The sequence below is a fragment of the Ranitomeya variabilis genome, chromosome 2, assembly GCF_051348905.1.
Source record: "Ranitomeya variabilis isolate aRanVar5 chromosome 2, aRanVar5.hap1, whole genome shotgun sequence".
Classification (NCBI taxonomy): Eukaryota; Metazoa; Chordata; class Amphibia; order Anura; family Dendrobatidae; genus Ranitomeya; species Ranitomeya variabilis.
In genome coordinates, this window is record NC_135233.1 from 484,522,264 (window position 1) to 484,810,621 (window position 288,358).

At 44.7% G+C, this 288,358-nt stretch overlaps 1 protein-coding gene across 1 annotated transcript; it reads left to right on the top strand.

Annotated features, from left to right (window-relative positions):
• The first annotated feature begins 223 nt into the window (after positions 1-223).
• Positions 224-201,646, top strand: LOC143806873 (mucin-5B-like). The gene is made up of 47 exons (XM_077287852.1): positions 224-393; positions 33,541-33,802; positions 33,887-34,001; positions 34,205-34,292; positions 36,297-36,403; positions 39,103-39,316; positions 39,470-39,595; positions 39,788-39,905; positions 40,047-40,185; positions 46,970-47,080; positions 47,738-47,807; positions 48,070-48,207; positions 63,042-63,206; positions 63,345-63,439; positions 68,654-68,780; positions 74,498-74,753; positions 75,014-75,066; positions 80,991-81,091; positions 83,930-84,081; positions 84,451-84,589; positions 84,772-84,876; positions 86,221-86,400; positions 102,072-102,311; positions 102,621-102,777; positions 102,896-103,024; positions 104,155-104,305; positions 111,828-111,871; positions 112,246-112,458; positions 118,008-119,783; positions 126,467-126,759; positions 159,185-159,359; positions 159,489-159,736; positions 159,872-160,055; positions 160,161-160,428; positions 160,599-160,777; positions 175,953-176,022; positions 176,294-176,406; positions 176,506-176,537; positions 177,067-177,244; positions 181,663-181,767; positions 181,856-181,896; positions 182,008-182,133; positions 182,252-182,350; positions 182,430-182,558; positions 183,793-183,832; positions 199,378-199,501; positions 200,998-201,646. Exons 1-47 carry the CDS (start codon positions 255-257, stop codon positions 201,236-201,238), a joined length of 8,355 nt encoding a protein of 2,784 aa, XP_077143967.1. The 5' UTR covers positions 224-254; the 3' UTR covers positions 201,239-201,646.
• Positions 201,647-288,358: the final 86,712 nt, after the last annotated feature.

Here is a 288,358-nt window from a genome sequence, read left to right on the forward strand (position 1 = left end):
TCATTATTAAAATTGTAAAATCAAAACGGACTTTTTTGGCAATAAGAATCAGCTAAATAAGACACCAGCTTCACCATTGTTGTAATGAATGCATGTTTATTCCTTTGAAGCCGGCAGCCTCTTGTGTTTAAATGTAGTTTTTTTTTAACAAGTATTAATCACCTCCTGAGGGACAGGCTGCCGGTCACCAACCCCATCCTCACTACAAAATAAGCCTGGGCCCTCTGTGTAGCTGTGGGGCACTGTGTCAAAGCATGGCTTCCCACCTCCACGGAGAGATATCGCAGAGTCCTGCGCTCCTGCTGCTGCTGGTCTCACTGGTCACCCACCACCACATTACAGCCGCTGATCCGGTGCTGCATGCTCCACCATCCTGGCCTCAAATTTATAAACGTAAGTGTGCGCATGGATACGCTATGCATAGAAATTGATATATTGCATTGGTGCAGATTTATATGTGTATATAGATGTATAATTTTGTATATAGATATATGTATTTTTATATATATATATATATATATATATATATAAATATGTATACATGTATAAGTTTGCACATATATATATATATATATATATATATATATATATATATATATATATATATATATATATATATTGAAAGAGAGAGAGATGTATATGTGCTTGTATGTTCCTACAGTATTTATTGGTGTGTATCTATCTGTTTATATCTGCATCTATAAATATGTATAGATGTATATTTGTGTATCTATCTATTATATATATACATATCTACAGTATCAATCTTTATATCTATAGATAGATAGATAATAGAAAGATAGATGTGAGTGTGTATTTAGATTTTATATTTGTATGCTTATGTATCTATGTATTGATGTGTGTAGGTGCATTTATTTATGTATATGTGTATAGAAATGTTTATGTATATATGTGACTAAGTATAATTGTGCAATGATGACACTTATCATGTAATCACATTATGTAGCTATATTAAAATTATACATTAGTATAATTTAAGATTTTAAGTATTATATATAAATTCATATATAAATAGTTTACAGGTATAGCTGGCTCAGCTGCTAGCATTGTTACTTTACAGCTCTGGGGTCCTGGGATCGAATCCCACCAAGGACAACATCTGCAAGGAGTTTGTATGTCCTCCCCGGGCTTCAGTGGGTTTCCTCCCACATTCCAAAGACATACTGATAGGGAATCTAGATTGTGAGCCCCAATGGGGACAGTGATGATAATGTAGGTAAAGCTCTGTGGAATTAATGGCGCTATATAAAGGAGTAAAATACATAATTAAATAAATATACATATATATCTAATATATAAAGCATCTAATATATAAAGCTGAATGTGTGTATGTGTGTGTGTGTGTCCGGGATTGGCATCTGCACCGTCGCAGCTACAGCCACAAAATTTTGCACAGTCACACGTCTGGACCCCGAGAGCATCATAAGCTGTGTTGTGAGGTGAAATTTTAACCCTGCGCGTTCAAATTCACCAAACAATTTTGCCCCTATCTACATAATGGGGGAAAGTGAAAGGAAAAGTGTTGGAGGCAAATTGATAGCTGCCAGATGTGAACAAGGGGGACTTAAAGAGTGAGAGCGATGGCGCCAAAGAGTATAATGAGCGGGGAAGGAAATAAATCCAAGAAAGATAACCTTGTGTCTATAGTAAAATTGCTTTATTTAAAGTCCAAGACAAGAGGGCAATGGTGACAACAGAGTCACCCAACAGTAGATAAAAACAAATCATAACATGGGACACTAGAGACTATGCCTGCCGACTCATAGTAGAAACAATTATTACGGCCATTAGACATTAGCACATAGAGTCAGAGTAACAAGACCAACAGGGGACATCACCTGTACAGGATAGACCTATGATATATACATATTAGAAAACCGCTATGTCCCATTTACAATAGCGCAATGGTCAGTTGACAGTACAGCATACCATGATAGAGGGAAACTGTAAAAAGCGGTAAAAGTAACTAATACATCACCCCAGAAAGCGGTACTTAACAGGTGCAGAATACCAGTGTCCGCCCCAACGCGCGTTTCGGAACACCTTCGTCAGGGGGCGCATAATAAACTACAGAAAATGTGTGGTTACCCCTATTTTGTTCCAATGTATGTTTGCTGTGTTTTGCACAGGTTTTGGTGGTACCCATATGGATTATAGAGCAAAAGAGAAGGCCTGGTTAGGCCAAGTGGAACAAGTGTTTGGAGGCAATGTGAGTGCTCCACAGTCTGATGATCACCATTGCCCTCTTGCCTTGCACTTTAAATAAAGCAATTTTACTATAGACACGAGGTTATCTTTCTTGGATTTATTTCCTTCCCCTCTCATTGTATGTTATTTATAACCGTCTTGATCTGATACCTGGGCAAAATAACCTCAGCTGGGAGCGATTGCTATTACTCTTTATTTCTTATACTTTAATTATAAGCTTCCCAGATGTTATATTATATACAATTTTTGCCCTTGGTTACCCCTATTTTGCGCCAAAGAGTATATACCATACAGTTGCTAAGGTGGGGCCCCGACATGGGACACTCACCACACGCGGGGATATGAACACACACACAAAATGCACCACACACTACCACATATATCACCCTCAGCACACATTTCACCACACATACACCAACCTCGCCACATAAAAGTCGAAACACAAAAGTCGCCGCTCAAAAGTCGCCACGCATTTGTATCTATGTGATAATTATATATGTGTGTTTGCATTTATATGCTTCTACAGATGTACAGTATATACAGGTCCTTCTCAAAAAATTAGCATATAGTGTTAAATTTCATTATTTACCATAATGTAATGATTACAATTAAACTTTCATATATTATAGATTCATTATCCACCAACTGAAATTTGTCAGGTCTTTTATTGTTTTAATACTGATGATTTTGGCATACAACTCCTGAAAACCCAAAAAACCTTTCTCAATAAATTAGCATATTTCAACCATCCAATCAAATAAAAGTGTTTTTTAATAACAAACAAAAAAACCATCAAATAATAATGTTCAGTTATGCACTCAATACTTGGTCGGGAATCCTTTGGCAGAAATGACTGCTTCAATGCGGCGTGGCATGGAGGCAATCAGCCTGTGACACTGCTGAGATGTTATGGAGGCCCAGGATGCTTCAATAGCGGCCTTAAGCTCATCCAGAGTGTTGGGTCTTGCGTCTCTCAACTTTCTCTTCACAATATCCCACAGATTCTCTATGGGGTTCAGGTCAGGAGAGTTGGCAGGCCAATTGAGCACAGTAATACCATGGTCAGTAAACCATTTACCAGTGGTTTTGGCACTGTGAGCAGGTGCCAGGAAGCATGAAGTGCTCCAAAATCTCCTGATAGCTAGCTGCATTGACCCTGCCCTTGATGAAACACAGTGGACCAACACCAGCAGCTGACATGGCACCCCACACCATCACTGACTGGGTACTTGACACTGGACTTCAGGCATTTTGGCATTTCCTTCTCCCCAGTCTTCCTCCAGACTCTGGCACCTTGATTTCCGAATGACATGCAAAATTTGCTTTCATCAGAAAAAAGTACTTGGGACCACTTAGCAACAGTCCAGTGCTGCTTCTCTGTAGCCCAGGTCAGGCGCTTCTGCCGCTGTTTATGGTTCAAAAGTGGCTTTACCTGGGGAATGCGGCACCTGTAGCCCATTTCCTGCACACGCCTGTGCACGGTGGCTCTGGATGTTTCCACACCAGACTCAGTCCACTGCTTCCTCAGGTTCCCCAAGGTCTGGAATCGGTCCTTCTCCACAATCTTCCTCAGGGTCCGGTCACCTCTTCTCGTTGTACAGCGTTTTCTGCCACATTGTTTCCTTCCAACAGACTTACCATTGAGGTGCCTTGATACAGCACTCTGGGAACAGCCTATTTGTTGAGAAATTTCTTTTTGGGTCTTACCCTCTTGCTTGAGGGTGTCAATGATGGCCTTCTTGACATCTGTCAGGTCGCTAGTCTTACCCATGATGGGGGTTTTGAGTAATGAACCAGGCAGGGAGTTTTTAAAAGCCTCAGGTATCTTTTGCATGTGTTTAGAGTTAATTAGTTGATTCAGAAGATTAGGGTAATAGGTCGTTTAGAGAACCTTTTCTTGATATGCTAATTTATTGAGACAGGTTTTTTGGGTTATCAGGAGTTGTAGGCCAAAATCATCAGTATTAAAACAATAAAAGACCTGACAAATTTCAGTTGGTGGATAATGAATCTATAATATATGAAAGTTTAATTGTAATCATTACATTATGGTAAATAATGAAATTTAACACTATATGCTAATTTTTTGAGAAGGACCTGTATATATATATATATATATATATATATATATATATATATATATACATATACATGTATGTGTTATTTTAGAAATCTCTCTGTGTACATGTATGTATGTATCTGCAGGTGATTATATAATGAACCATTTTATCATATTATTAATATATTTTATTTTACCACTGTACATATGTACTATTTTTTCTAATATTACATTTTGGTTCATTAAAGATATTATATTGTAACATGTCACCATTTATATATGTACATTGTCTATTTCTATTAGATCCACAATACACTACCTGTGTTGGAGCTCAAGTTGTCTGAGATTTTTGGACAATCATTGTTGTTTAGTACATGTGCCTTGCCTGAAGTGTATGTATATATATATATATATATATATATATATATATATATATATATATATATATATATATATACTGTATATATACTGTACAATAATTTATTGTAGATCTAATGGAAATACACAGTATGCAAATATACTTTATAGATAGCGTTATATAGAAATGAAATATTTAAACGTAACAAAATATTACAGTAAATCTTAAATAATACTAAAATACAATGATAAAATAAAATATCTCCATACTGTGATTAAACAATTGTACATTACACAATCTTACACAGCCACTTTGGCATTATTATCCAGTATACATGGCTTGGATCTTTCGGTAAGCATATGTATATGTATCTTTATACTATATATAGATATATACACATATATTATTTTGTGTGGTAATTAGAGATGATTGAATCTTTGAAATTCAAATTCACCAGATTCAATTATTTTTGTCCAGAAGAGTTGATTCGCAGTGAATCGACATACTGCAAAGACTCCAATTGCCTTGAAAAGTGTAACCCTCTTAAGTCTCCTAGGACCTTATCCGACTCCTTTCAAGCTCTTTAACACAAACACATCCTTAGTAATGTCAAAGTAACCTCACTATAGAGATGGATGGTAACCCAGTAGCATCCAACAGCCCCAACAGAGGGCGCTTATAAAGTTTTCCTTTTTTGTTTTGTTTTTTAATAAAAAAAAGTCAAAAAATTATCCCTCTTATTCATTTGTAATCAGGCTGACCATCTTGTGCAGAACACTTACTCCAACTGACAGTGTCGCTGCTAGAGGTAGCATCATTCTACTGTGACTGAGACACATGATGTCCTATATATTCTGTAACACCCTCTACTTACTAACCACTAAATAACCATGCTGGAGGCAAAGGAAGTCAATTATTAGCATGTAGTGGTAGTAGTACTATCCAGATGACTGGTGTCAATAGTGGTGGTGCTTAGACTGCTGTAAAATTACCTTTTTATGATATCATAAAATTTTATCTAATCCCATATCCACTATGCGTACAAAGACACAGGTGGCAGACCTGCGTATACGCACATGCGGCGCATCTGAGACTGCAGCATGTCTATTTATCTTGCGGAGACGCTCAGTCTCTGCAAGATAAATAGTACCGTTCTATGTATAGGACGCGGTGATTCTGCACGGTTCAATGAACACATGTGGAATTACCGCGCGTACAAAAGCCGGCAGCTCTTTGGTCAGGGGCGGGTGTCCGCTGCGGCCAAAGCGCTGACATTCCGGAGAGTGGAAACATAGCCTCAGTGTTGCAGTTGTACAACACATTACTGTCCAGAGTATTTGTCCAATATTTAGAACTTTCTCACCTCTATCCTCATTGTTGAACTATGAGCTCTGACCAGACGTGTAACTAGATTGCTCTTGGCCCTAGTGCAACATTTGAACCTTCTTCTGCACCAGCATATTGGTCAGATGCACGGGCCCCTGGAGCATTCTACATCCTATAAAACAGCATTTATTTACTCCCCTATGACAAAAAAGAAAAATGAATACATATTCCATATCTAAATATCATGGAAAACACAGAATAAGATATTTTTCTAAAGAATACTTCAAAGTAATAGCATCATATAGTTACCACATAACAAATATTGTCACCGTATTGTTATGCCAAATCTAAAATATGTATTACAGCACATAAAATGACTAAATACTGCCACACCGTGGTCATATGTTATCAACTTATAGTATCTGAATTTAACCGCCGTCATGTCATTAAACAAAATTCACTGTACCAAGTTAAATCTAAAAATAATACCACATAATAGGCGTAAATACCGCCACACCATGACTGTACCATGTATTTCCACCACATAGAATAATAGCATGATACGGATCACTAACACTAATATTACCTCAGTGACATTATACACAGGAGCTCTGTAAGCTCTGTAGGTAGTATATAGTAAGCCAACAAAATAGGGACAATAAAAAATATGTAGAAATGTATGTCCTTTTTATTTTTTAATAAAAAAAACATAATATAAAATTGGGAGAATTATTCAAAGGAAACTGCCAAAGGGTTGCATAGGATAAATAGTTCAAATGTAAGATAATATAAATTACCATGGATCACCAGGAAACATATGAGATCATGAAGACCTGTTACAGTGGGTAAAGCATGCTAATAACTTGCCTAATGTTCTAGAAAGTAAGTGACAAACTCCCTTTTTTTGTAAAAAAAAAAATTAATCAGAAAGCGTGGGCTGCACAGGCGGGTACAGTACTGATTATGGGGGATTTTATCTGTCCAGATATTGACTGGGGTCATAGCTCTGCTTCAACTGCAAAGGGGAAAAAAACTCCTCAGCCCTTTACAGGATGATTTTATTGGTCAGTTCATGGAAGATGTTCTGTTGGATCTGGGCATTTCTATCAATGCAGAGCTGGCTGGAAATGTCACTGCTTGTGAAAATCTTGGCACCAGTGATCACAATATCATTTCATTTTGTTTACACATTTACACTGTATAAAACATACACAGACAGGGAGGGCAAAAATACTTATTGTTAAAAAGGCCATGTGTGCTGCTGTGGGAGCAGTGTGTGTGTTGTTGTAGCAGCAGTGTGTGTTATTGTAGCAGTAGTGTGTGTGTTGTAGCAGCAGTGTGTGTGTTGTAGCAGCAGTGTGTATGTTGTAGCAGCAGTGTGTATGTTGTAGCAGCAGTGTGTGTTGTTGTAACAGCAGGGGTGTGTGTTGTTGTAGCAGAAGAGTGTATTGTTGTAGCTGCAGTGTGTGTTGTTGTTATAGCACCAGTGTGTTGTTGTTGTAGCAGCAGTGTGTATGTTGTTGTCGCAGCAGTGTGTGTGTTGTTGCAGCAGCAGTTTGTGTTGTTGTAGCAGCAGGGGTGTGTGCTGTTGTAGCAGCAGGGGTGTGTTGTAGCAGCAGTGTGTAGTTGTTGTAGCAGCAGTGTGTATGTTGTTGCAGCAGAAGTGTGTATGTTGTTGTAGCAGCAGTGTGTGTGTTGTTGCAGCAGCAACAGTTTGTGTTGTTGTAGCAGCAGACATGTGTGCTGTTGTAGCAGCAATGTGTGTTGTAGCAGCAGTGTGTATGTTGTTGTAGCAGCAGTGTGTATGTTGTTGCAGTGGCAGTGTGTATGTTGTTGCAGGAGCAGTGTGTATATCGTTGTAGCAGCAGTTTGTGTTGTTGTAGCAGCAGTTTGTGTTGTTGTAGCAGCAGGAGTGTGTGTTGTTGTAGGAGCAGTGTGTGTTGTAGCAGCAGTTGTATGTTGTTGTAGCAGCAGTGTGCATGTTGTTGTAGCAAAAGTGTGTATGTTGTTGTAGCAGCAGTTTGTGTTGTTGTAGCAGCAGGCGTGTGTGTGTGTGTGTTGTAGCAGCAGTGTGTATGTTGTAGCAGCAGTGTGTATGTTGTTGTAGCAGCAGTTTCTGTTGTTGTAGCAGCAGGGGTGTGTGTTGTTGAAGGAGCAGTGTGTGTTGTAGCAGCAGTGTGTATGTTGTTGTAGCAGCAGGGGTGTGTGTTGTTGAAGGAGCAGTGTGTGTTGTAGCAGCAGTGTGTATGTTGTTGTAGCAGCAGTGTGTATGTTGTTGTAGCAGCAGTGTGTATGTTGTTGCAGCAGCAGTGTGTATGTTGTTGTAGCAGCAGTGTGTATGTTGTTGTAGCAGCAGTGTGTATGTTGTAGCAGCAGTGTGTATGTTGTTGCAGCAGCAGTGTGTATGTTGTTGTAGCAGCAGTGTGTATGTTGTTGTAGCAGCAGTGTGTTGTTGTTGTAGTAGCAGTTTGTGTTGCTCTAGCAGCAGAGTGTGTGTTATTGTAGGAGCAGTGTGTGTTGTAGCAGCAGTGTGTATGTTGTTGTAGCAGCAGCAGCAGTGTGTATGTTGTTGTAGCAGCTGTGTGTGTAGATGTAGCAGCAGGGGTGTGTGTTGTTGTAGCAGAGGTGTGTGTTGTAGCAGCAGAGCGTGTGTTGTTGTAGGAGCAGTGTGTGTTGTAGCAGCAGTGTGTATGTTGTTGTAGCAGCAGTGTGTATGTTGTAGCAGTAGTGTGTATGTTGTTGTAGCAGCAGTGTGTGTGCTGTTGTAGGGGCAGTGTGTGTTGTTGTAGCAGCAGAGTGTGTGTTGCTGTAGCAGCAGTGTGTGTTGCAGCAGTGTGTGTGTTGTTGTAGGAGCAGTGTGTGTTGTAGCAGCAGTGTGTGTTGTTGTAGGAGCAGTGTGTGTTATAGCAGCAGTGTGCATGTTGTTGTAGCAGCAGTGTGCGTTGTTTAGGGGCATTGTGTGTTGTTGTAGGAGCAGTGTGTGTGTTGTTGTAGCAGCAGCAATGTGTGTTGTAGCAGCAGTGTGTATGTTGTTGTAGGGGCAGTGTGTATATTGTTGCAGCAGCAGTTTGTGTTATTGTTGTAGCAGCAGCAGGGGTGTGTGCTGTTGTAGCAGCAATGTGTGTTGTAGCAGCAGTGTGTATGTTGTAGCAGCAGTGTGTATGTTGTAGCAGCAGTGTGTATGTTGTTGTAGCAGCAGTGTGTATGTTGTTGTAGCAGCAGTGTGTATGTTGTTGTAGCAGCAGTGTGTATGTTGTTGCAGCAGCAGCAGCAGTGTGTATGTTGTTGTAGCAGCAGTGTCTATGTTGTTGTAGGAGCAGTGTGTTTGTTGTAGGAGCAGTGTTTGTGCTGTTGTGGCAGCAATGTGTGTTGTAGCAGCAGTGTGTCTGTTATAGGGGCAGTGTGTGTTGTTGTAGCAGCAATGTGTGTTGTAGCAGCAGTGTGTGTGTTGTAGCAGCAGTGTGTATGTTGTAGCAGCAGTGTGTGTTGTAGCAGCAGTGTGTGTTGTAGCAGCAGTGTGTGTTGTAGGAGCAGTGTGTATGTTGTTGTTGCAGCAGCAGTGTGTATGTTGTAGCAGCAGTGTGTCTGTTGTAGTAGCAATGTGTGTTGTAGCAGCAGTGTGTGGGTTGTAGGAGCAGTGTGTATGTTGTTGTAGCAGCAGTTTGTATGTTGTTGTAGCAGCAGTTTGTATGTTGTTGTAGCAGCAGTGTGTGTGTTGTTGTAGCAGCAGTGTGTGTGTTGATGCAGCACAATTATGTTTGTATTGTTGTAGCAGAGCTCTATGTGAGAAAGGATCAGACTTTGTTGGGTGAATGTAATGTGAGGGCCTTATACTATGTGTGGGGGAGCTGTGAGGGCATCATACTGTGAGTGAAGGGCACCGTGGGGGGTCATAAAAGGGGCACTATACATTATGGGAACACCAATGGATTTACTAAAAGCATTAGTTCTGTGCGGGGCATATGAAGAACTAGAATTAGAGTATTGGCTTAGTGTAAAGACTGGGTGGCACACTATGCTCACCTCGGTATGTGTCTCTCTTTCTTATCATTCAAAGTTAAGAGTTATGATTTTCTCCTTTCCCTATAGTCCCAGACTGATTCTTCAAACTTCTTCAGAAATGCTGGAGCATCAGACAAAAGCAGGCCTGGCCGCAATCGTGCAGTCAGGGTCTGATTTATTCTGTCTAGGTTTAGGCAGCATGAATTGATTGACAGATTTCCTTTAATATTATAACAATACTAATAGTGGCCACTAGATGGTGATGAAGGATTAGCTAAATATGAACACAATGGAAGGTTAATACATAGTACCTTCGGGTGGCGCTAAATTAATGCTAGAAGAAAAAAAATGAGTTGAACAAAAGAATTAAGTTTTATGCGATATAGTGTTGGTAAGGTACAATATTAATAGTCCATGCAGAGAAAATCACTTTGAGGTTATGTTCTGACAGCAAATCTGGTGTGTGTTAATGTTCACTTTGCTGTAAAAATTACCTGTTCACTTTATTTTTTGGGATAGCACAGATACAGTGATAACAATTTGATACTACTTTTTTCAAACACATTGGCCAATACTTTTTTTATTGAATGGACATCAATATCTGATCGGTGGGGGTGCGAAGCTCGACACCTCTGTTAATCAGCAGCTCCATCATTTGTATAGTGGCCTCTGCGAGTATTGCAGATCCGCCCTCTATATCATTTGAATAGCAGGTGAATTTTTGGCCGATGCCTCCATAGAAATGACGAAGAATTGTTTAAAAATAATAATTTCACATAAACACATTGCAGACGTTGTCTCCCAGTCAAAATATAGTTTTTAAAGCACTATCCAACAGAAAGGCCTCATTCACACATTCGTGTTTCTTCACGTACTCAAAAAAATGGTATGAGTGTCATCAGTGTTGTGGATTAGTGATGAGCGAGTATACTTGTTGCTCGCGTTTTCCCGAGCACGCTCGGGTGGTCTCTGAGTATTTGTTAGTGCTTGGAGATTTAGTTTTTGTTGATGCAGCTGCATGATTTACAGCTGCTAGCCAGCCTGAGTACATGTGGGGGTTGCCTGATTGCTAGGGAATCCCCACATGTAATCAAGCTGTGTAGCAGCCATAAATCATGCAGCTGTGGCTACTAAAACTAAATCTCCGAGCAGTCACAAATACTCGGAGATCACCCGAGCGTGCTCGGGAAAACCCGAGCAACAAGTACACTCGCTCATCACTATTGTGGATCTGATTTTCATCAGTGTTTGAGCTGTGTGTCAATGTGTACCATCAGTAATTTTTACATATGCTTCAATGGAACCTGTCACAAGCTTTTTCCCCATATAACCTATCGCCACCAACTTTCAGCTCCATGTGACAGCTGAGTGATTCAACTTTTTCATATTTTTTAATTTTTAGAAAGTTTATTTTACTTTATACATTATTTTTTAGTCCCTTTAGGTGACTTGAACCTAAGAACGTCTGATCTCTTATAGTACATATTGTAAGGCCGGATGCACATGATCCAGAAGTGGCAGCGCTTTGGACGCAGTGCATGTTTTCTGCGTCCAATGCGTTGCCATCTATTGAGCGCAGGTAAATCCATATGTGATCACTGAACCGTGTGGATTCACCGCATCCAATTCATTCTATTGGTGAAATTTCTCTTGCAAAAACTAAAGTCTTTACAAGAGAAATTGACATGCTGCAGTCTGGAGAGATGCACCGCATGTCCATCTCCACGGGTAAGCTGCAGGCGTCACTGGACACATAGTGGGCATGGGATTTCTAGAAATCCAATCCACTATGCTTTAACATCTGAACTCTGCCGTTTGGATGCTTCACACGTATGGAGCGTCCAACTCGCAGCATTTACTGATCTTGTATGTAAAGAGATGAACATATTGCCTTGCTCCCCCTTGAAGACATCACCACTGTATATAATGTGATGTGTAATCTGAGTAATGTCCCGTGTCTTGTGTACATCTTATGTCATGTGAAGAGTAAGATATTTGCCTATATAATGTGATAATGTAAGGAATTATAATGCATGGTCATGTGATGCATGAAAGACATAGGTTAGGACTTAGGACATAATAACATAAGGTAATGTTTGCATAGAATGTAGGTGAAGGGGTTTCTCCAGCAACAGACACAGATGGAGGGCTTAATGCTAGGACAAATGACCTGCTTCTTGAAGTTAGTCAAAGCAGAATCAGAGTCTGAAGTGATAAGTGTGCAGAGCTGTTGTGTGGGTGAACTACAGCAAAGGAGATGACAAGACGATGAGGTAGCGTGATTAGGAACTGACAGAAGAGGCAGAGTGGCCTTCTACCTTACAGGGGTCCTTGACTAGGACGACGTGTCACGAGAAACCCTGGGTTTGAGAAATGCAGAAGGTATGGACTTAAAGAGGACTGAGACTGTGGGACTAGTAAGGGTCCCGAGCGGTAGATACAGTGCGCCCATAGCGATAGGTAGCAGAGCTGCCGAGCAGGTATAGAGGAACTCGCTGAACTGTACTGTGGTGACAAGCTAGGCTGTGATGAAGTAGGGCAACTCAGTGTGCTATACTGGCCCTGGAGCAGACTATAGTGGAAGGATGATGTCAGTGAAAAGGCTTCTTACTGTGAAGGAGAAGTGCTTAAGACTGTGTACTCGCTATCCCTTGTATATAACCCTTATCAAGTTCAGTAAAATTTCCATGTTTGAACAGAAGTCTCCTTTGCTAATCTGTGGAAGTCGTGGTCCTGGCCAGCCAATACCATCGGCTACCAGTGGCCTGCATGGGCACAAGGCCCTCACAACACTAACCTTCAGCCAGGACCCGCAATTGTCTGTAGGATGCCAAAGCGAGTGGGAACAGAAACTCACCAACAACTTCCTCATTTGGGCAACTTGCATGTGCACATAATAATAATAATAATAATCTTTATTTTTATAAAGCGCTAACATATTCTGCAGCGCTTTACAGTTTACATACATAATACATTCTTGATACATTTTAACCCATTCTTGGCTTCGTCAGCACAGTGATTTTTTATTATTTCAAAATCCCAAGTTTCTTTATGGTACCTTTGTGTTCTTTTTCCTCTCCTTCTGCCCAAGAATGGGCAGTCCTATTTTTAGTTGTTAAAGCTACTTTTCCCAGTTACACACTGCTTCTTCTCAGTGCTGCAGGCCCCTCTCTCTGTGCTCAATTTATATGTCTGTGTTCTTTTTTATTTGAATTTTAAGAAAGGGGAGTTGATATAATCTTTTAGATTTTCTTTACTTGTTTGTTAAAATCTTTTTTTATTTAACATTTGTATTAATTCCCACCACCACCTGGGGGACTTAAAGCTGCAATCACTTGATTGCTTAAACAGTACATTGTAAGGCCGGCGTCACACTCGGCGTAAGACAATACGGTCCGTATTTTACGGCCGTAATACGGCCGAAATACGGTGAAATGTTCCCAAAATAGTGATCCGTAGTCAGGGTGTGTCAGCGTATTTTGCGCATGGCATCTTCCGTATGTAATCCGTATGGCATCCGTACTGCGAGATTTTCGCGCAGGCTTGCAAAACCGACATCTAATGGATTTATGTGCTCAAATGTTCATTAAAACATATATACAGTATGTATATATATATATATGTCATTGAGACACATATATATATATATTCTGTATTTATATTTCATTCAGCGCGATATCTGTGAACAGCCGGTAATTCAATTGCCGGCTTTTCATTTCTCCTGCACAAACCCGACAGGATATGAGACATGGTTTACATACAGTAAACCATCTCATATCCCCTTTTTTTTTGCATATTCCACACTACTAATGTTAGTAGTGTGTATGTGCAAAATTTCAGCGCTTTAGCTGCTAAAATAAAGGGTTAAATCGCGGAAAAAAATGGCGTGGGCTCCCGCGCAATTTTCTCCGCCAGAATGGTAAAGCCAGTGACTGAGGGCAGATATTAATAGCCAGGAGAGGGTCCATGGTTATTGGCCCCCCGTGGCTAAAAACATCTGCCCCCAGCCACCCCAGAAAAGGCACATCTGGAAGATGCGCCTATTCTGGCACTTGGCCACTCTCTTCCCACTCCCTGTAGCGGTGGGATATGGGGTAATGAAGGGTTAATGCCACCTTGCTATTGTAAGGTGACATTAAGCCAGATTAATAATGGAGAGGCGTCAATTATGTCACCTATCCATTATTAATCCAATTGTAGGAAAGGGTTAAAAAACACACACACACATGATTAAAAAGGATTTTAATGAAATAAACACAGCGGTTGTTGTAATAATTTATTGTTCTCGCAATCCATTTGCAGGCCCTCACTTGGCAAAATAATTAACGCACAATATACATACCTTCTGATGTCAGATCACGTCCCACGAAGTAATCCATCTGAAGGGGTTAACTAATATTACAGGCAGAGCTGCGATAAAACACTCGCTCGTGCCTGTAATCCCCGGGTGCTGAAAGGAAAGCAGGATCTGTACTTACATTGAGTCGCGGTGATGCGCCCCTGCTGGATGTTCTCATGAACTGCAGCCTGGGAACTTTTTCCCACGCTCCAGGTCATATGAGGACATCCACCAGGGGGCGCATCACCGCGACTGAAGGAAATGTAGGTCAATGACCTACATTTCATTCATTCGCCGGGGATTACAGGCACGGAGCACCGCTGCATTTGCAGGGCTCCTGCCTGTAATAATAGTTAACCCCTTCAGATGGATTACCTCGTGGGACGAGACGGTTCACCAGAAGGTATGTATCTTGTGCGTTTATTATTTTTCCAAGCGAGGGTCTGCAAATGGATTGCGAGAACAATAAATTATTACAACAACCGCTGTGTTTATTTCATTAAAATCCTTTTTAATCATGTGTGTGTGTGTTTTTTAACCCTTTCCTACAATTGGATTAATAATGGATAGGTGACATAATTGACGCCTCTCCATTATTAATCTGGCTTAATGTCACCTTACAATAGCAAGGTGACATTAACCCTTCATTACCCCATATCCCACCGCTACACGGGAGTGGGAAGAGAGTGGCCAAGTGCCAGAATAGGCGCATCTTCCAGATGTGCCTTTTCTGGGGTGGCTGGGGGCAGATGTTTTTAGCCACGGGGGGCCAATAACCATGGACCCTCTCCTGGCTATTAATATCTGCCCTCAGTCACTGGCTTTACCATTCTGGCGGAGAAAATTGCGCGGGAGCCCACGCCAATTTTTTCCGCCATTTAACCCTTTATTTTAGCAGCTACAGCGCCCAAATTTTGCATACACACACTACTAACATTAGTAGTGTGGAATATGCAAAAAAAATGGGGATATGAGATGGTTTACTGTATGTAAACCATGTCTCATATCATGTCGGGTTTGTGAAGGAGAAGGAAAAAGCCGGCAATTGAATTACCGACTTTTCACTAACACCGCTGCGTATTTCTCGCAAGTCACACTGCAGGTCCGTGTGGAATCCCTATTTTTCTCGCCCCCATAGACTTTCATTGGCGTATTATTTGCGCAATACGCTGACAAACGCAGCATGCTGCGATTTTGCACGGCCGTAGAACGCCGTATAATACTGAACCGTAATATACGGCTAATAGGAGCAGCCCCATTGAGAATAATTGTGCCGTATGTAATGCGAGTTTTACGGACGTAGTTTCTGCGCTCTTACGTCCGTAAAACTCGCCAGTGTGACGCCGGCCTTATACTGTAATATTGCTGTGTGTTATAAAATTATTAATTTCCTATGATTCCCAACAACAGACTGTACTTCATAGGTATACAAAAATGGCAGACGTGGTGGCCTTCAATAGACTTACCTGGCTGCCATGACAAGCCCATCAGCAAACCACAATTATGTTGTGGGAGGGATTGGTGATGAAGGGACACTTTACATTATTTCCACTTTCCGACTTTTTGAAAAGTTGCTGTTACGATTTACAGTAGCATTGAAGAGTTACCTCCAATTGCAGCATTTAGACTTGGACACATTATATGAAGTGAGTTCAGTTCCTGAGCCCACTCCGTAGATACAATCCACAAACCTTCAGCATTAAAGGGATTGTCTGTTCCAAATTGATAAGTATGCAGTCACTGTGTGTGATTGCAGACTTACGAATCCCCCCATCGCATGCACTGTGCGCTGCAAGGATTTGCCTGTTTCTCAGCTGGGACCGGAGAGTATGTATGCGTTATGCATACTCTCGGCCAGAGAATAATGAATAATACTAATAATACATTTTATTCACAGTGTAAAATCAAAAACAAACTGGAGCCTCGTGTGGTAATGTGTGGGGACGGAGCCTCGTGTGGTAATGTGGGGGACGGAGCCTCGTGTGGTAATGTGTGGGGACGGAGCCTCGTGTGGTAATGTGTGGGGACGGAGCCTCGTGTGGTAATGTGTGAGGACGGAGCCTCATGTGGTAATGTGTGAGGATGGAGCCTCATGTGGTAATGTGTGGGGACGGAGCCTTGTGTGGTAATGTGCGGGATGGAGCCTCGTGTGGTAATGTGTGGGGACGGAGCCTCGTGTCGTAATGTGTGGGGACGGAGCCTCGTGTGGTAATGTGTGGGGACGGAGCCTCGTGTGGTAATATGGGGGGACGGAGCTTTGTGTGGTAATGTGGGGGGACGGAGCATCATTTGGTAATGTGTGAGGACGGAACCTCGTGTGATAATGTGTGGGGACGGAGCCTCGTGTGGTAATGTGGGGGGACAGAGCCTTGTGTGGTAATGTGTGGGGACAGAGCCTCATGTGGTAATGTGTGGGGACGGAGCCTCGTGTGGTAATGTTTGGGGACGGAGCCTCGTGTGACTGGTAATGTGTGTTGAGCATTCCGATACCGCAAGTATCGGGTATCGGCCGATACTTGCGGTATCGGAATTCCGATACCGAGATCCGATACTTTTGTGATATCGGAAATCGGAATCGGATCCATCTTCATGTAAAAAATTAAGAATTAAAATAAAAAATATGGATATACTCACCTCTCCGGCGGCCCCTGGACCTCACCGATGTAACCAGCACCCTCCGTTCCTAAGAATGAGGAGTTTAGGACCTTCGATGACGTCGCAGCTTGTGATTGGTCGCATGAGCGGTCACATGAGCGGTCACGCGACCAATCAGAAGCCTCTCCTTCAGACCCTGGGAACCATCCAGGATACCTTCCAATACTTGAGTCCCATTGACTTGTATTGGTATCGGGTATCGGTATCGGCGATATCCGATATTTTTCGGGTATCGGCCGATACTATCCGATACCGATACTTTCAAGTATCGGAAGGTATCGCTCAACACTAGTGGTAATGTGTGGGGACGGAGCCTTGTGTGGTGATGTGGTGGGGGGATTATGTGTGGTGATGTGGTGGGTGGGGGGGATTATGTGTGGTAATGTGGTGGGGGGCAGGATTATGTGTGGTTATGTGGTGGAGGGGCGGGATTATGTGTGGTGATGTGGTGGAGGGGCGGGTTTATGTGTGGTGATGTGGTGTGGGGTGGGATTATGTGTGGTGATGTGGTGGGGGGCGGGATTATGTGTGGTAATGTGGTGGGGGGCGGGATTATGTGTGGTAATGTGGTGGGGGGCGGGATTATGTCTGGTGATGTGGTGGAGAGGCAGGATTATGTGTGGTGATGCGGTGGGGGGCGGGATTATGTGTGGTGATGTGCTGGAGGGCGGGATTATGTGTGGTGATGTGGTGTGGGGCGGGATTATGTGTGGTGATGTGGTGGGGGGCGGGATTATGTGTGGTAATGTGGTGGGAGGCGGGATTATGTGTGGTAATGTGGTGGGGGTGGGTGTCATGATCTCAATGGCAAGAGAACATAGCATCAGCATATATAGGAACTAGCTCTTGGAAGATGGGAACTGAGCTGACCATGAACTAAACCTAACACACAACTAGCAGTGGCCGGGTAGCATGCCTACGTTGATTCTAGATGCCCAGCACCAGCCGGAGGACTAAATAATGCTAGCAGAGGGAAATATTAGTCCTAGCTCACCTCTAGAGAAATACCCCGAAAGGAGACAGAGGCCCCCCACATGTATTGGCGGTGAATCAAGATGAAATAACAAACGTAGTGTGAAAATAGGTTTAGCAAATTTGAGGTCCACTTACTACATAGCAGAAGACAGAAAGGGCACTTTCATGGTCAGCTGAAAACCCTATCAAAACACCATCCAGAAATTACTTTAAAACTCTGGCATTAACTCATAACACCAGAGTGGCAATTCCTGTTCACAAGAGCTTTCCAGACACAGTAACGAAACTACAGCTGTGAACTGGAACAAAATGCAAAAACAAACATGGACAAGAGTCCAACTTATCTAGTAGTTGTCTAGGAGCAGGAACAAGCACAGAGAGGCTTCTGATAACATTGTTGACCGGCAAGCAACTAACAGAGCAGCAAGGTTATATAGCGACTCCCACATCTTGATGGGAACAGGTGAACAGAGAAGATGAAAACACCAGTTCAATTTCACCAGTAGCCACCGGGGGAGCCCAGAATCCAAATTCACAACAGTACCCCCCCCCTCAAGGAGGGGGCACCGAACCCTCACCAGAACCACCAGGGCGATCAGGATGGGTCCTATGAAAGGCACGAACCAGATCAGAGGCATGAACATCAGATGCATTCACCCAAGAATTATCCTCCTGGCCGTATCCCTTCCACTTGACCAGATACTGGAGTCTCCGTCTGGAAACACGAGAGTCTAAGATTTTCTCCACAACGTACTCCAACTCACCCTCAACCAACACCGGAGCAGGAGGCTCAACGGAAGGCACAACCGGTACCTCATACCTGCGCAATAATGACCGATGAAAAACGTTATGAATAGAAAAGGATGCAGGGAGGTCCAAACGGAAGGAAACAGGGTTAAGAATCTCCAATATCTTATACGGGCCGATGAACCGAGGCTTAAACTTAGGAGAAGAGACCCTCATAGGGACAAAACGAGAAGACAACCACACCAAATCCCCAACACAAAGCCGAGGACCAACACGACGGTGGCGGTTGGCAAAAAGCTGAGTCTTCTCCTGGGACAACCTCAAATTGTCCACCACCTGCCCCCAGATCTGATGCAATCTCTCCACCACAGCATCCACTCCAGGACAATCCGAAGATTCCACCTGACCAGAGGAAAATCGAGGATGAAACCCCGAATTACAGAAAAACGGGGACACCAAAGTGGCAGAGCTGGCCCGATTATTGAGAGCAAACTCTGCCAATGGCAAAAAAGCAACCCAATCATCCTGGTCAGCAGACACAAAACACCTCAGATATGTCTCCAGGGTCTGATTAGTCCGCTCGGTCTGGCCATTCGTCTGAGGATGGAAAGCGGACGAAAAAGACAAATCTATGCCCATCCTAGCACAGAATGCCCGCCAAAATCTAGACACGAATTGGGTCCCTCTGTCAGAAATGATATTCTCAGGAATACCATGCAAACGAACAACATTTTGAAAAAACAGAGGAACCAACTCGGAAGAAGAAGGCAACTTGGGCAGAGGAACCAAATGGACCATTTTAGAGAAACGGTCACACACCACCCAGATGACAGACATCTTCTGAGAAACAGGCAGATCTGAAATAAAATCCATCGAGATGTGCGTCCAAGGCCTCTTAGGAATAGGCAAGGGCAACAATAATCCACTAGCCCGAGAGCAACAAGGCTTGGCCCGAGCACAAACGTCACAAGACTGCACAAAGCCTCGCACATCTCGTGACAGGGAAGGCCACCAGAAGGACCTTGCCACCAAATCCCTGGTACCAAAAATGCCAGGATGACCTGCCAACGCAGAAGAATGAACCTCAGAGATGACTCTACTGGTCCAATCATCAGGAACAAACAGTTTATCAGGTGGGCAACGATCCGGTCTATCCGCCTGAAACTCCTGCAAGGCCCGCCGCAGGTCTGGAGAAACGGCTGACAATACCACTCCATCCTTAAGGATACCTGTGGGCTCAGAGTTACCAGGCGAGTCAGGCTCAAAACTCCTAGAAAGGGCATCCGCCTTAACATTCTTAGAACCCGGTAGGTATGACACCACAAAATTAAACCGAGAGAAAAATAATGACCAGCGCGCCTGTCTAGGATTCAGGCGCCTGGCGGTCTCAAGATAAATCAAGTTTTTGTGGTCAGTCAATACCACCACCTGATGTCTGGCCCCCTCAAGCCAATGGCGCCACTCCTCAAAAGCCCACTTCATGGCCAAAAGCTCCCGATTCCCAACATCATAATTCCGCTCAGCGGGCGAAAATTTACGGGAAAAGAAGGCACAAGGCCTCATCACGGAGCAGTCAGAACTTTTCTGCGACAACACTGCCCCAGCTCCGATCTCAGAAGCGTCGACCTCAACCTGAAAAGGTAGAGCAACATCAGGCTGACGCAACACAGGGGCAGAGGAAAAACGGCGCTTAAGCTCCCGAAAGGCCTCCACAGCGTCAGGGGACCAATCAGCAACATCAGCACCCTTCTTAGTCAAATCGGTCAATGGCTTAGCAATATCCGAAAAACCAGCAATAAATCGACGATAAAAGTTAGCAAAGCCCAAAAATTTCTGAAGACTCTTAAGAGAAGAGGGCTGCGTCCAATCACAAATAGCTTGAACCTTGACAGGATCCATTTCAATGGAAGAGGGAGAAAAAATATATCCCAAAAAGGAAATCCTCTGTACCCCAAAAACACACTTAGAACCCTTCACACACAAAGAATTAGACCGCAAAACCTGGAAAACCCTCCTGACTTGCTGGACATGAGAGTCCCAGTCATCCGAAAAAATTAGAATATCATCCAGATACACAATCATAAATTTATCCAAATAATCGCGAAAAATATCATGCATAAAGGACTGGAAAACTGACGGAGCATTTGAAAGACCAAAAGGCATCACTAAATACTCAAAGTGGCCCTCGGGCGTATTAAATGCGGTCTTCCACTCATCCCCCTGCCTGATTCGCACCAAATTATACGCCCCACGAAGGTCAATCTTAGAGAACCACTTGGCCCCCTTTATGCGAGCAAACAAATCAGTCAGCAACGGCAATGGGTATTGATATTTTACAGTGATTTTATTCAAAAGCCGATAATCGATACATGGTCTCAAAGAGCCGTCTTTTTTTGACACAAAGAAAAAACCGGCTCCTAAGGGAGATGACGAAGGACGAATATGTCCCTTTTCCAAGGACTCCTTTATATATTCTCGCATAGCAGCATGTTCAGGCACAGATAGATTAAATAAACGACCCTTTGGGTATTTACTACCCGGAATTAAATCTATGGCACAATCGCACTCTCGGTGCGGAGGTAATGAACCAGGCTTGGATTCTTCAAAGACGTCACGATAGTCAGACAGGAACTCAGGAATTTCAGAGGGAATAGATGATGAAATGGAAACCACAGGTACATCCCCATGAGCCCCCTTACATCCCCAGCTCAACACAGACATAGATCTCCAGTCGAGGACTGGGTTGTGAGATTGCAGCCAAGGCAATCCTAGCACCAAATCATCATGTAGATTATACAGCACCAGAAAGCGAATAATCTCCTGGTGATCCGGATTAATACGCATAGTTACTTGTGTCCAGTATTGTGGTTTATTATTAGCCAATGGGGTGGAGTCAATCCCCTTCAGAGGAATAAGAGTCTCCAAAGGCTCTAAATCATACCCACAGCGTTTGGCAAAGGACCAATCCATAAGACTCAAAGCGGCGCCAGAGTCGACATAGGCGTCCGTGGTAAAAGATGACAAAGAGCAAATCAGGGTCACAGATAGAATAAACTTAGACGGTAAGGTGCAAATGGAAACAGATTTATCAAGCTTTTTAGTGCGCTTAGAGCATGCTGATATAACATGAGTAGAATCACCACAATAGAAACACAACCCATTTTTCCGTCTAAAATTCTGCCGCTCGCTTCTGGACAGAATTCTATCACACTGCATACTCTCTGGCGACTTCTCAGTGGACACCGCCAGATGGTGCACTGGTTTGCGCTCCCGCAAACGCCTATCGATCTGAATAGCCATTGTCATGGACTCATTCAGACCCGCAGGCACAGGGAACCCCACCATAACATCCTTAATGGCATCAGAGAGACCCTCTCTGAAAGTCGCCGCCAAGGCGCACTCATTCCACTGAGTAAGCACAGACCATTTACGGAATCTTTGACAGTAAATTTCCGCTTCATCTTGCCCCTGAGATAGGGACATCAAAGTTTTTTCTGCCTGAAGCTCCAAATGAGGTTCGTCATAAAGCAACCCCAAGGCCAGAAAAAACGCATCCACATTGAGCAACGCAGGATCCCCTGGTGTCAATGAAAAAGCCCAGTCTTGAGGGTCGCCCCGGAGCAAGGAAATCACAATCCTGACCTGCTGTGCAGGGTCTCCGGCAGAGCGAAATTTCAGGGACAAAAATAATTTGCAATTATTTCGAAAATTCTGAAACCCAGATCTATTCCCCGAGAAAAATTCCGGCAAAGGAATTCTCGGCTCAGATATAGGTGCATGACAAACAAAGTCTTGCAAATTTTGTACCTTCGTGGCGAGATTATTCAAACCTGCAGTTACACTCTGAAGATCCATTACAAACAGGTGGACACAGAGCCATTCAAAGATTAGAAGGAGAGAAAAAAAAAAAAAAATTCTCAGCAGACTTCTTATTTCTCTCCTTTCTCAGCCAAGGATTTTAACCCTTTAGTGGGCCGGTCAAACTGTCATGATCTCAATGGCAAGAGAACATAGCATCAGCATATATAGGAACTAGCTCTTGGAAGATGGGAACTGAGCTGACCATGAACTAAACCTAACACACAACTAGCAGTGGCCGGGTAGCATGCCTACGTTGATTCTAGATGCCCAGCACCAGCCGGAGGACTAAATAATGCTAGCAGAGGGAAATATTAGTCCTAGCTCACCTCTAGAGAAATACCCCGAAAGGAGACAGAGGCCCCCCACATGTATTGGCGGTGAATCAAGATGAAATAACAAACGTAGTATGAAAATAGGTTTAGCAAATTTGAGGTCCACTTACTACATAGCAGAAGACAGAAAGGGCACTTTCATGGTCAGCTGAAAACCCTATCAAAACACCATCCAGAAATTACTTTAAAACTCTGGCATTAACTCATAACACCAGAGTGGCAATTCCTGTTCACAAGAGCTTTCCAGACACAGTAACGAAACTACAGCTGTGAACTGGAACAAAATGCAAAAACAAACATGGACAAGAGTCCAACTTATCTAGTAGTTGTCTAGGAGCAGGAACAAGCACAGAGAGGCTTCTGATAACATTGTTGACCGGCAAGCAACTAACAGAGCAGCAAGGTTATATAGCGACTCCCACATCTTGATGGGAACAGGTGAACAGAGAAGATGAAAACACCAGTTCAATTCCACCAGTAGCCACCGGGGGAGCCCAGAATCCAAATTCACAACAGGCGGGACTATGTCTGGTGATGTGGTGGAGGGGCGGGATTATGTGTGGTGATGTGGTGGGGGCGGGATTATGTGTGGTGATGTGCTGGGGGGCGGGATTATGTGTGGTGATGTGGTGGGGGGTGGGATTATGTGTGGTGATGTGGTGGGGGCGGGATTATATGTGGTGATGTGGTGGGGGGGCGGGATTATCTGTGGTAATGGAGTGGGGGGCAGGATTATGTGTGGTGGTGAGTTGGGGGGGCGGGATTATGTGTGGTGGTGATGTGGTGGGGGGGCGAGATTATGTGTGGTAATGTGGTGGGGGGCAGGATTATGTGTAGTAATGGAGTGGGGGGCAGGATTATGTGTGGTGATGTGTTGGGGGGCGGGATTATGTGTGGTGGTGATGTGGGGGGGCGGGATTATGAGTGGTAATGTGGTTGGGGGCGGGATTATGTTTGGTGATGTGGTGGAGGGTGGGATTATGTGTGGTAATGTGGTGGGGGGGCGGGATTATGTGTGGTGATGTGGTGGGGCGGGATTATGTGTGGTGATGTTGTGGGGGGCAGGATTATATGTGGTAATGGGGTGGGGGGCGGGATTATGTGTGGTGATGTGTTGGGGGCGGGATTATGTGTGGTGATGTGGTGGGGGGGTGGGATTATGTGTGGTGATGTGGTGGGGGGGCGGGATTATGTGTGCTAATGTGGTAGGGGGCAGGATTATGTTTGGTGATGTGGTGGGGGGCAGAATTATGTGTGGTGATGTGGTCGGGGGCGGGATTGTGTGTGATGATGTGGTGGGGGGTGGGATTATGTGTGGTGATGTGGTGGGGGGCAGGATTTTGTGTGGTGATGTGATGGGGCGGGATTATGTGTGGTGATGTGGGAGGCGGGATTGTGTGTGTTGTAATGTGGTGGGGCGGGATTGTGTGTGGTGATGTGGTGGGGGCAGGATTGTATGTGGTAATGTGGTGGGGGCGGGATTGTGTGTGGTGATGTGGTGGGGGGCGGAGCTACTGTGCAGGGGGCGGGATTAGCGAGTAATCACGATGCCTCTTATATATATTGATGGAAGCAAGGCCGTACCCACTGATCCCAGCTCAGAAACTTGCAAATCCTTTCAGTGTACAGTGCATGCACTAGGGGGATTCATAAGTCTGCAGTTACACAGAATGTCTGCAGAATTATCGATTTGGACTGGACAACTCCTATAAAGCAGATGGGCAGAGTAGGCACATGCCTGGGTTCACCGGGTGCTGGCATTTGTCCAGCTTAGTTTTTACAGCAGAAATATTTTCTTTACCATGTTGTAATGTGCTATTCAGGAGTGATTAGAGTATTGTTCTCACATGTAGTCCTTTTTAATCTTTCTTTATTCCTAGCTTCACAGCAGATTAGAACAGAGTCATCCTATTTGGCAGGGGAAGTATCTGATGCCCCGAGGTGGCGACCATTTTATTATGTCCATGCTTCTACAGGACATGGGATAGCATGAAACGGCCATTGCCTCTGGGTGCCAGCTCCTTCCCCTTCCAAGATAGGATGATGATGTTACAAATTGTTTTTCAGAACAACAGCTCTTGTATATCAGAACCAACTTGATTTAATAGATGCTGTGAAATATATGTAGCAGTGCTGATATTTGTTTTTCTGTGGTTTGTGAATGATTCGAATATTTAACACAGGCAACATCCCTGTGGTGACGTACATCACACCCACATACTGATTGTAGATGAACATGAGCTTTACCTACTCTTGCATATGTATTTCTGCCTTTGCACATGTCTGTTATGATGTAGCCTCCTATCCTTTGCTATTTGATTATTTCGCATTTTTGCTGATTATATCGATAAGTATTTAGTTTTGCAAAACACACTGACCTTGGACTTATCTAGGAGTTACTTACACTCCCTGACAGAAGTTATGTCGCTTATCCATGTTACGTAAATAAAAGCTTATAACCTGACGTTAAATTCATCCATTGGTTGTATAAATTATTCTTTTGAAAGCTGAAACCCTCCGAAATGTGGTTTAGGTTAAGAAAATAAATTGGCATCAATGCAGAAATCTCTATATATGTCTAAACACTATAAGGAGGGCACTTCACAACTCTATACTCAACTAATCCCACACAATCAAAGTGGGAAGAAACGAAGAGATCCCATAATTAAAACCACATGTTTATTGATATTTGTTTAAAATTGAACAGAATAAAAAAGCATAAATACCATAGGGGACACCAAGAGACAAGGCAATAAATAAACAAACCATACTCATGAAAATAAGGATAACAACAGTGGCTGAACACAACCCCATATAATTAGCTCAGTGGCTTAGTATATCCAATGTAAATAATGGTATCAATTAATCTAATCTACCTCCCAAAGGACCAGCCACTGTTGTTATGGGGATTAGTTGAGTATCAATGCAGAAATATTGATCATTTAATGGACACAGAATGGTCAGATTTTGGCAAGATAAAAGTTTTGTCGCTCAAAGAAAGTAATGTTATATTCAAAAAATAATTAAATTAAAATACAAATATATGTTGCATACCATTGGTGAATGAAGTTGTGGTGCTAATCGTCATATTTAATATTTTGTGTGACTTCCATGAGCTTGAAGGACTGAATCCATGCGGTTCAACATTGATTCATGCAATTTATTAATGAAGTTATCAGGAGTAGCAAAGAATGCAGTCTTACATGCCTCCCAGAGTTCATCTAGATTCTTTGGTTTTGTCTTGCAAGCTTCATCTTTCATCCTACCCCAAACATGCTCAATGATGTTCATGTCTGGTGACTGGGCTGGCCAGTCCTTGAGCACCTTGATCTTTTTTGCCTGGAGGAACTTTGTTGTTGAGATGAATGTATGAGATGGAGCACCATCCTGCTCCAGAATTTGACCCCTTTTATAGTAACATAGTAACATAGTTATTAAGGTTGAAGGAAGACTTTAAGTCCATCTAGTTCAACCCATAGCCTAACCTAACATGCCCTAACATGTTGATCCAGGGGAAGGCAAAAAAAACCCATGTGGTAAGAGTAAGCTCCACACTGGGGAAAAAAATTCCTTCCCGACCCCACATACGGCAATCAGACTAGTTACCTGGATCAACGCCCTATCAAGGAATCTAGTATGTATACCCTGTAACATTATACTTTTCCAGGAAGGTATCCAGTCCCCTCTTAAATTTAAGTAATGAATCACTCATTACAACATCATACGGCAGAGAGTTCCATAGTCTCACTGCTCTTACAGTAAAGAATCCACGTCTGTTATGCTTAAACCTTTTTTCCTCCAGACATAGAGGATGCCCCCTTGTCCCTGTCACCGGTCTATGATTAAAAAGATCATCAGAAAGGTCTTTGTACTGTCCCCTCATATATTTATACATTAACATAAGATCACCCCTTAGCCTTCGTTTTTCCAAACTAAATAGCCCCAAGTGTAATAACCTATCTTGGTATTGCAGACCCCCCAGTCCTCTAATAACCTTGGTCGCTCTTCTCTGCACCCGCTCCAGTTCAGCTACGTCTTTCTTATACACCGGAGACCAGAACTGTGCACAGTATTCTAAGTGTGGTCGAACTAGTGACTTGTATAGAGGTAAAATTATGTTCTCCTCATGAGCATCTATTCCTCTTTTAATGCATCCCATTATTTTATTTGCCTTTGTAGCAGCTGCCTGACACTGGCCACTGAATACTCATACACCCAGGTCTTTTTCATTGACGGTTTTGCCCAGAGTTTTAGAATTAAGCACATAGTTATACATCTTATTACTTCTACCCAAGTGCATGACCTTACATTTATCCCCATTAAAGCTCATTTGCCATTTATCAGCCCAAGCTTCTAGTTTACATAAATCATCCTGTAATATAAAATTGTCCTCCCCTGTATTGATTACCCTGCAGAGTTTAGTGTCATCTGCAAATATTGAAATTCTACTCTGAATGCCCCCTACAAGGTCATTAATAAATATGTTAAAAAGAAGAGGGCCTAATACTGACCCCTGTGGTACCCCACTGCTAACCGCGACCCAGTCCGAATGTGCTCCATTAATAACCACCCTTTGTTTCCTATCCCTGAGCCAGCTCTCAATCCACTTACACATATTTTCCCCTTTCCCCATTATTCTCATTTTATGTAACAACCTTTTGTGTGGCACCGTATCAAAAGCTTTTGAAAAGTCCATATACACTACATCCACTGGGCTCCCTTGGTCCAGTCCGGAACTTATCTCTTCATAGAAGCTGATCAAATTAGTCTGACATGAACGGTCCCTAGTAAACCCGTGCTGATACTGGGTCATGAGGTTATTCCTCTTCAGATACTCCAGTATAGCATCCCTTAGAATGCCCTCCAGGATTTTACCCACAGTAGAGGTTAAACTTACTGGCCTATAATTTCCGAGTTCAGTTTTTGTCCCCTTTTTGAATATTGGCACCACATTTGCTATACGCCAGTCCTGTGGTACAGACCCTGTTATTATGGACTCTTTAAAGATTAAAAATAATGGTCTATCAATGACTGTACTTAATTCCTGCAGTACTCGGGGGTGTATCCCATCCGGGCCCGGAGATTTGTCAATTTTAGTGATTTTTAGACGCCGCCGTACTTCCTGCTGGGTTAAGCAGGTGACACTTAATGGGGAATTTTTATCACTAGTCAATGATTTGGAATATAAGAGGTAGCTAATACTTCTTGATATTTTAGGCTGTTGCTTTCCACCTTGCAAATGTTTCACACACACCCATACTGAATGTAACCCCAGACCATGATCTTTCCACCACCAAATTTAACTGTTTTCTGGGTGTATTTTGGATCCATACGGGCTCCAGTAGGTTTCCTGCAGTATTTGCAGCAGCTGTGGTGTAATTCTACTGAAGATTCATCAGAGAAATCCACCTTCTGCCACTTTTCCAGTGTCCATCTGTTTAGCAGGCTGTGGGACTTTGCAAATGCCACACTTTTTTTATTTGCCTTTTGTTTAGTGCTGGCATCTGGGTACTGATTCGACCATGGAGGCCATTTCGAGACATAATCCTACAAACAGTTCTAGCTCCAACAAAGTGTTAATCTGCACAGTGGGGAAGCCTACTCAGTGCACAAGTAACTGCATAACTGCACGCATATATACAGCAGTAAGTGCTCTGTGAGCTGGGGTGCCACTCCAAAGAAATAGCCACAATGGATACAAAAATTAAAAGGAACGGATGGCACTCACCAGTTAAAAAAACTTCTTTATTCCAATACTTTAAAATATCGGCATCGGGAGGATGGGAGCAGAAGTGGAATGGACGACAGCCGTTTCGTGCTGCAGTGGCTCTTCTACTGGGTGAATGTTTTAAAGTATTGGAATAAAGAAGTATTTTTAACCGGTGAGTGCCATCCGCTCCTTTCAATTTTGCCACAAACTGCCCTAGTTGACACAGGGACTTGAGGAGACCAGGCCTGTTGGAGCTCTGCTGCAGTGGAAGAGGGGCTTGCTTTGGATTTTCTAACCAACAAACGTTCCTCCTGAGCAGTTGTCTTGCGGGTTCTGCCAGACCTGGGCTTGTCAAGCACATCTCCAGTCTCTTCAAATCTTTTTTGAATTCTTTGTACTTGATGCTGAGACACATTAAAGGTGCCAGCCACCTCTGCAGTGGATCTGGTCTTCAGCCTCTTGATAATCCAGGCTTTGGTCACAGGGTGGATTTTTGGCATGTTGTCAGAGCTCAAGTTGCACTTCAACTGGGATGCTGGGTTTCTTTTCATACACATACACTAATTAATCGATCATTTACTGAGCACAGGTGAGGATGTAAACTAGGATTGGGTGCATTACATGACCAGGAGACAAAACTTTTGTCTTGCCAAAATCTGACCATTCTGTCTCCATTAAATGATCAATATTTCTGCATTGATGCCTATTTATTTTCTTAACCTAAACCACATTTCAGAGGGTTTCAGCTTTCAAAAGAATAATTTATACAACCAATGAATGAATTTAACATCAGGTTATAAGCTTTTATTTACATAACATGGATAAGCGACATAACTTCTGTCAGGGAGTGTAGATACCCATTGTTTGTTCTTCCTATAATTTGTAAAATTGAAACTACAATTTGTGCTTCTGCGACAACTGTAGATACGGGTTTTGCAGACAGTATAAGTCATGCAGTTTGTCTAGTGACTCACAGGTGATATTCTTTGTCATTCACTTTTCTCTCCTTTTTCCATCTGGTCCATCATCATCACTGTCCCCATTTGTGCTCACAATCTGAATTCCATATCGTTATGTCTTTTGAGAGTGGAAAGAAACTGGAGAAAACTCATGCAAACACATGGAGATCTTACAAACGCCTAACAGATGAGGACCCCAGCACTGCAAAGCAAAAATGCTAACCACTGAGCAGCCACATTTCCATCCTTTGATAGATTGAATTTTGTGCGTTTTTCTGCCCCCATTCATCCCATCACAACATCTGCTATGAAACACAGTGATCCAATACTTCAAAAATTGTGTCATTACTATATTTACCTCCAGAAGGTTTGGACAGATATTGCCTCTGAAAATAGTAGTGCCAGATAGATGGTGCTAAGAACATTTATAGTAGACCATGCAGGAAGAGTGCAAATTTTTGTATTGTGAATTGTAGAAGTGTCATCTTTTGTGCCCCACACAATACTAATGATCTTTTTAGTTCCCTTCAAACAATAATAGTTTTCCTCTTAGTGCCCAACACAGTAATAGCGTCCCCTTTGTGTCAGACATTGTAATAGTGTCAATTTCTGATCACATACAGTAATACTAATAATCTTTATTTTTGATAATAATCTTTATTTTTATATAGCGCTAACATATTCTGCAGCACTTTACAGTGTGCACACATTATCATCGCTGTCCCCGTTGCAGCTCACAATCTAAATTCCCTATCAGTATGTATTTGGAATGTGGGAGGAAACCGGAGTACCCAGAGGAAACCCACGCAAACACGGAGAGAACATACAAACTCTTTGCAGATGATGTCCTTGGTGGGGTTTGAACCCAGGACTCCAGCGCTGCAAGGCTAATACTACTCCCTAGTAATCATCCCTTAGATACCATTCCCCCTATCCCTCAGTTTATTATCACAGTTACATTAATTTGCATTAAGTTTATTATCACAGTTACATTAATTTGCATTAATATTTAATTGCCCACCAAGCCCAACCCTCATTTCCCTTTAGTTTAATGAATCACTCCTCTGGTTCTCCAAGCTTAAGACTTTCACAGCCGCAAGGTCCTTTGTATTATTATGCCTTCGCCCACCTAGCCCTTCCCTGTCCTACCTCAGTTAGTATGATGAATCACTCCATGACCCCACATCCCAGGATATATTTTCATACCATCATCCTGGCAGAAGCAGTACATTATTCAGGGATCATTACCCAGCTTTAAGTTCTTCTCAGGAGAAGCAGTAACCGATAAGCATGTAACCTGAAAATAGGGTGTCGACCCTTGACCTGATTCTAAGGGTCTGGTCGATGTATCTACACATGTAACGTGCACACTACTTCGAAGAAGAGTGTGATGCTGCCAGCAGCACCATTTAGTTATATTTTCTGGTTACAGAAGAAAATCCAGCTCACCACCTGCAATTCCACTCTTCTGGAGCACGGATAGCACCTGGGCTGGGTGCAACATCTAATGGAGAAAGCAGAGGAATCCAGCTCACAGTTGAAATCCAAAAAAGTGCATTTTATTATCCAAGGTACGTGAAGCAAAGATTAAAATTGTGTGTTCACAAAAAAGAGAATACTGGCATCTTTTGACGCGTTCGAGCGACATTTGCTCTTTGGTCTTGACAAAGAGCGCATGTCTCTCGAAATGCGTCAAAAGATGTCTGTATTCTCTTTTTTTGTGAACACACAATTTTAATCTTTGCTTCATGTACCTTGAATAATAAAATGCACTTTTTTAGATTTCATCTGTGAGCTGGATTCTTCTGCTTTATCCATATTTTCTGTTTCTTTGACTTTCCATGACCATAAGCCAGGCAGGGACAGCCAGTGGGCTGAATGTGGCAGTAATTTGCTAAGGTCTCGTATAAAGGCTAAAGTATCTACCAAAAATTTTAAGATGCTTCACTGTGAAGAAAACATATTCAGAGATGAAAATAACCACCTATAGAGTTTTCTTTCTTCCATGAAAACAGAAAATGCCCAAATATCTTTAGTAGCACTCATGAGTCATGAACATTCAGTTGGTTGAACATGGTGAGATGTCATCATTGTGACATACATTTTTCCAACTTCTCACAGGTATAGTAGATTTTAAAAAATATTACTACCAGAAGCATTAAATATTTTACATACAGTGGGGAAAATAAGTGTTTGATGCACTGCCGATTTTGCAAGTTTCCCCAACTACAAAGAAAGAAGAGGTCTGTAATTTTTATCATAGGTACACTTCAGCTGTTATAGACAGAATCTAAAAATAAAAAACAGAAAATTACATTGTATGATTTTTAAATAATTAAATTGCATTTTATTGCATGAAATAAGAATTTGATCACCTACCAACCAGCAAGAGTTCTGTCTCTCACAAACCTGTTAGTTTTTCTATAAAAGGCCCTCCTACTCTGCATTCATTACCTGTATTAATTGCACCAGTTTATACTTGTTGCATGTATAAAAGACCCCTGTCCACACACTCAATCAATCACACTCCAACCTCTCCACCATGGCCAAGACCAAAGAGCTGTCTAATAACACCTGGGACAAAATTATAGACCTGCACAAGGCAGGGATGGGCTACAGAACAATAGTCAAGGAGCTTGGTGAGAAGGCAGCAACTGTTGGAACAATTATTAGAAAATGGAAGAAACACAAGATGACTGTCAACCTTCCTCGGTCTGGGGGCCATTCAAGATCTCACCTCATGGGGTAGGGATGATTCAGGGAATGGTCATGAGTAAGCCCAGAACTACACGGGAGGACCTGGTCAATGACCTGAAGAGAGCTGGGACCACAGTCTCAAACATTACTGTTAGTAACACACTACGCCGTCATGGATTCAAATCCTGCAGGGCACGTAAGGTCCCCTTGTTCACGCCAGCACATGTCCAGGCCCATTTGAAGTTCACCAGTGACCATCTGGATGATCCAGAGGAGGCATGGGAGAAGGTCATGTGGTCAGATGAGACCAAAATAGAACTTTTTGGTATCAACTCCATTCACCGTGTTTGGAGGAAGAAGGATGAGTACAACCCCAAGAACACCATCCCAACTGTGAAGCATGCTGGTGGAAACATCATACTTTGGGGGTACTTTTCTGCAAAGAGGACAGGACGACTGCAAGGTTTTGAAGGGAGGATGGATGCGGTCATGTATCACAAAATTTTGGCTAATAACCTTCTTCCCTCAATAAGAGCATTGAAAATATGTCATGGCTGGGTCTTCCCGCATTACACTGACCCAAAACACACAGTTACGGCAACTAAGAAGCATTTCAAGGTCCTGGATTGGCCTAGACAGTCTCTCTACCTGAGCCCAATAGAAAATCTTTGGAGGGAGCTGAAACTCAATGTTACCCAGTGACTACCTCAAAACTTGAAAGATCGGGAGAAGATCTGTATGGAGTAGTGTGTCAAAATCCCTGCTGCAGTGTGTGCAAACTTGGTCAAGAACTATAGGAAACGTCTGACCTCTGTAAATGCAAACAAAAGTTTCTGTATCAAATATTACGCTCTGTTTTTATATTGTACTAAATACTTGTTTCATGCAATAAAATGCAAATTAATTATGGAAAAATCACGCAGTGTGATTTTCTGGATTTTTTTAGATTCTGTCTCTCACAGTTGAAAGTGTACCTAAGATATAATTTACAGATCTATCCATTCTTTGTAGGTGGGAAAACTTGCAAAATCGGCAGTGTGTCAAAGAGTTATTTTCCGCACTATATGCAGCCTAAAAGTTTTAAATTGTAGATGGACCCTGAAACATTGTGGAATTTGATAACTTCATCATTTTGTCAATGGGACGCTTTAAAGTATAACCGTGAAATTAGTTTTTCTGGATTAGATAAAAAGTGACTCATGGTCACTGCAAATTTTTTATTCCATATAGATATGTAGATCTGATATTGTTTTGTCTTGACAATAATATTTTGACAAATATATCGCTCCAGTGTTGAACCCTGCACAAAATGACCATGTCTGTAGCACTTGGGGAAATTACCACTATAAGACATTTGATGGAGACATTTACCGGTTCCCTGGACTCTGCAACTACATCTTTGCTTCTAACTGTATAAATACCTGTGAAGATTTTAATATCCAAATACGGCACCCTATTGAAGTGGGAAAGACAGTTCTGTCCTATGTTCTTGTAAGAATCGATGGGCTAGTCATTGAGATGAGAAAAGGAAAAATCACAATAGGAGAAGAAAGGTAAGTTTACAGGTACAAAATGCGGAAAAAAGTGACTCAGGCCTAAGGATGATGTCGAGATTCAATAATGTTGTCTTTTTTTAGTGTTTCCCTTCCATACAGCCAGTTTGGAGTACAAATCCAGCAGACCAGTGTCTATGTGAAGTTGACAGCCAAACTTGGGTTGACTCTTTTGTGGAATAATGAAGATGCCCTCATGGTAAGATCTGAATGTTTTTATCCCTGTTGAATAGATGGGCTGTCACGTGGAAAAAATTGGTGATTGTCATAATTTCTCACCAATATCAAATTCATTAACTCCTGGAATAATTGGAAGCTTTGAAGTTTTTATATTTGTGGTACAGAAAAATTTATGCAAAATTAGGTTAAATTGTAACCTTACAATTTTGATATACTTTCCAGCTTAAATTGTCCCCAAAATACATGAACACCACGTGTGGATTGTGCGGAAATATGAATGGAGTCAGTCAAGATGAATTTCGAATTGATGGTGGGTCAGATATTTGACTCTTTACTGGAGATTAGCAAATCAATTCACTTAGTATTAAAAAATACAATTCACAAGAAAACTATTTTTTTTCTTATTCAATTAACTCAAGTTAAGCAAAATGGTGGTCTACTGGATTAAAAAGGGTTAAAAAAAATTATACTCACCTAGCCTCTCACCTGTCCTGGTAGCCCCTTGTCCAATCCTCCACTGACTTGCTTTCTTCACACTTTGGCACCTCCTATTCTGACTAGACCTTAAGTGACATCATGACATCTTAGAGGGTTATATGGTATGAGGCCTAGTGAGCACCAGAGTCCGCAAAAACTAGAGAAGACCAAAGACAACATGGAAGACTTGAGCTGGAGTGAAATGCAAGCCAGTGGAGGATCAGTCAGGGAATGTGGCATCAGGACAGGTGGAAGAAGAAGTAAGTATAATTTTCATTTTTTAACCCCTCTGGTTATTATTCCCTGGAATTTTTAGATCACTCAGATTATGATAATATGATAATTAGCTTTTAGCAGCAATTTCATTCAATTAATTTAATGCTAATCGAATTTCCCAGCTGAATTCAAGAGAATCTGGCAAATTGAATGTTGTCAGATTCACTTATCTCTGCTCTTTATTATAGTCATAACAATACAACTAATAAAACAGTTTTATAATCATCTGGTGATTATATCAGGTTCATCTTCTGTTTATTTTTTTGTTGTTTTGTTTTTGATTTTTCTATTTAAGTAAGCTAAATTGACAAAAAGCTCCCATATGCCACTTTCCCCTCCAATCTAGATTTTTTAGCTGGGCTATACAGTTTCAGACATCACTGGGGGTTTCATATGAGCTGTCAATGTAAAAAAAGAAAAAATGAATGTCTGAAATGCCGAGGGATGGCCAGATTTGTGAGATCTCTGGAGATCTTCATATGAGCTGTTCTCATAAATTGGAATGGCAGGACCAGGTACATATGACATTGGGATGGAATTAGTCAGTTCATTGCTAACAAAAGCTGCCTTTTCTTGGAAGGCACTTAAATAGCAACATAAAGCATTATGTGTACCTAATGCAAGGGAAAAGTGATTATTCCACAGTAAATTCCAGTTAAGTCTAGTTATTACAGTAAATTAGATATATAGTTGGCATGATCCCAAGAATCAGCATCATATTATTCAGGAAAACAAAGTAACTACTAAGATTGAGATTTTCCATCTGGTTTGGAAATAAAATAAAAATTAATGATAAAATTAAAAAATGATCAGCGACAGAGCCAGTGGCATAACTTGAAGCTTGTGGATTCCAATGTAAAATCTCCAACAAGGCCCCCAATTATCACAGGTCTTTAATAGTAATAGTCTTTTCCTAAGGGGCAGAGGGACATTTTGGGCCCCCTTAGTCACCAAGGCCAAGGTTTGATTACAACCCCTATACTTATTATCGTTAAGCCCATGAAGGGACCAGAAGAGCAACATGTTCTCATGAATATGAAACATTACACATTAACTGAATAATTAAAAAGGAAACCTGTCACCATGAAAATGCAATCCGCTCTGCGACCGCCATGTTATAGAGCAGGGGGAGCTGAACAGATTGCTATATAGTTTTGTGAGAAAAGATTCAGTATAACCTGTGTTGTCGTCATTTAAACCTCTGTTCTTTCTGGGAGTTTCAGGCCAGTGCGTGGTCCTATCAGCTTTTTTGCATAAATGTGCATACAGAGATGGCTGGGCTGTCAGTCACTGATGAGACCGCCCACTGGACTGAAATCCTGGAAAGAGCAGAGGTTTAAATTATGAAAATGCAGGTTACACTGAATCTTTTCTCACAAAAACGATATATCAATCTGTTCAGCTCCCGCTGTTCCATAACATAGTGCCAGCAGGTTGGACTGCATTTTCATGGTGTCATATTCCCTTTAAACTTGAGGTGTCATTGAAAAGTAGAATTATGTTTTACTAAAATTTAATGGGAATAATATGAAAAAACACATCAACTTGTCTTTCTGTACAGATATGATACTGACTCCTGTACAGTATGCAAACATGCAAAAGTTGGATGGACCAACTGAACAGTGTGAAGATGCTTATTTCTTTACTCCAGAAAACTGCAATGAACTGGTAAAACTAAATACATGCTATATTTTATGCTTTTTTTACTCTTGGTTCGAGGGATCCCTATTTTAGGATGTGTATCAAACATCAGCATTGAAAACTGGGTGCAAACAGTATCTCTCCATGTATACAATAGCTGGCATACCTGTGCATAGCAAGAATGACCCATTGATGTCAATATGTACCATGTAAGACATAATTTCTTCTATGGTAGTAGAAAGCTTGTGAATTCAGTGCTAAATTCCCTCGCAGATATTGTGATCAGGTGATTGTATAAGTTTTTCAGCAAAAGGACAACCTGTGGCCAACCAATTTTAGGACCACCTTTAATGAAAAGTCATTGTTCAAAACATTCATTTACATTATTTTTGTTTCACATAATCAGGTTAAACAAGATCAAGTAAAAGAACTCGCTGTACAAAAGAAGTAGTTCTTAATATACTGTATTTCATAATATCTCTCAGTTCTGCTAATGACCTAAGACTAACACCCTCTATAATCTGAACCTCCCAATCTCTTTTCCAAGACTTCTCTCGTGCTGCACCAATTTTCTGGATTGTGCTACCCCAGTCAATCTGGTTAAATTTCTGGTTTCAAACATGCCCTACAACACATTTCTTTAGACTGGTCTATGACTTTACCTCACTATTTTAACTAACTATACCCTTTTCTCTCCCATATACTTGGTAGCAATTTATACATGTACTTGAACAGATACTGAGAGGTGACTGGTTCTTGTAGCGTTTTTTGAATGCACCTTTTTATTAAAGCTATGGCAAGACCTTACATGAAAAGCATTTTAATTTTACCTTTTACCTTTCGTGTTCCACCTGTAAGCCTACAAGCAGGACGCAAACTGTTTTTGGTATTTGTTGAACTATGTGTTAGTCTGTAATGTCTTACACTCCCTGACCGAAGTTATGTCGCTTATCCATGTTATGTAAATAAAAGCTTATAACCGGACGTTAAATTCATTCATTGATTGTATAAATTATTCTTTTGAAAGCTGAAACCCTCCGAAATGTGGTTTAGGTTAAGAAAATAAATTGGAATCAATGCAGAAATATTGATCATTTAATGGACACAGAATGGTCAGATTTTGGCAAGACAAAAGTTTTGTCGCCTGGTCATATAATGCACCCAGTCCTAGTTTGCATCCTCACCTGTGCTCAGCAAATGATCAGTTAATTAGTGTGTGTGTATGAAAAGAAACCCAGCACCCCAGACCTTCACTTGAACTGCAACTTGAGCTCTGCCAACATGCCAAAAATCCACCCTGCGACCAAAGCTTGGATTATCAAGAGGCTGAAGACCAGATCCACTGCAGAGGTGGCTGGCACCTTTAATGTGTCTCAGCATTAAGTACAAAGAATTCAAAAAAGATTTGAAGAGACTAGACATGTGTTTGACAAGCCCAGGTCCAGCAGACCCCGCAAGACAACTGCTCACGAGGCACATTTGTTGGTTAGAAAATCCAAAGCAGGCCCCTCTTCCACTGCAGCAGAGCTCCAACAGGCCTGGTCACCTCAAGTCCCTGTGTCAACTAGAACAGTTTGTAGGATTCTGTCTCGAAATGGCCTCCATGGTCGAATCAGTGCCCAGAAGCCAGCACTAAACAAAAGGCAAATAAAAAACCGTGTGGCATTTGCAAAGTCCCACAGCCTGCTAAACAGATGTACACTGGAAAAGTGTCAGAATGTGGATTTCTCTGATGAATCTTCAGTAGAATTACACCACAGCCACCTCAAATACTGCAGGACACCTACTGGAGCCCGTATGGATTCAAAATTGGTGGTGAAAAGATCATGGTCTGGAGTTACATTCAGTATGGGAGTGTGCAAAACATTTGCAAGGTGAAAGGTAATATCAATAGCCTAAAATATCAAGAAGTATTAGCTACCTCTTATATTCCAAATCATAAAGGGGGTCAAATTCTGCAGCAGGATGGTGCTCCATCTCATACATCCATCTCTACAACAAAGTTCCTCCAAGCAAAAAAGATCAAGGTGCTCAAGGACTGGCCAGCCCAGTCACCAGACATGGACATCATTGAGCATGTTTGGGGTAGGATGAAAGAGGAAGCTTGCAAGACAAAACCAAAGAATCTAGATGAACTCTGGGATGCATGTAAGACTGCATTCCTTGCTATTCCTGATTTCTTCATTAATAAATTGTATGAATCATTGTTGAACCGCATGGATGCAGTCCTTCAAGCTCATGGAAGTCACACAAAATATTAAATATGACTCTAATAGCACCACAACTTCATTCACCAATGTTATGCAACATATATTTGCATTTTAATTTAAGTATTTTTTTGAATATAACATTATGTTCTATGGGCAACAAAACTTTTGTCTTCCCAAAGTCTGACCATTCTATGTCCATTAAATGATCAACATTTCTTCATTGATGCCAATTTATTTTCTTAACCTAAACCACATTTCGGAGGGTTTCAGCTTTCAAAAGAATAATTTATACAACCAATGGATGAATTTAACGACAGGTTATAAGCTTTTATTTACGTAACATGGATAAGCGACATAACTTCTGTCAGGGAGTGTATCTTGTTTGTAGAAGTACCCTCTGAATTGTAAAGTACTGTGGAATATATTGGCGCTATGGACATAAAGATTAATATTATTATTTTTTTTAAATAAAGAAAAATTTGTTAAGTGCATTTTTCATTTCTCCCCACCCCACAGGAGCAGGTTTGTGTCCAAATGCTCTCCAGCCCAGCCTTCAGGGACTGCGCTGTACGTGTCCCCAAGATTCCCTACATACAAGCTTGTATATTAGATCTTTGCATCTGTCAATCTTCAAATCATACGTCCTGTTTCTGTGATACCCTGGCCGAGTACTCCCGACAGTGTGCCCAAGCTGGTGGGAGACCAAGGAACTGGAGAAACAACATGTGTGGTAAATACATTTTTGCATATTCTTAATTTGAAAAAAAATGCACATTCATTTTGCCAAGCATGGGGAAATGCAATTAGATTAATTTAATAAAACAGTTATATTCCAATTATATTGCTATTCTGCATTGACCGGAGAGTGCACTTTGATTTCTAGAGATTAGATGCTCAATGAATTTGAAGTATGACGAGTGTGGTTCCCCCTGTGCTGACACCTGTTCCAATTGTGAGCGAACCCTTGTTTGTGAAGAACCTTGTATGGAAGGCTGCTTCTGTCCACCAGGTATGTCTTCTCCTGAAACGTCTCTCATTTTAGTGTCATATATATCTTTTATCTGGGCAATGGATCAAATTTTCCTACTGACTTAAATGCTCATGTCCTCTGATTACTAGTGACTACATGGGATCATAAATATTGCAATTTTGGCCCTAATCATCAGTGTTTTTTCTATATACATGATTGTGTTTCTTTCAGGAACGGTACTTGATGATGTTAACAATAAAGGTTGCATCCCATTCAGCGAGTGCCCGTGTACATACAACCGTAGGATATATGCCCCTGGAGAATCCTTTAGCAACAACTGCCAAAAATGGTACATAATAAAGATCATCTAAACTTATAACATGGCCTTACTGTAATGACTAACTTAAGTACCAGAATTTACTTCTAGGCATTCTAAAATATAGCTATTCTAGTATTTACCTCTATTTTTCCTAATTCTTCTACCTTTTAGTATCTGTCAAGGAGGTCAGTGGGACTGCAGGGCTCTACCATGTCCTGGGCATTGCTCTTTGGAAGGAGGGTCTCACATCTACACTTATGATGGTGGTCACTATAACTTTCATGGAGACTGTAGTTATATTTTTACAAAGGTATATCCATTTATCTTATCCGTATAATAAACTTTATGTATATAACGCCAACATATTCTGCAGCGCTTTACAATTCAGCAGTTCATATACAAGTTGTAAGTAACAAAGTTAAATATAATACAATAAGTAAAACAAAATAAAGACGACCCTGCTCGTAATAGCTTGCAAGCTACAGTGAGATAGGGGGGGGCACAAAGTACAGATGCTTATTTGCAATGATGGTCTAGCCACCTTGAGGGAATTGTGGATAGATAAAGGCTGCCTGAGTTAGTCAACAGCCAATATTTTTGGTGCTTTTGGTGCAGTTTGATGGAGGGTTATATTCAGATAAATAGTGAATGGGCTATATATATAAAATAACTTCGATTAGGGAACGTGATAGGCCACTCTAAACAGATGTGTTTTTAGGGAATGCCTAAAACTGTATAAGTTGTGGTTAGTCCTAATTTCTTGGTGTAGAGCATTCCAAAGTATTGATTGAACTCGGGAGAAGTTTTGGAGCCGGGAGGAGGTACGGAATAGTGCAGGGGTTAATCAAAAGTCGCTTGCGAAGAGTAATGAGTCGGTAGGACGATAAACAGAAATGAGGGAGGAGATATAGTGGGGTGCTGAACTGTGGAGAGCTTTCTGGGTGAGAACAATCAGTTTAAGTTGGATACTATAATGTATGGGCAGCCAGTGCAATGATTGGCAAAGAGCGGATGCATCCGAATACCAATCAGCCAGATAGATGACCCTGGCTGCTGTATTAAGGATTGAATGAAGAGATGAAAGTGGATTGAAGGGGATGCCAATTAATAGAGCATTACAGTAGTTAAGGTGGGATTGGATCAGGGCAACAGTGAGGGTTTTAGTTGTTTCCATGGTTAAAAACAGGCGGATTCTAGAGATGTTCTTTAGATGCAAGTGACAAAAGCAGGCAAGAGATTGTATATAGGAGGTAAAGGAAAGATTGATGTAAAACATAACACCCAGACAGTGTGCCTGCTGCCTAGGAGTTATTATGGCACCACCCACGGAGAGCGAGATATCAAATTTAGGGAGGTGATTAGAAGGCAGGAGCAGAAAAAAAATCAGTTTTGGAAAGGTTGAGTTTCAGACCGCGAACGGATATGATGTTGTAAACTGTGGACAGACAGTAATTGGTGTTCTGTAGTACAGCGGGGGTACGGTCAGGGGAAGACGTGTATAGTTGTGTGTCATCAGCATAAAGATGGTACTGAAAGCCAAACCTGCTGATGGTCTTTGCGATTGGGGCCATGTAAAGAGAGAAGAGGAGAGGGCCAAGAACTGAACCCTGAGGGACCCCAACAGTGAGAGGAAGAGAAGAAAAAGTGGAGCCAGCCAGCGATACACTGAAAAAGTGGTCAGAAAGATAGGAAGAAAACCAGGAGAGAGCAGTGTCCTTAATGCCTATTAGTTGGAGCATAGAGAGTAGGAGATGGTGGTCAACAGTGTGAAGCTGCAGAGACGTCAAGAAGAATGAGCTGAGAGTGGTCACTGCTACGTTTTGCTGTCAAAAGGTCATTGGTCACTTTGATGAGTGTGGTTTCTGTAGAATTTAAGGGGCGAAAGCCGAACTGTGAAGGGTCTAGGAGAGAGTGAGTGGAGAGGTAACAGATAAGGTGGGAATAGACCTGGCACTCCAAGAGTTTAGAGATGAAGGGGAGAATGGAGACTGGAAAAAAACACCATAAGAGGAAAAACCTCCACTAACTATAGACAAAAAAAACACCAGTACGCAGGCAAAGGTACTTACCTGTCACGGCCACTGACCAATTGCACTATCAAGGTGCAGCGGACCCAAGTTCAGATGGCAACTTCACAGGTGCAGTAATATCGATGAGGCAGCCAGCCTACAATCAGGGATTGGCCGCTTGGTACACCAGTGAAAAAAGATAATCTGTATGTGGCATGTTCGAAAATGCAGAGCATATGGCTCAAAGCCTATTAATAACGCCATATGGTGGGCTAACCAGTGCTGACTAATGCATCCTGTGTGAACAGAGGCCACAGTTTACAGAGCCATCTAGGGCCCAACTGCACCCCGAAAAATATAAAATGCACAAAAACATAACAATATATGCAAGGTATTGGTTGATATTATGGCCACAATACTTAAGCTGGCAACCCACGTCAAGGGTCCTTACATCTTGCCAGTCCTAATCTAAACAAACACCGTAAGAGGAAAGCCCTCCACTAACTATAGACAAAAAAAACACCAGTACACAGGCAAAGGTACTTACCTGTCACGGCCACTGACCAATTACACTTTCAAGGTGCAACAGACCCAAGTTCAGATGGCAACTTCACAGGTGCAGTAATACCGATGAGGCAGCCAGCCTACAATCAGGGATTGGCTGCTTGGTACACCAATGAAAAAACATAGTCTGTATGTGGCATGTTCACACAGAAAATACAGAGCATATGGCCCAAAGCCTACTAATGACCCCATATGGCAGGCTAACCAGTGCTGACTAATGCATCCTATGTGAACAGAGGCCACAGTTTACAGAGCCATCTAGGGCCCAACTGCACCCTGAAAAATATAGAGTGCACAAAAACATAGCAATATATGCAAGGTATTGGTTGATATTATGGCCACAATACTTAAGCTGGCAACCCACATCAAGGGTCCTTACATCTTGCCAGTCCTAATCTAAAAAAAACATAAGAGGAAAAACCTCCACTAACTATAGACAAAAAAAAACACCAGTACACAGGCAAAGGTACTTACCTGTCACGGCCACTGACCAATTGCACTATAAAGGTGCAGCGGACCCAAGTTCAGATGGCAACTTCACAAGAGCAGTAATACTACTGCACCTGTGAAGTTGCCATCTGAACTTGGGTCCTCTGCACCTTGATAGTGCAATTGGTCAGCGGCCATGACAGGTAAGTACCTTTGCCTGTGTACTGGTGTTTCTTTTGTCTATAGAGAATGGAGACTGGTCTGTAGGTATTTGTGCAGGATGGATCAAGAGAGGGTTTTTTTTAATAATGAAGCAATGATGGAGTGTTTGAAGGAGGAGGGGAAAATACAAGAGAAGAGGGAGAGATTGAAGATTTCAGTTAGGTGGGTAGTGATGACTAGTGTTGAGCATTCCGATACTGCAAATATCGGGTATCGGCCGATATTCGCTGTATCGGAATTCCGATACCGAGTTCCGATATTTTTGCGATATCGGAAATCGGAATCGGAAGTGTGCGGTGCGTATGGTTCCCAGGGTCTGGAGGAGAGGAGACTCTCCTTCAGGCCCTGGGATCCATATTCATGTAAAAAATAAATAATAAAAATAAAAAATATTGATATACTCACCCCTCCGGCGGACCCTGGACCTTAGCGGTGCCTCCGTTCCTAAGAATGCAGGGAGTGAAGGACCTTCGATGACGTCGCAGCTTGTGATTGGTCGCGTGAGCGGTCACATGAGCGGTCACGTGACCAATCACAAGCCGCGACGTCATCGAAGGTCCTAGTTCACTCTGCATTCTTACGAACGGAGGCAGGCGCTTGGACCGGTGAGAGCCGGGGCCGTCAGAGGGGTGAGTATATCAATATTTTTTATTTTTATTCTTTATTTTATACATGAATATGGATCCCAGGGTCTGAAGGAGAGTATCCTCTCCTTCAGACCCTGGGAACCATTCCGATATTTTGTGTCCCATTGATATGCATTGGTATCGGGTATCGGTATTGGCGAGATCCGATATTTTGCCGGTATCGGCCGATCCAATCCGATACCGATACCTTTGCATATCGGAAGGTATCACTCAACACTAGTGATGACTAAAGAGAGAGACTGAAGGAAATGTGAGGAAATGGTGTGAGTAGTGCATGTAGCATGACAAGAAGAAGAGAGGAGCCTGGAGACTTCTTCTTCTGTGAAGGGATCAAATGTGGCAAGTGAGCCAGAGGAGATGCAGGGAGAGATGGGAGTCATGGCACTTGGTGGCTGGGAGTGGATTTCCTGATGAATATTCTCTATTTTCTCTGTAAAATGTGAGGCCAGATCATCAGCACAAATGTCTGTGATAGGGGCCAGTGCTTTTGGACTGAGGAGGGAGTGAAAGGTGTTGAAAAGGTTTTTTGGGTTGTTGGATAGTGAGGAGATTGGGGTGGTGAAGTAGGTCTGTTTGTCAAGGTGAAGGGCAGAGTTATAAGTTCTTAACATAAATTTTTAATGGATAAAGTTTTCTGGTGTGCAAGTTTTCTTCTATATACGGTCAGCAATCTATTTTCTGATGTGAGCCATGGCTGTTTTACTTTGGGTTTGGAGATTCTGAGGGTTGGGGTGCTACTTGGTCAAGGGTGCTTATAAGAGTGTCTTTGAAGTGATGTACAGACAGATCAGAACTGGAAAAAGAAGAGATTCGGGACAGTGATAAGTGTAGGGAGTCTGTAAGAGTATGAGGGTTAACGGCTTGTAGATTTCTGAATGTGTGATAGGTAGGAGTGTGCTGGGGTTGGCAAGGTTTTGTGAGCATGAAAGAGAGAATTTTGTTTTCAGAGAGGGGAAGCCGTGAGTTATATAGATAGGAGATTGAACAAAGCCGGACAAAGACCAGATCAAGGGTGTTACTGTCTTTGTTTGTTTCTGAGGTCGAGAGCTGAGAAAGACCATGAGAAATGGTTAGTGATAGAAGCTGGAATGCAGATAGGGAAGTGAGGATGTTTATGGGGATGTTGATGTCTCCCAGGATGAGAGTTAGTAATTCAGAGGACATGAAGTACGGCAGCAAGGCAGAGAAATGATCAAGGAACTGGGTGGGTAAGCCTGGGGGGGCGGTATATGACAGCTACTCTCAGGGAGAGAGGATCGAAGAGCCTGATGGTGTGAACCTCAAAAGAAGGGAATGAGAATGATGGAACTGGGGGAATGACCTGGAAAGTGCATTGTGGGGACAGGAGTATGCTGACTCCTCCACCAAGTCTGTTTGCGGGTCTCAGGGAATGGGAAAATTTTAAGCCGCCATTGGAAATAGCAGCAGGGGAGACCATGTCAGAATCCTGAATCCAGGTTTCAGTGAAAACAAACAGATTAACAGATTAATAGAGTTGTTCAGAAAGTAGTTGTGTGGGAAAGGAAGCTTGTTGCATATAGGCAGTGGATTCCACAATACACAATTAAAAAAAGAAATGGAGTACAATTAATGTTAGTAAGGCTAGTAAGGTTTTGATGTGAGGTGGGGGAGGGGTTGAAGTTGGCTGATGGTGGACTGGGGTTGGGGGAGATAACCCCTGAAATAAGTAGCAGTAGAAAGAGAAAGAGCAAGTAGTTCTTGGTTTTGTGACATGGTTTAATATGCAATATCTTTGGGCAAGATGGTCTGAGATTTTTCAGGAAGGTAAAAAGTGCATGGGAGCTGTACATGGGATAGGGAAGGAGAGAGGGGCTTATGTGGTGGTGATGTGGATGAGTGGTGATGGAGGGGGGATGGGGAGGTGAATGTGGATGACAAAGGCACACAGGAAGATAAATGTAGAAATAAAGCACATGGCTAAAAGGGATATGTGGGTTACCTGACTCCTGCCCTGGCTAACTGCCATTGAATTAGCTGCCGCTCCTGGATACTTAGCTACAAGGATACTTTGCTGAAGGGACATGTGCATGCACCCCACACGCGTGCACCACTTTGGATGCTTATAAATTTATAGGCTGACTACAGGGTCAGGTGAGAGGGATTGTGGAAGCTGGTTTGGGATAAATTAGCAGCTGGTCATCACACCAGGGGAAGGATAGATGATCAAAGACAGCCAGACCTAACACTAGGCCTGACAACATCTACATGCTTTAACACCTTTCACCCGATAATGTTTAGAGTGACCTATGGATGGACATACAGCTAAAAGTATTGGATACAATGCAACAGATGACTTATAGCAGAGACTCAGCAGGCAGAGACATTATACCAATAAATTGTTTCAGGATGGGAAAGCAGTAAATGACAGACATGAGATGTTATGCCATACGTCGGTAACATTTGAAACGATTATGTACCTCTTAATGTTCCACCAATTGCTTAGGAGGTAAAGATTTTTCAAACTTTTATCCCCCATAAATTTATTACCAAGAATATTTGTTTCACTTTTCTCAAGACATTTTGCTCAACTACTTTTGTATTGATGACTAATTCCCCGAATACGACATAAATATCAGATCAGTGGGAGTTTGATGCCCTGTTCCTCCACTTGTCAGCTGTTGTCAGTGCTGGCAGTGACTGAATGTTACCAGTTGCAGAGCTGATCAGTACAGAACCATCAACTATGTAGTGGCCGCAGTGGGGGTCTGCAGATTCTTTCGCATTTCTTCAAACAGGGGCAGATATGTAGTACCCGTCAGTGGCCAATACACAGTTGACAAAGTGTTGCTGTTCAACTTCACAACTGGTAACATCCAGTTGCCACCAGCACTGAGAACAGCTGATTGGTGGGGGATGTCAAGTGTCAGACCTCCATCAATTTGATATTGATGACCTATGGATAGGTCATCAAGATAAAAATAATGAAGCAACATTATTTAACATACATCCTATACTTATATCCTAAATACTTAAATTAAAGGTGTTCTTGCAATTGTTAGCACACCTACGTATGGATCTCGTTTTACAGTGGTTATCTAATATTATTTTACTAGCCTCCATGAGAAAGTAAAATGATGACATTGTAACAATTGCTTCTACAGGTCTTTTTTGCAGGTCTGAATCAAACCAATATAACTCTCATAACGGTAAGATTCATATGGTACTCATTGTATGTAGACTAAATTAATTTTTTCCATTTCAGGACTGTGTTGAAAACATGTTTAATGTAGTTGTTGAACTGAGAAAATGTGGAACTACCCACACCGAGACTTGCCTAAAAAGCGTCACCCTCTTCTTGGAGAAAGGATTAACTGTGAGTATTGCTATATGCTTATCTTTTACTTTCCCAGAGGTATAACTTTAAACTCACAGGTCCCTGTACCAAATCTGATATAGTCCACCAGCCTACCTTGTGCCATTTATAATGCTAGGGTCTTCTTCTTCTATGTGATGGAGGGAACTTTTGGTCCCTCCTGATAATCAAAACTGGTGAACAATTGCTACCTCTGCACCCACTATAGATGTGCCCCTACACTAACCCTCTTGGTTCAATATCCAACTTCGCCAATAAAGCAGAAAAGATCACTTTCAAGACCCCACTGGCACACTAAAAATCAGCCGAGTCCACTGGTAATTCCCAGATTACCAACAATCTAAAATTCATGGATTCCTTCTGACTCTCTTTCAACAGATGATGTTGGGGGAGAGAATGATCAAACATGTTGAATTTATAATGACCTATCCTTTTAGGCTCCAAGAGCTAAGCTATTGCCAGGGAAGCCTAGCAGCAGCTCTCTGACAGAAAACACAGGATCACTCATCCAAGATGACCATTTTTGGCATGGATAGATGTCTATCAGTCGATCGGTTGTTCGGCGGACAGTTATCTAATGTCCATAGAAGCCTCTAGCTTTACCTCTTTTATTTCCAGCTTTTATCAGTGTATAGACTAACATGACTTTTCCTACAGGTTATCACAGTCAAATACTCTGGGGCTGTCCTTTTAAATGGTATATATGCCCCCGTTCCTCTTTTTACAGGTATGTATACTCTCCATAATTTCATGCTTGCATATATCAGTATTCATTAATTTAATGTTAAAATGATAAGTATAGATCAAAGTTTTCTTGTCTAAAGAATGGAAATGTTCCTAAAGACCACCTGGTTCCTTACATTTGTTATATTTCTTCCAATCCTAATAATGGGGCAGATGTTGGGATAACGGACTGTATAATTTACATTGTCTATTGTCCCTTGAAGTTTGTCTATTTCGCAAACTTACATCCTCTATTTTCTTTACAGATAACTTTGCTCTGCTCCAGCCTTCTTCCTTTTACTTGATAGTTAAGTGTTTCAATGGAATCCAAGTGCAAATCCAGCTCGACCCAGTTATGCAGCTCTCTGTCAGCTTGGACCCAGATTATATGGGAAATGTATGTGGTAAGTTGAACAGATCGATCGACTGAGGATCAAATTTCAGTCAAATTTATTGAAATTTGCAGGTCCCCGATCCTCACTTTGCGGTTTGTAAGGATTGGCAAAAACAGTGAAAAAATGCTCAGAGTCATTTCACACACTGCTCAAAATTCAGACAGGGGCAAAGAGCATCATGTGTGGCCGGGCGGGCTTCCCCATAATGTACTGCAGCTATCACATCACATAGTCCTGTGCAGCCAATAAGGGGGACTTTCACAGGGACTGGAAAAGATGAAGGCCAGCCAAGCATTTACAGCAAAGGGATAGAAAGGCAGATTTCACAGCCCATTACACATGGATAGAAAAGGCCTAATCTGATTGTGGTGTACTACTGCAGTGCTCAAACACTCTGAAAATGGGAAGAGTTGACTGAGTCTGTGAAGATTCAAGTGATTTAGAGAAGTGCTGGATCTGCATAGCTAGTGTGGCCGTGAATTATTTGATCTATGATATACTGAAGGAACATTACCTTCAGAATACAAACAAGAAGGGTGGTTTATACCACTCTGTGCTAATTTTGCTAATAAACCAAAATGCTGTGAAGAAAAAAAAAAATATATATATATATATATACATATATACAGCTCTTGCAAAAATTAAGAGCCCACCACGTCAAAACCCTTTCATGGGCAGCCCAATCTCCAGACCTGAACCCCATTGAAAACCTCTGGATTGTAATCAAGAGGATGATAGATAGTCACAAGCCATCAAACAAAGACGAACTGCTTACATTTTTGTGCCAGAAGTACTGTGAAAGACTGATGGAAAGCATGCCAAGACGCATGAAAGCTGTGATTAAAAATTATGGTTATTCCACCAAACATTGATTTTTGAACTTTTCCTGAGTTAAAACAGTAGTATTGTTGTTTCTAAAGGATTATGAACTTGTTTTCTTTGCATTACTTGAGGTCTGAATGCACTGGGGATTTTTTGTAATTTTGACCATTTCTCCTTTAAAAAAAATACAAAATATATTGCTTGGAAATTTGGAGACATGTTGTCAGAAGTTTATAGAATAACAGAAGAATTTATATTTTACTCAAAAATATACCTGTAAAGAGAAAAATCAGACAAACTGAACATTTTGCAGTGGTCTCTGAATTTTTGTCGGAGCTGTATATTTGCGCACTGTATTGTTGTCATAGTCCAATACTAGACTTATACACGCCACCCCAATACAGTGTCTTGATGCAGGTGCTAGCTTTTGAGACATGAATTTATTTAGCTTCTAGTTTCCTGTTCTTGCTTATAAGGGCCCGGGGAGGTGAAATATATATCTTTTAAAGAAAAGGCACATTTTAACTTTTGAAAACTTGCTTTAATAGTCCTACATATCAACCATTCTGCATGCTGTTGTCGCAAGTTTAATTCCGATTGTGAACTATATGTAACTACCTCGCAATATTGCATCTTAGAGTTTTGTAGGTGACGTTGCATTTCTGCTCAAGTAGGGAGTAATTAAAAAAATAAAATGAATAAAATGCAAAAAAACTAAGTTTTGCAACTGTGTTACTGGTTGTTGACTTTAACAATGTTGGAGCTACAACAATACTGCTGGTTATTGCCGCAAATTACTTTCTGTGCATGTACCTTCCAAGCAACATGTTTTTTATGGTTATGAAATGAATGATAAGGGAGGTGAATTTAAGCTAAAAATAGATTTTTTAAAAAGTACTTTTTTGACATAACTCACTAGTCCAATTTTACAAATATTCCTGGCACAAAAATAAGATATCCTTGCCACAAGTTCTTTTCCATGCATGAACTGAGCAACCTAAGTATCATTCTGGGTTTAAAAAAGATAATTTAGAACATTATACATAAGTTTTACTTTTTGCATATATGTTTTATTATTCTAATTCGACAACTGTAAACCACACAACTGTATTGTGGGCTGTTGTTGTTATTAAACCGTGTTCCTTCCTCCTGGTATGTGTTGTTACATGGTCCTTGGTAAGCAAGTAGAAATGTGATATGTTTTATAAAAAAAAAATGAAAATTATGTCAGTTAGTTGAAACATTTTTCGGCCCACCTGTTTAAATTGACAAATTGGAGACCCATACATGTCACACTGATAATATTGGCAGGCTGGAGTAGAGTTATCCAATTTGCTAGTCACATGAAACCTGCTGGACATTTCTTGGCAACTCAAGGTTGGCTAAGTGTGGTAAAAACATTGCAGAAGCATTTCAGTGCGAAACGCGCGTCGAGTGTGGTGGGTCCCCCTGGTGCGTCCTTTTCGGGTAACTATGCCTTGATTATTTATTCAGCTCTGTATACTTATACACTATTATGACTATTGTTGATGACTGTTCCTTCGCCTGCCTGATGCCAACATGGACACAGTGTTAGTACATTAACTTATTTGTAATTATTTATTGCATATATCACTTATTGATTACTTCATATTTATATGTGCCCTTGCTGGCATTCGTCGGTCAATGTTGTGAATTTGTACTATATAACTATTTATATTTCACCTATTGTTGCATACTCTGTCTGTTGCTAAGGTCGTTGTGTTATGGAAATATTTGGGTTGGATAAATTTATCCCTCTGTGTGTGCTGCGGCCGCTCCCAATTAGACTGAGTATTTTGAGCGCTCATCAAGAATGGACTGTACACAACTGTGACAGAACAACATTCCATCAATACTGGTACTTTATTGTACATACATAGTTTTATATTTTCACATAGAAAGGAGTGGTTAGGGGTTGTCAGGGGTGGTTAGTTAATTACCATATTGTCTAGCTCCTCTGTCATTGGTTATCTAAACATATATGGAATATTGTGATTAATGCTCATATGACTGCAGATTAAGGAACTAAAATGTACCTCTGTATGTAGGACAAAGATGAGACATTTGATCAGCAGTTAATACATCTGACACTGTTCTGCTTTTGAGAGCTGGAAAACCCCATACAATCTGTCTGGCTCATATCAGTTCATTGTCAGCCATTTTAATCCATTGATTATAATGTATATATTGGCTGTGAGCATATGAGTATATATGATTATAGAGGGGTATACATGCAAGTGAGATCTACATGATATATATATTTCTATCACAAGCCCCCCTTAGATATCACTTGCCCTAATCCTAGCCTCCTGTCCCAAAGCGCTGCAACTCTTTTGTGCTGTCGGCGAACTGACACAAGCCTAACGCCTGTGCCCCACTCAGTACAGACTTTTCGCAAATGGGCGGTCAGGAGATCTGTCCCTAAAGGGGGTTCATTGCAATCAGTCTCTTAGTCAATAGCATGTGTAGTGAGCGATGTGTAGTCTTTATCAGGTAGGTCATCTATTCGGTCAGGCCGCAACATCATTCTGGCTTGGATGTCATCTTCTGGTAGGGGAGCTTTCTTGCGATGCGATGAGTGGATCCAAGTGGGTCTTCCCTCCAGTTTCACAGAGTTTGGTGTCATCAGCAGCACTTGAACAGGACCATCAAATCTGGGATCGAGTGGTGTTCTCCTTACAAACTTTTTCACCAACACCCAGTCTCCTGGCTTCGAGGAGTGCGTACTGGACACTGAATCTGGATCTGGGAATGAAGAAAAAAACTCGAGAATGGATGTTAGCAAGTTTCTTGGTGATTTCAATTTACATAAGCAGACAAAGTATCATATTGCATAATCAGCTGCTAAGGGACAGGATACCCCTAACCTGGGACTAGACACAAACAAAATTTCATATGGTAACAGCTTTTCTGGGCCTCTGGGAGTGTGCCTAACACTGAGTAGTGTGATTGGGAGAGTGTAGGCCTAAGTCTGACCCTACTGCTGACTAGATCTCTCATGTGAGGTTTGCTGTGAATGTGGGTCCCTGGTCACTCTCTATCACTTCTGGGACCCCATAGCTGCATATCTCGTCTCTGAGAGTAGCTTCTTTGCAGTAGTCTTTGCTGACTGGTTCTTCACTGGGAAAGCTTCTGGCTGCCATCCTGAGAACATGTCCACGGCCACAAGGGCATATTTGAAACCTCCACTTGGCGGCATCTGGATGTGGTCTATCTGGATCCTCTGGAAGGGGTACAGTGGTCTGGCAAGACGATGTGTGGGAACTTTCTTCATTCTTCCAGGGTTGCATTTGCCACAGGTCAGACAGCTGTTTATGAACTTGGCTGTTAGGGTGGAGATTTCTGGAGCGAACCAGTAAGCACCAATCGGAACATTCATCTGTGTCTTTAATCTGTGTGTGGGCCCATGTGCCCACTGGACCACCATAGGGTACATGCTTCGGGGTAAACCGGGTTTGTAGTCCATTTAGTATACCCTTCCTTCTTCATGTGTTGCTCACTTCTGCATCCAGCATTCCTTCTTGTCCTTTGGGGCTTGCTCTTGCAGCTTTTTTGAGCAGATCCCAGGATGTCATCTTGTCAGGTTTCCTGTCTTCAGCCGTCCTGTAGCAGCCGTCGGGCTCTACGACCTCTTCCACTTGTCCATATTGTCTTCCCTTGATTGTTTCTTTGGCTGCCATATCCGCCATGTTGTTGCCTCGTGCCCCTACTGTGTTCAGTTTTCCATGCGCATTGACTTTTAGTATTGTCACCACTTTTGGAAGTTGAAGTGTGTTCAGCAGGTCCTTAATGGCTCCATGATGCTTCACGGTTGTTCCGCTTGCTGTGATGAAGTCCCTTGCAGCCCAGATGGGTCCGAAGTCGTGTGTTATGCCATGTGAGTACCTTGAATCGGTATACATTTTCTCAGTCTTGTCTACTGCCATCTGGTAGGCCTTCATCAGCGCTATCAGTTCTGCTTCCTGGGCTGACAGACTGGGCGGCAGACTTCTGGACCACAGGATCTCTTGATTGCTGGTCACTGCACATCCCGTGTGGAATCTTCCTTCATCATCTGCAAATCTGGAGCCATCCACAAAGAGGATCAACTCTGGGCTGGTCAGTGGCTCTTCTGCCACCTTGGGTAGTCCTGCTGTTTCCTGTTGCATGATGCTGAAGCAATCATGGTCATCCATCCGGAGCAAATTCAGATCCCATGCAGACTTTTTATCTGAGGGTCCATATCTCTATCCCCCCTTGGGAGTGGGAGTAGAGTGGACGGGTTGAGGACTGTGCATCTGGAGATGGTGACATTGTTGGGCAGGAGTAGAGAGCACTGGAGGCGAAGATGCCTGGTGGTGGAGAGATGTTTTAGCTGGGTTTGGTTGAGGATTGCTGAGATGTCATGCAGAGCCAGGATTTCCAATGGTTTTTCCACTGATGTCAGTAGTCCTGTCCAGGAGGGCGTGTGCTGCAACTGCTGCTTTCATGCGGGAGGAAGAGGCTTCCCTTGCAACTGGATCCAGGCAAGCTGAAAAGTAGTCCGAAAGTCTCTGCTTTCCCCCCTGAAGCTGTGTCAGGACTCCAGTAGCAAGGCCTTCTTTTCTCATCAAGTAGAGACGGAATGGCTTCTCGTAGTCAGATGGGCCTAGTGCTGGCGCTGAGACTACTGTGCCTTTTAACTTCTTGAATGAGCTGAAGGCTGCATCAGTCAGGAGGAACGGGGCCGAGGAAGGCCTGTAGAACCATCTTCTCCACTGTGGTCTTCCGGTCATCTGTCAGGCGTTTCGCCTGGTGAGCAATACAGTGTCTCTGGAACGTAACTTGCTTCAGACACCACTGGACTTTGTTCTTTGAGATCTTGCAGTGCTGCTCCGCCAGGTAGAGTAGGAGATACAAGGAATGGGCTTTACACGTGTCAAAGTCAATTGCACAAAGGAGTAGATCGTCCATGTATTGTAGCAGGGTTACTTCTGCATGTTCTGCGACCCAGTTGGTGAGAACTGTGGACATTGCTTTGGTGAACTGTGAAGGGCTGTTCTGGGCCCACTGTGGCATCACTGTCCATGTGTGGTGTCCCCCCTGGTGCATTAAGGCAAACAGGAACTGGTCTTCCAGATGAAGGGGAACACTGGAGAAAACATTAGCCAGGTTGTTCACTGTGAACACTTTTGCTGTGGCAGGCACATTTGAGAGCAGAGTGTGCGGATTCGGCATATTTGCAGTTTCAAACACCGTGGCGTCATTCACAGCTCTCAGGTCATATACCATTCTGAACTTGGCTGGCTCTCCTTTTACAGTCTTTTTCTTGACGGGGAAAAGCGGGGTATTGCAAGGCGATGTACGAGGAACAATGATTCCTATTTCCAGGTAGACCTTCAGTTGGTCAGAGGCAGCTTGACTCTAGGCCTTACCTGGGCCTTATGAGGGTACGGGGTACATGGCTTGAGTGACACCCGTACTGGGGCAACTTGAGGTTTTCTCACGTGCTGGGGTCCCTTAGACCATAGACTTTCTGGTACTACATCCAGTACCTCCTTGAGTAGGCCTCATCGGTTGCTTAATGTTCTTGTAGGGCCGCCTGCATGACTCTTCTTGGGTCAGGGATGAAGAAAGTGTCACTGTCCCATCTTCGTGGAACACTGTGGTTGCCTTCAGCTTCTGCAGTAGGTTTGCTCCCAGCAGGTTGAGTGGCAGGTCCTTGACACCACAAACTGGGACAGGATAGCGCGTCCTGGCTGAGTGCACACGCTCAGTGGCTTTGTAAGCTGAGAATGTCTGACTTGACCATCAATGCCCATGCGAGGCACAGAGGATTCTTTTAGGCAGGTGGGATCAGCGAGTTCCACAGGTGTCATCACACTTCTGGCTGCAACGCGTTGGATCTGACACCGCCATCCATTTTAAGGGTAATTTGAGGTAGTGGTCTTGCAGATGAAGTTTTACATGTCAGGAGCATAGTGTCTTGCGGGCCTGGCTTGCTTGCCTCTGTCCTATGGACGGGGTACTTCACTGCTTTCTGCACTTCCTCCTTGACCTGTTTCTCTGGACCAACTCTTGGATTGCATGGGTCCAGTCTCTTCGGGGGCGTGGGTGCCCTGCACTGGTTCTGGAAATGGCCAAACTTGCCACAGATGTAACACTTGACACTTCTTCTGTCTTCGTAGGGTGGTTGCGCTTCCAGGTCAGTGGTCACCATGAGAGGGGCTGTCTTCTGCACCCCTGGTTGGGACTCAATCCCTTTGGCTACTGCGGACAACATGATGGGTACCGCAGCGGCAGCGGGGTCCGGCCTGCTGATTGAAGCTGCGGTGGGAAGACAGGGCCTGCAGGTGCATTCGTGGCGAGGCCCGGGGGTGCCATGAGACCGGTGGCTGCATCCAACCCAAGGTCTTGGAGCATTACAGGGGCTGTGGCTGCATCTGCCATCACTTCTTCCCCCTGCTCCAACATAGCTTCTCCCCTTTGCTAACCTTATTGAGGTCGGTGTCTCCTCTCTGGAGTCTGCAGCGGTTCTTCCGGTGTGTTGATCGGCACTTTGCAGCATCTTCACCTCTGGCTTCCCTTCTGGTGTTCTCAGCAGCACGGCACCCTTTTCCTTCTTTGAGCTCTTTTGTGGTGCTATAATGGTGGCAATTTTGGTGACAATCGGCAATAAACAGTCTCCTAGGCGCACATAAAACATTTTTCTGGGTCAGTCCATGCACAAAGACCTGTGCCAACATTTGCCTGTGTATCTGGTCTTGAATGATGAAGCCCAAGTCTAGGAATACTTGCATTACTCTGCCATGAAACTTCTTTACAGACTGTCTTATCTTGGCTCTTGGTTTTGGCTTGTCCTGCCAATCTGCCTTTGGCCCACTCTCTGAGCTGTTATATTAGCTGTGGCCCTGACTCCCAAGCATGTACATCTAATTCTGCTGGAAGTTTGAATTGTTCCTTCATGATTGGCCAGAGTGCATCACTGCTTCTATTTTCATTCATGGCCCAGAGATCATTCCAGGTGGCTGCATATGTTTATTGCTTCTGCTACTTTCTTCGGTAAAATGGCATGGGATGCATCCCTGGGTCTGGAGGATTGTCACCTGACTTGGGGTGGAGTGCACATAGTGTAATGGTGGTGCCTCTATCTGCCCCTGCATTCTTGGTGCCTGTGGGTTTCTTTTCTAGTACTGGACAGCATGTATGATGTTTCCTCTTCATCTTCATCAGAGGAATAGTTGTGATAGCTTGTACTGGGGTCGTACACTGACTGATATTGGACTTAGAAGTTGCTGTGAGGATATCTCCCCCCTTGCTGAAGCTGTGATGGATTAGGCTTATAGTTCTATGTTGGTGTGAATGTAGGCAGCTCTGACCGGTGCTGAAGTTGTACATTATCAATACATGGTGATATCAAAGTTCATGTAAAACCTTAAGGGTTACAATATTGTTGACTGTGAAATGAGGTAACGGAGGATCTGTCAGTGAGCTCGTTCTGATATCATTCCTCCCCCCTCTGCACCCAGGGCTGAGCTGCCTGCTGTCTGATATGTCTGGGGGCTGCCCACTGCATTGTGTGTAGGGGGATTTTCACTTTCTTTCCCCGATATCACAAATGGCAATGTCTGGTTTGTGCCAGGGGCATAGAGGGAAACCTTGTGCTGTAAGCACCATATTGTTTGAATTGGGCGTTGGCCCAGCCGGCAACAAGGAGGAAAAAAGAGGAAGAAGAAGAGGGAGGGGTTGAGGAGTGAGACAAAGGAAGAGAGAGAGATAGAAAGGTGTGGTAAAGAGAAACGGGGAGAATCAGGGTGTGCAGAAGGAGGTGGAGAGAGGAGGAGGGATGGGTGTGGAGAAGGAAAAGAAGGAGGAGATCAGGTGTGGGGGAGTGGAGAAGGAGGAGTGTAGATGGGTGAGGAGAAGAAGGAGGAGAGATGGATGTGGAGAAGGAGGAGAGAGCGAGGGTGAGGAGAAGAGGGAGGAGAAGATGGAAGGTGTGAAGGAGAGAGATAGAGAGGGGGAGAGAGAAGAGAAAAGTGTGGAGGAAGAGGAGAGGAAAAGAGAGCGAGGGAGAAGAATGCGGAGAGAAAAGACTGACAGAGAAAAAGGAGGATAGAGGAGAACAACAAGAATAATAGAGAGGAGCAATTATGCCTTCTCCCTGTAGGGAGAGACGGGGCGCGCCACATACTGTGCAAAAATAACTACCTACTGCGCAGATTCTCCCGTCTCATACCCACAAAAATCACTTCCTGGTTTGCTCACATAACTTTCTGTACCACTTAAATGATGTAAGCTCTGCTGCTACTTCATACCATGTATTAGCATTCAGCAATCTAACATCAGCTAACTTCCCCTATTTTCCCTTCTACGTCATGCCACTCCACAGCTTGAAATCTGCCATTCTAATGAATTTCACGTACTTTATACCTTCCAAAAATCTTCACATACTTAACACCTTCGTGTTCTGCCACTATCTAGGAGCTGTTTTCTCATTAGGAAATAAAAAGACTCTCCTGTTGCTTGGCCACTTTATTCCCCATGGCAAAAGCAAAAAATGAAAAACACAAAAAAATGAAAAAAACGGTAGAAAAAAAAACTTCTAAAAAATGAGTATATAAAACTCTTAAGAAAAACCCAAAACGATAAGAAAAACCGTCAAAAACTTAGTTCACAACCAAAAACTCAAAATTTTGATACAAAAGGAAAGGAAAAAAAAACTTGTTCCCCCCAAAAAAGTAAAAAAGGTAAAGAGATTGAAGATTGAGGAAAACATAATTAAAAAACTTTAAAATGCCGCAAAAAGAAAAAGACCCTTTAAGAGAGTAAAAAAAAATTAAAAATTAAAACGGCTTTTCTCTTCTCCTTTTTTCTTTTAGAATCTCTGCGCTCAAATACAGTCAGAGACACACTTCCTCTTTTCGTTCCGTATGCTATTGCAATCATATCAAATGTCACTAAAATCACGTATCTGAAAACACGTATGTCACATCAAAAATGATGGATACAATTTAAATTTCACTTCTTCACAAAAAGCTACACATAGCCAGCATTGCAGCTGAAAACAGTCAGTAAAAAAACCCGATGTGACAGTGTGATTTACAATGCATAGATCTCTGCTCGGAAAAGGGGAAGTAGAAAGGAAAGGAAAAAAAAACAAACTTTCCTTTACAGTTGTATTCTTAAAGCAGCAATACATTAATAGAACCAAACAGAAACAGATACAGATAGACAATCCGGGAGATTCCCTTTTAAATTCTGTGACACGTGCAGGTTGCGCTGGGAACAGACTACTGCCAATCGCACTGGACGCACCTGCGCCCGTCCGCCTGAGTGCCTGAGTGAGAAGCACAACAAGCAGGAAATCTACCACCCCGGTCCGGACGTCCTAACTGGATCGCCGGCACTACGGGAATCTGCAGTAGCCCTCTAAGTTATCACTACCCGTGCCTGGAACATGGGACTGCCTGCCCCGGAACTACCTGTCCTTCCTATGCACGGGAATCCTGCAATAACTTATCGAGCGATTTGACCTCCTGCGGTCTGTTACCCAGCCACCAAAAACAAGTCACTTTTCCTTCCTTCTCCCGGATCTTACACAAACATAGAACATATACACGGCACACAGCAGACACCTCCCAGGGCTTCGATTCGTGGCTACGGATTTTTTGCACTACCTGGGAATTGGTGACCACACACCTGACCGGCAAGAGGCATAGACAAGGACTGGGCACAGGGGACTTTCAGGTAAGATGATAACATTTTCTTACCTTACTTATGGAGCTGCGCAGTCTCCTGCCCCTGTGCCAAGGCCACGGCTACAACCTCCTTCTTTCCGGTCAGTAGTGGGTCCACGTGTGCGTTTCATCCATGCCTCACTGTTGGGGGCCATTAATGTTATGGAAATATTTGGGTTGGATAAATTTATCCCTCTGTGTGTGCTGCGGCCGCTCCCAATTAGACTGAGTATTTTGAGCGCTCATTAAGAATGGACTGTACACAACTGTGACAGAACAACATTCCATCAATACTGGTACTTTATTGTACATACATAGTTTTATATTTTCACATAGAAAGGAGTGGTTAGGGGTTGTCAGGGGTGGTTAGTTAATTACCATATTGTCTAGCTCCTCTGTCATTGGTTATCTAAACATATATGGAATATTGTGATTAATGCTCATATGACTGCAGATTAAGGAACTAAAATGTACCTCTGTATGTAGGACAAAGATGAGACATTTGATCAGCAGTTAATACATCTGACACTGTTCTGCTTTTGAGAGATGGAAAACCCCACACAATCTGTCTGGCTCATATCAGTTCATTGTCAGCCATTTTAATCCATTGATTATAATGTATATATTGGCTGTGAGCATATGAGTATATATGATTATAGAGGGGTATACATGCAAGTGAGATCTACATGATATATATATTTCTATCACAGTTGCTGTGGGTGTCCCACCATTTGGTCTCTTGTGGTATTTTCCTTGTTTTTAATTTTATAATCTTTCAATAAAGACATAAATATTTTTATCAATACTTGGCCTTTTGTGAAGGTTCTCTGTTTGGTTTTCATTGGTTGTTCCCTTCATGGCATTATATGGGATATAATTAGGTGTATTTATTTTTACTCCTTTGCTTCTGGCAAGCTTATCGATTAGGAGTGCATAATGAAAATCATGTCACATCATCAGTTGCCTCAATCATAACAGATGATGTAGCCTCTGACAGCAACACCATAAGTTTGAGTCAGTATTCTGCTCAGTCCACCTCCTCCATCTTCATAACAATTTTGTACTTAATTTCCATTATGACAATTACGCATGTTTCTCTTCTGCTTCAAAGTCTCCTAAAACACATCTAAAGTTCATAGCTTATCTATTACTAAGAATCCAAATTATGTAAAGGCAATGTGTGTCATTAGAAAATGGAAATTGCCGGTTTACGTAAATTTTTATCTTAATCATGTTTTATGATTTTTTTGGTGTTTTTTCCATGTCACTTTCTTTATTTTAAGAAAAAAAACATGAAATCTTGCAGATTCTCATAGTAGGCTGACACTTCCTGTTCTCCCAATCACTTTTCTCTATCCTATTGTAAGGTAGGATCAAAATGAAAGATAACTAGAAGTTATATAGATAATATAGGATCACATGTTACACAATAGTCATTGGTGACAGCATAACCTCTCTCACCTCCCTGCACACTGACCACTGAAACGATCATACAGCATACCTAAAAATTATTTCAAGAGTCAGTGGGGCCGATTCATCAAGACTGGTGTAAGTGCACACCCATGCCATGCCATGCCAGTCTTACTGCAGTACAAGACGCTGAATGCATTAAGAGGCGCACACCGCTTAATGAATTTGGCACATCTTTTGAGTGGTGAGCGCTGAGCCAGAAATGTTACTGCCATACAAATGTCTGCAATACATACATGCCATGCAAAACTCTCCCCAGCTCCGCCCATTTTTTGGCAGAGCTGATTCAAGCTGGCGTGAAAACATGAAAATTTGCAAAATATATGCTCAACTCTATGTTGGACAAATATTTTAAAATTTTTCAAAGCTGTTATGTCTCTTTTCTGGAGTAAGACTATGTGCACACGTTGCGGATTGTATGCATTTTTGCCATGTTTTTATGCAGTGAAAACGCTGCGAAAATGCATACACAACACAACCCATTGAATTCAATGGGATTCCGCAATGCTGTGCTGCGTATTTTTCTGCGGCGGAATCGCATTTCAGAAAAATACGCAGCATGCTCTTTCTTTGTGCGGAATCTCTGCGATTCCGCACACATAGGAATGCGTTGATCCGCTTACTTTCCGCATGGGGCTATGCCCACCATGCACAAAGTAAGCAGATCATGTGCGGATGGTACCCGGATGTGGAGGAGAGGAGACTCTCCTCCAGGGACTGGGCACCATATCCTGTGTAAAAAAAAAAACAATTAAAATAAAAAATAGTTATATACTTACCTTCTGGCGGCCCCCGGATCCTGCCCAGGCCTTAGCTATGCTCCCGCCAGCTCCCATTCCGAGTGATGCCTTGCAACAATAACCTGTGATGACGTAGTGGTCTCGCGTAATGCTACGTCATCTGGATTTATTGTCGCAAGGCATCACTGGGAACTGGAGCTGGCGGGAGCATCGTAAAAATTGGGAAGACAGCGGAGGCCGCCTAAGGTAAGAATATCATGATTTTTTATTTTTTTTATTATTTTTAACATTATATCTTTTTACTATTGATGCTGCATAGGCAGCATCAACAGTAAAAAGTTGGTCACACTTGTGTTTGACAAGTGTGACCAACCTGTCAATCAGTTTTCCAAGCGATGCTAAAGATCGCTTAGAAAACACTAGCATTCTGCAAGTGATTTACGCTTGCAAAATGCTAGTGTTCAGCGGGAAAATGCATGCCAATTCCACATGCGTATTTCCCGCAGCAGAGAGTTGCAGATTTGCCGGCGAAATTTCAATTCCGGACATATGCACATAGCATTAAAGTTGTGATGAATTGGTCCCAAAGAGTCATCTCCAGATGATTGTCACGTATGGTCCATATAGCTCTAAAACATATCTCTAAATACTTGTAACTGTATCTCAGGCAAGATGGCTGCCCCCATAACCATGTACAAAATAAAATAAAAAATATGCATTCAAAAAGTAAACTTGGGGTTATTCAATTAGGAAAAATGAACGCTTAGGGTCGATCTTATTGCAATACACAATATATGAGGAGACAATACAGAGATCTTTCTAAGGATCTTTTTACACTTAGGCCTGTGATGGGGACAAGGGGGCATTCTCTACATCTATAGGAAAGAAAGTTTAATCATAATCATAGACACAGATTCTTTACTGTAAGAGCAGTGAGACTATGGAACTCTCTGTCTCCTGATGTTGTGATGGTTTATTCACTACAAAAGTACAAAGGGGGCCTGGATGCTCTCTTGAAAAATATAATATCACAGGTTGTGGGCACTAGATTCTGTGATCGGACGTTGATCCAGGGAGCTAGTCTGATGTGGAGTCAGGAAGGAATTTTCCCTTACTATGGAGCTAATAGTGTCGGCCTCATCGTGTTTTTGCCTTTTTCTGGATCAGTAGGCTAGATCATAGGTTGAACTCGATGGACTTATGTCCACATTCAACCTTAAAAACAAAGAAATTATAAGTAAAATTAGATAAAAAAGAACATGTTTCATTCATAGAATGGTAGAATTGGAAGGGACCTCCTGGGTCATCTGGTTCAACCCCCCAGGATTCACTAAATCTGTCCAGCCTCCATTTGAAAACTTCCATGGAAGGAGAACTCACCACCTCTTGCGGCAGCCTGTTCCATTCATTGATCATGATCACCCTAACTGTCAAAAAGTTTTTTCTAATATCTAATCTGTGTCTCCTCCCATTCAGATTCATCCCATTGCTTCTAGTCTTACCTTGTGCAAAAGAAAATAAAGATGATCCTTCTACAATGTGACAGTCCTTGAGATATTTGTAGACAGCTATTAAGTTTCCTCTTAGTCTTCGTCTTTGCAAGCTAAACATTCCCAAATCCTGTAACCGTTCCTCGTAGGACATGGTTTGCAGACCAGTCACCATTCTGGTCGCTCTTCTCTGAACTTGCTCCAGTTTGTTGATGTCTTTTTAAAAATGGGGTGCCCAAAACTGGACACAGTATTCCAGATGAGGTCTGACCAAAGAGTAGTAGAGGGCAATAATGACTTCACGTGATCTAGACTGTATGCTTATGTTAATACATCCCAGAATTGCATTTGCCTTTTTTGCTGCTGCATCACACTGTTGACTCATTGTTTAGTTTATGATCTATTAGTATACCCAAGTCTTTTGTTTTGTTTAGTAAATAAACTATTATTATTATTTACGCGATCCATTTGCTTTTAATAGGAGAAATTATGGGGCTGAACCTTGGCTTCTCGTGGTTGATGCAGCTTCAAATGCAACACGTACAAATCTATAAGTCAGGTCCTGTGTACGTTAAACAGGAATCTTACTCTCTGATCAACAGGTCTCTGTGGAGATTTCAACAACATCCGGACTGATGATTTCCGAGCTGCCAATGGTGTTCTGGAAGGAACAGCTTCTGCTTTTGCCAACTCATGGAAGAGTTTTGGAAACTGTGCAGATGTTAAAGACAGTTATGAGAATCCATGCTCGCTCAGCATGGAGAATGGTATGTAGACCAGGAATTTACCATTAGCGGATCTCATTCTTTAATTTGCATGTTACTGCTTGCTCCTCAGTATTATGTATTTTACAAATATTTGAAAATTCATAACAAATAGATAAAATGTAATTTTGATTCCTGCAGAGAGGTTTGCCCAGCACTGGTGTTCTCTGCTCTTGGACAGCAATGGACCATTTGCACCTTGTCATACGACTGTGAATCCAACAATATATCAAACTGTAGGTGAAGAATATTTTTGCTTTGCGTTTACTATGTATTTAAATGTTGTTAGCTCCTTCTTGCCATATGATTTTGCTTTTGTTGATTTCTGTCTACGGTTTAAACATTTTTAATCATTGCATTTGGCATTAACCCTTTAACGTCTGCTGATACGCCTTTTAATTGTGGTCATTAAGAGTACTTATTCCTCAGCACCGCTTTTTAACGGCACTGAGGAATCAGAGAATAAGGGCAGCGTTTCCTGCGGGTGTCAGCTGTATGTGACAGCTGACACCCTGCAGTATCGGACCGGACTGTTTTTTTGACCAATTGGGGCCCCTTAAATACCGCTGTCAATCGTGACAGCTGTATTTAAGTTGTTACAAGGGGGTCGCAAGACCCCCTTAGTAACCATCAGACCCCCGCAATGAGAATCACAGGTCCTGATGGTTACTGTGGTACGTGGAGGTCATGTGATGACCCCAGAGTATGGTAGCCCATGAGATCCAGCAATAAACTGGGTTTCACAGGCTGAGTCAGTGAGTGTCAGTGACGTCACGACTTGTGATTGGTCGCGTGGCGGTCACATGAGCGGCACGCGACCAATCAGAAGCCGTGACATCATGGAAGGCCCTAAACGCGCTCATTTTAAGCAACGGAAGCTGCCGGTTAACAGCGGTAAGGTGCAGGGGCCTCCGGACAGGTGAGTATATCAATATTTTTTATTTTAATTCTTTATTTTACACATTCATATGGATCCCAGGGCCTGAAGGAGACTTTCCTCTCCTTCAGACCCTGGGAACCATCAGGATACCTTCCGATACTTGGTGTCCCATTGACTTGTATTGGTATCGGGTATTGGTATCGGCGATATCCGATACTTTTCGGGTATCGGCCGATACTATCCGATACCGATACTTTCAAGTATCGGACGGTATCGCTCAACACTACTGATAAAACAAAAAAATGTGCACATAATTGGTATTGCTGCATCCGTAACGACATACTCTGTAAAACTCACATGCTATTTATTCTGTTTAGCAAATGCCATAAAAAAATTTAAAAAAACAATAAAAATTTTGCTTTTTCATCATAGTTACTCAAAAAAAAGTGAATAAACAGCGATCAAAATGTCATATGCAAAAAAAATGGTATAAATGAAAACGCCAAACCATCCCACAAAAAACAAGCCCTAATATGTCTCATTCAACAAAAAAAAAAGTAACAGCTCTCAGAATAGGACAATGCAAAAACAAATTCATTTTGCTAAAATATTGTTTTTAGTGTGCAGAAATAGCAAATCATAAAAAAAAACTATATAAATCCGGTATCGCTGTAATAGTGCCGACCCGACAAACAAATTGGTCTTATCACTTTTACTGCACGGTGAACAATGCAAAAAAAAGAAAAGAAAAGAAATAACAGAATTACTGGTTTTTGTTCATTCTGTGTCTGAAAAATGTGAATAAAAAGCAATTAAAAATTATTATGTACCCCAAACTGGTAACAAAAAAAATCTGCAATTCGTCCCTCAAAAAATAACCCCTCATACAGCTCTGGTTGCCAAAAAAAAAAAAGATACAGCTCTGAGAATATGGAGACAAAAAACACTTTTTACAGAAAAGCATTTTTATTATGTGACAGCAGCAAAACCTAAAAAAATGTAAATCTGATATTGCTGTAATCGCACAAACCAGAATAATAAATCCGCCTCATCACTTATAGTTCACCGCACGGTGAACAGCGCAAAAATAAAAATAACTGTTCTTGTACTGCTGTCTATTTGCTCATTCTACCTCCCAAGAATCGGAATAAGGATCGGCTCACATTTATCATGTACACTCCGCTGAACTCTTATGACGGGGGTTTCCGTGTAAATTTGCCAAAACTGCAATTCAGACAAAACCCCGATGGAACCACAAACTTATGTGGCAGATGGAGTCATTTTAGATGTCTTTTTAGTGCACAAGTGTGAGCGGCAACAGATCTTTGCACGCATAAAAAGATGGAGACCGCCGAAGCGGACACCAAACGGAGTACGAAGTGTCTCCATCTGCCTCATGGTGGCTTCTTCCAGGGCTTCATCTAAATCGCAGTTTTATGGGTTTTACACGGAAACCCCCACTTAAGTGCTCAGTGTAGAACACAAGAATGTGATCCAGCCTTATATTGGAAGAGATCAAAAAATATTATATACCTCAAATACCAATAAAAACCCTAATTTATCCCGCACAATACCAGCTCCGACTCAGGTTCATCATCTGTCACTGGAACTATAGGGGGTTCCCACATTACTGGTAGAAAAAAGACTCTGGAAAAGTGACATGGCTCCTGCCCCCTCAAATAAAATCCAGTGAATTATGCTCTCTCAAATCCAAATGTCCCCCTTCTGAGCCCCACTGTGCCTAAGCCACACTAAGAGGCCATATATTTGGCATTATTTTAATGGAGAGAAGGCACTTAATTTACGAGTGCATATCGCTATAAGCACAAGTTGGGCACAATGTATGGGGGCACTACAATATATGGGGGCTCTACACTGTATGGGGGTACAATGTATGGGTGATAGACTGGCAGATTTTCAATTCTCCAGAATAAAGCACATCGTTGATGTTACAAAATGGTCATTGCAGCCATAGATGAATTCATTGAGAGGTGCAGTTTCTACAATGGGGTCATTTTGGGGGGTTTTCAGTCACATTCTGAGCTAGGCAAATATCACCAGCAAACTATTCTAGCAAAAGTTGTGGTCCAAAAGCCAAATAGCGCTCCTTCCTTCTCAGAGATAGCGTGTGGCCTAACAAGTAATTTCTGTCAACATATGGGGCAGCACTGCATTTGGGAGAAATTGCGCAATAAATTGTGGGGTCTAGTTTCACATATTAACCCTTGTGTACCTGACAAATTTGCAGCTAACACAAAAATTACATTTTTACCACTAAAATTTCATATTTCCATGTCTCAATGTCATAAAATTCTGTGAGGCACCTACAGGTTCAAAATACTCACTAAACTCCCTAGATGAATTCCTTGAGGGGTCTAGTTTCCAAAATGGGGTCACTTCTGGGGGTTTCTGCTGTTTTCACATGTCAGGGGCTCTTCAAATGTGACGTAGGATTCACAATCTATCCCAAGCAAATAGTGCTCTTTCCTTGACCGCGTATGGCGAATGCTGCTTCTTACCTTGCAACCTCCATCCTGAAACCAATCCGTAAAAAAAGTCACCCCCTTTAAATAAAAACAATACTATTTATACTCTTTGCATAAATTTTGGCCACAGCGGCCAATTTTATTAACAAACAATAACATATAACAATAAATATTAATACAATCTGTATGTAAATATGAGAGGAGGGTTCTTGGAGCTAAAAGATCTGGCTTTTTTATCTGACAAAATACAAGCGAACCTCGACCACCATTTTACCCTCAGCCGTCCATCACCAGCTCGAGGGCACCATTCATCTCGTTCCAGGAAGACTAACCACCAAAAGCTCCTGGGGTAAAACCCCGTCCAGAGCCCATAACCAAATGCCAGATCAACCCCACACAATTTCCAACTGCTTGGAATTTACTTACAATTCCTTCCCCTGACCAATCAGCGTCAACTCCAAGAACCCTACCCCCCACCAACCTTGTCACTGTGATGAGAAACACCATATATATACATATATATGCAATACATATATGCCAAATGCTCATCTTTTTTATAATTAACCCCTGCCCTCTTGCTAAATACAAAACCAGGAAAGGTTTTATACAACAAACTATGGGGTCCATTTTCTCTTATTATCCACTGTGAAAATTACTAATTTTAGGGCTAAAACAACATTTTCGTAAAAAAAAACTGAAAATTTTCAAATGGCTGACTACCTAATATTATCAAATTCTGTGTAGTACTTGTGGTTTCAAATTGCTCACTTTACCCCTGGATAACATCCTTGAGGGGTGTAGTTTCCAAAATGGGTCACTTGTGTTTTTTTTTATTGTTTAGGCAAATCGGGCTCTCCAAATGCAACATGACGCCCGCAGACCATTCCATCAAAGTCTGCATTCAAAAACATTACCCCTTTTTTCCGAGCCAAGCCATGCACCCAAACAGAAACTGCAGAACTAATTTTTTTGGTCCTTTTCTCCTGTTACCCTTGAGAAAACAAATAATTTGGGGCTAAAAGTACATTTTTGTTGGTAAAATGTGTTTTTTATTTATTTTCACGGGTCTACATTATAAACTTCTGTTAATCACCTGGGGGTTCATCACACATCTATATAAATTCCCTAAGTGGTCTAGTTTCCAAAATTGGGGCACTTGTGGGGGGTTCCACTGTTTAGAAATATCAGGGGCTCTACATGGCATCCACTCGTGATTCTAGCGTTTTTTGTTCTTAAAAAGTCAAACTGTGCTCCTTCCTTTCCAAGCCCTTCCGTGTGCCCAATCAGTGGATTTCCCCCACATGTGGGGTATTGGCATAACCCGGGGAAATTGCACAGCGATATTTAGGGTCCAATTTCTCCTGTTATCCTTGAGAAAATATTACATTTGGAGCTAAAGTAAATTTTTAGTGAAAAAAAGTTAAATGTTCATTGTTTCCTTCCACATTGCTTTAGCTCCTGTGAAGCGCGTCAAGGGTTAATACACTTCTTGAATGTGTTTTTGAGTACCTTGGGGGTGAAGTTTTTAGAATGGCATGACTTTGGGGTATTTTTTGTCATATAGGGCCCCCAGAGTCACTTTAAATGTGACATGGTCTGTAAAAAAATGGTTTTGTAAATTTTGTTGTAAAAATTAGAAATCGTTTGTCGGATTTTAACCCTTATAACTTCCTAACAAAAAAATTGATGTTTCAAATTTTGTGCTGATGTAAAGTAGACATGTGGAAAATGTTATTTATTAACTATTTTGTGTGACATAACTCTCTGATTTAAGGGCATAAAAATTAAAAGTTTGAAAATGGCAACATTTTCAAATTCTTTGCCAAATTTCCGATATTTTGACAAATAAACGCAAGTCTCAGAATCAGTGGGATCCATTGAAGCGTTCTAGAGTTGTTACCACATAAATTGAAACTGGTCAGAATGCAAAAATTTGACTTGGTCATTATGGTGAAAATTGGTTTGGTCACTAAAAGGTTAATAAACTAATAAATATTCAAAACATTGTCGTTTATGTACAGTATAGTCAGACACTTAAGTGACAGTGTCTAAATTGACTCCGTTTTGTCAATGACTTCTCACAGAACTGTATGTATGACAGCTGTAACTATGAAAAGAGCGAGGACAGTGTATGTGCAGCATTAGGAGCCTACGTACGGGCCTGTGCCGCAGAGGGAGTGGTCCTAGAAGGGTGGAGAGATGCCATCTGTGGTAAGTATAGAACCTTACTATATCTTCATATCACTATTTTTTGCAGGAAATTATAAATGAAAGGATCGGTCAAATTTACCTGAAAATTTGATTTGTGGAAAAGTTAATCTCCATGAATTTAATGACAGAAAAAATGGCGACCAGGGGCTGACGTTGCAAAATCCACTCGGAAGGGAAGGGAAGTGAAGAGAAATTTGTATTTGATGAAAGCAGATTTGTGTAAAATTCAATTCCACTCAAATTTATTCACAAAAAATGAAGGACAACATCTGCAAGCCATTTGTATGTTCTATCAAAATTTAAGAATGGTGGCGCAAATTGTCACCGTTATTCTCAGTACCTGCTGCAGTACCAACAAACCTCCACCTAGGTTTGTAAGCATAAAAAAAAACAGATATATGTATATATATACACACAGGGTATATATAGGTGTGCGCTGGTACAGGTAACGAGACGGATAATAAAAACTTAAATAGTGCTATTAAAAGAGCTGAAGGACCTTTAAAAAACAACTTGAAATTATAAATAACCCTGAATAAAGGTCTGACATTCAAATGGGTGCTACTAAGCACCCGGTGTATTCACTTCAAAGAGCAGAGAGCGTAATAGAAGCTTTCAGAAAAAATTCCTTCCTACCTCCATTGCTGGCAGTCTTAGACCTTGATTCTGTTCCAGAAGCTTTCCGGCAAATAGGATGTGAGATATGAGCGGGAGGCTGCCCCGGCCGGCGGCAAGCCACCACCAAGAGTCTTCCGGGTGGGAACGGGATCCTGCAGAGCCGCCGCTGTGTGCAGTAGCGGCGGTGAGTACGAGCGGTGCGCAGGACCTGAGTGACGTAATCACCACGTGACCGTAACCCCCGGAGAGTGAGTACGAAGAGCAGCTAGGACCAAACAAACAACGCATTTCGGAGACGCCTGTCTCCTTCCTCAGGGTTGGTCCCTGCCTCGCACTCATCAACCTTATATACTGTAGCTGCTTGATAAGGACTGTTTCATTAAAAGCCAAAAAGTTCAACATTCACATTCAATCCTCTCGGTGCCAGAGTGTCCAAGATAAAAATCCATTTTGTCTCTGCACGTGATATTGCTTTTATAAAGTCGCCACCTCTCCAATGGCGGTGTACCACCGCAATGCCTGTTATTTTCTTCCCTTGCAGTGTTCCGCCATGATATTCCAAAAAATGTTGGGAAAGTGGATGACCCCTAAATTTCTTTTTAATGTTCCGGATATGTTCATTCATCCTTGTTTTTAAGGGTCTTTTTGTTCTTCCCACATAAAATTTGCCACATGGGCATTCAATGGTGTAGATGACCCCTGTTGTGCAACATGTAATACAGTCCCTGATTTGAATAGTCCTATCTCCTTTTTTTATACTTGTGCATTTCTGTGTTGTTGTTAGTTTGCATGCATTACATTTGCGGCATGGAAAAAAACCTTTCAGTTTAGTGAGTGTAAACGAAGGCTGTATCAGAGGGACTTTTTTCTGGACTGTAGGGGCAATCATATTTCCCAGACTTTGACCCTTCTTGTATACAAAATTTGGCCGATTGCTAATGTTTTCTCCCAGTATTTTATCATTCTTTAGAATATGCCAGTGTCTACTGACTATTTTGCGGAGAAAATATGAGTTTGAATTGTATTTAATGATAATAGGGATGGATTCCAGAGTTGTTTTTACTCTTGGGGCTGGATTAATAAGTTCCTGTCTAGGTTTACTCACAGCCATTGTTTTTGATTTTTCTAACATTGTTGCATTATACCCTTTTTCAAGGAATTTATTAGTCAATATTTGTGATTCTGCCTCAAAGTCCTGAGGCCTAGAGCAATTTCGGTGGATCCTGGTAAACTGGCTGCCTGGAATATTAAGCAGCCAGCCAGGGAGGGATATAGCTGTTAGTGTCCGTTGGTTTAGTAAAGGTGCAAGTATGGATTTTCAAATTTTCAATAAAAATCTTTAAGTCTAAAAAATTGATTTCCGTGGTACTGGTGGTGGAGGTAAAATTTAAAAAGTACTGATTTTTATTAATATCCATTAAAAATTGATTTAGTGTGTCCCATCCACCAGACCAAATAAAAACAACATCATCAATGAAACACCGCCAGAGGACCAGGTTCGCAAGCAAGCCTCCCTCCAGGCAGCCAGTTTACCAGGATCCACCAAAATTGTCCAGGCAGCCAGTTTACCAGGATCCACCGAAATTGCTCTAGGCCTCAGGACTTTGAGGCAAAATCACAAATATTGACTAATAAATTCCTTGAAAAAGGGTATAATGCAACAATGTTAGAAAAATCAAAAACAATGGCTGTGAGTAAACCTAGACAGGAACTTATTAATCCAGCCCCAAGAGTAAAAACAACTCTGGAATCCATCCCTATTATCATTAAATACAATTCAAACTCATATTTTCTCCGCAAAATAGTCAGTAGACACTGACATATTCTAAAGAATGATAAAATACTGGGAGAAAACATTAGCAATCGGCCAAATTTTGTATACAAGAAGGGTCAAAGTCTGGGAAATATGATTGCCCCTACAGTCCAGAAAAAAGTCCCTCTGATACAGCCTTCGTTTACACTCACTAAACTGAAAGGTTTTTTTCCATGCCGCAAATGTAATGCATGCAAACTAACAACAACACAGAAATGCACAAGTATAAAAAAAGGAGATAGGACTATTCAAATCAGGGACTGTATTACATGTTGCACAACAGGGGTCATCTACACCATTGAATGCCCATGTGGCAAATTTTATGTGGGAAGAACAAAAAGACCCTTAAAAACAAGGATGAATGAACATATCCGGAACATTAAAAAGAAATTTAGGGGTCATCCACTTTCCCAACATTTTTTGGAATATCATGGCGGAACACTGCAAGGGATGAAAATAACAGGCATTGCGGTGGTACACCGCCATTGGAGAGGTGGCGACTTTATAAAAGCAATATCACGGGCAGAGACAAAATGGATTTTTATCTTGGACACTCTGGCACCGAGAGGATTGAATGTGAATGTTGAACTTTTTGGCTTTTAATGAAACAGTCCTTATCAAGCAGCTTTATAAGGTTGATGAGTACGAGGCAGGGACCAACCCTGAGGAAGGAGACAGGCTTCTCCGAAACGCGTTGGTTGTTTGGTCCTAGCTGCACTTCGTACTCACTCTCCGGGGATTACGGTCACGTGGCGATTACGTCACTCAGGTCCTGCGCACCGCTCGTACTCACCGCCGCTACTGCACACAGCGGCGGCTCTGCAGGATCCCGTTCCCACCCGGAAGACTCTTGGTGGTGGCTTGCCGCCGGCCGGGGCAGCCACCTGCTCATATCTCACATCCTATTTGCCGGAAAGCTTCTGGAACAGAATCAAGGTCTAAGACTGCCAGCAATGGAGGTAGGAAGGAATTTTTTCTGAAAGCTTCTATTACGCTCTTTGAAGTGAATACACCGGGTGCTTAGTAGCACCCATTTGAATGTCAGACCTTTATTCAGGGTTATTTATAATTTCAAGTTGTTTTTTAAAGGTCCTTCAGCTCTTTTAATAGCACTATTTAAGTTTTTATTATCCGTCTCGTTACCTGTACCAGCGCACACCTATATATACCCTGTGTGTATATATATACATATATCTGTTTTGTTTGTATGTTCTCCCCGAGTTTGCGTGGGTTTCCTCCCACATTCCAAAGACCTACTGTTAGGGAATGTGAGCCCCAGTGGGGGCAGTGATGATAGTGTGTGTAAAGTGCTGTGGAATATGATAGCGCTATATAAAAATAAAGATTATTATTATTATTATTATTAATAATAAATACTAACCATTACAGAATGTGAGCCGAGTTAAACCTAGCCCTGAATTTAAGGAAATTGCTTCATGAACTAAATAAGGCAGATGCTAATTGCCCCATATCAGGAGGGAAAAAAAAACAAATGACATTTTACAAAAATTATTGGAATTGAGATTCCCAGTAGTGGTCCAAACCTGTCTTTTAAAAAAAACAGCAGAAAAAGGTTTAGAGCTCTGTGCAAAAGTTGCAGATACGTAGTAAAATGTATTTCCAAATTCGAGGGTGGAGAATTTGCAGGGTTTTATGACAAAAGTAAAGTTGATTACATGTTAATATATCTTGTCCATATGCTGAACAAAAATAATAGAGGTGAAACCTGGATTAAATAATTAATGAACTTTTAATGTAAATCATGCAGGTTTTTCCACTGAATTTCTGCGGAATTTGTACAAAACTTTTCAGTAGACTTTTTTCGTAGAAAATGTAGCTACATGCTAACATGCCATGCGTGAAATCTCGGGAGGAATTGTAACTAGTGTTGAGCATTCCGATGCTGCAAGTATCGGGTATCGGCCGATACTTGCTGTATCGGAATTCCGATACCGGGATTCCGATACTCTTGTGGTATCGGGTATCGGGTATCGGAACAACATTAATGTTAAAATGTGTAAAATAGAGAATTAAAATAAAAAATATCGCTATACTCACCTGTCCGACGCAGCCGGGACCTCAGCGCAGGAACCGGCAGCGTTGTTTGTTTAAAATTCCCGCTTTTACATGGTTACGCGAAGTCCCGGCTTGTGATTGGTCAGGGCGGCCATGTTGCCGGGCCGCGGACCAATCACAGCAAGCCGTGACGAAAATACGTCACGGCTTGCTGTGATTGGTCCGCGTCCCGGCAACATGGCCGCCATTAACCAATCACAAGCCGTGACGTCACGGGAGGCTGGAAACGCGCTCATTTTAAAAAGGGCGCGTGTCCAGCCTCCCGTGACGTCACGGCTTGTGATTGGTTGCGTCGCGGTCAACCAATCACAAGCCGGGAGGCTGGACACGCGCCCATTTCAAAATGAGCGCGTCCAGCCTCCCGGCTTGTGATTGGTTGATCGCGGCGCAACCAATCACAAGCCGTGACGTCACGGGAGGCTGGACACGCGCCCATTTCAAAATGAGCGCGTCCAGCCTCCCGGCTTGTGATTGGTTGATCGCGGCGCAACCAATCACAAGCCGTGACGTCACGGGAGGCTGGACACGCGCCCATTTTAAAATGAGCGCGTGTCCAGCCTCCCGTGACGTCCCGGCTTGTGATTGGTCAGGGCGGCCATATTGCCGGGACGCGGACCAATCACAGCAAGCCGTGACGTAATTTCGTCACGGCTTGCTGTGATTGGTCCGCGTCCCGGCAACATGGCCGACCTGACCAATCACAAGCCGGGAATTCACGTAACCAAGTAATAGCGCGATTTTTAAACAAACAACGCTGCCGGTTCCCTCGCTGAAGTCCCGGCTGCGTCGGACAGGTGAGTATAGCAATATTTTTTATTTTAATTCTTTCTTTTACACATTTATATGGTTCCCAGGGCCTGAAGGAGAGTTTCCTCTCCTTCAGACCCTGGGAACCATCAGGAATACCGTCCGATACTTGAGTCCCATTGACTTGTATTGGTATCGGGTATCGGTATCGGATTGGATCCGATATTTTGCCGGTATCGGCCGATACTTTCCGATACCGATACTTTCAAGTATCGGACGGTATCGCTCAACACTAATTGTAACATAAAGATATCATTAACAGGGACATTTTTTTCAGGTTTTCAAGAAAGTCTTCAGTTGGACTCCTTTCTGTATATAATTTCTGACACAATTCATCCATGGGTCAATGGGACATTTACGTATCACAATTACTAATACAGTCATCTGTATTTTCTAATTCAAGATAAATATACAAAGAAATGCTCGAAGAACAGCACCTATCACTACTCCATTAGAACTTGCCAGAAAACTTGCCGTTCACTGAGTGAACCGGACCCCAGCTGCAAATTCAAGTTTCCTTCTGTTGATGGCTGTGCTTGCCCAAGAGGAACCTACCTTGATGAGAGCGGAGCCTGCGTTCCTGCTAATCAATGTCCCTGTTACTACAAAGGATCAATGATGTCACCAGGAGAGGTCATTTATGACTGTGGAGCTATGTGGTAAGTAAACGCATCAAGTCAGATGATCCCTATATGTTGCCGCCAGTATTATTTACGTAGAATAATTAGTTGGCGACTTTATGACACATTTACTAAATTAAATTTACATTGAAGTTAAATTGATCTCAAGGGATTCACGCTTCTTGTCTCTTACTGGTGTTTTTGTACCTTTTTTACTAAATTGACCTAATTGAAAAATCCCATATCTACAAAAATAAATTAAGAAAATAAAAATTATGTGTTCATGTTCTTCATTTCAGCACATGCCAAAGTGGCAGACTATACTGCATTGGCAAAGTACCAATTAATGCAGGTAACTAAATATACATTTTTTCAGTTTCTTGTGGTTGCCCGGTGCATTGTATGTTACATAGCAATGGTTGTGTGATTTTGTAAATATATGTATGGTTTAGTCGATCAAAAGTGGTGCACTCTAGATGCAAGGATGGTACTCAAAGGAAAATGGAGTAATATAATATAGAACGATGACCTTCGGCACTCAAGAAGTTCTGTTTCAAAATAATATCCAATTTAATTCACAGCCGACATAATAGGATATAAAGACATCAATCCAACCAAAGCTTCGGCATCATTGCCTTTATCAAGTGTGTCTGTAAGGCCGGGATCACACATGCAAGAAATACGTCCGAGTCTCGCATGGTAATACCCGGCACTGCCGCCGTCTCTGTCAAGCAGAGCGTGCGGCCTCATGTCTTGCTATGCGGCCGCACTCTCCGCTCCTGAGTGACGGCGGCAATGCCAGGTATCACCATGCGAGACTCGAACGTATTTCTCGCATGTGTGATCCCGGCCTAAGAGGTATCCACCAGCGTGCTCCTGCTGATTTAATGCGGTATGGTGAGAACAGTGCCAGGTTGCAATATTTAAGTACATCTCCTACGCTGTAATGGGTATTCGTCGGCGAACTCCCGGTGCTAAGGTGCAGTGTGATGTACACTCACCGGCCACTTTATTAGGTACACCTGTCCAACTTCTTGTTAACACTTAATTTCTAATCAGCCAATCACATGGCGGCAACTCAGTGCATTTAGGCATGTAGACATGGTCAAGACAATCTCCTGCAGTTCAAACCGAGCATCAGTATGGGGAAGAAAGGTGATTTGAGTGCCTTTGAACGTGGCATGGTTGTTGGTGCCAGAAGGGCTGGTCTGAGTATTTCAGAAACTGCTGATCTACTGGGATTTTCACGCACAACCATCTCTAGGGTTTACAGAGAATGGTCCGAAAAAGAAAAAAAATCCAGTGAGCGGCAGTTCTGTGGGCGGAAATGCCTTGTTGATGCCAGAGGTCAGAGGAGAATGGGCAGACTGGTTCGAGCTGATAGAAAGGCAACAGTGACTCAAATCGCCACCCGTTACAACCAAGGTAGGCCTAAGAGCATCTCTAAACGCACAGTGCGTCGAACTTTGAGGCAGATGGGCTACAGCAGCAGAAGACCACACCGGGTACCACTCCTTTCAGCTAAGAACAGGAAACTGAGGCTACAATTTGTACAAGCTCATCGAAATTGGACAGTAGAAGATTGGAAAAACGTTGCTTGGTCTGATGAGTCTCGATTTCTGCTGCGACATTTGGATGGTAGGGTCAGAATTTGGCGTAAACAACATGAAAGCATGGATCCATCCTGCCTTGTATGGAGCATCTTTGGGATGTGCAGCCGACAAATCTGCGGCAACTGTGTGATGCCATCATGTCAATATGGATCAAAATCTCTGAGGAATGCTTCCAGCACCTTGTTGAATCTATGCCACGAAGAATTGAGGCAGTTCTGAAGGCAAAAGGGGGTCCAACCCGTTACTAGCATGGTGTACCTAATAAAGTGGCCGGTGAGTGTATATCCTATTATGTCGGCTGTGAATTAAATTGGAAATTATTTTGAAACAGAACTTCTTTGTGACTTATTGAGTGCCGAAGGTCATCGTTCTATAGTAAATATATGTATAAATAGAGATGAGCGGATCGTTTCACATTAAAATTATCCAGCTGCGCCAAATTTTCTCCATTGATAGAGAGAGAAATGAATCCTAAAAATGTTGAGTTTGATTTAAGGAAATTCGACTCAAACGTGATCCTCTGCAGGTTAATCTACTCATCTCAATGTATAACCTTTAAAGAGAACCTGTCATATGGATTTTGCCAAGTAAACTAATCTATCAGAAAATATTCATAAAGGTTTATTAAAGTAAAACGCCCCGGAAGAAGGCTGGCGCCGAAAGGTGCATAGCGACCGGGCAGCACGTTTTTAAGTAAACAATGCCCTTTTGACTAATTGATTTTTTGTTTCTGATATGAATCCCCTCTTAAACAGCACCTTATACTAACGATCTTACAGCAGTGCATGCACTAAAGCATTTTGTTTCTATTAGCACTTTGTGATACGATTATCACAGTTTTTTGTGCAGTTAGGTCTATTTTCTTAAAGGGCACCTGTCACCCCCAAAATGGCTGGTGAGGTAAGCTCACCGGCATCAGGGGCTTATCTACAGCATTCTGTAATGCTGTAGATAAGCCCCCGATGTTACCTGAAAGAGGAGAAAAAGACGTTAGATTATACTCACCCAGGGGCGGTCCCGCTGCGGTCCGGTCGGATAGGTGTCTCCGGTCCGCTCCGGCGCCTCCCATCTTCATTCCATGATGTCCTCTTCGGGTCTTTATGCCGCGGCTCCGGCGCAGGCGTACTTTGTCTGCCCTGTTGAGGGCAGAGCAAAGTACTGCAGTGCGCAGGCGCCGGGCCTCTCTGACCTTTCCTGCAGTACTTTGCTCTGCCCTCAACAGGGCAGACAAAGTACGCCTGCGCCGGAGCCGCGGCGTAAATACCCGAAGAGGACGTCATGGAATGAACATGGGAGGCGCCGGAGCGGACCGGAGACACCCATCCGACCGGACCACAGCGGGACCGCCCCTGGGTGAGTATAATCTAATGTCTTTTTCTCCTCTTTCAGGTAAAGAATGCTGTAGATAAGCCCCTGATGCCGGTGAGCTTACCTCACCAGCCATTTTGGGGGTGACAGGTTCCCTTTAATTGTTTTTGCACCTTTGCACTGTTTCTCTTTTTGGCACCTTGTTATTATTATTTTTTGTATCAGTTGATTTTTTAGATTCATTTTGGTGGCATTTAATATTTTATATCGCTGTTTATGGTGCTTTGTTGGGGTATAAATTTTTTATGAATCATACATATATTTATTATTGGTATTACTATTTTTTTATTGGGCATATTTATAGTATTTCCTCTGAATAATTTTATAAAACATGCGCCATCATTTCAATTCAGCTGTTATTTATTATGTTTATTTTGTTACTTTAATAAACCTTTATGAATATTATCCATACTTGTATATATTGCACAACTTTCTTTATATGATCTCAATTGATTATTGTGCTTGACGTACATTTTTCTATACAATTTCTTCCACTTCAGCAAGTCTAAATACTCAATCTGCACATGTGCCACCTGCTGTGTACAGAGGACCAGTGCTAGAGGGCACAGAAGAAGACATTATATATTTTAATGCATTGGTGGCACAGTGAGATTGAACTTGTTCTCTTTTTAATGATAAGACCTTCTTCACAGTCAGTGTCTCCAGTACGTGTGGGGGCAGTTTTCACACTTACCAGAGACACTTACACACATATTCAAATGAACGGGACAACCTTAATGACATCACCACTAGCAGCGTGAGAATTTTCATGAAGGTTACCACAGTTCATCAGCTGGCTTACACTGAACTGAGCATGGGAACGCTGGCAGTGGCCAGCGGTAACATCTATGACTTTACCGCTCATCTCTGAAGCTGCGTCCCAAATTCAGCTTAGTGTGTCCCGGATTCATGGCTGAGCAGTCTCATCATGCCACTGTTCAGCCATGCAATCCAAATGTAGCAGAGCAAAGAGTTCTTTGTGGGACAAATGGATTGTGTCGGACAGGAGAGAATTATTTTTTTCATTTTAATTTTGACAATAATAAATTGGAAAAAGAGGGTGTGGTGTATATTTCAAATAAAGGTGTATGTGTCTATTTGTCAATTAAAGGTCTTTATTCTTGCTGTGTATATTTTACAATATGACTATGGGGTTAGTAATGGGGGTGTCTTAAAGACTCCTCTCCATTACTAACCTCTGGGCTTGATGTAAGCAGCCATAAAACAGCTGACATCAACCCCAACCCCATTATCCCACTTGTCACAGCACTAGGGCAAGTGGGAAGGGTGAGGCTAAGCACCAGATTTGGCACAACTTATGAATGCCCCATTTCTGGGACGTTTGATAGCTGATGTTGTTAGCCTGGGAGAGGTGTCAATATCCCTGGCCCCTTTCCAGGCTATTAATATCGGCACACAGCTGTTTGTTTACCTTTGCTGGTCAGAGTTTATAGGGGGACAATTGGTCATTTTTTTCTAAACCATTTTTTACTAACCAGTAAAGACCAAGCAAACAGCTGTGAGCTGTTATTAACAGCTTGGGAACCTTTTAGAATATTGTCCCCTGTCCCAGATTATTAACATCAGCCCCCAGCTGTGGGCTTTCCCTCTGCTGGTTTTTAAAATTACAAGGGAACCCATGCCATTTTTTTAAATTATTTATTCTACACACGATGTTCACAGCGAGTGCTGAATACATCTCCCATCATTGTTGCCTGCTCTCGCTGAGCTCAGGGAGAGAAGGGGACAATAAATCGAACTGTCTTTACCACCCAGTGTGTGGGAACAGTGTGAACTGTACTGCTTTTCTCAGGCTGCGGTAAGTGTTACACTGATGTGGCACACAAACTGCACATGTATGTAACATACAGACACACGGACATAGAAATCTCTGGTACTGGTTTTTCCAGTAGCGGAAATATCAGGCTGTATGAACAAGCCCTGATACTGATCAGAGGTATACTGTGCACAGCGCTGAAGACAATGTCTTCTGCACACTCCCACACTGGTCCTCTGTACTCAGTGGGCAGCACATGTGCAGATTGAGTATTTAGACTTGATGATTGATGCAACCGTGAATGTGCCTCTTTCTGCGCCATTTTGTTGCAGATGAAATGATTTTTTCAGTGATCACTGCATTGGCTGCGCAGGTGCAATGTTTAAAATAGGCAGTAGGTAAATGATGGATCAGTGACCTGTCATTCACACTGGAGGATGAATAAGGGGCCAGAGCATCAAAATAAGACCCCACCACCAGTCCCAGCCCGATGCACAAAAATATCATTAAATGAAAACTTCAAGGACAGATTAAACAAAAACTACAGGGTGGGCCATGTATATGGATGCAGCTAAATAAAATGGGAATGGTTGGTGATATCAACTTCCTGTTTGTGGCACATTAGTGTATGGGAGGGGGAAATCTTTTCAAGATGGGTGATGACCATGGCGGACATTTTGGATCCAACTTTAATTTTTCCAAAGGGAAGAGGGTCATGTGACACATCAAACTTATTGAGAATTTCACAAGAAAAACAATGGTATCCATATAAATGGCCCACCCAAAAAAGTTTGCCTCATCACTGAACATAATGTTCTGTGTAAACTGAGGGTCCTGTTCCAATTTTTGTTTTGCCCATTCTGCAAATTCAGCATGCCGATCTGGCATCAGTCGAACATCCCTTCGGCGGATATTAGCTACTCACAAATGGCACCCTTACAAAATCCAGCTGCTGCAGCATCTCAACGAGGATGACCCAGATCGGTCCACTGAATTTGCAGAATGGGTAAAACAAAAATTGGAATAGGACCCTCAGTTTACACAGAACATTTTGTTCAGTGATGAGGCAAACTTTTTTGGGTGGGCCATTTATATGGATACACCTAAATAACATGGGAATGGTGACAATTTTCTTGCGTAGGGTGTCTTGCATGCAGGCTGGAGGGGGAATTCTTTAGAATTACACAGAGCTGGCAGGCAGAGGAGAAGTGTATTCACCCACAGGCAGCTGGGGGAAGAGAGAAGGGGTCAGAAAGTCCACAGCGTGTACCTGTACACAGACCTAATGGATGTAGAAGAGCTCAGTGTGCGTGATAATATAGAATCAAATACATCGTATTCCTGACAGCAGGTATAATTTTAATCAGTATCAAAGTGCAAATATGACCATGCCTTTTGTTTAGTTGGCAAAATCCTGCTGACAGGCGCTCTTTATATGCTGTCATAACATCTTTCAGTACCTAATATACCATTGTCACGTTTAGGACTGTGCAGTCTCATATCACTTCATCTTTTTAGTGTGTCCAACAAATATGGTTTATTTTGACTGTGCCAATGCTTCTGTGGGAGAAAAAGGAGCTGAATGTCAGAAGACTTGCCAAACTCTGGACTTAGAATGTGTAAGTAACTGGTATTATAAACTAGGAAGTTAAAAGTGATCGTGAAGCCCCATGGCAAAATTTGGAACAGAGTTCAAACTTATCAATAACCCCTTTAGTAACATATGAGATAGGAACCTGACAACAAAAGGTTTTTCTATTATTACTTTACTTTCACAGACAACCACTTATGAGGAAATAATAAAACGCCCATGGCTCAGAAAAAAAAGCAACTGCTTATTTTCATTTTAGTTTTTGACCTTTGATTAAATAGTTTTTGGGAGGGGCAGTAGTAAAAAATGTTTTTCTTTCATTAAAATAGGTAAAAATAATTTTGAAAAAAATCATGAAGCAATAGCTTATTTTAGCAGCACATGAAAACAATACTGAAAAATGTTTGGGTAGCAGAGCAGTAAACATTTGTTCAGAATCAGAAAAAAAAACGACATTTTTTGGAGAGATCGTGGACTATAAAGAAGCATTACTTTATTGTAGCCAACTATGAGAATTTTAAAAAATTCTGTTTTTCTATGTTGGCAGTGGTAATGTTTACTAATAATATTGACAGAAAACTATGTTTTGGACTGTGAAACAACATGATAAAGTAGCCAAAGCTTATTTTAGTTGTTATTTCTGTTCGAAAAATAAGAAATAAATTAAAATAAATTAATTGTCCTTAGTCAAAAATTACTCATACTGATGAGTGGCACTTCTAAGTGGTCGAAATTGCAACAGCAAGATTTATTTGCTATAGGGACCCCAATTATAGGTGCCCATGTGCAAGAAAATATAAAGTGACAAATTAGATTAGATACAATGAATGAATTTTATTTATACATGATTAAAACAATAACATAAGTAAAATTCAGGAAAAAAGGTGCTAGGAAAAAAGGGGACTCTGGAAAAAACTCTCATGGGATATATATAAATATAGCAGCGAGGATATCAATTAATATACAGACAACAAATAGTAATTAATAGTCCAAAACTAAAGTGCCTGAGCTTAAAGAGTATATCTCAGTTGCATGCAACCTTATTATATCAAAAGGATCCCTTTGTTATTAATAGCCTAAAACAATCAGGCATATAAGTAATCCATTACAAAAATCAAGCCTATGGTATCTAAATAGTAACCCAGGGATCTCAAAACTCAAAGGCAACTAAAGAAATGGCATATAAGTGTAATGTTTGTAATGGCCCACAAGGTGGTGCCAGACCAAAATAATAAAGTGCTGCTTTAAAGGGAACCTGTCACCTGAATTTGGTGGGACAGGTTTGCGGTCATATGGGCGGGGTTTTCGGGTGTTTGATTCACCCTTACCTTACCCGCTGGCTGCATGCTGGCCGCAATATTGGATTGAAGTTCATGCTGTGTCCTCCGTAGTACACGCCTGCGCAAGGCAATCATGCCTTGCGCACGCGCAGTATGCTTTGCCCAACTGCGGGCAAAGCCAAAAAGCATTAGTGCGCATGCGCCGGCGCACTATGTCCCGGAAGTATTTAGCTGTGTTCCGGGACATAGTGCGCCGGCGCAAGCGCACTAATGCTTTTCGGCTTTGCCCACAGTTGGGCAAAGCATACTGCGCGTGTACTACGGAAGACACAGCATGAACTTCAAGCCAATATTGTGACAGGTTCCCTTTAAGTCAAGAGGGCTCTCAATTAGAATAGTGCATAATGTGGTCAGATAAGTGTCTAAGACCTACTATGATAATGGAAGAAGTAAGCACATTATGAAGATAACCCCCTGCGAAAGAGTGCTATACTTCAGATTGTTACGGCTGTTGTTTTGGAGAGTGTGCAGGAGAGATTCCGCCTCTAGGCCCCGACGCGCACATTTCGCACTGTTTCTTCAAGGGGGGGGGGGGGGTGACACTTACCTGGCCGTAATATGCACTATTCTAATGAGAGTTTTTTCCAACCTCTCCTTTATTCCTAGCAACTTTTTCCTGAATTTTCCTTATGTTATTGTTGTAGTCATTTATAAATAAAATTCAATAATTTCATGTAATCTAGTTGGTCACTTCTATTATTTTGTACATAGACGCTGTTGTAAAAATGGTACAATTCCTTGTTTACTACTGCATAAAGACAATGCAATCCTAGATAAAACAATCTTCCCAAATGTTTCCCTTTTTTGGCAATGAGCAACAAGCTTGATTTTTGAAATGAGAAGAACAATATCTTTTTCATAGTCTGTCTAAAAATTATCCCTTTTTAGGATCAGCAGCAGATTTGTTGTTTGGAATGTGAAGAAGAAAGGGATTTTTATCAGCCATCCAAAATTATACATTTTGGAGAGCAGATCCAGGTTTCTTATATTTACATTGAGCAGGGTAGGATTCCTAGAAGCATTGCCGTTAGGATATAGTACACAATGGACAGGCAGGAGATGCGTGGCTGTCTAGGGAAGCTCAGATTTTTTGTATCATTTTAAAGGCTTTCTATTCATATCTGTATGGCTAAGCTACGAGCTTTGGCATTATCTCACCCTCCAGATTCACCTCAAAATGGCTGCTGCATTTCCTGCTTCTGCTTTTATATAAGCAATGATAGTCCATGCTGATTGGCTATGCTATACCTCGCCATGCCTAAGATCATGTGATCTACTTTGGCTGATGTAGTCTACTGCACTGTGTAAAATTATGGTAGACACTTAAGGAGAGTAAAGTTATGGTGCCCACTTTGGGAAATTCACGCAAAGCGACTCGCGTATATTTCTAATTTCTAAGGACCAGCAAGTTCCTAAAAATTGTATCACATTTGATTTGCATCAAGTTGAATTGCTCTTTAAAAAGTTTCCAACAATTCTCCATAGATATTAAGAATTCCATATGAATAGTATTTTTGTGCCCACAGTTCAGCATTCAGTGTACTTCAGGTTGCATTTGTCCAGGCGATCTTGTGCTCAACAATAATGGCAGGTGTATTCCTGAGAAAAAGTGCCCATGTGTCCACAATGGTGAATTCTACTACAGTGGAGAAACAATCGAGCAAGACTGTAACACATGGTATGGAAAATGCATCTTCACATTTTTATAATTGTATGTAATAGTTCGGTTCACAGTGTCGGAACCACAAGGCAGAAGAGATGTATTCATTAGTATTTAGCATACATATATATATATTTTTTATAATAACCCATAGGCTACATACTCATACAAATGTGATAAATATGAAATTTCATCCTATACTGTACATTCTGTTAAAATTGACATTGTACTGCACTCTTATGTGCAGTGATTATTTTTCAAAACATGTACAGTACATGGGTTTGTCAAATTATAAATTGTGGTGCAGAAATCAACCTACGCATTTTATGAGCATAATATAATCAGGCAGATTTTTACAATGCACTCATTTTAAAACTATCTTTTTAGCACCTGCAGAGATAGAAAGTGGCAGTGTACAAAGAAGGAGTGTGACAAGACGTGTGTTGTCTATGGAGAAGGACACTATGTAACCTTCGATGGCAAACGCTTTGATTTCAGCGGCGATTGTGAATACACGTTAACCCAGGTATTGGAAAAGCACCCAACAATCGGCAACATTAACCTATCCAGAGCATAGGTGATAAGGTATCATTGTCAGACAACACCTTTGAATTGCAATACCAATATTGTCAAAGATCAAAAAGTAGTAGAAGAAGTAAGTTTGCATGTACTCGCTTATATTAAGACACTACATTGTTTTTTTATTAGGATTATTGCAATTCTGGAAATCAATCATTCAGAGTCATCACTGAGAACATCCCATGTGGGACAACTGGAGCCACCTGTTCTAAAGCTCTAAAAATTTTTCTTGGGGTATGTTTCAAGAATATTTCTTATTAACCCAGTAATGACCAAATGTCAATAGCCGGGGGGAAGGGGGTCACTCTGAACCCATCACTGTCGCTTTCCAGTCAGGAATAGCCCTCTGCTTCCCCCTCTCATCAGGACAATTACGCAATTGGCCGATGATTAACGGAGGAGGCTGCAGGTTGTTTCCACTTTTAGCTCAGTTATTGGGAAACTAAAAGTGAGCATATGGTATGTACACCTCCAATTCCAATGTATGGAATATATGTTTATATTCTCTGTACAGTCACGGCCAGTTTCACAATAACAAAACTAACTACTTGCTGCCACCACCAAACGTTTTCAGGCTGATTGGACACCCGGCAGGTATCTGCGCAGGAATAACTACTCTGTAGCGACTTGCATCAGACCAACAAAAGTACAGTCACAGACACACTTTGCAAAAGCGACCACTGATAGGCAAGTCCTTAAGTCCGGGATATTCTTCACCCATTCCAAAAGGGGTCCCATGTTCCTACATTGCTCACCACGTCCACACATGAGGCACCACTGTGTGTAGTCGCCCCACATAAGTGTGCACTAGCTCTGCCCCCAGCATGGACCGACCAGCAGAGCAATATGTAAACCGGAGAAGGATGATTGCATGCATGGCAGGTATTCCTAACAGTAGCATATGGCTTTCACATGTGTGGTTTTCAGAACAAAAGGAACAGAAATATAAAATTTTATATTTAATCAAGAACGATAGGCAGTGTTCGTAAAAAAATATACAAAAGATTTTACAAAGGGGACAAAACAATAAAGCATATACAATTATATAAAGTAAAAAGTATTAACAAACAAAACTCACTAAACCTGACGTCACTGCAATAGCTTCAGATTTATAGAGGGAAGCGATCCTAATGAAAATGTCCATAAACATGAATCAAGCCTACATGGCAATGTATCTTCCTGCATTGAACACAGATCATAATTTGCCTTGTATTTTTATCAGCACCTAAGTTACACCCTCATATCTCCCCTTGATAACCTCACATGACTTCAAGAATGCATCCGGTATCTGTTTTAAGTTCCTTATTGGTCAGTCTAACTGAATTTACTGAAAATTTCCCTTTTCACAACAATAGTACAGATAATCAAATGCAGCTAATCACTGAGCTTAGTTGCTCTACTGATATAGACAGCACAAGCTATTGAGCCCAGTGATTGGCTGCAGCAGTGATGTATGCTGTAGTCAAAACACAGAGACCAGCGCAATGCTGGAAAGGCAGTCCTGAAACTTTCACATGTCTAAATGCATTTTGGGATCAGTTTTGTTAAACCCTTTTAATGGTCTCTTATACTCATCAGATCTTTGAACTGAAACTGAGTGAAAGCTCTTATGAAGTCCTGGAGAGAGACGTTGGTAGTGAAGTCCCCTACCAGGTTAGGCAATTGGGTATGTTCCTTGTGATTGAGGCCAATAATGGATTGATTATTATGTGGGACAAGAAGACTACTATCTTTATCAAGCTGAGCCCTGAATTTAAGGTGAGCAATTACTTATATTGTTTAGACATCTAATAAGTTGATTTTTGGTAAAACTTTATAAAGAATATATCATACTAAGCCAAGGGTATATGTTATGATGACCTGGTGGTTAGGAGCACTCGGAATGACCTGATGAGCAAACTAGTAATGCAGGACAAGCTCTGGGAAGTGGGAGCTCTGCTGACCGCAGACCGGGTCGCCACGTAGCAAAGAAATAATGATTTTTACCTGCTGAATGGGGTCACCAGAGAAGCGGGGTTTCAAAGCAAAAAACAGTCTACAGTTATTTTTGAAATTCAGGAACTTAGATCTATCCCTTGAAAATAAATCAGGAATTGGAATTCTGGGTTCTAACATCGGGTTCTGAACTACATAATCTTGAATGCCTTGTACCCTTGCAGTGAGTTGATCCACACAAGAGGACAGACCTTGAATGTCCATATCTACACCTGTGTCCTGAACCACCCAGAGATTTAGGGGAAAAGAAAAACAAAACACGCTGCAGAGGAAAAAAAAAATGGTCTCAGAACTTCTCTTATCCCTCTATTGAGATGCATTAACACTTTACGGGCCAGCTGTACTGTTATGATGACCTGGTGGTTAGGAGCACTCGGAATGACCTGATGAGCAAACTAGTAATTCAGGACAAGCTCTGGGAAGTGGGAGCTCTGCTGACCGCAACCCCTAATCCTATCACAACAACTAGAAATAGCCGTGGAGCGTACCTAACTCTGCCTAGACGCCTCTTCACAGCCTAAGAGCTAACTACCCCTAAAGATAGAAAATAAAGCCTACCTTGCCTCAGAGAAATTCCCCAAAGAAATAGGCAGCCCCCCACACATATTGACTGTGAGTTAAGATGGAAGTCACAAACACAGGAATGAAATAGGTTTCAGCAAAGGAGGCCAGACTTAGCTAACAGACTGAGGATAGAAAAGGTATCTTTGCGGTCAGCATAAAAAACTACCAAAAAACCACGCAGAGTGTGCAAAAGAGACCCCCGCACCGACCACAGTAAAAACACAGCCCATTCTGACGTCTGTATTCTTGCCGTTCAGCTCTGGTCAAGTCCTATCACATTGCATAGGCTCAGGCCTCTGCTCAGAAGATACCGACAAATGGTGCACAGTTTTGCGCTCACGTAAGCGTCGATCGATCTGAATGGCCAAGGACATAGACTCATTCAGACCAGCAGGCGTGGGGAATCCCACCATAACATCCTTAAGGGCTTCAGAAAGACCCTTTCTGAAAATTGCCGCCAGGGCACACTCATTCCACTGAGTAAGCACAAACCACTTTCTAAACTTCTGACAATATACCTCCGCTTCATCCTGACCCTGACACAAAGCCAGCAAGATTTTCTCTGCCTGATCCACTGAATCTGGTTCATCATAAAGCAATCCAAGCGCCAGAAAAAACGCATCTACATTACGCAATGCAGGATCTCCTGGCGCAAGGGAAAATGCCCAGTCTTGAGGGTCGCCACGTAGCAAAGAAATAATGATTTTTACCTGCTGAATGGGGTCACCAGAGAAGCCGGGTTTCAAAGCAAAAAACAGTCTACAGTTATTTTTGAAATTCAGGAACTTAGATCTATCCCTTGAAAATAAATCAGGAATTGGAATTCTGGGTTCTAACATCGGGTTCTGAACTACATAATCTTGAATGCCTTGTACCCTTGCAGTGAGTTGATCCACACAAGAGGACAGACCTTGAATGTCCATATCTACACCTGTGTCCTGAACCACCCAGAGATTTAAAGGAAAAGAAAAACAAAACACGCTGCAGAGGAAAAAAAAAATGGTCTCAGAACTTCTCTTATCCCTCTATTGAGATGCATTAACACTTTACGGGCCAGCTGTACTGTTATGATGACCTGGTGGTTAGGAGCACTCGGAATGACCTGATGAGCAAACTAGTAATACAGGACAAGCTCTGGGAAGTGGGAGCTCTGCTGACCGCAACCCCTAATCCTATCACAACAACTAGAAATAGCTGTGGAGCGTACCTAACTCTGCCTAGACGCCTCTTCACAGCCTAAGAGCTAACTACCCCTAAAGATAGAAAATAAAGCCTACCTTGCCTCAGAGAAATTCCCCAAAGAAATAGGCAGCCCCCCACACATATTGACTGTGAGTTAAGATGGAAGTCACAAACACAGGAATGAAATAGGTTTCAGCAAAGGAGGCCAGACTTAGCTAACAGACTGAGGATAGAAAAGGTATCTTTGCAGTCAGCATAAAAAACTACCAAAAAACCACGCAGAGTGTGCAAAAGAGACCCCCGCACCGACTCACGGCGCGGAGGTGCCACTCTGCATCCCAGAGCTTCCAGCTAGCGAGGCAAAATCATGATAGCAAGCTGGACAAGAAAACAGTGGTAAACAAATAAGCTAGCAGGGACTTAGCTTTTGCTGGAGTAGACAGGTCATCTGCAAGATCCAAGAGAGAACTGAACCAGTACTAGGACATTGACAGCTGGCATCAAGTAACGATCTGAGTGGAGTTAAATAGAGCAGCCAGCTTAGAACTAAGCGAGGTCAGCTGAGGAAGGAACCTCAGAACCAGCAGCTCCACTCACAGCCACCAGAGGGAGTCCATGGACAGAACTCGCCGAAGTACCATTCATAACCACAGGAGGGAGTTCGAGAACAGAATTCACAACAGGTATACTTACCATCAGGGCCAGTACTAGGGGCAGGCAAACAAGGCAAATGCCTAAGACCCCCACCCACAAAGGAGGCCCCCTGTTTCTGCAGTCCCTTTATGAAGTGCACAGAGCTTGTACAGCATTACACACAAGAGAATAATGTTGTACACGGTGGTTCAGTGGTTAACACTGCAGCCTTGCAGCGCTGGAGTCCGGGGATGAAATCCCACCAAGGACAACATCTGCAAGGAGATTGTATGCTCTCCCCGTGTATGCGTGGGTTTCCTCTGGGTTCTCCGGTTTCCTCCCACATTCCAAAGACATACAGATAGAAAATTTAGCTTGTGAGCCTCATCGGGGACAGCAATGATAATGTCTGTAAAGCGTTGTGGAATACGTCAGCACTATATAAAAATAAAAATTATTATCATTATTACATCCTCTGTAGTCCCTGCGTGCGTCTCTCTCCCTCTTCCCCTAGCAGGGTCAGGTTAGAAGTTGAGAGAGAGGGACCATCTCACAGCACAGCAAAGTTTAGATGCTGAGGTCAGGAAGATGCCTGCAGCCCTGTCTGTATACCCTCCTCCTCATCATGGCTGCACCTAAATCATTTTCATGACTCATGACTCATGAGATCTGCACAAGTGAAGCAGCAGGACCTTGAAAATATACATATATTTTTGTATAAGTGTGTGTTCATATACATTATACTGTACAGTGTTTGTGTCTGTATGTGTATCTACTATATAATTGTTTAAGGGTCACTTCCGTCTTTCTGTCTGTCCTTCTGTCTGTCTGTCACGGATATTCATTGGTCGCGGCCTCTGTCTGTCATGGAATTCCAGTCGCTGATTGGTCGCGGCAAAACAGCCACGACCAATCAGCGACCGGCACAGTCCGGCGGAAAAATGGCCGCTCCTTCCTCCCCACAGTCAGTGCCCGCTCCATACTCCCCTCCAGTCAGCGCTCACACAGGGTTAATGCCGGCGGTAATGGATCGCGTTATGCCGTGTTTAACGCACTCCGTAACCGCTGCTATTAACCCTGTGTGACCAACTTTTTACTATTGATGCTGCCTATGCGGCATCAATAGTAAAAGAAATGTAATGTTAAAAATAATTTTTAAAAAACTGCTATGCTCACCCTCCGTCGTCGCGTCCTCTCCTCGGCAGTGCAAGCGGCAGGCTCCAGTGCCAAGGATGGTATGCGACAAGGACCCTCCATGATGTCACGGTCATGTGACCGTGATGTCATCACAGGTCCTGCGCACGTCCAACCCTGGGACCGGAAGCTGTCGCGTGCACCGCACACAGGCGACAGGACTACAAGGACTCCCTCGGAAGGTGAGTATATGTTTATTTTTTATTTTACCTCTTTTTTAACCTGTTACATACGTGTCTGGGCAATATACGATGTGGCTGGGCAATATACTATGTGAACTGTGCAATATACTACGTGACTTGGCAATATACTACGTGACTGGGCAATATACTACGTGGCTGGGCAATATACTTTGTGGCTGGGCAATATACTACGTGGGCTGTGCAATACACTACGTGGTTGGGCAGTATACTGCGTGGGCTGTGCAATATACTACATGGCTGGGCAATATACTTTATACTATACAATATATGATTGTGCATATCTTGTGTGTCCAATTTTTTGGACTGACAGACCAGCATTTCTTAAATTAATGATGGCCACTCGTTTTTCTTTACCTAGTTGCTTTTTTCTTGCCATAATACAACAAATTCTAACAGTCTATTCAGCAGGACTATCAGCTGTGTATCCACCAGACTTCTGCACAACACAACTGATGGTCCCAACACCATTTATAAGGCAAAAAATCCCACTTATTAAACCTGACAGGGCACACCTGTGAAGTGAAGACCATTCCCGGTGACTACCTCTTAAAGCTCATCAAGAGAATGCCAAGAGTGTGCAAAGCAGTCATCAAAGCAAAAGGTGGCTACTTTGAAGAACCTAGAATATAAGACATAATTTCAGTTGTTTCACACTTTTTTGTTAAGTATATAATTCCACATGTGTTAATTCATAGTTTTGATGCCTTCAGTGTGAATGTTCAATTTTCATAGTCATGAAAATACAGAAAAATCTTTAAATCAGTAGGTGTGTCCAAACTTTTGGTTTGTACTGTGTATATACACTCACCGGCCACTTTATTAGGTACACCTGTCCAACTTCTTGTTAACACTTAATTTCTAATCAGCCAATCACATGGCGGCAACTCAGTGCATTTAGGCATGTAGACATGGTCAAGACAATCTCCTGCAGTTCAAACCGAGCATCAGTATGGGGAAGAAAGGTGATTTGAGTGCCTTTGAACGTGGCATGGTTGTTGGTGCCAGAAGGGCTGGTCTGAGTATTTCAGAAACTGCTGATCTACTGGGATTTTCACGCACAACCATCTCTAGGGTTTACAGAGAATGGTCCGAAAAAGAAAAAAAATCCAGTGAGCGGCAGTTCTGTGGGCGGAAATGCCTTGTTGATGCCAGAGGTCAGAGGAGAATGGGCAGACTGGTTCGAGCTGATAGAAAGGCAACAGTGACTCAAATCACCACCCGTTACAACCAAGGTAGGCCTAAGAGCATCTCTGAACGCACAGTGCGTCGAACTTTGAGGCAGATGGGCTACAGCAGCAGAAGACCACACCGGGTACCACTCCTTTCAGCTAAGAACAGGAAACTGAGGCTACAATTTGTACAAGCTCATCGAAATTGGACAGTAGAAGATTGGAAAAACGTTGCTTGGTCTGATGAGTCTCGATTTCTGCTGCGACATTCGGATGGTAGGGTCAGAATTTGGCGTAAACAACATGAAAGCATGGATCCATCCTGCCTTGTATGGAGCATCTTTGGGATGTGCAGCCGACAAATCTGCGGCAACTGTGTGATGCCATCATGTCAATATGGACCAAAATCTCTGAGGAATGCTTCCAGCACCTTGTTGAATCTATGCCACGAAGAATTGAGGCAGTTCTGAAGGCAAAAGGGGGTCCAACCCGCTACTAGCATGGTGTACCTAATAAAGTGGCCGGTGAGTGTATATATATATATATATATATATATATATATATATATATATATATATATATATATATATATATATACACAGCATGTAGTATATGTTCGTTTGCACAGCTCAAAAAAATAAAGGGAACACTAAAACACCACATCCTAGATATCACTGAATAAAATATTCCAGTTGTAAATCTTTATTCACTACATAGTGGAAAGTGTTGAGAACAATAAAACATAAAAATTATCAATATAAATCAAAATTAATATCTCATGGAGTCCTGGATTTGGAACGATACTCAAAATCAAAGTGGAAAATCAAATTACAGGCTGATCCAAATCAGTGGAAATGCCTCAAAACAAGGAAATAATGCTCAGTAGTGTGTGTGTCACCTCCACGTGCTTGTATGACCCCTACACTGCTTGGGCATGCTCCTAATGAGGCGGCGGATGGTCTCCTGAGGGATCTGCTCCCAAACCTGGACTAAAGCATCCGCCAACTCCTGGACCGTCTGTGGTGCAATGTGATATTGGTGGATGGTGCGAGACATGATGTCCCACAAGTGTTAAATTGTTTTCAGGTCTGGGGAACGGGCGGGCCAGTCTATAGCTTTAATGCATTCATCTTGCAGGAACTGCTGACACACTTCAGCCACATGAGGTCTGGCATTATCCTGCATTAAGAGGAACCCAAGGCCAACCGCACCAGCATATGGTATCACAAGTGGTCTGAGGATCTCATCTCAGTACCTAATTGCAGTCAGGCTACCTCTGGCGAGCATATGGAGGACTGTGCGGCCCTCCAAAGAAATGCCACCCCACAAAATTACTGACCCACTGCCAAAGCGGTCATGCTGAAGGATGTTGCAGGCAGCAGAGCGCTCTCCACGGCGTCTCCAGACTCTGTCACGTCTGTCACATGTGCTCAGTGTGAACCTGCTTTCATCTGTGAAGAGCACAGGGCACCAGTGGTGAATTTGCCAATCCTGGTGTTCTGTGGCAAATGATAAGCATACTGCACAGTGTTGGGGCTGTGAGCACAACCCCCATCTGTGGACGTCGGGCACTCAGACCATCCTCATGGAGTCGGTTTCTAACTGTTTGTGCAGACACATGCACATATGTGGCCTGCTGGAGGTCATTTTGCGGGGCTCTGGCAGTGCTCCTCCTGTTCCTCCTTGCACAAAGGCTGAGGTAGCGGTCCTGCTGCTGGGTTGTTGCCCTCCTACGGCCAACTCCACATCTCCTGGTGTACTGGCCTGTCTTTTGGTTGCGCCTCCAGCCTCTGGACACTATGCAGACAGACACAGCAAACCTTCTTGCCACAGTTTGCATTGATGTGCCATCCTGGATGAGCTGCACTACCTGAGCCACTTGTGGGGTTGTAGACTCCGTCTCATGCTACCACGAGTGTGAAAGCACAACCAACATTTAAAAGTGACCAAAAAAATCACCCAGAAAGCATTGGTACTGAGATGTGGTATGTGGTCCCCACCTGCAGAACCACTCCTGTATTGAGTGTGTCTTGATAATTGCCAATAATTTCCATCTGTTGCCTATTCCATTTGCACAACAGCATGTGAAATTGACTGTCAATCAGTGTTGCTTCCTAAGTGGACAGTTTGATTTCACAGAAGTTTGATTTACTTGGAGTTATATTCTATTGTTTAAGTGTTCCTTTTATTTTTTGAGCAGTGTATACAGTATATGCAGTATATACAGTATAAAATGTTAGGGTTGGCAGAATTCACCGAGTATATATATGTATAAATAGGTGTGTTCGCAACCCGGGTCCATCGTGCAGGAGAGTAACCTGCTGCTGGCAAATGGCAGCGCTATATGGCGGTATAAGCGAACTCTGTTAACTCCACAGAGTCGCTAGAAATAAGATGCTGTGCCCTGTTAGCGTCACAGGGGAACACAGCTAACTCCTGAGCTGATGGCAGTCAGTGCTCACGCACCCAGAAAAGCACACAAACACTCCTCACCGGAGGTGGCAGTATTCTAGGGGCTTATTTCAGCCAGGTCCCTGAACACATACATGCAAACTCCTCACCGGAGGTGCCGGTATTCTAGGGGCTTATTTCAGCCGGGTCCCTGAATACACACATACAGGCGCGACCACAAATAACAAGTTCATGACATGAGGTGATACTAGCGCATGGCCGTGCGGCCATGCAAACCTTTTATAGCTGCAGCAGCTTCAGGACCTTCCTAGGGAACTAATGGAAGATGCTACAGTACCTGAGCAACTTCAGGGCCTTCCTAGAGGACCAATGATAGCTGCTGCAGTACCTGAGCATGTGACCCCTGACCTGCAATGAGAGGTCTTACCTTGGGCATGCTCAGTGTGTGCAAGGCAGGACTTAGTCCCAGAAAAGCCTGCTCACTGCTGACCAGCACAGGCTAAAACAGCAGAGCCTGGAAAGGCAGCAGTAACCCTTTGCACAGTATCAGACTGAGCAAGATGCTGGGACCGACATCTCTGCTGAGCAGGCTCCACTGCAGTTGATGTAAAATGGGAGACCACAGCGGAGATGGTTCAAGATTCCCCCTGTGCAGAGGCGGGAGCTCGACTCCTAACATAAAATGTGTCACATCATATTGATATTTCCAGCAAAAAGATACCTCGGATTATAATACTATAGTCAAGTACACTAATCAGAAGGTGCTATAATGGTATCTAAATTAGTACTAATGGGAAACAGGTTCAACATGAAAGCAGATATTTAAACATACAAAAAGACACGTATGCAAGAACAATAATAGAAAACTTTATTAATACATATAAAAAGTCAGTAAAATATTGTAGCCAATAGTGCTTAATGAGCCAAAAATAGCAACAAAAGGCGTCACCAACAGGAGGGCAAGATATTAACAAAAATAAATAAATAAACACATAGCAAGACCACAATGGGATGAATAGGAAAAAAGGGATCGTACACAAAGGGTTAGTATAAAATAGTTACCAGAGATAAATATAAATAAGTATAAATATATACCCCAGTGTTAGGAACCAAAAAATCCTAAATGAATGAATCTTACCAGCACATGTGTGGAGACGCCGCAACCCCATTGGGCTGGTAAGATTCATTCATACTTATTTATGCTGACCACATTGATTGATTTAGTTGTACATTTGGGTTTTATGTACCTGGGTAGCTAGGACTTGGCTTGTGTTTTTTTTTTTTTTTTTTTTTTTTCCCCTAAGTCTTTACACTATGCACCTTTATTCTTACCCATGGTCCAGAATCCATTTCCATCATTGTTTACATATTTAGGATTTTTTGGTTCCTAACACTGGGGTATATATTTATACTTATTTATATTTATCTCTGGTAACTATTTTATACTAACCCTTTGTGTACGATCCCTTTTTTCCTATTCATCCCATTGTGGTCTTGCTATGTGTTTATTTATTTATTTTTGTTAATATCTTGCCCTCCTGTTGGTGACGCCTTTTGTTTCTATTTTTGGCTCATTAAGCACTATTGGCTACAATATTTTACTGACTTTTTATATGTATTAATAAAGTTTTCTATTATTGTTCTTGCATACGTGTCTTTTTGTATGTTTAAATAACATAAAATGTGTGTGCAATGCATGTATAGTGCATATCTGTTATGTGCTGCATATAAAGTTCTGTAATTGTAATGTTGCCAAAATAGGGATTAACTCTGTGCATGGCTTACGCCTCATGTCTGCTTTTACATTAGTGCCTGTTCACATTGTTTTTCTTTACTGCGCCCAGTGGGTTCTGCCTGAATTCCCTATGGATCAATAGATTGCAGTGACAGGAATGGAGTTCAAATGAATTCCACATGTGATTTTGTTTTTCTTAACGTTTCCGCTTGTTCCAACAGCCGCAAAAAAGTGGACACTTTTAGAAGAAAAAACACAAACTAAGCATCTAAAAAATAAATCAGGAGGTCAATTTCAGAAAAAAACAAGCAAATGTAAATAATTCAAACTCAGCGTGTGTCAGTGCAGTCTGCGGCCCCTTCAGGGATTTGTGTAAATTGTGTTTTGGAGGGATTCAGGCAGAGCCCCCCGGACGCACTGCAGAAGCGCAGTGTGAACAGGGCTTAATATACTATTCCATGGAATAGTGCAGTCTAATTTATTATTCCAAACTATGCCAGTACACTAGCCAGACACAGACACCAGCCAGAAAACACTTTTTTAATATAAATATGTTGCATGTCAAGTCTTTCAGCATTTTTGCACTTTTTTTCCCTATTCAAATGAGTGGGAAACAAAAATGCGAGTGAAAAGGCACCAAAAATGCAGAATTTTTCATGCCTACCCTCTGGTTTTTGATGCAGAACAATCCGCAAAAATGGTTCTTGTGATCAGACACTATGGGGGTTTTCTGAAAATGTAAAAATAATTAGCATAGAAACCACAAATCCCCTGCAGCTCCAGCACCGATGCTCCGGTGGTCTATGGCAGTCTTGGCACTTGCCTACAGTGGTCTCATGACTGCACCTTCTATTATAGCTGCTAACTTGCTAAGTGAATAATGACCATCAGAGACCCGGAGCAACGGCATTGAAGCCAGAGGGTATTTAGTAGGGTTTGGGGGACATGTACGAGATTTTTTATTGCTTTTTATTTTGCCATTTGTGAAGTAGGATGTATAAAAAGTGGTAATTTTTCTAATATTTTTTTATTCCTTGACTGTTTGACTCCCTTCACACGACCGTGTTTCCGGTACGTATGTCGTCCATACGTGTGACTTTTTTTCACAGATGCCACTTGTACCTTTTTTAATCTATGGTACTGCACACATGTCCGTGTTTTCCCAGCAGCACAGATGACCAGGACCAATATAAGTCTATGGCTCCGTGTAAACATGCCGTCCATCTGCCTTCCGTGTACTGTACAACATTGAAAGTATATGAAAAGCTTTGTAATTTCATTTCCAGTATCCATACCCAGGGGTGGGATTCAAATTTTTAACAACAGGTCCTCTAAGTCGCGGCGGCCGTAATTTTGGCCACACCCATTTTCAATAACCCCACCCATACTAATAAGCCACGCCCAGTGGCACGATTCATATTTTTGGAAGCAGTTTGTCTCCCTTAATGACAAGAATACGTTGTGACATACGGTATTAAAGTCATTCCTGTTACAGAGCCCGCCCCGACCGCAGGTGTCCTAAACGGGACTCAGAGAGGCAGCGCGATGCTGCCTCTTTGAGTCCCGTTCAGGACACTTGCGGTCGACTCCGGGCTTTGAAGAGGAGCGCAGGTATGCGCTCCCTCCAGCACTCTCAGACCCGCTCGCAGGGCAGGTTTGACAGCCGCTTTGCTGCGATTATACGCACCGTATAATCGCAGCAAAATCGTCCATGTGCGCCTGCCCTTAGGTAAACCTGCATTCGCAGGGGGTTGGACCCAATGGCCCTTGAGGTCCCTTCCAACTCTACAATTTTATAATTCTAAGAATGCTAGCACCAAAGAACAGGGCGCTGATACTGTATATGGGAGAGGGGTGTTATACGGGTTGTGTACTACAGCTCTGCATTTCTCTATACATTATTCAAGGACCAAACAAACCTTGAGGAGTCTTCCATGATGTCAACGTGGCATCCACTGTGTTTCTAGCCAGCAGCTTCAGCTGGTAGCTAAAAATAAGAGAGAAAGTGTTAGGGGCACTGTGATGTCTATATGAGCACGATCGTGTCATATACACATCAGCTTCTCCCTCCTATATAGTCCATGACTGGCTGCCACATCCAACAGGGCTCAGGGAAGGCTAGAGGGCTGCAGGGCAAAGGAGGAGGCTAGTGGGGACTGGGTGCTGCAGGGCCCAGGAGGGAGGCTACAGAGTCCAGCGGGAGGCTAGTGGGACTGGGGGCTGCAGGGCCCAGGGGGGAGGCTACAGAGTCCAGCAGGAGGCTAGTGGGACTGGGGGCTGCAGGGCCCAGGGGGAGGCTAGTGGGGACTTGGGGCTGCAGGGCCCAGGGGGAGGCTAGAGGGCTGCAGGGCCCAGGGGGAGGCTGGTGGGGACTTGGGGCTGCAGGGCCCAGGGGGAGGCTACAGGGCTGCAGGGCCCAGGGGGAGGCTAGTGGGGACTTGGGGCTGCAGGGCCCAGGGGGAGGCTAGAGGGCTGCAGGGCCCAGGGGGAGGCTGGTGGGGACTTGGGGCTGCAGGGCCCAGGGGGAGGCTACAGGGCTGCAGGGCCCAGGGGGAGGCTAGTGGGGACTTGGGGCTGCAGGGCCCAGGGGGAGGCTAGAGGGCTGCAGGGCCCAGGGGGAGGCTGGTGGGGACTTGGGGCTGCAGGGCCCAGGGGGAGGCTACAGGGCGCCCCCCCCTCTATAATACTATCTACAAGGCACAAATACCGCCACACCATGACCAGATGACATATTACCACCACAGTGATCGAATAATATCAAATACAAGGAACAAATACCAAAACATCATGACCAGACCACATATTACCACCACATAGTGACTGAATACTATAGTACTGATCAATAATAAAAAAACCCCCACAATACTATCACCATAAGTGCCATTATACACAGGAGATCTGTACTTAGTATGCAGAGTCTGTGTACAGGTAATCCAGTGATCACCAGTGACATTATACACAGGAGCTCTGTATATAGTGTATGGGTAATACAGTGATCACCAGTGACATTATACACAGGAGCTCTGTATATAGTATACAGTGTATAGTGTCAGTGTATAGGTAACACACTGACTCACCAGTGACGTCTCTAGGTGAAGTCCTTCATCTTTCATCCCGCACAGACCGCCATCACTTCATCCAGCCAGGACTCGTCTCTGCAGGAAATAACACAGTTATCTCGAGTTCCACTTGCAGAACACATTACTTAATTTTCCCAACTTTTACATTACACCACACGAAGAAGGCGACATAGTGTCACTGTACACAGTAATAGGACCGCCCCTCCATTTAAAACAGTGTACTCAAAAAATAAAATAAATACATCACTGCAGTAATAATATCCCTTAATTAGCCCCCTATGGTAATAATATTCGCCATCCTAGCCCCTGTGTGTCTCATTCCTGGCGTCAGCCATATGTTCTCCCATCCTGCCCTAATGAGTATCCATCCTGCCCCATATGATCTTCCCATCCTGCCCCATCTGTCTCCATCGTATCCATCCTGCCCCATGATCCTGCCCCATCTGTCTCCAGTCATGCCGCCATGTCTGTCATCCTGCCCCCTGTGTCTCCAATCATGCCCCGTTTCTCCATTCTGCCCGTGTCCAGCAATCTGCCCCCGTGTCCAGCTTTCTACCCCCGTGTCCAGCTTTCTGCCCCCCTGTGTCCAGCTTTCTGCCCCCGTGTCCAGCTTTCTGCCCCCCAGTGTCCAGCTTTCTGCCCCCCAGTGTCCAGCTTTCTGCCCCCCAGTGTCCAGCTTTCTGCCCCCCAGTGTCCAGCTTTCTGCCCCCCAGTGTCCAGCTTTCTTCCCCCCAGTGTCCAGCTTTCTGCCCCCCAGTGTCCAGCTTTCTGCCCCCAGTGTCCAGCTTTCTGCCCCCCTGTGTCCAGCTTTCTGCCCCCAGTGTCCAGCTTTCTGACCCCCAGTGTCCAGCTTTCTGCCCCTGTGTCCAGCTTTCTGCCCCAGTGTCCAGCTTTCTGCCCCAGTGTCCAGCTTTCTGCCCCAGCGTCCAGCTTTCTGCCCCAGCGTCCAGCTTTCAGCCCCAGCGTCCATCGTTCTGCCCCAGCGTCCAGCTTTCTGACTCCGTGTCCAGCTTTCTGACCCCCTGTTTCCAGCTTTCTGCCCCCCTGTGTCCAGCTTTCTGCCCCAGTGTCCAGCTTTCTGCCCCCGTGTCCAGCATTCTGCCCCAGCGTCCAGCGTTCTGCCCCAGCGTCCAGCTTTCTGCCCCAGCGTCCAGCTTTCTGACCCCCAGTGTCCAGCTTTCTGCCCCTGTGTCCAGCTTTCTGCCCCAGTGTCCAGCTTTCTGCCCCAGTGTCCAGCTTTCTGCCCCAGTGTCCAGCTTTCTGACCCCCAGTGTCCAGCTTTCTGCCCCTGTGTCCAGCTTTCTGCCCCAGTGTCCAGCTTTCTGCCCCAGTGTCCAGCTTTCTGCCCCAGCGTCCAGCTTTCTGCCCCAGCGTCCAGCTTTCAGCCCCAGCGTCCATCGTTCTGCCCCAGCGTCCAGCTTTCTGACTCCGTGTCCAGCTTTCTGCCCCCCTGTGTCCAGCTTTCTGCCCCCCTGTGTCCAGCTTTCTGCCCCAGTGTCCAGCTTTCTGCCCCAGCGTCCAGCGTTCTGCCCCAGCGTCCAGCTTTCTGCCCCAGCGTCCAGCTTTCTGACCCCCTGTGTCCAGCTTTCTGACCCCCTGTGTCCAGCTTTCTGACCCCGTTTCCAGCTTTCTGCCCCCCTGTGTCCAGCTTTCTGCCCCCCTGTGTCCAGCTTTCTGCCCCCGTGTCCAGCTTTCTGCCCCAGCGTCCAGCTTTCTGCCCCAGCGTCCAGCTTTCAGCCCCAGCGTCCATCGTTCTGCCCCAGCGTCCAGCTTTCTGACTCCGTGTCCAGCTTTCTGACCCCCTGTGTCCAGCTTTCTGCCCCCCTGTGTCCAGCTTTCTGCCCCAGTGTCCAGCTTTCTGCCCCAGCGTCCAGCGTTCTGCCCCAGCGTCCAGCTTTCTGCCCCTGTGTCCAGCGTTCTGCCCCAGCGTCCAGCGTTCTGCCCCAGCGTCCAGCGTTCTGCCCCAGCATCCAGCTTTCTGACCCCCTGTTTCCAGCTTTCTGCCCCCCTGTGTCCAGCTTTCTGCCCCCGTGTCCAGCTTTCTGCCCCCGTGTCCAGCGTTCTGCCCCCGTGTCCAGCGTTCTGCCCCAGCGTCCAGCGTTCTGCCCCAGCGTCCAGCGTTCTGCCCCAGCGTCCAGCGTTCTGCCCCAGCGTCCATCGTTCTGACCCCAGTGTCCAGCTTTCTGCCCCTGTGTCCAGCTTTCTGCCCGTGTCCAGCTTTCTGCCCCTGTGTCCAGCTTTCTGCCCCCCTGTGTCCAGCTTTCTGCCCCAGCGTCCAGCTTTCTGCCCCCATGTCCAGCTTTCTGCCCCAGCGTCCAGCTTTCAGCCCCAGCGTCCAGCGTTCTGCCCCAGCGTCCAGCTTTCTGACCCCCTGTGTCCAGCTTTCTGACCCCCTGTGTCCAGCTTTCTGACCCCCTGTGTCCAGCTTTCTGACCCCCTGTGTCCAGCTTTCTGACCCCCTGTGTCCAGCTTTCTGACCCCCTGTGTCCAGCTTTCTGCCCTGGGCCCCCCCCGATCGCCGCTCTCAATAAAAAAAAAAAAAAAAAAAGTTCTGCTTACCTGACCGCGATCCTGCTCTCTCTGGTTATCGGTGGGGGCGGCCATCTTCCTGAGGCCGCGCGTGCGCAGGTGGAGTGCTCTGCTGACCGTGGCTTCAGGAAAATGGCCGCGGGATGCTGCGCATGCGCAGATGGAGATCGCGGCGGCCATTTTTCTGAAGCCGAGATGCGGACAGGTAAATTCTGCGCCGCCGGCGACCCGCCCCCCGTATTGTGCCGCCCCCCGCATTGTGCCGCCCGGGGCGGCCCGCCCCCCCCTTCCTACGCCACTGCCAGTGGTAACCATTTTGAAAATTTCTATCTGCCAGCGTTCCGGTAATTGAAAATGGCATTTTCAATTACCGGAACGCTGGCAGATAGAAATTTTAGTAAACGGCTGCCCCGTACCGGGTCGTACCGGCTGAATCCCACCCCTGTCCATACCGGAAAAGCGTAAACGGCACTGCTATCGGTGTAACATGTACGTGTTTAATACAAACGTGTGAAGGTGGCTTAAATAGTGTTGTTTGTGGATTATTTCAGAATTGGGGGACCTCATTTGAAATTTGCCCAGGGCCCTAATTTGTCTAAAATTGGCCCTGCTTACTATGCAAATTTTTTTGGCCCTTGGAGAAAGTGCCAAGTCTCATCCTCTTTGCTATTATGTGAAGAGGACCTGTGTTGGATTCTCTGTGCACTAACCTGAATTTTTTACTTTCTTATAGGGAAAAGTTTGTGGTCTTTGTGGTAACTATGATGGTAATGTACTCAATGATTTTACCACAAGAAGTCAATCAGTGGTGGTCGATGTTCTGGAGTTTGGGAACAGTTGGAAAGCTTCTCCCTCCTGTCCTGATGCTTTACCCATAACTGACCCTTGTCATACCAACCCATACCGTGAGACCTGGTCCCAGAAACACTGCAGCATTATCATGGGCTCTACCTTCACCAAGTGTCACTCCAAGGTAAGACATAAGGCAAGCTAGTTTTTACTTAAGGTAGGTCCAACAGCCTAATATGCTGCCCTCTTCCTTCATAGACAGTAAGAGGGAGCACCAGTAGATTTTTTTCATAGCTATTTTTTTTTATCCTACAACTAAAGGCTTATGTTTAACTACAGTATTTCCCTTAGGTGTTGAAGAACATCTCCTTTTTAGACCATTGAGAGATATTTTTTCAATACTATTTTTTCAAATTCAGCTAACAAATCTGCTTTAAATGCTCTCTGACTAGCGTAAAAGAACTACAATACTCTAACTATATTTCATTTTTAGCTTGATCCTACTCCTTACCATGAGGCGTGTGTCCATGACACCTGTGCGTGTGATTCTGGTGGGGACTGTGAGTGTTTTTGTACTGCTGTTGCCGCTTATGCTGCTGCATGCAGTCAAGCAGGAACTTGTGTATCGTGGAGAACACCAGAGATTTGCCGTAAGTTATTTCTACCAACTAAAAAATGTTCTAACAGTTTTGAAGTAAAAGGTGCAAATAATAATGTTTTTTTCTAGGATGTTATGACTTTTAACTGGTGCATTTTTGTCATTTCCAGCTCTATTTTGTGATTATTATAACCCAGAAGGAGAGTGTGAGTGGCACTACAAACCTTGTGGAGATCCATGCATTAGAACTTGTAGGAACCCAAGTGGTCAATGCATGAACTATCTACCTGGATTGGAAGGTACTAAGTTAAAATGGAATAACCACTAACTTATACTAGATTGGTTTATAGAGTTATTCCGAAAATCATACCTTGGTCTCAATTTTCTGTACATACAGAATTAATCATATGTGCCAATACAACCAGTTTTTAAATCTGCACTTATTTGCAGCTATCGCCCTCTTAATGATGCCCATTCAGGACTCTTTGCCTTCTATTGCCTATGGATCTTATCCACTATCTCTTTTTCTTTTGGTTGAGCATGCTAAGATCACCTAATGTCCCAATGTAGTGAGACAACTTACAATCTGGGTGTAGCACATTTCAGCTAAGCCATATTGAAGATCAAACTGATTCCAGGTGCATTTGTGTCTTATGATTCTGTCTGATTCATGAAATACAGAAGTAACTATGAGCCAGTCTAATAATACATCCTCCAGACCTTCTCCCGGCATCCATATTGCCATGTCAGTCATGTTGTATCACAGCTCTGATACTCTTTGGTCAACTCTGATATGCATTCAAGCAATGCTCCCATGAACCACCAATGTAATGTAGACATTGCAAAAACCAGTTAGTGAAATAGTGAGCTAAATCACCACATTCAAATCTATGAATAGTCTCGTCAGCCACAGAAATAAAAATTGCTTGGAGAGTAGAAGGAGGTGGCCTGCAGCACTGAGAAAAGGCAAATGGGAAATGTAGTTTCATCAGATAAGAATAGGACCAACTTTGCAAAGCAGAGAAGGAAAGAAGGAAATGAAAAAAGTTACAAAGGGTACAAGAAAGAAATTTTAAGTACGACTTGCAATAAATATTAAAAATAGTCATATAGATACTGTGCTTTGAAAAAAGAAATGTCATACTGAAAATAGCAATTTGAGTCTCTCTTTCACCATCTACAAGAACAGAATTTTCTATTGGGTAATAATTTGGGTTCTGTTCAGTGCGGGAGTTGACCCATTAGACAGCTCACCTCTCATGATCCAATCAATCATTATGGGTCTAGCTGTTAAAATCCTTAAAACACTAAGCTCAGGAAAGCCACACAATACTTTATTACATGATAGCTATTAAAAATATTATAATTGTAATATATTATGAAAAAATGTGGTTCTAAATCATTCTTACTGTATTATTTTCAATGTTAGGCTGCTATCCAAAATGTCCAAAGAAAAGACCTTTATTCGATGAAGACATCATGAAGTGCGTTGCTCACATGAATTGTGGGTGCTATGATAATGATGGCAAACGTTACAACGTTGGAGATGTGGTCCCCTCCTACAAGAACTGTGAATCATGGTAATCACCTACTTACTGTTAGGGCTAGCGGAACGCACCAAATAATAAGAAATATAGAGTAAGGTGCGTACCCAGCCCGGGGTCCATAGTGCAGAGATGGAACCTGCTGCCAAGTAATGATGGACTATATGGCGGTACAATGTGGATACACACATGGGTTAACTTCACCCTGTGTGAAGGAAGCGAACCCTGTTGCGTCACAGGGCTGTGGTACCGCACCAAGAGCGCAAGCAAGGAGTCTCAGAACTCAATCCCAAGACACAGGATTTGAGTTCATATAGACCTCTTGCACTCAACACCGCAACTGGGGTGTCAGAGTGAAAGAAATAATAATAAAGATGCACGAGAGTGCGTGCGGTGCCGCACTGGCAGACGCCACTAACCACCCAGTCTTGGGTCAGGAAAGCGCTGTGAAAGCGCACGGCGCCGCACTGGCGGTCACAGCAATTAGATGCTGTTTTGTGTGTTACGTGCTGATGGCTAAGTCGGGCGCTAGATAGCAATCATCCACCTTACGCGAGCAGTCATACACAAGGGAGGGGATAATTAATGAATGACTTTCACTCATCAACACACACACGTTTACACTAGCGCATGGCCATGCGGTCATGCAAACATTTTATAGCTGCAGCATGTACAGGACCTTCCCAGAAGGACCAATGGGAGGCTGCCACAGAAGTTGAGCACCTTCAGGACCTTCCTGGAGGACCAATGGGATTTGCTGCAGTATCTGAGCATGTGACCCTCGATCTCCAACGGGAGATCTTGCCCTGGGCATGCTCAGAAGGGGAAAAGCAGGACTTAGTCCCAAAAGCATCTGCTCGCCGCTGCCCAGCACTGGCTTCAATGGCAGAAGCTGGAAAAGCAGCAGTAACCCTATGCACAGAGTGAGACTGAGCAAGACGATGGGACTGACGTCTCCGCTGAGCAGACTCCACTGTGGCTGGAGAAGAATGGGAGACCGCAGCCGACATGGTTCAAGATTCCCCCTGTGCAGCAGTGGGAACTCAACTCCTAACATGCCCCCCCCTTGGGCCGCACTACGCTCACAGGCTGCAATGAGCAGTGGAGCCCGAATGTGCTCTACAGATTCCTAGGTTCTGTCCTCAGGGCCGTGGCCCTTCCAGTCCAGCAGATAGTATTTTTCGCCACGTACTACCTTGCATCCCACGATAGCATTCACCTCGTACTCATCCGTGGATGAACCCGATGTCCCGGCAGATGACTCAGAAAACCGGAATATATAGACGGGCTTTAAGAGGGAAACGTGGAAGGTGTCGGTGATATCAAGGCGCGGAGGAATAGCCAAACGGTAGACTACAGGGTTAACCTGTTCCAGAACCTTGAAAGGACCAATGTAGCGAGGTGCAAACTTAGTGGACTCAACTCGCAGCCTGATGTTACGGGCGGAGAGCCACGCTAAGTTTCCAGGAGCAAAGGTCGGAGCGGGGCGCCGGTGAGCATCGGCAGAAACCCTCATTCTCTCCTTGGAAGCCCGAATGGCATCCTGTGTGCGGTCCCAAATATCACATGCATCCACTGCCCAGTCTGCCACCCTGGAATCAGTGGATGACACGGGCATGGGCACAGGGACACGCAGATGCTGGCCGTAATTAAGAAGAAAAGGAGTCTGCCCAGTGGAATCGGCTACGGCGTTGTTCAGAGCAAATTCTGCCCAAGGTAGCAAAGATGCCCAGTCATCCTGCCTAGCAGAGACAAAATGTCACAAATATGTCACCAGAGTCTGGTTGGCCCTCTCTACCAACCCATTCGTCTCGGGATGATATGCAGAGGAGAGATTTAGTTCTATGCTGAGTAAACGACAGAGCTCTCTCCAAAACCAAGATGCGAACAGGGGACCCCGGTCACTGACAATTTTATCAGGCATGCCATGTAAACGGAAAATATGCTTAATGAACAACGCCGCCAAGGCCCGTGCAGAAGGTAACCATGGAAGCGGCACCAAGTGCACCATCTTAGAGAAGTGATCGGTGACAACCCAGATAATGGTGCAGTTACGAGACTTGGGTAAACCCACCACGAAGTCCATCCCGACCATCTCCCAGGGCCTGTCTGCCACCGGCAGGGGGTAAAGTTGCCCAGCAGGCCATTGCCGAGGAGACCGATTCTTGGCGCAGGAGACACACGCCCGAATATAGTTCCTGATGTCACGGGCCATATGCGGCCACCAGTACGTCCTCGCCAAAAGCTCAGATGTCCTCTTGGTCCCAAAATGTCCACCCACCCTGGATGAGTGAGCCCAAGAGAGAACCTCCGGTCGCAAATTAGATGGAACGAAAGTCTTGCCTGGGGGCACAGACTCTAGCAAAACCGGAGCCACAGTTCTCAGGCTCTCAGAAGGGACAATAAGCTGAGGCTCCTCCTCCTCAGATGACACTGTGGAGCGAGAGAGAGCGTCAGCACAAATGATCTTCTCCCCGGAGAGAAAATGGAGAGTAAAATGGAACTGGGAGAAGAACAGGGACCATCTAGCCTGGCGAGAATTCAGCCGCTGGGCCGTCTGTAAGTACACCAAGTTCTTGTGGTCTGTGAACACTTGGAAGGGAAAGCGAGCTCCCTCCAAGAGGTGTCTCCACTCTGAGAAAGCCAACTTCATGGCTAGCAACTCCCTGTCCCCGATGGAATAATTCCTCTCTGCTGGTGAAAAGGTCTTAGAGAAGAAGAAGCAAGGATGCTTACGACCTTGAGCATCCTTTTGGAAGAGGACTGCTCCAGCACCAACGGATGAGGCATCCACCTCCATAATAAATGGCTTATCTACATCGGGGTGATGTAGGATGGGAGCGCTAGCGAAGTGTGACTTAATCAAGAGAAAGGCCTTGGAGACCTCCTCTGACCACAACTTGGGATTTGCTCCCTGCTTGGTGAGGGCAACCAAGGGAGCTACCAAAGTTGAGAAGTGGGGAATGAACTGGCGATAGTAATTAATGAACCCCATAAAGCGCTGCACCGCTTTGAGAGAATGGGGTTCCTGCCAGTCCATCACAGCCTGTAGCTTGGCAGGATCCATAGCCAATCCCTGGGCAGAGATGATATAGCCAAGGAAAGGCAAGGACACCTGCTCAAATACACACTTCTCCAACTTGGCATAGAGGGAGTTAGCCCGTAGGAGGTCAAAGACCTTGCAAACATCTCTCTGGTGGGAGTCAGTCTGTATCTGGAGAGTAGATGAGAATATCATCCAGATAAACTACGACCGAGGTGGAAAGCATATCCTGGAAGATGACATTTACAAAGTCTTTGAAAACAGCTGGGGCATTACAGAGCCCAAAGGGCATCACCAGATATTCATAGTGCCCAACTGCCCATTCCTGGTGTTAAAAGCCGTCTTCCATTCGTCCCCCTCACAGATGCGAATCAGGTTGTAAGCACCCCGCAGATCTAATTTAGTAAATACCCTTGCTCCCCGTAGCCTATCAAAAAGCTCAGATATCAGGGGTAGTGGGTACTTATTTTTAACGGTGATGGCATTAAGACCCCTGTAGTCTATGTATGGACACAGTTCTCCACTCTTCTTCTGTACGAAGAAGAACCGAGCCCCAGCAGGTGACACTGACTTCCTAATGAATCCTCTTGCCAGATTCTCTCGGATATACTGTGACATTGCCTCCGTCTCTGGGAGAGACAAAGGATAGACTCGACCCCAGGGAGGCTCAGCACCAGGCAAGAGGTCAATAGGACAGTCATAGGGGTGGTGAGGCGGAAGGGTCTCCGCAGCCCTTTTGGAGAACACGTCCGCATAAGGCCAATATTGCTTGGGAAGAGAGGATAAACCTGCGGGTACCTCAGTAGTAGCAACCTGAACGCTCTCCCTCTGACATCTACCCCCACAAGATTCACCCCATCCTAAAATTCTGCCTGTGGACCACTCGATATGAGGAGAGTGATACCGTAGCCAAGGCATCCCTAACAGGATCTCATCAATTCCCTCAGGAATGATGAGCAGAGATATAATCTCCTGATGAGATGGCGACAAGGACAGAGTGAAAGGGATGGTCTGGTGTGTTGTCTGTGAGGGCAGTGTTGACCCATTCACCACTCGTACAGTTACTGGTTGAGCTAGCATTACCAGGGGTATTGCGTGACGTTGGGCGAAGGCAGAAGACATAAAATTGCCGACCGCCCCAGAATCCACACAGAGCTCTACCGAGTGAGTGAATGAGCCTATTGTAATTGTCCCCTTAAAGGACAATTTGGAGGCAAATGTCGCCCTGTCTAGTGTACCTCCACCTACTACCACTAGACGCTGATGTTTCCTCGACCTCTGGGGACATCTGGTGGCAAGATGTCCTGACTGCTGGCAAACATGACAAACCTGGAGTGCACGAGCGGACCGGGACTTAGATCCCGCTCGTGAAACTTCCATGGCCTCATGTGACTCAGGAGCCTGAACTGGAGATTCAAAAGGTTTGGCGAAGGTGGGAGCCAGCCGAAACCTCTGCCTACACTGGGCTCGCTCTCACCTCCGCTCGTGAAAACGGAGGTCAATACGAGTGGACACTGCTATTAACTCCTCCAGTGTGGCGGGAATCTCCCTAGTGGCCAGGGCGTCCTTCACGTGGTCAGCCAGCACCCTCCAAAATATCGGAATAAGGGCTTTATCTGACCACTCCAGCTCACATGCTAGGGTGCGGAAGTGGACAGCAAAATGGCTGACCAAGGATGAGCCCTGAGTCAATGCCAACAGTTGGAGCGCCGTATCATGGGTGACACGAGGTCCTAAAAAGACCTGTTTCAGAGTGCTCAGGAACAACGAAGCACTCTGCACCACATGATCGCCACGCTCCCACAGCGGCGTAGCCCACTCCAACGCCCTGTCCGACAGGAGAGACACAATAAACCCCACCTTAGCCCACTCTGTAGGGAAACGAGAGGCCAGAAGCTCGAGATGTATAGAGCACTGACTCACGAAACCCCTACAAAACTTACTATCACCAGAAAATTTTTCTGGCAGTGGGAGGCGAGATAGAGTCAGTACAGGGGTGGCAGTGGACAAGGTGGCTGCAGCCACGCTAGCAGCCTGAACAGCAACTGCGGTTACATCCACAGCTGAGGTTGTGTGCTCGAGAGCCGCCAACCTACCCTCCAGCTGCTGGATGTACCGCAAGGATTGCTGTTGGTCCATTATTACTAGCCAGACCCTGGCGCTAGTGTAATGTTAGGGCAAGTGGAACGCACCAAATAATAAGAAATATAGAGTAAGGTGTGTTCGCAGCCCGGGGTCCACCGTGCAGAGATGGAACCTGCTGCCAAGTAATGACTGACTGTATGGCGGTACAATGTGGACACACATGGGTTAACTTCACCCTGTGTGAAGGAAGCAAACCCTGTTGCGTCACAGGGCCGCGGTACCGCACCAAGAGCGCAAGCAAGGAGTCTCAGAACTCAATCCCAAGACACAGGATTTGAGTTCATATAGACCTCTTGACTCAACACCGCAACTGGGGTGTCAGAGTGAAAGAAATAATAATAAAGATGCACGAGAGTGCGTGCGGTGCCACACTGGCAGACGCCACTAACCACCCAGGCTTGGGTCAGGAAAGCGCTGTGAAAGCGCACGGTGCCGCACTGGCGTTCACAGCAATTAGACGCTGTTTTGTGTATTACGTGCTGATGGCTAAGTCGGGCGCTAGATAGCAATCATCCACCTAACGCGAGCAGTCATACACAAGGGAGGGGATAATTAATGAACGACTTTCACTCATCAACACACACACATTTACAAGTTTACACTAGCGCATGGCCGTGCGGTCATGCAAACATTTTATAGCTGCAGCATGTACAGGACCTTCCCAGAAGGACCAATGCGAGGCTGCCGCAGAAGTTGAGCACCTTCAGGAGCTTCCTGGAGGACCAATGGGATCTGCTGCAGTATCTGACCATGTGACCCTCGATCTCCAACGGGAGATCTTGCCCTGGGCATGCTCAGAAGGGGAAAAGCAGGACTTACTCCCAAAAGCATCTGCTCACCACTGCCCAGCACTGGCTTCAATGGCAGAAGCTGGAAAAACAGCAGTAACCCTATGCACAGAGTGAGACTGAGCAAAACACTGGGACTGACATCTCCATTGAGCAGACTCCACTGCGGCTGGAGAAGAATGGGAGACCGCAGCCCAGATGGTTCGAGATTCCCCCTGTGCAGCGGCGGGAACTCGACTCCTAACTAGTGTTGAGCGATACCATCCGATACTTGAAAGTATCGGTATCGGAAAGTATCGGCCGATACCGGCAAAGTATCGGATCCAATCCGATACCGATACCCGATACCAATACAAGTCAATGGGACTCAAGTATCGGACGGTATTCCTGATGGTTCCCAGGGTCTGAAGGAGAGGAAACTCTCCCTCAGGCCCTGGGAACCATATTAATGTGTAAAAGAAAGAATTAAAATAAAAAATATTGCTATACTCACCTCTCCGAGGGAACCGGCAGCGTTGTTTGCTTAAAATTCGCGCTTTTCTTTCCTTACGTGAAGTCCCGGCTTTGTGATTGGTTGCGTCGCAGTCACATGGGCGACGCAACCAATCACAGCAAGCCGTGATGTAATTTCAGGTCCTTAAGGATTTTAAAATTACGTCCCGGCTTTGTGATTGGTTGCGTCGCAGTCACAGGGGCGACACAACCAATCACAGCAAGCCGTGACGTAATTTCAGGCCCTTAAGGATTTTAAAATTACGTCCCGGCTTTGTGATTGGTTGCGTCGCAGTCACATGGGCGACGCAACCAATCACAAGCCGTGACGTCACGGGAGGCTGGACACGCGCGCATTTTAAAATGCGCGCGTGTCCAGCCTCCCGGCTTGTGATTGGTTGACCGCGACGCAACCAATCACAAGCCGGGACGTCACGGGAGGCTGGACAAGCGCGCATTTTAAAATGCGCGCGTGTCCAGCCTCCCGTGACGTCACGGCTTGTGATTGGTTGCGTCGCCCATGTGACTGCGACGCAACCAATCACAAAGCCGGGACGTAATTTTAAAATCCTTAAGGGCCTGAAATTACGTCACGGCTTGCTGTGATTGGTTGCGTCGCCCATGTGACTGCGACGCAACCAATCACAAAGCCGGGACGTAATTTTAAAATCCTTAAGGACCTGAAATTATGTCACGGCTTGCTGTGATTGGTTGCATCGCCCATGTGACTGCGACGCAACCAATCACAAGCCGGGACTTCACGTAAAGGAAAGAAAAGCGCAAATTTTAAACAAAGAACGCTGCCGCTTCCCTCGGTAAGGTGCAGGCTGCGTCGGAGAGGTGAGTATAGCAATATTTTTTATTTTAATTCTCTCTTTTACACATTTTTACATTAATGTTGTTTCGATACCGATACCCGATACCACAAAAGTATCGGATCTCGGTATCGGAATTCCGATACCCGCAAGTATCGGCCGATACCCGATACTTGCGGTATCGGAATGCTCAACACTACTCCTAACACTTACTCTGTAGAATATTTTTGTTTGTTTCGTTAATAAAATCCTAAAAATATATTTACATTTTATAGTGCATGCACAAAGAAAGGACTTCGTTGTCAGATGGATGTCAGAGGTAAGTGCTGCACTATAAACCCTCTAAATTTTAGTTTATTGGTATTTAACCATGGAAGTCATCTTTACATTGGGCTAGCCAAGGGCATAGCTTTAGGGGTTGCAGAGATAGCAGCTGCATAAGAGATCAGGTGCTTAAGTCATCACTGCCGCATGAGAAGACCCCTTTATAATAGATCGGTGGGAGACTTAGTATGGACTTTGCAATGGGGCAGTGGAGCTTCAAGTTATGCTTGTGGATACAATATTGTTGACAGGTCCATGGTTATGTTATGTACAATAAAAAAACTTTGCTATTGTGAGGGTGCTAATAGGTTAACAATGAATGTAACTGATAAATGTCCCATAATTTTTTTTCTTTTTTTACATTTGCAGCATGTTACTGTTATTATGGAAATGTGAAGTACAACTACGGAGATATCATTTACAGCACAACTGATGGAATAGGAGGATGCATTACAGCCATATGTTCATCTGATGGAAACATCGTAAGACGTGTATACCAGTGTGTTTCCTCCACCACGGCACCGACCACAACCTTCCATTTTGAAACAGCCAGTAAAATCCCATTGAATATCTCCACACCAGGTATTAATCTCTCTATAACATGAATGTCTCCCACCAAGAAGTAATCATATCTAAAGGCTAATTCAAATAAATATATCTGTTATAGCCACAAGCCAGAGGTTTTGATTGGTGGTGGTCTGAGTTCTGAGCCCCCATTACAAGCTGAAACAAAGAGGCAGAGGTCCTCGTCTCATGTAATTATGGTAGAAGAAACATCCTGATCACACTCCCAGGATCAGCTTAAGCAATTTTGTTTCGCAGCTGGTGGGTCCTCTTAATATATACCAATCAAAACTTCTGACATGTGCCTAGAACATATCAAAATGCACACAGATGAGACTTTTTTAGGGCTCCAGCAACACAAATACATGTGGTGCATGCGCAGTGTCTTTTAGTGATTCCACATTATTAGATCAGCTGGGCTGTCCAGCACTATGTACAGTGGTATGTAAAAGTTTGGTCCGTTCTGGTGAAAATTACTGTTATTGTGAACAATTAAGAAAGTTGAAGATGAAATGATCTCTAAAAGGTCTAAAGTTAAAGATGACACATTTGCTTTCTATTTTAGGCAAAATATATATAGTCATTTTTTACATTTTAAAAATTGCAAAAAGGAAAATGGCTGAAAGTTTGGGTACCTGTGGAGATTTGTGTGCTCAGATAATTTTGACCAAGGTTCCAGACCTTAATTAGCCTGTTAGGGTTATGGTTTTTTATTGTCATCATTAGGAAAGGTCAGGTGATGCAAACTTCCCAGTTATAAAAACCCAGCCTCCTCTAACCTTGTGCCAAAAGCAGCAGCCATTGGTTCTTCTAAGCAGCTGCCTAGCACTCTGAAAATAAAATAGTGGAGTTACACAATCTAGTAGAAAGCTATAAGAAGATAGCAAAGCGTTTTCAAGTTGCCCTTTCCTCAATTCGAAATGTAATTGCAGTTAACAGTAAGGCTGAGTGCACACGTTGCAGAATTAGCATGCATATACCCGCAGAAAACTAGTGTTTTGCAACCGAAATTAGCTTGCAGAATGCTAGAGTTTTCCAAGCAATCTGTAGCATCGCTTGGAAAACTGATTGACAGGTTGGTCACACTTGTCAAACATAGTGTTTGACAAGTGTGACCAACTTTTTACTATAGATGCTGCCTATGCATCATCTATAGTAAAAGGTAGAATGTTTAAAAATAATTAAAAAAAATGGTTATACTCACCTGCAGACCTCAGCGGCGTCCGTTCCTATAGATGGTGCGAGTGTTCAGGACCTTCAATGATGTCGCAGCTTGTGATTGGTCGCGAGCGGTCACATGAGCGGTCTCGTGACCAATCACAAGACCGCGACGTCATCGCAGGTCCTTCACCGCACAGCAGCTATAGGAACCGAAGCGGCAGCATGCAGCTGAGAGGCGGGAACACTCCTGGGGCCATCGAAGGTGAGTATATCACTATTTTTTATTTTAATTCTTTTATTTTTTACCAATTATATGGTGCCCAGTCCGTGGAGGAGAGTCTCCTCTCCTCCACCCTGGGTACCAACCGCACATGATCTGCTTACGTCCCGCATGGTGTGCACAGCCCCGTGCGGGAAGTAAGCAGATCAATGCATTCCTATGTGTGCAGAATCGCTGCAATTCTACAAATTTAATGAACATGCTGCGTTTTTTTCTGGAATGCGATTCCGCTCAGGAAAAAAATGCAGCATGTGCACAAAAAATGTGGATTGCATTCTATTACATAGGATGCTTAATGTTAGCGTTTTTTTCACGGTTTTATAGCGTTTTTATAGCGAAAAACCGTGAAAAAAACACAAAAAATATGCTACGTGTGCACACAGCCTAAAAGTGGAGGTCAAGATAAGGTCTGGAAAAACTAGCAAAATGTCAGTGAGAGCTGCTCGTAGGATTACTAGAGAGGCAAATCAGAACCTCCATTTGATTGCAAAAGACCTTCAGAAAGATTTAGCAGACTCTGGAACTATGGTACAATGTTCTACTGTTCGGAGACACCTGCACAAATGTGGCCTTCATTGAAGAGTCATCAGAAGAAAACCTCTCCTGCATCCTTGCCATAAAATGCAGTGTCAGAAGGATGCAAAAGAACATCTAAACAAGCCTGATGCATTTTGGAAACAAGTTTTGTGGGCCGATGAGGTTAAAATAGAACTCTTTAGCCACAATGATCAAAGGTATGTGTGGAGGAAAAAGGGCACAGACTTTCAGGAAAAAAAATCTCACCAAACATTAAGGGGGTGGATCAATTATGCTTTGGGATTTTGTTGCAGCCAATGGCACCGGGAACATTTCACGGGTAGCGGGAAGAATAGATTCAAGGAAATTTTAACAAATTCTTGTTGCAAACATAACACTATCTGCAAAAAAAAGATGAAGTTGAAAAGAGGATGGCTTCTACAAATGAATAATAATCCGAAACACACGTCAGAATCCACAATAGACAACCTAAAAAGGCACAAGCTGAAGGTTTTACAATGGTCCTCAGAGTCCCTTGATCTGAACATAAATATAGATCTGTGCCTAGACCTCAGAATAGCAGTGCATGCAAGACGACCCAAGAATCTCACAGAATTGGAAGAATTTTCCAAGGAAGAATGCATGAAAATTCCTCAAACAAGAATTGGCTACAAAAAGTGTTTACAAGCTGTGATACTTGCAACATTTCCTAGGTACTAACCATGCTGGGTGCGAAAATGTTTGCATTGGCCCATTTTCCTTTTTGTATTTCTTAAAAAAATGTTTAGCTTAAAATTCAAATGAAATGTGCCATCTTTTACTTCATCCCTTTTAGAGATCATTTCATCTTCAACTTGCTTAACTGTTCACAATAACAGTAATTTTGACCAGGGGTGCATGTGCAAATTATGCAAATTGTCTCTTCAGAGAGGAAGAGAACTAGAACTCTAGTGCCACCTATTGGAAGGTAGCAATCCTTACAGTCAATGTGTACCCTTTATCGAGCCTTGTCATATGACTTAGGATAATAACCAAACCAGAATCTCAATTTGCACTGTGTTTCGGGGTACTGCCCCTCGTCAGTGCAAAGCGGTGATCTGGTTTGGCTGTGTGAGAGGCGTCCGACCGTTATCCAAGAAGTATCATTTCTCGGAGACAGACATGCTAAGCATGCCGAGATGAGGAGACTTAAAGCCGCAATGCAGAATTTTGGTTTGGCTATTATCCTAAGTCATGTGACAAGGCTCATTAAAGGGTCAACATTGACTTGTAGGATTGCTACTTCCAATAGGTGGCACTAGAGTTCTAGTTCTCTTCCTCTCTGAAGAGACAATTTGCATAATTAGCATATTTCCCAGAGGAACATTGCAGCTTTAAGTCTCCTCATCTCGGCATGCTTAGCATGTCTATCTCCGCAAGGAGAAATGATACTTCTTGGATAACGACCAGGACTGTACAAACTTTTACATGCCACTGTAAGTGCACCTACAAGGACAGACTGCCTAATTTACCTAGCCAATACTAAATACTGGATACATCCGGCATAAAAATGGCAAAACATGCAATAAAAATGTGAAAAAGATGTATAAAATACATAAAGTATTTTCTGATATTTTGGTCAAAATATGCAAGCCTGCAACCCACGTCAAGGGTCCTCATTGTCTTTCGAGTCCCAACACCAAATTCAAATGATAATTTAAAAAATATGTTTTTAAAGGTAGTTGTACTTACCAACACCAAGTCACAATACCAATGTACTACAGGATGCAGCAGACCCCCATGATAAAGGTGGGGGAAGCACAGGTGCAAAATACTGATTAAACAACCACTCACAAACCTACCATACATGGAATAAATTGTTGCCAAGTATTATAAATCCTAACAGATGATCTGTCACTAATAGGCTGAAAGCTAGACACTGCACCACATGTACTGGGTGACTTGCGCCCCATTGCAAGGCTCCTTTGTGTGCATTTATATTAGTAAACAAACACCCCTCTCTGATAAATTGGTGCGTAAGTGGTTGTTTTTATCAGTATTTTGCATCTGTGCTGCCTCCGCCTTCATCATGGGGGTCTACGGTGTCCCATAGTGCACTGATATTGTGACCTGGTGTTGGTAATTAAGCCTGCTTTTTTCTGTGATTTTTTTAATGATACGTCCTTTTTGGTGAATAACAAATCAAAATGCTTTTAAAAATTGAAGTCCCCCTTTAACCATTTTCCGACTAGACAGATTTTTGTTTTGTAACACTTTTGCTTTTTTCCTTCCCCTCTTTCAAGAGCCAATTTTTTTTTTTTTTTTTGCTGTCCCCATAACCAGGTCAGGGAGCCAATAGATAGCCTTTGCTAGCCTTGTGCCTTCTATACCTTTGTACTCATGTGAATATGCTTCGAAGAAGATTTTAAATATTCATTACAAAATGAAGAAGAGATTAAATGATCACCGTTCAAGTCCTTTAGGGATAAAAAAGGAAAAAACAGTATTAAAACGTTAAGAAAAATCTTTGATTTACCCCATTTCTCAATAAAAAATCAAATAACAGAAAATATTTTTTCACTTGATTTTTCATATGCGGTATATCTGCATTTGGCATTGTCATGTTTGCAAAACTCTGAATTATTAAAATGTAAATAATTTCATCCTATATAGAAAACAACATAAGGATACATTCCCACAATGAGATTGTCATAAGTTTTTAATGTTGCAGATTTTCTCCACCATTTCTCTACCCAGTAAGTAAATTAGGCTACTAGCATTTTTCAAAAATACAGTATGCAAGGTAAAAACTCACCAAAAACGTATTGTGGGAACGTAGCCGAAAGCAGTCTCTAACTGACAAGTCACTGCAATATGAATTACTTAAAGGGGTTGTCCACTATTAGGACAACCAATTCTTGATCAAAATGTTTGGCCCCTATAAAGTAATAAAGCCTAAACTCACCTCCCGTGTCGGCGGTGTTCCTGTGGTGTTGGCACTCGCATGGAGTTGATGTGACACGTGATGTCAGCGCTCAAACATCACTGATGTCACTGTCCCCGCCTTCGAACAAATAGAACATGAAGCGGAATTCCAGGCTGCAGCTGATCTCGAACTTCCTCTTCCTGCTCAATTCGACAAGAGGCAGGGACAGTGATGCCAGCGCTGATTGGGCGCCACCGTCATGTACCACAACAACAGCACGGGAGATGGAGTGCTGACACTGCGGGAAAGACGACGGCACGGGTGGTGAGAATATGCTTTATTAATTTTTGGAGGCTAAGCGAAGGGTATGAGAAGTTGCCCAAGTAGTGGACAACTTCTTTAACAGTGAGAGACAAGATGCAGTCATGGGCTGGAGGATAGGTAGAGAGGCAGGAAAGCTGTAAGTGTTGCTCCCACCCACTGTGTTTACAGTTCATTAGCATATAATTTCAACAATGCATTTCTCTAAAACAGCAAAATGGATTTCTACGAGAAAGGTGAGGATTTATTCAGTTTTTAAGCACCTTTACATGTATGCCATTAGTTTTGGGTATAAAATCCTGTTGACAAGTTCCATTTAATGTGTATTTTCACACATGGTTTTTATTCATGTATTTTAAGCTAGTTTACTTAATATAATTACAGAGCAAACGTTATCAACTTCTGTGAAGCCTCCTGCAACCATACCTCAAGTAACAAATCACAGCACTCCATGTAACAAAGAGAAGTGCACTTGGACATCATGGATTGATGAATATGTCCCCAGCTTTGATACACTTGATGGAGATTTTGAAACCTTCGAAAAGATTAGAGCTGCTGGAATCAAGATATGCCAAAATCCAAAAAACATTAAGTGTAGAGCGGTGGATTTTCCAAATATGACTATTGAAGAAGTCGGCCAAGTAGTTACCTGTAATGTCACTCATGGTCTAGTTTGCAATAACAAAGATCAGATCAAAAATGTTCCTGTTTGTAACAACTACCAAGTACAAATCCTTTGTTGCTATTGGGAGGATTGTGAACACCAGCATTCAACTAAATCTGTTACAACCATTACATCAAGCAAAGTGAGTTGCATACCAGTTTGTGAGTGGTCTCAGTGGTTTGATGTAAGCCTCCCTGGCTCCAACAGAAATGGCGACTTTGAAACTTATAAAGACATTAGAAATTCAAGATTTGAAATCTGTGAAGAACCTAATGATATTCAGTGTAGATCTGTTGATTATCCAGATATTTCCCTGGAAGTACTTCAACAAAATGTGCACTGCAATGTCAGCAATGGTCTTGTATGTTGGAATGAGGAACAAACTGGTCCCTTTAAATATTGCTACAATTATGAAATCCGTGTTTACTGTTGTTCTGGATGTGAATCAACAAAGTCTATACCTACTAAACACTCAGTGAGCACTAAACATGTAACCACACCTTCAAAAGTTACTCCGAGTCTTCTTCAAACAACAAAGACCATAGTCACATCACTGCCTGAATCAACAAAGTCTATACCTACTAAACACTCAGTGAGCACTAAACATGTAACCACACCTTCAAAAGTTACTCCGAGTCTTCATCAAACAACAAAGACCATAGTCACATCACTGCCTGAATCAACAAAGTCTATACCTACTAAACACTCAGTGAGCACTAAACATGTAACCACACCTTCAAAAGTTACTCCGAGTCTTCATCAAACAACAAAGACCATAGTCACATCACTGCCTGAATCAACAAAGTCTATACCTACTAAACACTCAGTGAGCACTAAACATGTAACCACACCTTCAAAAGTTACTCCGAGTCTTCATCAAACAACAAAGACCATAGTCACATCACTGCCTGAATCAACAAAGTCTATACCTACTAAACACTCAGTGAGCACTAAACATGTAACCACACCTTCAAAAGTTACTCCGAGTCTTCATCAAACAACAAAGACCATAGTCACATCACTGCCAAGAGAGTCAACAACATCTTTCAAAACACCAACAGCTGTTAAAGAAGTCCAGACATACACATCAAAGATATCAAAAACAACTGGAGCAATAACAACATCACTTGAGAAGACAACTGAAAATCCCACATCACTCCCTACACAAAGACCAGTAACATCAAAACCTATAAAAGTATTTACAACTTCACAAAATCTTGTTTCCACACAAACCATTAAACCCCCAACAAAATCTGGAGAAGTGACATCGACTTTTCAAACTACTGGCAAATTAACTTCTGCAAAGTCAAGTACTGCTTCCCATAAGACAACTACTGAGTCTGAACATGAAAGCGTAACATCGGAAAGACCTGGTAAAGTTACTGAGGTGTCTACAGAATCCCATAGAGAAACTTCTCAACCACCAACAACTTCCAAATCGGTTTCTATAATAACTCAATGTATGTGCAATGTCAAGGGAGCTTTGTTTCCTCCAGGTATGTATTTCTGTAGTATATGTGATTTAAATATTTACTTACTATCATTAAAGTTGAGTATTTATAGCATGATTTTATCTGAAGACATATTTAAATGAACAGCTTACCATTGGATGAAAACTTGTGGTAGTAAGTGCATAGCCCAATAAGTTATTAAAATGTAACGAGAGATTGCGTGCCCTTCGGGAGCGTGCTATGATTACGAACCACACAATGGGGTGTAACCACGCAGCAGACTGACCTCACAATGGGGTGTTCCCATGCACCAGACTGTGCAGACTAATAGCAAACATAAATACCTGGCGTACCTCTCCTGCCACTCCTACCTTCCGTATGAAAAAGCTCTGTAGTTAATACTGTTTGGGTAGAGCTGTCCGATAGCGCTATCCATGAAGAAAGTGAATGGGTAGAGCTAGCCCATAGCCCTATTCCTACAGGAAATTAACGGGTAGTGCTATCCGATAGCGCTATTCCTCAATGTTCCTAAGCGCAAGCTATTTCACAAAGTTGAGCGCACTTGGCATCTGTCTCCAAGGCCCTGCCCATGCCCAATGTTTGTTCCATAGACCGTGGCTAGGAGTTAGTCCCGCTTTTGTGTACAACATTTTTTGGCTAACAATTGTTAAAAAGCTTAAAAAAAGACTTCTTTGCACACACAGTTGACAGTTAACCATTTGTCAACGTTAGGAATAAGGGTACCGTCTCACAGTGGCACTTTGATCGCTACGACGGCACGATCCGTGACGTTCCATCGATATCCATACGATATCGCTGTGTCTGACACGCAGCAGCGATCAGGGACCCTGCTGAGAATCGTACGTCGTAGCAGATCGTTTGGAACTTTATTTCGTCGCTGGATCTCCCGCTGTCATCGCTGCATCGGCGTGTGTGACGCCGATGCAGCGATGTCTTCACTGGTAACCAGGGTAAACATCGGGTTACTAAGCGCAGGGCCGCGCTTAGTAACCCGATGTTTACCCTGGTTCCCATCGTAAATGTAAAAAACCCCAAACACTACATACTTACATTCCAGTGTCTGTCCCCCGGCGCTGTGCTTCTCTGCACTGTGTAAGCGCCAGCCGGAAAGCAGAGCGGTGACGTCACTGCTGTGCTCTGCTTTCCGGCCGGCGCTGACACAGTGCAGAGAAGCACAGCGCCGGGGGACAGACACCGGAATGTAAGTATGTAGTGTTTGGTTTTTTTTACATTTACACTGGTAACCAGTGTAAACATCGGGTTACTAAGCGCGGCCCTGCGCTTAGTAACCCGATGTTTACCCTGGTTACCCAGGGACCTCGGCATCATTGGTCGCTGGAGAGCTGTCTGTGTGACAGCTCTCCAGCGACCACACAACGACTTACCAACGATCACGGCCAGGTCGTATAGCTGGTCGTGATCGTTTGTAAATCGTTTTGTGTAACGGTACCCTAAGTTTACCTTGCTTCTGTGTCTCAAATATTTTGACCCTTATATGTTGGCTTTTCCTTCCCCTGGAGAAAGCCACATATAACTGCCCATGTGAAAACACAGGAAGAGGCAAATAAATTCCGACAATATCCAAGGACTGTCCCTGAGATTTATTGATGGTCATTACAAAAGCCAACATGACAGGAAACTGAAGCCATCGCATATGGACTGGCAAGTTTTATCTTTGGAAATCAGATTAATTCTTGGAATAAGAACTGTCTGACCCTTTGCTTTTCCATTTAAAGCAACAGCATGAATAACGTTTGCTTTTAAGCTTTTCACAAAGGCCACGCTTTCTGTTAAGATTACACAGGAGCATAATTACATCTCCTGGTTTCAGCTTTTAGTTCATGAGGAGGCATCCCAGTGGGATTCAAAGAGTTAAGGAACTCTACAGGGTAATCTGTGAGAATCACACCCTCCTCTTCTGCAATTGTGTCCACGGAGCGATATGTTGAGTGGTCACCTTGAACTTGACTAAGAATTTTGTCGTTCAAGGTGTGAATGTCATCATTCAGTGGCGTAAGAATTGCTTTATTGGCAATTGCTTCTACCGTTGCATTGGTAATCTCAATTGAGTTGCCAAAAATAGCTGTAATTAAATCACCCTCTTCAATAAAAGAATTTGGGATTTCAATTGTATCTTCTGGTAGACCATATATATTTGACAACTCTCCATTGCCAAGTTTCAGTAACCATGAGTTGTACTCAACTTTGTCCTGAGACGTTCTCATATTCTGTTGTAACTGGAACCGTGAAAACTGATTCCAGGATTTTGAGTATTTAATGGTGGACTGTACAATTTGGGCTCTTTTTCCACCTTCCACTATTGGTAGGGTTTGACGAAAGTCACCACCGTTTATGAAAAATTTTCCACCAAATGGTCTTTTTTTTCCACATATGTCTTGGAACAAATTATCCACAGCATTCATATTAAAACAGGGAGTCATTGTCACTTCACCCCAAATAACGACAGATGACTCCCTAAGCTCCTTTGCTTGAAGTGAGGTTGGCTTATTTTTTGACACTGTGGTCTCATTTGTTGTAATTCCAAGGCCAAACTTGGAATGGTAGGTGCTACCGTTTTGTAGTAATGTAGCCGCCAATCCAGTGGAGGCTACTGAGCAAATAGACTTCTTTTTTGCTTGTAGTGTCTTGTGCAAGGAGTTGGACAAAAATGTCTTCCCACTGCCTCCTGGGCCGTCCAGAAGAAAACAGTGTGAGCTAGTGTCGTCTGGCTGTGATGCAGCATTGACTGCTTGCATAATTGTATCGAAAGCTGTCTGAGCTTCATTAAGCATAGCTTTCAATTGCTCAGCCTCCTGCTTTATTACATCATAATTCTGTTGGTCCAGTATTTCATCTGGAATATTTACTGGAGTTGGCAATCCGTAGTCAGCACAGGACTTTTTATTGCTTAAAGGGAACCTGTCACCACGTTTTTGGAATATGGGATAAAAATAGCGTTAAATAGGGGCAGAGGTGGGCGTTACATTAGTGTGTTTGTTATGCGTTTATTACCCACCTAAGTTGCCGAAATACCTTTGCAAAGTCTCCATTTTCGCCTGTCAATCAGGCTGGTCTGGTCAAAAGGGCGTGTTGTCTTCCCCCAGATTTTGCGTAGTTTTCCGTTGGTGGCGTAGTGGTGTGCGCATGTCCAAGGTCCCGAATCCTCTGCCAGGGGATTTAAAAGAGCGCGCTGTTCGTTATTTCATTGGTGATCGGTGGGCGCGGCCATCTTCCTTTGGCCGCGCGTGCGCAGAAGCGGCGCTCTGCTGGCCGCGGCTTCAGGAAAATGGCCGCCGCGATATCCATCTGCGCACGCGCGGCATCCCGCGGCCATTTTCCTGAAGCCGCGGCCAGCAGAGCGCCGCTTCTGCGCATGCGCGGCCAAAGGAAGATGGCCGCGCCCACCGATCACCAATGAAATAACGAACAGCGCGCTCTTTTAAATCCCCTGGCAGAGGATTCGGGACCTTGGGCATGCGCACACCACTACGCCACCAACGGAAAACTACGCAAAATCTGGGGGAAGACAACACCCCCTTTTGACCAGACCAGCCTGATTGACAGGCGAAAACGGAGACTTTGCAAAGGTATTTCGGCAACTTAGGTGGGTAATAAACGCATAACAAACACACTAATGTAACGCCCACCTCTGCCCCTATTTAACGCTATTTTTATCCCATCTTCCAAAAACGTGGTGACAGGTTCCCTTTAAGAGCACTTCATTAATATCACAAAGAGCCAGTTGCTCAGCAATTTCTGGAGTATACCGCCTGGTGTAATCCTCCATAAATTTGGTTGTATATTTTTGCCATAATGCCAATGGTTTAGCTGGTTCCACATATACACAATTTATAGCAAATAATTCACGAAGTTGATAGGGCATTTGGAAAGCGATTGCATCCGTTATACCTTCTTCCCATTGGGAATCGTCTTCCAAAAGATGAAGATCAATGCACACATTTTTATACGTGTCATGTATGACTTCATTGGCAGTCCTTAAGTTAGCATAAGACTTTGCTCCTCTTACGTGAAGTGAAAGGAGTCTTAGGTAATACAGCTCACCATCTAAAAGAGACTATATACATTTGGGCAATTGGTTTCCCAAATTGAGTCCGGTGTTTATTCCATCTTTCTGGTACAGCTTTTCTATCCCAGACCTAGTGTTCAGGGATTTCACTGTACAAATACTGATGGGCGGAAGCGTCAACTCTGTTGAGCTCAAAATAAGCCTGCAGAGTAGATGCTTTTGAGTCCGAAATAACCATATCCACATTACCATCTTCGGAAAACACTTGCTGCATGTTTTCAAGGTGAACAGAAAGCCTTTTAATGGTATGTGAAGCATCATGCATTTTATTTTTTCTGAATCTCCACATGCCCTCAGGGATGCTTATATACCAAGAATCTAGGTACATGGCTGGTTCATTCCAGTTTAATGTATCAAACTTGATATTGGCACAGTCATGTCCTTTGTATGCATATTTGAAGCACATATCTCAACATTGTTTGGCTTCCAATGAAAGTGGATGGTAAAATTACTGGTGTCCCAGCTTTTAGCCCTTGGTGTAACGCAGCATTATGGATGTGATCCATAACGCCGGCATAACTGTCGACACATAATGCCTTTTGATTTTGTTTTATATATTCGATCCTGTCGGATTCAATTTTGACGTAACGGTCAACGATAAATTGTTGCGTCAACTTCCCAGCATTTAAAAGGGGATTGAACTCATCACGAATGGCAAGCCTGTATGCATAGTACTGCAAGAGGGTGATTTTTTCTTGACGATCTTGATCCACTGGTATGGATGGTAGATGAATGTCACCAATTCCTTGATGTTGCACACTTAGGGCAATTGGAGTTGTCAAATTTATTGTCCACCCACTGTCCCCATATGGGAAAAGAAGTGGATACGTCATTGCATCACACTTTCTGTGAAGAAATCTGATTTGAACAGTTTGGTTTTCACTTTTGAGGTGAACTCTGATGTCCTAATTAAATGGGAGTTCACCCATTGCATTTTGATAAATTCTAGCTACTTCATTGCACCTTGGTGCATTGTAGCGCCTCTGGCCATCATTGTAGTAATTTATAATTGGCATTGTTATTTCGAGTGGATCGTGATTTTCTAATTCAGCAATCCTCTCTTCCTCTATTTCAAATTCCCTCATCATTGTGAAGGCTCTTGCGAGTGGGTTAATTGCTTTCATTTTCTCTCCAAGAGATGATAGCAGTGCTGGGAGGCACTTTTCATTTGCTTGACTTCTTGTACCTAATGCTTCTTCACTGTCCAAGATATAAATCTGGGCAAACTTGAGAGTACTACCCACAGTGGAATGCAATGGGACAGTTCTGTGGTAAATTTGTCCATGAATTCGAAAACAGTATGGACCATGCCCAGGAGGTGGCGCTACTTGTGCTCCCATTGATGCCAAAGCAAGCAAGCTATTTATTGCCTTATATTAGCCATAAAGTTATTGGAGTGCTGATGCTCTCCTTTCATCAACTTGACTAATTGATAATCCATACGAATGGGACGTAATTGGATGCACCCTCTCTTGCAGCAGGAAGGGAATGCTTTGTCCTGAGCCATTTTGTCTTTGAAATTTTTAGATTGGCAGAATTGACATCGAAATGTCAGTTCGCCAGCATAGTGCTCTTCAATTCTTGTCTCATCAATTTGATTGAGAAGTCCTCTAGTCGCAAATGTAACTTGCCATCGTCGAGAGGCTCTTGCATTTCGGACACGTATTCTATCTTGTTCTCTTTTTTGTGAAATATGTGCATCACTTTGTGCACTGCTTGTTGCTCATTGTCGTGCAGCATTAGATGCTCTACGTGATTCAGTTACTTCATTCGTTTCTCTTGCTCTGGCCGCCCTCTGTCGGGCTGCATCAGCAGTTCTTCGACAATTTTGTTCATATTCTGCTTCATTAAGATGCAGGTTACGCATCCATATGCGATTCGCTTCTCTACTTGCAGCAGCGGGCTCAATTTGATCCATCCTTGCAATGTTGCCTCACACTGTTGCCTCAGTGTTGCCTGAGTGTTGCAAAAAAGGCTTATGCCTTAACTCGCCAGGGAGAGCTCCTCTCCTTAGGTATCCATGGCTATGCCCAGGCAGTTAGATGCTAGTGGTAGTAACTATGGATACCTAAGTTACTGTTCAGCTGTGGATGATTCATTGTGCACAGACACACGGACATGTCCAAATTAGGTATATTGATAGAGTATTCAAAATGTCTAAGTTTAAACCATGATAATGGTATCTTGCCACTGAATTTCATCCTTCAAATTATGTATTTGCGAATGTACTTCATTCAAAGGCACATCCAACAATAACTTTATTTAGACAATTAGTTCCTCCGTTACTGAAAACTCAGCATTTGAACTGATTTGCAATTGAGACTGTAGATGTGAAGCCTCTGACACTGTAGCTCTATTCCATACCCAGAACTGCCTACTCCTACCCCTAATTGGGGTGTGAAATCCTTCTGAGAGGTTTACTTTAATGCCACCTGTGAAAAATAAGATGTAAAGGGGATAATAGCAATTGGACAGCTACAAACTAACTATCTTTATGATAGTTGGGAATTCATGATAATTGTGTAAGTTCCTATGAGTCATGCTGTGTATAAAGATGTTATGATGCCAAGTGCCACGTAGATATGTACTATGTTATTGTATAAATGCTTCTGTTTTACAGACCAAGAGATATACAGCACCTCTGATAATGCAGGCTGGTGTTTCTATGCAAAATGCAATGAAAACTGCCAGGTGGAAAAACACAGTGAACAATGTCATAGTTCTACCATCCCAACTTCTACCAGCAGTACCAAGCCCACCGAAACTGTTACTTCCAGCACCAGTACTCAGACTATAAAGATGACATCTAGCACTACAAACATACCAGAAAAAAGCACCAGTACCTCAGTATCAACCACAGTCAGCATCAGCACTACCAACCCTGGGTGCAATAATCTTATCCCACCACGGATGGTATGTATTTTCTGGACTCTAAGTCTCAGAATGAGGCAACCTTAGCCTTTATTGGTCCTTTGACGGTGATGTTGATTATATGTATACATATACAGTACAGACCAAAAGTTTGGACACACCTTCTCATTTAAAGATTTTTCTGTATTTTCATGACTATGAAACTTGTACATTCACACTGAAGGCATCAAAACTATGAATTATCACAAGTGGAATTATATACTTAACAAAAAAGTGTGAAACAACTGAAATTATATTTTATATTCTAGGTTCTTCAAACTAGCCATCTTTTGCTTTGATGACTGCTTTGCACACTCTTGGCATTCTCTTGATGAGCTTCAAGGGGTAGTCACCGGGTATGGTCATCCAACAATCTTCAAGGAGTTCCCAGAGATGCTTAGCGCTTGCTGGCCCTTTTGCCTTCACTCTGCAGTCCAGCTCACCCCAAACCATCTCAATTGGGTTCAGGTCTGGTGACTGTGGAGGCCAGGTCATATGGTGTAGCACCCCATCACTCTCCTTCTTGGTCAAATAGCCCTTAGACAGCCTGGAGGTGTGTTTGGGGCATTGTCCTGTTGAAAAATAAATGATGGTTCAACTAAACGCAAACCGGATGGAACAGCATGCCGCTGCAAGATGCTGTGGTAGCCATGCCGGGTCTAGTATGCCTTCAATTTTGATTAAATCCCCAACAGTGTCACCAGCAAAGCACCCCCACACCATCACACCTCCTCCTCCTTGCTTCACGGTGGGAACCAGGCATGTAGAGTCCATCCATTCATTTTTCTGCGTCCCACAAAGACACGGTGGTTGGAACCAAAGATCTCAAATTTGGACTCATCAGACCAAAGCACAGATTTCCACTGGTCTACTGTCCATTTCTTGTGTTCTTTAGGCCAAACAAGTCTCTTCTGCTTGTTGCCTGTCCTTAGCAGTGGTTTCCTAGCAGCTATTTTACCATGAAGGCCTGCTGCACAAAGTCTCCTCTTAACAGTTGTTGTAGAGATGTGTCTGCTGCTAGAACTCTGTGTGGCATTGACCTGGTCTCTAATCTGAGCTGCTGTTAACCTGCTATTTCTGAGGCTGGTGACTCGGATAAACTTATCCTCAGAAGCAGAGGTGACCCTTGGTCTTCCTTTCCTGGGGCGGTCCTCATGTAAGCCAGTTTCTTTGTAGTGCTTGATGGTTTTTGCCACTGCACTTGGGGACACTTTCAAAGTTTTCCCAATTTTTCGGACTGACCTTCATTTCTTAAAGTAATGATGGCCACTCGTTTTTCTTTACTTAGCTGCTTATTTCTTGACAAAATACAAATTCTAACAGTCTATTCAGTAGAACCATCAGCTGTGTATCCACCAGACTTCTGCACAACACAACTGATGGTCCCAACACCATTTATAAGGCAAGAAATCCCACTTATTAAACCTGACAGGGCACACCTGTGAATTGAAAACCATTCCCAGTGACTACCTCTTGAAGCTCATCAAGAGAATGCCAAGAGTGTCCAAAGCAGTCAGCAAAGCAAAAGGTGGCTACTTTGAAGAACCTAGAATATAAGACATAATTTCTGTTGTTTCACACTTTTTTGTTAAGTATATAATTCTGCATGTGTTAATTCTTAGTTTTGATGCCTTCAGTGTGGATGTACAGTTTTCAAAGTCATGAAAATACAGAAAAATCTTTAAATGAGAAGGTGTGTCCAAACTTTTGGTCTGTACTGTATATCTAGTATATCTAAATATGCACATCTATGCTGTAATTGTGTGTGTGTGTGTTTGTGTGTGTGTGTGTGTGTGTGTGTGTAGATAGATAAATGTACTGTATATACAGTGGGGAAAATAAGTATTTGATACACTGCCAATTTTGCAAGTTTTCCCACCTACAAAAAATGGAGAGGTCTGTAATTTTTATCATTGGTACACTTCAACCGTGAGAGACAGAATCTGAAAATAAAAAACAAAAATTGCATAGTATGATTTTTAAATAATTAATTTGCATTTTATTTCATTAAATAATTATTTGATTATTTGATCACCTACCAAACTGCAAGAATTCGGGCTTTCACACACCTGTTAGTTTTTCTTTAAGAAGCCCTTCTACTCTACATTAATTACTTGTATTAATTGCACCTGTTTGAACTCACTACCTGTATAAAAGAAACCTGTCCACACATGCAATTAATTACTCTACAACCTCTCCACCATGGCCAAGACCAAAGATCTGTCTAAGGCCCCAGGGACAAAATTGTAGATTGGCACAAGGCTGGCATGGGCTACAGGACAATAGGCTAAACAACAGAAATACAGGCAAAGGTGCTTACCTGTCAAGGCCTTGAATCAAATGCACTATCATGGTGCAGCGGTCCCAAGTAAAGATGGTGATTACACAGGTGCGGTAATACCAAATGAGACAACCAGCCTACAATCAGGAATTGGCCATTTGGCACACCAGTGCAAACTAATAATCTGCCGCAATGTTCACACAGAGAATGCAAAGCATCTGGGTCATAGCCTGTTAGTAACGCCCTATGGCGGGCTGCCCAGTGCTAACTGTAATGCGTCCTGTGTGAACAGAGGCCACAGTCTACAAAGCCATCTGGGCCCAACTGCACCCATAAAAATTAAAACAAATTAAGTGCACAAAAACATATCAAAATATGTAAGGTATTAGTTAATATTATGGCTGCAATACGTATGCTGGCAACCCATGTCAAGGGTTCCCATACTTGCCAGCCCTACAGCAAAAACCACAAAAGGAGGAAAAACAGGATAAAACCTCTACTATTCTAGAAAAGACAACAGAAAAACAGGCAAAGGTGCTTACCTGTCTAGGCCTTGAATCAAATGCACGGTACAGCGGGCCCAAGTAAAGATGGCATCTACACAGGTGCGATAATACCAATGAGACAGCCAGCCTATAATCAGGGATTGGCACACCAGTGCAAACAAATAATCTGCAGCAGTGTTGACACAGAGAATGCAAAGCATCTGGATCATAGCCTATTAGTAACGCTCTGTGGTGGGCTGCCCAGTGCTAACTGTAATGGACAATAGGAAAGCAGCTTAAGGTATCGTCACATTTAGGGACGCTGCAGCGATCTAGACAACGATCCCGATCGCTGCAGCTTCACTGTGTGGTCGCTGGAGAGCTGTCACACAGACCGTTCTCCAGCGACCAACTATGCGAAGTCCCCTGGTAACCAGGGTAAACATCGGGTTACTAAGCGCAGGGCCGCGCTTAGTAACCCGATGTTTACCCTGGTTACCAGTGTAAATGTAAAAAAAAACAAACACTACATACTTACATTCCGGTGTCTGTCACCCGGCGCTGTGCTTCTCTGCACTGTGTAAGCGCCAGCCGGAAAGCACAGCGGGGACAGACACCGGAATGTAAGTATGCAGTGTTTTTTTTTTTTTACGTTTACGCTGGTAACCAGGGTAAACATCCGGTTACTAAGCGCGGCCCTGCGCTTAGTAACCCGATGTTTACCCTGGTTACCAGGGGACTTCGCATAGTTGGTACCACTGGTTACCAGTGAAGACATCGCTGAATCGGCGTCACACACACCAATTCAGCGATGTCAACGGGAGATCCAGCGACGAAATAAAGTTCTGGCCTTTCTGCTCCGACCAACGATGGCACAGCAGGATCCTGATCGCTGCTGCCTGTCAAACTCAATGATATCGCTAGCCAGGACGCTGCAACGTCACGGATCGCTAGCGATATCGTTCAGTGTGAAGGTACCTTTAGTGAGAAGGCAACAACTGTTGATACAATTATTATAAAATGGAAGAAACAAAAGATGACTGTTAATCCTCATTGGTCTGGGGCTCCATGCAAGACTTTGCCTCAGGGTGTAAGGATGATTCTGAGAAAGGTCAGGAATCAGTCCACAACTACATGGGAGGGCTTGATCAATGACCTGAAGACAGCTGGGACCACAGTCTCAAACATTACCATTGCTAACACACTATGCTATCATGGATTAAAATCCTGCAGGGCATGCAAGGTCCCCTTGCTCACACTAATACATGTCCAGGCCCGTTTGAAGTCCACCAATGATCACCTGGATGATTCAAAAAAGATATAAGAGAAGATTATTTGGTCACATGAGACCAAAAGCATTAAGTTACGTACCGGTAACGATATTTTTTGGAAGCCTATGACAGCACCGCAAGAGAATCCACCCTTCAGGAACAGGAAACCTACAGATACAAAAGGGCGGCACCTCTCCCATGCATCAGTTGGATTGCAGAGCTTGAGAGGACCTCCATGGTTAATGGCACATGAAATATATACAACTTTAACAATTCACCCACATGAAAACTTATAAGTGGAGGAAGTGCGCACCCACACGTTTAAAGGAGGGAACTAAGAGTGCTGTCATAGGCTACCAAAAAATACTGTTACTGGTACATAACTTAATGCTTTATTCAGACTTCCATGACAGCACCACGAGAGAATTACAGAGATGTAAAACTAGCTTAGGGAGGGACTACAGCCTGCAGCACCCTTAACCCGAAGGTGAGATCAGAAGAAGCACCCATGTCTAGCCTATAGTGGTTAAAAAATGTGCAAGGGGATGACCACGTAGCCACCTTACATATCTGGTCAATGGAAACTCTAGATATTTCTGCCCAAGAGGTTGCCATGGCTAGGGTAGAATGCGCCCTTAAGTTTTGTGGAGCCGGAACGGCACCTGCTGTATAAGCTAGAGAGATAGCCTCCCTAATCCATCTTGCTAATGTACACTTTGAAACTCTAAGACCCTTTCTAGTGTCCTGGAAGGATATGAATAAGGCGTCTTTTTTCCAGGGATTAGTGACAGAGAGATACTCTAATAGACATCTTCTAACATCTAAAATATGAAGTTTTTCCTCCTTTTGGTTAGTGGGGTTAGGGAGGAAGGAGGGGAGAACTATCTCTTCTGTTCTGTGGAAGTCAGAGGCATCCTTGGGCAAGTAGGTTGGGTCTAGCCTAAATACTACCCTGTCGTCCAAAATCTGCATGTAAGGAGGCATTCCAGAGAGTGCTTGGATATCGCTTATTCTACGTGCTGATGTAATAGCTACCAAAAAGGCTACCTTGAGGGATAGAATCTTAATTGAGGCAGATACCATGGGTTCAAACGGAGCCTTCGTCATAACCGTAAGGACTAAGTTCAAGTCCCATGGTGAGCACCTTACCCTGTGTATGGGCCTAGATCTGCCAGCTGCTTTAATAAATCTGGATATCCAGTAATTTTTAGCTATATCAAAATTAAATAAGGCACCAAGGGCCAAAACCTGCACTTTCAGGGTACTAGTAGCCAGACCTAATTAAAGACCCTTCTGCAGGAATTCTAGAATCTGCTCTATAGGCACCCCCTCTTTGGTTTTAAGGTCAGAAATAGCTAGAAATTGTCTCCAGGTTCTAGCATAGATTTTGGTTGTAACTGATTTCCTACTTTTCAGAAGGTTGTCTATTAGATTGGGGGAGAATCCTCTATCCCTCAATAATGCCCTTTCGAACTCCATGCTGTCAGGTGGAGACATGCTACTCGAGGGTGATTGACTGGACCCTGGAAGAGAAGATCTGGAAGATCTTGAAGTACCCAGGGATCGCAGACCGACATTGTTCTCAGCCATGAAAACCAAGCCCTTCTGGGCCAGAATGGGGCAATTAGTATAATCCTTGCCCTGTCTTCTCTAATCTTCCTTACCACCAGAGGTAACAGGGATAATGGGGGGAAAGTGTAGGCCAGATTGAAATCCCACCTTCGGAGGAAGGCATCTACTATAAGGGTTTTTTTTACCCCAGATTCAGAGAACAGAATTGTTTTACTTTTCTGTTCATCCTTGTGGCAAAAAAAGTCTATGTCTGGTTGACCCCCACATGTGGACAATCTGGCTGAAGATAGCTCCATTCAGAAACCACTCTCCCTGCCTTAGGGCTCCTTCCCACTTGCGAGAAATACGTCCGAGTCTCGCAGGTGAAAACCCAGCTCTGGCACCGGCACTCCAGAGCAGAGCGTGCAGCCGCACAGCAATACATGGAGCCGCACGCTCTGCTCCCAAGTGCCGGCGCCACAGCTGGGTTTTAACCTGCGAGACTCGGACGTATTTCTCGCAAGTGAGAAGGAGCCCTTAGTGTGTTGCGGCTTAGAAAGTCTGCTGTGGTATTGTCTTTTCCTCTTATATATAGCGCTGTCAAAGATAGAAAATGTCTTCCTGCTGTCTGGAAAAGGCGTTCTGCTACTTCCATCAGAGCTTCGTATCGGGTCCCACCTTGGTTGTTGATATAGGCCACTGTCACCTGGTTGTCCGACAGAATTCTGACATGGTGACCCTGCAGGTATACAAGGAGTTTTTTAACTGACAGCTCTACCGCTGACAATTCCTTCAGGTTGGAGGAACTTTCTACCAGGGGATTCCATTGTCCCTGGATCACAATGTCCCCAATATGGCCCCCCCATTCCAAGGGACTGCCGTCTGTAGTTACTATATGGGATATGCGATTCTCCCAGGGAACTCCTGAGGACAAGTTATTCTTGCTAAGCCACCATCTTAGGGAACTTAAAGCAGACGGACGCAATGTTATTTTTCCGTGTAGGGACTCCCACAGGGCTCTATGATTAAATAAAACATCTCTTTGAAGGGCTCTTGTGTGAAACTGAGCCCATTTTATGGCCGGAATACAAGATGTTAGGGAACCTAATAGGGATATGACCTCCCTGAGGGTCATGGAGGGTCTATTTATTGCCCGCAAAACCTGATGACGAATGTGAATAATTTTATCAGCTGGCAGATGACATTCTTGATTTTCTGAATCTAAAATGAGGCCAAGAAATTGCTGGATCTTCAAGGGTTGTAAACGAGATTTTTCACAGTTTATCAAACAACCCTAGTGTTCTAGAATGGCTATAGACCTTTCTAACTGAGAAAGACAATGATCTGCCGAATTGCCTATAATCAAGAAGTTATCTAAGTAGGGAATAATCAAGATGTCCGACTCTCGAAGGTGGGCCATGACTTCAGAAATTAAAGGGACACTGTCACCTGAATTTGGAGGGAACAATCTTTAGACCTAGGGGCGGGGTTTTCGGGTGTTTGATTCACCCTTTCCTTACCCGCTGGCTGCATGCTGGCTGCAATATGGGATTGAAGTTCATTCTCTGTCCTCCGTAGTACATGCCTGCACAAGGTAATCTTGCCTTGTGCAGGCATGTACTACGGAGGACAGAGAATGAACTTCAATCCAATATTACAGCCAGCATGCAGCCAGCGGGTAAAGAAAGGGTGAATCAAACACCCGAAAACCCCACCAATAGGTCTAAAGATTGTTCCCTCCAAATTCAGGTGACAGTGTCCCTTTAACTTTGTGAAGACTCATGGTGCTACTGAAAGGCCAAAGGGGAGTGCTCTATGCTGGAAATGCCATCCATGGAAACAGCTACTCTCAAGAAGCGTTGATAATCTGCATGAATGGGCACATGGCAGTCTGCGTCCTTTAAATCTAAAACCACCATAAAACAGTTTTGAAACATCATTTTTATTGCTGAGCCAACTGTTTCCATTTTAAAGGGTCGAGCTACCAGAAACCTATTGAGAGACCAAAGATTGATGATAGTCCTGTAACAGTTATCCGGTTTCCAAACCAAGAACAGGGGAGAGTAAAAACCTCTACCCTCCTCAGAGGACCCTTTTATGGCACAATTTGACAATCTCTGTCTCCAGGGCACACTGTTCTATCTGAGAGGGACGGACAGGAGTTATCTTGAAGTTATCCCCTGGGGCCGAAACAAACTCAAGCTTAAGGCCATGTGCACACGTTCAGTATTTTTTGCTTTTTTTCGCGTTTTTTCGCTATAAAAACGTGATAAAAACGCAAACAAAATGCTTACATATGCCTCCCATTATTTTCAGTGTATTACGCATTTTTTGTGCAAATGTAGCCTTTTTTTCCGCGAAAAAAATCGCATCGCGGAAAAAAAAGCAACATGTTCATTAAAATGCGGAATTGCAGGGGATTCCGCACACCTAGGAGTGCATTGATCTGCTTACTTCCCGCACGGGGCTGTGCACACCATGCGGGAAGTAAGCAGATTATGTGCGGTTGGTACCCAGGGTGGAGGAGAGGAGACTCTCCTCCACGGACTGGGCACCATATAATTGGTCAAAAAATAAGAATTAAAATAAAAAATAGTCCTATACTCACCTTCGATGTCTTCCCGCCTCTCCGCTGCATGCTGCCGCTTCGGTTTCTATAGCTGGTGTGCGGTGAAGGACCTGCGATGACTTCACGGTCCTGTGATTGGTCGAGACTGGTCATGTGACCGCTCACGTGACCGCGACCTCATGGAAAGTCCTGAACCACACCAGCATCTATAGGAATGGACGCCTGCAGGTGAGTATAACCATTTTTTTTAATTTTTTTATTATTTTTAAACATTCTATCTTTTACTATAGATGCTGCATAGGCTGCATCTATAGTAAAAAGATGGTCACACTTGTCAAACGCTATGTTTGACAAGTGTGACCAACCTGTCAGTCAGTTTTCCAAGCGATGCTACAGATCGCTTGGAAAACATTAGCATTCTGCAAGCTAATTACGCTTGCAGAATGCTAAAAAAACGCGAAAAAAACGGGGAAAAAAACGCAAAAAAAAAATGCGGATTTCTTGCAGAAAATTTCCGGTTTTCTTCAGGAAATTTCTGCAAGAAATCCGGACGTGTGCACATACCCTAAATCCTGCGGATATTATGCACTGCACCCAACTGCTGTTGGTGATACGAGACCAGGCTGGATAAAAGGCCGACTATCAACCCCCTACAGGGACAGCTAGTCATTGGGATGTTTTTTTCCATTGCCGCGACAAACGCATAAACATGAAGCCAGTACCTCTCTTCTTCTTGTCATCCCACTTGGAACAGTCCCTTGACAGTCTTCTCTTACCGAATTGTCTCCTGCTGAAAGGACATTGGTAAGAGGAGGAAGCTTTGTTGGAGAATCTTTTTTTTTCATCCCCTGCTTAATCCAGTAGCTCACACGGGATGGCACAGAGCTTAGATTTTACTTGAATATTGCCTGGCCAGCATTTTAACCACAGCGCTCTGCGGGCTGCATTGAAGAGACCCGCTGCCCTTGCCGCCATCCTGACTGAATCAACTGAGGCATCCTACAGAAAGACCGCAGCCTCTTGAATTGTTGGAAGGGCCCCAAGAATTGTCTCCCGAGGAGCTCCCTCTTTTATTTGAGACTTGAGTTTGTCCAGCCAGACCATCATAGATCTAGCAGCACAAGTGGATGCCACTGCTGGCCTCAGGAATCCAGCCACCATCTCCCTTTAAGAAAGATGTCCGCCTTTCTATCTAGGGGATCTTTAAGGGTCCCCGTATCCTCAAAGGGCAGCAAAGATTTTTTTGATGTCTTGGCGACCGCTGCATCTAATTTAGGGGCTTTATCCCAGTTATTAACAGCTGGGTCATCAAAGGGCTATCTCCACTTGAGAGACAGAGGCAAGGAGCCCCTCTTTTCCGTCTTCTTCCACTCCCGAAGAATCAGACCTTGATTCTTTTCATTCAAGGGAAAGGATCTATGTTTCTTTTGATCCAATCCCTTAAACATGATGTCCTGCATGGACAGTTCTGGTCTGGGTTTCACTATCCCCATTGTTCCCCTGACCGCCTTTACAAGTTTATCCACACGGTGTAGGGGCAGGCAGGAGCGGCCTGAGTCTTCCTCAGATGAAGAAGCTGAGAAGGATGATTCAGGGGAATCCTCAGCCCTCCTCCAGTCTACCGATGAATCGGATCCTGGAAGATCCTTTTGCCTAGAACTTTCTCCTTAAGTCAGGGATTTTATGGACTCCCTTACTTCTGTCCTGATAATGTCCTTCAGACTTGAGGTGAAGTTGGGAGTCTCTTCCACCACCTGTGGGGGATACTAATGGGCAATATAGACTATCTAGAAGCTAATGCTGCTCCCCCTCCTCCTTCCTGAGACATCACCATCTGTTGGATACAGGAGGGCATAATCTTTTTGGACAAGAGTCCGTTAGGGTCCGGTGCATTATCTGTGCATTTCTTCCCCTAGGAATAAAAACATAAGGGGGAGGCTGCATCACTGAGTGAACATTCACGAAGATCACTTACCAGTGTATGCAGAAATAGGTACCGGAATACAAGGGGGGAATTTATCAGCCGATGTTGCTGTTTGCCATCTGGAAGAACTCCTGCAGCTGGATCGGTCACTCAACTGGCCACGACTTGCACCATCCCGGCTTTTCTGTCGGGCTTGAGGCTTCTCTGTAGAATGCTGATCTGCAGCTTCCTCCGGCTGCAGTGGTTGCAGCTGTTCATAATCCAATGCTAGGAAAATGGGCCAGAAGCATGGATTCCCCTGCCTGTCAGCCATATATATCTCCCCCTCCGGTATCCGTGTCAGCAGATGATGCTACGGCTCTCCCTGGCATCCCCCACCCCCGCAAGTGCCTTAGCTAAAGTGGGACCGAAATTAGGGTTCCCATCCCTTCTGGATGGTGGCCGCCATGTTTCTGCTGCCAAAAATCCCCCACGTATGCACAGAAGGGAGCCGGTGCCAATGACCCGGAAGCACCCATCGGCCCCACCCCCAATGTCACCCGGGGCCTCCGATGGCACCAAACGCATCAGAGGCCATTCCAGGATGTCTGGAAGAGATCCACATGTGCCCCCGCAACAAAACACCTCCAAACCCGGAAAACCATGGAGCCCCCGCACAACCAGAGCCACAGGGAGCTCAGGAAAATACTTACCTTGGCGCTGGCTACTTCTGAAGATAGCGATCCTCCGAACCCCACTCCCTGCTGCTCGCACACTGCTATGTCATCCATCAAGGACCACTATGGCGCTTCCAGGACCCTCATACTGGGCCTGGGATCCGATGTCCTGTAGGCCTCTGTTAGAACCAGTCCCATCAGGATCAGGAAACCAACTAATGATGCGTGGGAGAGGTGCCACCCTTTTGTATCTGTAGATTTCCTGTTTCTGAAGGGCGGATCCCCTCTCTCTTGGTGCTGTCATGGGAGTCTGAATAAATAGAACTTTTTGGTATCAACTCTATTCGCCGTGTTTGGAGGAAGAAGAACGATGAGGGCAACCCCCAAAACACTGTCCCAACTGTCAAACATGGTGGGGGAAACATCTTACTTGTTGGTACTTTTCTACAAAGGGGAACAAGGCCTGCACCGTATTGAAGGGAGGATGGATGGGGTCATGTACCGCCAAATTGTGGCCAACAACCTCCTTCCCTCAGTAAGAATATTGAAGATGGGTTGTGGCTGGATCTTCCAGCATGACAATGACCCGAAAGAAACAGCAAGGGCAACTAAGGAGTGGTTTCGTAAGAAGCATTTCAAGGTCCTGGAGTGGCTAGCCAGTCTCCAGACCTGAGCCCAATAGAAAATCTTTGGAGGGGGCTGAAATTCAATGTTGCCAAGTGACATCCAAGTAAAAGATCTGGAGAAGATCTATATGAAGAAGTGGGCCAAACTCCCTGCTGTTGTGTGTGCAAATTTGGTCAAGAGCTACAGGAAACATCTAACCTCTTTAAAAGTATTAAGTTCTGTTTTTCCATCGTATCAAATACTTATTTCAGGCCATAAAATGCAAATTAATTATGTAAAAATCACACAATGTGATTTTCCAAATTTTTTTTTAAAGGTTCTGTCTCTCACAGTTGAAGTGTACCTACGATAAAAATGACAGACCTCTCTATTCTTTGTAGGTGGGAAAACTTTAAAAATCGGCAGTGTATCAAATACTTATTTTCCCCACTGTATATATTGTAGCAAAGCCAGACAGGACTGGATTAAATCCTATCACTGTAAGACTTAATTAGATGGACCTGGCTAGTTTTGAGTAAGAACCAGGGCCTGTGTTAACTAGGTGTGTCAGTCTGCTGACTAAAGCAGAGTCGAATGTGCTGAAGCTGGTGAGAGACTAGCTAAAATGTGAGCTGTAGCTAGAGAGAGGTGCCGGGATCTCTCTCTGAATGGAGACTGCATGGATCAGCTCGAATAGCTGAGCATCCTATGTGTTGGAGCTGCAGAGAAATGTGTGGAAGATGCAGCCTGTTCAGTGTGAACTATGCTGGAGTTAAATACTTCTGTTTGGACCTTGGATCTGCTGGATCTCAGACTGAAGGAGACTCCAAAACATGGTAGGGCTGTACCTCTTCTATGGTTAGGTTTTCTCCTGGAGAAAGAACTGTAATCTGTTCAGGTAAGCCTGCACTTACATATACTGTATGTGCCTGCTGAATAGAGATGAGTGAATATTTCAATGTTCTGTTCGGATTACAATCGCCAAATTTGCAATATTCACCGATTAATTAGTCAAATATTCACCAAACATAACCGAACGCCATTTATGTCAATGGAAGGCAAAAGCAAACACATGCACAACCCCGTATAATGGCCCCAAATTCTGACAAAAAATATCATATGAGGGACAGACACCAGGAAAGTGGCCTCAACTGACCCACAGCACAAATTTTAGCATGGCACTGCAGCAATCAGTCAGGCATGAGGTATCAGAGTCTGGGGCAGCATTTACAGCCTTCAATTCTACTTCACAGTAAGAAGAGGTTGGTTGAGGAATCGATGTAGGCCTCCTTTGCTGGGAGCCCTGATACCACATGAAACACCTCTACCTGCTTTCATGCCGAGCCACACTCAGGTGGCACAAGTATCAGTTTTGTAGACTACCCTTGTCTGAAAAATTTAAGGATAGTGTCACAGGTAGTTGAGTCTAAGGAACTGGAGGACTGACGGTCTTGGAGGCCTACTGTTACAGGCAACGCGCATGAAGGTGACCCAACCAGGAGTGTTCACATTTCCAAAAATTATTGGCAGACACCATCAAAGTGGCATCAATTTTACTACAGTAGAAATAGTATAATAGGGACCGACAGGTCTTCAACTACGTCCAATCCCGCAGATGGACACCCAACCAGGAGTGTTCACATTTAAACAAATGTGGGCCTTACACCACAGAAGTAGCATACATTTTGCGAGAGTAGAAATAGTATAATAGGGACTGACAGGTCTTCCACTAGACCGAATCCAGCAGTTATTATTATTATTATTATTATTATTATTATTTATTTATATAGCACCATTGATTCCATGGTGCTGTACATGAGAAGGGGTTACATACAAGTTACAGATATCACTTACAGTAAACAAACAATGACGGACTGATACAGAGGGGCGAGGACCCTGCCCTTGCAGGCTTACATTCTACAGGATTATGGGGAAGGAGACAGTAGGTTGGGGGTTGCAACTAGACTGCAGTTAGACACCCAACCTGCAGTGTTCACATTTCCAAATATTATTGGCAGACAATACCAAAGTGACATAAATTTCACCACAGTAGAAATTCAATAATAGTTACCGAAAGGTTTTAAACAAGATATAATCCAGCACATGGACACCCAACCAGGATTGTTCACATTTCCAAAAATTATTGATAGACAATACCAAAGTGGCATCAATTTAATCACAGTAGAAATAGTATAATAGAGACCTACAGGTCTTCCTCTGTGCTCAATCCAGCAGATTGACACTCAACCAGGAGTGTTCTCATTTAAACAAATGAGGGCCTTACAACACAAAAGTGGCATCAATTTAACCACAGTAGAAATAGTATAGTAGGAACCTATAGGTCTTCCACTACGCCTAATCCAGCAGAAGGACACCCAACCAGGAGTGTTCACATTTAAACAAATGAGGGCCTTACACCACAGAAGTGGCATCAATTTCACCACAGCAGAAATAGTATAATAGGGACTCATAGGTCTTCCAATATGTCCATTCCAGCAGATGGACACCCAACCAGGAGTGTTCACATTTCCAAAAATTATTGGTAAACACCAGAAAAGTGGCATCAATTTCGCCACAGTATAGATAGTATAATAGGGACCAACAGGTCTTCCACTACATCCAATCCAGCAGATGGATACCCAACCAGGAGTGTTCACATTTAAACAAATGAGCGCCTTACACCACAGAGGTGGCATCAATTTCACCACAGTAGAAATAGTATAATATGGGCCGACAGGTCTTCCACTATGCCCAATCCAGCAGATGGACACCTAACCAGGAGTGCTCACATTTCAAAAAATTATTGGCAGACACCACAAAAGTGGCATCAATTTCACCACAGTATAGATAGTAAAATAGGGACTGACTGGTCTTCCACTACACCCAATCAAGCAGATGGATACCCAACCAGGAGTGTTCACATTTAAACAAATGAGCGCCTTACACCACAGAAGTGGCATCAATTTCACCACAGTAGAAATAGTATAATATGGACCAACAGGTCTTCCACTATGCCCAATCCAGCAGATGGACACCCAACCTTGAGTTTTCACATTTTAAAAAATGAGGGCCTGACACCACCGAAGTGGAATAGCTGTCACAAGAATAGAAATAGTATACTTGGGACCAAAGCGTCTTCCACTACAGCTAACCCAGAAGATGTAGACCAACTATGACTGTTCACATTTCCACAAATTAGTGTTGACATCAGCAGCAGCAGCTACAGCAGACACAGAAGCCACACTAAAGATATCACAGAGTGCAGTTTCGTGATATTAATGCATCACACTAAAAATGCAATATCACCTAGTCTGTACAGCCTGCAATTGGGGTGCAGAAGTCATTGGAGATCCATGACTTGTTCATCTTGATGAAAGTTAGGCAGTCTACACTTTCACAGGCTGCTCTTATCCATCAGGTCACCACCAGCAGCACTGAAGACACGTTCTGAGAGACCACTGGTTGCTGGGCACGATAAAACCTCCAAGGCGTCTGAGGCGAGCTTAGGCCACTCATCCATTTTGGAAGACCAAAATGAGAAAGGTTCGAAACCCTCACTTATGGTATTGCTATTCAATTCTAGATACTCCTGCACCATCCTCTCCATTCGTTCACCACATGTAAGACTTGGACCCTGTTGTGCTGATGCACTAGCTGGTCTAAAAAAAAGTGTCAAAGGACTCACATAAATTGCTTCTTCCACTTACACCACTACTGCTGCTGCTAATGTTTTGGTGTTAACAAATTGACGTGCGGAAAGTTGGAAGTCTAGAGCTGCGATGCGGACTGTGTACTTCACTGCTGTCTTGAGGAAAAGCTCTCTTAAGATTGTGTAAAACGTGTTTTGATACTCCAGCATTCGCGGGTCCCTTTCCAGGGTGGGAAGCATCTGGCAAAATTTGGTTTTATGATGTGGATCTAACAGAGTGGCAACCCAGTAGTCAGCAGTATTCCTAATCATAGGTATACGGGAATCATGTTGCAGATAGTGAAGCAAGAAGGCATTCACTTGTCGGGCTCTACCATGAGGTCCAAGCCCATGCTGTGTTGGTGACTGGGTAAGAATGAGGCTTTGTGATGCTAGCCACTACTCACAGGCAGAAGAGTCAGACGTTCTGGGGTTAATATCAAGAGAGTATGTAGATAACCAAGGGAAAAGACGAAGGCGTAAGTCAGATCACAGCCCAGGGTCAATAATGAGATAGTGGATCAAAAGCCAAAGGACAAGACAAAGGGATAGCCAGAACACTGTCCAAAGGGTCAGGCAGCAGAAGATCAGAACTCAGAGCAACAGAAACAGGCTAACACTCACCTAGAAGCCCAAACTACGTCTGGCAGGGATGAGGGGCATACAGCTCAGTTAAGTAGCTATGCGATCACCAAAACACTGAACACCTGCAGAAAGTCCCGCTTGTCCCAGTCACAGATTGGACAGCAGAGCTGTCAAAAATGGCACTGACAGCCCAGCAAGCCCACCACAGTATTGGACAGCCAAGCTGTCAATCAAGACACAGACAGCTCAGCAAGACAGTCTCCATAGAACAGCATAGCAATCATTCACTGAGTGGAAGAATTGTGACAGGCTTGTTTCATCAGTCCCCTCCCACCGACCACGAATAACAGAGAAAATCAAAACGAATACATCCAGCCCATGAATGGCAGCGCTTCCCATGACTCACATCCAAAGCTGATATTTTTATTTTGCTATTTTTTATTAATTGATAGGAGGCGATACAATGTGTTTCGGATACGGTATATATCCTTCTTCAGGTATCATAAAAACACAATACAATACCTACTAGTAGAAATTCAATCACTGTTATGATCCTTAGTGGTTGAGGATCACAAATTACTCCAGCTAAGTAACAAACATAGGACAAGCTCTAGGGAGGTGGCAAACTGGACTGACCGCAAATCTGAACCTATCCAAACACACTAGAAGTATCCGGTGAACGTGCCTAAAAATCCTAGACGTCTCGAGCCAGCCTGAGGAACTAACTACCCCTAGAGAGAAAGAAAAGACCTCTCTTGCCTCCAGAGAAATAATCCCCAAAGATATAGAAGCCCCCAACAGATAATAACGGTGAGGTAAGAGGAAGGCACATACACAGGGGTGAAAGCAGATTCAGCAAATGAGGCCCACTAATACTAGATAACAGAAAATAGAAAAGGGAATCTATGCGGTCAGTAAAAAACCGTTACAAAATATCCACTCTGAGATTTCAAGAACCCCCACACCAACTAACGGTGTGGGGGGAGAAACTCAGTCCCCTAGAGCAACCAGCAAGTGAGGAAATCACATTTTAGCGAGCTGGACTAAAAACATAATGAACACTGATAATCAAAAAATGATCAAACAAAAACTTAGCTTGTCTTGGAGAAGCTGGGAGCAAGGTAGACACAAGGAATCTGAAGAGCACTGAATACATTGATAGCAGGCAAGGAACTGAGTCTCCAGGTGAGCTAAATAGGAAACCAACCAAGGATAACGAACCAGCTGATGCAGCCAACCTGCAGAAAGACAACACTACACAGTACCGCTTGTGACCACTAGAGGGAGCCCAAAAATAGAATTCACAACAGTACCCCCCCCCTTGAGGAGGGGTCACCGAACCCTCATCAAGACCCCCAGGGCGATCAGGATGAGCCGCGTGGAAGGCACGAACCAAATCGGCCGCATGAACATCAGAGGCGACAACCCAGGAATTATCCTCCTGACCATAGCCCTTCCACTTAACCAAATACTGAAGCCTCCGTCTAGAGATACGAGAATCCAAAATCTTCTCCACCATGTACTCCAATTCGCCCTCGACCAGCACCGGAGCAGGAGGCTCAACAGAAGGAACCACAGGTACCACATACCTCCGCAACAAAGACCTATGGAACACATTATGAATGGCAAACGATGCTGGGAGATCCAAACGAAAAGACACCGGGTTAAGAATTTCCAAGATCTTATAAGGACCGATGAAGCGAGGCTTGAATTTAGGAGAGGAGACCTTCATAGGAACATACCGAGAAGACAGCCACACCAAATCCCCAACACGAAGTCGGGGACCCACACCGCGGCGGCGGTTGGCAAAGCGCTGAGCCTTCTCCTGTGACAACCTCAAATTGTCCACCTCATGGTTCCAAATCTGCTGCAACCTATCCACCACAGAATCCACCCCAGGACAGTCAGAAGGCTCAACCTGACCCGAGGAAAAACGAGGATGGAAACCAGAATTGCAGAAAAAAGGCGAAACCAAAGTAGCAGAACTAGCCCGATTATTAAGGGCAAACTCGGCCAATGGCAAAAAAGTCACCCAATCATCCTGATCAGCAGAAACAAAACATCTCAAATAAGTTTCCAACGTCTGATTAGTTCGCTCGGTTTGGCCATTAGTCTGAGGATGGAAGGCCGACGAAAAAGACAAATCAATGCCCATCTTAGCACAAAAAGTCCGCCAAAACCTGGACACAAACTGGGATCCTCTATCAGACACAATATTCTCAGGAATGCCGTGCAGGCGAACCACATTCTGAAAAAATAGAGGAACCAAATCGGAGGAAGAAGGCAACTTAGGCAAGGGCACCAAATGGACCATCTTGGAAAAACGATCACACACCACCCAAATGACCGACATTCTCTGAGAGACTGGAAGATCCGAAATAAAATCCATGGAAATGTGCGTCCAAGGCCTTTTCGGAACAGGCAAAGGCAAAAGCAAACCGCTGGCACGAGAACAGCAAGGCTTAGCCCGAGCACAAATCCCACAAGACTGCACAAAGGAACGCACATCCCGCGACAAGGAAGGCCACCAGAAGGACCTAGCCACCAAATCTCTGGTACCAAAAATCCCAGGATGACCCGCCAACACAGAAGAATGAACCTCGGAAATAACTCTGCTGGTCCATCTATCCGGGACAAACAGTCTCTCTGGTGGTCAGGTCAGGTCTATCCGCCTGAAATTTCTGCAGCACTCGTCGCAAATCTGGGGAAATGGCAGACAAAATCACTCCCTCTCTGAGAATACCAGCCAGCTCAGAAACTCCCGGAGAGTCAGGCACAAAACTCCTAGAAAGTGCATCAGCTTTCACGTTCTTCGAACCAGGCAGGTATGAGACCACGAAGTTGAAACGGGAGAAAAACAACGACCAACGAGCCTGTCTAGGATTCAGGCGCTTGGCAGATTCAAGGTAAATCAGATTTTTGTGATCAGTCAAGACCACCACACGATGTTTAGCTCCTTCGAGCCAATGTCGCCACTCCTCAAATGCCCACTTCATAGCCAACAACTCCCGATTACCAACATCATAATTCCGCTCGGCAGGCGAAAACTTTCTTGAAAAGAAAGCACATGGCTTCATCACAGAGCCATCAGAGCTTCTCTGCGACAAAACAGCCCCTGCTCCAATCTCAGAAGCATCAACCTCGACCTGGAAGGGGAGAGAGACATCTGGCTGACATAAGACTGGAGCTGAAGAAAACCGGTGCTTCAGCTCCCGAAAGGCCTCCACGGCCGCAGGAGACCAATTAGTCACATCAGAACCCTTCTTGGTCAAATCCGTCAAAGGTTTAACCACGCTAGAAAAATTAGCGATGAAATGACGGTAAAAATTAGCAAAACCCAAGAACTTCTGAAGACTCTTAACAGACGTGGGCTGAGTCCAGTCATGAATAGCCTGGACCTTGACTTGGTCCATCTCCACAGTAGAAGGAGAAAAAATAAAACCCAAAAAGGAGACCTTCTGTACTCCGAAGAGGCATTTTGAGCCCTTCACAAATAAAGCATTAGCACGCAGGACCTGAAACACCATCCTGACCTGCTTCACATGGGACTCCCAATCATCAGAAAAGACCAAAATGTCATCCAGATAAACAATCATAAATTTATCCAGATATTCTCGGAAGATGTCATGCATGAAGGACTGAAACACAGAAGGAGCATTAGAAAGTCCAAAAGGCATCACTAAGTACTCAAAATGGCCTTCGGGCGTATTAAATGCTGTTTTCCATTCATCTCCCTGCTTAATGCGCACAAGGTTATACGCACCACGGAGATCTATCTTGGTGAACCAACTGGCACCCTTAATCCGAGCAAACAAATCAGACAATAGTGGCAAAGGATACTGAAATTTGACTGTGATTTTATTCAGAAGACGATAATCTATACAAGGTCTCAAAGAACCGTCCTTCTTGGCCACAAAAAAAAAACCTGCACCAAGAGGGAAAGAGGATGGGCGAATATGTCCCTTCTCTAGAGACTCCTTTATATAACTCCGCATCGCGGCATGCTCTGGTATAGACAAATTAAAAAGTCGTCCCTTAGGGAATTTACTACCAGGAATTAAATTTATAGCACAGTTACAATCCCTATGAGGAGGCAGGGCACAGGACCTGGGCTCATCAAATACATCCTGGTAGTCAGACAAAAACTCAGGGACCTCAGAAGGAGTGGAAGAAGCAATAGACACCAACGGAGTATCGCCATGAATTTCCTGACAACCCCAACTTGACACAGACATAGCTTTCCAATCTAAAACTGGATTATGAGCTTGCAGCCATGGCAGACCCAAAAGGACAACATCATGCAAATTATGCAGAACAAGAAAGCGAATCACCTCCTGATGTACGGGAGTCATGCACATGGTCATTTGCGTCCAATGATAATCAAAAAATGATCAAACAAAAACTTAGCTTGTCTTGGAGAAACTGGTAGCAAGGTAGACACAAGGAATCTGAAGAGCACTGAATACATTGATAGCAGACAAGGAACTGAGTCTCCAGGTGAGCTAAATAGGAAACCAACCAAGGATAACGAACCAGCTGATGCAGCCAACCTGCAGAAAGACAACACTACACAGTACCGCTTGTGACCACTAGAGGGAGCCCAAAAATAGAATTCACAACAATCACACTTACAGTATATATAGTGCCAAACCTGAGAACAGCAGAGAGGGGAGGATTATCCTCTTCATCTAACATTTGTTCCTCGGATCTTGCACCTTTGATAACAGTTTGTCTGTTATCACCAGCCCCCTTGATCGCAGCAATCCTCTCTCCCTTGGCACCCGCCTGTGTGACGACAGTCTGAAACTCAGAGACAATGTTATCCCTTCCGCATCCTCCTCTGCTTCCTCCTCTTCTTCTGGGACCACCATCTCCTCCTGCAGGCTATTCAAAGTCTGCTCCAGCATATAGATGACGGAATAGTGATGCTGATGATGGCATCTTCAGTGGCAACCATCTTAGTAGCCATTTCAAAACTGTGCAGAAGGGTGCAGAGGTCCTTAATCTGTGCCCACTCTGTAAACGTGATATGCGCCACGTCCGTACTGGGCTAGCCCAGGTTATACGATGTGACATGCTGCGTCTGGGCTTGTTGCTGCTGCCACAGTTGCTGCAACATGTGCAGAGTGGAATTTCACTACGTCGGCACATCACATATCAACCTGTTAACTGGCATGGACAAAGACCTCTGTATCGATGCAAGTCGATGACCTGAGGAGTGCAAATGGAAGAAATGAGCACACAACTTATGTGCTTTCTGAAGCAGCTCACCCAGGCCAGGATAGTGGTCGAGAAAATGCTGCACCGCCAGGTTGAGGACGTGAGCCATGCAAGGCACATGTGTGAGCTTGCCTTGCCATATGGCCGCCACCAGGTTTGCACTGTTATCGAACACGGCCTTCCCTGGATGCAAGTTCAGCTGAGACAGCCATTGATCAAACTCAGCCTGAAGAGCTCTCCACAACTCTTCAGGTGTATGACTGCGATCTCCAAGGCATATCAATTTATATACTGCCTGATTGCGGTTAGCCCTGACTGCGCAATACAGAGGTGGTGGGGATTCACTCTGCACTGTTGGAACACCTGTCTCATTAAGGCAGAGGTTGACAGCGCAGGTAGAGGCCCTATAGGAGATAGAGGAGAAGGCAGAAGCAGTGGAGGAATTGTGAAATGTAGAGGTTTATCCTGCAAGCTTGGATTCCAAATCTTGTGGAGCAATGCCTGCCCCCACAGTCACCTAGATTCACCCAGTGCCCAGTCAGCGAGATGTAACGCCCTTGGCCATGCTTACTCATCCAAGTGTCTGTGGTGAAATGCACTCTGGCAGACAAAGATATAGTCAAGGAATGAGTGATGTTGTCTGACACATGCTGGTGTTGCGCAGACACAGCTTTCTTAGTAATGGCGACTGGGCAATTGGCATTGGGGGACTGTGACGGCTATCAGCTTTCATAAACTTTCTGTATTTACCAGGTGAAGAGGTAGCATTTCCATGGCCAACAGATTAGAGCTGGTGGAGTTCAACCTCTTAGCATTGTCATGCATAGGAGGAAGCAAACCTTTACATGACCACAACTGTAGAACCGTGGGCTGGCTGCAGTGCTGAGAGAGGGTGCTGGACCATGAGAGAGGTGCAGGGCGAGATGTTACAGTGGATTGAGAAATTTGTGGTGTGCACATTTTTTGAGATCGGTCAAAAACAGCAGGCATATCCGCTTCTGTTACAGCTGATGGCGGGATCTCAGTCAGCGTGACTGGAGCGAGTAAAGAACCTGAGGTTCAGCTGTCAAAGACCTGCATCTCAATAGTTGGCACGGAAACAGAGGAGGAGGAAGAAGCAGCAGATGCGATTGATGAGGCAGCTGATGGTTGTTGAGGTCCGCTGTTCCGCATTTTTGCGCAGTGAGATTCCCACAGTAACGGATGTTGATTGCGCATGTGAAGGTTCATAGATGTAGTAGTCAAATTATTGCAGCTTTTACCTCAACTCAGGTTTTTTTTGCAAAGTTGGCATATTATGTGAGTTGGCTCATCCTTTGCAGGTGTCAAAAAAGGCCCAGGCTAAGCAACCCTTGCTACCCCTGCAAGCTGCAGACCCGCGGATGCTGCTGGTCACTGCCACAGTTGTGGCTGAGGATGCATTGCTCATCGTGGCTGCATCACTACGTGTCTGCGACGTACGGCGCAATGTAACCTCATCTTCCTCCTCAGATGACCTACTCAGCTGTGTGCCTCTATGTTAATGCCAAATGGGATCTAACACCTCATCATCATCCTCTGTGTTATTTCATTCCTTTCCCTTGGAGTAACCCTCCTCCTCTTCCTGCCCTGACAGCACAATACAGTCCGCATGAGCCTCAAATATATGAGTCTCATCAGGATCACCTCCCCCAGGGGTTAATGTCTGATGATGAGGGTCAGGATGCTGTTCAGACCCTACTTTGTCCTGCCCTGGATTCAAGCTAAAATCATTTTGGGCATCAGTGCAGATTTCCTCCTTGATGATGACCATGGCATAGAATGTGTGAACATCTCTTCAGACTCACCCATCCGGGGTTCCGTACATTCAGTTCCAAGTTGAAATATGGCATGCTGTATTGTGTTACTCACAGAAGAAAGAATTTTTGAGTGAGGATAAGGCCTGTATGACAAAGAAGATATGCCACAAACAATTTGAAAGTCTGATGTCTCCTATTATATGACATTAGGAGCAGAATACATTTTTGGTGGCCTCTGGATAAGACCTCTATAACACAGTAGATGCTGCAAACTATTTGAAAGTCAGGTCTCCTACTATATGACACTAGGAACAGAAAATGTTTTTGCTGCCTCTGGATCAGGCCTCTATAATACACTAGATGCTACAAACTATTTTAAAGTCAGGTCCTCTGCTTTATGACATTAGGAACAGAAGAATTGTTTGTGGCCCTTGGATCAGGCCTCTATAACACACTAGATGCTACAAACTATTTTAACCCCTTCACCCCCAAGGGTGGTTTGCACGTTATGGACCGGGCCAATTTTTACAATTCTGACCACTGTCCCTTTATGAGGTTATAACTCTGGAACGCTTCAACGGATCCTGGTGATTCTGACAATGTTTTCTCGTGACATATTGTACTTCATGATAGTGGTAAAATTTCTTTGATATTACCTGCGTTTATTTGTGAAAAAAATGGAAATTTGGTGAAAATTTTGAAAATTTCGCAATTTTCCAAATTTGAATTTTTATGCAATTAAATCACAGTGATATGTCACACAAAATACTTAATATGTAACATTTCCCACATGTCTACTTTACATCAGCATCATTTTGGAACCAAAATATTTTTTTGTTAGGGAGTTATAAGGGTTAAAAGTTGACCAGCAATTTCTCATTTTTACAACACCATTTTTTTTTAGGGACCACATCTCATTTGAAGTCATTTTGAGGGGTCTATATGATAGAAAATACCCAAGTGTGACACCATTCTAAAAATTGCACCCCTCAAGGTGCTCAAAACCACATTCAAAAAGTTTATTAACCCTTCAGGTGTTTCACAGGAATTTTTGGAATGTTTAAATAAAAATGAACATTTAACTTTTTTTCACACAAAATTTAATTCAGCTCCAATTTGTTTTATTTTACCAAGGGTAACAGGAGAAAATGGACCCCAAAAGATGTTATACAATTTGTCCTGAGTACGCCGATACCCCATATGTGGGGGTAAACCACTGTTTGGGCGCATGACAGAGCTCGGAAGCGAAGGAGCGCCATTTGACTTTTCAATGCAAAATTGACTGGAATTGAGATGGGACGCCATGTTGCGTTTGGAGAGCCCCTGATGTGCCTAAACATTAAAACCCCCCACAAGTGACACCATTTTGGAAAGTAGACCCCCTAAGGAACTTATCTAGAGGTGTGGTGAGCACTTTGACCCACCAAGTGCTTCACAGAAGTTTATAATGCAGAACCGTAAAAATAAAAAATCATATTTTTTCACAAAAATGATCTTTTCGCCCCCAATTTTTTATTTTCCCAAGGGTAAGAGAAGAAATTGGACCCCAAAAGTTGTTGTACAATTTGTCCTGAGTACGCTGATACCCCATATGTGGGGGTAAACCACTGTTTGGGCGCATGGGAGAGCTCGGAAGGGAAGGAGCGCCGTTTGACTTTTCACTGCAAAATTGACAGGAATTGAGATGGGATGCCATGTTGCGTTTGGAGAGCCACTGATGTGCCTAAACATTGAAACCCCCCACAAGTGACACCATTTTGGAAAGTAGACCCCCTAAGGAACTTATCTAGATGTGTGGTGAGCACTTTGACCCACCAAGTGCTTCATAGAAGTTTATAATGCAGGACCGTAAAAATAAAAAATCATATTTTTTCACAAAAATTATCTTTTCGCCCCCAATTTTTTATTTTCCCAAGGGTAAGAGAAGAAATTGGACCACAAAAGTTGTTGTGCAATTTGTCCTGAGTACGCTGATACCCCATATGTGGGGGTAAACCACTGTTTGGGCGCATGGGAGAGCTCGGAAGGGAAGGAGCGCCGTTTGACTTTTCACTGCAAAATTGACAGGAATTGAGATGGGACGCCATGTTGCGTTTGGAGAGCCACTGATGTGCCTAAACATTGAAACCCCCCCACAAGTGACACCATTTTGGAAAGTAGACCCCCTAAGGAACTTATCTAGAGGTGTGGTGAGCACTTTGACCCACCAAGTGCTTCACAGAAGTTTATAATGCAGAGCCGTAAAAATAAAACAAAAATTTTTTCCCACAAAAATTATATTTTAGCCCCCAGTTTTGTATTTTCCCGAGGGTAACAGGAGAAATTGGACCCCAAAAGTTGTTGTCCAATTTGTCCTGAGTACGCTGATACCCCATATGTGGGGGGGGGAACCACCGTTTGGGCGCATGGGAGGGCTCGGAAGGGATGGAGCACCATTTGGAATGCAGACTTAGATGGAATGGTCTGCAGGCGTCACATTGCGTTTGCAGAGCCCCTAATGTACCTAAACAGTAAAAAAAAAACACAAGTGACACCATTTTGGAAAGTAGACCCCCTAAGGAACTCATCTAGATGTGTTGTGAGAGATTTGAACCCCTAAGTGTTTCACTACAGTTTATAACGCAGAGCCGTGCAAATAAAAAATATTTTTTTTTCCACAAAAATTATTTTTTAGCCCCCAGTTTTGTATTTTTCCAAGGGTAACAGGAGAAATTAGACCCTATATATTGTTGTCCAATTTGTCCTGAGTACGTTGATACCTGATATCTGGGGGGGGAACCACCGTTTGAGCGCATGGCAGAGCTCGGAAGGGAAGGAGCATCATTTGCAATGCAGACTTAGATGGATTGGTCTGCAGGCGTCACATTGCGTTTGCAGAGCCCCTAATGTACCTAAACAGCAGAAACCCCCCACAAGTGACCCAATATTGGAAACTAGACCCCCCAAGGAACTTATCTAGATGTGTTGTGAGAACTTTGAACCCCAAGTGTCTCACTACAGTTTATAACGCAGAGCCGTGAAAATAAAAAAATAAAAAATTTCCCCAAAAAATTATTTTTTAGCCCCCAGTTTTGTATTTTCCCAATGGTAACAGGAGAAATTGGACCCCAAAAGTTGTTGTCCAATTTGTCTTGAGTACGCTGATACCCCATATGTGGGGGGGAACCACCGTTTGGGCGCATGGGAGGGCTCGGAAGGGAAGGAGCGCCATTTGGAATGCAGACTTAGATGGATTGGTCTGCAGGCGTCACATTGCGTTTGCAGAGCCCCTAATGTACCTAAACAGTAGAAACCCCCCACAAGTGACACCATTTTGGAAAGTAGACCCCCTAAGGAACTCATCTAGATGTGTTGTGAGAGCTTTGAACCCCCTAGTGTTTCACTACAGTTTATAACGCAGAGCCATGCAAATAAAAAAAATTTTTTTTTTCCACAAATATTATTTTTTAGCCCCAGTTTTGTATTTTCCCAAGGGTAACAGGAGAAATTGGACCCCAAAAGTTGTTCTCCAATGTGTTCCGAGTATGCTGATACCCCATATGTTGGGGTAAACCCCTGTTTGGGCGCACGGGAGAGCTTGGAAGGGAAGGAGCACTGTTTTACTTTTTCAACGCAGAATTGGCTGGAATTGAAATGGGACGCCATGTCACATTTGGAGAGCCCCTGATGTGCCTAAACAGTGGAAACCCCCCAATTATAACTGAAACCCTAATCCACACACACCCCTAACCCTAATCCCAACGGTAACCCTAACCACACCTCTAACCCTAATCCCAACCCAATTCCCAACCGTAAATGTAATCCAAACCCTAACCCTAACTTTAGCCCCAACCCTAACCCTAACTTTAGCCCCAACCCTAAATGTAGCCCTAACCCAAGCCCTAGCCCTAACCCTAGCCCTAACCCTAGCCCTAACCCTAGCCCTAACCCTAACCCTAATGGGAAAATGGAAATAAATACATTTTTTAAATTTTTTTAATTTTTCCCTAACTAAGGCTACGTTCACATTAGCGTTCTGCGCCGCAGCGTCGCCGCATGCGTCATGCGCCCCTATATTTAACATGGGGGCGCATGGACATGCGTTGCACTTGCGTTTTGCGACGCATGCGTCACTGCGGCGCACGCGTCATGGCGCAGAGGACGCAGCAAGTTGCATTTTTTGTGCGTACAAAATCAAGCAAAAAAAGGACGCATGCGTCGCAAAACGCAGCGTTGTGCATGCGTTGTGCATGCGGTGTTCCTGCGTTGTGCGTTGCGTCGCCGACGCTGCGGTGCACAACGCAAATGTGAACATAGCCTAAGCGGGTGATGAAGGGGGGTTTGATTTACTTTTATAGCGGGTTATTTAGAGGATTTTTATGATTGGCAGCCGTCACACACTGAAAGACGCTTTTTATTGCAAAAAATATTTTTTGCGTTACCACATTTTGAGAGCTATAATTTTTCCATATTTGAGTCCACAGAGTCATGTAAGGTCTTGTTTTTTGCGGGACGAGTTGACGTTTTTATTGGTAACATGTTCGGGCATGGGAGATTTTTTGATCGGTTTTTATTCCGATTTTTGTGAGGCAGAATGACCAAAAACCAGCTATTCATTAATTTCTTTTGGGGGAGGCGTTTATACCGTTCCGCGTTTGGTAAAATTGATAAAGCAGTTTTATTCTTCGGGTCAGTACGATTACAGCGATATCTCATTTACATCATTTTTTTATGTTTTGGCGCTTTTATACGATAAAAGCTATTTTATAGAAAAAATAATTATTTTGGCATCGCTTTATTCTGAGGACTATAACTTTTTTATTTTTTCGCTGATGATGGTGTATGGCACCTCGTTTTTTGCGGAACAAGATGTCATTTTCAGCGGTACCATGGTTATTTATATCCGTCTTTTTGATCGCGTGTTATTCCACTTTTTGATTGGTGGTATGAGAATAAAGCGTTGTTTTTTGCCTGTTTTTTTTTTTTTTTTTTTTACGGTGTTCACTGAAGGGGTTAACTAGTTATGTAGTTTTATAGGTGGGGTCGTTACGGACGCGGCGATACTAAATATGTGTACTTTTATTGTTTGATTTTTTTTATTTAGATAAAGAAATGTATTTATGGGAATAATTTATTTTTTTTATTTATTTATTTAGGATTTTTTTTTTATTTTTTTTTTACACATGTGGACATTTTTTTTTACTTTTTTACTTTGTCCCAGGGGGGGACATCACAGATCGGTGATTTGACAGTGTGCACAGCACTCTGTCATATCACCGATCTCACTGACAGGGCTGCAGGCTTACCAGTGTCTGCACTGAGCAGACACTCGGTAAGCCACCTCCTTCCCTGCAGGACCCGGATGCCGTGGCCATCTTGGATCCGGGACCTGCAGCGAGGAAGGAGGTAGGAGACCCTCAGAGCAATGCGATCACATTGCGTTGCTCCGGGGGTCTCAGGGAAGCCCGCAGGGAGCCCCCTCCCTGCGCGATGCTTCCCTATACCGCCGGTACACCGCGATCATGTTTGATCGCGGTGTGCCGGGGGTTAATGTGCCGGGGGCGGTCCGAGACCGCTCCTGGCACATAGTGCCGGATGTCAGCTGCGATAGGCAGCTGACACCCGGCCGCGATCGGCCGCGCTCCCCCCGTGAGCGCGGCCGATCGTGCTGGACGTACTATTCCGTCCTTGGGAAGTAGGGCCCACACCACATGGACGGAATAGTACGTCCAATGACAGAAAGGGGTTAAAGTCAGGTCCCCTACTGTATGACACTGGGAACAAAATATTTGTGTGGCCTCTGCATCAGGCATAACACACCAAAAATATTATTTAGGATGCTATACTGAGTTTACATGGAGCACAATAGAAGCAGTGCACAACACACGTGTAGGATATGTGACCTGCTGGCTTTGTCTGTGGACCTCAGTAAGCCACACTGGACACTAGCTAGTTACACTATCTGACTGATGTACAACCACCTAGCTAACTAGCTAAAATCTTGCTGCTAACAGTGCCAGTGTCAGGAGCAGCCTCTCTGCGCTGTTACAATGTCAAAATGACGCTAAAACAAGATGTCTGCTATTTATGTGGAGAGAGACAGTAGCGTAGCTACCGGGGGGGCAGAGGGGGCCATCGCCCCGGGCCCCGCGCTCTGAGGGGGCCCACCCGGAGCTACGCTACTGTAACTGCATCGGCGCTCGCAGCGTGCCGATGCAGTTACATTCTGCGGCAGAGCAGGGAGAATCGATCCCCTGCTCTGCCGCTATGGGGCCCCTGAGCAGGCGGCAGGGGCCCGGTGCCAGCAGTGGGCCCCCCGCCTGTCATTGCACGGTGAGCTGTATCGGCATCTAGCCGATACAGCTCACCGCAGTGATGAGGGAAGGAGCGCTGCGCTTCTCCCATCATCCCCCACCCACACTGTCTGACAGCGGGCGCGATGACGTCACCACCCAGCGCCCGCTGTCAGATGAGCGGGAGTAGGGAGCGCCGCTGGAACAAGGAGGAAGAGAGGTGAGTATTTCTTTACTGTGTTTTATAGGGGGGCTGCTTGATCTGTCGGGGGGGAGGGGTGGCTGCTTGATCTGCCTGGGGGGCTGCCTTATATACAGTATATGCCTATAGGGGGGAGTGCTGCCTTATTCTACAGGATCTGCCTATAAGGGGGAAGTGCTGCCTTATACACAGGATCTGCCTATAGGGGGGAGTGCTGCCTTATTCTACAGGATCTGCCTATAAGGGGGGAGTGCTGCCTTATACACAGGATCTGCCTATAGGGGGGAGTGCTGCCTTATTCTACAGGATCTGCCTATAGGGGGGGGGAGTGCTGCCTTATACACAGGATCTGCCTATAGGGGGGGGAGTGCTGCCTTATATACAGGATCTGCCTATAGGGGGGGAGTGCTGCCTTATATACAGGATCTGTCTATAAGGGGGGAGTGCTGCCTTATATACAGGATCTGCCTATAGGGGGGGAGTGCTGCCTTATATACAGGATCTGCCTATAGGGGGGGAGTGCTGCCTTATATACAGGATCTGCCTATAGGGGGGGAGTGCTGCCTTATATACAGGATCTGTCTATAAGGGGGGAGTGCTGCCTTATACACAGGATCTGCCTATGGGGGGGAGTGCTGCCTTATATACAGGATCTGCCTATAAGGGGGGAGTGCTGCCTTATATACAGGATCTGTCTATAAGGGGGGAGTGCTGCCTTATACACAGGATCTGCCTATAGGGGGGGAGTGCTGCCTTATATACAGGATCTGCCTATAAGGGGGGAGTGCTGCCTTATTCTACAGGATCTGCCTATGCACGGGAGTGCTGCCTTATACACAGGATCTGCCTATGGGGGGGGTGCTGCCTTATTCTACAGGATCTGCCTATAGGGGGGAGTGCTGCCTTATACACACGATCTGCCTATAGGGGGGAGTGCTGCCTTATTCTACAGGATCTGCCTATGGGGGGGAGGGCTGCCTTATTCTACAGGATCTGCCTATGGGGGGAGTGCTGCCTTATTCTACAGGATCTGCCTATGGGGGGAGTGCTGCCTTATTCTACAGGATCTGCCTTTTGGGGGTGCTGCCTTATTCTACCGGATCTGCCTATGGGGGGTGCTGCATTATACTACAGGGTCTGCCTATAGGGGTGCTGCCTTGTGCTATATTGAGGACTATCTGGCACATTATACTATATGGAGGTTATCTATGGGGCCATCATACAGTGTGGGGATTACAGTGTTGGAGCCATCAAACAGTTTGAAGGCTACTAACGGGTCAGTATACTGTGTGGGTGGTACTATACAGTTAGGGGGCATTATACTGTGTATAGGTGAGCTGTACAGGGGGGAGACTCAGGACATTATTAAATGTAAAGTGGGCACTTATTGTAATAGGGGAACTCAGGTTACTGTGACTATCAAAGGGGCACACAGAGGGCATTATTATTTTCTAGGGGGCAAAATGTGGGCTCTGTTTTCTACGGCACTTGCACCCGGCATTACTATATTATAGAGGGGTGCTTTAGATTTTAGAGGGTACAGAGAACCACAGAGTAGGTGCAATAATAGGGTCACATAGGGCAGCAGCGGCTCAGTATTGGGGTATCAGGTGCAGTAATAGGGACACATACAGCAGCAGCGGCTCAGTATTGGGGTATCAGGTGCAGGAATAGGGTCACATATGGCAGCAGCGGCTCCGTATTGGGGTATCAGGGGCAGTAATAGGGACACATACAGCAGCAGAGGCTCAGTATTGGGGTATCAGGTGCAGGAATAGGGTCACATATGGCAGCAGCGGCTCCGTATTGGGGTATCAGGGGCAGTAATAGGGACACATACGGCAGCAGCGGCTCAGTATTGGGGTATCAGGAGCAGTAACAGGGACACATACGGCAGCAGCGGCTCAGTATTGGGGTATCAGGTGCAGTAATAGGGACACATACGGCAGCAGCGGCTCAGTATTGGGGTATCAGGTGCAGTAATAGGGACACATACGGCAGCAGCGGCTCAGTATTGGGGTATCAGGTGCAGTAATAGGGACACATACGGCAGCAGCGGCTCAGTGTTGGGGTATCAGGTGCAGTAATAGGGACACATACGGCAGCAGCAGCTCAGTATTGGGGTATCAGCAGGATGAGGAGTTTGTGCAGGTTGGGAATAGATGGTGATGGCTGGAATGTGAGAAGAGAAATGTGTCTTTGTTGTATTCCCTGCAGCTGAGTCCTTGCCGGAAGAAGTTGTCATGTCGGTCTGGGCCAGATGGAAAAGACGGGAAAAGTGACGATTCCATCATAAAGAACGTCAACGGTAAGTCACCATCTGTAACTGTGCTGTGATCTCTTATATGTTCTGAAGGGCTGGTATTTACCACTGACCATATGGCGGTAATATCCATGTTGGTCGTTATATAGAGATTTATCTTCAGTAACAGTGCGGTCATCTGCTGAGGTCTCCTCCACTATTAGGGCGCGTCATCGAGTTGTAATCAAGGTTACCTGGTTAGGGGCCCACTCAGAAGCTTCGCCCCCCCTGGACCAAAACCCTAGCTACGCCTCTGGAGAGAGACATGTGATTTCAGCAGCCAATGACACTGTGTCCAGTGTCAGGACATTGTGTCAGGACATTGTGGATGTTTCCAGCATCTTGATTGGCTGGCCGCAATGTGAACACATAAAGTTAGGGAAAGAAAAATTGCTGTTTACAAGAACGCCTTGCCTCTGAGCTCTGCAAACTCCCTCGCCTCATCAAACACATTCCAAACGCTCATGATATACTACCATTGTCGTTGCTAAAGTACTGAAAATACTTTTGTGGCAACCCAAATATTTTCCCGCACTTTTTACCGAATGTTACAGATTTTCTCCGATTTTATAAAATTTTGCTCGTGTTTCCAATCGTGAATCTGAATGTGCCATATTCATTCCAAATTTATGTTTGGCGATCGCTTTCCTAAAAACAAATTCGCTCATCACTACTGTTGAATAAACTGTTTATTTGCTGTTATACCTTTATGCCCAAAAGAGGCTGTTTTTGTTTTTGAATCCCTTGAAGTTTTATCAAAGCAATAAAACTGCACATCTTTGGACCAAACCACACTGCCTGTGTGAACACTACACAATGCCTACCTGAAGCCTGAAGCCCTCCAATATAAACAGTATATTACAGTATATTAGTCATTTTGTTTTTAATCACGTATCTGCACATGTTCCTATCTGGAAAGGACTCTTAGTTCAGAAATATCAGTAAATATACCACATATATAAAATGTCTTAAAGTTGACCACACTTTCCATTCTAGGGAAGAATTAGAAATAGAGTTCACCATTTTTTCATTCTATAGGTGAATGAAACCTGGATAATGGATGATTGTACTCAAGCAAGATGTACTGGTGAAAACAACGTAGCCATAATTAAGAAGCACTGTCCGTCTTTAAACAAGACGGCTTGTGCCAACCTCTTAGCACCTAAGAAAACATTTGATAATAGTGGCTGCTGCTACGACTTGGAATGTGAATGTAAGTCCTTGTATCTTCTGACACAAGAGCCACCTGCTATTGAATAATATCATTGCATCCTGCTAATATGATTAGGTCTTTTCTAAACATATTCTGAAAATGTAACAATTGCTGACATTATTTTTTTAGGCGTTTGTGGTGGATGGGGAACCTCTCATCATATAACCTTCGATGGTACTTACTATTCTTTCAATGGCAGTTGCACATATGTCCTGGTGCAGCAGATAACTCCAATATTCAACCACTTTCGAGTTTATATTGACAACTTTTTTTGTAACCATAATGACCCAACCTGCGTCACGACTCTTCTCATCATGTACAAAACTGATAAAATTGTGCTGAAATCACGGTCTTTGAATAAAACAGTAGCCAATAAGGTAAGCAGCAGCTTACATACAAATACAATATAGCCTTTACATGCAGATTTATGATTGTTCTAGAACTAAATTCACAAAAAGTTTAGTTTTACACAAATGGGTTGAACATTTTTTTCTATCTTCTTTTTCTTCAAGGTTTATGTAAATGAAGAGAGAGTTTATCCAGCTATCAATATAAATGGCATAATGATCACGTGCTCTGGTATATTTGTAATTGTGGAGATCCCAGAGATTGACGCATACATTTCATTCAACCTTCTTAGCTTCAAAGTGAAACTTCCACTCAGCAAGTTTTTTAATAACACCGAAGGTCACTGTGGTAAGCATCTCCAATTAACCAATTCATAACTAAGCTGCAAATATCCTTCATCTATACTTTTAGACATAAAGGCTCTTACTTCCGTGGTTTCCCTTATATTTATAGGAAAATGTTCCAATAATCGTGCTGATGACTGTATACTTCCAAATGAACAACTGGCTCCATCATGTCCTCAAATGGCAGAACAATGGGGTGTACCAAATGAAAACTCATCATCTTGTAGCTCCATCCCTACAAGTGTCCCAACCAGTGATCCTTCAGTGAAACCTACTTCAGCAAAAGTCCCATCAAAAAAGCCGCAGACAACTGAAATAATTACTGATGCAGATCAACCCTGCAACATTCCTGAGGTCTGCAAAATTATCCTAAGCAGGTGCGTCCCCTATTAGTCCAATTGCATTATTAGAAGAAATAGAACGATAATTTTGCATTGGTATGTAGATAATATATTGTACTAAAATTTTGGAAATCCACTGTAGGTATCATTTAAAAGTATGCTACAGCAGAAGCATCTAAAAATTGATTATCTCAATTTGTTTTTAGTGTCTTTGAAGAATGTCACAATATTGTGCCCCCAGATGCTTTCTACCAAGCCTGTGTCAGTGATGGTTGCACCATGGTTGAAAGTGACATTCTGTGCTCCAACTTACAGAGCTATGCTAGAATCTGTGGAATGAATGGTGTCTGTACAGATTGGAGAGAAAGCACCAATGGGTTATGCCGTAAGTAAAATTTGAATGTTACGGCCACAAAAAAGCATTTGTTCACTTTTATTTAATACCTTAACAACTTCTAATGTATATTATCGTCATAGGTAATTAAGGACCTTATAAACCAGCTCTGGAGTTGAGCTTGCTTCATACCTGGCAAATGCAATCTTTATAAAACAACCAGCATGTCCCTGTATTTGCATCAACTGTGCATCAACATTGGTTCCTGGTGCACACTGGCTCCCATCCACCCCACGATGCAATTGTGGAGCCTGTTGAAGGGACCTTTAACTGCTATATTGATTCTCCTTTAAATTTCAGCCACAGGAGACTAAAAGCGCAACAATTTCATTATATATTGTATTGCAGTCGTTTATAGTGTTTAGTATAAGCAATCAAATGGTCACAAGTTCAAGTCCCCATAGCGGAAATAAATGTATATATATAAAAAAAAAAAATTAAAAAAATATAAATATAAATTAAAATATTTAAGTTTAAATTATCCCCCCTCCCCATTTTTCTCCATTCAAAAATAAAAAAAAAATATGTTAAAAATAGACATATTTGGTATGGTCGTGTACGAAAAAACTGATCTATTTAAACAAAAAAGGAAGAAAAAAGAAGTGCAAGTATGGTAATTTTTTGGTCACTACACTTCTCTCCCCTCAAAAAAGCACAATAAAAAGCTATTAAAAGGTCATATGGACCTCCAAAATGATACCAACAAAATTGTCATCTCGGCAAGCAAAACTCAAATCTTCACCTAGCTCCATGGATGGCTAAAAAAAATGTAGTGGACCTTTCACCAAATTTTTCATGTTGAATGTGACACATGATGTAATATTTAGGGTAATAGTTAGCAGCCAGCGATCATACTATCCTCGAATTTTGAATTACAAGAGGAGGAAGACCAAAGAGGACTCAGACTGTAAGGTTTTACTTCAGAAATGTAGATTTTATTGGACTCATAATAAAGTTAGTAAAGGTCAAATGGCTGTATGTTCTAAAACACAGAAATTTCCAAGAAGGATGGGAGATTTTGGTAAATGAATTTCTCAGTGCACAATCAGCAACAATCCTGAAAAGAAAGAAGAATTGGAAGCATTTTAAGAGACCAGAATGGATGAAAACAAAACTTAAACATTTGCTAAAAGGGAAAAAATGTGTATCAAATGGAAAGAAGGGGTACATCTAAAGAAGAATATAATGCTGTCTGCAGGGAATGCATGGCAAGCATTTGAAGATCTAAAGCCAGTAATGAAGTGAGGCTTGCAGGGGAGACCAAAACCATTAAAACAGGATTTTGATGGTATATCAAAAGGAAAATCAAATATGATATAGGATTTTTACAGAATGAAAAGAGTGAAGTGGTCAAAAATGATATTGAGAAGGTCGAACTTTTAAATTCCTATTTTGCATCTGTGTTTTCTAAGAAAGCAAATTTAACATCAACTGATCTTCACTGTGTCATCGAAGGAATAAAATAATCCACACTATCTAAAAACAGAGAGATGGTGAGGGAACATCATTAAAATCAATTTAAACACCCTGTTCCAGATGAATTACATCTTAGGGTACTCAAAGAGTTAGCAGAGGAGATTACAGAACCACTAGCCAGAATCTTTGAAAAATCATGGAGAACAGGTAAAATCCCAGAAGATTGGAGAAGGAAGAATGTTGTTCCTATCTTCAAAAAAGGAAAGAAGATGGAGTCAGGAAATAACAGGCCAGTGAACCTTACTTCTGTACCCGGAAAGATCGTTTAACAAATTATCAAACAGCATGAATTTAAGTACTTGGATAAAAATACAGTGATTACTCAGAGCCAGCATGGGTTTGTCGCAAACAAGTCATACCAGAGTAATTTAATTTCATTCTATGATGGAATCACTGACTGGGTGGATCAGAGAAATATGTTAGATATCCCCTTCCCGACATTTGACGTACTATCCCGTCGAGGTGGGGTGGGCCCGTATGACCGCCGACGGGATAGTACGTCATACGCGATCGGCCGCGCTCACGGGGGGAGCGCGGCCGATCGCGGCCGGGTGTCAGCTGCATATCGCAGCTGACATCCGGCACTATGTGCCAGGAGCGGTCACGGACAGCCCCCGGCACATTAACCCCCGGCACACCGCGATCAAAAATGATCGCGATGTGCATCGCGCAGGGAGGGGGCTCCCTGCAGGCTTCCCTGAGCCCCCCGCAGCAACGCGATGTGATCGCGTTGCTGCGAGGGTCTTACCTCCCTCCCTGCCTGCTCCAGACCCGGATCCAAGATGGCCGCGGATCCGGGTCCTGCAGGGAGGGAGGTGGCTTCACAGAAGCCTGCTCAGAGCAGGCACTGTGAAGCAGCCTGCACTTCTCGCAGATCGGTGATCTGTCAGAGTGCTATGCAAACTGGCAGATCACCGATCTGTATTGTCCCCCCCTGGGGCAAAGTAAAAAAGTAAAAAAAAAATTTTCCAAATGTGTAAAAAAAAAAAAAAAAATTCCAAAATAATGAAAAAAAAAAAAATATTATTCCCATAAATACATTTCTTTATCTAAATAAAAAAAAAAAACAATAAAAGTACACATATTTAGTATCGCCGCGTCCGTAACGACCCGACCTATAAAACTGGCCCACTAGTTAACCCCTTCAGTAAACACCGTAAGAAAAAAAAAAAAAACGAGGCAAAAAACAACGCTTTATTATCATACTGCCGAACAAAAAGTGGAATAACACGCGATCAAAAAAACTGCTATAAATAACCATAGTACCGCTGAAAACGTCATCTTGTCCCGCAAAAAACGAGCCGCCATACAGCATCATCAGCAAAAAAATAAAAAAGTTATAGTCCTGAGAATAAAGCGATACCAAAATAATTATTTTTTCTATAAAATAGTTTTTATCGTATAAAAGCGCCAAAACATAAAAAAAATGATATAAATGAGATATCACTGTAATCGTACTGACCCGATGAATAAAACTGCTTTATCAGTTTTACCAAACGCGGAACGGTATAAACGCCTCCCCCAAAAGAAATTCATGAATAGCTGGCTTTTGATCACTCTGCCTCACAAAAATCGGAATAAAAAGCGATCAAAAAATGTCACGTGTCCGAAAATGTTACCAATAAAAACGTCAACGCGTCCCGCAAAAAACAAGATCTCACATGACTCTGTGGACTCAAATATGGAAAAATTACAGCTCTCAAAATGTGGTAACGCAAAAAATATTTTTTGCAATGAAAAGCGTCTTTCAGTGTGTGACGGCTGCCAATCATAAAAATCCGCTAAAAACCCGCTATAAAAGTAAATCAAACCCCCCTTCATCACCCTCTTAGTTAGGGAAAAATAAAAAAATTAAAAAATGTATTTATTTCCATTTTCCGGTTAGGGTTAGGGCTAGAGTTAGGACTAGAGTTAGGGCTAGGGTTAGGGTTAGGGCAAGGGTTAGGGCTAGTGTTACGGCTAGTGTTACGGCTAGTGTTAGGGCTAGTGATAGGGCTAGGGTTATTGCTAGGGTTAGGGCTAGAGTTGGGGCTAGGGTTGGGGCTACAGTTAGGGTTGGGGCTAAAGATAGGGTTAGGGTTTGGATTACATTTACGGTTGGGAATAGGGTTGGGTGTGTCTGGGTTAGAGGAGTGGTTAGGGTTACTGTTGGGATTAGGGTAAGGGGTGTGTTTGGATTAGGGTTTCAGTTATAATTGGGGGGTTTCCACTGTTTAGGCACATCAGGGGCTTTCCAAACGGGATATGGCATCCGATCTGAATTCCAGCCAATTCTGCGTTGAAAAAGGAAAACAGTGCTCCTTCCCTTCCGAGCTCTCCCGTGTGCCCAAACAGGGGTTTACCCCAACATATGGGGTATCAGCGTACTCAGGACAAATTGGACATCATCTTTTGGGGTCCAATTTCTCCTGCTACCCTTGGGAAAATACAAAACTGGGGGCCAAAAAATAAGTTTTGTGGGAAAAAAAAGGATTTTTTTATTTTCACGGCTCTGCGTTGTAAACTGTAGTGAAACACTTGGGGGTTCAAAGTTCTCACAACATATCTAGATAAGTTCCTTGGGGGGTCTAGTTTCCGATATGGGGTCACTTGTGGGGGGTTTGTACTGTTTGGGTACATCAGGGGCTCTGCAAATGCAACGTGACGCCTGCAGACCAATCCATTTAAGTCTGCATTCCAAATGGCGCTCCTTCCCTTCCGAGCTCTGTCATGCGCCCAAACAGTGGTTCCCCCCCACATATGGGGTATCAGCGTACTCAGGACAAATTGGACAACAACTTTTTGGGTCCAATTTATCCTGATACCCTTGTGAAAATACAAAACTGGGGGCTAAAAATCATTTTTGTGAAAAAAAAAAGAATTTTTATTTTCACGGCTCTGCGTTATAAACTGTAGTGAAACACTTGGGGGTTCAAAGTTCTCACAACACATCTAGATAAGTTCCTTGGGGGGTCTAGTTTCCAATATGGGGTCACTTGTGGGGGGTTTGTACTGTTTGGGTACATCAGGGGCTCTGCAAATGCAACGTGACGCCTGCAGACCAATCCATTTAAGTCTGCATTCCAAATGGCGCTCCTTCCCTTCCGAGCTCTGTCATGCGCCCAAACAGTGGTTCCCCCCCACATATGGGGTATCAGCATACTCAGGACAAATTGGACAACAAATTTTGGGGTCCAATTTATCCTGATACCCTTGTGAAAATACAAAACTGGGGGCTAAAAAATCATTTTTGTGAAAAAAAAAAAAGAATTTATTTTCACGGCTCTGCGTTATAAACTGTAGTGAAACACTTGGGGGTTCAAAGTTCTCACAACACATCTAGATAAGTTCCTTGGGGGGTCTAGTTTCCAATATGGGGTCACTTGTGGGGGGTTTGTACTGTTTGGGTACATCAGGGGCTCTGCAAATGCAACGTGATGCCTGCAGACCAATCCATTTAAGTCTGCATTCCAAATGGCGCTCCTTCCCTTCCGAGCTCTGTCATGCGCCTAAACAGTGGTTCCCCCTCACATGTCAGGTATCAGCATACTCAGGACAAATTGGACAACAAATTTTGGGGTCCAATTTATCCTGATACCCTTGTGAAAATACAAAACTAGGGGCTAAAAAATCATTTTTGTGAAAAAAAAAAAAGAATTTATTTTCACGGCTCTGCGTTATAAACTGTAGTGAAACACTTGGGGGTTCAAAGTTCTCACAACACATCTAGATAAGTTCCTTGGGGGGTCTAGTTTCCAATATGGGGTCACTTGTGCGGGGTTTGTACTGTTTGGGTACATCAGGGGCTCTGCAAATGCAACGTGATGCCTGCAGACCAATCCATTTAAGTCTGCATTCCAAATGGCGCTCCTTCCCTTCCGAGCTCTGTCATGCGCCCAAACAGTGGTTCCCCCCCACATATGGGGTATCAGCATACTCAGGACAAATTGGACAACAACTTTTGATGTCCAATTTATCCTGATACCCTTGTGAAAATACAAAACTGGGGGCTAAAAAATCATTTTTGTGAAAAAAAAAAAGAATTTTTATTTTCACGGCTCTGCGTTATAAACTGTAGTGAAACACTTGGGGGTTCAAAGCTCTCAAAACACATCTAGATAAGTTCCTTCGGGGGTCTACTTTCCAAAATGGTGTCACTTGTGGGGTTTTTAATGTTTAGGCACATTAGGGGCTCTGCAAACGCAACATGGCATCCCATCTTAATTCCAGTCAATTTTGCATTGAAAAGTAAAATAGCGCTCCTTCCCTTCCGAGCTCTGCTATGCACCCAAACAGTGGTTTACCCCCACATATGGGGTATCGTCGTACTCAGGACAAATTGCACAACAACTTTTGTGCTCTAATTTCTTCTCTTACCCTTGGGGAAATAAAAAAATCGGGGCGAAAAGATCATTTTTGTGAAAAAATATGACTTTTTATTTTTACGGCTCTGCATTATAAACTTCTGTGAAGCATTTGTTGGGTCAAAGTGCTCACCACACATCTCAATAAGTTCCTTAGGGGGTCTACTTTCCAAAATGGTGTCACTTGTGGGGGGTTTCAATGTTTAGGCACATCAGGGGCTCTCCAAATGCAACATGGCGTCCCATCTCAATTCCAGTCAATTTTGCATTGAAAAGTCAAATGGCGCTCCTTCCCTTCCGAGCTCTGCCCTGCGCCCAAACAATGGTTTACACCCACATATGGGGTATCAGCGTACTCAGGACAAATTGCACAACAATTTTTGCGGTCCAATTTCTTCTCTTACCCTTGGGAAAATAAAAAATTGGGGGCGAAAAGATCATTTTTGTGAAAAAATATGATTTTTTATTTTTACCGCTCTGCATTATAAACTTCTGTGAAGCACTTGTTGGGTCAAAGTGCTCACCACACATCTAGATAAGTTCCTTAGGGGGTCTACTTTCCAAAATGGTGTCACATGTGGGGGGTTTCAATGTTTAGGCACATCAGGGGCTCTCCAAATGCAACATGGCGTCCTGTTGTGATTTTGCTTTTTGCTCCCTCTAGTGGTCATTAGTGATTTGACTCTGGAGCGTCTGTCTTTTCCTATTTCCTCACCTGGGCCGTTAGTTCAGGGGCGTTGCTATTTAAGCTCCGTGGACCTTCAGTTCAATGCCTGGCATCGTTGAAATCAGAGCTAATCTGTTGTGCTCTTGTCCTTTGATCCTGGTTCCTGTATTTCAAGCTAAGTCTGCTTCCTTGCTTTTTGCTTTGGTTTTGTTTTGTATTTTTGTCCAGCTTGTTCCAATCTGTATCCTGACCTTTGCTGGAAGCTCTAGGGGGCTGGTGTTCTCCCCCCGGACCGTTAGACGGTTCGGGGGTTCTTGAATCTCCAGCGTGGATTTTTATAGGGTTTTTGTTGACCAGATAAGTAATCTTGCTTTATTCTGCTATTAGTAAGCTGGCCTCTCTTTGCTGAACCTGGTTCATTTCTGTGTTTGTCATTTCCTCTTACCTCACCGTTATTATTTGTGGGGGGCTTGTATCTTGCTTTGGGGTCCCTTTCTCTGGAGGCAAGAGAGGTCTTTGTTTTCTTCTCCTAGGGGTAGTTAGATTCTCCAGCTGGCGCGAGTCATCTAGCGATCACCGTAGGCATGATCCCCGGCTACTTCTAGTGTTGGCGTTAGGAGTAGCTATTTGGTCAACCCAGTTACCACAGCCCTATGAGCTGGGTTTTTTGTATCTCGCAGACTTACACGTTCCTCTGAGACCCTGTCCACTGGGGTCATAACAGTATGCCAGGCCAGTATTAAATGTTTAATGCATTGCAGAAGTGGGATTATAAGAAAGAAAATTTTGAGTTTTTTTTTTCCCTCTCTCATTTTTTTTTTTTTTTTTTTTTTTCTTTTCCCCTTTACCTCAGAGTGGCTTAAGCTTGCTGCAGACATGAATGTCCAGACCTTGATTACAAGTGTGGACCAGCTTGCCGCTCGTGTGCAGGGTATACAAGATTATGTTACCAGAAATCCTAGGTCTGAACCCAAGATTCCGATTCCTGAACTGTTTTCAGGAGACCGATTTAAGTTTAGGAACTTCAGGAATAATTGTAAATTGTTTTTGTCCCTGAAACCTTGTTCGTCTGGAGACTCTGCTCAACAAGTAAAAATTGTTATTTCATTCTTACGGGGTGACCCTCAAGATTGGGCTTTTTCGCTGGCGCCAGGAGATCCGGCATTTGCTGATATTGATGCGTTTTTTCTGGCGCTCGGTTTACTTTATGAGGAACCCAATCTTGAGATTCAGGCAGAGAAAGCCTTGCTGGCTATGTCTCAGGGCCAGGACGAGGCTGAGGTGTATTGCCAAAAATTTCGGAAATGGTCCGTGCTGACACATTGGAACGAGTGTGCACTGGCCGCTAATTTTAGAAATGGCCTTTCTGAGGCCATTAAGAATGTTATGGTGGGTTTTCCCATTCCCACAGGTCTGAATGATACCATGTCCCTGGCTATTCAAATTGACCGGCGGTTGCGGGAGCGCAAAACCGCAAATTCCCTCATGTTGTTGTCTGAACAGACACCTGATGTGATGCAATGTGATAGAAAAACCGCAAATTCCCTCATGGTGTTGTCTGAACGGACACCTGATTTGATGCAATGTGATAGAATCCTGACTAGAAATGAGAGGAAAATTCATAGACGCCGGAATGGCTTGTGCTACTATTGTGGTGATTCTACACATGTTATCTCAGCATGCTCTAAACGTATATCTTAGGTTGTTAGTCCTGTCACCGTTGGTAATTTGCATCCTAAGTTTATTCTATCTGTAACTTTGATTTGCTCATTGTCATCTTATCCTGTCATGGCGTTTGTAGATTCAGGTGCTGCCCTGAGTCTTATGGATCTTTCATTTGCTAAGCGCTGTGGTTTTATTCTTGAACCATTGGAAAATCCTATCCCTCTTAGGGGTATTGATGCTACGCCATTGGCAGAAAATAAGCCGCAGTATTGGACACAGGTTACCATGTGTATGACTCCTGAACACCGCGAGGTGATACGTTTTCTCGTTCTACATAAAATGCATGATTTGGTTGTTTTGGGGCTGCCATGGTTACAGACCCATAATCCAGTCCTTGACTGGAAGGCTATGTCAGTGTCTAGTTGGGGCTGTCTTGGTATTCATGAGGATTCCCTGCCTGTGTCTATTGCTTCTTCTACGCCTTCGGAAGTTCCGGAGTATTTGTCTGATTATCAGGATGTCTTTAGCGAGTCCAGGTCCAGTGCATTGCCTCCTCATAGGGAATGTGACTGTGCAATAGATTTGATTCCAGGCAGTAAGTTTCCTAAGGGAAGACTGTTTAATCTGTCGATACCTGAACATACCGCTATGTGCTCATATATCAAGGAGTCTCTGGAGAAAGGACACATCCGTCCGTCTTCTTCCCCTCTTGGTGCGGGATTCTTTTTTGTGGCTAAAAAGGACGGATCTTTGAGGCCTTGTATTGACTATCGGCTTTTAAATAAGATCACTGTCAAATTTCAGTATCCTTTGCCGCTGTTGTCTGACTTGTTTGCCCGGATTAAGGGTGCCAAGTGGTTTACCAAGATAGACCTTCGTGGTGCGTACAACCTTGTGCGCATTAGGCAAGGAGATGAATGGAAAACCGCATTCAATACGCCGGAAGGTCATTTTGAGTACTTGGTGATGCCTTTTGGGCTCTCTAATGCCCCTTCAGTTTTTCAGTCCTTTATGCATGACATTTTCCGGAACTATCTGGATAAATTTTTGATCGTTTATCTGGATGATATTCTGTTTTTTTCTGATAATTGGGACTCGCATGTGGAGCAGGTCAGGATGGTCTTTAAAATTTTGCGTGAAAATTCTTTGTTTGTCAAGGGCTCAAAGTGTCTTTTTGGTGTACAGAAGGTTCCCTTTTTGGGGTTCATTTTTTCCCCTTCTGCTGTGGAGATAGACCCAGTCAAGGTCCGAGCTATTCTTGATTGGACTCAGCCCTCGTCAGTTAAGAGTCTTCAGAAGTTCTTGGGTTTCGCTAACTTCTACCGTCGTTTTATCGCTAACTTTTCTAGCATTGTGAAACCTTTGACGGATATGACCAAGAAGGGCTCCGATGTGGTTAATTGGGCTCCTGCTGCCGTGGAGGCTTTCCAGGAGTTGAAACGTCGATTTACTTCGGCGCCTGTTTTGTGCCAGCCTGATGTCTCGCTTCCCTTTCAAGTTGAGGTGGATGCTTCAGAGATTGGAGCAGGGGCCGTTTTGTCGCAGAGAGGCCCTGGTTGCTCTGTTATGAGACCTTGCGCCTTTTTCTCTAGGAAGTTTTCGCCTGCGGAGCGAAATTATGATGTGGGCAATCGGGAGTTGTTGGCCATGAAATGGGCATTTGAGGAGTGGCGTCATTGGCTCGAGGGTGCTAAGCATCGTGTGGTGGTCTTAACTGATCACAAAAATCTGATGTATCTCGAGTCTGCTAAACGCCTGAATCCTAGACAGGCCCGCTGGTCATTGTTTTTCTCCCGTTTTGACTTTGTTGTCTCGTATTTACCAGGTTCAAAGAATGTGAAGGCCGATGCTCTTTCCAGGAGCTTTGTGCCTGATGCTCCTGGAGTCACTGAACCTGTTGGTATTCTTAAGGATGGTATTATCTTGTCAGCTATTTCTCCAGATCTGCGACGTGTGTTGCAGAGATTTCAGACTGATAGGCCTGATTCTTGTCCTCCTGACAGACTGTTTGTGCCTGATAAGTGGACCAGCAGAGTCATTTCCGAGGTTCATTCCTCGGTGTTGGCAAGTCACCCAGGAATTTTTGGCACCAGAGATCTGGTGGCCAGATCCTTTTGGTGGCCTTCCTTGTCTAGGGATGTGCGGTCATTTGTACAGTCCTGTGGGACTTGTGCTCGAGCTAAGCCTTGCTGTTCTCGTGCCAGCGGGTTGCTCTTGCCCTTGCCTGTCCCTAAGAGACCTTGGACACATATCTCCATGGATTTCATTTCTGATCTTCCGGTGTCTCAAGGCATGTCTGTTATCTGGGTTATATGTGATCGCTTCTCCAAGATGGTCCATTTGGTTCCTTTGCCTAAGCTGCCTTCCTCTTCCGATCTGGTTCCTGTGTTTTTCCAGAACGTGGTTCGTTTGCACGGCATACCTGAGAATATTGTGTCAGACAGAGGTTCCCAGTTCGTTTCCAGATTCTGGCGATCCTTTTGTGGTAGGATGGGCATTGACTTGTCGTTTTCGTCTGCTTTCCATCCTCAGACTAATGGACAGACGGAGCAAACTAATCAGACTTTGGAGGCTTATTTGAGGTGTTTTGTCTCTGCTGATCAGGACGATTGGGTGACCTTCTTGCCGTTAGCTGAGTTTGCCCTTAATAATCGGGCTAGTTCTGCCACCTTGGTTTCGCCGTTTTTCTGCAACTCTGGTTTCCACCCTCGTTTTTCTTCGGGTCATGTGGAACCTTCTGACTGCCCTGGGGTGGATTCTGTGGTGGATAGGTTGCAGCGGATCTGGAATCTTGTGGTGGACAACTTGAAGTTGTCACAGGAAAGGGCTCAGCGCTTTGCCAACCGCCGCCGCGGTGTGGGTCCCCGACTACGTGTTGGGGATTTGGTGTGGCTTTCTTCCCGCTTTGTTCCTATGAAGGTTTCCTCTCCCAAATTTAAACCTCGTTTTATTGGTCCTTACAGGATATTGGAAATTCTTAATCCTGTATCCTTTCGCCTAGATCTTCCTGTGTCGTTTGCTATCCACAACGTGTTTCATAGGTCCTTGTTGCGGCGGTACGTTGTGCCTGTGGTTCCTTCTGCTGAGCCTCCTGCTCCGGTGTTGGTTGAGGGCGAGTTGGAGTACGTGGTGGAGAAGATCTTGGATTCTCGTCTCTCCAGGCGGAGGCTTCAGTACCTGGTCAAGTGGAAGGGCTATGGTCAGGAAGATAATTCCTGGGTGGTCGCCTCTGATGTTCATGCGGCCGATTTAGTTCGTGCCTTTCACGCCGCTCATCCTGATCGCCCTGGTGGTCGTGGTGAGGGTTCGGTGACCCCTCACTAAGGGGGGGGTACTGTTGTGATTTTGCTTTTTGCTCCCTCTAGTGGTCATTAGTGATTTGACTCTGGAGCGTCTGTCTTTTCCTATTTCCTCACCTGGGCCGTTAGTTCAGGGGCGTTGCTATTTAAGCTCCGTGGACCTTCAGTTCAATGCCTGGCATCGTTGAAATCAGAGCTAATCTGTTGTGCTCTTGTCCTTTGATCCTGGTTCCTGTATTTCAAGCTAAGTCTGCTTCCTTGCTTTTTGCTTTGGTTTTGTTTTGTATTTTTGTCCAGCTTGTTCCAATCTGTATTCTGACCTTTGCTGGAAGCTCTAGGGGGCTGGTGTTCTCCCCCCGGACCGTTAGACGGTTCGGGGGTTCTTGAATCTCCAGCGTGGATTTTTATAGGGTTTTTGTTGACCAGATAAGTTATCTTGCTTTATTCTGCTATTAGTAAGCTGGCCTCTCTTTGCTGAACCTGGTTCATTTCTGTGTTTGTCATTTCCTCTTACCTCACCGTTATTATTTGTGGGGGGCTTGTATCTTGCTTTGGGGTCCCTTTCTCTGGAGGCAAGAGAGGTCTTTGTTTTCTTCTCCTAGGGGTAGTTAGATTCTCCGGCTGGCGCGAGTCATCTAGCGATCACCGTAGGCATGATCCCCGGCTACTTCTAGTGTTGGCGTTAGGAGTAGCTATTTGGTCAACCCAGTTACCACAGCCCTATGAGCTGGGTTTTTTGTATCTCGCAGACTTACACGTTCCTCTGAGACCCTGTCCACTGGGGTCATAACAGCGTCCCATCTCAATTCCAGTCAATTTTGCATTGAAAAGTCAAATGGCGCTCCTTTCCTTCCGAGCTCTGCCATGCACCCAAACAGTGGATTACCCCCACATATGGGGTATCAGCGTACTCAGGACAAATTGTACAACAAATTTTGGGGTCTATTTTCTCCTGTTACCCTTGGTAAAATAAAACAAATTGGATCTGAAATAAATTTTGTGTGAAAAAAAGTTAAATGTTCATTTTTATTTAAACATTCCAAAAATTCCTGTGAAACACCTGAAGGGTTAATAAACTTCTTGAAAGTGGTTTTGAGTACCTTGAGGGGTGCAGTTTTTAGAATGGTGTCACACTTGGGTATTTTCTATCATATAGACCCCTCAAAATGACTTCAAATGAGATGTGGTCCCTAAAAAAAAATGGTGTTGTAAAAATGAGAAATTGCTGGTCAACTTTTAACCCTTATAACTTCGTCACAAAAAAAAATTTTGGTTCCAAAATTGTGCTGATGTAAAGTAGACATGTGGTAAATGTTACTTATTAAGTATATTGCGTGACTTATGTCTGTGATTTAAGGGCATAAAAATTAAAAGTTGGAAAATTGCGAAATTTTCAAAATTTTCGCCAAATATTCGTTTTTTTCACAAATAAACGCAAGTTATATCGAAGAAATTTTACCACTATCATGAAGTACTATATGTCATGAGAAAACAGTGTCAGAATCGCCAAGATCCGTTGAAGCGTTCCAGAGTTATAACCTCATAAAGGGACAGTGGTCAGAATTGTAAAAATTGGCCCGGTCATTAACGTGCAAACCACCCTTGGTGGTGAAGGGGATATAGTCTATCTCGACTTCACAAAAGAATTTGAGTATCTCAAAGTATCTCATATTATCCTTATTATTATTGAAAAAATGAGCAAGTATGGGACTGACAAGGCTACGGTTAGGTGGATTTATAACTGGCTCAGTGATCATACTCAAAGAGTGGGTAATAAATGGTTGCACATCATATTGGAAGAACGTTTCATGTGGGGTACCACAAGGATCTGTCTTGGCACCAGTGTTGTTCAACATTTTTAAAAATTATGTAGTTAAACTGAAAGTAAATGATAATGGAGCTGAAGGTAAACTATTCAAATTTGCAGACGATGCAAAATTAGGAGTGGTAGCTAACGATAGATAAGACAGTGAAAGGATTCCGAAATTTAGATCATGTTGAAATAAGGACAGCTACTAATAGAATGGTATTTAACAGGATGAAATGCAAGATTCTACATCTGGGCAAAAAAAATGACATATACAGAATGGGAGGAATATAACAAAGCAAGAGCTCGGGTGAAAAAGACTTGGGTATACTAACAGATCACAGACTACACATGAGTCAACAGTGTGATGAAGCAGCAAAAAAGGCAAACACTGTTCTAGGATGTATAAAGAGAAGCATAGAGTCTAGATCACATGAAGTAATTATCCCTCTCTACTCCTTGGCAAAACCTAATCTGGTCTACTGTGTTCAGTTCTGGGCACCACATTTTAAAAAAACATTGAAAAACTGGAGCAAATTCAGAGAAGAGCTGCCAGGTTAGTGAGTGGACTGCAAGCAATGTACTACAAGGAAGGTTCAATGGATCTGGTAATGTTTAGCATGCAAAAAATAAGGAGGTGAGGAGACTTAATAGCTGCCTACAAATAACTGAAGGGCGGTCACAGTGTAGAGGAATCATCCTTATTCTCATTTGCTCATGGAAACACGAGAAGCAATGGAATCAAACTGAAAGGGAGATGATACAAATTGGATATTAGAAAAAAACTTTTTGACAAAAGTCTTTAAACAGAGGCTGGATAGACATCTGTCTGAGATGGTTTAGTGAATCCTGCATTGAGGAGGGGTTTGAACATGATGACCCTGGAAGTCCCTTCCAAGTCTAACATTCTATGATTCTATAATAGTGGCTACAGAGTGAAATAGCTATCAAAGTATTTGGCGCCTAATGAGTTAACTTTAGTTAAGTCCAAGTGGGCGTTTTTAGATACTTATCTGTGTGAACATGTACTTCTTCTCTCTGTGTGGTTTACTATCTAATAACTGACATCAAAGAGAAAACAAAGTAGATGGCACTAGAGACAAGCAGACTCTTTAGGACTTGGATTCAATTATACCGAACTGCAGTAGTCACGAATTTGCTGGGTTTTTGGTGCTCTGCACTGAAAGGCTTATAGCTCAAAGTTCATCCATAAGAAGAATGGAAATATGCGGCACTCACCCTTCTTTTGCTGTGTATTTCATGCTCTTTATTGGATGTGGTTAGTACAGGTTACAGACGTCCATGTTTGGACTTCAGGTACACGGGAGGGTGCGGCGGTGGAGCGTGGACGACGGCCGTTTCGCACAGTCTGTGCTTCAACGGGTCCTGGACCCATTGAAGCACAGACTGTGTGAAACGGCCGTCGTCCACGCTCCACCGCCGCACCCTCCCGTGTACCTGAAGTCCAAACATGGACGTCTGTAACCTGTACTAACCACATCCAATAAAGAGCACGAAATACACAGCAAAAGAAGGGTGAGTGCCGCATATTTTCTTTCTTCTTATGGATGAACTTTACTATCTAATAATGCCCACATTAACTTAAAAATTAACTCATTACGTGTCAATAATTTGAATGCTGATATCTCTGCAACAGAGAAATGAAAACAAAAATGTTTTAGTGGCATTCAAAGCTGCAACATGCCCTGCAAAAAACAAGCCCTGATACGGCTGATGCAAAAAATAAAAAAGCTCTTGTAAGAAAGGGAGAAAAAGAGAAAATGAAAGCTCAAAAATGGAAAATCACTCAATTGGGAAGGGGTAATGGGTTAAATATATTGTTTATAATGGTTCTCAAATATTAGTTTCACCTTGTTATAAATGGCAATGTTCTCTCTTTCTTGAACAGCTAAGAAATGTCCTTCACATTTGGAGTACAATCCTTGTGGTCCTGCAGTAGAACCTACCTGTAATTCCAGGTAAGTGGTGCTTTATCCTTTAGAGCAGTGCTCCCCAAGTCTGGTCCTCAAGAGCCACCAACAGGTCATGTTTTCAGGATTTCCTTAGTATTGCACAGGTGATAATTGCATCACCTGGACAGGCAAGAATTCAATGACCTGTGTAATACTAAGGAAATCCTCAAAACATGACCTGTTGGTGGCTCTTGAGGACCAGAGTTGGGGAACACTGCTTTAGAACAATGTTAGTATTGTTTTCTCTCTCATTTATTCATATGTTCCTCTCTGGTAGATATAATGATGCCTTTTTCAACAAGACTACAAAAGACTACGTGGAAGGATGCTACTGCCCTAATGGAACCACAAAATTTGACACTGTAACAGGCATATGTGTGTCTGTTTGTGGTATGTAGCCACCTTTACAGTGATTTTTTTTACGTTTTTTTTTAGTTATTTATAGTTTACTTCTTTCTATGGTTCTAATTGTCATCAATCTTTGTGTAGGATGTACGGGTCCAGATGGATTGCCCAGAGAGGTAATATACAGACACAATGACAAATGTATGTCATGTATATAATTGGGGATTAGACAAAATTGGAATTTGCCTGTTGGCACAGATTTTACCATGAAATTTGATTAGCAAAGATTATTCTACACAAATTGAGTGTTATTATGCGCGGACATGTCTTCAGGACTCACGGCGTACACATACAATATGTAAAAGAAATTTTTAAAAATCTGTATACTCACTGTACCACTGTCCTCTCCGGCCCCTCGGTTGCTCACCGTCACCGTTTGTTCCTTGCCTCATCTTCGACAAAACCGGTCGGGTGATGGTGAGGACCTGAGGATCCTAAGATATGAGCGGTAAGGTGATAAGGATTTATATTAAAATCTTTTGATGATTCTTGATGGTCCAGATAATACAGCCGGCAAAACACAAAAGCAATTTACAAAAAAAGTTTGTAAAGTTCAAGCAGAATTCAATTCCACTCAAACATATTTGCTCATTTATGCGTATACTATATTGGACCTACATGTTGAAATTGTTTATATATTTCTAGCCTGGTGAAACATGGGATATTAACTGCCAAACCTGCATCTGTGATAAAACATCATTGAATGTGCGGTGTGCTCAAAAAGATTGTGCTTTACCTGCTCGCAAAAACTGCAGTGAAGACGGATATATGCCTGTTTTAGTACCAGACCCTTCTAATCCATGCTGCCAAGTCATTGACTGTCGTAAGTACTAAAATGTCCAAGTCACACTCAAAATGCAAAGTAGAACAGCTAGGCACTGTAGTGTAGGTAAAAGCTAAAAGGGATATTCTCAAGTTCTTAATTTGCTTTCATTAATAGCAAGAAAATAAGCAAATGTGACATTTATTTTTGTACAGTTCATCTCCCTGGAGCTCGGCCACTGTTGCTTGTCCAAACCCTGGCCAATGAGGCGCAGTAGTTATATTCCAGGAAAGGGGTTAACTCTTAACATTCCAGTCAGCTCTCTACCATTGCTTTCTATAGCACAGTTAGCTGCTCACCCTGCTCCCTATCCCTCTCATTTTCTGAAGAGATGCTGTTATAAACGTTGCAAAATCACCAGCCTGCAGCTTTCACAGCAGGTCTGCTAATCTCAGCCCTTTGCTCTCTCTATCCAGAACTGGGTGCTTGTTCAAATGAAAACACAAAAACAATCAGATACCTAATCAGGTCCCAAATAGAATAAACTCACTAAAAAAGACCCTCCTACAACAACTTTAATTGAAAAATATTAAAAGGGTGAGGCTATTGAAAAGCAGGGATAGATCACAAAAATGAGTGAATAGGGATTCTGGATCTAATTATGGCATGATGGTTTCCCTATCTTGCCGCGGAAGTTGGCATCCTTAAGAGCGATGTGGTGCCCCCGCTTAACGTTGGCTCGATCTCACTGACCCCATTAAACTCTGCCAAGGAGTAGCACCACCGTGAATATTAAACAATAACCATACAGGTATACGAGACACAAAAGGTTACCCCAATATAAACTTTTAAAAATGACAAAACGTTAAGAAGTAGCTGTGTCTTAAGTCTCCAAATATGTTAATAGCGTCTCACAGATTGATTCATTAAGGTAGCACTCATATACCTTATCAGATGGAGAGATAGTGATTGTAGGTGCTATCCACTAAAGCCAAGATGTTAAGATTGTCGAGAAGGGTATGTTACAAAAATGGGCAATACTGATTCTGACCCTAGGTCTGGCCTGATGGTTTCCCTACCTCACCATGTAGGTTGGCACACTAAAAAGCGATATAGCACCCCAGCTGGACATAGGCTTGCACTCAATGACCCTGTTATACCCTGCAAAGAAATAGCTCCACCAAAAAGAAGAAAGGTATATGTGACATGACATAACCCATATGAAAGCTATAAAGAGTAATGGCAATATGTATATAAAAAATAAAATGTCAAAAGCACTACATCATTGGTATATCAATAGTGAGTAGTTCACATACACCTCATCAAAATTAAGTATTGTAAACGCGTTTTTGCATGCTCTATAACTAAGAGTCCTGTTAGCGCCAGAAACGCGTCAGAGCAGTCTTTGTACCACTATTCAAATACGGACTTTTAAAGTTATAGATTTATAATAAAGTGTGAAGATTTCTTTTTATCTTTGGATGTGCTTATCCACTTTTTTTGCAATATTGGCCTCTAATAATATTGGACTTCTCACATGTTAATGAAAATGTAGAGTCCCTGTGGGTGGAGATAAGGGGAGGGGGAAAAAATAATAAATTACTGATAGGGGTTTGTTATAAATCTCCAAAACTAATGGAAGCAATGGAGAATATCCTCGTAAAGCAAATAGATGAAGCTGCGACTCAAGGAGAAGTCATTATTATGGGGGACTTCAACTACCCTGAAATAGATTGGGGAACAGAAACCTGCAGTTCCAGCAAAGGTAATCGGTTTTTGACAACTATGAGAGACAATTACCTTTCACAACTGGTTCAGGACCCAACAAGGAGGGGGGCACTGCTAGACCTAATATTAACCAACAGGCCAGACCGCATATCAAATATAAGGGTTGGGGGTCACTTGGGGAATAGTGATCACAAAATAATAAGTTTTCATGTAACCTTTAATAAGATGGGTAGTAGGGGGGTGACAAGGACACTAAACTTCAGGAGGGCAAATTTCCAACGGATGAGAGAGGATCTTGGTGCAATTAACTGGGACGATATCCTGAGACACAAAAATACACAAAGAAAATGGGAGACATTTATTAGCATCCTGGATAGGACCTGTGCACAGTATATACCGTATGGGAATAAACATACTAGAAATAGGAGGAAACCAATATGGCTAAATAGAGCTGTAAGGGGCGCAATAAGGGACAAAAAGAAAGCATTTAGAGAATTAAAGGAAGTAGGTAGTGAGGAGGCATTAAATAAATACAGAAAATTAAATAAATTCTGTAAAAAGCAAATCAAGGCAGCAAAGATTGAGACAGAGAGACTCATTGCCAGAGAGAGTAAAAATAATCCCAAAATATTCTTTAACTATGTAAATAGTAAGAAACTAAAAAATGACAGTGTTGGCCCCCTTAAAAATAGTCTGGGTGAAATGGTGGATGAGGATGAGGAAAAAGCCAATATGCTAAATGACTTTTTTTCATCAGTATTTACAAAAGAAAATCCCATGGCAGACAAAATGACTAGTGATAAAAATTCCCCATTAAATGTCACCTGCTTAACCCAGCAGGAAGTACAGCGGCGTCTAAAAATAACTAAAATTGATAAATCTCCGGGCCCGGATGGGATACACCCCCGAGTACTGCAGGAACTAAGTACAGTCATTGATAGACCATTATTTTTAATCTTTAAAGACTCCATAATAACAGGGTCTGTACCACAGGACTGGCGTATAGCAAATGTGGTGCCAATATTCAAAAAAGGGGCAAAAACTGAACTCGGTAATTATAGGCCAGTAAGCTTAACCTCTACTGAGGGTAAAATCCTGGAGGGCATTCTAAGGGATGCTATGCTGGAGTATCTGAAGAGGAATAACCTCATGACCCAGTATCAGCACGGGTTTACTAGGGACCGTTCATGTCAGACTAATTTGATCAGCTTCTATGAAGAGGTAAGTTCCGGACTGGACCAAGGGAACCCAGTGGACGTAGTATATATGGACTTTTCCAAAGCTTTTGATACGGTGCCACACAAAAGGTTGTTACATAAAATGAGAGTAATGGGGATAGGGGAAAATATGTGTAAGTGGGTTGAGAGCTGGCTCAGGGATAGGAAACAAAGGGTGGTTATTAATGGAGCACACTCGGACTGGGTCACGGTTAGCAGTGGGGTACCACAGGGGTCAGTATTGAGCCCTCTTCTTTTTAACATATTTATTAATGACCTTGTAGGGGGCATTCAGAGTAGAATTTCAATATTTGCAGATGACACTAAACTCTGCAGGGTAATCAATACAGGGGAGGACAATTTTATATTACAGGATGATTTATGTAAACTAGAAGCTTGGGCTGATAAATGGCAAATGAGCTTTAATGGGGATAAATGTAAGGTCATGCACTTGGGTAGAAGTAATAAGATGTATAACTATGTGCTTAATTCTAAAACTCTGGGCAAAACCGTCAATGAAAAAGACCTGGGTATATGGGTGGATGACAAACTCATATTCAGTGGCCAGTGTCAGGCAGCTGCTACAAAGGCAAATAAAATAATGGGATGTATTAAAAGAGGCATAGATGCTCATGAGGAGAACATAATTTTACCTCTATACTAGTCACTAGTGCGACCACACTTAGAATACTGTGCACAGTTCTGGTCTCCGGTGTATAAGAAAGACATAGCTGAACTGGAGCGGGTGCAGAGAAGAGCGACCAAGGTTATTAGAGGACTGGGGGGTCTGCAATACCAAGATAGGTTATTACACTTGGGGCTATTTAGTTTGGAAAAACAAAGACTAAGGGGTGATCTTATTTTAATGTATAAATATATGAGGGGACAGTACAAAGACCTTTCTGGTGATCTTTTTAATCATAGACCTGAGACAGGGACAAGGGGGCATCCTCTACGTCTGGAGGAAAGAAGGTTTAAGCATAATAACAGACGCGGATTCTTTACTGTAAGAGCAGTGAGACTATGGAACTCTCTGCCGTATGATGTTGTAATGAGTGATTCATTAATTAAATTTAAGAGGGGACTGGATACCTTTCTGGAAAAGTATAATGTTACAGGGTATATACACTAGATTCCTTGATAAGGCGTTGATCCAGGGAACTAGTCTGATTGCCGTATGTGGAGTCGGGAAGGAATTTTTTTCCCCATGGTGGAGTTACTCTTTGCCACATGGGGTTTTTTTGCCTTCCCCTGGATCAACATGTTAGGGCATGTTAGGTTAGGCTATGGGTTGAACTAGATGGACTTACAGTCTTCATTCAACCGTAATAACTATGTAACTATGTGCCAAACAGTTTTTTGGTCCCACCTAGGCTCCCAGACCTGGGTGTGGCTGCAAAGTCTGCATCTACTATAGTTACGCTCTTGACCGCATCGGATATAAAAATGCAGACACTCTTCTAAAACACATAGTGTAACTAGTAGGAGGACATCTATTGATTCATGTTTTATCCACTATTCCTGATTTTCTAGGTTGTAATAGGAGTCTTTGTTCCAACACTAAAATAGTCTGTAAGCCTGGATTTGAGGCTATACCATATATGGACCCAGAAGCCTGCTGCCCTGTCTACAGATGTGGTGTGTCCTTCTTTCTAGTTATTTATTCCTCACTCAACCTAATTGATCACCACCAATTAAAAATTATTTCTACATCTATTTTCTACAGAAACCAAAAAAGTGTGCGTACATCATCAAATAGAGTATCAGGTACAAAAATTGCATTAATATATTTATGAAATGTTTCTTACAAAATTTATAGAAAGCACCGATATCCATAACCTGCTCTCGGGTATTCTAAATTATTCTCTTTTGTTCTAGCCTGGTGCCACAGTTCCTTCTACACGACCCTGTGAACAATGTATTTGTGATGAAAATTTGATTACTAGCACAGGGCAGCATTTAGTTTCCTGTGTTTCAACAAAATGTTTGAAGAAATGTGCCCAGGTATGGTCCTAGAAGTCATAACTGTATAGAAATCACATATACGTAAATCATCATCACTCATAAAACATCTCCAGTGGGTACCTCTATCCTAATGTTGCCAATATTTTATCATCTTCAGGGCTTTACCTATACAGATATCCCAGGAGAATGCTGTGGAACATGTAAACAGACAGATTGTATTGTGGACCTACCTGATAACACTACTTATCTTCTCAAGGTGAGGACCATGATGCCCATCTATTAAACCTCCAAGTAATTGTGTGAATAGGTAAAAATGCATATTTCATTTCTTGCAGCCTGGAGACAGTGGGTCACCTCCTGGAGATAACTGTACCATATATGAGTGTGTGCGTAATAATGATCAATTTGTTACTGTGGGATCCAAAATGTCATGCCCCAAAATTAACCTTGATGAATGTGCGCCAGTAAGTATTTTGTATTAATTCAGGGGCGTTCATCCAATCATAGTCATGGTCCTACTATGCAAGATTACTTGAATCATAATAATTTTAGTTTCTGTAGGTATTAAAAGGATTACTGACACAACCTCTACCCCCTCCCTGAAAGGAAGTGTCCCTCGCAATGACATCCCATTCAGGGGTTTGGCTAGTCCATGCTCTACTGAACATGCATTCGTTGTCATTTCCAACATATGCTTAGTAGATTCTTGTCACAGTGCGATATGCTGGCAAGGGAGCGTACTGTCACTGTGCAATATAATATGACAGCGATGGAGCGTAATGTCACTGTGCAATGTGCCGATGAATGAGTGTACTGTCACTGTGCAATATAATATGGCAGCAAGGGAGCATACTGTCACTGTGCAATGTGCCAGTGAGGGAGTGTACTGTCACTGTGCAAAGTGCCGATGAGGGAGTGTGCTGTCACCTTGCAATATAATATGCCAGCAAGGGAGTGTACTGTCACTGTGACAATGAGGGAGTGTACTGTCACTGTGACAATGAGGGAGTGTACTGTCACTGTGCAGTATGCTAAGCATACATCAGCATTGATGCTTTGTTTCAGAGATGGGGCAGAGGCTGCAGCAGTTACCAGATCCTCTTCTCCCTGATGACAACTCATTTGTCTATCCCAGTGTGCACTGGGATTTTCAAACGAAGCATCATCAAATAGGAAGTAGTAAAAAAAGCAATAAGACAGAGTAGTGAGAGAATGGTAAGGTCTTTTTAAATAAAATATGTTAGAAAAGAGACTATGTTATGACATTAAACAGATAGGTAGTTAGGATTAAAATACATTTTTGTTATTGGCCAACCATTTAATCTTAAAAGAGACGTATACTGGGATACCGGCTGTTTTACTCTGTCTTCACACTATCCAATATTTATATTGGGTATGCTCTCTACCATTTCTATCCAGTGCTGTAGCATATATATGGGTTGTTTATTTTGTTTTGTTTTTTTCTCATTTAATCTTTGTGATTGAAGGACTGACCCCAAAAATTGCATCATTTCCATTGGGATTTTGTTAGAATTGATGCCTTTTTTTCAATAATTAACCTACTGGCCACTAATATTTTCTGGTGACAGGCTCCTGTATTCCCTACAATGAGCATTCACTATTTACAACCTCTCATCTAGTTTTCCTATCTGCTGGGAATTTCTTGATCATACCATTTTAATAATATTATTTTTATAGGAAGACATTCAAGAAGATGAAAGAGGATGTTGCGTTATATGTAAGTATTCTGTCTGGAAGACATTGTGTCAAGAAAATGAACCGAACCCAAATATACAGTATATTTTAGTTACATCATAGTTACACACAGGGGTTGGTGGACTATGTACTGACTTTGACTTTTCCTATTTCCTAATTTAAACTATTATTATTCATTTTTATGTATTGTCCCTTACCTAATCTCCCAACTGTCCCGGAACTAGCAAGATTATATTTAGGGAGCTGTCCCTCCAAATTCCTTAGGTTACAGATACAGCTGAATATAATTTTGGAGGAGGGAGCCAACAGGTCCATCCTTCACCGATCAGTCTATGGAAAGACTGAAGATCCTACTAGGACCTTTCCTTTGGGTCTTGCCACAGTCTGGGGTTACATGATTGGCAGCGGAGATGAGGCACAAGGAGCAGGACACAAACAAGGGTTTGTGTGTGTATATTTATAGCAGAGCTCACTGGTTGTATATATACAGTATATACACATATACCTAGAGCAAAGCTGAGTGTTTGTGCATATGTATATTCACTGTGTGCACAATTATTAGGCAAGTGAGTATTTTGATTACATCATCATTTTTAAGCAAATTTTCCAATTCTGGCATGAATGCTTATTGTTCTCATGCAGCTGATGTGTATTTATGTAATGAGGGACTGTGTGGCCTAAGGATACAACACCCTTTATCAAGATGTGCAGAATTATTAGGCAGCTTATTTTCTTCAGGCAAAATGGGCCAAAAAAGAGATTTAACTGACGCTGAAAAATCAAAAATTGTTACTAGTCTTATAGAGGGATGCAAAACCATCAAATGTTTTCCTGCAAATAGTCAACAGGGTCGCAAAAAATATGTTGAGAAAAAAATATGAATATTAACTGACAAAGACTTAAGAAGAATCAAACATGAAGCGTCAAGAAACCCATTATCCAAATAATTTGACCATGTCAAATGAAGTTGTGTCCTTTAATTATCATCACAGATGTGCTCAAACTGCTAATTGTTCAGTCTGCCTATTTGTAGGATGAAAAGTAGTCACTGTATTGTTTGGCATCATGGTGTGTGCCACACTGAACATGGACCAAAGAAAGCTAAAGAGAAAGTTGTCTCAAGAGATGAGAAAAATTAAGTACTGTATTTTGCGTACTATAAGATGCACTGTACCATAAGACGCACTGTACCATAAGACGCACCCCAAATTTTGAGGAGGAAAATGGGAAAAAAAATTTTTACATGTCAATGGGGGTCCTTCTTATAGTCAAAAGTTAGCTTATGAGGGGGTAGGGTGGTGGTGATGGATCAGGGTCAAAGAAAGCAGGGTTGCCTCTGTGGAAATCCGATGGGCACGGGAGTGGAGCAATGCTGCAGGCTTTGGGCTGGGATGAGGGGGTGTCCCAGCGGTACGCTTCAAGAAAATGTCGGGTCTTTGAGCAGCAGCTGAGTCCCGACTCCGCACATTGCTCTCTTGGAGGTGGGCCTCTGGAAAATGGCTGCTGGAGGCGGTGCATATGCTTATTGACATCTCAGCTTGTCATCGATTGTGTGCGTGTGTGTCTTGATGTAGTAGAGTTGTGTGTGTTCATTTGAAATAATTTTTTGCATATTTAGCAGAATTGTGTGTTTGTGCATATACCTCTATACATAATATATATGTGTATGCCCATGCAAATCTATGGTACATCAACACACATAGCTCCCCTATATAAATACACAGACACCGAGCTTTACCTTTTTATATCTATTTATGTGGGTGTATATATATAATTATCCAGTGAACAGAGATGAGAGTGCTTGTGTTAATATAGCAGATCATTGTGTGTTGATGTAGCATAGATGTGTGTATGTATATATATATATATATATATATATATATATATGTATGTGTGTGTGTATATGTATATATGTGTGTATATATTTATTTATTTGTGTATATATATATATATATATATATATATAATGAATTACATAGAGAAAAGTAGAATAGCACTAGGTTACACCTGCAGTTTTCTGTGGCTGCAGCAGCAAAAGTTCCCTGTACAATATTAGGTGGTATCTTGCACTGGCTTTGTGGTGCTCAACATTGATTAGCAGTCCAAGAGCAACATATACAAAGAAAGAAGAAAATGTGGCACTCACCAGCTTGTGCTGCGATAAAAAAGTCTTTTATTGTGCCATAGCGTAGACTGAGGACATCATAATAACAGCTGCAGGTATATGCGAGGGTGCAAGATGACCGAGGACGATGGCCGTTTCGCGCGGACTGCGCTTTAACGGGTCCAGGTGCGACCTGTTGAAGCGCAGTCTGCACGAAACGGCTGTCGTCCTCGGTCACCTTGCACCCTCGCATATACCTGCAGCTGTTATTATGATGTCCTCAGTCCACGCTATGGCGCAATAAAGTACTTTTTTATTGCAGCACAAGCTGGTGAGTGCCACATTTTCTTCTTTCTTTGTATATACAGTATGTATGTATATATATATATATATATATATATATATATATATATATATATATATATATATATATATATATATGTAGCCAAGCTGAGTGTGTGTTTATGCAGCAGACTTTTGTGTGTGTATAGCAATGCTGAGTGTGGGTGTAAATATAGCAGAGCTGAGTAGGGAAATTTGTAGTGCGCATCATACTGTTTGAGGGTACTGTGGGTGAATCATAAAGTGTCATGGACACTGTGGGGGCCATATGCTATGTGTGGAGGCTGTAAGGGTAACTTACTGTGTAGGAGGCACTATGTGGACCATGTAAACTGTTCCATACTTTGTGGGAACAATATTGATGGACTGGTGAGTCTAGCATACAGTCTTAGGCTTCATTCAGAAGTCTATGACTTCTATTGTATTAAAAAAACACGGACACGAGTTTCAGCAGTGTTTGTTCAGTGCCAGTTATTCTCATCAGGGTTTCAGCAGTGATTTTTGGAGCGCCCCCAGACGCAGGGCCGCGGGGTACTCGGTACCGGGCCTCTCTGTCTCAGTCCTAGGGTTGTCACAGTGGCTAGACCCAGTCCGTGACCCTGCTAAGGGGCGTCCAATGAAAGATGATGGTGTGTGGTGCAAGGCGCGATGAATGACGAGGTTACAGGGTTGCAGTCTCTTTACCTCTTTACTGAAGGCTTCGGGATCCGCAATCCAGAGCACTGCTAACCGGGCTGGCTGAGTCTGGCCGGTCCGAAGGCACATCCAGAGTTCCCTTTGCAGGTGGAAATCAGTGCCTGGGTGTTGTAGTACTTCCCTGCTGAGCACCACGGGATAGTCCTCACAACTAGGGTTGAGCGACCTTTACTTTAATAGGATCGGGTCGGGTTTCACGAAACCCGACTTTTTCAAAAGTCGGGTCGAGTGAAATCGGCCGATCCTATAAAAAAGTCGGGGTCGGGGTCGGCCGAAACTCGAAACCCAATGCAGTGCATTGGGTTTCCAATGGTTCCCAGGGTCTGAAGGAGCGGAAACTCTCCTTCAGGCCCTGGGATCCATATTTAAGTGTAAAATAAAGAATTAAAATAAAAAATATCGCTATACTTACCCTCTGACGGGCCCTGGTACTAACTGGGAACCTTCCTTCCTTAGAATCAGCCTTCCAGGACCTTGCGGTGACGTCGCGGTGACGTCGCGGCTTGTGATTGGTCGCTCGGCTGCCCATGTGACCGCTCGCGCGACCAATCAGAAGCCGCGACGTCACCGTGACGTCACCGAAGGTCCTGGAAGGGCTGATTCTTAGGAAGGAAGGCTGCCGGAAAGAAGCAGGGCGTGTCCGAGGGTGAGTATATACCTAATAGGAATATACTCACCCTCGGCTTCGTTCCGGCAGCCTTCCTTCCTAAGAATCAGCCCTTCCAGGACCTTCGGTGACGTCACGGTGACGTCGCGGCTTGTGATTGGTCGCGCGAGCGGTCACATGGGCGGCCGCGCAACCAATCACAAGCCGCGACGTCACCGCGATGTCACCGCAAGGTCCTGGAAGGCTGATTCTAAGGAAGGAAGGTTCCCGGTTAGTACCAGGGCCCGTCAGAGGGTAAGTATAGCGATATTTTTTATTTTAATTCTTTATTTTACACTTAAATCTGAATTCCGATACCAATTCCCGATATCTTAATCATATCGGGAATCGGTATCGGAATTCCGATTCCAGATTCAGAAGATCGCCGACTTCATGGCCGACCCCACACAGGGGTCGGGTCGGGTTTCATGAAACCCGACTTTGCCAAAAGTCGGCGACTTCTGAAAATTGCCGACCCGTTTCGCTCAACCCTACTCACAACTGTCGTGTATGTTTCTGTTCTTTCTCTCTCCGTCCCCCAGATGATATGGATAGGACGCACCTGTATGACGGGGTAGGCCTGGAGTTATTTTATAGGGACCCTAGAGACGTCCCTCTCCCACAATTGCCTCCGTTGTCTTCATTAGGTGATTTAGGTGAGACAGCCAACCTATAATTAACTGTCCTGCCGTTGTTTGAAGTAATGCTTAGAGCCCAATACTTCCTTGGCGTTCCGGCCACCGGCTACGCGCCTCAGTAGGATGTTGCCATGATCTCAGGGGCACGACTCCTACTGGTTCTCTCGCCTTTGTGCTGTGATCTCGTTTCTCACTTCTCCACAATATACTTCGCTTCGTGTCCTTTCTTAGGATGCCGCCGCAAGGTAGTGCAGGCACGGTGTTGTGAACTATACTTATTGGCTCCCTCTTGTGGTCACTAGTGATTTGGCACTTGGATTGTCTTTTACCAGGTTGGTACTCACCTGCTTCGTTAGGCCTGGGGTGTTGCTATTTAAACTTCCTGGATTCTCAGTCCAGTGCCTGGCATCGTTGTAATCAGTTCATTTCTGTTTGCTCCTGTCTTCAGGTCCTGGTTCTTTGCAAGATAAGCTAAGTCCTGCTTTCTTATTTTTGATCATTTGCATTGTTTATATTTTTTTCCAGCTTGTACAAAATGTGATTCCTGATATCGCTGAAAGCTCTAGGGGGCTGATATTCTCCCCCCACACCGTTAGTCGGTTTGGGGGTTCTTGGATATTCAGCGTGGATATTTTGCAGGGTTTTTTGGTGACCATATAAGTCATCTTACTATATTCTGCTATTAGTCAGTGGGCCTCTCTTTGCTAAACTCTAGTTCATTCTTACGTTTGTCTTTTCTTCTTACCTCACCGTTATTATTTGTTGGGGGCTTGTATTACTTTGGGGTCTTTTCTCTGGAGGCAAGAGAGGTCTTATTTTCCCTTATAGGGTTAGTTAGTTCTCCGGCTGGCGCGAGACGTCTAGGATCAACGTAGGCACGTTACCCGGCTACTGTTGTTGTTTGTGCTAGGATCAGGTATATGGTCAGCCTAGTTACCACGTCCTTATGAGCTGGTATTTATGTTTGCAGACTTTGCTGTAATCTCTGAGATCCTTTGCCATTGGGATCATAACAGTATGCCTGGCCTATGAATAGTTAATGCATTGCAGAAGTGGGATTAAAAGAAAAGGAGTTCTGAGTTTTTTTTTTGTTTTTGTTTTTTTTCCTCCTCTTTCTTCCTTCCCCTTTCTCTCAGAGTGGCTGTAAGCTTTGCTGCAGACATGAATGTTCAGACCTTGATTACTAGTGTGGATCAGCTTGCTGCACGAGTGCAGAGCATTCAGGATTTTGTTGTTAGCAGTCCTATGTCTGAGCCTAAGATACCTATTCCTGAGCTGTTCTCTGGAGATCGATTTAAATTTAGGAATTTTAGGAATAATTGTAAATTGTTTCTATCTTTGAAACCTCGTTCGTCTGGAGATTCAGCTCAGCAAGTTAAAATTGTTATCTCCTTTTTGCGTGGCGACCCTCAGGATTGGGCTTTCTCGTTAGCGCCAGGAGATCCGGCATTGGCGGATGTTGATGCGTTTTTTCTGGTGCTCGGATTGCTTTATGAGGAGCCTAATCTTGAAATTCAGGCAGAAAAAGCTCTACTGGCTATCTCTCAGGGCCAGGATGAAGCCGAAGTGTATTGCCAAAAATTTCGGAAATGGTCCGTGCTTACTCAATGGAATGAATGTGCTCTGGCCGCAAATTTCAGAAATGGTCTTTCTGAAGCCATTAAGAATGTGATGGTGGGTTTCACAATTCCTACAAGTCTGAATGATTCTATGGCGCTGGCTATTCAGATTGATCGGCGTTTGCGGGAGCGCAAATCTGCCAATCCTCTGGCGGTGTTGTCTGAACAGACACCTGTTTCAATGCAATGTGATAGAAACCCCGATCCAGCAATGCAATGTGATAGAATCCTGACTAGAACCGAACAACAAAATCATAGACAACAGAATGGGCTGTGTTTTTACTGTGGTGATTCTACACATGTTATATCAGCATGCTCTAAACGCCTAACCAAGGTTGTTAGTCCTGTCTCCATTGGTAATTTGCAGCCTAAATTTATTTTGTCTGTGACTTTAATTTGTTCATTGTCTTCCTACCCTGTTATGGCGTTTGTGGATTCAGGTGCTGCCCTGAGTCTTATGGACTTGTCGTTTGCCAAGCGCTGTGGTTTTGTCCTGGAGCCTTTAAAAGTTCCTATTCCTCTCAGAGGAATTGATGCTACGCCACTGGCGGAAAATAAACCGCAGTATTGGACACAAGTGACCATGTGCATGACTCCTGAACATCGGGAGGTGATTCGTTTTCTTGTTCTGCATAAAATGAATGATTTGGTCGTGTTGGGTCTGCCATGGTTGCAGACCCATAATCCTGTTTTGGATTGGAAGGCTATGTCGGTGTCGAGTTGGGGTTGTCAGGGAATTCATTGCGATTCTCCGCCGGTGTCTATTGCTACTTCTACTCCTTCAGAGGTTCCTGAGTATTTGTGTGACTATCAGGATGTATTCAGTGAGTCCAGGTCCAGTGCTCTTCCTCCTCATAGGGACTGTGACTGCGCAATAGATTTGATTCCTGGCAGTAAATTTCCTAAGGGACGATTATTTAATTTGTCTGTACCCGAGCATGCCGCAATGCGTTCTTATGTCAAGGAGTCTTTGGAGAAGGGGCATATTCGTCCATCCTCTTCCCCTCTTGGTGCGGGATTCTTTTTTGTGGCCAAGAAAGACGGGTCTTTGAGACCTTGTATAGACTATCGGCTTCTGAATAAAATCACTGTTAAGTTTCAGTATCCTTTGCCACTATTGTCAGACTTGTTTGCTCGGATTAAGGGTGCCAAGTGGTTCACCAAGATAGATCTTCGTGGTGCGTACAACCTTGTGCGCATTAGGCAGGGAGATGAATGGAAAACTGCATTCAATACGCCCGAAGGTCATTTTGAATACTTGGTGATGCCCTTTGGGCTCTCTAATGCTCCTTCAGTGTTTCAGTCCTTTATGCATGATATCTTCCGGAAGTATCTGGATAAATTTATGATTGTTTATCTGGATGATATTCTGGTTTTCTCGGATGATTGGGATTCTCATGTAAAGCAGGTCAGGATGGTGTTTCAGGTTTTGCGTAATAATGCTTTGTTTGTGAAGGGCTCAAAGTGTCTCTTTGGAGTGCAGAAGGTTTCCTTTTTGGGTTTTATTTTCTCCCCTTCTGCTGTGGAGATGGACCCAGTCAAGGTCCGAGCTATTCATGATTGGACTCAGCCCACGTCTGTTAAGAGTCTTCAGAAGTTCTTGGGGTTTGCTCATTTCTACCGTCGCTTTATCGCTAACTTTTCTAGCGTTGTTAAACCTTTGACGGATATGACCAAGAAAGGTTCTGATGTGACTAGTTGGGCCCCTGCAGCCGTGGAGGCCTTCCAGGAGCTGAAGCGCCGGTTTACTTCGGCGCCTGTTTTGTGCCAGCCTGATGTCTCACTTCCCTTTCAGGTTGAAGTGGATGCTTCTGAGATCGGTGCTGGGGCTGTTTTGTCGCAGAGAGACTCTGGTTGCTCTGTGATGAGACCATGTGCTTTTTTCTCTAGGAAGTTTTCGCCTGCTGAGCGGAACTATGATGTTGGTAATCGGGAGTTGTTGGCCATGAAGTGGGCATTTGAGGAGTGGCGTCATTGGCTCGAGGGTGCTAAGCATCGTGTGGTGGTCTTGACTGATCAAAAAAATCTGATGTATCTCGAGTCTGCTAAGCGCCTGAATCCTAGACAGGCTCGTTGGTCATTGTTTTTCTCTCGTTTTGACTTTGTGGTCTCGTACCTGCCTGGTTCGAAGAATGTTAAGGCTGATGCTCTTTCTAGGAGCTTTGTGCCTGACTCTCCTGGAGTCTTGGAGCCAGCTGGTATTCTTAAAGAGGGAGTAATCGTGTCGGCCATATCTCCTGATTTGCGACGTGTGTTGCAGAGATTTCAGGCTGGTAGACCTGACTCTTGTCCACCCGACAGACTGTTTGTTCCTGATAAATGGACCAGCAAAGTCATTTCCGAGGTTCATTCCTCGGTGTTGGCAGGACATCCGGGAATTTTTGGTACCCGAGATTTGGTGGCTAGGTCCTTTTGGTGGCCTTCCTTGTCACGGGATGTGCGGTCATTTGTGCAGTCCTGTGGGACTTGTGCTCGGGCTAAGCCTTGTTGTTCTCGTGCTAGCGGGTTGCTTCTGTCCTTGCCCGTCCCGAAGAGGCCGTGGACACACATTTCCATGGATTTCATTTCTGATCTTCCGGTGTCTCAAGGAATGTCTGTCATCTGGGTGGTGTGTGATCGTTTTTCCAAGATGGTCCATTTGGTACCCTTGCCTAAGTTGCCTTCCTCTTCCGATCTGGTTCCTTTGTTTTTTCAGAATGTGGTTCGTTTACACGGCATTCCGGAGAATATCGTGTCCGACAGAGGATCCCAGTTTGTGTCCAGATTCTGGCGATCTTTTTGTGCTAAAATGGGCATTGATTTGTCGTTTTCATCTGCCTTCCATCCTCAGACTAATGGTCAAACGGAGCGAACTAATCAGACACTGGAGGCTTATTTGAGATGTTTTGTTTCTGCGGACCAGGATGATTGGGTGACCTTCTTGCCATTGGCGGAGTTTGCCCTTAATAATCGGGCTAGTTCCGCTACTTTGGTTTCGCCATTCTTCTGCAACTCTGGTTTTCATCCTCGTTTCTCCTCGGGTCATGTTGAGTCTTCTGACTGTCCTGGGGTGGATTCCATGGTGGATAGGTTGCAGCGGATTTGGAATCTTGTGGTGGACAACTTGAAGTTGTCACAGGAGAAGGCTCAGCGTTTTGCCAACCGCCGCCGCGGTGTGGGCCCCCGACTTCGTGTTGGGGATTTGGTTTGGTTGTCTTCTCGGTATGTCCCTCTGAAGGTTTCCTCTCCTAAGTTTAAGCCTCGCTTTATTGGTCCTTATAAAATTTTGGAAGTTCTTAACCCGGTTTCTTTTCGTTTGGATCTTCCGGTGTCGTTTGCCATTCACAACGTGTTCCATAGGTCTTTGTTGCGGCGGTACGTTGTGCCTGTGGTTCCTGCTGTTGAGCCTCCTGCTCCGGTGTTGGTTGAGGGCGAGTTGGAGTACGTGGTAGAGAAGATCTTGGATTCTCGTCTCTCTAGACGGAGGCTTCAGTATTTGGTCAAATGGAAGGGCTATGGTCAGGAGGATAATTCCTGGGTGGCCGCCTCTGAAGTTCATGCGGCCGATTTGGTTCGTGCCTTCCACGCTGCTCATCCTGGTCGCCCTGGTGGTCTTGGTGAGGGTTCGGTGACCCCTCCTTAAAGGGGGGGTACTGTTGTGAACTATACTTATTGGCTCCCTCTTGTGGTCACTAGTGATTTGGCACTTGGATTGTCTTTTACCAGGTTGGTACTCACCTGCTTCGTTAGGCCTGGGGTGTTGCTATTTAAACTTCCTGGATTCTCAGTCCAATGCCTGGCATCGTTGTAATCAGTTCATTTCTGTTTGCTCCTGTCTTCAGGTCCTGGTTCTTTGCAAGATAAGCTAAGTCCTGCTTTCTTATTTTTGATCATTTGCATTGTTTATATTTTTTTCCAGCTTGTACAAAATGTGATTCCTGATATCGCTGGAAGCTCTAGGGGGCTGATATTCTCCCCCCACACCGTTAGTCGGTTTTGGGGTTCTTGGATATTCAGCGTGGATATTTTGCAGGGTTTTTTGCTGACCATATAAGTCATCTTACTATATTCTGCTATTAGTCAGTGGGCCTCTCTTTGCTAAACTCTAGTTCATTCTTACGTTTGTCTTTTCTTCTTACCTCACCGTTATTATTTGTTGGGGGCTTGTATTACTTTGGAGTCTTTTCTCTGGAGGCAAGAGAGGTCTTATTTTCCCTTATAGGGTTAGTTAGTTCTCCGGCTGGCGCGAGACGTCTAGGATCAACGTAGGCACGTTCCCCGGCTACTGTTAGTGTTTGTGCTAGGATCAGGTATATGGTCAGCCTAGTTACCACGTCCCTATGAGCTGGTATTTATGTTTGCAGACTTTGCTGTAATCTCTGAGATCCTTTGCCATTGGGATCATAACAGCACGGCTCCGTAACGATCTGTACTTTTCGCTAGGTCACTGCCAGGATCCCACCCCTGACAGAGACCCCCCCTGAATCTTCCTAGTAACTCCCTCTCTCACAGGATGTTGCCTGGGCAAAACCCAGTCAGTTTCTTCCTAACTTCCTATCCAACCCCCAGTTTTACCAAAGTGTGAGGAGTGGCCTAATACATAGAACCCTTTGCTCCCCCTGGAGGCCAGAGTGTGAAATGTAGTGTGTGACTGTGATACCTGGTCAGGTGAACTCCTTTAGCGCAATCAGACATAACATCACTCCCCTTAGTGGCAGAGCAACATTACTGCAACGACCAGGACTCTGGGGTGCTGCACTCCCCCCGGTTAAATCCAGTACTCCCGGACTGGGAAGAAGAACAACAATACATGTTAGCAAAAGACATACAATATTTTGAAATGCTGTAAACAAGTAAATATAACAGTGCTTCCCTTTATGGGAGGTGAGGACACTTGAACGTTACAAACAGAAACATATTTACATTTTTACTCAAGGTTATAAATAACACTTATGACTAACTTGACTATAAATAACCATCATTACCCAGCCGGGTATTCTATCTACTAAGTGCAAACTTCGAACAATAATTTAACTTTTCCTTTAAGGGCGTATAAGCTGAACCCACTAAAGGCTTACTATAAAACTCTGAAATATAAATTAACTTTTTCTTTATTTCTCTTTTCTAAAAGCAACATTTTTCTTTACTCTCTGACTTCACACATATAGGACCGCCTGTCTACCTGTCCAGGCCTACTGCATCTTTTATTCTATAAGCTCAATTTTTATTCACAGTATAAGATCTATCAACCATCTCTCTATGGTTCTCAGGAGGACTCACTAACCCCTACGGGTTCACTTTATTGAAATTCGGCTTTCAACCCTTTCCTGTCCTCAATCTCTAGTAGCATCATCAAACACTTCCTATTATTTCTTAAATAACTACACACTATTCATTACTATTCAACTTTCTTAGAATAACATTATACTTAAGTGCAACAAATGAACATTCCCTTTAAGAGGGAACCAAGTCTCTTTGAGGTAGTGCAGACTCTCTATCTGCTAGTCCGTTTAAGGCAAGAACTTCTGCGCTGTATTCAGGAACAGTCTCTTCAAAAAGCTCTCCTTTTTGGTAAAACCAGTAGAGGGCACCTTTAAGAAGGTGCGAACTATTTACCTCACAGTTTGTGAACCATTCACCGTCCATGATTCGGTAGTCTTTGTAAACAATGATGAACAAAAGCAAAAAACAAAAGCAAAAACAAAAACAATAGGGATCCCGGGTAAACGAAGGGATCCCTTTAAGAATAACCCTGGTCGGGTATTAGCAGCAAAAAGCAGGAAAACAAACAGTTAACTATTTACAGTTTCAGAGCATCGGGCTTTACTCTGGTTCTGGAGGCCGTAGCTCTGCAGGCAGCAGTAGGCGGGGCCATCTGACCGGATACCTGCGGCCACCAGGTGTCGTACCCGAAGCCCCCTCGCTCCAGACAGGGGTCTGGGTACCCACAGTTTAAGGCTCCAAGACGGCCTGGGTACTAGCCATCACTGAGGCCAAGCTTCCGGCTACAACGGTGGTAGTGGTAGCGACGGTGCAGGTTGTGGTCTTAACAATGGTGCACGTCAGGGTAACCACCGTGGTCTTCGTGGTAATGGTAGACCGGTCACAAGGGGGCGCCTTCGCCACGGGGGATAACTTCACTGGCACCTTAGTCGGGGGTGTCACGGAGCCTTGCCTCTTGTGGACATTCAGGACGAACCACCCCTTTTCCCCAAAGTGCCGGGTGTAGGCGACTTCATCCCCGGGGTAGAGATCCCGATCCAGGTGGCCCTCTCTAAGGTGGGACTCTACATCCCTCCGATTTACAAAAACTTCAGCGTACAGGCCTGGCTCCTTGATGAAGCCCCAGCCCCCACGGAGTTTAAAGGCGATGATAATGCCCTGCCTGCACGGGACCTGGTGGGTGGTGCGGTCCTTGCGGGCCCGGTCCTTCACCGCTAGGTCCCGCTGGTGATGGGCCTCCCGCCGGGCCTGGTAGTCCTTCTCCTCCTTCTCCCATCATTGGTCTAGCTGGGCCTGGTATTCCGCCCAGCTAAGGGCCTCCACCATCTCCCCTTCCTGCGTCTTCACCCCGGGGAACCCCATGAAGTCAGATCCTGGGTTCTCCCAGCGGCACACTGTGCGCTCCGCATAGACCTCGCCCGGCATGGTGATTGGCGAGATCGGGGCTTTTAAGAAGTGCTCCATACCCGTGGCCTGATCCCAGGGTGTAAGGCGCTGGAGTCTATAGGTCCCAGGGAGAGGGGGTGCCGTGACGGGGCCTATCAGCAGGTCCTCTGCTGGCAGGGCAGGGTCGGCAGACTCACCGGCCGGTGCGGCTTCCTCCATCGCGGCTGGCTCCGCTGGCGGCGGTGTCGGTGGGGACATCGGCAGGAGCTCCGGCAGCAACACAGGAACCGATGACGGGGGGTCCTCCGCCGGCGCCTCCTGGTACGAGCCCTTCGCCTCCACCCGCAGATGGAGGAGCTGCTCAATTAATTCCTCCATCTCGATCTGCAGGAGGTCAGTGCCGACTGTGGAGATTTGGCCGTTCAGCTCTTCCGGGTAGCTGGAGGAATCCTCCACTTCAACCCCACACTTTGGTTCTGAGTGATCGGCCATGGCGTCCTCCACGTGAGTCGCTTCCTGGTCTTTTTCCCGCTCTCTCCTTCGTGGGCGGTTTCTTTTTCTTTGTCTCCGCCCTCCATTGAGGATTAGAAGGCAGATCTCAGGTGCTGACAGACACGTCCTCAAGGTACAGAAATATTTAGACTGGGTGGCCATTGTCTTTCGCGCTCTTCAGCTTTTTTACGCCCACTTCCACGCCCTTCTTCTTCTGTGCTCCTCTTGGCGCAGTAATGGCGGCGGTTTTGGCGGGCACTTTTGGCGGCAAGTGGCAATACACAGTCTTTGCAATAAGTCACAGTTCAAGCACAATTCAGACACAGTTCCAAGGCACACATGACCTGATTCTTCAGGCTTAAGTAGATCCTGCTCGTGATGCCAAGTAGGAGCTCCCCCAGATGCAGGGCTGTGGGGTACTCGGTACCGGGCCTCTCTGTCTCAGTCCTGGGGTTGTCACGGTGGCTAGACCCGGTCCGTGACCCTGCTAAGGGGCATCCAATGAAAGATGATGGTGGGTGGTGCAAGGCGCGATGAATGACGAGTACACAGGGTTGCAGTCTCTTTACCTCTTTACTGAAGGCTTCGGGATCCGCAATCCAGAGCACTGCTAACTGGGCTGGCTGAGTCCGGCCGGTCCGAAGGCACATCCAGAGTTCCTTTTGCAGGTGGAAATCAGTGCCTACCTACTAGCGCCTGGGTGTTGTAGTACTTCCCTGCTGAGCACCACGGGATAGTCCTCACAACTGTCGTGTATGTTTCTGTTCTTTCTCTCTCCGTCCCCCAGATGATATGGATACGATGCACCCGTATGACGGGGTAGGCCTGGAGTTATTTTATAGGGACCCTAGAGTCGCCCCTCTCCCACAATTGCCTCCGTTGTCTTCATTAGGTGATTTAGGTGAGACAGCCAACCTATAATTAACTGTCCTGCCGCTGTTTGAAGTAATGCTTAGAGCCCAATACTTCCTCGGCGTTCCGGCCACCGGCTACGCGCCTCAGTAGGATGTTGCCACGATCTCAGGGGCACGACTCCTACTGGTTCTCTCGCCTTTGTGCTGTGATCTCGTTTCTCACTTCTCCACAATATACTTCTCTTCGTGTCCTTTCTTAAGATGCCGCCGCAAGGTAGTGCAGGCATGGCTCGGTAACGATCTGTCCTTTTCGCTAGGTCACTGCCAGGATCCCACCCCTGACAGAGACCCCCCTGAATCTTCCCAGTAACTCCCTCTCTCACAGGATGGTTCCTGGGCAAAACCCAGTCAGCTTCTTCCTAACTTCCTATCCAACCCCCAGTTTTACCAAAGTGTGAGGAGTGGCCTAATACATAGAACCCTTTGCTCCCCCTGGAGGCCGGAGTGTGAAATGTAGTGTGTGACTGTGATACCTAATCAGGTGAACTCCTTTAGCGCAATCAGACATAACATCACTCCCCTTAGTGGCAGAGCGACATTACTGCAACGACCAGGACTCTGGGGCGCTGCATTTTCACTGATGAAAAAAATAAATAAATGAATTGCTCGTGTTCTCCAATCCACCGATGCTTCTATGCACTGTCCTTGATTTTCACAGACCCACAGACTTATAAAGGGTAATTTTTATCTTTTACTTTGATAAAACATGGACATGTCTGAATCTGAAAAAAGCACAAAAGATTATAATGGAAATGTGTTCTAACAGTGAAAAACACAAAAGACGTACATGACTCATGGATGTTCGAATTTAGTCTTATTGTAAAGGAAAAATCACCACGGGGTGCATAGGAAGGCTTTTGGAACATATTGCATGTTACACAAGAGTGTATTTAAGGATCAGTCTTTTCGCATATAAGGGGTTAACACAATAAGCACCCGATTAATTATGTGAACTCCACATTTTTTAGTGTTTTATGTCTTACGCACCTTGCACTTTCGTGTGGTTATTATTATTTTGTTTTTTGATATATTATAAATGTTTACATTAAAAGTTACTTTTTAATCCAAAACGCTGATATAAACTATTTGGTTGGATTATACCACTGGCTAAACTTTGTGTAATTTGATGTAGCAAAGCTGTGTGATGAGGGTGCTGTGGGACCAACATATTGTTTAATAGGAGGTCTGTGCGTGCACTGGGCACTGTGGGGAGATATATCATGTGTGGGGAAATGTATTGTGAAAGCATCTTACTGTATAGGGAGCACTGTGGGGACCATGAAAGGAGTACGTAATGTGTGCGAATTCTATTGGGCCTCTTTATGAGGTTTTTTTTTGTGTTGGCACACATTAAAGACTGGGCAAATTTATCATGTAGGCTTAGAGTAAAATTAAAATTGCTGCAGCAGGTGTATGTGTCCCTCCTTCTTATTTTTCAAAGTTGGGGGTATTCTAATCTATTTATGTCATGTACAGATGTTTAAATTAACTCAATTTATCACTACTCTTTCCAATGTCTTTACCTAAGGTGTAAAACCACAAAAGACGTGTCAGCTAGTAAAGGAAAAAAACTTTATTTGGCATAAAAACTGCCATTCCATCAAGCCTGTGGAAACATCATACTGTAAAGGAAGCTGTGAAAGCTATTCCATGTAAGTGACCTGCTAACAAGACTGTGTGTTTGGAGGTCTGGACTGTGAGGGTATGTGCACACGTTGCGGATTCTGCTGCGGATTTTTCCGCAGCGGATTTGGAAAAACCGCAGTGCAAAACCACTGCGGTTTTCACTGCCGATTTTCTCGCCGTTTCTTCTGTGGATTCCTCTGCAGGTTTTCAACTGCACTTTCCTATTGGTGCAGGTTGAAAACCGTTGCGGAATCCGCAGAAAGAATTGACATGCTGCGGAAAATAATCCGCTGCGTTTCCGCGCGGAATTTTCCGCAGCATGTGCACAGCGTTTTTTTTTCCCCATAGGTTTACATGGTACTGTAAACTTTGGGAAAACTGCTGCGGATCCACAGCAAAATCCGCAGCGTGTGCACATACCCTGAATCTGTCTGAGGGCAGCATAAAGTTGTTATAGAGATGTTTATGTCTTCTGGAGTTTTTAAAAACCTACATATAAAGTTTTGCGGTACATGGCCAACGAGAATTGCACTCTCTAGGCTGATATATTAATAATTTGAAAAAATATTAATTAACATGTAAAATTAAATTAACAGCAAAGCAGCAACAGATGTTTCTCCATGCACAATACTAAGGCAAAATCTGTCAGCTCCTGAAAGTTGCGGGGAGCTGGCACCTCATGAATTCATTGGACACTTCGCTGGCAGTCCTGGCCACGTGCTGTAGAGATTAAAACTTAAGATTTTATTAGTATTTTATATTACAATTTGTATGCAAGTTGGAACAGAGTCGGGAAAATACTCACCTCATGGCTGACCTCTCCCGTTGCCCCGCTGCTCCTTTCATCGTGTCCAGTCTTCTTTCCACTGTAGTTTTCCACATCTCTGGCATCTTCACTGTAGGCCAGGACGTGCGACCATGTCAATGCCCAAAAAGTCACTGAACGTTATAAGGTCATGACGTTGCAATCCTGGCCTAAAGTGAAGAGAACTTCGATGCACCACATGACTGTAGAAAGAAGAGGATCATATGGCAAACAGTGGGGTGGCCGGAAAGATGAGTATTATTTTTTTTTTCCAATACTTACATCATCCTTTACCTCTCCTGCTGCCCGCCATCTGGTCTTATTTTTCTGCCATCACGTGCCTCTTCACTATGGACCAGGACTTACGGCCACATCCAAGTCTCAGAGTCCGCTGGGAGTCATAAGGTCATGGCATAGACATTGTGACCATAAAATATGCAGTGACCTCCGAGGCTTAGACGTGTCTAGAAGTTCTGGCTTATAGTGAATGAGCGGACAGCGGAAAGAAGATGACCAGAAGGCTAGTGTCAAGCAGTAGGTTGAACGGAGGGATGAGCAGTGAGGTGAGAATTAGTTTAGTTTTTTTTCAACATCCGACGTTTGTATCTATGAGTTGTACATAAGGTGACTGCCTGTATATATTTGTATCTGATGTTTTTTCTAGTGACTTATTGCTTTATTTCTTTGCTGTATAAAACCTATTTTATCACCTTTCAGTTTCTCTCCAAAAACTCTGATGATGGAGCAATACTGTGCTTGTTGTGAAGAGACAAAGGCAAAAAAGATTTCCATTGGCCTGATTTGTCCCAATGGAAAGATGGTGAAATATTCTTTTATTAATGCTGTAAGTTGTGACTGCGTTCAAACTCTTTGTAAAAAAGAAGCCAGTCGGGACATTGAAGAAGAGGACCTCTTTGAATCAAATACTACAGTGTCTCCAGTCAAGCCGGTACCTTAGCCGGTTCCTCGTCTCTGTGACAAGCCAAAGATGATTACTAGATATCAACATAAGAAAGAAGACAAAAAATAGTGAGCAATAAGGTGAATGACAGTTCTGAAAAATAAAATCAGCACTGTGTTTCTTTCATTCTCAGGATGAGTGGGGTTTTCAGATGTCAGATCCCCATCAATCATTAAGTGATGACTTATCCTACCCATACGTCATCAATTGCTAAACCTTTCTGCACACTGTACACGGCATCAGTTTATTTGGTCTCTATATTCTGATGAGATGTAATTGTCTGTATTCTAAAAGTTGCACACTTATAGTAACTGAAATCACGTTATACTGGAAACTCTGTCTTTGTAAATGTCATTAATTATAGTGTAGTTGTAAGTCTATTAAAAATGATATTGCATAAATGACCATTTGTCTTTGTCATTGATTACTACTATTTGTTCACAAAAAAATTCGGACAAAACTTCTACAATGTGTCAAGCCTTGCCAGTGTCCAAAAGGCACAGCAGAAGAGGGGCAAATGATACTCCAGTGTTACTTTGTCTAAAATGATAATGTGACTCACGTGAAGCATTGTATTAGTTATAATATATATTATAAAAGCCTATTAGAATTGATGAGCAAAAGTGCTCTGATAAGGCGTTATCTGAGTATGCTTGCGAGCTAAGCAAGTGTCTTCAGCATGCTCAAAAAATATGTATGAGTCCCCGCGACTGCATGTCTTGCGGTTGATCGACAGCCTCAACGCATGCATGGATTACCTGTTTGTTAGGCAATTGATGCATGTGTTGTGGCTGGCGACCAGCCACAAGACATGCAGCCACGGGTACTCAAACATATTTTTTGAAGACACTTGGTTAGCACCCAAGCATGGATAACACCTTATCCTAGCACGTTCGCTCATCACTACTTTGTTTTATTGCTAATTGCAACTCGCCTGTCCTAGTTTCAGTGCAGTGATGATGACTTTTTTGCCTACTTATCCTACACTTGGCTCTATCTGTGCTAATGTGTGTTGGGATTCTATAGTAACTTATCAAGCAACTCTGTCATCATCCAAGACCTTTTACGGCTGGCTCAGGTGTCTGTGCACTAGCGCGTTAGTATCAGGCAGTAGCGCACATTACTATTACATGCTTTTCAGTAGGTTAGCCAGACTTCCCACTAGGCTCTGTTACAGCCCAGTTTCTGATTGTCTTGTCAGCTTCTCCTCCTGAGTGCTATCCAACATGCAGGTCAACTACCAACAAAACTCTGATTTTCCTGTTGCTGTTCACACCCTCATCTCAGCTACATCAAGGTATCTTCCTATCTACTCATCTATGCTAATCCAAGGTGTTGTACATATACTCTAATCTGTTCCATCAAGGTACCTGTCTGCATACTCATCTCTGCACACTCAAGGTGCTGTAACTCACTTTGTCTCATCATGGTACACGTCTGCATACTCATCTCTGCTGAATCAAGTTACTTTGTGCACACTCCACCCTGCTGCATTAAGTTACCTGTCAGAATACTCATCTCTGTTGATTCAGTGTGTTGTCTGTGGAACACCCGCCAGGGCCGTGGGGTACTCGGTACCGGGTCTGGTACTTAAAGGGGGATGTCACGGTGGCGGCGACCCGGTCCGTGGCCCTGGGCGCCCAAGTTAAAGGGAATATGGATCGCCCCCGAGGGCAGTGGGGTATTCGGTACCGGGTCATTCGGTTCACAGGGGGATGTCACAGTGGCTGACCCGGTCCGTGGCCCTGGGACGTCCGTGTAAAAGGGAAAGGTCTTTAAGGGGAATGTTCGTGACACCACCTGTGGTATTCGGTCAGGGTGACCGACGCAGCTTTAAGGGGTCTGCTGTGGTGATGTTATGGTAGCTAGATGGTATACCTTCCCACAGGTGAAGTATATCCCCAGGGCTTCCCGGTGTATAGATGGTGAATGATGAATGGCACAGTGAAGAACGAGGGCACAAGGTTGCAGTCTCTTTACATTTACTGAAGACTTCAGAATCCACAGTCCAGGGTACAGATCACAGGGCAGGCAGAGTCCGGCCAGTGGAGGCAAGTCCAGAGTCCCCTTGTCCAGGTGGAAATCAGTAGCCTTCCCTTGCGCTGCGGTGGTGTAGTCCTTTACTGCCTATGGCTTCACATAAAGGTCTCACAGATGCGATGTTTCGCTCTCTCTGTCCCCCATATAGGATAGGACAAAACCCATATGACTGGTGACTTTAGCCTGTTTATAGGGTCTCTTAGATAACCTGGCTCTGTAGGTGTCACCGTGCCTCCTGGGTGTAGGTACGGACAGGAAACCTGCAATTAGATGTCCTGCTGGTCTCTGAAATAAAGCGTAGAGGTCCTTACTCCTTCGGTGTTCCGGCTACCGGGATGTTGCGCCTCAGAAGGAGACTGCTTGAGAGGGGCTCGTCCCCCTCTGGTATCCTCTCCTTTGCTTCGTCTTCCTTCACGCTCGCTGCAATACAGTTCTGCCTTTCAATGTCTCTTTCTGGGAGCTGCAGCTCTGAGGGCATGCACCTTCTGTCCTCCTCAGCCTACTGTCTGGAACTAACAGAACTCCTGTCTGGAGCTCTGCCAGGAACTGAACTCTGTCTGGAACTGACTAACTTTCCCTACAGACTACCAGTTATATACATATGGGGAGTGACCTAATAAATAGGAGCTGAAGCTCCGCCTCGTGGTCTGGAGTGTCAAAAGTGTTGCATGTTTGTGATACCTGGATGCAGTTATCTTTCCTTGCCTCCAAACGAAGCATCACTCTCCCTGAGAGGAAAGCAATACCACTGTGACGACCAGGACCCTGGGGCGCCGCAAATATCTTTAAAGGGGTTTTGAATATAGTTTGTGTTCGTGACGCCACCTGTGGTATTCGGTCAGTGGGGACCAACGCTGCTAAAAGGGGACCGCTGGGGTGATGGTATGGCAGCTAGATGGTGTAACTTCCCACAGGTGAAGTTGGTTCCCCAGGGCTCCCGGTGTGTAGATGGAAACGATGAGTGGTGCAATAAGAAACGGAGGCCACTGACGGTTTACTGACGACTTCAGGCAGCCACTGTCCAGGGCACCAGATCACAGGTACAGGCAGGGTCCAGCTGGCGGCTTGAAAGCGAGTTCAGAGTCCTCTTTACCAGGTGGAGTTAGAAGCCTTCCAACTAGCGTGGTGGTGTAGTTCCTTGCTGCCTATGGCTTCTGTCAAGGTCCTCACAGGTCTCTCTGTCCTCTTTAAAAGTGGACGCAAACCCGTATGACAGGTGGCTCGAGCTTTTTTACAGGGTCTCTATCATGACCTGGACTCTATGCGCCACTGTTGGAGCGCCCCCAGACGCAGGGCTGCGGGGTACTCGGTACCGGGCCTCTGTCTTGGTCCTGGGGTTGTCACGGTGGCTAGACCCGGTCCGTGACCCTGCTAAGGGGCGTCCAATGAAAGGTAATGGTGTGTGGTGCAAGGAGCGATGAATGATGAGGACACAGGGTTGCAGTCTCTTTACCTCTTTACTGAAGGCTTCAGGATTAGTGTTGAGCGATACCGTCTGATACTTGAAAGTATCGGTATCGGAAAGTATCGGCCGATACCGGCAAAGTATCGGATCTGATCCAATACCCATACCCGATACCAATACAAGTCAATGGGACTCAAGTATTGGAAGGTATCCCTGATGGTTCCCAGGGTCTGAAGGAGAGGAAACTCTCCTTCAGGCCCTGGGATCCATATTAATGTGTAAAATAAAGAATTAAAATAAAAAATATTGATATACTCACCTCTCCGACGCAGCCTGGAACTTACCGCTGTGAACCGGCAGCCTTCTTTGCTTAAAATGAGCGCGTTTATGGCCTTCCATGACATCACGGCTTCTGATTGGTCGCGTGCCGCTCATGTGACCGCCACGCGACCAATCACAAGCCGTGACGTAATTCTCAGGTCCTAAATTCCTAGAATTAGAATTAGGAACTTAGGACCTGAGAATTACGTCACGGCTTGTGATTGGTCGCGTGGCGGTCACATGAGCGGCACGCGACCAATCAGAAGCCGTGACATCATGGAAGGCTATAAACGCGCTCATTTTAAGCAAAGAAGGCTGCCGGTTACCAGCGGTGATGTCCAGGGGCCTCCGGACAGGTGAGTTTATCAATATTTTTTATTTTAATTCTTTATTTTACACATTAATGTTGTTTCGATACCGATTCCCGATACCACAAAAGTATCGGATCTCGGTATCAGAATTCCGATACCGCAAGTATCGGCCGATACCCGATACTTGCGGTATCGGAATGCTCAACACTATTCAGGATCCACAATCCAGAGCACTGCTAACCGAGCTGGCTGAGTCCGGCCGGTCCGAAGGCACATCCAGAGTTCCCATTGCAGGTGGAAATCAGTGCCTACCTACTAGCGCCTGGGTGTTGTAGTACTTCCCTGCTGAGCACCACGGGATAGTCCTCGCAACTGTCGTGTATGTTTCTGTTCTTTCTCTCTCCGTCCCCCAGATGATATGGATAGGACGCACCCGTATGATGGGGTAGGCCTGGAGTTATTTTATAGGGACCCTAGAGATGCCCCTCTCCCACAATTGCCTCCATTGTCTTCATTAGGTGATTTAGGTGAGACAGCCAACCTATAATTAACTGTCCTGCCGCTGTTTGAAGTAATGCTTAGAGCCCAATACTTCCTCGGCTTTCCGGCCACTGGGTACGCGCCTCAGTAGGATGTTGCCACGATCTCAGGGGCACGACTCCTACTGGTTCTCTCGCCTTTGTGCTATGATCTCGTTTCTCACTTCTCCACAATATACTTTGCTTCGTGTCCTTTCTTAGGATGCCGCCACAAGGTAGTGCAGGCACGGCTCCGTAACGATCTGTCCTGTTCGCTAGGCCACTGCCAGGATCCCACCCCTGACAGGTCCTCTCCCGAACTCTCCCGGGCTGCTTTCTCCCTAACTTCCTGTCCAACCCCCAGTTTTACCAGAGTGTGAGGAGTGGCCTAATAGATAGAACCACCCCCCCTGGTGGCCAGAGTGTGAAGTGTAGTGTGTGTCTGTGATACCTGGTCAGGTGAACTCCTTTAGTGCAATCACACGTAATATCACTCCCCTTAGTGGCAGAGCGACATTACTGCAACGACCAGGACTCTGGGGCGCTGCACTCCCCCCCGGTTAAATCCAGTACTCCCGGACTGGGAAAAGAAGAACAACAATACATGTCAGTAGAAAACACACATTTTCTGGCGTTGATCCAGGGAACTAGTCTGATTGCTGTATGTGGGGTCGGGAAGGAATTTTTTTCCCCATGATGGAGCTTACTCTTACCACATGGGGTTTTTTTGCCTTCCCCTGGATCAACATGTTAGGGCATGCTAGGCTATGGGTTGAACTAGATGGACTTAAAGTCTTCCTTCAACCTTAATAACTATGTAACTATGTAACTATGTAATTTTGAAATACTATGAACAAGTAAATGCTATGAACAAGTAAATATATAACAGTGCTTCCCTTTATGGGAGGTGAGGACGCTTGAACGATGCAAACGTTTGGTCATGCACAGTTCATAACTCCCAGTTCAATAGGTGCAACCTTGAAACAGCAGGGACCCCGGGTAATAAAAGGGGTCCCTGTGAAAGTTTTGGAGTAATTCACTGTCATCACTCCATTGTCCATTTTTAAACCTGTAACAAAGAGATTTACACAAACATTTTCAACCAAATAGCAGCTATCGTTAGTATCTCCAAGTTTTGTAGCGAAGTGGAGTTTGATTCTTGGTGCTGCATGTAGACCTCCGCAGTGCAGGGGTTGCTATTGGCCTAACAGGGCCCGATATGCTTGCAATCACTGGTGTAGTGCACTGTCTTCTAGCTACACTTCTAGTGAGTCTGGGTAGCACTGGCATGCTGGAGCTCTCAGGGCTGCGGCTACTACCGATGGGTATGGCAGATTCACTGATAGCAGAGGGAGGACTTGCCGGTTCAGCGGTTGGCATGGCATCCTCTGGTGGGGTCTGCTGTGATTGCGGGTCCGGATGACCTGGCTCCACATTTAGTTCTGGTGGTGTCAGTTGACGAAATGTTAGGACAGGTTCCACAATGGCCTGATTTATTTGAGTCCAAGACTGGGGAAAATCGCCAAGAACAGTGTGTATCATCTCCTCTTCCATGGGCGGAGACGTCTCGGGTAGGGTTGAGCGAAACAGATCGGCACTTTTCAAAAGTCGCCGACTTTTAGCAAAGTCGGGTTTCGTGAAACCCGACCCGATCCCACTCTGGGATCGGGTCGGCGGTACACAATCTGTAATCCAAAGTCGGGTTTCGGGGTTTTTTTTATATACATATATATATATATATCATAGAGACACATATATATATATATATATATATATATATATATATATATATATATATATATTTATATTTACTTCGGCGCGATAATGTTGAAAAGCCGGTAGTTCAATTGCCGGCTTTTCATTTCTCCTGCCTAAACCCGACATGATATGAGACATGGTTTACATACAGTAAACCATGTCATATCCCCATTTTTTTTGCATATTCCACACTACTAATGTTAGTAGTGTGTATGTGCAAAATTTCGGCTCTCTAGCTATTAAATTTAAGGGTTAAATCGCGGAAAAAATTGGCGTGGGCTCCCGCGCAATTTTCTCCGCAGAGAGGTAAAGCCAGTGACTGAGGGCAGATATTAATAGCCAGGAGAGGGTCTATGGTTATTGCCCCCCCCCCCCCGTGGCTAAGAAAACATCTGCCCCCAGCCACCCCAGAAAAGGCACATCTGGAAGATGCGCCTATTCTGGCACTTGGCCACTCTCTTCCCACTCCCGTGTAGCGGTGGGATATGGGGTAACGAAGGGTTAATGCCACCTTGCTATTGTAAGGTGACATTAAGCCAGATTAATAATGGAGAGGCGTCAATTATGACACCTATCCATTATTAATCCAATTGTATGAAAGGGTTAAAAAAACACACACACCTGATTAAAAAGTATTTTAATGAAATAAACACACCGGTTGTTTTAATATTTTATTGCTCTCTCAATCCACCTGAAGACCCTCGCTTGGAAAAATAATAAACCAACAATATACATACCCTCTGATGAACTGTCACGTCCCACGATGTAAATCCTTCTGAAGGGGTTAAAATATTTTACAGGCAGGAGCTGTGCTAATGCACTCGCTGCTGCCTGTAAACCCCGGCGAATGAATGAAGGTAATGTAGGTCAATGACCTGTAGTTACCTTCATTCGCGGTGATGCGCCCTCTGCTGGTTGTCCTCAAATGACCTCGAGCGTGGGAACTTTCCTAGAAAGCTCCCAGGCTGCGTACTTGCTCCCCGGGTAACAAGGGAGTCGCAGGGTCATGCTGGTTGTAATCCCTTTCTTGTTTTTGTCGGGCTTGGGCGAAACTTCTTTCCACACTTTCTTGTACTTTGCGGTACCTTCTTTGCTGCCTCTCTGTATCCCAATCCGTATCGGGCGAGATATCTTCGGGGGTCCAGATCAACAGGTAACTTGCTAGACATCCCTCGCATCAGGTATGCTGGAGTGCAGTTGGTGGAATTCACTGGGATGTGGTTGTACATATCTACCAAGTCTGGTAGCTTTGTGGGCCAGAAGTTCCCCTCCTCCACAGGTAAGGTCTTCAGTAAGTCGATCACCACCTGGTTCATCTTCTCACACATCCCGTTGGTTTGTGGATGGTATGGCGTGGTTCTGATCTTCTTACATCCGTACAGATGGCAGAACCTCTGGAACACTTCTGCTTTAAATGCTGGCCCCTGATCAGTCAGTACCTTCTCCGGGTACCCATGGGGTTGAGAGAAGTACTGCTGGAAGGTTTTGGCGGCCGTTCTAGCCGTTAGATCTTTGACCGGCACGACTACCAGGAATCTGGAGTAGTGGTCCACGATGGTGAGAGCTTAGATATAGCCTGACCGGCTAGGTGTTAGCTTCACGTGATCCAGCGCGACCAGCTTGAGTGGCCGTTTGGTGATGATGGGCTGCAAGGGAGCCCGCTGGCTGTCACGATCCTTCCTGCGTAAGCTACATAGGCCACACTCTCGACACCACTTCTTGATGGCTTTCTTCATGCCAATCCAGTAGAACCTCCCACGGAGCAGCCTCTCCAGCTTCCTCCATCCGTAGTGTCCTGCCCCATCGTGGTACACTCCCAGGACCATTGGCACATCTTGTCTTGGGACCACGATCTGCCATACCAATTCATGAGTGCGTGGGTCAATGCTCCTCTGGCACAGCTTACCGTCGTGAATAAACAATCTGCCCCTCTCCTTCCACAACTGTAATGCCTCTGGTGGATCTTCTGGGCCGGGATGCAAACCTGCCTGTGTCAGGAGCTCTTTCACCCGACGGACCGCAGGGTCACCATCCTGGTTCTCTGCAGAGGCAGAGGATTCAACGGGGCGCCCTGTTTATTCTTGCGCCGGTTCTCCACCTGATGGGAACACTGGGTGGCCTTGGGACGATGGAAAGCAGGCAGCTCTACCTCTTCAAATGCTTCTGGATCTTCCCCCATTTCGGGCAAGTGAGGCATTCGGGACAATGCATCGGCATTCGCATTCTTGTGCCCTGCCCGGTACTTGATGGTGAAGTCGAAATTGGACAACCGGGCCATCCACCGCTGCTCCAAGGCACCGAGTTTTGCTGTGTCCAAGTGCGTTAGTGGGTTATTATCCTTGAAGATGGTGAATTTTGCTGAGGCCAGGTAGTGCTTGAACCTCTCCGTCACGGTCCAAATGACGGTGAGGAACTCCAGCTTAAAGGAACTGTAGTTGTCGGGGTTCCTTTCAGTGGGGCGAAGTTTCCTGCTGGCGTAGGCGATTACTCTTTCCTTGCCTTTTTGGACCTGGGACAGCACGGCTCCCAGCCCCACGTTGCTGGCATCCGTATACAATACAAACGGTTGGTCATATTCAGGGTAGGCCAGTACCTCTTCTCCCATCAGCGCCAACTTTAAGCAGGTGAACGATCCTTCCAGTCCATCGTTCCAATCAAATGGGGTATTCTTACCCTTGGGTTTCTTGGATTGGCCCACCAACAGGTCTTGCAACGGCGCGGCCTTCTTGGTGAAGTCCTTGATAAACCTCCGGTAGTAGCCCACCAACCCGAGGAACTGCCGGACTTCATGGAGGTTACCGGGCTTCGGCCAGTCCTTGATCACCGTGACCTTGTCGGGGTCTGGGGCCACTCCTTCGGCACTAACCACATGGCCCAGATACTGCACTTTGGGTTTTAGTAGATGGCATTTGGACGGTTTCACCTTTAAGCCAAAGTTGGACAGAGCTTCAAACACCTCGGTCAGGTGCTTCAAATGGTCTTCATAGGTCTTAGAGAAGACAATGACATCATCCAGATATAGCAGCACGGTTTCAAAGTTCTTGTGTCCCAGACAGCACTCTATCATCCTCTGGAACGTCCCCGGGGCGTTACACAATCCGAAGGGCATGTAGTTGAACTCGCAGAGACCCATCGGCGTCATGAAGGCCGTCTTTTCCTTGTCCGCCTCTGCCACGGGAACCTGCCAGTACCCACTGGTGAGATCCAAGGTAGAGAAGTAGTTAGCAGATTTTAAAGCAGCCAAGGACTCCTCTATCCTGGGCAGGGGGTATGCATCCTTATGTGTAATGCGGTTTAGTTGCCTATAATCCACACACATCCTCATGGTGCCATCTTTCTTCCTAACGAGGACTAATGGAGCTGCTCAGGGGCTACAACTGTCTCTCACTACCCCAGCCTCCTTCATCTCTCGCAACATATCCTTGGCACACTGATAATGAGCTGGGGGTACAGGACGGTATCTCTCTTTTATAGGTGGGTGATCTCACGTGGGGATATGATGCTGATTCCCTTTTACCTGCCCGAAATCTAGGGAGTGCTTGCTGAATACCCGCTCATACTCAAGAACCACCCTGTAGGCCCCCTGTGTCTGGTGAGATGGAGTAGAATCAGTGCCCACATGTAATTCCCGACACCAGTCTTTCGATTGCCCTGCAGGGCCATTGTTCTCTGCCGGATTGGACGGGACCAAGGGCCCGGGTGCCTGTATCACACTATTATTAACAGTAAACAGCTTGGCAAGTGTGACATATTTGGTTAGGTGGACTTCTTCCTCCCCACAGTTAAGAACACGTACTGGCACCCTCCCCTTGCGGACGTTGACCACCCCCCTGGCTGTCAGGAGGGTAGGCCTATTATCTGAATACACAGGTTCTACCAGGGCACGATAGTCTTTACCCCTGAGGCCTATGGCTGCCCGACACCATATTAACATTTCACTCCTGGGGGGTATTGCAATGGGGTTCGCATCACTCACTGTGACTCGGCCAATTTCACCACCAGTCAACTCCACCTGCTGTCTCTGCATCAGAGCTCTGATTTCTTTCTGCAAGGCACGTTGTTCACTGTAACCAGCTGTTTCGGCTACCTGCTGCAACAAGACAATAACTTCGGCAAGACAATTTTCTATGACATTAGTGCCGATGGTTATCATGGGGTTACATTCACGTCGGTCAATATCAACAATGTCAATTCCCTGGGCCTCCAATTCTACCCACCCCACCTTAATGGTGACCTCTTTATACCCCACTTGTGGCAGTGGCTGACCATTACTAGCTATTATGGTGAAATCATCATCGGAGCCACGGGTAATGTCGGTGTCCTCCCAATACCGTTTATAAAGGATGTAAGGCATAGTCGTCACCTGGGAACCGGTGTCCAGCAAAGCGTTCATGGGGATACCGTCGATCACGATGGGGAGGACCAGTCGCCCTCCGATGTACTTGGCTCTCCAATTTTGTGGGCCTGACCATCCTACTCCTGGGGGTTGGCCCTCTGCCCCAGGGGTTGCTCATTTAAATGACAGTACCTTGCAAGATGGCCCACCTGGTGGCAGCGGCGGCAGATAGGTCATCCATCCCGATGAAGGCGATCATCGTCTTTGCCTCTGGTCGACGGAACCCTCCTCTGTCGCTGCCAGGGGACATCCTCCGGCTTGGAAGCCAGCTGGATCTTCTCCTTGGGGGCCTCCTGTAGGGACTGGACGGTCCAGGCTTGAGCAGCAATGCTCTTGGTCAGCTCCTGCATCTGGAGGCATAGTCCCGCAGGGGAATCGTCTTCCAGGATATGGGCATCGGCCTCAGCGGAGACGGGGGCTTCCGGCGCCACCTCCTGTTGGTACGTGAGGGCTTGACGCCTGGGAGGTATGGCACGGCTGGGCTGTCGCTCTGGTAGCGCCTGGATGGCCTTATCTTTGAATTGCGCGAAAGTCAGGTCTGGATTCTGCATAGCCAGGAAGTGTAGCTGGGCCCTTTGGTGACTGCACGGGAGCCCCTCGATGAACCGCTCTTTCAGGAGTTTATCTTCATCTTGCATGCTGCTTGGGTCACTCTGCTTGATGGCCCGCAGTGCCTCCTGAAGATTAAGGTCATAGTCCCGTAAGCTATCTTGCGGCCTTTGCTTGCACCCATAGAACGTCAATTTAATTTCTGTAGCGGTGCGGGTGTCAAAGGTGGTTTTAAGCTTTGTAAAGACCTGTTGTGCAGTTCTCTTATCCGTGGCGGGCCAGGACTTCACTTCCCTCAAAGCCGCTCCAAAGAGTTGGCCTGTTATCATATGAACTTTCTGCGGCTCTGTCAAAGTATAAAACTCAAGCAGGCTACAGATTCCCTCTTTAAAGTCAGTTAACGTATGGGACTCTCCAGAGTATCGCGGGAGCCAGGCTGCTCCGGGTAGATACGGCATGGAGAAGGGCATTATGTGTTGTGAATTCTGTTCTTGGGCTCCCTCCGGTAGTTATAAGTGGTAGCGCTGCTGTCTGTCCTTCACAGCAGTTATCAGGTGTGTCCACTCTGGACTGGGCTATTTAGTCTGGCCTCACCCTTTGGTCAGTGCCAGTTGTCCATTGTATTCTGGAGGATTCACATCCCTTCATGGTTTCTCCTGCTTCCTGGTCTTTTCACCAAGATAAGTTCTGCTGGTTTGCAGCCCACATGTTGTGGGCCTCATTGTTCAGTGCATTTCATGTTTTTTCTTGTCCAGCTTAATCTGTGTAAGGATTTATGCAGTCAAGCTGGAATCTCTGGAGAGGCAGATATACCCTCCATATCTTTAGTTACATGTGGAGATTTTTGTATTTTCTGTGGTGGATATTTCCTAGTATTTTAATACTGACCGCATAGTTCTCTGTCCTATCTTTCCTATTTAGCTAGATTGGCCTCCTTTGCTAAATCCTGTTTTCAGCCTGTGTATGTTTTTTCCTCTCCTCTCACAGTCAATATTTGTGGGGGGCTGCCTATCCTTTGGGAATTTTCTCTGAGGCGAGATAGTTTTCCCTTTTCTATCTATAGGGTTAATTAGTCCTCCGGCTGTGTCGAGGTGTCTAGGATCAGTAGGTACATCCTAATGCTACTTCTAGTTGCGGTGTTAAGTTCAGGGTCCACGGTCAGTATAGATACCACCTTCTCCAGAGTACGTCCAATGCTGCTCCTGGGCCACCAGATCATAACAGTACAACTGGCCAACAATGAGTTAACCGCATCTCAGAAGAAGGGAAAGAAAGTGCTGAGCCATTTTTTTTTCTGTACTCTGTTGTGTTTTTTTTTCCCTCTTTACATCTGGGTGGTTCAGGAGTTTGGCGCTGACATGGATGTTCAGGGACTTGCTTCTTGTGTGGATCAACTTGCTGCTAGAGTACAGGGTATTTCTGATTATATCGTTCAGACTCCAGCTTTAGAGCCTAGAATTCCAACTCCTGATCTGTTTTTTGGGGACAGGTCTAAATTTCTGAGCTTTAAAAATAACTGTAAACTGTTTTTTGCTCTGAAGCCCCGTTCCTCTGGTGATCCCATCCAGCAGGTTAAAATTGTTATATCTCTGCTGTGTGGTGACCCTCAGGATTGGGCATTTGCCCTGGAACCTGGGAATCCGGCGTTGCTTAATGTAGACACCTTTTTTCAGGCGCTTGGGTTATTGTATGATGAACCTAACTCTGTAGAGCATGCTGAGAAAACCTTGTTGGCCCTGTGTCAGGATCAAGAAGCGGCAGAAACATATTGCCAGAAATTTAGAAAATAGTCTGTGTTGACTAAATGGAATGAGGATGCTTTGGCGGCAATTTTCAGAAAGGGTCTTTCTGAATCCGTTAAAGATGTTATGGTGGGGTTCCCCACGCCTGCTGGTTTGAGTGATTCTATGTCTCTGGCCATTCAAATTGATCGGCGCTTGCGTGAGCGCAGAGTTGTGCACACTATGGCGTTGTCTTCCGAGCGGAGTCCTGAGCCTATGCAATGTGATAGGATTGTGTCTAGAGCTGAACGACAAGGATTCAGATGTCAGAATGGGTTGTGTTTTTACTGCGGCGATTCTGCTCATGTTATTTCTGATTGCCCTAAGCGTGTCAAGAGAATCGATAGTTCTGTGTTGTGAATTCCGTTCTCGGGCTCCCTCCTGTGGTCATGAGTGGTACTGTGTGAGTTTGGTCTTGGGCTCCCTCTGGTGGCCTTTAGCGATATGGCTGGTCTTGGCTGGGCTCAGCTGTTTCATCTCCTGCTAGGCTGGGCCTATTTAACTCACCTGGACCTTTACTTGTCGCCTGCTGTCAGTGTATTCAGTCCTGATCCTGTGCTCTCCTGAATATTCCTTGTGACCAGTCTCCTGCTATGAGAAGCTAAGTTTGCTTGTTCAGTTTCTCATTATTTCCTTGAAAACGTTTCTCATTATATTATGAGTTCTGCCCAGCTTGCTTTTATGTGATTTTTTGCTTGCTGGTTAGTTCTGGGGTGCAGAGTGCGCCCCTCACATCGTGAGTCAGTGTGGGGGTTCTTGTATTCTCTGCGTGGTTTACTTTTGATAGTTTTTGTACTGACCACACAGACACCTATCTATTTTCTGCCTATCTAGTATTAGCGGGCCTCATTTGCTAAATCTGTTTCATCTCTACGTTTGTGTTTTCCCCTTGACTCACCGTTATTATTTGTGGGGGGCTATCTAAAACTTTGGGGTACATTTCTCTGAGGCAAGTGAGGTCTTCGCTTTCTCTCTAGGGGTAGTCAGTTTCTCAGGCTGTGACGAGACGTCTGGGTTTTCAGGTAACGTTCCACAGCTGCCTTTAGTGTGTTTGGATAGGATCAGGATTGCGGTCAGTATAGCTCCCACATCCCCAGAACTTGTCCTATATACTCAGGGTATATTTGTCAGGTCAGTTTGAGATCCTACCACCAGGATCATAACAGTACAGCAGGCCCGAAAGTGTTAATGCAGCTAAAGAGGGAGAAGAGAAATCTTAAGGTCATTTTTTTTTTTTTTTTTCCTCTGCACTGTGTTTTGCCTCTCTCCTCCCCTTAATCTCTGGGTGGTACTGTATGCAGCTACTAATATGGACATTCAGAGTCTGTCTTCTAGTGTGGATCATCTCACTGCAAGGGTACAGGGCATTCAGGATTATGTAGTCCGCAGTCCTATGTCAGAGCCTAAAATACCTATTCCTGAGCTGTTCTCCGGAGATAGATCTAGGTTTTTGAACTTTAAGAATAATTGTAAGTTATTTCTTTCTCTGAGACCTCGCTCATCTGGCGACTCTGTTCAGCAAGTCAAAATTGTTATTTCTTTGTTGCGGGGTGACCCTCAAGATTGGGCATTCTCTTTGGCGCCAGGAGATCCGGCACTGCTAAATGTTGATGCGTTTTTTCTGGCGCTTGGAGTGCTTTATGAGGAACCAAATCTGGTAGACCAAGCAGAGAAGGTTTTGCTGGCTCTCTCTCAGGGTCGGGATGAAGCAGAGGTTTATTGTCAGAAGTTTAGGAAGTGGTCAGTGCTCACTCAGTGGAATGAGTGCGCCCTGGCGGCGATTTTCAGAAAGGGTCTTTCTGAAGCCCTTAAAGATGTTATGGTGGGGTTCCCAACGCCGGCGGGTCTGAATGAGTCAATGTCTTTGGCCATTCAGATTGATCGGCGTTTGCGGGAGCGCAAACCTGTGCACCCTCTGGCGGTATTTTCTGAGCAGAAACCTGAGCCTATGCAATGTGACAGGATTCTGACCAGAGTTGAACGGCAAAATCACAGACGTCAGAATGGGTTGTGCTTTTACTGTGGTGATTCTGCTCATGTTATCTCAGCATGCTCTAAGCGCACAAAAAGGGTTGCCAAGTTTGTCACCATTGGTACTGTACAACCTAAATTCATTTTGTCTGTTACTTTGATTTGCTCTCTGTCATCCTACCCAGTTATGGCTTTTGTGGATTCAGGTGCTGCCCTGAATTTGATGGATTTGTCATTTGCCAGGCGCTGTGGTTTTATCTTGGAGCCTTTACAATTTCCTATTCCGCTAAAGGGAATTGATGCTACACCATTGGCCAAGAATAAACCTCAGTACTGGACTCAATTGACCATGTGCATGGCTCCTGTACATCAGGAGGTAATTCGCTTTCTGGTGCTACATAATTTGCATGATGTTGTTGTGTTGGGTCTGCCATGGCTGCAGGCTCATAATCCAGTCCTGGATTGGAAAGCAATATCTGTGTCAAGTTGGGGGTGCCAGGGGATTCATGGCGATGCTCCTTTGGTGTCAATTGCTTCTTCTACTCCTTCTGAAGTCCCTGAATTTTTGTTGGACTACCAGCATGTATTTGATGAGCCCAAATCCAGTGCCCTACCTCCTCATAGGGATTGTGATTGTGCCATAAATCTGATTCCTGGTAGTAAGTTCCCTAAGGGATGACTTTTTAATTTGTCTGTAACAGAACATACCGCTATGCGGAGTTATATAAAGGAGTCCTTGGAGAAGGGACATATTCGCCCGTCCTCGTCCCCTTTGGGTGCGGGGTTCTTTTTTGTGGCCAAGAAGGATGGTTCTCTGAGACCCTGTATAGATTATCGCCTTCTAAATAACATCACGGTCAAATTTCAGTATCCCTTGCCACTGTTGTCCGATCTGTTTGCCCGGATTAGGGGGCCAGTTGGTTCACCAAGATAGATCTTCGTGGAGCGTATAATCTTGTGCGCATAAAGCAGGGCGATGAATGGAAAACAGCATTTAATACGCCCGAAGGCCATTTTGAGTACTTGGTGATGCCTTTTGGGCTTTCTAATGCCCCCTCTGTGTTTCAGTCCTTCATGCACGATATCTTCCGAGAGTACCTGGATAGATTTATGATTGTGTACCTGGATGATATTTTGGTCTTTTCTGATGATTGGGAGTCTCATGTGAAGCAGGTCAGCATGGTATTTCAGGTCCTGCATGCCAATGCCTTGTTTGTGAAGGGCTCTAAATGTCTCTTCGGAGTCCAGAAGGTTTCCTTTTTGGGCTTTATTTTTTCTCCTTCTACTATCGAGATGGATCCAGTCAAGGTCCAGGCTATTCATGACTGGACTCAACCTACATCTGTGAACAGTCTTCAGAAGTTCTTGGGTTTTGCTAATTTTTATCGTCGCTTCATCACTAATTTTTCTAGTGTGGTGAAGCCTTTGACGGATTTGACCAAGAAGGGTTCTGATGTGACGAATTGGTCTCCTGCGGCCGTGGAGGCCTTTCAGGAGTTGAAACGTCGGTTTTCTTCAGCTCCTGTCTTGCGCCAGCCCGATGTCTCTCTTCCCTTTCAGGTCGAGGTTGATGCTTCAGAGATTGGAGCAGGGGCTGTTTTGTCGCAGAGAAGCTCTGATGGCTCTGTGATGAGAACATGTGCTTTCTTTTCAAGAAAGTTTTCGCCTGCCGAGCGGAATTATGATGTTGGTAATCGAGAGTTGTTGGCAATGAAGTGGGCATTTGAGGAGTGGCGACATTGGCTTGAGGGAGCCAAGCATCGTGTGGTGGTCTTGACGGATCACAAGAATTTGACTTATCTCGAGTCTGCCAAACGGTTGAATCCGAGACAGGCTCGATGGTCGCTGTTTTTCTCTCGTTTCAATTTCGTGGTTTCATATCTTCCGGGTTCGAAAAACGTGAAGGCTGATGCCCTTTCTAGGAGTTTTGTACCTGACTCCCCGGAAGTTTCTGAACCGACTGGTGTTCTCAAAGTGGGGGTGATTTTGTCTGCTATCTCTCCTGATCTGCGACGGGTGTTGCAGGAGTTTCAGGCCAATAGACCTGACCGTTGTCCACCGGAGAGACTGTTTGTCCCAGACAGATGGACCAGTAGAGTTATTTCCGATGTTCATTCTTCGGTGTTGGCGGGTCATCCTGGGATTTTTGGTACCAGGGATTTGGTGGCGAGATCCTTTTGGTGGCCTTCCTTGTCGCGGGATGTGCGTTCCTTTGTGCAGTCCTGTGGGATTTGTGCTCGGGCCAAGCCTTCATGTTCTCGTGCCAGTGGATTGCTTTTGCCTTTGCCTGTCCCGAAGAGGCCTTGGACGCATATTTCCATGGATTTTATTTTGGATCTTCCTGTCTCTCAGAAGATGTCTGTCATATGGGTGGTTTGTGATCGTTTTTCCAAAATGGTCCATTTGGTACCCTTGCCTAAGTTGCCTTCCTCCTCCGATTTGGTGCCATTGTTTTTTCAGAATGTGGTTCGTTTACATGGTATTCCGGAGAACATTGTGTCCGACAGAGGATCCCAGTTTGTGTCCAGATTTTGGCGATCCTTTTGTGCTAAGATGGGCATTGAACTGTCTTTTTCGTCAGCCTTCCATCCTCAGACGAATGGTCAAACCGAACAAAATAATCAGACCTTGGAAACTTATTTGAGATGTTTTGTTTCTGCTGACCAGGATGATTGGGTGACCTTTTTGCCATTGGCTGAGTTCGCCCTCAATAATCGGGCTAGTTCTGCTACTTTGGTTTCACCTTTCTTTTGCAATTCTGGTTTTCATCCTCGTTTCTCCTCGGGTCAGGTTGAGTCTTCTGACTGTCCTGGGGTGGATTCTGTGGTGGATAGGTTGCAGCAGATTTGGAACCATGTGGTGGACAATTTGACTTTGTCCCAAGAGAAGGCTCAGCGCTTTGCTAACCGCCGTCGCTGTGTGGGTCCCCGACTTCGTGTGGGGGAATTGGTATGATTGTCTTCTCGTTATGTCCCGATGAAGGTTTCCTCTCCTAAGTTCAAGCCTCGTTTCATCGGTCCTTATAAGATTTTGGAAATCCTCAACCCTGTGTCTTTTCGTTTGGACCTCCCAACATCGTTTGCCATTCATAATGTGTTCCATAGGTCATTGTTGCGGAGATATGTGGTGCCTGTGGTCCCTTCTGTTGATCCTCCTGCTCCGGTCTTGGTCGAGGGGGAGTTGGAATATGTGGTGGAGAAGATCTTGGATTCTTGTATTTCGAGACGGAGGCTTCAGTACTTAGTGAAATGGAAGGGTTATGGTCAGGAGAATAATTCCTGGGTTGTCGCCTCCGATGTTCATGCGGCCGATTTGGTTCGTGCCTTTCATTTGGCTCATCCTGATCGGCCTGGGAGCTCTGTTGAGGGTTCGGTGACCCCTCCTCAAGGGGGGGTACTGTTGTGAATTCCGTTCTCGGGCTCCCTCCTGTGGTCATGAGTGGTACTGTGTGAGTTTGGTTTTGGGCTCCCTCTGGTGGCCTTTAGCGATATGGCTGGTCTTGGCTGGGCTCAGCTGTTTCATCTCCTGCTAGGCTGGGCCTATTTAACTCACCTGGACCTTTACTTGTCGCCTGCTGTCAGTGTATTCAGTCCTGATCCTGTGCTCTCCTGAATATTCCTTGTGACCAGTCTCCTGCTATGAGAAGCTAAGTTTGCTTGTTCAGTTTCTCATTATTTCCTTGAAAACGTTTCTCATTATATTATGAGTTCTGCCCAGCTTGCTTTTATGTGATTTTTTGCTTGCTGGTTAGTTCTGGGGTGCAGAGTGCGCCCCTCACATCGTGAGTCGGTGTGGTGGTTCTTGTATTCTCTGCGTGGTTTACTTTTGATAGTTTTTGTACTGACCGCACAGACACCTATCTATTTTCTGCCTATCTAGTATTAGCGGGCCTCATTTGCTAAATCTGTTTCATCTCTACGTTTGTGTTTTCCCCTTGACTCACCGTTATTATTTGTGGGGGGCTATCTAAAACTTTGGGGTACATTTCTCTGAGGCAAGTGAGGTCTTCGCTTTCTCTCTAGGGGTAGTCAGTTTCTCAGGCTGTGACGAGACGTCTAGGTTTTCAGGTAACATTCCACAGCTGCCTTTAGTGTGTTTGGATAGGATCAGGATTGCGGTCAGTATAGCTCCCACATCCCCAGAACTTGTCCTATATACTCAGGGTATATTTGTCAGGTCAGTTTGAGATCCTACCACCAGGATCATAACAGTTCTGTTACCATCAGTACTGTACAACCTAAATTTCTGTTATCTGTGACCCTGATCTGCTCATTATCGTCATTTTCTGTCATGGCATTTGTGGATTCAGGCGCCGCTTTAAATTTAATGGACTTAGAATTTGCCAGACGTTGTGGGTTTCCCTTGCAGCCTTTGCAGAGTCCTATCCCTTTGAGGGGTATTGATGCTATACCATTGGCTAAAAATAAACCTCAGTTTCGGACACAGTTAACCATGTGCATGGCGCCAGCCCATCAGGAAGATTGTCGTTTTCTGGTGTTGCATAATCTGCATGATGTTATTGTGCTGGGGTTTCCATGGTTACAGGTGCATAATCCGGTGTTGGATTGGAAATCTATGTCTGTGACTAGTTGGGGTTGTCAGGGGGTTAATGATGACGTTTCTTTGATGTCAATTTCCTCCTCCCCCTCTTCAGAAGTTCCTGAGTTTTTGTCTGATTTCCAGGATGTTTTTGATGAGCCCAAGTCCAGTTCCCTTCCACCGCATAGGGACTGTGATTGTGCTATTGACTTGATTCCAGGCTGTAAGTTCCCTAAGGGCCAACTTTTCAACCTGTCTGTGCCAGAACATGCAAGTTATGTTAAGGAGTCTTTGGAGAAGGGGCATATTCGGCCATCTTCTTCTCCATTCGGAGCAGGTTTCTTTTTTGTTGCCAAGAAGGATGGCTCCTTGAGACCCTGTATTGATTATCGCCTCTTGAATAAGATCACGGTCAAATTCCAATACCCTTTGCCTTTGCTCTCTGATTTGTTTACCAGGATTAAGGGTGCTAGTTGGTTTACTAAGATTGACCTTCGAGGGGCATATAATCTTGTTCATATTAAGCAGGGCGACGAATGGAAAACTGCGTTCAATACGCCCGAGGGCCATTTTGAATATCTTGTGATGCCATTCGGACTCTCTAATGCTCCATCTGTGTTTCAGTCCTTCATACATGATATATTTCGGAATTATCTTGATAAATTCATGATTGTATATTTGGATGATATTTTGATTTTTTCGGATGATTGGGAGTCTCATGTGAAACAAGTCAGGATGGTATTTCAGATCCTTCGTGATAATGCCTTGTTTGTGAAGGGGTCTAAGTGCCTCTTTGGAGTACAGAAGGTTTCTTTTTTGGGCTTCATTTTTTCTCCCTCATCTATAGAAATGGATCCGGTTAAGGTTCAAGCCATTCATGATTGGATCCAGCCCACATCCGTGAAGAGCCTTCAGAAATTTTTGGGCTTTGCTAATTTTTATCGCCGTTTCATTGCCAACTTCTCCAGTGTGGTTAAACCCCTGACCGATTTGACGAAGAAAGGCGCGAATGTGACGAATTGGTCCTCTGCGGCCGTTTCTGCCTTTCAGGAGCTTAAACGCTGATTTACTTCTGCCCCTGTGTTGCGTCAGCCGGATGTTTCTCTTCCTTTTCAGGTTGAGGTTGACGCTTCTGAGATTGGGGCAGGGGCCGTTTTGTCTCAGAGGAAATCTGATGGTTCCTTGATGAAACCGTGTGCCTTTTTCTCTTGAAAATTTTCGCCTGCGGAACGCAATTATGATGTCGGTAATCGTGAGTTGTTGGCTATGAAGTGGGCATTTGAGGAGTGGCAACATTGGCTTGAGGGGGCTAAACATCGTATTGTGGTCTTGACCGATCATAAGAATCTAATTTACCTCGAGTCTGCCAAATGGCTGAATCCTAGACAGGCCCGATGGTCCCTGTTTTTCTCCCATTTTGATTTTGTTGTCTCGTATCTTCCGGGTTCTAAGAATGTTAAGGCTGATGCCCTCTCTAGGAGTTTTTTGCCTGATTCCCCTGGGGTCCTTGAGCCGGTCGGCATTCTGAAGGAGGGGGTGATTCTTTCTGCCATCTCCCCTGATTTACGACGGGTTCTTCAGGAATTTCAGGCTGATAACCCTGACCGCTGTCCAGTGAGGAAACTGTTTGTTCCTGATAGATGGACTAGCAAAGTGATTTCTGAGGTTCACTGTTCTGTGTTGGCTGGCCATCCTGGGATTTTTGGTACCAGAGATTTGGTTAGTAGGTCATTTTGGTGGCCTTCTTTGTCACGGGATGTGAGCTCCTTTGTGCAGTCATGTGGGACTTGTGCGCGGGCAAAACCTTGCTGCTCACGCGCCAGTGGGTTGCTTTTGCCTTTGCCGGTCCCTTAGAGGCCTTGGACGCATATTTCTATGGATTTTATTTCAGATCTTCCGGTTTCCCAGAGGATGTCGGTTATCTGGGTGGTTTGTGACCGGTTTTCTAAGATGGTTCATTTGGTACCTTTGCCTAAATTACCTTCCTCTTCTGAGTTGGTTCCATTGTTTTTTCAGCATGTGGTTCGTTTGCATGGCATTCCGGAGAATATTGTGTCCGATAGAGGTTCCCAGTTTGTTTCCAGGTTTTGGTGGGCCTTTTGTGCGAGGCTGGGCATTGATTTGTCTTTTTCTTCCGCATTTCATCCTCAGACAAATGGCCAAACCGAGCGAACTAACCAGACTTTGGAAACTTATTTGAGATGCTTTGTGTCTGCCGATCAGGATGATTGGGTGGCTTTCTTGCCATTGGCCGAGTTTGCCCTTAATAATCGGGCTAGTTCTGCTACCTTGGTTTCACCTTTTTTTTGTAATTCTGGGTTTCATCCTCGTTTTTCTTCGGGGCAGGTTGAGCCTTCTGATTGTCCTGGGGTGGACTGTGTGGTTGACAGGTTGCAGCAAATTTGGGCTCATGTTGTGGACAATTTGGTCTTGTCTCAGGAGGAGGCTCAGCGTTTTGCTAACCGTCGGCGGCGTGTGGTTTCCCGGCTTCGGGTTGGGGATTTGATCTGGTTGTCTTCCCGTCATGTTCCTATGAAGGTTTCTTCCCCTAAGTTCAAGCCTTGGTTTATTGGTCCTTATAGGATTTCTGAGATTATCAATCCAGTGTCTTTTCGTTTGGCCCTTCCAGTCTCTTTTTCCATCCACAATGTTTTTCATAGGTCTTTGTTGCGGAAATATGTGATACCTGTCGTTCGCTCTGTTGATCCTCCTGCCCCGGTGTTGATTGATGGGGAGTTGGAGTATGTTGTTTAGAAGATCTTGGATTCTCGTTTTTCAAGGCGGAGGCTTCAGTATCTTGTTAAGTGAAAGGGTTATGGCCAGGAGGATAATTCTTGGGTTGTTGCCTCTGATGTTCATGCTGACGATTTGGTTCGTGCCTTCCATTTGGCTCATCCTGATCGGCCTGGGGGCTCTGGTGAGGGTTTGGTGACCCCTCCTCAAGGGGGGGTACTGTTGTGAATTCTGTTCTTGGGCTCCCTCCGGTGGTTATAAGTGGTAGCGCTGCTGTCTGTCCTTCACAGCAGTTATCAGGTGTGTCCACTCTGGACTGGGCTATTTAGTCCTCACCCTTTGGTCAGTGCCAGTTGTCCATTGTATTCTGGAGGATTCACATCCCTTCATGGTTTCTCCTGCTTCCTGGTCTTTTCACCAAGATAAGTTCTGCTGGTTTGCAGCCCACATGTTGTGGGCCTCATTGTTCAGTGCATTTCATGTTTTTTCTTGTCCAGCTTAATCTGTGTAAGGATTTATGCAGTCAAGCTGGAATCTCTGGAGAGGCAGATATACCCTCCATATCTTTAGTTACATGTGGAGATTTTTGTATTTTCTGTGGTGGATATTTCCTAGTATTTTAATACTGACCACATAGTTCTCTGTTCTATCTTTCCTATTTAGCTAGATTGGCCTCCTTTGCTAAATCCTGTTTTCAGCCTGTGTATGTTTTTTCCTCTCCTCTCACAGTCAATATTTGTGGGGGGCTGCCTATCCTTTGGGAATTTTCTCTGAGACGAGATAGTTTTCCCTTTTCTATCTATAGGGTTAATTAGTCCTCCGGCTGTGTCGAGGTGTCTAGGATCAGTAGGTACATCCCACGGCTACTTCTAGTTGCGGTGTTAGGTTCAGGGTCCGCGGTCAGTATAGATACCACCTTCTCCAGAGTACATCCAATGCTGCTCCTGGGCCACCAGATCATAACAATTATGGCTGTCATAGCTGTGGCAGTGTCCGGCTGGCTGATGTGAGCGGCAAGCCCTGCGGCATCCGGCGGTGATACAAGGCCCGCGGCTGCGTCCACTGCGGGGTCTGGAAGTGGCAACGAGTCTGCGGCTGCGACCACCGCCTCCGCTCCTCCGGGGTCCGACATGGCCGTTTCTCCCCCCTTGCTAACCTGCCGGGGGTCGGGGTTCCTCTTCCGGAATCGGCACCTCACCGCGTCTTCCCGCTCCATGCTCTTTTTGGCTGTCTCCGCCCACGAAGCTATGGCTCCTCCCCTCGTGTTCCACATGGCGCGGCGATGACGGATTTTGGCGGCAAATAGCAATACACAGTCTTTGTATTAAGTCACAGTTCAAGCACAATTCAGACACTTTTCCAAGGCACACATGACCTGATTCTCAGGCTTAAGTAGATCCTGTTCATGATGCCAAGTTGGAGCGCCCCCAGACGCAGGGCCGCGGGGTACTCGGTACCGGGCCTCTCTGTTCAGTCCTGGGGTTGTCACGGTGGCTAGACCCGGTCCGTGACCCTGCTAAGGGGCGTCCAATGAAAGGTAATGGTGTGTAGTGCAAGGCGCGATGAATGACGAGGACACAGGGTTGCAGTCTCTTTACCTCTTTACTGAAGGCTTCGGGATCCGCAATCCAGAGCACTGCTAACCGAGCTGGCTGAGTCCGGCCGGTCTGAAGGCACATCCAGAGTTCCCTTTGCAGGTGGAAATCAGTGCCTACCTACTAGCGCCTGGGTGTTGTAGTACTTCCCTGCTGAGCACCATGGGATAGTCCTCACAACTGTCATGTATGTTTCTGTTCTTTCTCTCTCCGTCCCCCAGATGATATGGATAGGACGCCCCCGTATGACGGGGTAGGCCTGGAGTTATTTTATAGGGACCCTAGAGACGCCCCTCTCCCACAATTGCCTCCGTTGTCTTCATTAGGTGATTTAGGTGAGACAGCCAACCTATAATTAACTGTCCTGCCGCTGTTTGAAGTAATGCTTAGCGCCCAATACTTCCTCGGCGTTCCGGCCACCGGCTATGCGCCTCAGTAGGATGTTGCCACGATCTCAGGGGCACGACTCCTACTGGTTCTCTCGCCTTTGTGCTATGATCTCGTTTCTCACTTCTCCACAATATACTTCGCTTCGTGTCCTTTCTTAGGATGCCGCTGCAAGGAAGTGCAGGCATGGCTCCGTAACGATCTGTCCCGTTCGCTAGGCCACTGCCAGGATCCCACCCCTGACAGGTCCTCTCCCGAACTCTCCCGGGCTGCTTTCTCCCTAACTTCCTGTCCAACCCCCAGTTTTACCAGAGTGTGAGGAGTGGCCTACTAGATAGAACCCCACCCGGTGGCCGGAGTGTGAAGTGTAGTGTGTGTCTGTGATACCTGGTCAGGTGAACTCCTTTAGTGCAATCAGACGTAACATCACTCCCCTTAGTGGCAGAGCGACATTACTGCAACGACCAGGACTCTGGGGCGCTGCACTGTGCTCCTGGGTGTTAGGGTGAACAGGTGACGTGTAGTCCAACTGTCCTGCCAGTTTCTGCTGTGCCTCGTGGAGTCCAACACAACCTCGGTCTTACGGCTACTGGTATCTGTGCTCTGCAGGGAGATAGCTCAGTCGCAGCTATTCTCCCCAGGTCTCACTCTCCTGTGTTCCGCTCTTCTGCACGCTCTCTACAATGTGTTCTTCTCTCTGTGTTCTCTTTCTCCAGGAGCTGCAGCACCTCTGGCTTCACGGCTCCTTCAGTCCTTCCGACACTCAATGTCTCTCCTCTGTCTGTCTGACAGACTGCTTGACTTTCCCTCCAGACCAGAATATATATATAGGGGAGCCACCCACAAGCTGGATCAGAGCTCCTCCTTCTGGCCTGGGGAGTGAGCATGTTGTATGCTTGTATTTACCTGGTGAAATAGATCTTCCTTCACATCCAAGCGTGACATCACTCTCCCCGTGAGGAAAGCAATGCCACTGTCATGACCAGGACCCTGGGGTGTCACATCTGCGTACTCCACTCTGTCTGCATACTCGTCTCTACTGATTCAAGGTGCTGTCTGCACACTCTTCTCTGCTGATCCTTGCATACCAGCTTTAGTGGTCCTCGCTGTATCATGTATAGTCTGGCTAGTCTAGGACCGCTGGAACAATGCCTTCAGTTGACTCTGCTCACCCTGACAGACTTAGCAACCTTACCACAGCCTATAATCCTTATATGGAATATTTACATTGGTATATATACTATACAATGCACTAAAATGAATCTGTCAACAGGTTTTTTTTTTTTATTTAATCTGAAAGCAGCATGATGTAGGGGCAGAGACCCTGATTCCTGTGATGTGTCACTAACTGGTCTGCTTGGTGTAGTCTTGATAAAATCATCTGCTGCATATCCAGAAGTTCTCTTACTGAACTGTGTATACAGTAATCCCATCCACACCACTGATTGGCAGATTTCTGTGTACATTGTGCATGAGTAGAAAGCTGCCAATCGGGTTGGGGTGGAATTATACAAAGAAGGACATGTACATGGTACAAGACAACTAGTCTAGTGATAATCTGCTGATAAAGACTTACTGATACTGCAAGCCACTGCACGAGAGCTCATTAAGGGGCTTCGGATTATAGAGGCTGGACAGGCCTGTCAATCAAATGCAAGATTCAGGCACTGGACGGGGAATAAAGGTACCTTCACACGAAACGACATCGCTAGCGATCCGTGACGTTGCAGCGTCCTGGCTAGCGATATCGTTTCGTTTGACACGCAGCAGCGATCAGGATCCTGCTGTGATGTCGCTGGTCGCTGAATAAAGTCCAGAACTTTATTTGGTCGTCCGATCGCTGTGTATCGTTGTGTTTGAAAGCAAAAGCAACGATACCAGCGATGTTTTACACTGGTAACCAGGGTAAACATCGGGTTACCAAGCGCAGGGCCGCGCTTAGTAACCCGATGTTTACCCTGGTTACCAGCGTAAAAGTAAAAAAATCAAACAGTACATGCTCACCTGCGCGTCCCTCAGCGTCTGCTTCCTGACACTTACTGAGCGCCGGCCCTAAAGTGAAAGTGAAAGCACAGCGGTGACGTCACCGCTGTGCTGTTAGGGCCGGAGCTCAGTCAGTGTCAGGAAGCAGACGCTGGGGGACGCGCAGGTGAGCATGTACTGTTTGTTTTTTTTACTTTTACGCTGGTAACCAGGGTAAACATCGGGTTACTAAGCGCGGCCCTGCGCTTAGCAACCCGATGTTTACCCTGGTTACCCGGGGACCTCGGCATCGTTGGTCGCTGGAGAGCGGTCTGTGTGACAGCTCTCCAGCGATCAAACAGCGACGCTGCAGCGATCGGCATCATTGTCGCTATCGCTGCAGCGTCGCTTCGTGTGAAGGTACCTTAACCCCTTCCCGACCTTTGACGCCACATAGGCGTCATGAAAGTCGGTGCCAATCCGACCCATGACGCCTATGTGGCGTCATGGAATGATCGCATCCCTGCAGATCGGGTGAAAGGGTTAACTCCTATTTTACCCGATCTGCAGGGAGAGGGGGAGTTGTACTTCAGCCCAGGGGGGGTGGCTTTGCCCCCACGTGGCTACGATCGCTCTGATTGGCTGTTGAAAGTGCAACAGCCAATCAGAGCAATTTGCAATATTTCACCTATGAAAATGGTGAAATATTGCAATCCAGCCATGGCCGATGCTGCAATAGCATCTGCCATGGCTGGAAATCATGTTCTGCCCCCCCCCACCGCCCCCGATCTCCTCCCCAGTCCTCCGTTCTCTCCGGTACCCCCCTCCGTCCCCCTGTCCGCTCCCCCGTGCTCCTGTCCGCTCCCCTGTGCTCCTGTCCGCTCCCCCGGTCCTCCGATCCCCCCCCCCTGTGCTCCGATCCACCCCCCCACCACCCCCTCATACTTACCGAGCCTCCCGAAGTCGGTCCGTCTTCTCCCTGGGCGCCGCCATCTTCCAAAATGGCGGGCGCATGCGCAGTGCGCCCACCGCATCTGCCGGCCGGCAAAGTACATTTTGATCGCTGTGGTAGGTTCTAACACAGCGATCAAAATAAAAAAATAATAAATAAACCCCCCCCCTTTATCACCCCCATAGGTAGGGACAATAATAAAATAAAGAAAATACATATATATTTTTTTTCCACTAGGGTTAGGGTTAGAACTAGGGTTAGAACTAGAACTAGGGGTAGGGTTAGGGTTAGGGGTAGGGTTAGGGTTATGGCATGTGCACACAGTGCGGATTTGGCCGCGGATCCGCAGCGGATCGGCCGCGGATCCGCAGCGGATACACAGCGGATCCGCAGCGGATCGGCCGCGGATCGGCAGCGGATACACAGCGGATCCGCAGCGGATCCGCAGCGGATCGGCAGCGGATCGGCAGCGGATCGGCCGCGGATCGGCAGCGGATACACAGCGGATCGGCAGCGGATCTGCAGTGGATCGGCAGCGGATCGGCCGCGGATCCGCAGCGGATCGGCAGCGGATCGGCCGCGGATCCGCAGCGGATCGGCAGCGGATCGGCCGCGGATCCGCAGCGGATTGGCAGCGGATCCGCAGCGGATTGGCAGCGGATCCGCAGCGGATTGGCCGCGGATCCGCAGCGGATTGGCAGCGGATCCGCAGCGGATCCGCAGCGGATTGGCCGCGGATCTGCAGCGGATTGGCCGCTGCGAATTCGAAGCAGTTTTCCATCAGGTTTACAGTACCATGTACACCTAAGGAAAACCAAATCCGCTGTGCCCATGGTGCGGAAAATTCCATGCAGAAACGCTGCGTTGTATTTTCCGCAGCATGTCAATTCTTTGTGCGGATTCCGCAGCATTTTACACCTGTTCCTCAATAGGAATCCGCAGGTGAAATCCGCACAAAAAAACACTGGAAATCTGCTGTAAATCCGCAGGTAAAACGCAGTGCCTTTTACCTGCAGATTTTTCAAAAATCGTGCGGAAAAATCTCACACGAATCCGCAACGTGGGCACATAGCCTTAGGGTTAGGGTTGGAATTAGAGTTAGGGTTGGAATTAGGGCTAGGGTTTGAAATAGGGTTAAGATTAGGCTTGTGGTTAGGGTTACGGATAGGGTTAGGGGTGTGTTGGGGTTACAGTTGTGGTTAGGGTTGGGATTAGGGTTAGGGTTGGGATTAGGGTTAGGATTAGGATTGGAATTAGGGTTACGGGTGTGTTGGGGTTAGGGTTGTGGTTAGGGGTGTGTTGGGGTTAGGGTTGTGATTAGGGTTATGGCTACAGTTGGGATTAGGGTTAGGGGTGTGTTGGGGTTAGTGTTGAAGTTAGAATTGAGGGGTTTCCACTGTTTAGGCACATCAGGGGTCTCCAAACGCAACATGGCGCCACCATTGATTCCAGCCAATCTTGCGTTCAAAAAGTCAAATGGTGCTCCTGCCCTTCCAAGCCCCGACATGCGCCCAAACAGTGGTTTACCCCCACATTTGGGGTACCAGCGTACTCAGGACAAACTGGGCAACAACTGTTGGGGTCCAATTTCTCCTGTTACCCTTGCAAAAATAAAAAATTACTTGCTAAAACATAATTTTTGAGGAAAGAACAATTATTTTTTATTTTCACGGCTCTGCGTTATAAACTTCTGTGAAGCACTTGGGGGTTGAAAGTGCTCACCACACATCTAGATAAGTTCCTTCGGGGGTCTAGTTTCCAAAATGGGGTCACTTGTGGGGTGTTTCTACTGTTTAGGCACATCAGGGGCTCTGCAAATTCAATGGGACGCCCGCAGACCATTCCATCAAAGTCTGCATTTCAAATGTCACTACTTCCCTTCCGAGCCCTGACGTGCGCCCAAACAGTGGTTTACCCCCACATATGGGGTATCAGCGTACTCACAACAAACTGGGCAACAAATATTGGGGTCCAAATTCTCCTGTTACCCTTGTGAAAATAAAAAATTGCTTGCTAAAACATCTTTTTTGAGGAAAGAAAAATGATTTTTTATTTTCACGGCTCTGCGTTGTAAACTTCTGTGAAGCACTTGGGGGTTGAACGTGCTCACCACACATCTAGATAAGTTCCTTGGGGGGTCTAGATTCCAAAATGGGGTCACTTGTGGGGGGTTTCTACTGTTTAGGCATATCAGGGGCTCTGCAAACGTAACATGATGCCCGCAGACCATTCCATCAAAGTCTGCATTCCAAAACGTCACTACTTCCCTTCCGAGCCCCGGCATGTGCCCAAACAGTGGTTTACCCCCACATATGGGGTATCAGCGTACTCAGGAGAAACTGGACAACAACTTTTGGGGTCCAATTTCTCCTATTACTCTTGCAAAAATAAAAAATTCTGGGCTAAAAAATATTTTTGAGGAAAGGAAACACATTTATTATTTTCACGGCTCTGCGTTATAAACTTCTGTGAAGCACTTGGGGGTTCAAAGTGCTCACCACACATCTAGATAAGTTCCCTTGGGGGTCTAGTTTCCAAAATGGAGTCACTTGTGGGGAGTTCCTACTGTTTAGGCACATCAGGGGCTCTGCAAACGCAACCTGATGCCCGCAGAGCATTCCATCAAAGTCTGCATTTCAAAATGTCACTACTTCCCTTCCGAACCCCGACGTGTGCCAAAACAGTGGTTTACCCCCACATATGGGGTATCAGCGTACTCAGGAGAAACTGGACAACAACTTTTGGGGTCCAATTTCTCATGTTACTTTTGCAAAAATAAAAAATTCTGGGCTAAAAAAATATTTTTGAGGAAAGGAAACACATTTATTATTTTCACGGCTCTGCGTTATAAACTTCTGTGAAGCACTTGGGGGTTCAAAGTGCTCACCACACATCTAGATAAGTTCCCTTGGGGGTCTAGTTTCCAAAATGGAGTCACTTGTGGGGAGTTCCTACTGTTTAGGCACACAGGGGCTCTCCAAACGCGATATGGTGTCCGCTAATGATTGGAGCTAATTTTCCATTCAAAAAGCCAAATGGCGTGCCTTCCCTTCCGAGCCCTGCCGTGCGCCCAAACAGTGGTTTACCCCCACATATTGGGTATCATCGTACTCAGGACAAACTGGACAACAACATTTGGGGTCCAATTTCTCCTATTACCCTTGGGAAAATAAAAAATTCTGGGCTAAAAATCATTTTTGAGGAAAGAAAAATTATTTTTTTATTTTCACGGCTCTGCGTTATAAACTTCTGTGAAGCACCTGGGGGTTATAAGTGCTCACTATGCATCTAGATAAGTTCCTTGAGGGGTCTAGTTTCCAAAATGGGGTCACTTGTAGGGGAGCTCCAATGTTTAGGCACACAGGGGCTCTCCAAACGCGACATGGTGTCCGCTAACGATTGGAGCTAATTTTCCATTCAAAAAGTCAAATGGCACGCCTCCCCTTCCGAGCCTTGCCGTGCACCCAAACAGTGGTTTACCCCCACATATGAGGTATCGGCATACTCAGGAGAAATTGACCAACAAATTTTAGGATCCATTTTATCCTGTTGCCCATGTGAAAATGAAAGAATTGAGGCTAAAAGAAATTTTGTGTGAAAAAAAAGTACTTTTTCATTTTTGCGGATCAATTTGTGAAGCACCTGGGGGTTTAAAGTGCTCACTATGCCACTAGATGAGTTCCTTGGGGGGTCTAGTTTCCAAAATGGGGTCACTTGTGGAGGAGCTCCAATGTTTAGGCACACAGGGGCTTTCCAAACGCGGCATGGTGTCCGCTAACGATGGAGATAATTTTTCATTCAAAAAGTCAAATGGCGCTCCATCCCTTCCGAGCCTTACCATGTGCCCAAACAGTGGTTTACCCCCACATGTGAGGTATTGGTGTACTCAGGAGAAATTGCCCAACAAAATTTAGGATCCATTTTATCCTGTTGCCCATGTAAAAATGAAAAAATTGAGGCTAAAATAATTTTTTTGTGAAAAAAAAGTACTTTTTCATTTTTACGGATCAATTTGTGAAGCACCTGGGGGTTTAAAGTGCTCACTATGCTTCTAGATAAGTTCCTTGGGGGGTCTAGTTTCCAAAATGTGGTCACTTGTGGGGGAGCTCCAATGTTTAGGCACACGGGGGCTCTCCAAACGCGACATGGTGTCCGCTAAAGATTGGAGCCAATTTTTCATTCAAAAAGTCAAATGGCGCTCCTTCCCTTCCGAGCCCTGCCGTGCGCCCAAACAGTGGTTTACCCCCACATATGAGGTATCAGCGTACTCAGGACAAATTGGACAACAACGTTCCTGGTCCAGATTCTCCTTTTACCCTTGGGAAAATAAAAAAATTGTTGCTAAAAGATAATTTTTGTGACTAAAAAGTTAAATGTTCATTTTTTACTTCCATGTTGCTTCTGCTGCTGTGAAACACCTGAAGGGTTAATAAACTTCTTGAATGTGGTTTTGAGCACCTTGAGGGGTGCAGTTTTTAGAATGGTGTCACTTTTGGGTATTTTCAGCCATATAGAACCCTCAAAATGACTTCAAATGTGAGGTGGTCCCTAAAAAAAATGGTTTTGTAAATTTTGTTGTAAAAATGAGAAATCACTGGTCAAATTTTAACCCTTATAACTTCCTAGCAAAAAAAAAAATTGTTTCCAAAATTGTGCTGATGTAAAGTAGACATGTGGGAAACGTTATTTATTAACTATTTTGTGTCACATAACTCTCTGGTTTAACAGAATAAAAATTCAAAATGTGAAAATTGCGAAATTTTCAAATTTTTTGCCAAATTTCCGTTTTTTTCACAAATAAACTCAGAAATTATCGACCTAAATTTACCACTAACATGAAGCCCAATATGTCACGAAAAAACAATCTCAGAATCGCTAGGATCCGTTGAAGCGTTCCTGAGTTATTACCTCATAAAGGGACACTGGTCAGAATTTCAAAAAACGGCAAGGTCATTAAGGCCAAAATAGGCTGGGTCATGAAGGGGTTAAGGAGTGAGCGCCGGAGAGCCGGAAGTGCTTTGATACACCCCAATGCACTTGCAGCTGATTTGCAGAGCATTTCAATACCAGATTTTCCTGCAGTGGCAGAGTGGATTTCTACAAGAAATGTATTGATTTACTCAGGTTAATGGTACATATACAAGCAAGACTTCAATTGAAAGCAGAAATTCCTCATGACATCTTCCCTTTAAATGTCATCATTGCCATCCTAAAGTCACTGAAGTAGACAAATCACAAGGTCTGGATGACATTTGCTACAGAGTTCATCAAGAATCAAGCATTTTGATAGACAGGCCTTTGTTTATAATATTTCAGAATTTTATACGACTGGCAAAAAGTAAATGTGGGGGATAGAGTCTTCTTTTTCCTGTCAGTGCTAGCCCTGCAGCGGGGCCCACCGGAGGATTCACCAATCCCCTGGTGGGCCAGTCCGGGTCTATGTGAGGCCAATATTGGAAAAGGCTTCAGAAAGTGAGCCTAGAATCTATAGGTCTTGACATCGGAAAAGGATCCAGATTAGCTATTAAAATGAGCAGTTAGCCATCCCCTGAAAACATTGCCATTTTCATATTGTGACTAGTGTTGAGCGATACCTTCCGATATTCGAAAGTATCGGTATCAGATTGGATCAGCCGATACCGGCAAAATATCGGATCTCGCCGATACCGATACCCGATACCAATACAAGTCAATGGGACACAAATATCGGAAGGTATCCTGGATGGTTCCCAGGGTCTGAAGGAGAGGAAACTCTCCTTCAGGCCCTGGGATCCATATTCATGTAAAAAATAAAGAATAAAAATAAAAAATATGGATATACTCACCCCTCCGGCGGAACCTGGACCTTAGCGGTGTAACCGGCAGCCTCCGTTCCTAAGAATGCAGAGTGAAGGACCTTTGATGACGTCGCGGCTTCTGATTGTCCGCATGACCGCTCACGCAACCAATCACAAGCCCGACGTCATTGCAGGTCCTACACTCACTGCATTCTTAGGAACGGAGGCTGCCGGTTACACCGCTAAGGTCCAGGGTCCCCCGGAGGGGTGAGTATATCCATATTTTTTATTTTTATTCTTTATTTTTTACATGAATATGGATCCCAGGGCCTGAAGGAGAGTCTCCTCTCCTCCAGACCCTGAAAACCATACACTGGGAACTTCCGATTCCGATTTCCGATATCACAAAAATATCGGAACTCGGTATCGGAATCCAGATACAGCGAATATCGGCCGATACCCGATATTTGCAGTATCGGAATGCTCAACACTAATTGTGACACAGGAAGCACTGTTTTGTGTTGAACAGAAATCTAAAATATGACTTTAACTGACTTTCTTAGGCCCTTTGTCTTGCCATCTGTTTCTAGCTTTTTACATTCGTGGCGAAGAACTGTGTTATTTAGCTGGCTATTTGATGGTGTGTAATTTAATTCTTGTAGCCGCTTTCCTATATAAGCGAACATTTTTTCTCTCACAATATTTAATAAAAATTAACATTTTAATATATTTTCTAGTGGTGAGTTTCTGGTTACAAATTCAATGATCACCAGATTACAGTTTTACCGTATATGACAAAATAGGGATACACTAATAAAATAAGAGGGAAGTACTGAAGTCACAAGACCTGAATAATATTATCTATGTTACTATAAATCATACATTAAGTCATGCACATTTAACACCCCAGGGTCCTGGTTGTTACAGTGGCATTGCTTTCCTCTCGATGGGAGTGATGTCACGCTTGGAAGCAAGGGAAGATCTCTTCTATCAGGTAAACACAAACATGCAACATGTTCGCACTCCAGGCCAGAAGGAGGAGCTCTGAACCCAGTTATAGGGGATATTCCCTTGATATATATTCTGGCTGTAGGGGAAGTCAGTGAGCAGTTTGGAGCAGACAGTGGAGAGAGCAGTCGGACCATGAGTGTCAGAAAGACTGAAGGGGCCGTGCAGCCAGAGGTGCTGCAGCTCCTGGAGGAAGAGAACTGAGAAGGAAAGAACAGATTGTAGAGAGCATGCAGGAGAGTAAAGCACAGGAGAGTGACAACTGGGGAGGATAGCTGTGACTGGGCTACCTCCCTGCACAGCGCAGATTCCCGGTAGCCGGAAGGCCGAGTTTGTGTCGGACTCTAGGAGGCATGGAAGAAACTGGCAGGACAGCTGGTTACACATCACCTGTCTGCCCTAATACCCAGGAGGCACAGTGACACATAGAGCCCGGGTCGTGATACAGACCCTATAAAAAGGCTCGAGCCACCTGTCATTCGGGTTTGTGTCCTAACCTTCATGGAGAACGAGTGAACTCTGAGGACCTTGCCAGAAGCCGTAGACAGTAAGGGACTACACCAAAGCGCTGGTAGGAAGACTTTCATCTCCACCTGGTAGAGGGGACTCAGAACTTGCTTCCAAGCCGGCCGGACCCTGCCTATACCTGTGATCTGGTGCCCCGGACTGTGGATACCTGAAGTCTCCAGTACACCAGGAAAAGAGACTGCACAACTGTGTCCTCATTCTTTACTGCACCATTCACCACCTTCACCTACACACCAGGGGCCCTGGGGACTTACTTCACCTGTTGAAAGTTACACCATCTAGCTGCCATAACATCACCCCAGCAGACCCCTTTAAGCAGCGTGAGTACCGGTACCGAGTACCCTACGGTCCTGGCGGGCGACTCACACACATGACAACACATATGTACTGCTATGCACAACATTAATAGTGACGATATATAGTGAAGGCTCCAGCATCCTAGGTAAGATGTACAGCATAGATGAGGTGTTGCATGTTGTCTGATATCACTGTCTCCTTGAGCTGCAAGTAAAATACTGGAATGAGGATGTGATAGGATTTTGAGCAATGATGATTCCACTTGTTCGAAAAAAGATTTGAAAATATTCTACCCTCCCTGAGTTTTACACTAATCATTTTGCAATTCAGAATTAGTCTAAGACTTAGATTATAAGTCAGGTAAGTAAACCTGTACCAGGTAACTGTATCGGCTCCATCCACACCATGCATCTGTCATAATGTAATGTCACTGTAACATACTAGCTATATTTATATTGCTAAGTTTTAGGCTGGATTCACACATCAGTGTATCACCATCCGAGTGCAGACCATGATGTACAGACCGGTCGCAGGTCTCCTGACCCAAGCTCAAGATATTCATATATGCCTAGGAGGCTATTCAGATTGCATGGTTGATTATTCATAGATTCGACTAGTCCATAATTGAAAAGATTATAAAAAAACCCATATGAGGGTGAAAAGCTAACTGGCATTGATCAACTGACAGGCAATATTTATAAGTGCTGATAGGAAAAATATCCTCTTACCCGCGATGCTGGAGTTCTGCGGGATACAGGTATAGTTGCTCTGCCGTGCGGCGGCGGATTTAGTCCAAAATTGAAATATTGTCTTTATCAAAACTAGTAGCTGCCCAGGCCGGTGGCAGCCACTGCTCACCAAACTTCGGGTAGGAGCGGGATCCAGCTGAGCCGACGCCGCGTGTGGTGCGAGCGGTAAGTCCGGCTCGTCTGCAGGACCTGTGTGACGTAGTGACCCACGTGACCGCTATTGAAACCTGGTGGTGTGTACGGAGTGCGGTAAGGACCTCTAACCAACGCATTTCGGAGACGCCTGTCTCCTTCCTCAGGGTTGGTCCTTACCCCATGATGGTTATCCTTATATCACCTCCCACAATATAAGAAGGACTACTACTCCCAGCACTGGGGTACTGATATGGGGACCAGGTTCGCGCCCAGTTATGCAAACCTCTATGTGGGTAGGTGGGAGGAGTATGCCATCTACCCGGGGGGCTGTCTGCGTGTGAACCTGGTCCTCTGGCAACGTTTCATTGACAATGTCTTTTTTATTTGGTCTGGTGGTTGGGATACTCTTAATCAGTTTTTAATGGATATTAATAAAAATGAATATTTTTTAAAATTCACATCAACCACCAGTATCACTGATATTAACTTTCTAGACCTCAAAATTTTTATTGATGACTCTAAAATCCAAACATGTACTTTTAGGAAACCAACCGATACGAACAGTTTTACTCCCTTAGATAGTTGTCACCTCCCTAGCTGGTTATTGAATATCCCCAAGAGTCAGTTCATGAGGATCCACCGGAACTGCTCTAGACCTCAAGATTTCAAGACTGAGGCCCAAATGCTCACTGATAAATTTTTGGAGAAAGGATATAATGAAAAAATGCTGGAAACATCAAAAGGAATTGTTTTGAAAAAATCCAGACAGGAGTTCATCAATCCTATTCTTAAACCAAAGGATGCTATGGACTCTATCCCTGTAATAACCCAGTATAATGCCAATTCAAATATTCTTCATAAAATAGTTAATAAACATTGGCACATACTGAAGAATGATAAAATCTTAGGGGATAAAATTGCTAACCACCCTCGCTTTGTATATAAAAAATCCCACAATTTGGGACTTTTAATTGCGCCCACTGTTCAGAATACATCCCTTCCCAAACTTACTTTCTTTCAGAATACATTAAAGGGGTTTTTCCCATGTCGCAAATGTAGTATGTGCAAACAAACCATAGTGCACAAACGAACAAATATTGAAAAAGGTGATAAAAAATTTATAATTAAGGATTTTATTACATGTTCCACTACAGGGGTGATATATACCATCAAATGCCCTTGTGGAAAAATGTATGTAGGGAGGACTAAACGTCCCATGAAAGTGAGAATTAACGAACATATTCGTAACATTAAAAATAAATTCATGGGCCACCCACTCTCTAAACATTTCTTAGTGGACTAGTGCAAGACATGGAAATATCGGGTATTGCAGTGGTGCATCAACATTGGAGAGGTGGTAACCATATCAAGGCTATGTCCAGAGTAGAGACAAAGTGGATATTTTTATTGGATACCATTGCACCAAGAGGACTCAACAATGGAGTATAACTGTTTGGCTTCCAGCAATCAAGCTAATTGTGGGAGGCGATATAAGGATAACCATCGTGGGGTAAGGAACATCCCTGAGGAAGGAGACAGGCGTCTCCAAAACACGTTGGTTAGAGGTCCTTACCGCACTCCGTACACACCACCGGGTTTCAATAGCGGTCACGTGGGTCACTACGTCACACAGGTCCTGCAGATGAGCCGGACTTACCGCTCGCACCACACGCGGCGTCGACTCAGCTGGATCCCGCTCCTACCCGAAGTTTGGTGAGCAGTGGCTGCCACCGGCCAGGGCAGCTACTAGTTTTGATAAAGACAATATTTCAATTTTGGACTAAACCCGCCGCCGCACGGCAGGGCAACTATACATGTATCCCGCAGAACAACAGCATCGCGGGTAAGAGGATATTTTTCCTATCAGCACTTATAAATATTGCCTGTCAGTTGATCAACGCCAGTTAGCTTTTCACCCTCATATGAGTTTTTTTATATTCTTTTCGATTATGGACTAGTCGAATCTACGAATAATCAACCATGTTTTAACCAATACAGGTTGGGGCTAGTTTTTGCAGACATATCTACTCTGTGGACATTTATATAGCAATTGAGTGGCTTCTCTCCAGCGTGAATCTGTATATACTTATGCATATACGTGGTACTGATTTTTACGATTGTTACAATTTTTTGTGGTAAATTGTTGGATTCGCCACCTCTTAAAATATTGAATTTCTATTTTTCCAGGATCTTATGTGATATTCAGGTGTGATTAAAGTATTTAACAAAAGCAATACCCCCAATAAACCCATGCTATGGGCCTTTCCTCACCCCACCCTCCTGGAGTGGCTGACCAACAAAATGACTTCAAGAGCAAGGCGCATAATGGTCCGTGAGGTCACAAAGAAAGCTAAGGTAACCTCTAAGCAACTAAAGGCCTATCTCACATTAGCTAATATTAATGGTCATCGGTCCACCAGCAGTAGGACAAAGAATAGCAATGGTGTGTATGGTAGAACATTGCTGTCCATTTGCAGTTTGCTAAAAGATCACCTGGCCAAGCCTGGAGGCTATTGGAACAATGTGTTGTGGATGGATGAAGCCAATATAGAGAAGCCAAATGTTTGGAGAAAGAAAAGTACTGCACTATCATCTGTGAAACACTTTGATGGTAGTATCCTGGTTTACGTCTGTTTTGCTGCATCTGGGCCAGAATGAAAGGAACATCTGTCCATGAGCTGATTCTCAATGTGGTTCATGCAGCAAGACAATGACCCAAAGTACACAATTAGTTCTACAAGATAATGGTTAAGAAGAAGAAAGTTTCAAACGATCTGCTACGACGTACGATTCTCAGCGGGGTCCCTGATCGCAGTAGCGTGTCAGACACAGCAAGATCGTAAGTATATCGCTGGAACGTCACGGATCGTGCCGTCGTAGCGACCAAAGTGCCACTGTGAGACGGTACCCTTAAAGTTTTGGAAAGATCTTGTCAAAGCTCTGACCTTAGTTCTATGTAAATTTACTGGCAGGGCATGAAGAGAAAACCCACCAACATAGAGTTAAAGTTGTTTTGTTGGGAGGAATTGGCTAATATTCCCCCAAGTCGATGTTCAGAAATGTTTAGATGCAGTTACTGCTGTGCAAGGAGGTCACATCAGGAAATGTACTCAAAGGTTCACATACTTTTGTCAGTCCCAGACGTGTGATATTCCATCATTTTCCTCAAATTAAAAAAAAATGACAAAGTCTAATAGTTTTGACTCTTTTATTTGATTTGGTGTTCTTTATCTACTTTTATAACTCGTGTGAGATGCCTTTTTAGGTCAAATTTATGCAGAAATAGGAAAAATTCTGAAGGCCTCACTAAAGCTCCTTTTTGAGGACATGGAAGTGCAGCTTTGTGTGAATGAGATTATGTCTTGTTATTGTTATTTTCGGGCAATAGATACTTGTTCAGACGAACCCACTGTACCTAATTTCCAATATTCCAAAGACAAAGGGTTGAATAACAACAACGTTATTTCTTACCTTTAGGCATAATGCATGTAAAGGAATGATTACTTAATAAAGAATTAACACTATATATTAAGAGGAAACGACAACATGGCATTAATATCTCCAAGGCACGATTCTACCAGAATATATTCCATAAATATATAATTTGCAGTACGTGATACAGATTTTGTCACTAATTGCTCTGCTGTAACATATGAGTACAAGTGAGAAATCCTATAATGGATGTGATGTAGGAGAAGCAGAGGATACAGCAAAAGGGATCAATGGAATCCCAAGTAATAACTGATCAGATCTATGACGATAGTGTTGGGTTGACATTTTTGCTATGGTGTAATATAAGGATTCGTAGTAAAACCCTACTGGACGCTCCTTCTATGGAGGTGAAAGTAGATGTCATATATATATAAGGCCAAACTGGGCATCGGAACACAACAATTTGCTCAGCAGGATGTACCCACAGTCACTGAGCACCATGGGGACCATGAATAAACTTCTCGGGATCCTTTCTGCTTTCATACTTAATTATGCCTTTGAATTTCCGACTCAAGGTAACTACCGTAATAACTTTCATATCAAAAGACATTTACACAGTAAAGAAGACACTGGACACCGAGCCACACATATGTTCCATCAAGTACATTTTCCATAACTTACAATGAATCCAGATCTAACAGAATGACAGAGAAAGGACAATATCTTTGGGTTTATGATCCTTCTAATGTAATTCTGTGTTTAATGTAAGTGTACACTTGTAATATGTAGGAGCTTTAGGTTTCAGAAATGTTAAATTGATAGCAAATACCTTCACCCAATTACTCAAAGTGGGGGTTTTTTACCAGAATTCTGGAGTAAAGCACTTGCTCAAAAATTGTGCGTTTTTACACCAATTTCGACCAGATTCCCAGCAAATTCATCAAAATTTATGGCACTTTGGTGCAGTAACTTACACCAGACATGTATGCAAATCCCTGACCGTATTTTAACATGTGTGGACACCAGTTGTAAGATGCACATAATTCATTAAGATTAGTGATGAACATTTGTGTTCAGATAAGGTGTTATCTGAGCATGCTTGGGTGCTAACCGAGGTTCTTCAGCATGGTCGAATAATATGTTTAAGTCCCCGCGGCTGCATGTCTTGGCTGTTCGACAGCAGCAACACATGCAGGGATTACCTGTTTGATAGACAATCCCTGCATGTTTTGTGGCTGTCAAACAGGCGGGAAATATTCAGCCCCAGCGACATATTTATCGAGCACGCCGAAGACACTCGGTTAGCTCCCGAGCATGCTCAGATAACGATCTATCCGAGCACGTGTGCTCATCACTAATTAAGACTTAAAGGGTATATCAAAGATTTTCTTTTACTATGGGCACAGAACTAACAGGCTGTGGAATTAATGGCGCTACATAACTGAGTAAAATAAATATTTCAGTTCAGCTGAACTATGGGCAATATACAAAGTAACCACAAGGTGACAGTATAGATTTATTTATCAGCATCGAACTTGTGACAACATTTCTTATTAACGCTGAGGCTAGATCCAATCACAGATCCATGGCAATTCTTTAGCAAATGCCTCTTATTTATAAAGTGTAAGCTTGCAAGCCGAACCCACACTCCTCCTGTAATTGTTGGACTATTCGTTACTCGATTGCCTGTACATGTCCTCACTTAATTGCAAAGTGCTGCAGAATATGTTGGAGCTATCGGATAAAATTATTATTATAATGTGGAATTTCACCCAACATTGTACATTAGGATGAAGTTGAAAATTAGCCACACATTTTTCTGAGCTGATTTTTTTTCAGAATATGTATATGGATTTTCAAAATCCCATCTCGCCAAAATTATTATTATTTTAGCACCTGCAAAGACAGTAAGTGTCAGTGTACAATGAGGGAGCACCAAAGGATGTGCATTCTATACGGAGAACTATGGAACATTTGATGGCAAGCGCTTTGTTTTTAGTGGAGACTCAATATAAAACCAAAACAAGAGGACAAAAAATGGCTTTGGAGGGATGCATATATAACAAGTTGGAGAGAACCCCCAATAAAACCCTCTATCAGACCATAAAATGTAACTTATAATGAGTGTACATTTAAAATACTAAGGATATAAAACTTGTCCCTAATCTGCCTCAAATTATGTTATTCCTAACAAATTTAATTGTGAGCATTCATTGGATGACACCCTGGAGTGCCATGTGTTTCACCATGTGGGCGGTGTCATCAGGGGATGCCAGTGCACCATCCCCTGATGATGCCGAACATGCGGTGAAACATGTAATTTGTTAATAATTAGTGGAGACTGTGAATATACATTGACTCAGATATCAAAAAAGTATCGATCATCAACTTATCATTTATCCTGTGCATAAATAATAAGTGGGACAACCACTGTAAACTGCAAAACTAATAGTGACAATATTTCAAAACGTAGAAGTAACACGGTAGGTTTGTATTTACTCTCTTATAATAAGACATTACAATGTGTTTCCCTGTAGGATTATTGTTAATCCTACTCTGGAAATGTTCATTTCGAGTCATTACTGAGAAAGAACATCCTATGTGCGACAACTGGACCCACCTGTTCCAAAGCTATAAAGCTTTTTCTTGGGGTAAGGTTTAAGAAGATCTACTATATAACTGTCTAAGGGTCACTTCCGTCTTTCTGTCTGTCAGTCTGTCTGTAATGGAAATCCCAAGTCGCTGATCGGTCGCTGCAAAACAGCCACGACCAATCAGCGACGGGCACTGTCCGGTGGCAAAATGGCCGCTCCTTCCTCCCCGCAGTCAGTGCCCGCTCCATAATCCCCTCCAGTCAGCCCTCACACAGGGTTAATGGCAGCATTAACGGACCACGTTATGGGTATGCAGCATCAATAGTAAAATAATCTAATGTTACAAATAATAATAATAAATAAAAGGTTATTCTCACCTTCCGACGTCGCACGCTGTCCTCGGCAGTGCAAGCGGCAGGTTCCGGTGCCAAGGATGCTATGCCAGAAGGACCTGCCATGACGTCACGGTCATGTGACCGGGACGTTATTACAGGTCCTGCGCTCATACCAACCCTGGGACCGGAAGCTGCCGCGTGCACCGCACACAGGCACCAGGACTTAAAGAGGCCTTCGGAAGGTGAGTATATGTTTATTTTTTATTTTAAGTCTTTTTTAATGACGCATATAGTGCCCACATTGCTATATACTACTTGGGCAGTGTTACATACTGCGTGGGCTCTGTTATATACTACATCTCTGTGCTATATACTATGTAGCTGGGCAATATCCAGCGTGACTGTGCAACATACTACGTGGCTCTGTTATATACTACGTGGCTGTGCAATATACTACGTAGCTATGCAATATACTACGTGCCTCTACAATATACTACATGGCTATGTTATACACCACGTGGCTCTGCAATATACTACGTCGCTGACCAATATACTACATAGCTGTGCAATACACTACGTAGCTGTGCAATATACTACGTGACTGTGTTATACACTACGTGGCTGTGCAATATACTACGTGACTCTGTTATATACTACGTGGCTGTGCAATATACTACATCGCTATGCAATATACTACGTGCCTCTACAATATACTACATGGCTATGTTATATACTACGTGGCTCTGCTATATACTACGTCGCTGGCCAATATACTACATAGCTGTGCAATACACTATGTGACTGTGTTATATACTACGTGGCTGTGCAATATACTACGTGGCTCTGTTATATACTACATGGCTGTGCAATATACTATGTAGCTATGCAATATACTATGTGGCTATGTTATATACTATGTGGCTATGTTATATACTACGTGGCTCTGCTATATACTACGTCACTGACCAATATACTACATAGTTGTGCAATACACTACGTGATTGTGTTATATACTACGTGGCTGTGCAATATACTACGTGGCTGTGCTATATACTATGTGGGCTGTGCTATATACTACATGGGCTGTGCAATATACTACGTGGCTCTACAATATACTACGTGGCTATGTTATATACTATGTGGCTCTGCTATGTACTACGTGGCTGACCAATATACTACATGCCTGTGCAATACACTACATAGCTGTGCAATACACTACGTGGCTATGTTATATACTACGTAACTCTGCTATATACTACGTACGCTGTGTTACATACTACGTAGCTCTGGTATAAACTACGTAGCTTTGTTATATACTATGTCGGTTGTGTTATATACTACGTCACTGTGCAATATAGTACGTAGCCTGTGCTATATACTACCTACATATTCTAGAATACCCGATACGTTAGAATCAGGCCACCATCTAGTTTCTTATAAATGTGTAGGTCATTTCACTATCAGTAGTTGTGCACAACCACTTTCTGTTTTTCAACTCTACATCCCATAACGTTTCACCCAAAAATTGTTTTTATGACAAATCTACATACAATACAATCTTCTTTTTATCTGACAAACCAAAAATTAATAGAAGACTAATATATACAAGATACAAGATTTCTTTAAAGAATATTAGGATGTTTTGTATTTCTTGTAACTTTGTTGTAACAGCAGTGTTCTAAATATAATCGCATCAAAAAGATAACAATTCTCCTTGTGGAGAGTGACAAGCCAGGACTGGCATTTAAGTGTGAGGAGAGTTATACACCATACATGCTCCTCTGGGAAATTAAATATGCAAATTGACTTTTCAGAGAGCAAGAGGACTTGAACTCTAGTGCCACCTACTGGAATACTAAGGGTATGTTCACACGTTCCTGATTTCAATCCCTTTTTTTTTAGGACTAAAACCGCAGCTCTTGGCAGAAAACGCAGGTGTGTTTTTGGTGCGTTTTTGGTGCGTTTTTGATGCGGTTTTTGATGCGGTTTTTGATGCAGTTTTCTCTGCAGATTTTCTGTGTTTGACACAAATAAAGCTTTAACTGCAGTGGGGGAAAAAAAAAAAAGAAATGATGTCATTTCCTTGTCCAACCCTTTTCTTCTTCCATCCTCCATTTTGGGACTAAACACCAAAAAGGAGTGGACGTGTTTTGAATGACAACTCTCTGCAGAGTGCTGAGCGTAGGCCAGATCACAGCCCGCGGATCCAGCTCTATCCAGCTATTTAAGTCTACGTTCACATTTGCGGTCTGCGCCGTAGCGTCGGGCGCCGCAGCGTCGCCACATGCGTCATGCGCCCCTATATTTAACATGGGGGCGCATGGACATGCGTCGCACTTGCGTTTTGCGCTGCATGCGTCACAGCAGCGCACGCATCCGGGCGCAGAGGACGCAGCAAGTTGCATTTTTGCTGCGTCCAAAATCAATCAAAAAAAGGACGCATGCGGCGCAAAACGCAGCGTTGTGCATGCGTTTTGCTGCGTTTTTGTTTGCGTTGTGTGTTGCGGCGCCGACGCTGCGGCACACAACGCAAATGTGAACATAGCCTAAGTGCCACGTATTTAAGTGCCACGTATTTAAGTGCCACGTATTTCAGTGCCACGTATTTCAGTGCCACGTATTTCAGTGCCATGTATTTAAGTGCCACGTATCACGTATTTAAGTGCCACGTATTTCAGTGCCACGTATTTAAATGCCACGTATCACGTATTTAAGTGCCACGTATTTCAGTGCCACGTATTTAACTGCCACGTATCACGTATTTAAGTGCCACGTATCACGTATTTAAGTGCCACGTATTAAAGTGCCACGTATCACGTATTTAAGTGCCACGTATTTCAGTGCCACGTATTTAACTGCCACGTATTTCAGTGCCACGTATCACGTATTTAAGTGCCACGTATTTAAGTGCCACGTATCACGTATTTAAGTGCCACGTATCACGTATTTCAGTGCCACGTATCACGTATTTAAGTGCCACGTATTTAAGTGCCACGTATCACGTATATAGGCAAATCTAAGGACACTCTCCTTCAGGCCCTGGGATCCATATCAATGTGTAAAAGAAAGAATTAAAATAAAAAATAGGGATATACTCACCCTCTGACGCGCCCTGGACTTTACCGCCGTAACCGGGAGCCGTTGTACCTAAGAATGCACGCTTGAAGGGCCTTAGATGACGTCACGGCGCTCTGATTGGTCCGTAGCGGTCGCGTGACCGCTACGCGACCAATCACAAAGCCGTGACGTCACCTAAGGTGGAAAGTTGGGTGATGTACCAGGTGGGGATTATATGCACCTCATATAGACAGACAAACCAGGAGAGCTGGGTGGATGAATATACCATGTGAATACTAGGAGCAGAGGTAAGTCTGTGTGGAAAGTTGGGTGATGTATAGTGTTGAGCGATACCTTCCGATATGCAAAGGTATCGGTATCGGATTGGATCGGCCGATACCGGCAAAATATCGGATCTCGCCGATACCGATACCCGATACCAATGCATATCTATGGGACACAAAATATCGGAATGGTTCCCAGGGTCAGAAGGAGAGGAAACTCTCCTTCAGGCCCTGGGATCCATATTCATGTATAAAATAAAGAATAAAAATAAAAAATATTGATATACTCACCCCTCCGGCGGCCCCTGCTCTTAGCGGTGCCTCCGTTCCTAAGAATTAGCGAGTGAAGGACCTGCGATGACGTCGCGGCTTGTGATTGGTCACGTGACCGCTCATGTGACCGCTCACGTGACCAATCACAAGCCGCGACGTCATCGCAGGTCTTTCACTCGCTCATTCTTAGGAACGGAGGCTGCCGGTTGCAGCGGTTACAACCAGGGCGCGTCAGAGGGTGAGTATATCCCTATTTTTTATTTTTATTCTTTATTTTACATATGAATATGGATCCCAGGGCCTGAAGGAGAGTTTCCTCTCCTCCAGACCCTGGGAACCATACACTGGGAACTTCCGATTCCGATTTCCGATATCACAAAAATATAGGAACTCGGTATCGGAATTCCGATACCGCAAATATCGGCTGATACCCGATACTTGCGGTAACGGAATGCTCAACACTAGTGATGTACCAGGTGGGGATTATATGCACTTCCTATAGACAGACAAAGCAGGAGAGCTGGGTGGATGAACATACTATCATACTAGGAGCAGAGGTTGGGGGCATGGATCGCCCCATAGGGCCATGGGGAACTTGGTACCGGGTCCAACACGGCAGTTCTTAAAGGGGAAGGTCATGGCAGCAGTGACCTGGTCCGTGGCCCTGGGTGTCCATGTAAAATGATGAAATAAAGGGGGGAATAAAATTCATAGGGGAATTGTTCGTGACTAGAGTTGAGCATTCCAATACCGCAAGTATCGGGTATCGGCCGATACTTGCGGTATCGGAATTCCGATACCGAGTTCCGATACTTTCAGGATATCGGATACCGGAATCGGAAGTTCCAATAATTCAAAGTGCCCGAATTCAGCCTATGAGGAATGATTAGAAGTGTGGGCACATCCTGTTCTGCATGGTGGGCATGTAACTACTGGCATGGCTGTGATTGGCTGCTGAAATGATGTCATGATGCACTATAAAAAACGCTGCCGCCATTTCGGGCTCACTCTGCTGTGAATTCAGTTAGGCATAGGTTGTGTTCTGACTGAGGGCCAGTTGAGATAGCGATTTGCTTCATTGTGCTTTCCCCAGGCTAATTTAGCAACAGCTGTGTGTTCACCTTGCTTTTGCCTTGCAGCGCTGTTTTCACAGCTGTCTGCAAGGTCTGTGTGTGTGTGTGTGTGTTAGTGCAGCTCACTCTGTAGTCTGTGTGCAGCCACAGCCGGTTGTATTCAGCTCAGAGTGCTTCACTGCCTCATACTGTTCTATCCATTGTCCTTTCTTGCTATTAGTGCAGCCTGCTGCCCATTTTTTTCAAATATTTCCTATTAGTGGCTTTCCACCCTGTTGTGAACTATACTCCTTGGCTCCCTCTTGTGGTCACTAGTGATTTGGCACTTGGATTGTCTTTTACCAGGTTGGTACTCACCTGCTTCGTTAGGCCTGGGGTGTTGCTATTTAAACTTCCTGGATTCTCAGTCCAGTGCCTGGCATCGTTGTAATCAGTTCATTTCTGTTCGCTCCTGTCTTCAGGTCCTGGTTCTTTGCAAGATAAGCTAAGTCCTGCTTTCTTATTTTTGATCATTTGCATTGTTTATATTTTTGTCCAGCTTGTACAAAATGTGATTCCTGATATCGCTGGAAGCTCTAGGGGGCTGATATTCTCCCCCCACACCGTTAGTCGGTTTGGGGGTTCTTGGATATTCAGCGTGGATATTTTGTAGGGTTTTTGCTGACCATATAAGTCATCTTACTATATTCTGCTATTAGTCAGTGGGCCTCTCTTTGCTAAAATCTAGTTCATTCTTACGTTTGTCTTTTCTTCTTACCTCACCGTTATTATTTGTTGGAGGCTTGTATTACTTTGGGGTCTTTTCTCTGGAGGCAAGAGAGGTCTTATTTTCCCTTATAGGGTTAGTTAGTTCTCCGGCTGGCGCGAGACGTCTAGGATCAACGTAGGCACGTTCCCCGGCTACTGTTAGTGTTTGTGCTAGGATCAGGTATATGGTCAGCCTAGTTACCACGTCCCTATGAGCTGATATTTATGTTTGCAGACTTTGCTGTAATCTCTGAGATCCTTTGCCATTGGGATCATAACAGTATGCCAGGCCCATGAATAGTTAATGCATTGCAGAAGTGGGATTAAAAGAAAAGGAGTTCTGAGTTTTTTGTTTTTTTTTCTCCTCTTTCTTCCTTCCCCTTTTTCTCAGAGTGGCTGTAAGCTTTGCTGCAGACATGAATGTTCAGACCTTGATTACTAGTGTGGATCAGCTTGCTGCATGAGTGCAGAGCATTCAGGATTTTGTTGTTAGCAGTCCTATGTCTGAGCCTAAGATACCTATTCCTGAGCTGTTCTCTGGAGATCGATTTAAATTTAGGAATTTTAGGAATAATTGTAAATTGTTTCTATCTTTGAAACCTCATTCGTCTGGAGATGCAGCTCAGCAAGTTAAAATTGTTATCTCCTTTTTGCTTGGCGACCCTCAGGATTGGGCTTTCTCGTTAGCGCCAGGAGATCCGGCATTGGCGGATGTTGATGCGTTTTTTCTGGCGCTCGGATTGCTTTATGAGGAGCCTAATCTTGAAATTCAAGAAAAAATTGGTGTGCACTAAGGTTGGAATAAGGCGAGGTGCAGGTGTAGAGGACTGGGGAGTCCTAACACACTATGACTAAATATAATACACCGCACACTCTAAGTATGTCACTTGTGAAAATTTGTAATTTATTGAGGTGCTATAGACATATCATTCAACAATGCAAAGTGCGACCAGAAGTCAAACTGACAACGTTTCGACTCTTCCCGAGTCTTTATCAAATTGGTCGCTTAGCAAGGTGAATAGTAGTATAGCAAAACTAGTATCCTCGTGGTATAAAGAATATCTTGAAAAAATGTTATAAATAATGGGCAAGTGGCTTTTTCCTATTGGAACCGCAAGTATAGTCTTCTAGATATGGTGAGAAGTACGTTTGTAACTCAAAAATTGCAGTATTTCTGTCGTGCCGTCACAGCAAGGCGCAGGAGCGCCGCTTACAACACAGCACCTCAAGAGGTCTCCTACCCATGGTCCATTTGCCGTTTATGCAATTACCGCATACAGCGAGTGTGGAGCCATATTTATGCAGCTGCGGTCACCCACCTACTGGTATAGCCAGAGGAATTCCAAAAACAGCCGTATACCACCAGCGATTCTGGGCAATACCAACGATACGTTGGATCCAACTGTGATTCATACACCACACGAGGCTAAGTTTCCCATAGAGCCTACCAGGACTTGCTTCATGGCACGACAGAAATACTGCAATTTTTGAGTTACAAACGTACTTCTCACCATATCTAGAAGACTATACTTGCGGTTCCAATAGGAAAAAGCCACTTGCCCATTATTTATAACATTTTTTCAAGATATTCTTTATACCACGAGGATACTAGTTTTGCTATACTACTATTCACCTTGCTAAGCGACCAATTTGATAAAGACTCGGGAAGAGTCGAAACGTTGTCAGTTTGACTTCTGGTCGCACTTTGCATTGTTGAATGATATGTCTATAGCACCTCAATAAATTACAAATTTTCACAAGTGACATACTTAGAGTGTGCGGTGTATTATATTTAGTCATAATCTTGAAATTCAGGCAGAAAAAGCTCTACTGGCTATCTCTCAGGGCCAGGATGAAGCCGAAGTGTATTGCCAAAAATTTCGGAAATGGTCCGTGCTTACTCAATGGAATGAATGTGCTCTGGCCGCAAATTTCAGAAATGGTCTTTCTGAAGCCATTAAGAATGTGATGGTGGGTTTCACAATTCCTACAAGTCTGAATGATTCTATGGCGCTGGCTATTCAGATTGATCGGCGTTTGCGGGAGAGCAAATCCGCTAATCCTCTGGCGGTGTTGTCTGAACAGACACCTGTTTCAATGCAATGTGATAGAAACCCCGATCCAGCAATGCAATGTGATAGAATCCTGACTAGAACCGAACGACAAAATCATAGACGACAGAATGGGCTGTGTTTTTACTGTGGTGATTCTACACATGTTATATCAGCATGCTCTAAACGCCTAACCAAGGTTGTCAGTAGGGTTGAGCGAAACGGGTCGATCATTTTCAAAAGTCGCCGACTTTTGGCTAAGTCGGCGTCTCATGAAACCCGATCCGACCCCTGTGCTTGTCGGCCATGCGGTACGCGACTTTCGCGCCAAAGTCGCGCTTCAATGACGCGAAAAGCGCCATTTCTCAGCCAATGAAGGTGAACGCAGAGTGTGGGCAGCGTGATGACATAGATCCTGGTCCCCACCATCTTAGAGAAGGGCATTGCAGTGATTGGCTTGCTGTCTGCGGCGTCACAGGGGCTATAAAGGGGCGTTCCCGCCGACCGCCATCTTACTGCTGCTGATCTGAGCTTAGGGACAGGTTGCTGCCGCTTCGTCAGAAGCAGGGAGAGCGTTAGGCAGGGTCCACTAACCACCAAACCGCTTGTGCTGCAGCGATTTGCACTGTCCAACCACCTTCGGTGTGCAGGGACTGTGGAAGCTATTTTTTTTTTTTTTTCCCCTCAGCGCTGTAGCTCATTGGGCTGCCCTAGAAGGCTCCGTGATAGCTGTATTGCTGTGTGTACGCCACTGTGGAAACCAACTGCTTTTTTCAAAGCACATATCCTCTTGTTCCTTCCTTTCTGCACAGCTATCTTTTTTGTTTGTCCACACTTTTTATTTAATTTGTGCATCAGTCCACTCCTATTGCTGCCTGCCATACCTGGCTTAGATTACTGCAGGGAGATAGTAATTGTAGGACAGTCCATGTTTTTTTTTTGTTTTTTTTGTGGGAGATTAAGATTGGCATTTCTGCTACAGTGCCATCCCTGTGTGTGCCATCTCTCACTGAGTGGGCCATAGAAAGCCTATTTATTTTTTCCGTGATTTGTGTTCTAAATTCTACCTCAACACAAAAACACTACATCAATCAGTGGGAGAAAAATATTGGCCTCAGTCAGGGCTTGTGTGTCACTGCTGTGTGTGCTATCTCTCATTCAGTGGGCTATAGAAAGCCTATTTATTATTTTTTTTTTTTTAATATTATTTGGTTTCTAAAGTCTCCCTGAAAAAAAAAAAAATACCTAAAAAAACAGTGGGAGAGTAATATTGCCCTTTCAGCTTGTGTGCCAGTCTTGACTCCTGGGTGTGCCACCTCTCTCTCTCATTCAGTGGGCCATAGAAAGGCTATTTTTTTTTTTGGTTTTTTTAATATTATTTGGTTTCTAAAGTCTCCCTGAAAAAAAAAAAAAAACATAAAAAAACAGTGGGAGAGTAATATTGCCCTTTCAGCTTGTGTGCCAGTCTTGACTCCTGGGTGTGCCACCTCTCTCCCTCTCATTCAGTGGGCCATAGAAAGCCTATTTATTTATTTTTTTAAATATTATTGGGTTTCTAAAGTCTCCCTTAAAAAACAAAAAATACATAAAAAAACAGTGGGAGAGTAATATTGCCCTTTCAGCTTGTGTGCCAGTCTTGACTCCTGGGTGTGCCACCTCTCTCCCTCTCATTCAGTGGGCCATAGAAAGCCTATTTATTTTTTTTTTTAAATATTATTGGGTTTCTAAAGTCTCCCTTAAAAAACAAAAAATACATAAAAAAACAGTGGGAGAGTAATATTGCCCTTTCAGCTTGTGTGCCAGTCTTGACTCCTGGGTGTGCCACCTCTCTCCCTCTCATTCAGTGGGCCATAGAAAGCCTATTTATTTTTTTTTAAAAATATTATTGGGTTTCTAAAGTCTCCCTTAAAAAACAAAAAATACATAAAAAAACAGTGGGAGAGTAATATTGCCCTTTCAGCTTGTGCGCCAGTCTTGACTCCTGGGTGTGCCACCTCTCTCTCTCTAATTGTGGGCCATAGAAAGCCTTTTTTTTTTTTTTTTTTTTAATATTATTTGGTTTCTAAAGTCTCCCTGAGAAAAAAAAAAAAATAAATTAGGTGGGAGATTAATATTGACATTAGTGCTTGAGTGACAGTCCTGCGTGTGTGTCATCTCTGTGATTTTGTGCCACAGAAAACAGAGTGTGTAACATTGTGCCTGATTTTCCTTGTGGTCTCACCAACCTGTTAAGGGATATTGAAATCATACTGAAGTTATAGCTCAGTAGTTGTTTGACAGCAACAAATAAAGTTACTTTGGTTAAGATTTTAAAACAATGAGGAAGTCTGGTGCAAGAGGTCGTCGTGGGCGTTCATTGTCAGCTGGTAATGATGGTAGTGGTAGTGGAGCATCAGGTGGTCGTGGGGATAAAAATATTCCACCTAAGTCTGGAGCTGTGGAGCCAGTTTCGTCGTCAGGCTACACAAGGCCTCGAACGCTCTCTTTTCTGGGAGTAGGAAAACCGCTTTTAAAGGCGGAGCAGCAACAGCAAGTTTTGGCTTACATTGCAGACTCAGCCTCTAGCTCTTTTGCCTCCTCTTCCGAAACTGGTAAATGTAAAAGCAGCGCGTCGCTTGTGGATGTTCACGGTCAGGGACAAGTCGCTTCCTTGTCCTCCTCAGCAAAAACTACAACAAGAGAGAAGGATGCAGCAGGCGACACAACGGGTCACTCCATGGAGCTCTTTACACATACCATCCCTGGCTTAGAAAGTGAAACATTTAACAGGCCATGCCCATTACAAGTATATTCTGACATGGGGTGCACTGATGCACAGCCACAGCCAGAGTACTATGCTGCTCCTTTGACTCAGACCACCACATTGCCCTCTCAGGGTACAGATCCACAATCAGACCCTGATGAGACTATGTTGCCCCGCCACGAACGCTATACCACCGACCGACACAGTGACACAGACGAAGTTGCACACGAGCTCGAAGAGGAGGTAATAGATGACCCAGTTATTGACCCCGATTGGCAGCCATTGGGGGAACAGGGTGCAGGCGGCAGTAGTTCAGAAGCGGAGGTGGAGGAGGGGCCGCAGCAGGCATCAACATCGCAACAGGTTCCATCTGCCGGGCCCGTATCTGGCCCAAAACGCGTGTCAAAGCCAAAACCTGTTGGAGCACAGCGTTGCCATCCGGTTAAAGCTCAGTCTGCAATCCCTGAAAAGGGATCCGAGTCTAGGAAGAGTGCAGTCTGGCATTTTTTTAAACAACATCCAACTGATCAGCGCAAAGTCATCTGTCAAAAATGTTCAACTAGCTTAAGCAGAGGTCAGAATCTGAAAAGTCTAAATACTAGTTGCATGCATAGACACTTAACCACCATGCATTTTCAAGCCTGGACTAACTACCAAACGTCCCTCAAGGTTGTAGCACCCTCGGCCAATGAAGCTAGTCAGCAACGCAACATCCCTTCCGTCACTGTAAGGCCACCATTTTCTGCACCACCGGCAGTATCTGTGCAGGTTTCTTTGCCAGCCAAAAGCAGTCAGGGTCAGGGAACCACCAGTTTTGTAGGAGGAAATATTGCATCTAGGGCACCGGCGGAAACAATACCGTCTCCAACCGTCTCTCAGTCTGCCATGTACACCGGCACACCCGAAAGTTCCACGATCTCCAGCTCTCCAGTCCAGCTCACCCTACATGAGACTCTGGTTAGAAAAAGGAAGTACTTATCCTCGCATCCGCGTACACAGGGTTTTAACGCCCACATAGCTAGACTAATCTCGTTAGAGATGATGCCCTACCGGTTAGTTGAAAGCGAAGCTTTCAAAGCCCTGATGGAGTACGCTGAACCACGATATGAGCTACCCAGTCGACACTTTTTTTCCAGAAAAGCCATCCCAGCCCTGCACCAGCATGTTAAACAGCGCATCGTCCATGCACTCAGGCAATCTGTGAGTACAAAGGTGCACCTGACTACAGATGCATGGACCAGTAGGCATGGCCAGGGACGTTATGTGTCCATCACGGCACACTGGGTGAATGTGGTGGATGCAGGGTCCACAGGCGACATCAATTTAGGGACAGTTGTGCCTAGCCCACGGTCTAGGAAACAGTTGGCTGTAGGCGTTCGCACCCCCTCCTCCTCCTCCTCCTCGACCTCCTGCAGAAGCTACAGCTCTTCCACAGAACGCAGTCTGCCAACCACTCCATCGGCAGATGACACTGTTGCACACCAGTTGTCCCATTATGGGCCAGCTACTGCCAAGCGTCAGCAGGCTGTATTGGCTATGAAGTGCTTGGGCGACAACAGACACACCGCGGAAGTTCTGTCCGAGTTCTTGCAACAAGAAACGCAGTCGTGGCTGGGCACAGTAGATCTTGAGGCAGGCAAGGTAGTGAGTGATAACGGAAGGAATTTCATGGCTGCCATCTCCCTTTCCCAACTGAAACACATTCCTTGCCTGGCTCACACCTTAAACCTGGTGGTGCAGTGCTTATTGAAAACTTATCCTGGGTTCTCCGACCTGCTCCTCAAAGTGCGTGCACTTTGCTCACATATCCGACGTTCGCCTGTACACGCCAGCCGTATGCAGACCTATCAGCGGTCTTTGAACCTTCCCCAGCATCGCCTAATCATAGACGTTGCAACAAGGTGGAACTCAACACTGCACATGCTTCAGAGACTGTGCGAACAGAGGCGTGCTGTTATTTATTTGTGGGAGGATACACGGGCAGGCAGTAGGATGGCAGACATGGAGTTGTCAGGTGTGCAGTGGTCTAAGATACAAGACATGTGTCAAGTCCTTCAGTGTTTTGAGGAATGCACACGGCTGGTTAGTGCAGACAACGCCGTAATAAGCATGAGCATCCCCCTAATGCGTCTGCTGATGCAAAGTTTGACGCACATAAAGGAGCAGGCGTCTGCACCAGAGGAAGAGGAAAGCCTTGATGACAGTCAGCCATTGTCTGGTCAGGGCAGTGTACAGGACGAGGTAGCGGGCGAAGAGGAGGTGGAGGACGAGGAGGATGATGGGGATGAGTATATTTTTAATGCCGAACCTTTCCCGGGGGCACAGGAAATTGGTTGCGTGTCACGGCCGGGTTCTGGTTTTTTGAGGGACACAAGTGACGTAGATTTGCCTGCAACTGCCCCTCAACCAATCACAACCGGAGATTTGACAACTGGAACTTTGGCCCACATGGCGGATTATGCCTTATGTATCCTAAAAAGGGACACACGCATTACGAAAATGATGAACGATGACGATTACTGGTTGGCCTGCCTCCTTGATCCACGCTATAAAGGCAAATTGCAAAATATTATGCCACATGAGAACTTGGAACTAATATTAGCAACCAAACAATCAACTCTTGTTGACCGTTTGCTTCAGGCATTCCCAGCACACAGCGCACGTGATCGTTCTCACACGAGCTCCAGGGGGCAGCAGACTAGGAGTGTTAGGGGTGCACACATCAGAAGTGGCGTTGGACAGAGGGGTTTTCTGACCAGGTTGTGGAGTGATTTTGCTATGACCGCAGACAGGACAGGTACTGCTGCATCAATTGAAAGTGACAGGAGACAACATTTGTCCAGTATGGTTACTAACTATTTTTCATCCCTTATCGATGTTCTCCCTCAACCGTCATTCCCATTTGATTACTGGGCCTCCAAATTAGACACCTGGCCAGAATTGGCAGAATATGCATTGCAGGAGCTTGCTTGCCCGGCAGCAAGTGTCCTATCAGAAAGAGTATTCAGTGCTGCAGGTTCAATATTAACCGAAAAAAGGACTCGTCTGGCTACCCAAAATGTTGACGATCTAACATTCATTAAAATGAACCACAACTGGATTTCGAAATCTTTTGCCCCACCTTGCCCGGCCGACACCTAGCTTTCCTATGAAAGGCTCTTGCCTGTGAATTACTTTTCTAATGTCTAATTTGCTGCAGCTGATTGTACAGCATACGACATGTTTACACCTCCCTAAATGGCCAAACTCCCCACACGGGGCCGTGGTATCGCGACTTGGCGCAAGCACCCGTGAGACTGCTGTTTGTCTGAAGAGGTGGGTGTGCTCGCTTTTGGTTGACGGCATTGCTACTGGGTCCCTCATAGTACAATGTAGTGTCTCTGGCGGTGGTGGTGCGCACCCAACGTCAGACACACCGTTGTAACATGAGGGGCCCTGGGGCGGTCCCGCCGGCCTCTAGAGAGTTCCCCCCTACCCCAGCTCAAAATGTGCTCTACCACATGCAAAATTATGTCGCACAGCTCCACCAATCTTTAGTCTATTCGCTGACATCATTCAATGTCTGGCACTGACAATACAAATTTGTAGACATCTATGATGCAACTTAAAGTAGTCTGTGTCTGTGTCCTATATTGGCACCATTAAATAGTTACTGCCAAATTACTATGTCAGAAACTCAGCAGATGAGCCCACCCCTGTACCTAAGTATGCCACCTTTTTTTTTGTTTTGGTTGTTTTGCGAGACATTAACATCTATTTATATTTTGGGAGTACTGGGACAGACACTCCTTGCACTACTCCTCCACTCACCACCAAGCTGCCCGTGTATCCATGTAACCGCTGTAAAACTGCCATGAGCCTATTGTTTGTTATTTTAGGCCTTTGAAGCCTGTCTGCGGTCCCTCCTTCCACTAGTCCTCCACTGACCAGACCACTGCTGCCCGTGTACCCCTGGAACCAATTATAAAGTGCCTACAGCCAGCCCATTTTTTTATGTTAGGCCTTTGAAGCCTGTCTGCGGTCCCTCCTTCCACTAGTCCTCCACTGACCAGACCACTGCTGCCCGTGTACCCCTGGAACCAATTATAAAGTGCCTACAGCCAGCCCATTTTTTTATGTTAGGCCTTTGAAGCCTGTCTGCGGTCCCTCCTTCCACTAGTCCTCCACTGGCCAGACCACTGCTGCCCGTGTACCCCTGGAACCAATTATAAAGTGCCTACAGCCAGCCCATTTTTTTATGTTAGGCCTTTGAAGCCTGTCTGCGGTCCCTCCTTCCACTAGTCCTCCACTGACCAGACCACTGCTGCCCGTGTACCCCTGGAACCAATTATAAAGTGCCTACAGCCAGCCCATTTTTTTATGTTAGGCCTTTGAAGCCTGTCTGCGGTCCCTCCTTCCACTAGTCCTCCACTGGCCAGACCACTGCTGCCCGTGTACCCCTGGAACCAATTATAAAGTGCCTACAGCCAGCCCATTTTTTTATGTTAGGCCTTTGAAGCCTGTCTGCGGTCCCTCCTTCCACTAGTCCTCCACTGGCCAGACCACTGCTGCCCGTGTACCCCTGGAACCAATTATAAAGTGCCTACAGCCAGCCCATTTTTTTATGTTAGGCCTTTGAAGCCTGTCTGCGGTCCCTCCTTCCACTAGTCCTCCACTGGCCAGACCACTGCTGCCCGTGTACCCCTGGAACCAATTATAAAGTGCCTACAGCCAGCCCATTTTTTTATGTTAGGCCTTTGAAGCCTGTCTGCGGTCCCTCCTTCCACTAGTCCTCCACTGATCAGACCACTGCTGCCCGTGTACCCCTGGAACCAATTATAAAGTGCCTACAGCCAGCCCATTTTTTTATGTTAGGCCTTTGAAGCCTGTCTGCGGTCCCTCCTTCCACTAGTCCTCCACTGACCAGACCACTGCTGCCCGTGTACCCCTGGAACCAATTATAAAGTGCCTACAGCCAGCCCATTTTTTTATGTTAGGCCTTTGAAGCCTGTCTGCGGTCCCTCCTTCCACTAGTCCTCCACTGACCAGACCACTGCTGCCCGTGTACCCCTGGAACCAATTATAAAGTGCCTACAGCCAGCCCATTTTTTTATGTTAGGCCTTTGAAGCCTGTTTGCGGTCCCTCCTTCCACTAGTCCTCCACTGACCAGACCACTGCTGCCCGTGTACCCCTGGAACCAATTATAAAGTGCCTACAGCCAGCCCATTTTTTTATGTTAGGCCTTTGAAGCCTGTCTGCGGTCCCTCCTTCCACTAGTCCTCCACTGGCCAGACCACTGCTGCCCGTGTACCCCTGGAACCAATTATAAAGTGCCTACAGCCAGCCCATTTTCTTATGTTAGGCCTTTGAAGCCTGTCTGCGGTCCCTACTTTAAATACTCCTCCACTCACCACCAAGCTGCCTGCCCGTCTATCCATGTAACCGCTGTAAAACTGCAATGAGCCTATTGTTTGTTATTTTAGGCCTTTGATAGCCTGTCTGCGGCCCCTACTTGCAATACTCCTCCACTGACCACAATGCTGCCTGGAGTGCCTGCCTGTGTATCCATGTAACCGATGTAAAACTGCCATGACTGCCTACTGTTTGTTATTTTAGGCCTTTGATAGCCTGTCTGCGGCCCCTACTTGCAATACTCCTCCACTGACCACACCAATGCTGCCCGTGTACCCCTGGAACCTATTTAAAAGTTCATAGAGCCTAGTTATATATTTTATTTACTATTAATAAGGCCATGATGGACTACGCTGTACCACGCTACAAGCTAACCAGTCGACACTTCTTTTGCGAGAAAAGCCATCCCAACCCTCCACCAGCATGTAGAAGACCGCATTGTCCATGCACTCTGGCAATCTGTGAGTACAAAGGTGCACCTGACAACAGACGCATGGACCTGTAGGCATGGCCACGGAAGATTACGTGTCCATTACGGCGCAATGGGTTAATGTGTTGGATGCATGGTCCACAGGGGACAGCCTACTAAGTCTGTCTGCAGTCCCTAATTCAAATTGTCCTCCACTGTCTAAATCGGAGCTTCCACCTTCTGGCTTTCGGCCTATAGTATCAGAAATTAAACTGCATTTGGCCTTCAACTTTGGTTAGGGCCTACTAACGGCTTCTGCCCCTCCCTGGTGTTGCCCTCAACTAAATAAAGCTGAGCTTCAACCTTCTGCTCCAAATTACCATTTTAAAAAATGCAATAGGCTTTTCCGGCCTACTAAAGGTGTCTGTCTGTGTGCCCCTGCCTGGTGTTGTCCTCAACTAAATAAAGCTGAGCTTCAACCTTCTGCTCCAAATTACCATTTTAAAAAATGCAATAGGCTTTTCCGGCCTACTAAAGGTGTCTGTCTGTGTGCCCCTGCCTGGTGTTGTCCTCAACTGAATAAAGCTGAGCTTCAACCTTCCGGCTCTCATTAAGTGGTTTTTAAAAAACAAAATGGTGGTTAGGGCCTACTAACGGCTTCTGCCCCTCCCTGGTGTTGCCCTCAACTAAATAAAGCTGAGCTTCAACCTTCTGCTCCAAATTACCATTTTAAAAAATGCAATAGGCTTTTCCGGCCTACTAAAGGTGTCTGTCTGTGTGCCCCTGCCTGGTGTTGTCCTCAACTAAATAAAGCTGAGCTTCAACCTTCTGCTCCAAATTACCATTTTAAAAAATGCAATAGGCTTTTCCGGCCTACTAAAGGTGTCTGTCTGTGTGCCCCTGCCTGGTGTTGTCCTCAACTGAATAAAGCTGAGCTTCAACCTTCTGCTCCAAATTACCATTTTAAAAAATGCAATAGGCTTTTCCGGCCTACTAAAGGTGTCTGTCTGTGTGCCCCTGCCTGGTGTTGTCCTCAACTGAATAAAGCTGAGCTTCAACCTTCTGCTCCAAATTACCATTTTAAAAAATGCAATAGGCTTTTCCGGCCTACTAAAGGTGTCTGTCTGTGTGCCCCTGCCTGGTGTTGTCCTCAACTGAATAAAGCTGAGCTTCAACCTTCCGGCTCTCATTAAGTGGTTTTTAAAAAACAAAATGGTGGTTAGGGCCTACTAACGGCTTCTGCCCCTCCCTGGTGTTGCCCTCAACTAAATAAAGCTGAGCTTCAACCTTCTGCTCCAAATTACCATTTTAAAAAATGCAATAGGCTTTTCCGGCCTACTAAAGGTGTCTGTCTGTGTGCCCCTGCCTGGTGTTGTCCTCAACTGAATAAAGCTGAGCTTCAACCTTCCGGCTCTCATTAAGTGGTTTTTAAAAAACAAAATGGTGGTTAGGGCCTACTAACGGCTTCTGCCCCTCCCTGGTGTTGCCCTCAACTAAATAAAGCTGAGCTTCAACCTTCTGCTCCAAATTACCATTTTAAAAAATGCAATAGGCTTTTCCGGCCTACTAAAGGTGTCTGTCTGTGTGCCCCTGCCTGGTGTTGTCCTCAACTAAATAAAGCTGAGCTTCAACCTTCTGCTCCAAATTACCATTTTAAAAAATGCAATAGGCTTTTCCGGCCTACTAAAGGTGTCTGCCCCTCCCTGGTGTTGTCCTCAACTGAACAAAGCTGAGCTTCCACATTCTGGCTTTCGCCCTATACTATCAGATATTAAACTGCATTTGGCCTACTAGTGTGGTTAGGCCCTTGAAACAGTGTCTGCTGCTCTTGGGTTTGCTACTCCACTGAACAAAGCAATGCCGCCTGTTTAGTCCTGTTACCAATTTTGAACTGCATTTAGCCTACTTTATTCTTTGGCCCTATATCTGTTTCCTCCTCATCCTGCCCATTGCCCAGCCACTGCTAAATGAGTCTGCTGGTACATTGACCTAGACCACTACATTCCCCTTGTACTCTACACAGCCAGAATCTGACCCTGCTGAAAGTAAGGTTCCCCTTCCCGCATGTTATACCACCTTACACAGGGACAAAGAGGAAGGTGCAGATGAAAGTGCAGGTTCCTTCATCAGGTGGGGGGGCATACTCGTTGGCGACGTCACTGGCACAGGGCCCCTCAGAGTACGCAAAAGTGTCGCTGCTGGTGGGAGGCGCCCCCGCCATGCAAACACACCGCCGTACTTTGAGGGGCCCTGTGCCAGTGCCAATGCGAACGAGTGGGCCCCCCCCTGCTTGCTCAGGATCACAGCACTTGCAACGTTTAAATACTTACCTTTCCCTGCAACACCGCCGTGACGTAGTCCGCATTTCCTGGGCCCACGAAAAACTTGAGCCAGCCCTACTCCCCCCACAACTTTCCCCCAATTCCCTATGCCCAACTATTATTATACAGTTAATTAAGATTGGCAAGCTTCAGAAACAAGAATGGATGTTTTTGGCATTAAAATGGGCACTGTAGGTGTTTTCCTGGCCTCCACTCACTGCCGACTATGCTTCCCCATTGACTTGCATTGGGTTTCGTGTTTCGGTCGATCCCCGACTTTTAGCGATAATCGGCCGACTGCACTCGACTCGACTCTGGACAAAATCGGGTTTCCCAAAACCCTACTCGATCTTAAAAAAATGAAAGTCGCTCAACCCTAGTTGTCAGTCCTGTCTCCATTGGTAATTTGCAGCCTAAATTTATTTTGTCTGTGACTTTAATTTGTTCATTGTCTTCCTACCCTGTTATGGCGTTTGTGGATTCAGGTGCTGCCCTGAGTCTTATGGACTTGTCGTTTGCCAAGCGCTGTGGTTTTGTCCTGGAGCCTTTAAAAGTTCCTATTCCTCTCAGAGGAATTGATGCTACGCCACTGGTGGAAAATAAACCGCAGTAGTATTGGACACAAGTGACCATGTGCATGACTCCTGAACATCGGGAGGTGATTCGTTTTCTTGTTCTGCATAAAATGAATGATTTGGTCGTGTTAGGTCTGCTATGGTTACAGACCCATAATCCTGTTTTGGATTGGAAGGCTATGTCAGTGTAGAGTTGGGGTTGTCAGGGAATTCATTACGATTCTCCACCGGTGTCTATTGCTACTTCTACTCCTTCAGAGGTTCCTGAGTATTTGTGTGACTATCAGGATGTATTCAGTGAGTCCAGGTCCAGTGCTCTTCCTCCTCATAGGGACTGTGACTGCGCTATAGATTTGATTCCTGGCAGTAAATTTCCTAAGGGACGATTATTTAATTTGTCTGTACCCGAGCATGCCGCGATGCGTTCTTATGTCAAGGAGTCTTTGGAGAAGGGGCATATTCGTCCATCCTCTTCCCCTCTTGGTGCGGGATTCTTTTTTGTGGCCAAGAAGGACGGGTCTTTGAGACCTTGTATAGAATAAAATCACTGTTAAGTTTCAGTATCCTTTGCCACTATTGTCAGACTTGTTTGCTCGGATTAAGGGTGCCAAGTGGTTCACCAAGATAGATCTTCGTGGTGCGTACAACCTTGTGCGCATTAGGCAGGGAGATGAATGGAAAACTGCATTCAATACGCCCGAAGGTCATTTTGAATACTTGGTGATGCCCTTTGGGCTCTCTAATGCTCCTTCAGTGTTTCAGTCCTTTATGCATGATATCTTCCGGAAGTATCTGGATAAATTTATGATTGTTTATCTGGATGATATTCTGGTTTTCTTGGATGATTGGGATTCTCATGTAAAGCAGGTCAGGATGGTGTTTCAGGTTTTGCGTGATAATGCTTTGTTTGTGAAGGGCTCAAAGTGTCTCTTTGGAGTGCAGAAGGTTTCCTTTTTGGGTTTTATTTTCTCCCCTTCTGCTGTGGAGATGGACCCAGTCAAGGTCCGAACTATTCATGATTGGACTCAGGCCACGTCTGTTAAGAGTCTTCAGAAGTTCTTGGGGTTTGCTAATTTCTACCGTCGCTTTATCGCTAACTTTTCTAGCGTTGTTAAACCTTTGACGGATATGACCAAGAAAGGTTCTGATGTGACTAGTTGGGCCCCTGCAGCCGTGGAGGCCTTCCAGGAGCTGAAGCGCCGGTTTACTTCGGCGCCTGTTTTGTGCCAGCCTGATGTCTCACTTCCCTTTCAGGTTGAAGTGGATGCTTCTGAGATCAATGCTGGGGCTGTTTTGTCACAGAGAGGCTCTGGTTGCTCTGTGATGAGACCATGTGCTTTTTTCTCTAGGAAGTTTTCGCCTGCTGAGCGGAACTATGATGTTGGTAATCGGGAGTTGTTGGCCATGAAGTGGGCATTTGAGGAGTGGCGTCATTGGCTCGAGGGTGCTAAGCATCGTGTGGTGGTCTTGACTGATCACAAAAATCTGATGTATCTCGAGTCTGCTAAGCGCCTGAATCCTAGACAGGCTCGTTGGTCATTGTTTTTCTCTCGTTTTGACTTTGTGGTCTCGTACCTGCCTGGTTCGAAGAATGTTAAGGCTGATGCTCTTTCTAGGAGCTTTGTGCCTGACTCTCCTGGAGTCTCGGAGCCAGCTGGTATTCTTAAAGAGGGAGTAATCGTGTCGGCCATATCTCCTGATTTGCGACGTGTGTTGCAGAGATTTCAGGCTGGTAGACCTGACTCTTGTCCACCCGACAGACTGTTTGTTCCTGATAAATGGACCAGCAAAGTCATTTCCGAGGTTCATTCCTCGGTGTTGGCAGGGCATCCGGGAATTTTTGGTACCCGAGATTTGGTGGCTAGGTCCTTTTGGTGGCCTTCCTTGTCACGGGATGTGCGGTCATTTGTGCAGTCCTGTGGGACTTGTGCTCGGGCTAAGTCTTGTTGTTCTCGTGCTAGCGGGTTGCTTCTGCCCTTGCCCGTCCCGAAGAGGCCTTGGACACACATTTCCATGAATTTCATTTCTGATCTTCCGGTGTCTCAAGGAATGTCTGTCATCTGGGTGGTGTGTGATCGTTTTTCCAAGATGGTCCATTTGGTACCCTTGCCTAAGTTGCCTTCCTCTTCCGATCTGGTTCCTTTGTTTTTTCAGAATGTGGTTCGTTTACACGGCATTCCGGAGAATATCGTGTCCGACAGAGGATCCCAGTTTGTGTCCAGATTCTGGCGATCTTTTTGTGCTAAAATGGGCATTGATTTGTCGTTTTCATCTGCCTTCCATCCTCAGACTAATGGTCAAACGGAGCGAACTAATCAGACACTGGAGGCTTATTTGAGATGTTTTGTTTCTGCGGACCAGGATGATTGGGTGACCTTCTTGCCATTGGCGGAGTTTGCCCTTAATAATCGGGCTAGTTCCGCTACTTTGGTTTCGCCATTCTTCTGCAACTCTGGTTTTCATCCTCGTTTCTCCTCGGGTCATGTTGAGTCTTCTGACTGTCCTGGGGTGGATTCCGTGGTGGATAGGTTGCAGCGGATTTGGAATCTTGTGGTGGACAACTTGAAGTTGTCACAGGAGAAGGCTCAGCGTTTTGCCAACCGCCGCCGCGGTGTGGGCCCCCGACTTCGTGTTGGGGATTTGGTTTTGTTGTCTTCTCGGTATGTCCCTCTGAAGGTTTCCTCTCCTAAGTTTAAGCCTCGCTTTATTGGTCCTTATAACATTTTGGAAGTTCTTAACCCGGTTTCTTTTCGTTTGGATCTTCCGGTGTCGTTTGCCATTCACAACGTGTTCCATAGGTCTTTGTTGCGGCGGTACGTTGTGCCTGTGGTTCCTGCTGTTGAGCCTCCTGCTCCGGTGTTGGTTGAGGGCGAGTTGGAGTACGTGGTAGAGAAGATCTTGGATTCTCTTCTCTCTAGACGGAGGCTTCAGTATTTGGTCAAATGGAAGGGCTATGGTCAGGAGGATAATTCCTGGGTAGCCGCCTCTGATGTTCATGCGGCCGATTTGGTTCGTGCCTTCCATGCTGCTCATCCTGGTCGCCTTGGTGAGGGTTCGGTGACCCCTCCTTAAAGGGGGGGTACTGTTGTGAACTATACTCCTTGGCTCCCTCTTGTGGTCACTAGTGATTTGGCACTTGGATTGTCTTTTACCAGGTTGGTACTCACCTGCTTCGTTAGGCCTGGGGTGTTGCTATTTAAACTTCCTGGATTCTCAGTCCAGTGCCTGGCATCGTTGTAATCAGTTCATTTCTGTTTGCTCCTGTCTTCAGGTCCTGGTTCTTTGCAAGATAAGCTAAGTCCTGCTTTCTTATTTTTGATCATTTGCATTGTTTATATTTTTGTCCAGCTTGTACAAAATGTGATTCCTGATATCGCTGGGAGCTCTAGGGGGCTGATATTCTCCCCCCACACCGTTAGTCAGTTTGGGGGTTCTTGGATATTCAGCGTGGATATTTTGTAGGGTTTTTGCTGACCATATAAGTCATCTTACTATATTCTGCTATTAGTCAGTGGGCCTCTCTTTGCTAAAATCTAGTTCATTCTTACGTTTGTCTTTTCTTCTTACCTCACCGTTATTATTTGTTGGGGGCTTGTATTACTTTGGGGTCTTTTCTCTGGAGGCAAGAGAGGTCTTATTTTCCCTTATAGGGTTAGTTAGTTCTCCGGCTGGCGCGAGACGTCTAGGATCAACGTAGGCACTTTCCCCGGCTACTGTTAGTGTTTGTGCTAGGATCAGGTATATGGTCAGCCTAGTTACCACGTCCCTATGAGCTGGTATTTATGTTTGCAGACTTTGCTGTAATCTCTGAGATCCTTTGCCATTGGGATCATAACACCACCCGTATCCAGCTAAATTGTGGAAAAACACTACATAGGATAACCTAGAGGAGGTTTTTTGGGCCTTGCAGTGCCGTATACGGCTGTCTGCACGGTCTCCGTGTGAGTGCAGCTCGCCCTGTAGTCTGTGTGCAGCCACAGCCGGTTGTATTCAGCTCAGGGTGCGTCACTGCCTCATACCGTAAAATCCATTGTCCTTTTTTGCTAATAGTGCCGCCAGCTTCACATTTTTTCAAATAATTCCTAATAGTGGCTTTCCACCCGTATCCAGCTAAATTGTGGAAAAACACTACATAGGATAACCTAGAGGAGGTTTTTGGGGCCTTGCAGCGCCGTTTACGGCTGTCTGCACGGTCTCTGTGTGAGTGCTAGTGTTGAGCGATACCGTCCGATACTTGAAAGTATCGGTATCGGAAAGTATCGGCCGATACCGGCAAAGTATCGGATCTAATCCAATACCGATACCCGATACCAATACAAGTCAATGGGACTCAAGTATCGGACGGTATCCCTGATGGTTCCCAGGGTCTGAAGGAGAGGAAACTCTCCTTCAGGCCCTGGGATCCATATTACTGTGTAAAATAAAGAATTAAAATAAAAAATATTGCTATACTCACCTCTCCGACGCAGCCTGGACCTTACCGAGGGAACTGGGAGCCTTCTTTTCTTAAAATGCTCGCGTTTACTGCCTTCCGTGACGTCACGGCTTGTGATTGGTCGCGTGCCGCCCATGTGACGGCGACGCGACCAATCACAACAAGCCGTGACATAATTTCAGGTCCTGAATGCCTAATTCTAGGCATTCAGGATTTGAAAATTACGTCACGGCTTGTGATTGGTCGCGTGCCGCCCATGTGATGGCGACGCGACCAATCACAACAAGCCGTGACGTAATTTCAGGTCCTGAATGCCTAATTCTAGGCATTCAGGATTTGAAAATTACATCATGGCTTCTGATTGGTCACGTCGCGGTCACATGGGCGGCACGCGACCAATCAGAAGCCGTGACGTAATTTTCAAATCCTGAATGCCTAGAATTAGGCATTCAGGACCTGAAATTATGTCACGGCTTGTTGTGATTGGTCGCGTCGCCGTCACATGGGCGGCACGCGACCAATCACAAGCCGTGACGTAATTTTCAAATCCTGAATGCCTAGAATTAGGCATTCAGGACCTGAAATTATGTCACGGCTTGTTGTGATTGGTCGCGTCGCCGTCACATGGGCGGCACGCGACCAATCACAAGCCGTGACGTAATTTTCAAATCCTGAATGCCTAGAATTAGGCATTCAGGACCTGAAATTACGTCACGGCTTGTTGTGATTGGTCGCGTCGCCGTCACGTGGGCGGCACGCGACCAATCAGAAGCTGTGACGTCACGGAAGGCAGTAAACGCGCGCATTTTAAGCAAAGAAGGCTCCCGGTTCCCTCGGTAAGGTGCAGGCAGCGTCGGAGAGGTGAGTATAGCAATATTTTTTATTTTAATTCTTTATTTTACACATTGATATTAATCCCGATACCGATTCCCGATATCACAAAAGTATCGGATCTCGGTATCAGAATTCCGATACCCGCAAGTATCGGCCGATACCCGATACTTGCGGTATCGGACGATACCCGATACTTGCGGTATCGGAATGCTCAACACTAGTGAGTGCACATCGCTCTGTAGTCTGTCCGCAGCCACAGCCGGTTGCAGTCAGCTCAGGGTGCGTCACTGCCTCATACCGTTCAATCCATTGTCCTTTTTTGCAATTAGTGCAGCCTGCTGCACATTTTTAAAAATATTTCCTATTAGTGGCTTTCCATCCGTATCCAGCTAAATTGTGGAAAAACACTACATAGGATTACATAGAGGAGCTTTTTTCGGCCTTGCAGCGCCATTTACGGCTGTCTGCACGGTCTGTGTGTGAGTGCACATCACTCTGTAGTCTGTCCGCAGCCACAGCAGGTTGTAGTCAGCTCAGGGTGCGTCACTGCCTCATACCGTTCCATTGTCTGTTTCTCAATTAGTCCAGCCTGCTGCACATTTTTTCAAATTTTTCCTATTAGTGGCTTTCCCTCTGTATCCTGCTAGATTGTGGAAAAACACTATATAAGATTACATAGAGGAGCTTGTTTTGGCCTTGCAGCGCCGTTCACGGCTGTCTGCACGGTCTGTGTGTGAGTGCAGCTCAAAAATAAATAAATAAAGTTCACCAAACACACCACTTTACAGTTGTGTAGGCCACATTGGCTCATATTAAAATCTAGTCCACACTTTAGAAAATTAGTGTTTCTTATATCTGTTAGGAGCTGTTCAGGAATAAGCACACTAAGCCCTTAGTACTTTTCTGCTTATCTTTATCAGTCAACCAAGATGAAGAAGGCAGGGAGTAAAGCACATGGGCGTGTGCGTGGAGCAGGGAGAGGACGTGGGGATTCTGTGCCTGCTGCGGGCACCGGTGACTCATCATCACCCAGTTTCAGTAGGGAACAGTCCTTCATGCGCAGCTTTGTAGGAGATCACCGTACACCGCTGCAAATTGAAGCCGTTGTCGGATGGATGGCAGCTAACGCATCGACTTCAATTAGTGCCACATCCTCTCAGGCACAGAGCACTGGAGAGCACCCATCTGTCTCTTCACCACCTGCCAAATTGCCCAGGCAGTCAGAGAGCCCAGGACAGGAGCCAGGAGCCATCTCTACTTCTGTTCTCTGAATCTCTTGGCTTGGAAAGAGGGGGCCAGCCAAGCAGCATTCGAGAAATGGAAGAAGAGGCAGTATGCAGTGATGCCCAACAGCTTTGTCTCTCTGACTCTGAAGAGGCGAGTGGGCCAGTGCCTCCGGTCAGCACACCTCAGTACGCATCTGATGATGAGACTCAGGTGCCACTTTCAGGTGCGTACTGTGCTGCCGAGACTACCCAGGAGAAGCAGTTGGTGGAAGAGGGTAGTGTAGATGATGAGGTCCTTGACCCATCATGGCGTGAGGTACAGGAAGGTGGTGGGAGCAGCTCTGAGGAAGAGATTCCCCGAATGGCCCAAAGAGGGAGTGGGAGGGGGAAGACTGCGGAGCCTGAAGCCTCCGCTTCGGCACCCGTTAGGAGCATGCCTCTTCCAAAAGCCAAAACGGGTGCTCCCAAGACTTGCAGTGCCTGGTCCTTTTTTGACACAGTTGCAGATGACATTTGCTTTGTCAAATGCAAGGTGTGTCATCACAAAGTCAAAAGAGGGAGAAATGTCAGCAACCTCAATACCACAAATATGTGGAAACATGTGCGGACCAAGCACGCGATGGAGTTACAAAAACACACTGAAGACCTAGGCCAACCTACAGCGGAACCTACCACCTCTTCCGCTCGTGTTGTTGCCTCTTCCTCCAGCTCGCACACAGCTGGTTCAGCTTCCTCACAGGATCGCCATGGAAGAACCTCTGGCACTGTTATCCACAGACCCAGTGTAATTCCACCCACAGCACCACGTTCCCAGTCATCCTCACACTCGCAGTCCAGTCTACAGCCTTCGGTAGCACAGGCATGGGAGAAAAGGTGGCCATTCTCGGCAAACCACCCCCGAGCACAGGCTCTGAATGCTGGCATTGCAAAACTACTGTCCCTTGAAATGCTGTCAGGCTGGTGGAGACTGACAGCTTCCGTAACTTGATGGCATTGGCATTCCCACAATACAATGTGCCCAGCCGCTTTTATTTCAGCAGGCAAGCCGTCCCTGCCCTGCACAAGCATGTGGAGGGACACATAAAACACGCGCTACTGAACGCCGTCAGAAGCAAGGTCCACCTCACCACCGATGCGTGGACCAGTCACCATGGACAGGGGCGATACCTTTCCCTCACTGCCTATTGGGTTAATGTTGTTGAGCCGGGTACAGATTGTGCGAGTGGCGCAGGACGTGTTCTGCCAACTCCAAGGATTGCAGGAATCCAGTCTGTACGCATTGACTCCTCCTCATACACAAGTTCTTCAGAATCATCGCTGCAGGATCCGTCACAGTCCACCTCCACATGGACCTGTGAATGTTTACCTGTTATGGCCGACATGAGCACAGCTGTGGCCAAACGTCGACAGGCCGTCTTGAAATTAATTTCTTTGGGGAATCGAAGCCACACAGCGCAGGAGCTCTGGAATGCCATCAAGCAGGAGAGCGACGTGTGGTTTGTGCCAGCGAATCTCCAGCCTGGCATGGTAGTGTGTGACAATGGCCGAAATCTGGTGGCAGCTCTTGCCCTAGACAACCTCACTCACATCCCATGTCTGGCACATGTGCTCAACTTGGTCGTGCAGAGTTTTTGGGGGCACTATCCAGATCTTGATGCGCTGCTGCACAAGGTCCGCCTAGAGTGTTCTCACTTGCAGCGTTCCAGCATGGCAAGATCGCGCATTGCAGCTCTGCAGCGCCGATTCCACCTTCCGCAACATCGCATCATATCTGACCTACCCACCAGGTGGAATTCCACGTTACATATGTTGGAGCGGTTGTGTGAGCAGCAGCAAGCAGTAATGGAGTACCAGCTGCATCAGGCGCCAAGAAGTCGCAGTTTGAGCCGTTCAGACTTCACAACCACTGAGTGGGCCACTATGAAGGACGTCTGCCAGGTTTTGCGTTCCTTCGATGATTCCACGCGGATGGCGAGTGCAGATGATGCACTAGTCAGCATGACTGTCCCCCTTATCTGCCTGCTTCAGCAAACACTGCAAGCGCTAAGGGATGATGTTGTGGAAGAGGTGGAGGATGAGGAGTCACCAATTCCATCAGCTTCTGGACAGTCAGCGCTACGTGGTTCCTCACAAAGGCCTAGGCAGGGGACACTTTGTGAGGAGGATGAGGAGGAGTCAATGGAGGAGGAAGACATCGGTCCAGAGGAGGGAGTTACCCAATTCTCCAATAGTCAGTGTGTAGAGCGAGGGTGGGGTGATGCAGAGCAGGCAGAGATCACGCTTCAAGCAGGGGACAGCATTTCTTGGCCAGTTGGCAGTCTGCAGCACATGGTTGATTACATGCTGCAGTGCCTGAGAAATGACCGCCGCATTGCCCACTTTCTCAACACGGCTGATTATTGGGTGTACACCCTTCTAGATCCTCGCTACCAGGACAACTTACAAAGCCTCATAACACCGTTGAACCGGGAGCGCAAAATGCGGGAGCACCAAGACACACTGGTGAATTCCATCATCTTCTCCAGTCCAACTGAGACCAGTGCTGCTAGTGCTTTACAAAGGAGCTCAGTGCGTCGAGGCAGTGGATGAAACTCTGCACAAAGAGGGAGAAGAAGCAGTGCCTCAGCACAAGGCAAGACCAGTATGGCCCAACTGTGGCACAGTTTTGTGTGCCCGCCACAAATGTCTACACCATCACAGGCAGCTCCAGTCAGCAGGAGGCAACGTTTCCATCAGATGGTGACAGACTACATGTCTTGCCCTCTTACTGTACTCCCAGACGGCTCTTCCCCCTTCAAGTTTTGGGTCTCTAAGCTGGATACATGGCCAGAGCTAAGCCTGTACGCATTGGAGGTGCTGGCTTGCCCTGCTGCTAGTGTATTATTGGAACGCGTCTTTAGTGCCACAGATGGTGTACTAACAGACCCGGAGGTGGGACTTTCCTTCGTAATGGGACGCAGCACAGCCGTCATCCCTATCCCCTTGGCGCCGTGCGCCGCCTCCTTAGCGTTGTTTGAATCTGTCCCGTATCCTGCGCTGTTTTGTTCAACCTTGGCCATGCGCAGTTTGCGCTGCCCGTCTTCTGACATCATTTGGTGTCAGGCGGACTGGGCCTGTGCGGCCGCGCTGTCCGAGATCCCGCCTCGCAGTCTCTTCTGATTTAATCATACTGCGGGCCTGGGAACCATGGGCATGCGCAGTGCATATCTTCACCTCAGGCTCTCACTCATCTCCCTCCACCTTCTTCAGACTGTGTGCCGTCAGCTGATCCCTACTAGCATGCCACGGCCGTGACGCCGCACAGTCTAAAGAATACAAAAGGAGATAAGTGAGAGGCGAGGATATGCACTGCGCATGCCCATGGATCCCAGGCTCGCAGTGTGATTACATTAAACGACACTGCGAGGCGGGATCTCTGGAGGCGCGGCCGCACAGGCGCAGCCAGCCTGACAACAAATGATGTCAGAAGACGGGCAGCGGTAACTGCGCATGGCCAAGGTTGAACATAACAGCGCAGGCTCCGGGACAGATTCAAACAATGCTGAGGAGGCGGCGCACGGCGCAAAGGGGATAGGAATAACGGCTGTGCTGCGTCCCATTGTGAAGGAAAGTCCCACCTCTGGGATGGTTTCACTGTATCAGGGGACACATTTTAAAAGTGTTTAGTTCTGCATTTGCAAGGAGCATAATTAAAAGAGCCACCTTTTCCTTTTGCAGCATTAGTGCTGCACAAGTTGGCTCTTTCAGCTACAAACTCGTGGGGGGGGGGTTAAAGGTTACCTTTCAACTTACTCCAATTAGGCCTCAGCCTACACTCTGCTCCTCCTGCTTTCCCTGGTCCTCAACATTGCCAGTTGCTGCCCGGAAGTGCTGTCTGCACAGTCAACACTTGCTGCCGTGTTATTGGGGTACAGTAACACCAGCTGCTCCCCTGCTGTGTTGCAGCAATAACTCTAGCCTGCTTCTCCTGCTATCCCTGGGCTTCAACACCGCCAGTTGCTGCCCGGAAGTGCTGTCTGCACAGTTAACAGTTGCTCCTCTGTTATTGGGGTTCAGTAACGCCAGCTGCTCCCCTGCTGTGTTGCGGCAATAACTCTAGCCTGCTCCTCCTGCTATCCCTGGGCTTTAACACCGCCAGTTGCTGCCCGGAAGTGCTGTCTCCACAGTCAACACTTGCTGCCGTGTTATTGGGGTTCAGTAAGACCAGCTGCTCTCCTGCTGTGTTACGGCAATAACTCTAGCCTGCTCCTCCTGCTATCCCTGGGCTTCAACACCACCAGTTGCTGCCCGGAAGTGCTGTCTGCACAGTCAACACTTGCTGCCGTGTTATTGGAGTTCAGTAATGCCAGCTGCTCCCCTGCTGTGTTGCGGCAATAAATCTAGCCTGCTCCTCCTGCTATTCCTGGGCTTCAACACTGCCAGTTGCTGCCCGGAAGTGCTGTCTCCACAGTCAACACTTGCTGCCGTGTTATTGGGGTTCAGTAATGCCAGCTGCTCCCCTGCTGTGTTGCGGCAATAACTGTAGCCTGCTCCTCCTGCTATCCCTGGGCTTCAACACCGCCAGTTGCTGCCCGGAAGTGCTGTCTCCACAGTCAACACTTGCTGCCGTGTTATTGGGGTTCAGTAAGACCAGCTGCTCTCCTGCTGTGTTACGGCAATAACTCTAGCCTGCTCCTCCTGCTATCCCTGGGCTTCAACACCGCCAGTTGCTGCCCGGAAGTGCTGTCTGCACAGTCAACACTTGCTGCCGTGTTATTGGAATTCAGTAACGCCAGCTGCTCCCCTGCTGTGTTGCGGCAATAAATCTAGCCTGCTCCTCCTGCTATCCCTGGGCTCTAACACTGCCAGTTGGTGCTCGGAAGTGCTGTCTGCACAGAAAAAAACACTCACTCCTCTGTTATTGGGGTTCAGTAATGCCAGCTGCTCCCCTGCTGTGTTGAGGCAATAACTCTATCCTGCTCCTCCTGCTATCCCTGGGCTTCAACACCGCCAGTTGCTGCCCGGAAGTGCTGTCTCCTCAGTCAACACTTGCTGCCGTGTTATTGGGGTTCAATAACACCAGCTGCTCCCCTGCTGTGTAGCCGGCAATGTGTCCTGCAAATGCCACGCAGACATAACAGATATTTAACTGCCTCCAGTGCAGGCTTCGGCCTACACTCTGCTCCTCCTGCTGACACTGGGCTCTAACACCGCCAGTTGGTACTCGGAAGTGCTGGCTGCACAGAGTAAAACACTCGCCACTGTGTCAGTGGGGTTCAGTAACGCCAGCTGTTCCCCTGCTGTGTAGCCGGCAATGTGTCCTGCAAATGCCACGCAGACACAACAGATATTTAACTGCCTCCAGTGCAGGCTTCGGCCTACACTCTGCTCCTCCTGCTGATCCTGGGCTCTAACACTGCCAGTTGGTGTTCGGAAGTGCTGGCTGTACAGAGAAAAACACTCGCCACTGTGTCAGTGGGGTTCAGTAACGCCAGCTGTTCCCCTGCTGTGTAGCCGGCAATGTGTCCAGCAAACGCCACGCAGCCACAACAGATATTTAACTGCCTCCAGTGCAGGCTTCGGCCTACACTCTGCTCCTCCTGCTGATCCTGGGCTCTAACACCGCCAGTTGGTGTTCGGACGTGCTGGCTGCACAGAGAAAAACACTCGCCACTGTGTCAGTGGGGTTCAGTAACGCCAGCTGTTCCCCTGCTGTGTAGCCGGCAATGTGTCCTGCAAACGCCACGCTGACACTACAACACAAATTAAAGGGAACCTGTCCCCCCACCAGGTGTTTGTAACTAGAAAAGCCACCTTGTGCATAACTAATGCTGCATTTTTACTAGGTGGCTCATTTACTTATTCTCCTTGCACACGCAGAACTAAACACGTATAAAATGTGTCCCCTGATACCGTTAAACTGTCCCTGAGGTGTGACTTTCCTTCGTAATGACACGCAGCAACCCCCTTGGCGCTGTGCGCCGCCTCCTCTGCGTTGTTTGAATCTGTCCCAGAGCCTGTGCTATTATGTTCAACCTTGGCCATGCGCAGTTAGCGCTGCCCGTCTCCTGACATCATTTGGTGTCAGGCTGGCTGCACCTGTGAGGACGCCCTGCCCGAGATAATGCCCCGCAGTGTCTTATTTATTCTTACTTCGGGGCTGTGATTCATGGGCATGCGCGGTGCATATCTTCGCCTCTCACTCATCTCCTTCCGCCTTCTTCAGACTGTGCGGCTTCACGGCTGTGGCATGTGATTAGGGATCAGCTGACGCAGCACAGTCTGAAGCAGGCATAAGGACATGAGTGAGAGGCGAACATATTTACTGCACAAGGCCATGAATCCCAGCCCCGCAGTGTGAATAAATCACAAGACACTGTGGGGCTGTGATTCATGGGCATGCGCGGTGCATATCTTCGCCTCTCACTCATCTTCTTCCGCCTTCTTCAGACTGTGCAGCTTCATGGCCGTGGCATGCAATAAGGGATCAGCTGACGCCGCACAGTCTGAAGCAGGCGTAAGGACATGAGTGAGAGGCAAACATATTTACTGCGCAAGGCCATGAATCCCAGCCCCGCAGTGTGAATAAATCAGAAGACACTTCGGGGCTGGGATTCATGGGCATGCGTGGCGGATATCTTTGCCTCTCACTCATGTCCTTACGCCTGCTTCAGACTGTGCGGCTTCACGGCCGTGGCATGTGATTAGGGATCAGCTGACGCCGCACAGTCTGAAGCAGGCGTAAGGACATGAGTGAGAGGAGAATATATTTACTGCGCAAGGCCATGAATCCCAGCCCCGCAGTGTGAATAAATCACAAGACACTGCGGGGCTGGGATTCATGGGCAGCACGACCGCATCAAATGATGTCAGAAGACGGGCAGCGCTAACAGCGCATGGCCAAGTGATAACATAACAGCGCAGACTCCGGTACACAAAAAACCAATGCTCAGGAGGCTGCGCCCAGCGCCAAGGGGGTATTTTTAACAGCTGTGCTGCGTTTCACTAAGAAGGAAAGTCCCGCCTTCGTGACGGTTTCACGGTATGAGTGGCACAATTTTATAAGTGTTTCGTTCAGAGTGTGCAAGGAGCATAATTAAAAGAGCCACCTTTTCCTTGTGCAGCATTACTGCTGCACAAGGTGGCTCTTCTAGGTACTAACGCCTGGGGGGGTTTAAAGGTTCACTTTCAATTTGCTCCAATTAGGCCTCAGCCTACACTCTGCTCCTCCTGCTGACCCTGGGCTCCAACACCGCTAGTTGCTGCCTGGAAGTGCTGTTTGCACAGAGAAAAACACTTGCTCCTGTGTTAGTGAGGTTCAGAAACGTCAGCTGATCCCCAGCTGTGTATCCGGCAATGTGTCCTGCGACCGCCACGCTGACACTCTATCAGATATTAAACTGCCTCGAGTGCAGGCTTCGGCCTACACTCTGCTCCTCCTGCTGACCCTGGATTCCAACACCGCCAGTTGCTTCCCGGAAGTGCTGTTTGCACAGAGAAAAACACTTGCTCCTGTGTTAGTGGGGTTCAGTAACATCAGCTGCTCCCCTGCTGTGTATCCGGCAATGTGTCCTGCGACCGCCATGCTGACACTCCATCAGATATTAAACTGCCTCGAGTGCAGGCTTCGGCCTACACTCTGCTCCTCCTGCTGACCCTGGGCTCCAACACCGCTAGTTGCTGCCTGGAAGTCCTGTTTGCACAGTCAACAATTGCTCCTCTGTTATTGCGTTTCAGTAACGTCAGCTGATCCCCAGCTGTGTATCCGGCAATTTGTCCTGCGAACGCCACGCTGACACTCCATCAGATATTAAACTGCCTTGAGTGCAGGCTTTGGCCAACACTCTGCCACTCCTGCTGACCCTGGGTTCCAACACCGCCAGTTGCTTCCCGGAAGTGCTGTTTCCACAGAGAAAAACACTTGCTCCTGTTTAAGTGGGGCTCAGTAACGTCAGCTGCTCCCCTGCTGTGTATCCGGCAATGTGTCCTGCGACCGCCACGCTGACACTCCATCAGATATTAAACTGCCTCCAGTGCAGGCATCGGCCTACACTCTGCTCCTCCTGCTGACCCTGGGTTCCAACACCGCCAATTGCTTCCCGGAAGTGCTGTTTGCACAGAGAAAAACACTTGCTCCTGTGTTAGTGGGGTTCAGTAACGTCAGCTGCTCCCCTGCTGTGTATCCAGCAATGTGTCCTGCGACCGCCACGCTGACACTCCATCAGATATTAAACTGCCTCCAGTGTAGGCTTCGGCCTACACTCTGCTCCTCCTGCTGACCCTGGGCTCCAACACCGCTAGTTGGGGCTGTAGGAAGACAATCTTGAATAGGTCCCCCTGGTTCCAGTACGTCAGCTGGTTCCAGGCAGAGCCTTTGGCTTAGGTGCCTCCTTCTGGGTATCCGAGTTCCACCAACATCAGGTGGTCCTTGGCAGTGCTTTCTGGCACTGGTACCTCCTGCTTAGTAACTGGGTTCCAGTACCGTCAGCTGGTCCTCGGTAGTTCCATTGGCTCTTGTACCTTCGGTTACCCATCCGGGTTCCAGTACCGTCAGCTGGTTCTCGGCAGTGTATTTTGCTCTTGTACCTTCTGCTCCCCATCCTGGTTCCAGTACCGTCATCTGGTTCCGGGCAGAGCCTTTGGCTTAGGTGCCTCCTTCTGGGTATCCGAGTTCCACCAACGTCAGGTGGTCCTTGGTAGTGCTTTCTGGCACGGGTACCTCCTGCTTAGTAACCGGGTTCCAGTACCGTCAGCTGGTCCTCGGTAGTTCCATTGGCTCTTGGACCTTCGGGTAGCCATCTGGGTTCCAGTTCCATCAGCTGGTTCTCTGCATTTTCTCAGCCTTCTTGTACCTTCTGCTACATTTCCAAGTTCAAGACCCTAAAGGCGATGACCCTGAAGACCACCCCTAAGACGACAACACCAGAGACGACAGCCCCTGAGACGATGACCCTGAAGACCACCCCGATGACGACGATGACCCCGGAGACGACCACCATGGAGACGACGACCAGGAAGACCGAGAAGCAGAAGAACAAGAAGCTGCAGAACAAAGAGCAGAAGAATATTAAGCATAAGACTAAACATCAGAGCAAAAGATATTATCTAAATTATAAGCAGAAGAAGACTAAGCAGTGTATGGGGGTGAGTCCGTTCCTCCTGGAAAAAGCCTGCTGCTGCAGGCCTAACTGAACGCGGACAAATCCTGTTGTAACTCTTATGTGACAGGCAGGACGGAAGGTGTAATCTTCAAACTTTTATAGATAACAACTACAGGAATGCCTGTCACAAATAAGAATATGATGAAGAAGTAGAATATGAAGAAGAATAAGTGTTTAATAAAAAGAATATGAAGAATGTAACAAAAAAATAATAGGTAGAAGATGAAGAAGAAGATGAATAAGGTGAAGAAGATGTTGATGTTAAAGATGCTGCTGCTGAGGATGATGAAGAAGAAAGTGTGGGAGAAGTAAAAAAGAAGGTGAAGGGCATGGAAGTAGTGAAACATCAATATCTGACAAAATAAAAAAAATCTTAACATAGTTAATATCTTTGTAACTCCAAACGTCTTAAAAAAAATTTTTTAATTCCTGCTATTCTATTTGATTGGGCTAAACCTCTATGCCTTTAATGTCTCCGCCTCCTCCCCCAATACATCGTACATTATTCTTAGTTGTTTTCCTTCATGTAGAATGAACCTCCAAAGAAAGAAAGGGTTTATTTTAATTCCGATATTTTGGTCCCATTGACTTGCATTGGTATCGGGTATCGGCGATATCAGATATTTTTGGAATATCAGCCGATCCAATCCGATACCGATACTTTCCGATATTGGAAGGTATCGCTCAACACTATTCGTGACGCCACCGTGGTGTTCGGCTATAATAGCCGATGCTAGAGTCAGATACTTTGAGGCTATGGTGGTGCCACAAAGATGGTGCAGCTCTCCTTGGGTAGAGCTAACCCTAGGGCAGTTGTGGGGTTAAGTGTTAAGATGGTGGTTGTGGTTATGCTGGGTAGGTGATACAGCAATAACTCAAAGGACACATAAAGGTGCCGTTTCCACTTTTACTCACAGTTCTCCAGTCCACAAACGCCAGCCGGGTGCTGTGTCCTTCAGGTCAGAGGCCCAGCAAACTCTCAGGTAAATTGAGGTGCACTTTTCCAGGACTCCTCTCTTATGTCTTTCCCTGGTCATCTCACTACGCTGGCTTCCACCTCTCCTGCCCAGCACCTCACCCACAATGTCCTAAGTCAGCAGCCACGAACCTAGTGGGGCGATGTCCTCTGAGTCCCCTGGATTCTATACAGCTGTTTTTTTAGCCAGTTATGGGTGGATGTGGTTATGACTCTTACAGATTTCATAGCCTCCGGTTTCTTAGCTGAACCTTGAAGATTTCCACTAAATTGGAGCCGGTCCCCTGACTGCGACCTGGTCCCTCCGCCTGATACTGGTCAGGCTGGATGTAGGCCCCTATGGGTGGCTTCTGCACTTCCTGTGCCCCTAGGACCCCTTCTGTCCTCCATGGGAGCTTCCTTCTGTCTCTCTCTCACACCACTCCACAGCTACACTCTTCACTCCTCTCCCTTCAGTCTCCCAAGGCTAACTGCTCTTGAACACTGTCCTGCTGCCTTCTAATCCCCCCTTTCTTTCCTACCTCCCCCACCCAATCCCACCACCCAGTCCTATCCAGCCTGGGATGAGGCCATCCTCCCTAAGGGTACGCCCAGGTGCCCCAACTGAAATGGTGTGTGTTGGGTGTGAGTGTTAGAGTCCTGAGTAGTGCCCCCCTCCCTACCTGAGTGGGATACCACACCTCTGGATGAGGTGCAGTACCTCTGTGGCGATTGGACGCTCAGGGGCACCACAGGCAACAGTATGCAGAAGATTAGGGGGTGCACGCTTCAGTATAGAGAACATAAGGGGGGAGCATGGTATGTAGAACATGTGAGGAAGCACAGTATAGAGAACATGAGGGGGCGCACAATATGGAAAATATCAGGTGGGAAGCAAGGTATGGAGAACATGAGGGGGAGCATGGTATAGAGAACATGAGGGGGGCACAGTATGGAGAACAATGGGGGACAAAATAGAGAAGATGAGGGGGGAAACACAGTATGAAGATCATGAGAGGGTAAGCACAGTATGGAGAATATTTAGGAGGTACGGTATGGAGAACATGAGGGTGGGGAAGCAAGGTATGGAGAACATGAGGTGAGAAACACGATATAGAGAAGGGAAGCACGGTATGGAGAACAAATGGGGATGGGAAGGATGGTATGGTATGAAGAACATGGGGGTATCTTGATATGGAGAACATGAGGGGGAAGAGCACAGGATGGAGAACATGGGGGGAGCACGGTATGGAGACCATCAGGGAATGCACAGTATGTAGAACATGAGGGTTGGGAGCTCAGCGTGAAGAAAATGAAGGGGAGGAGCTAGGTATGGAAAACAGCACGGTAGTAAGAACATGAGGGGGAGCACAGTATGGAGAACATGAGGTGGGATGCTGTTGTGAATTAGACTTTTTGGCTCCCTCTTGTGGTCACTAGTGGTATGACTCTGGGATTGTCTTTTTTCTGTTTGGCACTCTCCTGGGTCGTTAGTCCAGGGGTGTCGCTATATTAACTTCCTGGATCCTTAGTCCAGTGCCTGGCATCATTGTAATCAGATCCTTCTGTTGCTCCTGTCTGCTGGTCCTGGCTCTTGCAAAATTAAGCTAAGTCTTGCTTCTTTGTTTTTTGAGTTACTTGCTTTGCTACTATTTTTGTCCAGCTTGTACTAAATGTGATTTCTGACCTTGCTGGAAGCTCTAGGGGGCAGGTGTTCTCCCCCCGGCCGTTAGACGGTTCGGGGGTTCTTGAATATCCAGCGGGGATATTTTAATAGGGTTTTTGCTGACCATATAAGTCATCTTACTATATTCTGCTATTAGCTAGTGGGCCTCTCTTTGCTAAATACCTAGCTTATTCTTATGTTTGTCTTTTCCTCTTACCTCACCGTTATTATTTGTTGGGGGCTTGTATCCAACTTTTGGGGTCTTTTCTCTGGAGGCAAGAAAGGTCTTTCTTTTCCCTTCTAGGGTTAGTTAGTTCTCCGGCTGGCGCGAGACGTCTAGAACCAACGTAGGCACGTTCCCCGGCTACTTCTATTTGTGGTGCTAGGATTAGATATATGGTCAGCCCAGTTACCACTGCCCTATGAGCTGGTTTTTTGTGTTTGCAGACTTGGTATTGATTCCTGAGACCCTCTGCCATTGGGGTCATAACAGCATGCCAGGCCAACATTGAATGTTTAATGCATTGCAGAAGTGGGATATAAGAAAGGAAATTCTGATTTTTTTTTTTTTTTCCTCTCTTCCTCCCCTTTACCTCTGAGTGGCTTGAGCTTGCTGCAGACATGAATGTCCAGACCTTGATTACAAGTGTGGACCAGCTTGCTGCTCGTGTGCAAAGCATACAAGATTTTGTTACCAGTAGTCCTATGTCTGAACCTAAAATACCTATTCCTGAACTGTTTTCTGGAGACCGATTTAAGTTTAGGAATTTCAGGGATAATTGTAAATTGTTTCTATCTCTGAGACCCCGTTCATCTGGAGACTCAGTTCAGCAAGTTAAAATTGTTATCTCTTTTTTACGGGGCGACCCTCAGGATTGGGCTTTCTCGCTAGCGCCAGGAGTTCCGGCATTGGCAAATATTGATGCGTTTTTTCTGGCGCTCGGATTGCTTTACGAGGAACCCAATCTTGAGGTTCAGGCAGAAAAAGCCTTGCTGGCTATTTCTCAGGGCCAGGATGAAGCTGAAGTGTATTGCCAAAAATTTCGGAAATGGTCCGTGCTTACTCAGTGGAATGAGTGTGCTCTGGCCGCAAACTTCAGAAATGGCCTTTCTGAAGCCATTAAGAATGTGATGGTGGGTTTCTCCATTCCTACAAGTCTGAATGATTCCATGGCGCTGGCTATTCAAATTGACCGGCGTTTGCGGGAGCGCAAAATCGCTAATCCTCTGGTGGTGTTGTCTAAACAAACACCTGATTTGATGCAATGTGATAGAATTCAGACCAGAAATGAGCGGAAAAATCATAGACGTCAGAATGGGTTGTGTTTTTACTGTGGTGATTCTACACATGTTATATCAGCATGCTCTAAACGCCTAACAAGGGTTGTTAGTCCTGTCGCCATTGGTAATTTGCAACCTAAATTTATTTTGTCTGTGACTTTAATTTGCTCATTGTCCTCTTACCCTGTTATGGCGTTTGTGGATTCAGGTGCTGCCCTGAGTCTTATGGATCTGTCATTTGCCAAGCGCTGTGGTTTTGTTCTTGAGCCGTTGGTTAATCCTATCCCTCTGAGGGGTATTGATGCTACGCCATTGGCGGAAAATAAACCGCAGTTTTGGACACAGGTAACCATGTGCATGACTCCTGAACATCGGGAGGTGATTCGTTTTCTTGTTCTGCATAAAATGCATGATTTGGTCGTTTTGGGTTTGCCATGGTTACAGACTCATAATCCAGTCTTGGATTGGAAGGCAATGTCTGTGTCAAGTTGGGGCTGTCAGGGTATTCATGGTGATTCCCCGCCGGTGTCTATTGCTTCCTCTACTCCTTCGGAAGTTCCTGAGTATTTGTCTGATTATCAGGATGTGTTCAGCGAGTCCAGGTCCAGTGTTCTGCCTCCTCATAGGGACTGTGACTGTGCCATAGATTTGATTCCAGGTAGCAAATTTCCTAAGGGAAGACTATTTAATCTGTCTGTACCTGAGCATACCGCAATGCGTTCGTATATCAAGGAATCTCTGGACAAGGGGCATATCCGTCCTTCCTCTTCCCCTCTTGGTGCGGGATTCTTTTTTGTGGCCAAGAAGGACGGATCTTTGAGACCTTGTATTGACTATCGGCTTTTGAATAAAATCACTGTTAAATTTCAGTATCCTTTGCCTCTGTTGTCAGACTTGTTTGCCCGAATTAAAGGTGCCAAGTGGTTCACCAAGATAGATCTTCGTGGTGCGTACAACCTTGTGCGCATTAAGCGAGGAGATGAATGGAAAACCGCGTTTAATACGCCCGAAGGTCATTTTGAGTACTTGGTGATGCCTTTTGGGCTCTCTAATGCTCCTTCAGTGTTTCAGTCCTTTATGCATGATATTTTCCGGAAGTATCTGGATAAATTTATGATCGTTTATCTGGATGATATTCTGGTTTTTTCTGATGACTGGGACTTGCATGTAGAGCAGGTCAGGATGGTGTTTCAGGTTTTGCATGAGAATGCTTTATTTGTTAAGGGCTCAAAGTGTCTCTTTGGAGTACAGAAGGTTCCCTTTTTGGGGTTTATTTTTTCCCCTTCTGCGGTGGAGATGGACCCAGTCAAGGTCCGTGCTATTCATGATTGGACTCAACCCACGTCAGTTAAGAGTCTTCAGAAGTTCTTGGGTTTTGCTAACTTCTACCGTCGTTTTATTGCTAATTTTTCTAGCATTGCTAAACCTTTGACGGATATGACCAAGAAAGGTTCTGATGTTGCTAACTGGGCTCCTGCAGCCGTGGAGGCTTTCCAGGAGTTGAAGCGCCGGTTTACTTCGGCGCCTGTTTTGTGCCAGCCTGATGTCTCACTTCCCTTTCAGGTTGAAGTGGATGCTTCTGAGATTGGGGCAGGGGCCGTTTTGTCGCAGAGAGGCCCTGGTTGCTCTGTGATGAGACCATGTGCCTTTTTCTCGAGGAAGTTTTCGCCTGCTGAGCGGAATTATGATGTTGGCAATCGGGAGTTGTTGGCCATGAAGTGGGCATTTGAGGAGTGGCGTCATTGGCTCGAGGGTGCTAAGCATCGTGTGGTGGTCTTGACTGATCACAAAAATTTGATGTATCTCGAGTCTGCTAAACGCCTGAATCCTAGACAGGCCCGCTGGTCATTGTTTTTCTCCCGTTTTGACTTTGTGGTCCCGTATTTACCAGGTTCAAAGAATGTGAAGGCTGATGCTCTTTCAAGGAGCTTTGTGCCTGACTCTCCGGGAGTCGCAGAACCAGTTGGTATTCTTAAAGAGGGAGTTATCTTGTCAGCCATTTCTCCGGATTTGCGACGTGTGTTGCAGAGATTTCAGGCTGGTAGACCTGACTCTTGTCCACCTGACAGACTGTTTGTTCCTGATAAGTGGACCAGCAGAGTCATTTCCGAGGTTCATTCCTCGGTGTTGGCAGGGCATCCGGGAATTTTTGGCACCAGAGATCTGGTGGCTAGGTCCTTTTGGTGGCCTTCCTTGTCACGGGATGTGCGGTCGTTTGTGCAGTCCTGTGGGACTTGTGCTCGAGCTAAGCCTTGCTGTTCGCGTGCCAGCGGGTTGCTCTTGCCCTTGCCTGTCCCGAAGAGGCCTTGGACACACATTTCCATGGATTTCATTTCAGATCTCCCGGTGTCTCAGGGCATGTCTGTCATCTGGGTGGTATGTGATCGCTTTTCTAAGATGGTCCATTTGGTACCTTTGCCTAAGCTGCCTTCCTCTTCCGATCTGGTTCCTGTGTTCTTTCAGAATGTGGTTCGTTTACACGGCATTCCTGAGAATATTGTGTCTGACAGAGGATCCCAGTTTGTTTCCAGGTTCTGGCGATCCTTTTGTGCTAGGATGGGCATTGAGTTGTCGTTTTCGTCTGCCTTTCATCCTCAGACTAATGGACAAACGGAGCGAACTAATCAGACTCTGGAGGCTTATTTGAGGTGTTTTGTTTCTGCGGATCAGGATGATTGGGTGACCTTCTTGCCGTTGGCTGAGTTTGCCCTTAATAATCGGGCTAGTTCCGCTACATTGGTTTCGCCATTTTTCTGCAACTCTGGTTTCCATCCTCGTTTTTCCTCGGGACATGTGGAGCCTTCTGACTGTCCTGGGGTAGATTCTGTGGTGGATAGGTTGCAGCAGATCTGGAATCATGTGGTGGACAACTTAAAGTTGTCACAAGAGAAGGCTCAGCGTTTTGCCAACCGCCGCCGCGGTGTGGGTCCCCGACTTCGTGTTGGGGATTTGGTATGGCTGTCTTCTCGATTTGTTCCTATGAAGGTCTCCTCTCCTAAATTTAAGCCTCGCTTCATCGGTCCTTACAAGATATTGGAAATCCTTAATCCTGTGTCCTTTCGCTTGGATCTTCCTGTGTCGTTTGCCATTCACAACGTGTTCCATAGGTCTTTGTTGCGGCGGTACGTTGTACCTGTGGTTCCTTCTGTTGAGCCTCCTGCTCCGGTGTTGGTTGAGGGCGAGTTGGAGTACGTGGTGGAGAAGATCTTGGATTCTCGTCTCTCCAGGCAGAGGTTTCAGTATCTGGTCAAGTGGAAGGGCTATGGTCAGGAGGATAATTCCTGGGTGGTTGCCTCTGATGTGCATGCGGCCGATTTAGTTCGTGCCTTTCACGCTGCTCATCCTGATCGCCCTGGTGGTCTTGGTGAGGGTTCGGTGACCCCTCCTTAAGGGGGGGGTACTGTTGTGAATTAGACTTTTTGGCTCCATCTTGTGGTCACTAGTGGTATGACTCTGGGATTGTCTTTTTTCTGTTTGGCACTCACCTGGGTCGTTAGTCCAGGGGTGTCACTATATTAACTTCCTGGATCCTTAGTCCAGTGCCTGGCATCGTTGTAATCAGATCCTTCTGTTGCTCCTGTCTGCTGGTCCTGGCTCTTGCAAAATTAAGCTAAGTCTTGCTTCTTTGTTTTTTGAGTTACTTGCTTTGCTACTATTTTTGTCCAGCTTGTACTAAATGTGATTTCTGACCTTGCTGGAAGCTCTAGGGGGCTGGTGTTCTCCCCCCGGCCGTTAGACGGTTCGGGGGTTCTTGAATATCCAGCGGGGATATTTTAATAGGGTTTTTGCTGACCATATAAGTCATCTTACTATATTCTGCTATTAGCTAGTGGGCCTCTCTTTGCTAAATACCTAGCTCATTCTTATGTTTGTCTTTTCCTCTTACCTCACCGTTATTATTTGTTGGGGGCTTGTATCCAACTTTTGGGGTCTTTTCTCTGGAGGCAAGAAAGGTCTTTCTTTTCCCTTCTAGGGTTAGTTAGTTCTCCGGCTGGCGCGAGACGTCTAGAACCAACGTAGGCACGTTCCCCGGCTACTTCTATTTGTGGTGCTAGGATTAGATATATGGTCAGCCCAGTTACCACTGCCCTATGAGCTGTTTTTTTGTGTTTGCAGACTTGGTATTGATTCCTGAGACCCTCTGCCATTGGGGTCATAACAGGATGCACTGAATTGAGAACATGAGGTGGGGAAGCCCAGTATGGAGAACATGAGGGGGGAAACACTGTATGGAGAACATGAGGGTGAGGAGCTCAGTATGGAGAACAAGAAGGGGAGGAGCTAGGTATGGAGAACATGAGGGAAAAGAGCTTGATATGTAGAACATGGGGAAGCACAGTATGGAGAATATGAGGGAGGAAGCATGGTATGGAGAACATAAGGGGGAAAAGCACAGTAAGGAGAACATAATGGGGAAAAGCACAGTAAGGAAAACATGAGAGGGGTACACAGTATGGAGAACATGAGGTGGGATGCACGGTATAGAGATCATGAGGGGGGAGCATGGTATGGAGAACATGAGGGTCAGGAGCTCAGTATGGAGCACATGAGGGGAGGAGCTTGATATGGAGAATGGGGGAGCATGGTATGGGCAACATGAGTATGGGACGTACGGTATGGAGAGTGTGCATGCTATATAGAACATGTGAGGGGAGCATGGTATGGAGAACATGTGGAGGAGCACAGTATGGAGAACATAAGGGGGAAAAGCACAGTAAGGAGAACATAATGGGGAAAAGCACAGTAAGGAAAACATGAGAGGGGTACACAGCATGGAGAACATGAGGTGGGATGCACGGTATGGAGATCATGAGGGGGGAGCATGGTATGGAGAACATGAGGGTCAGGAGCTCAGTATGGAGCACATGAGGGGAGGAGCTTGATATGGAGAATGGGGGAGCATGGTATGGGCAACATGAGTATGGGACGTACGGTATGGAGAGTGTGCATGCTATATAGAACATGTGAGGGGAGCATGGTATGGAGAACATGTGGAGGAGCACAGTATGGAGAACATAAGGTGAAAGCACAATATGGACAACATAAGGGGGGAGCATGGTGTAGAGATAATGAGGGGTGAGCATGGAAAGTAGAACATGAGGGGTGACCTCGGTATGGAAAACATCAGGGTCGCATGGTTTAGAGATCATGTGGGGGGAGTATGGAATGGAGAACAAGATAGTGAAGCACAGTATGGAGAACATGAAGGGGAAGCACGATATGGAGAACATGAGAACGGTAGGCGCGATATGGAGAAAATTAGGGGGTGGGATTCAGTATGCAGAACATGAAGGAGAGCACTGTTTAGAGAACAATGGGGGGAAGTACGGTATGGAGCACATGAGGGGGCAAGCACGGTATGGAGAAACTGAGTGGGTGGACTCGGTATGGAGAACATGGGGGAAGAATGATAAAGAGAACATGAGGGGTATTGAGAACACGAGGGGAGAACAGTATGAAGATCATGAAAGGGATGAGCACAGTAAGGAGAACATGGGGGAAGCACGGTATGAAGAACATGAGGGGGGGCACGGTGTGGAGACCATATGGGTAAAAGCACAGTAAGGAGAACATGAGGAAGGAACATGGTATGGAGAACATATTATTATTAAACATTTTTATAGCGCCATTTATTCCATGGTGCTTTACATGTGAAAAGGGGGCAGATATAGACAAGTGCATTAAACATGACCAAAAAACAAGACACACAGGTACATAAGGAGGGAGGACCCTGCCCGCTAGGGCTCACAGTCTGAAGGGGATGGGTGAGAATACATTAGGAGAGGGAGAGCTGGTTGTGCGGCGGTTCAGTAGGTTGAGGATCACTGCAGGCTGTAGGCTTGTCAGAAGAGGTGAGTCTTCAGGTTCTTTTTGAAGGTTTCTATGGTAGGCGAGAGTCTGCTGTGTTGTGGTAGAGAGTTCCAGAGTATGGGGGAAGCACGGGAGAAGTCTTGGATGAGATTGTGGGAAGAAGAGATGGGTGGGGAGTAGACAAGGAGATCTTGAGAGGATCAGAGGTTTTGACTAGGTAAGTATCGGGAGACCATGTCACAGATGTATGGAGGAGACAGGTTGTGGATGACTTTGTATGTCATTGTAAGGGTTTTGAACTGGAGTCTCTGAGCGATAGGAAGCCAGTGAAGGGCTTGGGATATGGGAGAGGCTGGGGAATAGCGGGGAGACAGGTAGATTAGTTGGGCAACAGAGTGTAGGATGGATTGGAGTGGTGCCAGAGTCCTAGTGGGGAGGTCAGAGAGTAGGAGGTTGCAGTAGTCATATGGGGAAAACACAGTAAGGAGAACATGACAGAGGAGGGAACATGGTATGGAGAACATAAGGGGGAGCACAGTATGGAGAACATGAGGTGGGATGCACGGTATGGGGAGCATGAGATGGGTATGCAGAACATGAGGGGAGGAAGCCCAATATGGAGAACTTGAGGTGGAAAGCACGGTATGGAGAACATGAGGATAAGTAGTTCGGTATGGAGAACATGAAGGGGAAGAGCTAGACATGGAGAAAATGAGGGGGAGGAGCGTGATATAGAGAACTTAGGTGGAGCATGATATGGAGAACTGTTAT

Excerpts from the sequence above, each read along its gene's own strand:
- LOC143806873 (XM_077287852.1), top strand. The coding sequence starts at position 255 with ATGGCTTCCCACCTCCACGGAGAGATATCGCAGAGTCCTGCGCTCCTG. Across the intron at positions 126,760-159,184 it reads ATCTTATCCCACCACGGATG|GTGAATGAAACCTGGATAAT; the intron begins GTATGTATTTTC and ends TTCATTCTATAG. Across the intron at positions 182,134-182,251 it reads GTTTGAAGAAATGTGCCCAG|GGCTTTACCTATACAGATAT; the intron begins GTATGGTCCTAG and ends TATCATCTTCAG.